Genomic DNA, 288,358 nt, shown 5'->3' on the forward strand with positions numbered 1-288,358 from the left:
TTCATAGTGGAAAAAGTGGAGGAATTGGAGCAGGGCAATGTTTTTATCGGCAGGACCCAATTTGGAAAAACGAGGTTTGAAACATTCCAGGAGCATTTTGAGGAATCAAACAACGTTTTTTGGGGGTAAAACTTTGCTTCTTTAGTGCAACACCTTCTCATGTTGTTCTACACATATATTTTCAACGACACAAGAAGCACGTCAATTGGAATTTGTATGCAAAAGTTATGCCACTTAGAAGTCGGCCTTCTTGTTTTCACACCTATAATTCATCAGGATGTCGCATAAGCCCCCATTATTCCTGGAAAAGGGGCTAGCCAAGTGTTTGTGATGTATAAAACTCTAGAAGAGTCTATATTGTAACTCTATTTATGAATTAAGAGTCAAACTTAACCACTAGTAGGCTATCGGGTTGTGTTATAACCAGGCCACTAGGAGGAAGAGGCATTCTATTCTTTAGAGAACATTTTGTTCCATAGTTGAGAAAATATAGCCAAGAGGGATAGGAGGTAGAGCACACAGAGAGAATTTTGCATTGTAGCAAGCCATGGACCACAGGGCTTACTTATTTGTACCTGCAGCCATATTTCCAGACAAAGAAAGAGAATGAAGTGACCTCACCTTCTCGCTGGGTTTTCTCCCAAAAAGGTTTCCCATAGCATATTTTGTGTCTTATGTGTGTGTGTGACCTTATTTTTCGTTCTCTATTTTTCTGCATATTTTCCATTCGCATGCATGCACTAATTACAGTTAAATCTACAGATCTTAAAGTTTAATAAAATTGTAATAGTGTGTAATCTCATAATTTTAATATAATATTATTATATATGTTGTGACAAATTGTTCAGGGGAATATCCACAGCAGTTTAAGGATCATTTTTATAGTATAAAATTATTTTATTTTAAAAATCACCAAAATTTTATGCAAACAAATATAAAATCATTTGAAATATAAGTATTTGTACAAAAATATTGCCAAACATTTTACAATTTGCATATTAGGGACTAGTAAATTCGGCAAGATTTTGGAAGATTTGGTTGAAAAGAAATAGAGGAATATTTCAAGAGAAAAAGGATGATAACCTAAAAACAATCAGAAGAACAACTGGCTTCCTTGGCAAAACTTTTATGCATACCAATATAAAATCATTAGAAATCTAAGTATTTGTACAAAAATACCCCCAAACATTTTACAATTTGCATATTAGGCACTAGTAAAATTCGCCAAGTTTTTGGAATATATGGTTGAAAGGAAACGGAGAAATATTTAAAGAGGAAAAGGATGACAACATAAAAACAACTAGAAGAGCAATTGGATTCCTTTGGGGATCCTTTAAGATCAATGAAATAACAAACCAAGAATGCCAAGGATTAGATGAAGAAGAAGATATTTGGGTTAATACCTTTAATATAGCTTCTTTTCACAATAAGAGGGAACACCCCACTGAGAAACAGAAAATAAGACTATTAGTGGAAGATCAGTGGAAGATTTTAAAATTGGACTACTGATCAAAAGCAGTATATTCTCTTGTTTGATAAAGCTGCTAAAAAAATCCAAGGGTGGCAGGATCGGGGGGTGATTTCTCACCTTAAGTACCAAGAAGAGTATGTGTATGTGTGGGGTCTAGGCAAAGCTTTCAACAATATGGCAAAGGCCTATATTCCCTATTGTTAGAAAATCAGAAAGCCAGAAATATTTTCTTATGTTGACAATTACTTGTGATATTATTATGTTCTTCTTAACTTTCTTATGTTCTTATTTTATCTTTGTTTCATCAAGAAATTTTCAAAAGCAAAACATGAATATCAGGGACTCAAGATGTAGGCGGACAACGAGGGCTAAAACCCCTATATAGGGAAAAACCCAGTCAACGAACTCTTCCTTCAGTAGAATCAAAATCAATATGAGATAGCCTAATACTATAGACCCACAAACCTTCCTCCTTGACCAAGTCATCCCTTCCTCCTTGTAAATATTATTTTCTTACTCTTCCAAATGTCAGTGCTTCAAATTGCAGCTTCAATCCAGAACAATCCAGCAGAATTTTCGGCCCAGCTACTCCAGAATTTCAACCTCCCCAGCAACTACAGAATTTCGACCTTCCAGCAAAACTCCAGAACTTCGCACATGTGAGATGAGAGAGAGAAATCAAATTCTTGACATTGAAAGAGACCTTATTCTTTGCCCTTAGACTTGTCCTCCTCTTCCTTGGAATTTTGCACTTTTCTAGCTACAATTTTCTGCAAATTAAACTTGCTCGACTTGCTTGACAAATGAGGTCGAGTTGCTCTAATATATAGGCTTTTTGTGAGGTCGAAATACCCTATTTTAGGCCGACTTGTCCTTCCTTGAAGTCGACTTGGTGGAGGAGGCCTAAAAGACCTAAAATATAGTAAAATAAATTTCTTCTTTGACAAATAAATCCCAAGAAGGGTTCTTTACATTATGACATGGACAAGGAGACTTAACATAAACCCTAAAAACCTTCAATGGAGGCTTTGACCTAAAAACAGTCGACCCAAGCATGAAACCCATGCTTTAATAAGACAATTTAATAATAATAAAATTTCATTTCTCTACATTTATGAAGACCGAACTTAGTTACATGCTTCAACACCTATCAAGGGCTCAAACAAGTTGTAAATCTCATAATTCAAGAGGTGATTGTTATAGGTGACTTTAGTCAATACAATCAATCATTTGTTCTCCAAGACCCTCCCTTCAGATCTGACACTAAAAATTATTTTCAAGAGAATTTTCTAGTGCTACAATCTCATCCCCAAAAGACAATGTTTTCATGTTTTAAGGATCAACAATGTAAGGGTTGATTCCATGGCTAACCAAGGGATCAAATGCAATAAGGAGAACTTTTGTGGAATGGTGGGAAGAGGTTTTCCCCTCTTCCATAAATTTTATCCTTAGAATTATGATCAAATTCAAAATAAATAAGTGTAGCAAGTTTCATTCATACAAGGTTATCATGAAACTATTAATTCATTAAGTAAATGGTTATGGACACACGCCACCATTTGAGGAGGTAAAGCATGGAAGGTTTAATATTATGGTTGATATTGATCTGTAGAGCGTGCCAAAGGGGGGAATCATGAACCGCAATCCTTTGGATTGGAGTCTCTCAAGTTGGAATTTAAGGAGCTCATGTGTGGCTTTCAATAAGCGATATGGGAACAATCCTTTATAACTATAGATCATGCAATTTACTATTGGATCGACTGATGACCATAAGGGGGAAATGAATACCGTTAAGGTGGATAGTAGTGGAATATATTTCAGAGCTTTAATGTGAGCTTGTGGTTTAGTATATCTAGGTTTGTTGGCTTTGAAGTGGTCTACAAAAGTTGGTGTTGGTTCGCGAGATCTCTTTCCTCAACTCTGGCTATGGGATAGAGGCAATGAGCTTCTTTGATCTGCCTTGGAAGTTCCAAATGCTATCGAAGTATGGTTTATCATATGGATTTTTTTTCAAATTTCCCGAGTCTTGTTGGCATTGTCCCTATTAGGATTCTCTTTCCTGTAGAGTGCCCTTTGAGGTTGTTTTTGTTTTGAGACAAAATTGCTTTAAAAAGAAACTTTATGGGGATTTTGGGAGCCAATTTGGTGGGACTAGCTACTAGAGATCTTTTGTGTCTCAATTTCTGTGATTTCTTGGGTGTTTTCAATTCGTAGTTGGATGAAACTCAATTGGAATAGTCTTGGACAACTATCCAGGCAGGTGTCACATTGTCACTGACTTTTTTTTAATTTTTGAGGGACTCCCCTAGTATAGTTCTTACTATTGCAATAGAAAGTGCGAGAGAAATGGCCCAAGGAGACATTGGCATAAGCATGCAAGAAGATCTAGATGCAGTAAGTCAAGATCTCTTAATGGCCATGGATAACATTTTGGAACTTCAACAAAGGCTTGCACGGCTGGAAGAAGAACCAGGTACCATAAGGACTCAACTAGAGGAGTTTTTGAAGAGAGAATGAATGGAAGAAACAAACATCCATTCTACCAGCATAATTAGGAGGAAGTCCAACCTCCAATAAGTACCTTTGATTAGTAAAGAAATGCTTAGCAAATTTTGCTCCCTACTAGGCCAATTTTGGAAAGATTATAAATGGAAAAAATTATGAATTCTCATCTTCTAAGCAAGAAAAAAGATGTAATGATTTGGAAATGGTCAAGAGGTCTATGCATACCTTGGCCATGTCATCAACCACTTTTTAACAATTGTATCTTGATGTAAATGTTGAAGAATCTAGGGCATATGTAGTTAATTAGATTCTTCTTGACTTGATAACTGTTTGCGAGACATTTCTAATTTTCTTATTAGCACAATCTTCTCTTTGACATTATTAGAATGTGTGTTTCTTATTTCATCAAATAGCTACCGAAACCAAAGAGACAAGGACAAAAGATGTTGGCATTTTGCCAGGGCCAAAACCTCTCCCTCTTGGAGAGGAAAACCTGCACATAATTCTTCTTATAGAGATTCCAATTGACGAACACCAAGACCATGACCCTTGACTTACCATGCCACTCCAAGACCAAGACACCAACCCTCTTCTTTGTCACTGTAGAGATAATCATCATTGTTGCACCACTAAAATCATCATCAAGATCTTCAATGTTGTTGTAACATCTTTGCACTTTCATCAAGGTCTTCACTGTACAGAGATCTTCTTAAGGTTTGTACCTAGGCTCTCCGAGATTGTGATTGTTGCTCCTTCATTGCTTCATTCTTACTTGAGATCTTCATCATGTCAGCAATGTTTCTATAATGTGCACCAAGATCATGATCTTGTCCTCATTATAACTGAGACCATGAATTCTGTATTACCGAAATTATGACTATGTTGAGTATGTGAATGCACCACTGTGAGATCACCGAGAAGACTGTAACTCGATTAGAGAGCATGTTGAGTGTATCACTGAGATCCTTATTATCGTAACTATGCCCAGAACATGACTTTGATTCTCCTACTGGACTGAGAGCTCATAGTTGAGAGTACTACCACTGAGAACATCACACTGTAATTATGTACTATAGTTACACCTGAAGTTGCAGAGACTAGTATTCCTGCACCTCATCTGAGACCCTACATCATTGTGCTTGACCAAGACTTCAGAGGTGTATGCAAAGACATTCCTGCTCCTTATCCGAAGTTGCAGGATGTTTGAAATATCATATATGTCTAAGTTTTTGTTTTTACTGTTGTGCGAAGTTCAGCATGGTATATATAGTAGTTAGTCTCAATAAATAAGCTGACATGACCACTAAACTGGTGTGTCAACTTTTATGAGTCGACTTGACAGTGATATGGCTATTTCTTCATCGTTTGTTGGTAGTCTTCTTTAGAGGATGGTGCTTGTCTTGGAGGGCTATTTGACACTAGGTTGACCCATATACATTACATGAAGACTCAAGAAGAGCTTCTTACATATGAATTTGACTCTTTGACTTTTTCCAGACTTATGAAATGAGAAAGAAACTCATTCATTTAATTTACAAAAATAATATTTCTTTTTCTTGACAAGTACAAAGATCAAAATTGCATTTACAAATACCGAACCTAGTTACACTTTTCTTCAACACTCCCTCTTAACTAGGGAGGTATTTACAATGGTACTTGGTCATTCTCAATCTAAAGAATTTTTCATAAGAAGAATCAGATTGGTAACCCATCTATATAACATCATAGTAACCAACATCCTTCATAGCAAGGCCTTGACTAACAATGCTATCTCTCATAAGATCAGAGCACAATGTTGGCGAGACCAATGACTTATAGACACCTTAGTCATTGTCTCTCAAGGTACATACCCACCCGGGTGTTCACTGAGTATGACCTTCTAGGACTATTCTTATCTTGGGTTCCCAACCCTCAAAGAATATCGGTCCTCTTGCCTACTCTTGTCTTGGATGACCTGCACATCCTTAAAGAGTATCAGATGCCATATAATTACCCGATCCTCCCATTCTTTCTTCCCAAGTGAAGACAAGAATGTTGTGTCTATCTCTTCCTCTCAATTGAGGAAGACATGCCCAAGTATCCTCTGACAAGGTACTTGTCCAAGTTCCTTTGTAATTGGGAACTTGTTATAACTCCCTCTTAGCTAGGGACTTGTCCATTCATCAGCGACTTCTTCTTCAAGGGTCCTCAAGCTGCTTGATCTCCTACTTTCCTTTTATGTCATGAAGTCTTTGTTTGAACTTCTTCTTGGTAGGGCACCATCCATCAATCATTTTCCTTCCTGGTTTGTCATGTCATTGCTTCTTTCATGGACAATGGCCTTCTTTACATATATCAGGTTCTCTTGTCATCTGGCTACTCCTAAGTCATCTTGTCTATGCTTCGGATTTTTCATTGTATTTGCTTGTTTCCATATTTCGATCTAGTAGCCCTTCATGACTTCATCCTGATATTGCTTCAACATTAAATGGTGCTTTTGCTAGATGGATTCTTCATCATGGCATCTTTGTAGAGTATAATCAGTTATCTGCACCTTTCATATCTCCAAGGCCTTCATAGGTGTCAAGGGTCCTTCAATTTTTTCCTTCCTTTGTCAGAGTTGTCCTACCTTCTTTCGGGAGATGTCTTCAACGGATCTTTGTCAGATGGTGATTCTTTGTGACCATGGTGTTCTTCTCATGCTTAATCTCTTTCTTCATTTGCTTCTTCTTGGATAGATAGATTGGTCAACCACCTTCTAGTCCTTGTGGGAGTACTTCTTCATTGTCTGCTTCTTGGACTAGTCAGCATTTCTTCTTGCTTCTTAGTCAGCAATCTTATACTCCGTATGTGAGTATTTCCTTTTGTTGACCTTCATTGCATTGTAGTACATGCCTTCGAGCATGTCATTGGTGAAAGAGATTTTTCATCCCTGATCATGCTATAGAACTATTCCTGTGACTCAATAATATATATGATGGCATGACTTAAACTTTGATGCATACATACCTCATCTTGATTCTGCTTTCATCATCTCATCTTCATTTGATGGTTCTCCTTGATTGGTGTAGCCTTTCTTGCTCCATCTTTTCTTGCCTACATATCATCCTTTCTTGAATCCCATGACTGGGACTCCCAATGAGACATATGCTCTTACTTATGAACCTTCTTTTGAAGATTCTATCAGAGGATCTTGAAGACCCTTATCCTGCAAATGTTTCTTCTTCTTGACGATGGAGGCCTTCTAAGATTTTAATCATGATCAATTATTCTTTCATCGTGGATGAGGTCCTATACTAGGTATACTCTTTCTACATGAATATCTTGAGCTATATCAACACCATGCTCCTATATTCTAGAAGATATCTTTAACCATGCACTCTATTCTATTTCTACATGTTCCTATACTACTCAAAACTTTGAAAGAAGACTTTAAGTAGAGAGGTTGACTTAGTCATAGTAGAGATCTGGTATATCTTCCTTTTTTTTCTTCCTGTCTTCTTTTTTCACTTCTTGAGTTACATGAGTTTGTTCTTAGTGGACCAAATTTTTGTGTAGGTCTAAGTGATGTGGTGATGTGACCTTCTTTACCACGATTTCAGAGAATATATCTTCTAGTATTTCATATATCTCTTTGTGTCTCCTCTTTTGGCATGTGAGGACCTTTGAGTGACTTCATATGATTCCTATGAGCCTCTTGATACATTCAAGCACTGCTTGATCTTCAGAGAGCTTTCCATAGATATTAATGACCTCTTTTTTCTATGAGGATTATGATAATACTCCTTATTCCATGCAAGGACCTTTTTCATGGGAACTATGACTATCCTCCAATATTTCTATTTGCAAAACAAAGTCATTAAACCAAAAACATGAAAGTCATTAAACCAAAAACATGAAAGATACTTACTTGGCATGTGAAGAGGAGATCTTCACCTTGATGCTTCTTTTGCTTGAGTTGCCCATCATGAACCACTAGTATCCTTTTACCAAAACTTCTTTGGGGACCTTCTAGCATCATAACATTTGTGATCTTGACATCACTGAGTGTTTTGAGATCATCTTGACTCTCAATTCATATTTTAAGGTACTTTCGACTTCTACATTTCAGCATATTGTTGACATGCTAGTGATACTATTATTCCACAAGTGGACTTTATCACTCATTGTATTCCTCGGAGTGTATTAGCGAGCACCTACATCAAGCATTATCCAACATACGATAGAAAGAGACTTATGTTCTGATCCGAGCACTATGCCATTGAGATCATAGACAAAATTCGGGACTGTGATAAGTGTATTGGAATGGCACTATCCCGAGACAATGATGCATTGTACATATGATTTGTGTAGATAACTTGTTAACGGATAACTAAATTGTGTGTAGTATTGTATAGAGAGATTGTCTTATTACCAAAACTGCCTTGTTGTGGTAGATTGAGACAATGGCATAACCTGGATTGTGAGAGGCACTCCTTGGGTCCGCTCTGCCATATATATATCCCCGAGTCTGTAATTTATGCGAAGACTGTCTTTTATTTCATAGAGAAGGTTTAGTGATCAAGAAGTGAGGATCCCAGGAATAGTATTGATACATTCTGTCAAACAGAACATAAGTTGAGTGTATGACTATAATCACCGAAGTTAATGCTCTATGTATTGTTGTAGACTTGTTCCTTCAGGCCTTCCACCTCGCTTTGATGTTTCTCGAATACAGAGCTTCGTATGTCTCTTTTCTGCCCTTCCTTGGACTGCAATCATAACTCTCATACCATGTTGAAGAATCTAGGGCACATGTAGTTAATTAGATTCTTCTTGACTTGATAATTGTTTGCGAGACATTTTTAATTTTCTTATTAGCACAATCTTCTCTTTGACATTATTAGAATGTGTGTTTCTTATTTCATCAAATAGCTACCAAAACCAAAGAGACAAGAACACAAGATGTTGGCATTCTGCCAGGGCCAAAACCTCTCCCTCTTGGAGAGGAAAACCCGCCCATAATTCTTCTTATAGAGATTCCAATTGACGAACACCAAGACCATGACCCTTGACTTACTATGCCACTCCAAGACCAAGACACCAATCCTCTTCTTTGTCATTGTAGAGATAATCATCATTGTTGCACCACTAAAATCATCATCAAGATCTTCACTGTTGTTGTAGCATCTTTGCACTTTCATCAAGCTCTTCACTGTACCGAGATCTTCTTAAGGTTTGTACCTAGGCTCTCTGAGATCGTGACTGTTGCTCCTTCATTGCTTCATTCTTACTTGAGATCTTCATCATGTCAACAAGGTTTCTATATTGTGCACCGAGATCATGATCTTGTCCTCATTATAACCGAGACCATGAATACTATATTACCGAAATTATGACTATGTTGAGTATGTGAATACATCATTGTGAGATCACCGAGAAGATTGTAACTTGATTAGAGAGCATGCTGAGTGTATCACTGAGATCCTTATTATCATAATTATGCCCAAAACATGACTGTGATTTTCCTAATGCACTGAGAGCTCATAGTTGAGAGTACTACCACCAAGAACATCACATTGTAATCACGTATTGTAGTTATACCCGAAGTTGCAGAGATTAGTATTCTTGCACCTCAGTCGAGACCCTATACCATTGTGCTTGACCAAGACTTCAGGGGCGTATGCGAAGATATTACTGCTCCTTATCCGAAGTTGCAAGATGTCTGAAATCTGAGAGATGTCTAAGTTTTTGTTTTTACTGTTCTGCAAAGTTCAACGGGGTATATAAAGTAGTTAGTCTCCATAAATAAGATGACATGACCACTGAATAGGTGCATCACCTTTTATGAGTCGACTTGACAGTTATATGGCTATTTCTTCATCATTTGCTGGTAGTCTTCTTTAGAGGATGGTGTTTGTCTTTGAGGGCTATTTGACACTAGGTTGACCCATATACATTACATGAATACTCAAGAAGAGCTTCTTACATATGACTTTGACTTTTTCCAGACTTATGAAATGAGCAAGAAACTCATTGATTTAATTTACAAAATAATATTTATTTTTCTTGACATGTACAAAGATCAAAATTGAATTTACAAATACCGAACCTAGTTACACTTTTCTTCAATAGTAAATACACTCAGCAATTAGCCTAACTTTTTTAAATATTAATGCAAATCCTTAGTGGCAGTAAAAAAAAGATTCACCAAGATTTCTAAACTTTAATATAAACTTCCATCCTTAAAATTGTCCCTGATTTAAACCATATTAAAGTGACTTTGTGAGGCATCACGCACTATTCAGGACATATTCTACATATTTGGAGGCATGTTTCGCCCTTGAGACATTTGGGTCAAAGACACTTTTTTTTAGGCATGTTCTTCAAATTTGGAGGGTCTTTTGAATGAGAAAGCACTATTTGGCATGGTTGACATGGCCCAAGCCCCTAAACGAAGAATGAACACATACTCTAAAGAATTAGAAAGATGGCAAGTGAACCAGGGTAAAAGAGGTCACAAATCAAACTTGGACCAATAAGCTAAACAAAAATCAAATGAAAGCAAATTTATTTCGCCCTAAGCAGAGTGATAGGATTAAAGAGTGCCTAAATTACTGAATAAATCCCTAGGCATGTGCACCCTAGGTGGGATGACACTTTTCATGAAATAAATTACTGTTTTCCCTCTCTAAGCCCAAAACGGGACCAAACCTTAATTGAGAGAGTGGAGTCGTACAAATAAAGGAGAGAATCCTTTGTAAAAGGCATGGTTGGAAGTGGGAGAGTTCTCGTCCAATCTTAGTCGAATATGTTTGGAAGGAATAAGTTATGGGACAAGCTCAATGTCATTTCATTTTCCATCTCTTCAATCCTCTAACGGATGATCATGGTTTTTTACATGCATGGCCAAAAGTTTACTGCTGAAATCATCTTTGAGAAGGGTGAGTTTGTCACAAAAGAGGAAATTGGGATTAAGGTGTTAACCCTCCCTAGTCCTTCATGTAAGCTTGAATTATTTGAGGATTTGTTGCTATAATATCTGGTTAGGTGAGAACTATTCAACCATCATGATGTTGTGGTGAAATCAATTTGAATAATAACGCAATGTTGGTTTCTCATTTAATAAGGTTATCCAACTTTGTCTACATCTTGATTTTCATGTCATTCTTGTTCATTCTTTATTCAATGGTTGTACATTATTCTTGGTTATAATTCCATGGTTGTGATGGTGCATCGTCTATAAGGGCTCTCACTTATTCTTGCTTGATTTGAAAACCTGTTTTGGATTGATTATGGCACATCAATTAATGGCTTAATTACACCTTCTCTATTCCATTCAACCCTCTCTCTCTTCGATCTTGACTTGAAAGCCCAACCGGATAGACATTGTTCTTGGGTTACCATTCCTTTTATTCTAAAGAACATCTTAAACATTTTTTCCAGGATTTCTCCGCTTGTGCCTAAGGTGAAGAGGGTGGTTGTGGTAACAGTGGGCAATCTTCCCAAGTACCTCTACAGTTGCACTTCATTCAGGGACTTCAATAACTTTGAGGGATAGTCTGAGAGATAACACTCTGCAATATTGTATTTTCAAGTGCCTATTTTACAATAGTTAATGTATTCCTTCCATCATAAATTAGTTTAGTTTGTTCATTACCTTAGTTGAGGTGATCATTATGACATCAAAAACAATGTTAAATATGCCATACCAACTTTCAAGCATATAGAAAAATGCACACAATTCTGAATATCAAATAAGGCACACTTTCCAAATAAATATAAGCGCACAAACATAATGCGCACATATATACACAATGAAATTCAGGCTGTCAAGACAGTAAAAATGCAGATTTAACATCTTCTAGCGTTGAAGTTACAACTCATGTCGTGCCCTACTTATAAATTTTGGAATCATGAAGATCACATTAATTAATGCTATGATGATAAGATACGGTAACCATCCAAACATTTGCAAGTTTCCATCTCACAATCCAAAGCATTTTAGTTCAAAAACGCTCGGAAATGAGCAATCACAGAAAAGAAAATTCTCTCTGAGTGTTTTTTTCCTTCCATAATCAAGCTTGCAATCATTTTTCCTTAACAAACAAGCTCATCAAAGTTTGTTCAGATGTTAAGAAACCAAATTTGTGCCTCCACTACTTGATTCTCAGTATTTAATCTTGTAAGTCATTTTTCGAGTCAGTGAATTTCTTCAAGTCACAGAATTTGCCTTCGATGTGAACGACCAAGTTTATGTTTCTCCCATTCATGTGCTCCCTGAAGCACTTGATCTCTGCAAGCCTGTCCTAAAAACAATTAGAAAACATTTCAGAAACATCCAAATTACTGCACACCAACAACTTTAGCAAACAAACAAAGCATGAGTAAATTTCAGCTAACCTCACAGGAATGTATCCATAAATCTTGTACTTGCTCTGGATGCATAGAGTCACCTCTGGATTCCACATTTTCTTTTAAGCTTGTTTCACATGCGCGCTCAGACAAAAACCTTTTCACCACATCCATACTAATATTGACTACCATCATTTCCCAATGTTCAAGCGATTCAGCTGCAAGTTGAACAACTTTAACTCACTACCTTAGATGAAACAAGCATAAGACAATATAAATGAAAAGCATGTAAATTCTCTTCATGCACAATACTTTGTCTTACTACAATTTAAAAAACCATACCAACACAAAAAAGGCCATCCACATCAGACATCTCAACGGCAGGCTCAAAAAGTTCATAGTATCAGTCTAATTTGAATCTTGCCGCCTCCCACAGTGGCTAAAAGTGGCCATTTTGCACGTTCTTTTCCCTTTTAAGAGGTAGATAATTAAGGAAAACCTAATTTCCAGATGGTGAAGCCTTGGCACAAATTGAACACATGTATGAATCTCATTTCTAATGATAGATTGTACCAGGCTTTACTTGGACTCGCTACTCTGCCACTTCATATGAACTTGGTCAACAAAATCCTAGTATCTCTTGCAAATTGTGGAACAGGAAGTAGACTAACACTTCAACAAACCTCTTGAGAATCTCTGATTAACAAGTTTACTTCTTGCTTAAGCATTCCAATAACATTGTCAATGGATTCAACATACTTGTGGAATATGGTGAACTCTGAGCAATATCAAACTGAAGGGTTCAGAGAATACATGCAACTCTACTAGATCCTAAATCCAGCCATTTTAAGTTGGTCTGTCATCCACTCAGAAAATGCAACCAAAATGCTGCTTGGAAAAATGTTCTCCAGTGAAAATTAGTTGCTCCCTGTATCTGGTGAACTGCGTGCCAGTTGTGATTAAGAATCTGTTTCTACAAACACTCAACCAAGCCCATGCAGGAGTGGCTCTGCAAGGTTGTTCAGCCTATCACAAGTACACAAATTTAATTGACCGTCTTGCTATAAATTGGACAAAACATGTACTTTTCATGCAGCAGCATAGAATATACCTTTCCTGCAACTTTGATAGTCTATCTACCCAGTCACACATGAGTACAATTAAATTTTGCATATTTTATGTATCTTTTGGAAAATTGGTTGAGATATCAAATAGAACCAAGAAGGAGAAGCTTCCAAGGTCGAAAACATCTTGAAAAGTGCAACTAGGTTCAGTCTTCATAATGACGTGTAATTATGATTTTATGTAGAGAAGAAAATAAAAATATTTTCGTAATGCTTGTCTCATGGGTTTCATGAGCAAGGAATTTTATTTTTAGTTAAGGCTCCCATTGTGAGCCTTTAGGATGAGTCATCATGTCATAAAATTCTATTGAGTCAATGTCATGTATGGAAGACCCTTATTGGGCATGTTACATATGTATACAAGTCATTAAGAGACCCTCCAAGACCAAGCTCAAGCTCACCTTCAAGTTGGCCTAACGAAGACTCTAGAAAGAACATGTCGGCCTATAACTCAGTCAAGTCGAATTATTTCTCATGGGCAAACCACTATACATAGGCAGCCTGGCCTCCATTTCGAAACAAATAATTTCGGTCAAGGTCTGAAGCAAGAAGAAGTGCGAGAATCTCACGAGAGGAGCCTCCATCCAAGTGAAGAAGGGACTAGAAGCTGAGTCAATTTTTGATCTGTTTTAGGGCTATTTACTGTCACACATGCGAAGAGGAGAGGGATCATTTGCTGCAGGAGAAGCCGAGAATATTGCAGTCATCTCAGGTAACCAAATTAGGGAGAAGACGAGTCAAGAAGGAAGCCGAGTTGAAGAAAAGGGAGTCTACATCTAAAGCGAAGGAAACAATGGCACAAACTAGGAGGTGAAACTTCCCACGTGCTGCATCTAGGGCTTCTGAAAGAGGCCGAGAATTGCAGGAGGCCGAAATCTGAAGTGTAGCCAAGAAGGAAAGGAAAGTCAGTTCTTTGACCACCATTGACTAAGAAGCCTTGTGACTTGGTCTTGGAGAGGTGAATAGGTCAAGGGTCTTGGTCTTTGTATTCGTCAATTGAAGTCTCTATAAGAAGAAGGATCTATTTGGGTTTTCCTCTCAAGTTGGAGAGTTTTGGCCCTGGCTGATCACCTACATTTTGTGTCTCTTGTCTCTTTATTGTTTATGCTTTGGTAGTTGTTTGATGAAGAATAACACAATAGTAAAGAGAAGATTCCAATCTAAAGTAGTAAAAAGCATTCACAAGCAGTTATCATTATAGAAAAATCACCTAATCTTGATGCCCTAGATTTATCAACATGGTTTCAAAGCTAAGGTGACAAAGTCAAGAAAGGTCATCTTATCAAGGGGCACTCAAGGATCAAATCTCGAGAAAGATATCAAATCATATCTAAGAAGATCATCTTGGAGTCAAGATCTACAAAGAAGAATCAAAACCCTAGATCAAAGAAGAAGTCTACACCAGCAGAAGTCTTGGGATCCTTAAGTGATCAAAAGGACCACAAAGACCCTACTCAAGATGAAAGGACTTATAAATCAAGTTTCCTACTAAAGAAGCAAGATCAAGGGCGTTGTCATCATCTTCAGAGGTTATAAGGAAATTTCCTCTCGTTGAAGGAAGGACCTTACCATTGTAGAAGATCATCCAAGAAGCATCAAGAAGTCATCATTGATCATCATCAACAAGGACATCACCATCAAAGGATCTAAAGTGATCTCCCTCTTTGTAGGGTCAAGGATCATTCTTGAAGAGAAACATCTTATCAAGAAGAAGCTCTCTAGTAACTATATCATCATCAAAATTCAAGGAGGCAACAAGTGGAAGAAGCATCTTCACAAGTAAGTATATTTATGTCTGAATCTGTCAAAATGTCTTTTTGCAAGGAAAGCAACAAATTGGTTGGGGCTTCAAACTATCTTGCATGGAAGAAAAGGACAGATCTGAATCTCATTGAAAATGAGGTTATGGATCATGTCAAAAGATCTATCACCAAACCAGCGAAAGAAGATGCTCAAGCACTTGCAAAGTTTATGAAAGGGGAAGTGAGCTCTCAAAGGATTCTCATAGAATCCATCAAGGATCCCCTCATTCCATATGTATCTAAACTCGACACCTCAAAAGAAACATATGACAAATTGGTAGAGTTGTTTTCTATAAGCACTATAGGAGAAGTTATCTCTCTAAGGCAAGAACTCTACAAACTAAGGATATCAAAAGAAGGGATAGCCTCATACTTTATGAGGATATCTGAAATAAGGGATCCACTTCAAGATCTGGGTAAAATAATGTCTGACAAGTAGATGACCACTGTAGTACTAAATGCACTACCAGAGGAGTGGGGTAACTTTACTTCAAGTATTTGTGGGAAGAAAGATTACTCCATTCTAGGATCTATGGTCACTATGCAAGATTGAAGAAACCAAACTGAAGGCAAAAACTGATGTAGGATCCAATGAGCAAAATCAAGCATACACTGCTATGACAAAGAGAAGAGGAAATTCTGAAAAACTTTGGTCCTCAGAAAAAGAAGAACCTGGCAAAAGTTCAATGCTATGGATGTCAAAAATATGGGCATTACAAAAGAGATTGTTCTAAGCTCAAGAAAAACAATAATAAGAGAAGTAGAGAAGAAGCCCATATCACCGAAGAAGTCGAGGAAGCTGAAAAGAAGAAGTCCAAGAAAAAGGAAGTAAGAGATCTATACTATGATTGAGATAGTCTTCCTCACATAGTTCTTTTCAAGTTCTTGTTTTGTAAGATATGGCTATCATGATTCACAAAGGAAAATGATAGGATGCATCGTGGCATCATAGTAGCATTAAAAGCAAGAGCTTGTGACATCATCATAGAAAAGCATGAAAGATGGCTGAAATAGAAGTCTATGAAAGGATATAGCTCTTGGTAACCTCATTAGAAGCATAAGTGGCACTTATGGGAAAAGGAAGAAAAATTCATCTAGCACAAAGCTCATCATACATCAGTCAAAAAGAAACATCTGTTGGATGAGGATACTCAAGATCCTCTATTGGAATCTTCATCGGAAGGTTCACCAATCAAAAGGAAGCAAGTGTCTCATCAAGAATTCCAATTTGTGGGAATTCATGGGATGTTGGTATGATGACAAAAGAGGTGACACAGATCAAGGAATTGAAGTTCTTTCAAACAAGGAAGCTGCTGAGGGAAGTCTAAGATGGCCTAAAGGAAAATGAGGTATGTGTGCTTGTATTCAATATTATAGAGTCGTGTCATATGGTTGCAAGTAACATGGATAAATACTCTATCTCGAGAGCATGATCAAAAGAAAGGATCTCCACCTTTGAAAAGATGCAGGAAGACATGGGTCACACATTGTCTAGATGAAATCAACATAATATGTCCTCACATAAAATATTAGGTGGTTAACAAAATTAGAGGAACTATGACTGGAAGTTCCTAGAAGGAAATGTGTGAAGAAAGAAAGGAAGAGATCATGAAATATGCAACTATGGAAAAGGCAATCAACATCCGAGGACTAAGAGATTTGACTGGGATATCTCCATGAAAGATATGAAGACTTTGATGAAGTATGAAAAAGAAAGAGACCCTTGACAGTGTATATCTTTTGAGATGTGTCAATGTGTATGCAGGATGTTGATGCAAACAAGAAGATGTCATGATAAAAGACCATCACAAAGGTAACTTTGATTTAATGTTAATTCCTTATTTTTGAATGATATCTGGATGGGCTTATGCAGGGCTGCCAAGGGAAGAGCTATGGATATCTTCTACGACTGCTATCCATGCAGTAGGATAAAAGATCCTTAAGGAAACATGGCATGAAGAAGGCAACATAGCATGACAAAAGGCCAGATATGAAAGGAATAATGACATGACTAACTCATGGATGACAGTGATGGATGGTCTGTGCCCCACGAAGAAGTCCCAAAATATGAAGATACCTAAATAAGGAAAAGAAGTCCATGACATCGTGAGGAGTTCTTCAAGCAATTGATTGTCCCATCATCTCCACCTAAAGAGTTGTTGTAGGTCCCTAGTTAAGAGGGAGCCAGGAAACAAGTTTCTAACTTGGTAGAAACATGGAAGCGAATTCCTAATCCAAGAGGGAGCTTAGGTACATTCCCTCTGTAGGAATGAGTACATTCCTTCATTGGAATAGATAGTATCCTCCCTAATTAAAAGGGAGAGATATTCTTGTCTTCACTTGGGAAAACAGAATGGAGGATTGGGTAAACAACCGGCATCCGATGCTCTTTGAGGATGAGTTAGGGCATCCAAGATAAGAGTAGTCGTAGAGGATTGATATTCTTTGAGGACTGGGAATCCAAGATAAGAATAGTCCTGGTGGAACATACTCTAAGAGAACCTGGGTGGGGTATGTTCCAGGAGAGACAATGATGAGGGTGTCTATACATCATTGGTCTCGTCAGCATTGAGCTCTGATCTTGTGGAGAGATAGAGTTGTTAGTCAAGGCCTTACTATGTGACATGTTGGATGATATGATTGTACACAGATGGGTTACCAATCTGACTCTTCTTATGAGAATTCTTCAGATTGAGAATGTCCAAGTACCTTGTATGGATTATGAATGCCTCCCTAGTTAAGAGGGAGTGTTGAAAAGTGTAACTAGGTTTTGTTTTCATAATGACATGTGTAATTATGATTTCATGTAAATAAGAATATAAAATTATTTTCTAATGCTTGTCTCATGGGTTTCATGCACAAGGAATTTTATTTTTAGTTAAGGCTCCCATTGTGAGCCTTTAGGATGAGTCATCATGTCATAAAATTCTATTGAGTCAATGTCATGTATGGAAGACCCTTATTGGGCATGTTACATATTTATATAAGTCATTAAGAGACCCTCCAAGACCAAGCTCAAGCTCACCTTCAAGTTGGCCTAAGGAGGATTCTAGAAAGAACATGTCAGCCTATAACTCAGTCAAGTCGACTTATTTCTCATGTGAAAACCACTCTAAATAGGCAGCTCGGCCTCCATTTGGAAACAAAGAATTTCGGTCGAGGTTTGAAACAAGAAGAAGTGCGAGAAGTATAAGATCTTTACTATTGGTCTTCCTCACCTAAGTTCTTTTCAAGCTTATGTTGTAAAATATAACTATCATAGTAGGAATCATCAGAAGAATGATAGGATGCATCATGTTAGGAGATGGCATCATAGAAGCATATGATTGAAAGCAAGAGCTCGTGACATCATCATAAGATGCATGAAAGATAGCTGAAATAGAAGTTTATCGTTGTCATCTATAGAAAGATGTAGCTCTTGGTAACCTCACAGTACTTATCAGAAAAAGAAATTCATCTAGCATAGAGCTCATCATACATCATTCAAAAGGAGCATTTCAAGACCCCCTGTTGGAATCTTCATTGGAAGGTTCTCCTATTAGAAGAAGCGTCTTGCCTGGAATTCCAACCTATATGGGATTCATCGAATGATGGTATGATGTCGAAAGAAGTGAAGCAGGTCAAGGAATTGAAGTTCTTTCAATCAAGGAAGCTGTTGAAAGAAGTCTAGATGACCTAAAAGGATAATGAGGTATGTATGCTTGTATTTGATAAAATAGAGTCATGTCATATGGTTGCAAGTAACATGGATAAATGCTCTATCTCGAGAGCATGATCAAAAGATAGGATCTCCTCTTTTGAAAGGATGCAGGAAGGCATGGGTCACACATTGACTAGATGAAATCAACATAATATGTCCTCATATGAAATATGAGGTGGTTGACTAAAATTGGAGGAACTCTGATTGGAAGTTCCTGGAAAAGAAATGTGTGAAGAAAGAAAGGAAGAGATCATGAAATATGCAACTATGGAAGAGGAAATCAACATCCAAGGACTGAAAGATTTGACTATGATATCTCCATGAAAGATATGAAGACCCTGATGAAGTCTGAAAAAGAAAGAGACCCTTGACAGCATATATCTTTTGGAGATGTGTCAATATGTATGCAGGATGTTGATGCTCACAGGAAGATGTCATGATGAAAGACCATCACAAAGGTAACTTTGATTTAATGTTCATTTCTTATTTTAAATAATATCTGGATGGTCTTATGCAGGGTTGCTAAGGAAAGAGTTGTGGATGTCTTCCGCAATTGATGCCCATATCGTAGGATGAAAGACCCTTAGGAAAACATGGCATGAAGAAGGCAGCATGGCATGAAGGAAGACCAGATATGGACTACTGGATCACTTTCCAATGAAAGGAATAATGATATGACTGACTCATGGATGAAAGTGATGGATGGTCTATGCCCTACGAAGAAGTTCTGAAAGATGTAGAATCTATGATGAAGAAGAAATTCATGACATCAAAGGAAGGAGTTCTACAAGCAGCTGGTTGTCCCATGATCTCCACCTAAAGTGTTGTTGGAAGCAAGTCCCTGGTCAAGAGGGAGCTTGGACAAGTCCCTGATTAAGGGGGAGCTTGGGTGCATTCCTTTTACGGAATGGGTTGGTCATCCCTGGTTAAGAGGGAGTGACAGATATGGTTCTCTACTTCATGTGTCATGCACTAGACCAGGACTAACAGCCGTAAGTCTTAGTGAAGGCCATGAGGAGAGATAGACACATCATTCTTGTCTTCACCTGGGAAGATAAAATGGAGGATTGGGTAAGCATTTGGCATCCGATACTCTTTGAGGATGTGGTAGGGCATCCAAGATAAGAGTAAGTCGTGGAGGACCGATATTCTTTGAGGACTGGGAATCCAAGATAAGAATAGTCCTAGTGGAACATACTTTGAGAGAACCCAGGTGGGGTATGTTCCGAGAGAGACAATGATGAGGGTGTCTATAAATCATTGGTCTCGCCAGCATTGTGCTCTGATCTTGTGGAGAGATAGAGTTGTTAGTCAAGGCCTTGCTATGTGACAATGTTGGATGATATGATGCTATACAGATGGGTTACCAATTCGACTCTTCGTATAAGAATTCTTCAAATTGAAAATGTCCAAGTACCTTGTATGGATTATGAATACCTACCTAGTTAAGAGGGAGTGTTGAAAATGTAACCAGGTTCGGTCTTCATAATGACATTTGTAATTATGATTTTATTTAATTGATGTAAAGAAGAAAATAAATTTATTTTTGTAATGCTTGAATCATGGGTTTCATGATCAAGGAATTTTATTTTTAGTTGAAACTCCCATTGCGAGCTATTAGGTTGGTCATCAAGTCACAAAGTCTAGTAAAGTCAATGTCAAGGATTCAAGACCCATTTGGGCATGTAATTCATTATAAAAGAAAATTTGTTAATCCTCCAAGACCATGTCACAAGCTATCCTTGAAGTCAGCCTAAGGATGATTCTAGAAAAGGCATGTCAGCCTTGTCACAAGGAGAAGTCGGCTTATTTTGATGAATAAACCACTATATATAGGGCATCTCGGCCTCACCTAGGATAGAATTCGGTCAAGCATCGAAGACAAGATCAGAAGCATGAAAATCACAAGAAGAACATCTTCCTAACCAGCGAAAAGGAAGAGATGAGGAGCGCAGATCGATGGGCATTGGTTTTGGGTTAATCTCCTCGCATGTGTGGCAGAAACTAGGGTTTTTGCAGCAATAACATATCAGTCCTTAAGAAAGTCATCAAAAGGGTCTCCATTCCAGCTCCCTTGCTAGCCAAGATCACCAAGAGAAGTCTTCAAGTAAAGAGGAGGAAAGCATCCCTAAACTCGCTCCCTCACCTCCCACGTGTGAAATTGCAGGTATGTGGAAAGGAACCAAAATTTCAGGGTAGCCGAGAATTGCAGTGCATGAAGGCAGTTTGACTTGTGTTGACTTGGGCAAGAAGAAGAAGCAGTGAAGAAGGATCTTGTGACTTGGTCTTGGAGAGGTTGTTGTGTCAAGGGTCTTGGTCTTGGTATTCGTCAATTGAAGTCTCTATAAGAAGAAGAATTTGTTTTGGGTTTTCCTCTCAAGTTGGAGAGGTTTTGGCCCTGGTTGATCACCTACATTCTGTGTCTCTTGTCTCTTTATTGTTTATGCTTTGGTAGTTGTTTGATGAAGAAGAATACTATAATAATATAACTAAAGAAAAGATTCTAATCTAAAGAAGTAAAAAGCATTCACAGATAGTTATCATCAAAGAGAAATCTCCTAATCCTAATGCCCTAGATTTTTCAATAGAATGTGTCGAATAAAGCGGCGAACAAGCTTCCATCTGCTACTTCCTTTGCAAGTTTGGAAATGATCTTCAATATGTTGTTCTTGCTAAAGATAGCAAAATTTTCAAGAATCTTGAAACCCTTCCTTATAACCCTTGCTATAGTACCAACAAAGATGTGATCTTAAGTCTCCTTCTTGCACCTTAGTTCTAATACCATGTTGGAAAATATGGAGACTCGCATATTATAACTTATTTTCCTTAGCTTGATAATTACTTCTGATGTTAGACGTTATTTGATTACTTCTTTAATTATATTCATCAAGCAATTACCAAAAAGAAGGAGATCACCAAGAGACAAAGTACTCAAGATATAGGCTCCAAGCCAGGGCAAAACCCCTCCAAGGGGAAAACTCGCAAAATGCTTCTATTCTTCTTTAGAATCTGCTTACAAACGAGATTTCCAAGACCCAAGTCAACCCCCAGCAAGATCTTCCTTGAGACAGCGTCCAGTACCTCAATACTGCTACAACATTACTACAACTTCGACCCCAACTATAGAATTTCAGCCTTGAAACTTTGACCCCCTGCAACTGCTTCAAAATTTTGTCTTCTTGTAGCTGGCAGCGTCACAAGCCTTAGCGAGACAGAGAGAAAGATAACCCTTGACGAACTTCGACTTCTACTCCTCTTCTTCGTCCTCCGGCTACTCTTCTTCAGCTTCACTATTGCAAATCAAACTAGCTTGAGATGAGTGTCCAAATGAGGTCGAGCTTCCTTTTATTTATAGTCTTTCTTGAGGGTCGAATGGCCCTCCCTTAGGCCAACTTGGTCTTGGACTTATCCATGACTTTTACATGATAAAATAAATATTTTCTTCATTACAATGAGTCCAAATGGGACTGTGACACATGACCAATATTATTCTTTATTCTAGAAAGACATAGAAGACCTAAAAGCACAAAGAACATGCTTTTGACTCAAACTTGAGTATGAAACCCATACTCCAAAAATAAAATATAATTTCTCTTTCTTTCATTTTTCTTTCTTTATAAAGAATATACAATGTCATGACTACAATTACATCATAATGAAGATCGAACATATTCACAATTATCAACAAAGTGGCAATGGGCAATGTAGGAGTTGTGAACAACTCACAAGAAGATCCTATGAGTTGGATTCGTTGATGGACTAATGCGCAGCTAGAGGGCAAATTGGAGAGTTGTGTTCAGTGACCTAAAGGAGCAAGATTCATTGATAGAGGCGGATTGGTGCTACTATAGATTGGGCGTAGAAGGACCAGCAGATTTTTTCAGGGTACGACCAAGTGGAGTTGTGATGGTGCACTACATCATCTAGTAGGTCAATTGTATCTTGTTTAGGTTAGATTAGTTGTCATAATTATTGACACCAAACCTTAGTTTGTATTATTGTATCAGTGATTGTATGAGGGCCATGATCCCTGGTAAGGGAGCCCTAGACAGTTGTATTACAGATTGATATTACAACGAAGTTGGGTTATTGAAAAATTGTAAAAAGTTATCTATTTGTGCACATGTTGATTTACTATTGTATTTATTCTGTTGTGTAAAGTAGTTTGTTGTGGCATTTGAGTTGGTTGTGTCAGAGATTCTAAGACCCTAACCTAGATTCTCCAATGCCATGGAAAAACAACACAGCTTCACATTATATAACTTGGATCAATTGCAGACCTTGATTGGGCTCGCACTTCTGGTCATACCTCAAAGAATAAGGCATGTATTTCTTCTCCACAACTCAGACTTCAGACCCCTTAAATGTATGCTATGGACCTTGAACTAAGCCCAGAATAGTGCTTAGAAGTTTGAACCTGAATTGGATTCTAGATCATGCAACATAGAGAACTCGACCCATCATCATGTACTCAAATTCTAACCGCAAACTTCAAATTGCTCTTCAATCCATAGATCTGATACCATGTTGAGAAACCAAGTGTAAAAAAGGAAAGCACTTAATTTCTCTTTCTTAGTAATTACTTTGAAAAATTATTGTTCTTTTAGTCTTTACTTATTCTTCATCAAAAAATTACACTTCTACTCAACCATTCAAAAATAGAGATCACAATGCACAAGAGACAAGACACAATTTTACCCTGGGAAAACCCACAATGGGAAAAACCCAGCGATCCTTTCCTTATAAAATCAAATCAAAATGAGAGATATCGAAGCCAAGAACCAAAGTTAAATTGCCACTAAGATACCAAGTCAAACCCTCCAAGTCACCTCCAAAGGTCAAAGTCAACATTGGTCAAATCTACTCCAATCTAGTCAAACTCAGAAAAATTTGGTCCTGAAACTAGGGCCGAAATTCAGCTTGCAATCACCTCAGAAGAAACTCGGCCTAATCACAGAAATTCATCCTTCACAGGTGCGCACTGGTAAAAGTCAAAAACTCAGTCAAAGATGTTAATTTCTTCTTGCTTTGACTTGCTTCTTTTCCTCCTTTGATTCGTCCATTTGCCTTCTTCACTAGGTGCAAAAGATACTTGTTGTGTGTTGAAATGAATGATCTCCAAATGGGTCAAATGGTCTTTCTTTTAAATGTCCAAATGGGACATGATACAAATAATTTTTCTTTTGTCCCAAAAATAAATTCTTTTCGTCTCTAGCATGAAGAACATGCTTGACAAATCATAATAAATACATCAATGATAACTATACATTATGAAGACCAAACCTAGTTACAATTTCAACAATTGGTTGTCCAAATGGGTGTCCTTTAACTGGGCCGACTTGAGCACTTGAAGGCAGGGGGACTTGAGTAGGAGAAGGCCAACTTCATCTTTTGGAGCCAAAAATTTAACTTTTACAAATTCAAATTTTTCTCTTTTTCAACCGACATGAAGAACATGTCTTTTTAATATTTTCTTTCAGACTCTAGCATGAAGAACATGCTTACAAATACATCTAGGACCAAAAATACTAATTACAAAGACCAACCATAGTTACAAAATTCAACATTCCCTTTTAACTAGGGCAATACTCATAATACTATCTAGATGTTCTCTCGTTGACAAAATTTCTCTATGAAAAGGTTATAACAGAATCATCATTGACCTTATCAGCATCCTTGACATAGGGTAAATCTTCAGCATCTCTGGCATCATCATCATCTTCTAGTCAGCATCTCTGACATCATCAACATCATCTATTCAACATTTCTGACATCATTATCAATATCAGCATCAACTAGTTGGAATCTATGACATTAGCAATATCAACTAGTAGCCACAATTGTTTGGTACTGCTGACCCATAATCCTAGTTAGTACTCCTGACACGTGGCATAACATTTAGCATCATCTAGTCATCATAAATTTGGTCGGAACCGTTGACCCATATTGGTCGGTACTCTTTACCTAGACTAGTCTTGGTTCACCATCCTAGTCAATCTGTTCGACTTGTGGTGACACTTCAAAGGCCACACTTTATCTGAGCAACTAGGCTTGATGCTAAATGAGTTCCTCATCCAACCTGGAGAGACTGTACCTGATGCTTAAAGCCATGCACTCAACTGAGTGATCCTGGGATTCTAAGACTATTTTCCCAACTGGTCAACATCTTTGACACAGAGGAAAATAGCTTTCCTCTGTTGGACCATTTTCCCCAACTGGTCAACATATTTGACATAGGGAGAACAATTGTCCATGATGCTATTATATCAACACTCTCCCTCACTAAGAGGTATAGGACCATGATTGTCCTCTGATGTTGTTGTATCATCACTCCCTCCCTCTCTATCACTGGCCATTCATCAAGCTAAACGTTGGACATAAAAGGTGTCCATTTATACATGTGTCTGCTGCCCTAATTAAGCCGGCCTAATTAAAAGACACTTAGGTATGATTAATGTAGCAAACTTTTGAGCAGCTTGTATGAATGTTGACTTGGTTGAAGACACATGTTTCAAGTATTTATTAGAAGAATTAAGACAAGCATTAGACTAACTTCACTTGGCATATTCAAGTTGAAGAAGTGCATATTGTTACATCTTTAGGGCATCTAAGGTACATGTATTCAAAATCTCTTGAAATTATCACTTTGCAAAGACTCTGACAAGAAGAGTTTTTGCAGTAAAGATCTCATCATTCCTACAGTAATAAGGGCTTTCATTAGATTCACTGTCTTCAACAATTATCTCATCGCCATTTAGCAATATTATTACAATAAGGGTTTTGTCATTATTCAAATTATATAATTATAGCAGTCTTGTCATCTTACAGTGGGTCTTAAATGAGTCACCTGTCTTAAGTAAATTACAACAAGGTTTCAACATCTAAAATCAGAGTTTTAAAGGTGTAAGGTATTTTTTTTTGTTGTCACTATTTAAGAAGTCTAACTGTCAAGGTTTCATTGTTGGGATTTCATTGTTATATCAGTGCAAAGGGCTATTCATTGTAAGTGGGTCATTGCCCCTAGTACGGGAGCCCGCAATAGTTTGTAGAAGTCTATTAATTGTAAGTGGGTCCTTGCCCCTAGTACACGAGCCCACAATAGTTGTCAAATTCATTAAAAGTTTCAAGGTGGTTGGGTGGCGCTAGGCAAGCAGTTGAAGTCACCTTCAGGGTGTAGCCTAAAACACTTCAGGGTGGTAGGTTCTTGCTAGTGCAAGTTGGAGTTTGCAAGGTTGTTGGAGCATCCTTTCAGCAAAAGTTGATAAAACCAGGGTGTTGGAGCATCCTTCCAGTTGGAGCTAGAAAATTGAATGCTTTTCTAGAGTACTAGGGAGTTGGGGCTTCCCTTTTTAGTTGGAGCTAAAGCATTTTATGTACTCACAAAATTATTAGAAAAGTGTTCAGTGGTTTTTCTCCCAGAAGGGTTTCCACCTAAAAACTTCTTGTGCATTGTTCTCTTGATGTGTTGATGTTTTATATGTTGTTAATGCTCTGAAAAGTTTAATAGGTTATTGATTGATAAGAAATATTGATTGACCCCTCTCTCAGTATTTCCAGCATATTTATAAATCACTCCATCCTAGAGTACGAAATATGACTCCTCACATGCATGTTTATAGATCACTACATCTTGGAGTAGGTGATGTGACTCCTCACATGCACGTCTATAGATCACTCCATCCTGGAGTAGGCAATGTGAGTATTTTGGGCCATTTACCCCTGGGCAAATCAGTATGACCCGGCCAAAGTCCTTTATTGCTCCTTAGGTAAATGTATTAATCTCCTTTAGACAAATCAACATGACCCAACCAAAGTCCTTCATGGATTCTCATGAGAGGATCTTCCCTTGGACCATTAACCCATGGCCAAATCAAGATGGCTCATCCAAAGTCCTTTATGGCTTCTCAGGTGAATTTCATCTATCTCCTCCAATCAAATTAGCATGACCCAACCAAGTCTTTCTAGCTTCTCAGGAGAAGATCTATCCAATTCTGCAATTGCCCTAGGCCATTCACCCCTGATCAAATTAGCATGACTCAACCAAAGTCCTTTATGGCTTCTCAAGGGAATGTATTAATCTCCTCTGGTCAAATTAACATGACCTAGACAAGTATGTATGGCTTCTCAGGAGATGGTCTACCCAATCCAACAAAGGCATCAACACTCCCTCTCAACGAGGGAGACATTCTGCATCGCGCCAAGCTTGTCTCTGAATTATACAAACTTCGCTCTAGACAGAGGCTTGGTGAGAATGCCCGCAATTTGCTCGACTGTGGATATGTATTGGAGATTCATTGCTTCCCTCTACACAATGTCTCAGATGAAGTGACCTAATCAAATAGTCCTCCAAGAGGCCTTTGAAGCCCCATTGCTTCATGACTTGCAACACTAGTTGTGATATACTCCGCCTATGTTGTACTAAGTGCCACAAAAATTTGCTTCCCACTAAACCAGTATATCATAGTTGATCCCAAGTTGAAGCAGCACCCCGAGGGGTTTTTCTATCTTTTGCACTCCTAGGCAAATTTGAATCCATATATCCTTGCAGCCTCACTTCACCATCTAAGACATTTCAAACGATATCCAATTGTACCACGCTAGTAGCTCAATACATGATTTGTTGCATGCCTCAGCTCAACCATAAACTGAAAAAACTTCCTTCACTAGATCCATCACCATCACTGCTTTATGGTTACCCTGACTAAGTGCTCCCTCTGACACTAAAGCAGATCCTCCAGTGATAAACTTGGCTACTCCATTTGTCATGGAAACAAATACTCATGCCATTGTTGCTCAATCTGTCACTGAAGCATACTTTTTTGTCATGGCTTGGTCCCTTCATAAAAGGCATACAGCTCCTAGAGACCTCTTGTCTCTAAGCATCTTATCTAACAATATCAACCCATGACATCCTCTTGGAAAGTTTCTCCTTCCACTTTGAATAACTATCTTCTTTCTCGGAACTAGAAGCTCTTGCAGTCATTTGGCACAGTCTTGGATATCCTAACAATCTGTACAATCCTCCCTCTCGAACATCAATCACTCTTGTTGAGTCTATGCTCAAGCCTAAGAACTTGACCATCTAGCGACTGGAGCAAAAATCTCCTCATATTCCACTCCCTCTTTCTAAGAGAAACCTCTTTCCACCTACTTTGCTTTGTACTTCTCGATGTTGTCATCTACTGCATGAATCATTGCTTTGGCAGTCTCCATAATTATTCCTTTCTACAAAACTCCACTTAAGAGGCCATGGAAAAAAAAAATATATAACCAAGCAACATACAAGGACAAGACGCTGACCAAAAAATAAAAAATAATAATAATCAAGAAAAAAATATGTACTTATCTCTTGATTAAGGAAGGCGACTTCTTAATTTGGCAACTTAGGGACAAATTCCCTCCTTTGGAAAGCCTTCCTCATCCAGAGAACACCCTCTTTACCCTTGGAAAAAATTAGTTTGGTCAAAGAAAAATATATTTTATATGTGAAAACCCACATGTGCACAAAAGTACCGGTTGGCTTTAAAGACAAATTGGGTCTCCTCCAACGCCTATAAGTATACCTCATGTCACATCATTTGGAGGCATCATCTCACACATCTTCTTCTTCTTCTTGGAGGTTCGTACAACCTGAAAATTGCAGGTCTCTTTCACACGTGCGAGTAGGGGAGAGAGAGAACTTCAGAAGGGTCGAAATTTGTCTTTGACTAGCATTGACTTTTTGTAGTTTGGGCATACTTTGACTTGATTTGACTTCTGATTTGGATCTATTCTTGGAGGTCACATTCTTTGGCATAGAGCTCAAGGTTTTTTCGGCACTTTGACTACAATTGACTGCCGACTTTCTCTCTCTGTTGACCAAGTTTGACCGAGTTTTTCCGGGTTGTTTTCACTAAGGTTTGACCTGCTTAGTGTTGAAGAATGTTAAACTAGTGTCGATCTTCATAATTGTATTTGTCAAAAGAAATTTTATTGTTAAAGAAATTGACACATTAAAGCATAGTTTTCATGTTTGGGTCAATGATTTCTAGGTCAAAGCCTCCATTGAAGGTTTCTAGGTTTTGTCTTGAGTCAATAGAGTTGTTCTCATTTTTATTAGACCCTTTGTGGACTTTTGTATCATGCAAAAAGAATTATTTTTTAGTCAAATGAGTCATTTGTCACCTCCACACCAAGTCAATTCTATCCTCATGAAGTCAACCTAGATTAGGGCTATTTGACCCAACAAAAAGGCTATATATAAAGGCAGCTCCACTCATTTGAAGCACACACTCCACAAGTTCAATCTACAAGAGAAAGAAGTAGCAAAGAAGAGAAAAGTTAAAGGAGACAAAAGAAACAAGATGGGAAGACGAAAATTGAGTTCTTGGGCATCTCTCTCTCACACGTGAAGTTTTTGAGCTGAAATTGGGGCCGAAATTTCTGAACTTACTGCAGGTCTGAAATATTGTTGTTGGGGGCCGAATATTCTATAGTTGGGGGCCGAATTTCTAGATTGAAGTTGCATCTGAGAAGCTGACACTTGGAGACTTTGGCAGGGACCATCTACTAGAAGGAAGGGTTGACTTGGTGACTGGAGGACGTCTTTTTCTAGGTCTAAAGGGTCTTGGATTGTCTCATATTTATTTGAATCTACTAGTGGAAGAGTTGGGCTGTGTTTTCCCCTTGGAGGAGTTTTGACTTCGTTGAGTGCCTACATCTTGTGTCTCTTGTTCTTGTGGTCTTCATATACATTTAATTTGGTAATTGCTTGATGAAAGATAAACTCACAAAGAAGTAAAAGAAGTCAACATAAATCACAAGTAATTATCAAGAAAGAGGAATCAAACCCTAATTCCTATAAGAATTGATTTCTCAACATGGTATCAGAGCTAAGGTGAAAGAAGAACTAGTTGAAGATCACTTTGTTGGCTATCAATTGAAAAAAGGAAAATCAATGTTGGAAGGAAAGGTTACTCCCTCAATGGCAAGTTATTTGAAGATAAGACTCAATATCGTCAAAATTGCAGGAAGATGGGTTGGAAGGTTCATCTACAATCTATCTAGGAGAGTCAAGAGTGAAAGATTCTTGGTTGCACTTACAAGTACACTTGATGAAGATAATGCATGGATCATTGATAGTGGAGCCTCAAGACATATGACACAAGAAAGTGGACAACTTCATACTCTATCTAGAGAATCATCATCACATGCAATGGAGCTAGCAGACAACAACAACTATGCAGTCAAGGGCCTTGGATCTACATCATTGAAGATGGAAAGTGGAGCAAAGTTATAGCTCAACAACATCCTCTATGTCTCAAGTTTGAAAAAGAATTTACTTTCCATTCTTGTTTAGAAGATAAAGGAGATAGGTTTGCTTTTGTAAATGGTAAAGTTTTGGTTTGCGCAGTGTTGCGGGGGAGCCCCCCCCCCTTGATCTCGCTCCCAATCCGCGCTCCTAGCAGGAGCGACTCAGGAGCGGGTCGGGAGCGCGCTCCCTAAAAAAACTTTCACTCCCTGCCTTTTCGAGAGTGTTTTGCAATATTTTTTTTGTAGTAATGTTCGAAATGCAATTTTTTTTTAAAGAAACAAATAATTTTTTAGTGGGGCAGCTTAATGATCAAGTCTATGTCCCTAGTATTGATATGTTATTCATGGTAATGTTAAATTCTTAAAGTAAAAGTGACATTCTCCTTAATCTTCATTTTCATCCTTTTACTTAAATTTTTAACATTACCATGAAATGACTCGGGATGTTTGAGAGTGGCTCCAGCCTCATTGGATTTCATATGGAGAAAGTAGAATTTTAGATTTCATTCAAAATCCAGCAGACTTATCCGTTTTTCAAGATTTCAAGATTGGGGAATTGCAATGTTTCCATTGAATTTTGTCATGTATTAGGGTATGGAACTCGTATTTAATCAAGAGCACCAATCCCTCTATGTACCTTGATGTTAGTGACATTGGTTGTTGAACTCCTCTATCATGACCCTCCTAAAAATGTACGCATCACTCAAACAAAATGTTGACTTGACATGCTATGCATTTTCTACCTTATGTTAATGCTTTGAGGGTGATATTAATGACAAAGATCCCTATACAGATACAGAGGTAATGACAAAAATAGCTCTGGATATTAATGCTTAGAGGGTGATATTAATGACAAAGATCCTGATTTTCCAACAAGACTAAAAAATTAGACATTTCTCGTGGTGGCAACAGGCCCAAGCATAAGAAATAGATAATAGATTTACTTCTCTTTTCTAGTTTCTAATAGTTTTTATAACTATTGACTCTTTCATATTTATTATGATATTTTTTTAAACAATATATGACAATTTAAGTTTGAAGTTGGCAATTATAACTCATTAGTAATGAATTATGAATATGATGCTTCATGAAAGTTGAAAGTTGTTTCATTTCATTTCATTTCATGTTAGATATTATTTGTTGTAATGGTTACACTTAGCTTACAAGTACAACTTTGGTGATCAATGATGATAAATGTTATATTTTGAAAGCTTGAAAGCTTGAAACTTTAAGATTGATGAATCATGAGACTCAATATGTTGTATGTTGCTATGTTACTAACTTGTGGACGTGGTTGATGAAGATTATAACTTCTAGATGATTGTTGTTATATGGTTCAATCTATGTTTTTTTATGTTTTTTATATCTAATTCATTATTCTACATGTTTTTGTTGACATATATGTATCAAAATATAAATAAATAAATAAATATATATATATATATAAAACGCTCCGAGATTCGCTCCCAAACCGGTAGCTTCTGAAAATGTCGCTCTCGCTCCCATTTGCGCTCCCACTCCCCGCTCCCAAGTAACACTGGGTTTGCGGAAAGGATTCAAGCATTAAAAAGGCAAAAGTTATTGGAGTTTGTGAAGGAAGACTATATAGAGTTATAACACCATCTCCTTAAGCCCTAGTTCACATGGAGATCAATCCTATCAAACTTTGGCATAGAAGATATGGACATATTCATTACAAGATAATACCCTCTCTAAGTCAAATGGTAAAGGGCATCCCCAACATCAAGGAAGACCATGAAGGAGTATGCAAGGGATGTGCTTTGGGAAAGAACACTAGGAAACCTTTTACAAGCAGTGACACAAGGTCTAAGGAGATATTAGACCTCATTCATTCTGATGTTTGTGGGCCCATGTCTAATAAATCTCTTGGAGGCCATCTTTACTATGTGACCTTCATTGATGATCACTCTAGAAAGACATGGCTCTATCTTCTAAGGACAAAAGACGAAGTAGTTGAAAATTTCAAGGAATTGAGATCCGAAGTTGAAACCTTAACTGAAAGAAAGATAAAGACTTTGAGATCCGACAATGGAGGTGAATACACTTCAAAGAACTTATAGCATATTGTAAAGAAGCAAGTATTAAGAGGGAGCTCATTGTTCCCTACAACCCCAAACAAAATGGAGTAGCAGAAAGGAAGAATAGAACCATTGAAGAATGCATAAGGACTATGATATTTGATCAAGGTCTACAAAAGTTTCTATGGGGAGAAGTAGCCATGACAAAAGTATACATACAAAATAGAAGTCCTCATAGAATCCTTGATAATATGACACCGAAAGAAGCATTCAAGGGGAAGAAGCCATTTGTATACCATCTCTGAATATTTGGGTGTCCTGCATACATTCATGTTCCTAAAGACAAGCGAAAGAAGTTAGACTCTACAAGTATAAAGGGTGTCTTCATTGGTTATAGCCTTTCATCAAAAGATTATAGAATCTATATCAAAGAAGGAAGACAAATCGAAGTTAGTAGGGATGTTATATTTGATGAAAACCATCCCTAAAAAAGATCCAAGGATATACCAATCGAATTCGATGAAGAAGATGTACCTCTATTTGAAGAAGAAGAGCAACATGGCAAGTCACCTACAAACCAAGAAGAAGAAGTATCGAGTGAACCTATTCAACCTATAATCATTCCTGAAATGAGGAAGAGGCCAAATTGGTTAAAAGCGACACTTGAAGATGTCGAAGGACATGCACCAACTAAAGGATCATTCAGAGAAAGCAAAAGACCGAAAATATACTCAAGATATGCAACATACATGACGAAGTTAATTGAAGCAGAACCAACTACCTTTGAAGAAGTCGCTCATCAAGAAGAATGGAAGAAAGAAATGCAAGAAGAATATCAATCCATCATGAAGAATGGGGTTTGGGAAATCATTCCTAGACCTAGTGACAAATCTGTTGTCACTTCCAAATGGATTTACAAAATCAAACATGCCGTTGATGGAAGCATAGACAAATACAAAGCAAGATTTGTTGCAAGGGGTTTCTCTCAAAAGGAAGGAATAGATTATGAAGAAACCTTTGCTCCTACTGCCAGGTATACTACTATTAGATCTTTGGTTTCGCTAGCTGCTACTATGGGATGGAATATCCATCAAATGGATGTCAAAACAACATTTCTAAATGGAACCATTGATGAAGAAGTATATATTGAACAACCTAAAAGCTTTGAGATAAATGGCAAGGATACTCATGCTTGCAGACTAAAGAAAGCTCAATATGGCTTGAAGCAAGCTCCTAGGGCTTGGTATGCAAGGATGGATGCATATCTTTTAAGGATTGGGTTCGTCAAAAGTTTTGTCGATGCAAACCTCTACATCAAGATAGTAAAGAATGAACCAATTATTATACTTTTATATGTGGATGATTTATTTATTACAGGTGTGGAGCACAAAATTCTAGAATGCAAGAAAATGTTGGCAGTAAAATTTGAAATGAAAGATTTGGGACTCATGCATTACTATTTGGGCTTGGAAGTTTGGTAGAAACTCGGTGAGATATATCTTGGTCAAGGAAAGTACATAATCAAGATGTTACAAAAGTTTGGTATGATGGATTCCAAGCCTATGACCACTCCCATAATCACTAATCTCAAAAGTTGAGAAGCTCCGACACTAGTCACATCGATACTACAAGCTATTGTAAGTTGGTGGGCTCTTTGATGTACTTGGTAAATACTAGACCTGATATATTCTTTGCTGCAAATATTCTTAGTCAATTTCAGTTGGAGCCTCGTCATGACCATTGGATAGCTTCCAAGCATATCTTGAGATACCTAAGTGGTACAATTCATCACTGCCTGAAGTATGATGGAAAGGATGTTAAGTTAACAAGTTTTACCAATTCCGATTGGGGAGGCAATGAGACTGATGGAAGAAGCACTATTGGTGGCTATTTTAGTTTGGGAGCTACAACGATTTCATGGATGAGTAGAAAACAAGATCCTATTACATTAAGTAGTGCTAAACTTGAATATGTTGTTGCATGTGAAGTATGAAAAGAAGAAGTTTTGTTAAGAAAACTCCTGTCAAATTTTTTGGAAAGCTTCTAAATCCTACAGTGATAAATTGTGATAATCAAAGAAGCATCAAGATGTCTAAAGACACTGTATTTCATGCTAGGACGAAGCATATCAATAACAAGTACCATTACATTAAAAGTATGGTACAAGATGGGGTCGTGAAGCTACAGTATATTCTGACAAATGAACAGGTAGCTGACGAAATCTCCTTCGAATAAGAAGTTTGAATATTTCAGAAGCATGCTTGGATTGGACGATGTTACAGATTTGGTTGATAGGGAGAGATGAAGCATCTTGTGGCAACAAGATGCTTGGGAGGACATATGGTCAGCCTATGTGTTGATGTCTAGATCCCGAAGTAGGGAGGATGGCGTTGGTCATGGAGCTCTGACCTTGGATACGCACCTAGATCCTCAGTTTGGTGTTAGAGCTTAAAACCCTGATGGTACATAGAGTGGCTAAAACTTTAGTACACCTTAGTCCCACCCAATTAGAGCACCATGGTCAGGTATCTAAACTATAGCACTACGTGTGCTAGAAGTCTTCATAGTTCATATCATTTTGAGATATTCCATGTACCTATATATGTATGTAATTATGGATACCTCCCTAATTAAGAGGGAGTGTTGAAGAATGTAACTAGCGTAGGTCTTCATAATTGTATTTGTCAAAAGAAATTTTATTCTTAAAGAAATTGACTTATTAAAGCATGGGTTTGATGCTTGGGTCAATGATTTCTAAGCCAAAGCCTCCATTGAAGGCTTCTAGGTTTTGTCTTGAGTCAATAGAGTCATTGTCATTTTTATTAGACATGTTCTAGGAATTCATTCTCCTTGAGAAGTAAATTAGTTGTCTTCTTCCATGCAAGAAAGTTATTGGTACTGACCAATTTGTTGCTTTCCTTGCAAAAAGACATTCATGTATATTTAAAAGGGGGCATATACTTGATAGATTTTGAGATGTAGTGGATTTGCCTTCTCCTTGAAGACTTCATGGCTTGCCTTCCTAGGATCTTGATGCTCTTCAAGTTGCCTTCTCCAAGTGGACTTGCTTGATGACGAGATTTGCCTGGTGACTTGTAGATGATGTAGGTCCCTCTTTGATCTACTCTTCTTTGTAGGTGCCTTTGTGTAAGGCTCTACTTCTTGCTATGGTAGGCCTTCTTTTCCTTGAGTAGATTTGGCTTGATGCTTCAACCTTGTAGATGCCTTTCCTTGATGAGTGTTCTTGAGTCACCCTTTCTTTTTGTGTCACCTTCGCTCCAATACCATGTTGAAGAATCTAGGGCAAATAAATGTAGTGTGATTCTTCTTGATTTGATAACAATTTGTGGAGTCTTTTTACTTTTCTTGATAGCTTAATCTTCTTCTTCTTATTAATGCATGTGTGTGTACTTCATCAAACTGCTACTAAAAAACATAAGAACAAGAACACGAGATGTTGGCTCTCTGCCATGGCCAAAACCTCTCTTCTCTTGAGAGGAAAACCCTTTAGTAAGTTTCTCTTATTGAAGCTTCTTATTGATCAATGCCAAACCCTAGACCCCTGACTTGAATATCCTCCAAGCACAAGTCAAGTCCTTCCGACACTTTGTTTCTTCGGCACTTCCTCCTTCCGGCACTTCAACCTCCTTCTTCCAGCACTTCGTTCTTCTCTCAATTGTTGATAGACCTTGTTGCACTTGCTCTAGAAGAGACACCTTTTGATAAGTCCCTTTTCTTGTGATGATCCCTTTCTTCTACTTGACCAAATGAGCTCTTTCTTCAAGGTGTAGGTGCAGACTTGATATGACTATCCTGCAGCCCTACATTTCCGCACATGTGGTGATTTTCTTGATATGGTAAGCTCTTTTCTTCCTTCACTTGAGTGTCCTTCTCCTTCGCTTGACTGGAAGACCTTGTAGGTCTAGTTTCGTAGCCCAATTAGAGAGATATGCCAACTGTGGGTTTCTGTTGTTATGACCGCAGGCAACCTTCCCTGTCCTCACACGTGTGACTATAGATTGCCCTAGAAACAATCCTTTAAGATTCGGTGTTCTTCCTTCCTTTGATGGTGCACTAGAGGCTCCCTTTCTCGTCTCTTTTTCACCCTTTACTTGCTCATTTGTTGTGCTAATTTCAGAGGTAAGTGAGTGTGTTTTGGTGAAGTGGACAGCCTCTATATATAGAGGATTGTCCCTCCTTTTAGGCCGACTAGAAGGCCAACTTGAGGACAGTTTGCAGGCCGACTTGTTGAGCTTGCTTCGGATGGCTTCTTTGGTGGTGTAACATGCTTGAAGGAGCTTCTTTGATGGTGCCTTTGCATAGGAGGGGACTTGACTTTGCTTGGAGGTATTCTCTTGCCCCTAATACATGGTGTAACATACCCCTAAGGCTTTCAACATTATAGCACTTAACATGTGTTAGACCTATTTCAATGAGCAGGAAACTCATTGACATATATTATAAAAATAATATTTATTTTCTTGAATAAGTACAGATATCAAAAGTACATTTATCAAGACTGAACCTATTTACATTTCCTTCAATACTCCCTCTTAACTAGGGAGGTATTCATACAATATTACAATGTGTTTGGCTATTATCAATTTATGAAGAATTCACATAAGAGAAACTGGATTTGCAATCCATCTGTTATAGCATCATATCAATAAACATTGTCATAGTACAAGGCCTTGACTAACAGCTCCATCTATTCATGAGATCATGAGCTACAATGTTGGCGAGACCAATGCTTTATAGACACCTTCATCATTGTCTCTCAAGGTACATACCCACCCGGATGTTCTCTGAGTATGACCTTCTAGGACTATTCTTATCTTGGGTTCCCAGCCCTCAAAGAAATTGGTCCTCTTGCCTACTCTTGTCTTAGATGCCCTACACATCCTCAAAGAGTGTCGAATGCCAGATGATTACCTAATCCTCCCATTCTTTCTTCCCAAGTGAAGACAAGAATGTTGTGTTTATCTTGTGTCTACATTTCCATTCATGGCCTTCATCTAGACTTACAGTTGTTAGTCTTGGTCTAGTGCATGACCCATGGAATGGAAAAACACAATTGCAACTCCTTTGTAATCAGGGGTGATCCAAAACTCCCTCTTGATCAGGGACTTGTCAGAGCTCCCTCTTAACTAGGGACTCTTTCATTCATCAACAACTTCTTCGTGGGACCTTCAGCTACTTGATCTCCTTCCTTTCTTTGATGTCATAAAGTCTTTGTTCGAACTTCTTCTAGGTAGGGCACCATCCATTGATCACTTTCCTTCCTGGTTTGTCATGTCATTGCTTCTTTCGTGGAAAGTGGCTTTCTTGTCATACATCAGGTTTTCTTGTCATGTGGCTACTCCCTTGTCATATGTCCATGCTTCTCATGGATGCTTCGTCGTACTTACTTGTTTACATGCTTCGACCTAGTAGCCCATCATGACTTCATCCTGATATTGCTTCAACATTGCTTTTTCTTTTGTTGGATGGCTTCTTCATCACGACATCTTTGTAGAGAAGAATCTTCTCCAAGGCCTTCATAGGTGTCAAGGGTTTGTTAGATTTGTCTTCCCTTCTTTCGGGAGATATTTTCAAAGTATTTTTGTCAGATAGTGATTCTCGATGATCATGGTGTTCTTCACATGCTTGATATCTTTCTTCATTTGCTTCTCTTTGGATAAATTGGTCAACCACCTTATGCTCCTTGAGAGCACTTCTTCATTGCTTGCTTCCTAGACTAGTCAGCGTTCCTTCTTGCTTCTTAGTCAACAATCTTATACTCCTTTATGAGCATATTCTTTTGTTGACCTTCATTGCATTGTAGTACATGCCTTCGAGCATGTCCTTGGTGAAAGAGATTCTTTCATACTTGATCATGTTATAGAACTATTCCCATGACTCAATGATATACATATGATAATGTGACTAAATTTTGATGCATACATTCCTCATCTTGATTCTTCTTTGATCATCTTAGCTTCATTTGGTTGTCCTTGGTGTGGCCCTTTTGGCTTCATCTTAGCTTGCCTACATATCATCCTTTTCTTGAATCCCATGAATGAGATTCCCAATGAGACATCTTCTTTGGTTCATGAACCTTCTTTTGAAGATTCCATCATTGGATCTTAAAGACCCTTGCCTTGCAAATTTTTCTTTTGTTTTGATGATGGAGGTCTTCTAAGATTCTTAATCATGATCAATTTTTATCATGGATGAGATCCTATACTAGGTATGCTCATTCTATATGAATATCTTGAGCTATATCTACCATGCTCCTATATTCTAGAAGATATTTTTTTTGACCATGCATTTTGTTCTTATTTATCAATGTTCTTCCTACATGAGTATCTAGAACTCCATGTACTTCATGCTTCTAGATTCTAGAAGATGTTTCTAGCTATGCAGTTTTTATTCTATTCCTATATGCTCCTATCCTACTCAAACTTTTGAAAGAAAACTTGAAGTAAAGATTTTGACCTAGTCATAGTAGAGATCCTGAGGATCTTCCTTCTTTTTCTTCTTTTCTCTTTCTTTCACCTCTTGAGTCATGTGAGCTTCTTCCCTCTTTCTTTTGTTGTTGTTGTCCTTCTTAATCTTAGGATAATTCCTTTTGTAGTGTCCATATCCTTGGCATCCAAAACATTGGATTTTGGACATGTCTTTGTTGTTTGTTCTTTGTGGACAAATTTGCCAAATTTTCCCTTTCTCTTGGCCATGGTAGCAAATGCTTGCTCCTTTGATCCCACATCTTCCTTTGCTTTAAGTCTGGTTTCCTCTGACCTGCTAAAGAACACATTTCACTAAGTGTGGTTGCTTCCTCTTCGCATATATGCTTGATGTGAAGTTGCCCCAATCCTCGAGTACAGCGTTGACTACTACAGTTGTCATCTCTCTGTCAAACATGACTTCCCCAAGCTCTTGAAGTTGATCTCTCATTTTAGATATTTTCATGAAGTAGGGAGCTATTCCTTCCTTTGTTATCTTCATCTTGTACAATTCATTCCTTAGAGATATTACTTCTCTGGTTGTGGATACCGAGAATAGCTCTACTAGCTTATCATAAAAAAAATTTGATGTTTCAAATTTGGAGACATAAGGAATGAGAGAGTCTTTGATTGATTCTATTAGAATCCTTTGAGCTCTTGTCTCATCCTTATTGTACTTAGCTAAGGCTTGAGTTTGTTCCTTAGCAGGGATAGTGATATTCCCTTTGACATGTTCTAGGAGTTCATTCTCCTTGAGAAGTAAATCAGTCCTCTTCTTCCATGCAAGAAAGTTATTGGTACCTACCAATTTGTTGCTTTCCTTGCAAAAAGACATTGATGTATATTCAGAAGGGGACATATACTTACTTGATAGATTTTGAGATGTAGTGGATTTTCTTTCTCCTTGAAGACTTGATGGCTTGCCTTCCTAGGATCTTGATGTTCTTCAAGTTGCCTTCTCCAAGTGGACTTGCTTGATGAAGAGATTTGCTTGGTGACTTGTAGATGATGTAGGTCCCTCTTTGATCTGCTCTTCTTTGTAGGTGCCTTTGTGTAAGGCTCTTCTTCTTGCTATGGTAGGCCTTCTTTTCCTTGAGTAGATTTGGCTTGATGCTTCAACCTTGTAGGTGCCTTTCCTTGATGTGTTCTTGAGTTGCCCTTTCCTCGATGTGTCACCTTCGCTCTGATACCATGTTGAAGAATCTAGGGCAAATAAGTGTAGTGTGATTCTTCTTGACTTGATAACAATTTGTAGAGCCTTTTTACTTTTCTTGTTAGCTTAATCTTCTTATTCTTATTCATGCATGTTTGTAATTCATCAAACTTGTACCAAAAAACATAAGAACAAGAACACAAGATGTTGGTTCTCTGCTAGGGCCAAAACCTCTCTTCTCTTTAAAGGAAAACTGTTAAAATTGGCAACTAGGGCCAAACTCCATGTGGGTCACCTTATTTATGACAGCTGATAATCTTCTTGGATTCCTCTCTCCAAGAGATGTAGGATCGATCTAAAGATCCTCTGATTCCGACATGTACAAATAAGGTTATGAATTTATTAGATTATGGTCAAATTATCAAGGTCGGCCTCTTCTATATGTCGGCTCACCTAATCCAATAGTCACATCTCTTGACCCCCACCGATTGGTTTATATAGGGGTGCTTTCTCCTCATTTGACACATTCAAGTACTCATCCATGAGTAGTAATGCAAGGGAGAAAAAGGAGCTCGTTGGAGAAACTTGGATTAGGGCATCCATACTTCTGTTTTGGGCTGTAGGTAGACAGGTACTTCAATGAGGTAGAGAGGTTGTGGTTGGAGCCTTCTCATGATTTTTTGAAGAACAGTTGTACCTATAGGAAGGCCGAGAAGGAGAGGTATAACCAAAAATCTGTTGGGGCATATTTGTAGGTGAATATCCTTTGTCTCATGTAGGTTGTAGCACAGAAAGGAAATGTAGGTAGGCCGCAGTCCTTAATCACCTTATTGCAGGGATGTGTGGGCCTGTTTGAGGGCAAGAAGTGCCCATGTCAATCAACATGGAGGAGAGAAGGGAGGCCGCAATAAAAGAGGGTTGCTCTGGGATAGTTATGGTTGGGAATTCTTCCAAATAGGGGACGTACCTATGGTGAACTTGTCATAGTCCTGTAGCAGTTCTTTAGAGGTCTAAACAAGCTTAAAAGGAGTGCAGGCTATGTTGCAGGAAATGTTGGGCAGGGGTACGTTTCCGTATGGAAACCGGTACGAAACGGTGAAACGCGTTTGGTACGGCTGTGAAACGCGTTTCTGGCCGTACTGCCATGTTTCACGAAACTGAAACGTGGCCAGTACGGCCGGAAACGCGTTTCACGGCTGTACGACCCACGTTTCAGCGTTTACTTATGTTTCTTTTTTTATTATTTTTTTTTATTTTTTTTTTAATTTATTTTTAGGGTATGCTAGTGACTTCTAGTTGCTTCTAGATGCGTTTCTAAAGTTATAAAAGTGAATTTTTGCCCTAGTGTAAATATGCAGTTCATCAGGAAGTTTGAGGCATATGCAGTTCATGGTAAAAGTAAAAGTGATATTCTCCTTTATTTTTCATTTTCATCCCTTTACTTAAATTTTTAACATTACCATGAAATGACTCAGGATGTTTGAGAGTGGTTTTGCCCTCATTGGATTTTATATGGAGAAAGTAGAATTTTAGATCTCACTCAAAATCCAGCAAACTTACCTGTTTTTCAAGATTTCAGGCTTGGGGGATTGCAATGTTTCCAATGGATTTTATCATGTACTAGGGTATGGAACTTGTATTTAATCAAGAAAACCAAGCCTTCTATGTAGTGGAAACTCCCAATAATCAAGAGAATGTAGGGTACTAGGGTATGAAACTTGTATTTAATCAAGAGCACTAAGTTCGTTCAACTATGTAGGAGGAGACTCCCAATACAACAGTGGTCCTTCTAAAGAAAGGGATGTGGATGCAGAAAATCCTGATTTGGATCTCTCTCTTGCAGCCTTATAGTCTTTATTGTACTTGCAGCTTCATATATTAATATAAATAAAGGCTGATTTTGAGATTTGGATATATAATAAAGGTTGCTTTTGGATATTCCGATATTTTTATTTTCATTATGTGATCATTCATGAGTAAATGTGATGTAAATTAAATCTTAATGTTTAAATGTAATAAATTATAATTTATCATTTATGCTTTATGATTGCACATATATATATATATATATATATATATATATATATATATATTCGCGTTTCCCCATTTGCAAAATTTGGGGAGGTCGCGTTTTGTATCGCTTCCCGTTTCGGAAACTCGTACCCGTTTCCCCATTTCGTGCAACCTAGAGTGCAGGAGTAGTCTTCTAGGAGAGCGAGTTCCCAAATGTTATAAAGGGAAGGCAGTCGCATCATATTATGTGAGTTTTGGGTTGAGTTAGTGGGTTGTTGTAGGTTTCATTAGAAGCCCTAACCAGTAATCAAAACTCAGTCCATGAACAACTGTGACAAGTATTCAGAATAGTTGTATAGTCATCTTCAGCCATTAGTACCAGAATTGCAATTTCAATGAGTCAACTTCATGGTTAAGAACTTTGATGTCAGATATCCTATTTGGCAAGTCAGTATTCACTTTAAATAATTGTACTCTCTCTCTCTCTCTCTCTGTTGAACTATTGAAAAATCTATAAGAAGACTTGATCAAGGTTTTCCCCACATTGGGGTTTGTCCCTGGCTAGTGCCACATCTTGTGTACAATTGTCTTGGCTTGTCTTCTATTGTTTATGTTTATGTTCTATCTACATTTTACTATCATGTTGATGTGATTGCTAATTAGATCATGGATATTGGGCTAATAGAGAAATTGAAGTAAAAATGCTCTTAAGCATAGAACATACCACTGTTTCCTAAATTTAACAAAAACCCTTTAGTAAGTTTCTCTTATTGAAGCTTCTTATTGATTAATGCCAAACCCTAGACCCCTGACTTGAATATCCTCCAAGCACAATTCAAGTCCTTCCGGCACTTTGTTTCTTCGGCACTCCCTCCTTCCGACACTTCGACCTCCTTCTTCCGGCACTTCGTTCTTCTTTCAACTGTTGATAGACCTTGTTGCACTTGCTCTAAAAGAGACACCTTTTGATAAGTTCCTTTTCTTGTGATGATCCCTTTCTTCTACTTGACCAAATGAGCTCTTTCTTCAAGGTGTAGGTGCAAATTTAATATGACTGTCCGGCAGCCCTAGATTTCCACACGTGTGATCATTTCCTTGATATGGTAAGCTCTTTTCTTCCTTCGCTTGAGTGTCCTTCTCCTTCGCTTGATTGGGAGACCTTATAGGTCTAGTTTCCTAGCCCAATTAGATAGATATGTCAACTGTGGGTTTCTGTTGTTATGACCGCAAGCAGCCTTCCCTGTCATCGCACGTGTGAAAGTAGATTTCCCTAGAAACAATCCTTTAAGATTCGGTGTTCTTCCTTCCTTCGATGGGTATTAGAGGCTCCCTTTCTCGTCTCTTTTTCACCCTTAACTTGTTCATTTGTTGCATTTGTTGAAGAAAGAGTAACTAGGTTCGATCTTCATAATGACATGATCTTTGTGAATGATGAAATTGTTAAAATTGGCAACTAGGGCCAAACTCCATGTGGGTCATCTTATTTATGGCAGCTAATAATTTTCCTTGATTCCTTTCGTCGAGAGACGTAGGATTGATCTAACGATCATCCGATTCCGACAAGTATTTATGGAGATATGAAGATATGAATTTATTTGTATTTACTTGACAAATTGTCGAGGTCGGCCAGCAGCGAAATGTGTGGCACACATGCCCAACATATCATATAAGTACAAGTGAGGTTGAGTCATTATTCACTCATCTCGTCTCAACTCAACTCATCTTCTCTCTCCTCATCTCATTGGGCCAGCGAAGCTGCAACTTCTCTCACACGTGCAAGGAGGACACATTTTTTGTTTAGGGTGGTGTTGGCTTTTCTAGGGCTGCGTTGACCAAGGGCTGACCTGCGCATGCTATTTGGGGGCTGCGTTGACTAGTGTTGATAAAAGTGTTGACCAGCGTTGACTGGTTAGGGCTGACTGAAGACTGCTGATCTTTGACTGTTGTTTTGACCGTTGACCAAGGGCTGTTTTGGGCTGCCGAAGTTTGCTGTTGAAGACCAAATTCTTCAAGGTTGACTAGAGGTCAATCCAGGGCTGTTTGACTAAATTTGACTTCGCTGATTTAGGGTTTGTTGCTGCTGTCATAAAATTACAGATTTCTGAATTTGTACTATTTCTCTCTGCTGAACTATTGAATATTAAAGAAGAATTGATCAAAGGGTTTCCCCGCATTGGGGTTTGTCCCTCGCTAGCCGCCACATCTTGTGTCTCTTGTCTTGGCTTGTTTTCTATCAATCTATTAATGTTCTATCAACATTTTACTTTATGTTTATGTGATTGCTAAATAGTGGCTAATAAGGAGAAATCGATGTAAACTGCGCTAAGCAAAGAACATACCATAAATTAACAGAAATGAACCAAGCAAATCCATAAGAGAAAGTTGAAAACCTGTCAGGTGCTAGAGACACAATTGTCCACAAACATTATTGGTAGTTGATCCTAAAGAAATTCAGAGATCTTATGAACAAACAAATCCTCAAATTGTGCCTAATGTTCTTTTGATTGTTGAAAAGTGTAACTAGGTTCGGTCCTCATAATGACATGTGTAATTGTGATTTTTATGTAATTGATGTAAAGAAAAAAATAAAAATAAAATGATTGTATGCTTGCTTCATGGGTTTCATGAGCGAAAGATTTTATTTTTAGATGGATCCCATTGAGAGCCTTTAGGATTTGTCATAAAAGTCAAATAGAGTCAATGTCATGTATGAAGAACCCTTCTTGGGCATGTTACATATATATACAAGTCTATAGGATTGTCAAATAGCCCTCCAAGACAAGCACTAGTTTCTCCTCTTCAAGTTGGCCTCAAGATGAAGTGAAGAACTCATGTTGGCTTCACATTATGGAGACACGCCTATTCATATACACATGTCAGCTTATTTATAGAGGGAAGACACTATATATGTGCGAAGGGTTTTCGCATTTCGATAGTTATCAAGCTCGGATCTCTCTGTAATTCAGATCATAGAAAAGAGAAAAGTTCAAATGGAACTCAGAGAGGTAATGAAGGGATAGCGAAGATCTTTTTGAGCAACTCACAAAAACATAAACAAAGATAAGGGTACAAAAGAATCTCAGTGTAACTACAAAAATCGCAATGCAGATTGTCGCAGAAAAAGTTTCGGTGATACCACAGTGACATCCCCTCATTGTCTCGGTGCTATATCACAGCGAAAATCTCGGTGTAACCTTTGTCTCACAGAAAAGAAGAATTCGGTGCCCCCACAAGAAGGTCACAAGTGTGTGACAAGATCTCAATGCTATTCCAAGGGAGAAGGTCTCAATGCTATCAACAGTGACTATGGTTCAGTGATATGACTTTAGAATTCGGTGCTATAGGAGGAGAGGTTCGAAATCCTTGATGAACTCAGTGACCACAGTTTGGTGTCATCACATAGGTGCAATACCTGAAGTAGAAGGAACCAAGAGAGAGTAAACGAGAGGGTGGAAGAGGAATAGTGTCTTGGCCTTGGTATTCGTCAATTGGAATCTCTTTTAGAAGAATTTGTGTGGGTTTTCCTCTCAAAGTGTGAGAGGTTTTGGCTATGGCTCATAGCCTACATTCTGTGTATTTTGTTTATTTATGTTCATGTATTGGTAGTTGTTTGATGAAGAAGAACACTAATAACTTAAGTAAAGAAGATCCTAATCTAAAGTTGTAAAAATCACTCACACGTAGTTACTAATGGAAGATAAATCACCTAACTATTGATGCCCAAGATTTCTCAACATGGTATCAGAGCTAAGATGACTAAGTCAAGGAAGGCATCTCATCAAGGAACACTCAAGGATCAAATCTCAAGAAAGACACCAAAGCAAGTTGAAGGATATCAAAGCGAAGTTGAGATCTACCTCAAACCCTAGATCAAAGAAGAAGTCTACACCAGCAAAAGCTTTGGATCCTCTAGTCATCATCAAAAGACAACAAAGACCCTCATCAAGTTGAAGAGATCTACAAAGCAAGGTAGCCCAAAGTATAGACATCCAAGAAAAACACTTCAAGGGCAAAGATCACATCATCTTGGAGAAAGTTGAAACATTTCTAGATCTGCACTCATTCACCACCGAAGAAGTTGAAGTGTCTTGAAGGCTTGTTATCCAAAGAAGGCTAAAGGAATTGTCACCATCTTCAAAAGGTTATAAGGATCATGGATCATCCGAGGAAGCATCAAGACATCTTCATCAATCACCATCAACAAAGGGAGCTAGATCAAAAGGTGTTATCATCATAAAAGGGGCAATCTCCTTTTTACTGAAGAAGGGATTTCATTTGGAAGAAGATCATCCAAAGGGCACTAATACATCTTCGTCAACCACCATCAAAGGGATCAAGTCGAAGATTTTATCTTCACTTGACAAGTAAGCACCTTTTTTTTCTATAATCTAATCTAGTAAAATGACTTCGTTTTGTAAGGAGATCCATAAACTGGTTGGGTCATCAAACTTCCTTGCATGCAAAAGGAGGATAGACATAGTCCTCGAGGAAAGTGATGGAAAGGGATCAAAGGGCTCAAGAGATTCTTATGAAATCAGTGAAAGGTCCCCTCATTCCCTATATAGAAAGATTAGAGACATCAAAGAGATATGTGATAAGCTGGAAGAACTATTCTTTGAAGATGCAAATCTGATCTACACAAATTGAAGGTATCTCTTCATAAGATCTCAACTACAAGATTTGCGAGAGATGATATCAGATAAGGAGATAATCCTCGTTCTAAATGCACTAACTGATAACAAATGTCTATAAGGATAAGAAAGCTATCACATTCAAAAACTTGTGGTTTCTATGCAAGATAGGAGACATGTTGAGGGCAAAAAGTGTTGAAGAATCAAATAAAAGGATTCAAACATTTGCAGAAAGGAAAGAAAAATGTAGCTAAGATTCAATGCTATGAGCATTACAGGAAAGATTGTCCTAAGTTCAAGAAGGGCAATATCAAGAAAGATAGAGAAGAAGCCCATTTCACCGAAGAAATGGAGGAAGTTGAAAAGAAGGAAGTCCAAGAAAGAGGAAAAGCATTAGAAGCAAGAGCTCATGACATCACCATAGGGAAACATGAAGGACAGCTGGAACAAAATCTATGGCAATCAAATATGAAGGATATAGCTCTTGGGAACCTCATTGGAAACTTAAGGAAAGGAAGAAGTCATCCAGGACAAGGCTCATCATACATCAAAAGGTAACATCTGTTGGATAGGGATATGCAAGATCCTCAAGATTCTCTGATGGAATCTTCATCAAAAGGTTCACCAATCTAGAGAGGAAGCAAGTGTTTCATCAGGAACTCCAACTTGTGGAATTCATGGGATGATGGTATGATGACATAAGAGATGAAGCAGATCAAGGGGTTGAAGCTCTTTTCAATCAAGGAAGCTGCTGAAAGAAGCCTAGATGACCTAAAGGTAAATGAGGTATGTATGCTTGTATTCGATATTATAAAGTCATGTTGTATGGTTGCAAGTAACATGGATCACTTCTCTATCTTGAGAAGCATGATCAAAGGAAAGGAATCTCCTCCTATGAAAGGATGTCAGAAGGCATGGGTCACACTAGATGAAATCAACATAATATGTCCTCATATGAAAATGAGATGGTTGACAGTAATTAGAGGAACTCTGATTGGAAGTTCCTGGGAATGTCATGTGTGAAGAAAGAAAGAAAGAGATCATAGACTATGCAACCATGGAAAACGCAGTTAACATCTGAAAGACCAAGAATATTTAACTTCGATATCTCCCAAAATGATATGAAGACTCTGATGGAAGTCTGGAAAAGATGGAGACCCTTGACAATGCATATCTTTAGGAGATATGTCAACATGCATGCAGGATGCTTATGCCTACAAGAAGATGTCATGATGAAAGACCATCACTAAGGTAATTGTGATTTAAGTGTTGATTTCTTATTTTTGAACAAGTAATTAGATGGGCTTATGCAAGACTGCCAAAGGAAGAATTGTGGATGTCTTCCTCGAGAACCATGTAGAAGGATGTAAGATCCTTCTGAAGAAAATAGTATGAAGAAGGCAGTATGACATGAAGCAAGGCCATATGTAGACTGATGGATGAAAGGAATGATGACATGACTGACTCATGGATGAAAGTGATGGATGGTCAGTGCCCTATGTATAAGTCCCAAACATGAAGACTCCTAGATAACAAATATGTTCATGACATCGTGAAGAGGAGTTCTTCAAGCAACTGGTTGTCCCATCATCTCCACCGGAGGAGTTGTTGTAGGTCCCTAATTAAGAGGGAGCCTGGAAACAAGTTTCTTACTTGGAAGAAACTTGGAAATTCCTAAGCCAAGAGGAAGCTTAGGTACATTCCTTCTGTAGGAATGGATACATTCCTTTATTGGAATAGATATGTCCTCCCTAATTGAGAGCGAGAGATAGACACCTCACTCTTGTCTTCACATGGGAAGACAAAATGGAGGATTGGGTTATCATCTAGCATCTGATGCTCTTTGAGGATGAGATAGGGCATTCAAGATAAAAATAGTCGTAGAGGACCGATATTCTTCAAGGACTAGGAATCTGAGATAAGAATAGTCCTGATCGAACACACCCTGAGAACTCGAGTGGGGTATGTTTCGGGGTAGACAATGATGAGAGTGTCTATAAATAATTCGTCTCACCAACATTGAGCTCAGATCTTGTGGAGAGACAGAGTTGTTAGTCCAGGCCTTGCTATGTGACAATGTTGGTTGATATGATGCTATACAAATGGGTTACCAATCCAATCCTTCTTATGAGAAATTCTTCAAATTGAGAATGACCAAGTACCATTATGAATACCTCCCTAGTTAAGAGGGAGTGTTGAAAAGTGTAACTAGGTTCGGTCTTCATAATGACATGTGTAATTGCGATTTTTATGTAATTGATGTAAAGAAAAAAAAATAAAAAAGATTGTATGCTTGCTTCATGGGTTTCATGAGCGAGAGATTTATTTTTAGATGGCTCCATTGAGAGCCTTTAGGATTTGTCATAAAAGTCAAATAGATTTAATGTCATGTATGAAGAACCCTTCTTGGTCATGTTACACACACACATACACATATATATAGGATTGTCAAATAGCCCTCCAATACAAACACTAGTTTCCCCTCTTCAAGTCGGCCTCAAGATGAAGTGAAGAACTCATGTCGGCTTCACATTATGGAGACACACCTATTCGTATACACATGTCGGTTTATTTATAGAGGGCAACCACTATATATATGTCCGAAGGGTCTTCGCATTTCGAGAGTTATCAAGCTCGGATCTCTCTGTAATTCGGATCACAGAAAAGATACAAGTTCGATTGGAACTCGGAGAGGTAAAGAAGGGACAATGAAGAGCTTTTTGGGCTAATCATAGAAACATAAAACTTAGATAAGGATACACAAGAATCTCGATGTAACTACAAAAATCACAATGCGGATTGTAGCAGACAAAGTTTCGGTGATACCACAGTGACATCCCCTCATTTTCTCGGTGCTATATCACAACAAGAATCTCGGTGTAATCTTTGTCTCACAGAGAAGAAGTATTTGGAGCCACCACAAGAAGAATGTCACAATTGTGTGACAAGATCTCAATGCTATTACAAGGGAGAAGGTCTCGATGCTATCAACAGTGACTATGGTTCAGTGATATGACTTCAGAATTCGGTGCTACAGGAGAAGGAGAGGTCTGGCATCCTTGATGAACTCAATGACCACATTTCGGTGTCATCACATATGGTGTGAGATCTGAAGTAGACGGAACCGAGAAAGAGTAAACGAGACGGTGGAAGAGGACTAGTGTCTTGGTCTTGGTATTCGTCAATTGGAATCTCTATAAGAAGAATTTGTGCAGGTTTTTCTCTCAAAGAGTGAGAGGTTTTGGCCCTGGCTCATAGCCTACATTCTATGTCTCTAGTCTATTTATGTTCATGTATTGGTAGTTGTTTAATGAAGAAGAACACTAATAACTTAAGTAAAGAAGATCCTAATCTAAATTTGTAAAAAGCGCTCACAAGCAGTTACTAGTGGAAGAGAAATCACCTAACTATTGATGCCCAGATTTCTCAACACTGAGGTAGCATCAAAGACCAAAATAAAGTAACTATGGGGCCTTCTCCAAGGATGTTGAGTGGCAATAGTTCTCAAAATGTGCCAAAGTTAACTTCATTCATTGTTGGAACACTTTTTTGGCTATCGTGTTATTCCTATTGATACTAGTGCTGAGAAAATGTGTAAATGGTTCCCCTTGTTGATTAGATTTCACATAGGAAAACAAGCCCATAATGGCGTTGTTGCATTTGTGGCATAACTTATGTATTGTTGAAGTGATCCTCCACACATTCAACATGTGTTGAATTGTAGCCTATTGATTTCAAATGCTTAAAGTTGCTACGAGATTAGGATGTCCTAATGATCAGCTATACAAGTCTCAATCTTGATTCTTGCTACAACTTTTGCTACTAAGGATGGATGAAGATATCATCGAGTGGTATTTATCACCATCCACTGACGTTTATGCTCTAACAGTCACAAAAAGAAAGCCTTTTCTACTGGAAACACATGATAATTTGCTCAAATTTATCATACTTTTTTCCTTTGTGTTGTGTTGGTCATGAAAGTAAGCGAATTTCTTCATGGTGAAACTTTCAGTACAAGATTTCCTGGTAGACTGATATATATACATCACCCAAACTGATAGAAAAAACAATCAATCAAGACCCTACCAATAACCCACCCTATTCATACACATAGATGGATATGTGAACAGGCCCAAATAGTCATGCCATATTATGCTCCTTTTCATCTCCTATAGTCCTTGAAATCTAGCCTCATCATAACGTTATTCTTGAGCAGTCAAATGGCATTAAACCATCTAGCTCAGCTTGAGTAAAACCTCATGCCAGATTGAAGGGTAACAAGGTATACAACATATTAACCTCTGATTAATGCTCAACTCTCTTATTAAAAATTGCATTTGCTTCTCCACTCTTCCTCCACATGCCATCTCAGGAGTGTGCATGCACTAACTATAGCCCTTACCTCTTACTCGTCATCGTCTACTATAAATAAGTCATTGATACAATTTTTCTTATACTTGCCTTTCTCCTCAGCTGCATCTGGCTCTGGAATAGCTTCCTTTTGAAGATTGGCAATATTCTTCAAATTGTCTCCATTCTAAACTTGGCAAATGATCTTCAATCAATTTATCTCATGCTACTGATATCATTGAGCAATTATACACAAAAAATATCAATAGTAGATGTAGCAGACACAATAACGATCGGAGAAAGACAGCCATGCACAAAAGAGAGAATATTTTTACCCTAGGAAACCCATCCTTGGGAGAAAACCCAACAACTTTTCTTAGGAGAAATTATTCTTCCACAAAGTTTACAATAACAATTTGTCTAGAAATATGTGGCAAGTACAAATCCAAATACTAGTCAAAACCTGGTTGAAGTAGTTGTAAGTCAATGTTGGTCAAACTAGCCAAAATGCTCAGAAGTCAATGTTGGTCAAACAACCAGCCTGCAGTCAAAATTCAGCCCTGCGGCTACTGTGCTCAACTGCAGTCAAATTCTTATGCATGTGCGTCCCTCCTGCAACTCGATCAGCCCTGGTCAAACATGGCCTAAAACAAACAGTCAACTCATCCTCCGACTGTCCAAGAGGCCTCAGATGAAGAAGAAACTCGCTTGGTGGAGAAAACGAGATGTCACATCATCTATATATACTAGTCGAATTGGGTTAAATTAACCCAAGGCAAACACCTTTTCATGAGTTGGGTCGACTTATCTTCCTGAGCCGACTTGGTGCCCCAAAAAATAAATTTTTATTTTTATTTTCTAAGACTAACTTGGAGACCTCTTTGGCATGCAAGAACACCTTACGATACTACAAAAAATCAACAACTTTGATTATCACGATATATCAAGGTCATCTCTAGTGCCTAATCAAATAGTCCTGCAAGTAGCTTCTAAAGCCATATTGCTTCCTGACTTGCGACACTAGCTGCAATATACTATGATTTTGCTATATTGAGTGCGACAGAGGTCTTCTTTTTTCTAATCCAGGATATCATAGTTTGTTTAAGAAAATGTAACTGCGTTCGGTCTTCATAATGACATGATCTTTGTGAATGATGAATGAAAGAAATAAAATTATTTTTGTATGCCTTGTTGCATGGGTCTCATGAGCAAGAGGTTTATTTGTTAGCGGCTCCCATTGATTGATGGCTAATGCCCTACAAGGAAGAAGCTCAACTAAATTTCATGACATCAAGGAAATTGATCAAGCAGCTGAAGGACCCACGAAGAAGTTGTTGATGAAAAGAGAGTCCCTAGTTGAGAGGGAGCTCTAACAAGTTCCTAATTGACAGGGAGCTTGGGCAAGTTCCTGGACAAAGGGAACTTGGGTACATTCCTTTATAGGAATAGGAATATCCTCCCTAGTTAAGAAGCAGAGATAGACAGCATTCTTGTGTTCACCTGGGAAGAAAGAATGGAAGGACTGGGTAATCATCTGGCATCCGATGCTCTTTGAGGATGTGTAGGGAATCCAAGATAAGAGTAGGCAAGAGGACCGATATTCTTTGAGGGCTGGGAACCCAAGATAAGAATAGTCCTAGAAGGTCATACTCAGTGAACACCCAGGTGGGTATGTACCTTGAGAGACAATGATGAAGGTGTATATAGTCATTAGTCTCGCCAACATTGTGCTCTGATCTGATGACAGATAGAGCTGTCAGTCAAGGCCTTGTTGTGGAAACAATGTTGGTTACGATGATGCTATACAGATGGGTTACCAATCTGATTCTTCTTATGAGAAATTCTTCAGATTGAGAATGACCAAGTACCATTATGAATAACTCCCTAGTTAAGGGGGAGTGTTGAAGAAAATGTAACTAGGTTCGGTCTTCATAATGACATGATCTTTGTGAATAATGAAATGATAGAAATAAAATTATTTTTGTATGCCTTGTTGCGTGGGTTTCATGAGCAAGAGGTTTATTTGTTAGTGGCTCCCATTGAAAGCCTTAGGATTTATTATTGAGTCAAAAGACTCAATGTCATGTATGAAGAGCTCTTCTTGAGCATATGAAAAATATATATGAGTCAACCTAGTGTCTAGAAAATCCCTCCAAAAAGACAAGCACAATCCTCTTGATGTCAGCCAGCAAAATGAATTAAATACAGTCATGTCGGCTCACCTATGGAGACACACCCATTCAGCATGACACGTCGACTCATTTATGGAGACGAAACTACTATAAATACCCTGCTGAGATTTTCGTATAAGTTCAGTTCAGGATCTCGGATGTCTCTGAAATCTTCGGTGGTAATTACAGTGGATACAGTGAGGTACAGGAACTCAGATTCTCTAAATTCTTCGGATGGGTATAGGTCTAAAATCCGCATTACAAGAGGGTAGAAAAACTCGGATGCCTGTAATTACAGTGAGTAATTACAATCTCAACCTTCTCGGCATAATTGTGATGATGAAGACCTCGGTGCAGGGAAAGAACACAGTCACAATCTCGGTATAGTTGTGATGATGAAGATGTAGGTGATCTCTCTGTTATACACTCTTGGCACAGTCACAGTCACAGTCTTGGCATAATACACTCTTGGCATACTAGACACAGTCATGATCTCGGCATAGTGGCAACCATGATCTCGGTCATAATCTTGATGAAAACAAGGTCATGATGAATATCTCAGTATATACATACATATCTTAGTATAGAGACTTCATTGACATGGTGATGATCTCAGTGAGAGTGTAGGAATGATCTAGGAGAAGGTACAGCAATGATGCAAATGTAATGCAATAATGATTACCTCAGTGAAGTAGCAGTGATGATGATGAACACAGCAACAAAGAAGAGGATTGGTGTCTTGGTCTTGGAGTGGCCTAATAGGTCAAGGGTCATGGTCTTGGTATTCATCAATCGGAATCTCTATAAGAAGAATTTTGTGCAGGTTTTCCTCTCAAAGCGTGAGATGTTTTGGCCCTGGTGAAAAGCCAACATCTTGTGTCCTTGTCTCTTTTATTTTGGTAACTATTTGATGAATTGAGAAGACACACTCTAATTATAATAAGTGAAGAATTTTGCTAATAAGAAAAATTAAAAACACCTCACAAATAGTTATCATGACTAGAAGAATCTCATTAACCTACATTGCCCTAGATTCTTCAACAGAGTTGATCCCAAGCTAAGTAGCACCCCGAGGTACTCTTTCTGTCAACTACACTCCCGACCCAATCAAAATCAACATATCCCTGTTGTGTCACTTCACCACCTCAGACATATCTCAAAGCATATCCAATTATAGCACACAAGTACCTCAACACATGATTCACTGCAACCTAATGTACATGCCTCAGCGCAACCATAAACTGGCTCATGGTGTTCACTACAAAGCAAATATCTAGCCTGGTGTTAACCAGGTACATCAAGGATCCAATCAATTGCTTGTACATACTGGGATACACCAAATCTGAATCTGAGGTAGAATCACTTAGCTTCTTGAGATTTGTCACTATAGGTGTAGCCATGGACTTGCATTCCATCATACTACCTCCTCAAGATCTGAACTGTGCACTTCCCTTGTCCAAGGAAGAACTCACTTGGCCTTTGCCACACCTCTAATCCCAACAAATAACGCATCAAACCAAGATGCTTCCTCCTGCACCTGACAATGACCCTCTCTACCCTAGTAAGGTACAGATCATTAGCATACAACACCAAGATCAAAGGATCACCACCAAGAACCTTGTAGTAAAGGTTAGGATCCATATCACTCTTGGTGAAGCCCAAGCTCATCAAGTATCCATCAATCTTGGAATACTATGCTTTGTGTGTCTACTTGAGTCCATGCAAAGCCTTCTTCAATCTGTAAACATGGGATTGCTTCCCACGTATCACAAAGCCCTAAGGCTGCTCTAGGTACACTTTTTCCTCAATCACACCATTGAGGATCATGGTCTTTACATCCATCTGATGCAACCTCCAACCCATAACTGAAGAAAGAGAAACAATAGTCTTGATGGAAGTGTACCTAACGACCACAGCAAAAGTCTCCTCATAGTCCTCTTCTCTTTCTGGGGGAACCCTCTCGCCACAAGCCTCACCTTGTACTTCTTGATGTCGCGATCTACTGCATGCTTGATCTTGTAGATCCACTTGGAAGTCACTATTGACTTCCCCTCTAGTCTCGGAACTATCTTCCACACATCATTCTTCATGATGGACTAATACTCCATCATGGCATCCCCTTCCAAACATGCTGACTTGCTGCCTCCTTACAACTAGAAGGTTCAGAATCAATGATGTGGCTCATCAATGCCACATAACTCGAGAACCTCTGTGGTTGTCTGCTCTCCTTGAAAGTACCACTAGGAGCTGTGAGCCCCTTTGCATCCTGCAAAGTGTCACGAAGCCATGATGGTCTCTTGCCAATCGCTGCAACATCTCTAAGCGAGTCCACTGGCTCTACTAACTCCCCCTGATAGTCTAAAGGATGGGAAACAAGACTAGAGGGATCTGAACCCACATCATTCAAAGCCTCCATCTCCTCACTATCAATCTCCATATGAGACTCTCTAGACCAGTGTTGCACGAAGCGCCCCCCCCCCCCCCGGTTCCAAGCCCCGAAGCGCGTCCCGTACGGAAACGCCTAGGAAGCTTGGCCGGAAGCGGCGCTTCCAAATTCGGAAGCGCCGCTTCGGCTTTTTTAGCCGCTTCCTGGAAATTTGGAAGCGCTGGCGCTTCCGAAGCGCGCTTCGTACGGCGCTTCCCAGACGCTTCCCAGACGCTTCCCAGGCGCTTCCCAGACGCTTCCCAGACGCTTCCTAGACGCTTCCGTACGCTTCCAGAAAAGCTTCCAAAAAAGCATTTAGAAAATCGTTTTTTTTTTTCAATTTTTTTTTAAATTTTAGGTGAGTTTGCTTGTTGGGGGTGGGTCCACCTTGGGTTAGGGTGACAAATGAAAGCAAAAAAAAATATAAATATAGCAGATGCTCCCTCATGGTAATGTTAAATTCTTAAAGTAAAAGTGACATTCTCCTTTATTTTTCATTTTCATCCTTTTACTTAAATTTTTAACATTACCATGAAATGACTCAAAATGTTTGAGAGTGGTTCCAGCCTCATTGGACTTCATATGGAGAAAATAGAATTTCATATCCTATTCAAAATTCAGCAGACTTAACAGTTTTCAGGTATTCAGGATCAATGGGATTGTGGCATTTCATTAGATTATATCAAGTATGAAGGTATGCGATTAGCATTTAATCAAGAGCACCAAGCCCTATATGTACCCTGGTGTTGGTGGTGTTAATTGTTGAACTCCTTTGTCACGCGGCACGCCCTTAGCAAAAAATTACCTTTCAATCAAGTCAAAATCATCGATCAAACATGTTAAGCTTTTTCTACCATATTTTAAGTCTTGAATTAGGTAGTTTGATCAAAATTGGGCAATGTTGACTAATATCCCTAAACAATCGAGGTAGAGGCAAAGGCTAGACAAGAGGAGAAGAATCTAGATTCTAGATCATTAATGTACAATGGATGTTATATCTATCTTGATTTATGCAAAAATATGCATGTTTTCATGTCTTCTACAATTAATTTGGTATTTGGGATGTTTGTTTTGAGTATAAATGCAAAAAAATATAAAATATATATATATATATATAGCAGACACTTCCGCGGACGCTTTGCTTCCTAGATTTTTGGAAAATGACGCTTCGGCGTCCCCGCTTCCAAAAAATGCTTCCGCTTTGCTCCCGCTTCGTGCAACATTGCTCTAGACCTCCGGAAGGCGACCACATCAAAAGTAACATACTAGCTAACCTCAATCTGACATTGTTATGGAATGTAGATCCTATACCTTCGAAGTCTCACTTATCCAACAAAAGTACCCTTCTTCCCAGAAGGTTGTAACTTCTATCTCTTCTCCTTGGGCACGTGGGATGTATACTGGACAATAAAAAATCCTCAAATGACTGACCTTTGACTTCACTATCTTGAATGCTTCCTCGAGAGTCTTGTCCTCCAATATCCGATGAAGACTCTTGTTCTGAACATAAACTGTTGTGTTCGATGCCTCTGCCCATACAAACATGGGTAGATCCTGAACATGAATCATTGCTTTGACAACCTCCACAATGGACCTATTCTTCCTTTCCACAAACAGATTCTACTAAGGGTTGTCAGGAACTATCAACTCCCTCTTGATCCATGCCTCCTTGCAAAAATCACTTTAGACCTTGGAAGTATACTCTCCTCCATTATCTCACCTCAAAATCTCGATCTTCTTCCCTATCAAGTTCTCTACCAGAGACCTAAACTCCTAGAACCTGTCGAAGACCTCACCCTTGGTCTTCATGAAGTAGATCCATGTCTTCCGAGAGAAATCGTCAATCAATGTTGTATAGTACAAGAAACCACCCAAAGATGATATTGCCATTAGTCCACATACATCTGAATGCACTAGATCCAAGATCCCCTTGGATCTACTATCATTTCTTTGAAAATATCCCTTAATCCCCCGCATTAATCCATCCCCGTAAGTGTCCATGATAAGCAAACTATAATACTCAATTACCAAATGACAAGGCATACCTTTAGGTTCGAGAGGCCCACCTTCAAACATACGATCAAGGCAGATGGGTGAGGAACCACATGGTTGAGGTGGCGAAGAATTGGCACAACGAGCTAGTTGGTAGTTGCAAGGGGTTGCTAACTACTGGTTGAGGACCATCTTGGAGAAAACGTTTCTCCTCGAGACATCACCCACAAAATGGTGGGTAACAAGACCGACAATGGAACTGAATATGAATCAAATGAATTCAATGACTTTTGTAGAGAGGTTGGTATTAAGAAGGAGACGACCGTTCCATACACTCCAGAGAAAAATGGATTGTTGAAAGAAAGAATCGAACAATCATGGAAGCCACCCATGCCATGCTACATGATCAAGGTCTATCGAAGTTCTTATGGGGAGAAGCTACAAACGTTGTTGTAGATGTTCAAAATAGGTGCCCACATCAAGCACTGTATTTCAAGACACCCAAAGAAGTTTTCACTAGTAAGAAACCTGATGTTTCTCATTTTAGAATATTTGGTTGTCCCGTATATTTTCATGTGCCTAAAGAGAAAAGAAACAAGTTAGAAGCATCTGGGAAGAAAGGTATATTTGTGGGCTACAATGAAAATTCAAAGGCATATAAAATCTATGTGTCTGCACAAAGAGATGTGGAAGTAAGCCATGATGTCACCTTCGATTAAGTCACTGCCCTTGGGAAGGTCAGAGATCTCCCCGTTCCAAGGAAGGATAATGATGATGTTGCAAAAAAGCAGGATGAACATTCAACAGATGAGCCTATGCCTGATGTTGAAGGCCTGATGGATCCCATTGATCCACCTCCTAGTGATCCCTCTACCTCATTTAAAAGACCTTTATGGCTCAAAGATAATCTCGAAGATGCTGAAAGACATATTGATCCTAGTGGGACATTCCGTGAAAGTAAGAAGCAGAACAAGTATCAAGGGTACTTAGTTGCTATGAGTACTATTGTTCAATCTGAGCCATGTACGTTCGAAGAAGTTGTAAAGCACCAAGTCTGGAAGGATGTGATGAATGAGGAATATGAATCTATCATGAAAAATGATGTCTGGGATGTGGTGCCTAGACCGAAGGACAAGTCCGTAGTCACCTCAAAATGGCTATACAAAATTAAACATGGAGTTGATGGGAGTGCTGAAAAATATAAGGCCAAGTTTGTTGCTCGAGGCTTCTCTCAAAAGGAAGGAGTGGACTATGACGAGATATTTTCACTGGTTGCCTGATATACATTAAGACTGCTTTATTGCATGGCTCGCTTAAGGAGGAAGTCTACTTGGAACAACCTCAGGGGTTCGAAGTACAAGATCGAAAGACACACGTATGCAGGTTAAAGAAATCCCTCTATGGGTTGAAGCAAGCCCCTAGGGCTTGGTATGAAAGGATTGATAGCTATCTTATGAAGTTGGGATTTACAAGGAGCGATATTGATCCTAACCTATACTTCAAGGTTGAAAAGGACATGCCTCTCATTTTTGGTCCTTTATGTAGATGATCTCTTTTTGACAGTGCAGACACTTTCATTTATCAATGCAAGAGGGAGTTGGCTTCCGAGTTTGAGATGAAGGACCTATGTTTGATGCACTACTTCCTAGGCCTGGAGGTCTGGCAAAAACCAAGTGAGATTTTCCTTTCTCAAGGAAAATACATTGTGATGTTGCTCAAGAAATGTGGGATGATGGATTGCAAGAATGTGTCTACTCCGATGGAACTCAACTTCAAGATACTATGTGGAAGTGTTGTTGGGCCTGAATTGGCAAACCCTTCCGAGTATCAACAACTTGTGGGGGCCCTAACGTTCTTGATAAACTCCCGACCAGATATATGCTTCGATGTGAAAACTTTGAGTCAATTTATGGTCGAGCCTCATCACATACATTGGATAGCTTCTAAGAATCTCTTGCGATATCTCCGTGGCACAATCAATTATGTACTGAGATACACTGCTAGGAATTTGAGGCTACATGGATATACTGATGTTGACTAGGTTGGCAGTGTGGTAGATCTTAAGAAAACGTTTGGATGTTGCTTCTCATTGGGATCTGCTTCAATTTCTTGGATGAGCAAGAAGCAGAAATCGGTTGCTCTAAGCACCGTCAAGACCAAATACATTGTAGCTAGTATGGCCTGTTGATGCACTACTTCCTAGGTCTGGAGGTCTCGCAAAAACCAGGTGAGATTTTCCTTTCTCAAGGAAAATACATTGTGATGTTGCTCGAGAGATGTGGGATGGTGGATTGCAAGAATGTGTCTACTCCGAAGGAACTCAACTTAAAGAAACTATGTGGAAGTGTGGTTGGGCCCGAATTGGCAAACCCTTCCGAGTTTCGACAACTTGTGGGGGCCTTGACATTCTTGGTAAACTCCCGACCGGATATATGCTTCGCTGTGAAAACTTTGAGTCAATTTATGGTCGAGCCTCATCACATACATTGGATAGATGCTAAAAATCTCTTGAGATATCTCAGTGGCACAATCAACTATGCACTAAGATACACTGTCAAGAATTTAGGGCTACAAGGATATACTGATGTTGACTGGGTTGGCAGTGTGGTAGATCTTAAGAAAACATCTGGATGTTGCTTCTCATTGGGACCTGCTTCAATTTCTTGGATGAGCAAGAAGCAGAAATCGGTTGCTCTAAGCACCGTCGAGACCGAATACATTGTAGCTAGTATGGCCTGTTGTGAATTTGTTTGGTTGAGAAAGCTCTTTAGTGAGCTATTTGAGCATGTGATGGATACCATCGTGATATACTACGACAACCAAAGTGAGATTCACCTTTCAGAGAATCTCGTGTTCCACGACCACTCCAAGCACATTGATATCAAGGACTACTTTATCCGGGATATGGTGCAATGGGGAGCAATAAGGCTCCAACACCTCAGGACTACTGAGCAAGCCGCAAACATCCTCATAAAGCCCTTAAAGAAGGTCAAATTCTTAGCCTTCCAAGAGAGACTTGGAGTTGTGGAAAAACCCTTCCATGAGGGTCTCGCTTGAGTTGGACATTGAGCTCTGGGAGCTCTAGGGCGCTTGGGGTACTTCTTGGAGTTATGAGCGACCATAGGGTGAGTGGTTCACCTTACCCTATTGGTGTGTTATGTACATGATGAGTGGTTAACCTTCCCCTGTGATACCCCATGATGGTTGACATGTGTGTAGGGTAAGTGGTGCACCTTCCACTACGATTTATGACACGTGTGTAGGGTGAGTGGTGCACCTTCCCCTAAAATTGATGACGTGTGTAGAGTGTGGTTCACCTTCCCCTACGATTGACATATGCACAGGATGAGTGGTTCACCTTCTCCTATGGCATATGAGCAGGATGAGTGGTTCACCTTCTCCTACTGATGCCCCAACATACATCCTACCCATGTAATCTGGACTCATGGGAACTACCTCTCATCTGGCCAATGAGTTGGGAAATGTGTATAGGGATCATAGCACTACCGATCGACACATCGTGTATTTTCGTACTCCCTATGCCTAGGATACATGGTGTCCCACAACTACTTGAACTGGGATCCAGACTGAATTTTGTCAGTGGGGAGTGGTAAGGTCTTGTGACTCACTCTCGATCGATTCTTCTTCATTATTCATATCAGTGTTCAGCAAAGCAGAGATGAGATGAGATATAGAGATGGTTCATGACGACAAGATGGCATGATGATCGACAATGATGGATGGATTGGAAGGTGGAATTCTCCCTAGTTGAGAGGGAGTGTTAAAATTGGAAACTAGGGCCAAATTCCACCTTGGGACAGATCATTTAATGAAGATGATGATTGGATTAAATTCCTCTTTTCGAGAGGACCAAAATTGATATAAAGATCATCCAATTTGGACAAGCAGAAATGTGTTTTTAAATTTATGCCCACACATGTGCAAATTGTTCAAGTCGGCCACACCATTATGTAGGCTCCTAAAGCCCAATGGACATGACTCTTCACCCTCAACGACTTGTATAAATACAAGTGCCCTCTCGCCTCATTTGGCATCATTATCATTCACACATTCTTCTCTCTCCTCTCATTGGTTCGTACAACATTGGGCATTCTCTCTCTCACATGTGTGGCACAAGGAAGACGAATTTCTCAACAGAATTACAGAGCTGAAAATTTCAGACTTTTCTGCAGTTTGACCAGCGTTGACTTTGACTTTCCAGGCAGATTGTGACTTCAATTTTCTGATGTTTAGGCAGGCCTTACACTTTGGCACAGGAATCAAGGTATTCTGGGCACTTTGAATTGCAGGTTGACCGCAGATTTCAGGACAGAATTTTGACCAAGTTTCACCAATGACTTTGTGACTGTTTTGGGCTGATTTTGACCTCCTATTCAGGCTGAGTTTAACTAAGTTTGACCGAGTTTCAAAGGAGACATTTTGCTACAGATTTGACCACCATTGACTTTTTGGTTAGGGCTGAATTTGACTGCAGATTTGACCAGGTTGTTTTGACTGTGATTTGGCAAGTCAATTTTGACTTTTTGTACTCTCTCTCGCTCTGCTGAACATTTGATATAATAATAAGAAGATTTGATCAAAGAGTTTCATCCACATAGGGATTTTTCCCTAGCATCCACCAAATCTAGTGTCCTCTTGTCTTGCCTTGTCTTCTGCATTTTGTTTCATGTTCTATCTACTTTAATTGTCAATGTGATTAATGGTTAATGCGATTGCTATTGGAAAACTAAATTGATTGTCATTGGGCTGCTAAAGGAACACTGGCGTAATTGTGCTAAGCACAGAACATACCATTGTTAACTAAAATAACAGTACTTTTTAGATATGGGCACCTCCAAGACTTGCACAAGTTCAAAACTTTATTATTTGTATGATCGGATTGATTTGCTTATCTTGGTCTTTTATGTAGATGATTTGCTTCTTAAAAGTTTTGAAAATTTCCTTGTTTGGTGTAACAATCACTTCGATATTGAATAACATTTACTAAGAAACTGAGTACAGAAGGGTGAGCAGTTTTCGATTACAATGCTATAGATTTGCATATACTTAATATTTTAATTAAACACTTAGCTAAAAGGAAGTTTTAAACACTAGGGGAGAAGCCTGGTTTGATGGAGAACACTTTCCTTGCAAACAGGGAGTGTTAGTTTACCTGTTTCTTAGAACCATTCTTCATCTACTTTTCCCACAGCAAATTGATAAGCAGAATTGGCACAAAGATTGCTTGTTGGTTGTTGAGGAGAAGGTGTGCCAATGGGACAGAGTCTCATATGGGTGCAAGTTGATTTTAGAGACTTCTTCCACTGCTATTTTGATAGGGTGTATTGAGTTCTAAGTAATGGGACACGTCCAACCCCCACCCCTCATGTCCTGTATTTTAGGTGTCGGACAACACATGGGTGACACAAGTTTCACTGGTGTCAGACACGAGCCTTGCTGGTGTCCCGAAATTTGGAAAAATGTCCAGTGAAAAAACATCCTAAAATCGATTTATTGCCTCATTCTCACACAATTCAATCACAGGTTTGGAGCTCTCAAAGGTTTTGGAGTGCAGCTAAGGGAAATTAAGCAATGTTAGAACGGATTCCGAGTTTTGGGAAGTGGATTTGTCGAGGCCCTATTAATGTTACTCATGGTAATGTTAAATTCTTAAAGTAAAAGGACATCCTTTTACTTAAATTCTTAACATTACCATTAATTGACTCAGGATGTTTAAGAGTGGTTTCGGCCTCATTGGATTTCATATACAGGAAGTAGAATTTTAGATCCCACTCACAATCTAGCAAATATAACAGTTTTTAGGATTTCAGGATTGGAGGGATTACAATTTTTCCATTGGAGTTTGTCATGTATGAGGATATGGAATTAGAATTTAATTAAGACGACCAAGGCCTCTATGTACCTCGATGTTGGTAGTATTGATTGTTGAACTCCTGTCATGACCCTAGTAAAAATGTACCCATCACTCAAACAGAATCTTGATTTGACATGTTAAGCTTTTTCTATCTTATTTTAATGCTTAGAGGGTCATATTGATGATGAGGATCCCAATATAGACAATGATTTTGATGATCTGCAGTACTAGTTATTTGTTGTAGCATGAATTTTTTTGGACTATACAGGGCCTCTAGGGCCTCTTTATTGATGTATTCTTGGTTCAGAGATGGATTGCACTCAATGCGATTTTTGTTATACACATTAGTTGTGTGATTGAATTTGTATCATCATCATGTAAATGTTTTATATATTTCATACTTTGTGTAATTCACTAATTTTTTATATTTTTCACATATATTATATTTTTTTAAATAGAACATGTCCTTTGTGTCATGTTCCCGGGGGGTCACATGTCAGAGACTTGTATTTTCATGTCCTCTGTGTCCCGTGTCCCCGTGTCATGTGACTTGGATTTAGTATCTACACAGACATGTGTCAAGTGTATTAATGGAGGGCACATTATTCTAGGAATAACTGTCTCAAGCATGAGGCACAGTTATTCAAGAGCGACAGTTGAGAATGGATTAATTACCCTAGGAGGATGCATTCATCCCCAGTAGTTATACTTGAACAAGTATGGCGTATTAATAATAGGAGTAGAGTTTCCTTTTTCAGTATGGGGTACACCATAGGGAGAGATTCCCTTGCATCTAATAAGCACTAACAGAGTGCATTCCTTGTGAGTTGTGACATTTATGAGGCTGTTGTAACCCCTCTAACCATCAGTTTATAAAGGAAGGAGGGGATCACTCTCAGAGGCAGTTAGTGTGTTAGCTAGTTCATTATGTGTGCTTGTGAGAAGCACTTCCTGTAACTAATTTCCTGTACAGTGATAGAAGTACTGCAATTTCTGCTCGAGTATAGATTGTTGTTCTAATTTTTTAGTTTACTATTTCATGTAGAACGGAGCCTTCTTCATATGCTGCATTGATATAGCTTATAGAATCCTGTGTTTGTACTCTTGAATTTACGATACAATGTGTTAGGATTTTCAGATCTATAGTTTGATACGTGGGTCCAAAGCTCAATATTTATAGCTGTAAGACTTTAATTCTCCCAGTGCAGATCCAGTTCTATGAGGTAGAAATTCTATACCCTTTTGTTATCTCAACTATAAAAAGGCACCAAAAGATTGCTTTTCTTCGCCTACTTACTTGTGGAGTCCACACATTCAAGTGAGTAGTTTAACTTTTCAGTAGCAGCAACATTTTCTTAGCTTTTAGGAGCATTTTTTTAACTTGGAGAAGCCCTGAAAATTGTCCCTCCATATCCTCATTCCTCTGTTCCAAGACTTTCACACAACAGTGCTGAAAATTCATATGATGTCACATTCGTATTAACCTGCAAGGGGACTATGAGACAATCTAGTGTCAACGCCTATATTTTAAGCAGTTAGAGATGAGGACCACATCTAGATGCCATCTAGATAAATCATGGGAGCTGGAGTCCTAAGGAGAATATCTCAAGGTAATAAATTAATAATCTCTGAAAATATACAATCACCCATTAAAGGTCATTCAACCTATTTTCCCAGTGAAGGTCCTAAATTCATTTCATAACTTTTTGGGCCGAGTACTTCCACAGTCTACTATAACTTCCACTTGCAACTCACCAATGCTTGTAAGTTTCTGACCCTATCAATACAAACTTATCAACACTTGAACATTTGAATTCTTTAGTCTTTTCCTAGGTTTATTTTAGTTGTTATGATATGTGGTTGACAGCTGTTAAACAGAGATATTTTCCAACTAGTCTATATTTTGTACTATTCAGTACATTGTATATACATTATGCAGTCGCTTTGATGTATTGCATATCACATGGTGTCCCAAACACATTCACCACTTTCAGTCATTGATTGACATCAATATGTCTCATTTCCTTTCTTCTTTTCTTCAAACCTATTCATGTATGTACCTATGTTGCACGAAACGTCACCGCAACTCGGTCGAAACTCGATCATCATGTAATCATCTATTAGAGTTAATATAGACTTGTTTTTCCTTCTAAATTGTCATTTATGGGTCTTATTCCCTTTTTCTTGCAAGATAGTGTGTTATTCAATTATCTCTCTCTCTCTCTCTCTCTCTCTCTCTCTCTCTCTCTATATATATATATATATATATATATGACATTTCGGCCAACCTTTCCATTTTTCGGAGGTGACGTTTCTAAACATACCCATTTTGGAAACTCCGAAACATTTCGGCGTTTATGCAACTTAGGTTTGTACCTTTAAAAAAATACTTTGCTTCCTTCATTAACTTTTAATGGATTACTGGTTTTATGATTCATCATCCCAGACTCTGCATATAAAAAAGATACTGCAACATTTCCATAACAGTTCTCCAATCTGGTTTGTGATATGTTCTGTCTTAGCATTTCTCAATGTCAATTTAATGTAAAATTACAGATATCAACCACTTCATTTGCCAGTAATATGTCAATACTCAAGTGACCAAAATTTTTCACGCATAGCTCAAAAAGTGTACCAGATGTTCCTATGAAATTGTAACATGTCCATTAAAGATTTGCAACAAAATATAAACTTCTTTGTTTATGTACGAAAACTAATAACTCCTTGTGCTTTTTTTACAGATATAATAAGCCCCATGGGGTGAATCAAATCATTACTGACCAGCAAGAAGAAACTCTAAATGTTATAAATACAATTGAAACTATAAGACCACACACCAAAGAAAAAAAACAGACTCTGGGAAGGGGCATATATCATACAGCCAGATGTTTCTAGAGCTTTTGTTGAATCAAGTTGATGCAGGTTCCAACCAGAGAACGTTTTCAGTCGACTGATTCGTTGTTTCTGAAAGCAAAGGTAAATGGCCAAACTCTTAGAGAGATAACAGTGTCCCTTGTGAAAACAAATATATTCATACTAAAGACGAAGCAATTTGATTGTTAAATAGTGATACCATCAAATTACATTATTAACACTTCACCACAAAACATCAAAAAAGAGAGAGATATAGGTGGAAACATACTTGTTTGCGTACAAGTTGGCAAGTGTTTATCTTCATCCTTTCGATGGCAGCATCTAACAGGATCTTGTGACTCCCCTTATCTAATTTTTCTATTTCTTGGCCTTTAGCTTCTGAAGAAGACAGTGTTTGTAGCAAATAGTTAGCCAAACTACCTGCACTTGATCCATAACTCGTGACCTCTCTACCAGAAAAGAGATGCAACTTACTACTGGGGGGAAAAGCATTGAAAAATTCCTCAAATTCGCGCAACCCAATAGCTTGCCACAAGCCATGTTTATAATTTGCCTTAGGATCATAAAATGCAGATACTTCTTCAAGTAAACCGGCTTCAATCATCAAATCCACTCTGTCCTCAACAAATTTGTCAAGTACAGGCAACGAAGCATCTAACCACAAAAAACAGCAATCATATCTGAAAGAATCTGCTGTATCCCCTTTCTGCCCTGCCACAAGAAAACACAAAATCAATGCCTTTTATCTTTATACCTGCATAAGCCACATTGCTTCTGATGGAATACGATGTGGCCATATAAAGAATGCGATGCTGAATTTCATTATATGTAGAGAACTATAGAGAATATGAAGAATACCCTAGCACAAAAATCTGAAATCCAAGTCTGAAATGTAGGAGTAATACAAAGTTCCATCCAGTGTAAACCATGAACATAATTTTTGATGCATTTACAAATCCAAAGGCTAAAAGTAGTTCATCCTATTTGAAACTGATGTGGCAGAAGCATATATAATCTTCTACAGAAGTACTCATTCATTTTTGTTTTATCTGAATAGTTCTTTTCCATCTTCTCATACTAAATGCCAACATTCCACTTGAGCTAGTTGATACCATTTAGATTTCCTCGTGAGTCATGTAAGGTGAGGCACTAAATGCTTTTCTACACCATCCTGTTCATAATTCTGCCAAGATTGCCACTGAAATCTTGCCATCCAAATATTTTTTCCCCCATAAGAGTTGAATAAAGGCTTCCTTTTACTACTAATATATAATATTTTTTATTCCAACAATATATATGTATATAGATGATGGCTATGAGAGTGCATGGATGCTATGAAGCTTACTTCAGAGAGTAACGTAAGAATTCTGCCACCATGATTGTAGTTTTGGCCTGAGTTCACAACTGTAGCATGACTTTGTGACTTGAGTCCCCTATCATAGTAAGTTCTGGTGTGTTAATCACAATGCTTTGGTGTTTTTATTAGTTCTCAATCTCAGGCTTGCCATAATCACTGGTGCTATTTATATGAAAATATTTTCCCTTTGTTGAGTCACATTCACTTTACAGCTAGGAAACCGGATTCGTCCTAAACCCCCTGCGAATCCGGCGAATCCGACACGATTCGGTCCGGATTTGTGTCCAAATCACAGGACACGTCGTGTCCGTTTTGGACACGTCGTGTCCGTTTCGGACACGTCGTGTCCGAGGGCGTGTCGCGATTTTCAGGGGCGTGTCGCGATTTTAGGACACGTGTCCGGTTTCCAGGACTCGCTAAGCTCAGCGCGGGTATGAAAAGGGCGTGTTTGCTCATTAATATTTTCATTTGGTAAGTGATTTGTGCTGTTGCAGCAAGGAGTAGAGCATTTTCGCAGCGTCATAATCAAGTCTAGGCCCTAGTATTGATATGCTATTCATGGTAATGTTAAATTCTTAAAGTAAAAGTGACATTCTCCTTGATCTTCATTTTCATCCTTTTACTTAAATTTTTAACATTACCATGAAATGACTCAGGATGTTTGAGAGTGGTTCCGGCCTCGTTGGATTTCATATGGAGAAAGTAGAATTTTAGATTTCATTCAAAATCCAGCAGACTTATCAATTTTTTCAGGATTTTAGGATTGGGGGATTGCAATGTTTCCATTGAATTTTTTCATGTATTAGGGTATGGAACTCGTATTTAATCAAGAGCACCAAACCAAGAGCTTCTGAATATGTCGCTCCCGCTCCCCGCTTTCGCTCCCACTCCCAAGTAACACTGTTCCTGATGATATGGGTCTGGACACCATTGTTGAGTTGGCATTGGCCAACATGGATCTCAATGATCCAGTGCTAGAGCCTGTTAGATTTGATGACTTAGAGGGGTCAGCCTCCATACCAGCAGATGCAAAGGCGACTATGGATACAGGGGAGGACGAGGATGTAGAGGAGAGCAGTGGGGACCATGATGATGGGGACAGTGATGTTGATTCTGATGCTAATTGATGCCTTGAGGCTTGTATACCTGTAGTTGTTTTATATTTTCTATTTCTATTTGCCATTGGCATTGCACCAACACTACCTATGTAACACATTTTGATTTGATGACTTAATGAGAAAACTACAGTTGTCAGTGTGTTTATCTTACTATCTTGTAGTTGTAAGTTGTCTTTCAGTTATGAATTATGAATCATGATTTAAAATTTTAATAGATTTATCATTTATGTGACCAGTACCACTGACATTTATTTGAATTTTGTATGTACTATGCATGCTAATAGCTATAGATGAAGATCTATGTTTGAAATCAATAAATTTGTGTCATTAATTAAAATGATAATATCTAATTTTTAATATATATATATATATATTATATATATATATATATATATATATATATATATATATATATATATTTTTAATAAAATAATATATAACGTGTCCTGTTCCGGGGGGTCAGCGTGCCCCGAATCCGACACCACGAATCTCGAATCCTACGTGTCCCGAATCCCCGTGTCAGGTGACTTAGCTTTACAGAGAGTTTTGTTGTGGCTGGTTAGAGTTGAATTTCTGGGTGGACTAGAGTGAACTCCAATTGGTGATCAAAGCATAAACAAGAAGAAAAGGATATATTTCATATCACGGGTTTGACTTTCTGCAGAGATGTTTTCATTCCAGAGCTTTTTTCACACAGGACAGAAAGCACATACAATCTACAATTCACTCACTGATATTTACATTAATGGTTAATTCTATGACAATTTAAGTGCAAGGGAGTAGATGCATTTGTTCCAGAAAGGCATTGATCCATACCAGCATTTGAAACGTAGAACACTTTGCAGGAATGAACTAGGGTTCCTGTGGATAGCGAGAAAAGGAAATCTCAGGGTTCAAGCAAGTGCAGGATGTGGCACCAGAGTTGGAAATGGAAGAGGAAAGCTTGGATTACTAAGCTGACCAACTGGAGGGCCAGTGAATTTGGATGAATCAATTCTCCATATGCATAAACTCCTATAGCTATAAGGAGGAGGTACACTGTGAGGGAGTAATTGTTGGAGGACATGTTGATTGTCCTTGGTGAGTTCGCACAAGATTTATCCAATGCCAATTCAAAGTGGAATCCAAGCTGGAGATGAGGGCAAAGAGCAGCAATGATATTTTCCCCAAAGGCATTAATGCTACAAGAGTTAACCACTACAGCACACAATGGGAAGGATCCAGCAAATCCTAACCTATCAATCCACCAGACTAAAGAAACTGGAACATTTACTCGACTTTTTGAAGGTGCTGATACATGACCCCTCCTTGGCCTCCTGCGAGGAATTTGATCTTTTGTTTTGCAAACATTTTGATTTAATAACAGCTAAACCAGAGGAATTATTGGATTTTACCCTCATGAGTGGCTCCACTATATGGTAAGTCTGAACTTGGGGACCTGTTGCCTCAAAATCTAGCAGGTCTTGTGAGGGTAGCTCACAAGGCAAGAACTAGACCAAGGGACAATAATATGAAGTGTGGCCCACTATCACCACAGCCACTGCCCCCTGTTCTTTTGTGGCCTTTCACCACTATGGAGGCTTCCCCTTAGTAGGTCACGTAAAGGATCTATCAAGTACAAGGAATAAGGTGACAAAATAGGCTTATGGAGGACAAGTCTACCTAAGGACGAGACATAGCTGGCACAATAGGGCAATTCACATCCTCCAATAAGCCTAATTAGGGTAGAAGATGACCTAGGGCTTGAGAAACAGCAAGGTAGATGGATCAACCTAGGATCACAAGGCCAAGAAAAGGCTTCCAATCTATATATACCTTCAGTTTATGGAACAAGAAGCCTTCAACAAGCCCCAAGTTGAAGCCTAGGGCAAACAAGGTCTTTTCTAGCGTAGAATCTACCTAGGGCATAAGATGTCAACCCTAATATGGATAGATTAGCCACTAAAAGGAGACGATTTTGAGGCAACCACCCTTTGAACAAGTGCTGAATCATCCCAAGGCCCAACGACTTCAACCCTAGCTGAGATTTGTGCCCTAGCCCTAGCTAGCAACTTATCCTAAAGGAGCCAAAATCAGGTTTTTGAGGTGAAAACGAAATTTTAGTGTAAGTTGTATTGAAGACCAACAAAGTGACCAAGGCCGGTGCCTAGCCCTTGGGTGATGGAATCTATGGGGATGTAAAATTTGCTAGATCTTGGCAAGGAGTAAGGGAATAATGAAACCCTATATTTCAAAACTGTTAAAATAGGGCCAAACTCCACATGGGTCATCTTATTTATGACAGCTGATATTTTTCTTGGATTCCTCTACGAGAGGTGTAGGATAGATCTAAAAATCATCCGATTTTGACATGTACAAATGAAGTTATGAATTTATTTTGATTATGATCAAATTGTCAAGGTCAGCCATCAAACTTATGTAGGCTCAGAAGCCCAACAGTCACGTCTATTCATCCTCAACGTTGTATATAAATAGAAGGTGATTTAGCCTCATTTGGACACACTCATCTTCACACTTCTCTCTCTCTCTCTCTCTCCTCATTGATTGGGTACGGATTTCTGGGCCTCTCTCTCTCCACACGTCAAGAGCGAAATTTCAGGAGAGCGCAATTTCAGGAGGCCAATATTTCAGGAGAGCGCAATTTCAGGAGGCCGGATTTTTAGGAGAACGAAATTTCAAGAGGCCGAAATTTCAAGAGGCCAAAATTTCAGGAGAGCGAAATTTCAGGAGGCCAAAATTTCAGGAGAACGAAATTTCAGGAGGTCGATATTTCAGGAGAGAGAAGTTTCAGGAGAGCGAAATTTCAGGAGATCGAATTTCTGGATAGTTTGACCAAGTGTTGACCAGCGTTGACTGCAGCTAAGGCTGACCGCAGGTGGGTTGTTTGACCAGACTTTGACTCAGTTGAATTTGACTATTTTGAGGGTTGTTTTATCTTGTTGTTTGGAGGTCAAAGTTGACCTATTTGTTGAGGATCAAATCTGCCATGTTGACCAACATTGACTTTTCTAGTTAGGGCTCTTTTGTTGCTGTTATAAATTATCAAATTTGTAAATTGTACTATCTCTCTCTGTTGAACTATTGAAGACTAAAAGAAGATTTGATCAAAGGTTTCACCACATTGGGGTTTGCCCTTGGCTAGTGCCACATCTTGTGTCCTCTTGTCTTGGCTTGTCTTCTACGGTTTATGTTTATGTTCTATCTGCATTTTACTATCATGTTGATGTGATTGCTAATCTGAATATTGATACTAAATAAATTGAAGTAAATTGCTCTGAAGCATAGAACATACAATTGTTGCCTAAAATTAACATTGTATCAGAGGTGAGGTGAAGACAAAGCCCAAGAAACAGTGAAAGAGCAATCACCAAAGGCAGTTGGACAAGGAGAAAAGGTTCAATGGGTTCCTCACCCTACTTCCCGGCTGAAGACAAGCTCCACGATAAATCTGACTATAATGGATGGAAGATGTCTCTTGATTTGACCTTGGAAGAAAAAGAAGTGATGGACTATGTGCAGGGTAAAATCCCTGAACCTCCTTCAAATGCACGGCTACTACGAAGACCAAGTACAATAGGGTTGAAGTCAAAGCAAAGAAGATTATCAGGGATTCCATTGACAAGCATCTAGTGGCCTACATCTCCAAATTGAAGACCTCCAAGGAGATCTACAATAGGTTGGTCGGCATGTTCAAGGTTAGTAATGCTAATCAAATTCTATTTCTCAAGAATAAGTTGAAGGGTATTAAGAAGGGAAAGGACGAAGATATTCAATCCTATTTCTTGAGGATTACTGAGATCAAGAATGATCTACTCTCGATTGGAGAAGTCATTCCTAATAGGGAACTTACTCTCACCACCTTTAGAGGACTCCCACCCGAGTGGTATGTATTTAGAACCACCGTCCTCAACATTGATCAAATTCCAGAGTTTGAAGAATTGATGTCGAGATGCATTCAAGAAGAAACAAGAATGGTGGAGCAAGAAATGCCTTCTAATAGAAGCAACCTCATTGCATTCTCCACTCATGCCAAAAGGAGAAATAATGCAAGGTCTAAAGATCATTTCCATGGAAAGCCTGGATCTAAGGGAGGAAGGAAGGGCATGTGCTTTGTTTGCAATAAGTTTGGCCACTATGCAAGGGAGTGTCCAAATAGAAGGGACACATCCCATGATGATGATCACAATCATTCCAGGGCCAACTTCAACAACAACGATCAAAGGAATGGCAGGTCCAATGGCAAAGGAAAAAGGAATGCGGGACACATCAAGGAAATGGTCGACCTTCCAAGAAATCAAGGAACTCTAGGTATGAAGAATCAAATGTTGTTAACAATAAGCAAAAGAGTACTATCATATACCGACCCTCTCCACTACCTCTCCTCCGAACACTTTGGGAAATTGGCTGATTGATAGTGGTGCCTCAAGGCACTTCATCGAATACAAGGAAGCCCTCTCTAATCTGATAGAAAAGGAGACAAACTTGGAGATCATCCTTAGAGACGATGCCACCTATCTCGTGAAGGGAGTAAGGAATGTTACCCTTCAATTGAATCAAGGTAACATTATTCATTTGCAATAAGTACTATATGTACCTGATCTCAAGAAGAAACTGGTGCCCATTTCAGCCATGGAGGACAAAGGATTCAAGGTGGCATTCATCGATGGAAAGGTACGTGTTGGGAAAAGAAATTTTAAAGATACTTTTACTCTTGGGTTCAGGGTTGACACTTTGTATCAAGTTGGAGGAAGTCCATTGGGAGCCATGCCTTGTGACACATCTCTACAATCTGAACTACGGCACCGAAGGTTTGCCGATCTTCATTATAAGGCCCTACCCGATGTGAGATAGATGGGTACAGGTATGCTCGAGTTCAAAGTAGAGCATGAAGGTGTATGCCTGGGATGTGTTGAAGGAAAACTTACAAGGGGACCATTCCCCTCAAGTAATAGCAAGACCACAGATATATTGCAATTGATCCACTCCGACATATCTGGTATGATGCCCGTAAACTCTTTGGGAGAATACTTATATTATCTCATCTTTACGGATGATTATTCTCACAAGACCTAGATCTACTTCTTGAAGAAGAAGGATGAAGTGTTCACCTGGGTCCGACACTTCAAACCCTTGATGGAAAACCAATCCGAGAAGAAAATCAAGATATTGAGGACTAATAATAGGACCAAGTACGAATCCAATGAATTCCAAGTTTATTGTAGAGAAGTTGGCATTAAGAGGGAGACTACAACGCCATACACTCCTTAGCAGAATGGTGTGGCTGAAAGGAAGAATCGCTTTATTGTAGAAGCAGTTCGTGCCATGCTTCATGATCAAGGCCTTCCGAAGTTCCTATGGGCTGAATTCACTAGTAAGAAACCCGATGTCTCTCATTTTAGAATTTTTGGAAGTCTCGTATATTTTCATGCGCCGAAAGAGAAAAGAAACAAATTTGGTGCATCTGGGAAGAAAGGAATCTTTGTGGGCTATAGTGAAAATTCTAAGGGATACAGAATTTATGTGGCTGGTCAAAAAGAAGTTGAGATAAGTCATAATGTCACCTTCGACGAAGATATGGCCCTCAGGAAGATCAACAACCTTCTTATCCTAAAAAAGGACAAAGAAGCTGGCACCGGAAATGAAGGTGCAAAAGAAGACGAAATGATGCCAGATGTTGATGAACCTATGGATCCTATTGGTCCTCCTCCTCATGAGCCCTCCTCCTCCAAAGGGAGACTCTCGAAGATACTGAGAGACACATTGCACCAAGGGGAACTTTCTGTGAAAGCAAGAAGCCGAACAGGTGTCAAGGATATTTGACCACCATGAGCGCTATCATTCAAAATGAGCCTTCATCATTCAAAGAAGTCGTGAAGCATCAAGTATGGAAAGATGTTATGAATGAAGAATACGAGCCAATTATGAAGAATGATGTCTAGGATGTGGTCCCTAGACCCCATGACAAATCGATTGTCACCTCCAAGTGGCTCTACAAAATCAAGCATGGAGCTGATGGAAGTGCAGAAAAGTTCAAGGCTCGCTTTGTTGCTCGAGGCTTCTCTCAAAAGGAAGATGTAGATTACGATGAGATATTTGCACCTGTTGTCCGATACACCACCATCCAATCGATCATAGCCCTTGCTGCCTCGCAAGGATTGAACCTACATCAGATGGATGTCAAGAACACTTTCTTGCATAGTTCAATCAAAGAGGAAGTCTATGTGGAACAACCCGAGGGGTCTGTGGTTCATGATCAGGAATCTCATGTATGCAAGTTGAAGAAAGCTCTTTATGGACTGAAGCAAGCACCTCAGGCTTGGTATGAGAGGATCGATAGCTATCTGATGAAGCTGGGATTCACTAGAAGTGAAGTCGATCCGAACCTTTACTTTAAGATTGAAAATGATAAACCTCTCATTCAGGTACTTTATGTGTACGACCTCTTTCTGACAGGTGCAGACCCTCTCATTCACAAATGTAAGAGGAAGTTGGCTTCTGAGTTTGAGATGAAGGACCTAGAACCGATGCACTATTTCCTAGGGTTGGAGGTCTGGCAAAAGCCAAGTGAAATTTTCCTCTCTCAAGGAAAATATGTTGTGAAGATATTGGAAAGATTTGGGATGGTCGACTGCAAGCCTGTGACTACTCCGATGGAACTTAACTTTAAGAAGTTATGTGGTAGTGCTGCTGGACTTGAATTAGAAAATTCTTCTTAGTCAACTCATAGGAGCATTGATGTTCTTGGTGAACTCCCGTCCGGACATATGTTTTGCAGTTAACACATTGAGCCAATATATGGTTGAGCCTCATCATATACATTGGATTGGTGCCAAGAATCTTCTGAGATATCTTCGGGGCACAATCACTCATGGACTGAGATACACTGCCGGAGATGTGAGGCTGCATGGTTATTTTGATGTTGATTGGGTTGGCAGTGTGGTGGATCGCAAGAGCACTTCTGGATGTTGTTTTTGTTTGGGTTCTGCTTCGATATCCTGGATGAGCAAGAAGCAGAAATCGATTGCCTTGAGCACCCTCTGGGCCGAATACATAGCTGCTAGTATGGCCTCCTATGAAGCTGTGTCCGGTTGAGGAAGCTCTTCAGTGCGTTGTTTGGACATGTGTTGGATACCACCGTGATCCTTTGTGACAACCAGAGTGGGATCCGATTACCAGAGAATCCCATGTTTCATGATCGCTCCAAGCATATAGATATCAGGTACCACTTCATCTGGGATATGGTACAACAAGGAGCAATAAGGCTCCATCACATTGGGACAAATGAACAAGTCGCCGATATTATGACAAAGCCCCTAGAGAAGTTCAAGTTCTTGGCCTTCTGAGAAAAATTTGGAGTCATGGAGAAACCCTCTTATGAGGGTCCTGTATGAGAGGGACATTGAGCTATGGGAGCTCAGGGGGGCTTGGGGTACTTCTTGGAGCGATGAGCAACCATATGGTGAGTGGTTGAGCCTTCCCCTAGTGGTTTGCTGTGTACAGGGTGAGTGGTTCAGCCTTCCCCTGCGATACCACTTGGCAACATGTACCACTCATCCTTCCCCTGCTAAGACATCCTACCCATGCAGTCTAGGACTCATGGGAAGTACCTCTCATATGGCCAATGAGTAGGGAAATGAGGATAGGGACCATAGTACTACCGAAGACACACTCTTTTGATTGGAACTGATTTCGGGTCAATAAGAGTGGTATGGCACACTCTCCTTCAATTGGGACTGACTTCGTGTCAGTAGAGAATGGTATGATACATTCTCGATCACTTCTTCTTCTTCATAGTTCAGCAGTGCAGAGCAATGCATTGATGGCAGAGATAGTACAGATTGGCAAATGGATTAGCAGATGGAGTTCTCCCTAGTTGAGAGGGAGTGTTAAAATTGGCAACTAGGGCCAAACTCCACATGTGGCATCTTATTTATGACATCTGATATTTTTCTTGGATTCTTCTCTCCGAGAGGTGTAGGATCATCTGATTCTGACATGTACAAATGAAGTTATGAATTTGTTTTGATTATGGTCAAATTGTCAAGGTCGGCCAACAAACTTATGTAGGCTCAGATGCCCAACAGTCACGTCTATTCATCCTCAACGTTGCATATAAATAGAAGGTGACTTGGCCTCATTTGGACACACTCATCTTCACACTTCTCTCTCTCTCTCCTCATTGATTAGGTATGCATTTCTGGTCCTCTCTCTCTCCACACGTCCAAAATTTTAGGAGAGCGAAATTTCAAGGGACCGAATTTCTGGACAATTTGACCAAGTGTTGACCAGCATTGACTGCAGCTAGGGCTGGCCGTAGGTGGGTTGTTTCACCAGACTTTGACTAGTCTGAATTTGATTGTTTTGAGGGTTGTTTTATCTTGTTGTTTGGAGGCTAAAGTTGACCGATTTGGGGAGGGTCAAATCTGACCCGTTGACCAGTGTTGACTTTTCTAGTTAGGGCTCTTTTGCTACTATTATAAATTATCAGATTTGGAAATTGTATTATCTCTCTCTATTGAACTATTGAAGACTAAAATAAGATTTGATCAAGGGTTTCCCCACATTGGGGTTTTTCCTTAACTAGTGCCACAACTTGTGTCCTCTTGTCTTGGTTTGTCTTCTATTGTTTATGTTTATGTTCTATCTGCATTTTACTATCATGTTGATGTGATTGCTAATCTAAATATTGATACTGGGCTAATAAAGAAATTGAAGCAAAATTTCTCTAAAGCATAGAACATACCATTGTTGCCTAAAATTAACAAAAACCCTAGCTATCACTTTTATGAGGGAGCAAAGTCAATGGGGAGAGTTGGTTGAAAGATTCACCCATGGGATTATCATTCACATTCTATAAGTGAGTAATGAATGCAATACTGTCATCTAGAATCTATACAATGATTTCAACAATAACTAGCACAATAGAAAACCTAGATAATTAACCATTCCATACATTAGACGCAAATGCAAAGATTTATGAAATCCAAGGTACACTTACAAGATAGAATGCATGAACAAAGCCTTTATTGCTTCAAAATGACATCTCCAAAGCTAAAGAAATAACTCCAATAGCAAAATTCCACCAAAGGTCACATCTCAACAAGATACAAGCTAAGCTGAAATTCTTTAAGAGGGTCGAAAACAGTCACAAGTGATGATCAACAATGAAATGAAGCTATCCTCTACTTCTATGAGGTTAGGACAAGTAATTATGCCTAACAAAGCCCCTAAAACAAGTTTGATCCTTTAATGTACTTGGTTTACAAGCCAACACATTAGCTCACAATGAAATAAGCTTAATTTTCCCACATGTGAGTCGTAGCTTCCTTTATTGTTGACATCATTCATAATTAATGCTCCAAATGCCATGTCAAAGTGTAATGAAGTGTGCAAATGTGTGTAGATGCCTGTGTGGTACAAAATTTGAGGGTTGGCCCTTAAATTCACTTCAATAACTCAAGTGGGGTCCCATGATCCAACTAGGGTGCCATAAAGTGGTCTCCATGGGTCTCCATATATTAAGCAGCACCTCCTCCTCTCTAGCACTATGGTTTCCTCTGGTGCAACAATCCCTCCCTAGCCTCCCAGTGTGTGGCCATCCTCATCTAGGCTCTGAATTAGCTCCTGCCCATCAAGTTGTGCCAAGGCCAGCCTAGGGGCATGTTGGGTCCAATGGTGCCATCCTGAATAATCTTCAAATCTGGGTTAAATTCAACCAACATCCTGGGTCCAAGAGGTTCTATAGGGCATGTATCATCTAATAGTGCTCCTAAGAGGCTCCAAACTCCCAACACTTCACTTGTTTGGACCGATGTACTCCTCTAAAAGACTCGGGTACCTATGGAGTGGGTGCCCAAGGCCTGGGTTGTTGAACCAACTGACAAGAACAACATGGATTCTAGTGAAAACAACCAGTTATTAGGGACCAAAACCAATAATGCATCTAAGTGTACCAAATTTGAATGTTAAGGGCAATTTAATACTCAAATTGTTTATTTTCTAGGTGCAATGGGGACAAGCACAATTTTCTTCCAGATAATTACTTCCAATGTTACAATTTATCTCTTTAGTACATTCCAGATCATTAAGCAATTACACCGAAAAAATTTCAACCATAAATGCAGTAGGCAGTAGAGATCACAGTAGAACAATGAAGCACAAGAGACAAAAATTTATCCCAAGAAAACCTAGAAATTTTTCCTTAGGAGAAATTGTCCAATTCAATCAATTGTACATCTGATTTTCCATTCAAAGCAGCGTCCCATTAACCATAATAAATTTCAATTCAAACCAAGTCAAAAGAGAGAGAAAGTCAAACTCCTACTCACAGGTCAAGTTTGGTCAAAGAGGCTGAATTTTGGCCCTGCTACTTCTGGTAAACTAAGATCAAAGGGGCAGGATTTTGGCCCTGCTGCTTCAAAGAGAATTTCATTCAAACAGCCAAGTTTGACCTATCGCCAAAGCCAGTGAAACAGTTTGGTCAAAGTCTAATTTTTTATTCCAAAATTTGGTCAACAAACCAGTTAAGATTCCAAAAACATTGTCCTTTTATCCAGTAAAAGATTTGATCAACAACAGCTACAAAAGTCAAGGTCAATGCTGGTCAAACAAAAGTTAAACTTTGTTGGTCAAAGTATCTTCTTCCTCCTTCACTCATGTGAACAAAACTCTTCTTCATCAAATCCGAATTGGTGAGGAGATGGCTAAATGAAGAGGTCGAAATGTCAATTTATATGTGTCCTATCAAGTGGGTTTGACCAAGGGTCAAACCCCTTCATGAGGTGGGGTCGACTTGTCAAACTGGGGCCAACTTGGACAGCAAAATAATAATAATGTTCCTTTTGATTTTGTTGACAAAAGTACTAACCACGGCTACATAATTTCAACATTCCCTCTTAGCCAAGGAGGTATTTTTCCTTGAATCCAACAAATGTACATATTATGAATAAAATTTCTCCACAGGAAAAGATTGAAAGCATCAAGCTCAACCCACTAGCCAAAACCCATGGCAATATGGTCAGAACCCTACTAACTGGGGGAGCATTCTATGTTGCTCATGATGCCAATCTCCCCAACCATAAACAATGGTTTCCTGATCAAACTCCATGACCTAACCGAGTAATCAAAGTCAATATCCCCAACCCTAAACAATGATCTCTCAGTCAAACCCCATGACCTAAGGGAGTAATCAAGATCAATCTCTCCAACCATAAATAATGGTTTCCCCGTCAAACTCCATGACCTAAGCGAGTACTCAGGATCGATCTCCCCGACCATAAACAATGGTCTCTCGGTCAAACCCCATGACCTAAGGGAGGAATCATGATCTCGATGTCAATATAATCAATCTTCCCAACCATATGGCCTCTCCGTCCAACCCCATGACCTAAGGGAGCACTCCGGCCTCAAAACCTATAATGTCCCAATTCAAATAAATTTGGAACAACCCAAATTTTAACTCAGAAAAACTCCAGATAAAAATTCTATTCATAAACAAAAGATTGCCATGTAAAATAGAACAAAAATGCATGCAATTCTATAACGTGATAAGCAGAAACAATCTCATCTTTATTATAATATATGAACTAGGGTTTTACATGCTAGAGTAACAAAATAGCTAAGATAGTTCGCCTCAACAGATCTACAATAATGCCACAATGGGCCTCCCAAAACACACTAAAAATCAAATCACTACAACCTGTGAACCCTGAATGGATCCACCAAGGGAAGATGGGTGCTCGCCTAATCTCTCTAAATCATCCGAGGGTTTTCGTCCTGGAGCTACCAATGGAGTAGAGAATCAGGTTCTCAACTTCTCATACAAGAAACAATACTCAATCCAAGATGTCCTCCAATGGTCTCCTCCTCTTTTACAGCTCTGATGGACCCCTCTACAATCTTTTGTTTTATTATTATTTTAATCATGGAGCACTTTTCCTAAGATAGTTCGCCTCAACAGATCTACAATAATGCCACAATGGGCCTCCCAAAACACACTAAAAATCAAATCACTACAACCTGTGAACCCTGAATGGATCCACCAAAGGAAGATGGGTGCTCGCCCAATCTCTCTAAATCACCCAAGGGTTTTCGTACTGGGGCTACCAATGGAGTAGAGAACCGGGTTCTCAACTTCTCATACAATAAACAATACCCAATCCAAGATGTCCTCCAATGGTTTCCTCCTCTTTTATAGATCTGATGGACCCCTCTAGAATCTTTTGTTTTATTATTATTTTAATCATGGAGCACTTTTCCCTCTTTTATTTTAATTAAAATATTATCTTTAATGCGGGAAAAGTATATATTGGCCACCATGTCTCCTCAGGTCACTGAAACTCCTATCAAAAGCCCCATCATGTAGATCTTCTTGTTCTGGTCCCAACGAGCTATTACACTGAGGTGTTCCATCAATTAATCTCCCCACAATGCCACCCTGAGCATAATTAATTAAGTTATGCCCGATAATAATGTTGATTTTTGAAAGTTGTCGGAATGCAACGGAACGAAAGGCAAGTTATGCTGATGATGCAATATGCCAAGCGAATGCCATCAAATCCCATAAAAGCTCCTCAAAACTCCATCGGGACCCCTGGTGACATAAACCTGCTCCACTAACTTGGCCATCCCCCGTCTTGGGAATCCACCCCAGTTGTACTATGAAGAAGAATAAAAATGGGGACATGACAGTCCTCTCGCCCCAAGATTGCTTGCCCTCAAGCAATCCAAATCTGAGGACTAATCTGGTGGCCCAACGCCATTGAGACCCAATGCCTAGATCCCATACAAACCACTAGTCCACATAACGTCTCCAAGCTATCAGAACATGACTAGATCCTTCAATACCTGGATCCCATGTCCATCTCTAACTCAACCTGCTGCCAATAGATCCACCTGGATCCCAATGCCACTAAGGAGCATTAATGCTACATGGCTCCTGTTGTGTTGTAGCTCTAGCCGTGAATGTTGCCCTACCAACTATGTACTAGCTCATCACCTCTCTCCAATCCAATCCTTCGCATACCCCAAGGTCGGTCTCACCATACTGATGTTGTGCTGAGATACTGATGAGTGGCCAACCTACATTCTGCTGGCGACTGGAGTATGTAATATCACCCACCTCTAAAGGCTCCTGCAGTACACTACTCCTGACTAAGAATGATACTCCAATAGGATAGCAACTCATGATCTCCCGCCGATCTAAGTCATGGACTCCTGTGTAAGGAACAAATCTACTATGCTAATGTTGGTCCATGCTCAACTCATGCTGCCCTATCTGGTTGGTCAGCAATATCCATCGAGAAAGTCCTGCCTCTCTCCCTGTAATGGGTACAAGTAGCCAAATTGTGCTGCAAGCCCTGTCTATGTACTCCTGGAGAGGGTTGTTGCCTGAAAATGTTGCAGCTCGGCTAGCTGCCACTACACCTGTTTGCACCTCATCAATGGGTAGACCCAAAGATGGATGCACTGCCATCTCCCTCGCCTGATAGGAAACTCCACGCTCTTCCAATCCACCAATCTCCTGCCAAACTGTCCTGTCATACTCCAGCATCTCCTGAGGACAAGTGTCAGTGAACATCGTCACCCTGCCAGTTGTCTGTACATCTGTCTGCTCCTCATCAATGACTGACCCCAAGGGTGGCTGCTCATCCTCCATCATCACAGGTTCAATATGAACCTCCAACTGGCTCTCCCAAAAAGGCTCATCATGCATACTGTGTGCCTCATCCTCCTTAGCTGACTCACGCTCCATCATATGTTGCTCACGCTGACTCATCACTAGTGACACACTATCCTGAATGTCTCTCCTAGGACCCACAAACTGCTCATCATATGAATCTGGCCTGATGTCAATGACTCGCCATGACTCATGCTCCTCTATGTGCTCTCTATGTTGAATCATCAGCCGCTCATCTGCTCCCTGATCTCTTTCCCACATGGGAAATCGTACTCATCCACCACACATGGATGCATATCTGGGCTACTGTCATCAACCCCATATGATTGCTCGTGCTCCTTTAAGGTATCATCGTATGTACCCATGGACTCATCCAACATGGAGTCCTCATTCTGACAAGAGATGAAGAATATCTCTCTTCTCTACCGTTGTCATCTCCTCAATGTCACTGAAGCATGAGTGGTCACGTACCCCAGGTCCTTTGAAGAAGAAGCAAAGTCCCTTCCTTCTCATCTCATTCTTGCTGCATGAGCCCCCAAACCTGAGTTGCTCCTCCCTAGTCAATTGTCTCCTAAATAGCCCACTGTTATGCTCAACCAACCTCTCAGCTAGACCATAAGCAATAGGTAAGACCAACTGCTCTCTCCTCCAAACAGACAACAATCGAGACTGCAACTCCCAACAGATGGCATCACGGCCTCTCATACATGCGGACAAGATGGACTGCATGTGTGCTATGACTCTGTCAAGATGATGTTTCCTAATGTTGAAGAAGCATTGGAACATCTGCAAGATCAAACCGTCACACTCTAGATCAAACATGATTTCATAAGTCCTAGTCATGGCCATAACTTCTAAAATCTCCAGCTTCTTCCCAAAGGTAGAGCCTGCACTGTTGTCCAAGTCTTGAAAAGTCTCTGTTATCAACTTGAAAATTCTCCTCATAACATTATCATTGAATGGAGGTGTGGGTGCGGTCAACCTCATAATGTGACTGAGACATGATGCAACCGAAAGTTTGACCCCTTCACAAGGTTCCTCCAAGAACTTGGCATGTATTAAGGCTAACATGGCTGGTTTCAAAGCCCACATCAACTTCTTCCCCTCTAACTGACTCACTTTGGAAATGAGGGCATCTAGTTCATCAATTTTGAAGAGAAATTTCCATGTGACCCTCATGTAATTCAAATTTGTCCCAAAGCAAAAATCTTGTGTCCTATTTTTCCATGCTTACGGCCTTAATCGAATTTCACCTGCGGCTTATTAGTTTACAGCTAGAACTTTGGGTTATACAACTTAATTTTTATACGCCTGTTTCAAAATATTTTACCTTACAGCAACGCATCCACTAATGGGCCCCTCCTTGATTATGAATGACGTTTGAAAGAAGAAGTGCGTCTCCTTCATTCTGCTATAATGTTCTCAATTATTTTGATGCTATTTATATCATCATCAAGTTATCCAAATACAATCTTGTCGAAAGATTTCTTCTTTCATTTCTTCAGTAGCACCAAATACAGCGTTAGTACTTCTCAAGTCTTTTGTTTGCAAATCCAATTGTGGTACTTTCATTCATTCTTTGGTTTCATTCTTTCTTCAAGGTATTCACTATGACTTCTAATGATATGTCCTCCCTCTCAACTGTGGAGTTATACATTTTCTTCTATCCAAGCTCCCTCTCAACTTAGGGAGATCAACAACCTCCTTTTTATAATATCTAAGTAACTTTATCCTTTCAAGGCTTCATTTCTTTCTCATGACATCAAGGTCATGTTTGATTATTTATCATTCTTGCAGCTTCCTTCAGCATGTTCATCATTAAGAACATCTTCAACATCATGTACCTGCAAAACTTTAATAACAAGCACAACCAAATACAAACATATAGAAGCATGAAGTCAACCATAGCAAAATCATGTCATTATAATGGAAGCATCAAAGCATTCAAGCTTTAGACATCAAATACCTAAACCTAGTTAGGTTCACAATCAACAAGGGATACATCTTTTATATACTAGACTTCAACATCTTGCTAGGGTTTTGTCATAAACCCCAGAGTCCATCTTGAGACACAAAGCCTTAGATATCAGCAACTCAATCAAGATATCAATCCAATCATGTACATCTAAGGTTTTAACACTATACTTTTAGAATTGCATGTCAAACTCTATTAGGGTTTGTTGCAAACCCAAAACTAAATCATATCAATAATCGAAACAATATCATCATGCCTTAGAATATCAATCTCTACTAGGGTTTTGTTATATACCCTAAATTCCATCGACTATCAAGATAGCATACTTGCATATACATATCTCGCGTTTCATTATCATGCACTAGCATCTCATATCAATATCCATACCTACTAAGTAAACCCAAGACACAAACATCGATACATCAAAGTTAGATATACATTACTTTTGACCAGACTATAATTATTGCAAGCGTTTTTTTCATAAAACCTAATTCATCAAACCCTAAAAATCTAGGGTTTCGTTATATAACCTGGACATTAATAGATACCCTAAAGGACTAGGGTTTTTACCACGACAATATCAAAACCTTAAACTTCAAAAGAATAGGATTTCATTATATGTTCTAGACTTTATCAATAACCCTTAAGTAGACTAGGGTTTCATTATTAACATTGATATACCGTTAGCAACAAGAAGCTAGGGTTTTACAATGAACCTTAAGGGTTAGGGTTTCACAAGAATGATCAAATGACAAGAGCTAGTATAACGAGCGTAGATTCAATCTAATGATTAATCACCCTGACAAGAATCTTTATGATTCAAAACCCTTAGACATAAAGATGTTAGTAATGTAAAGCAAAATTTCAAAAGAAGGATGATCATACCTTTTGTTTCAAGAAAACCTTGCAACAAATCTCATACTATATGACATACCTTGAGTTGTTCTTTAACAAACCTTGTAGGACTTCAGTTCTTGAAGGGCTTCCTTTGCAATAGGACTTCTTTCACGATTCAAGTCTTTTCTTTGAAGTATAACGATCTCAATGGAGAAGACTAAAAACCTTCGATCGTTGCGCTTCAAATTCAATGCAGACTGGTGTCAATTCGAAAAGGTTCTCCTCCATAGCCTTTACGTATTCTGCAAGCTTTCCTACCAAGGAAAATTATAAAGAAAAGGTTATTAGTATGTAATACAAACAAATCTCGAAGTGGGAAGGAAACCAAGCATGAAAGATAAAACAAAGAACAAAATACTTATTTTTTGGTAAAATGATGAAGGCTCCTTCTTAATCCAAGTCTTTCCGAGGGATACCTACAACTTATGAAAACGGCTTAAAAGATTCTAACAAGATATATTGAATCTATGAACTATGAAAACCAAAACATAAAAGAAAACATTGCAAAACTTAATGTAAGATATGCAAGGGATAGTATCCCTAAAAGTCTCTGGCAAATAAGTCTTTGACTTCAGATTATTTTGTCTTGTTCTTCTTTGGTGGAGCTTCATCAGCAACATTTGCATGTTCTCTTTTTGTCTTCATATTCCTTGGGTTTCAAGACAATGACTTTTGTAATGACCTATATCTTATGACAATTGTAGCATTCAATCTTGGATTCGTCAACTTTCTTCCTAGGTCCTTTAAACTTCTTGAATACACCCTTCTTCTTGTGTTGAGCAGTGTAGGCATTTGAAATGTTGTCTTCTTCATCCTCCTTTTTGTCACTTACTAACGAGATACGGGCTTCTTCTTGACTGCATGCATTCCGCACTTGTTCAAAGGTTGGAGTATCTTTCCAGCTGTTAATTTCTTATGCATAAGAGCTCCAAGATTTTGGTAGACCTAGTATGCCAGCAATCACGAGTTATTTCTCTGGTACAACTTCATCAATCGCTTGGAGGTCATCTCTTATTCTAGATATCCTTACAAAGTATCATGACACAGTATCATCTTTTGTCATCTTAATTGTTCTTAATTGATTCTTGAGACTAGCTATCTAACCAATATTATTGATGGTGAACAACTTGGAGAGGGCTTCATACATTTCTTGAGCAGAATCTATATTGGATATGTATGGGATTAGATTATTCTTCACTCCATCTACTATTAGATTCATGGCCAAAATGTCGATTTCCCTAAGCTTCTCCTTTTCTACATCATTTTTAGGTTTCTTAACTTTCCCTTGAACAAGATCCAAAACTTTATACTTAGAGAGATTATGATTTGTCCTCTTATTCCATGCCCTATAGTTGGAGGCTCCTTCTAACTTGTTTTCTGTCTTCATTGAGGTTGTCATAGTCTTTATAGATAGAAGGCTTCTCTTCTTATATGATCCTTTCCTTAATGACCTTCTTTTGTTCCTTCCTCCTTAACTCTTCTTTCAATTGACCTTCAAGCTGCCTTTTCCTTCCTTCTTCACCTTAGCTCTGATACCATGTTAGAAAATCAGAAAGGAAGAAAGATTCTCTTATATTGATAATTACTTGTGACATTCTTGTAGTCCTATTATCTTCTCTTTATGTTCTTCTTTTATCTTTGTTTCATCAAGCAACCAGCAAATCAAAACATGAACATCAATGACACAAGATGTAGGCACTCAGCTAGGGCTAAAACCCCTCTATAGAGGAAAACCCAATCAAACTCTTCCACTAGTAACTCAAATTGAGATAGACCAAGACCTTAGACCCAAAATACCTTCCTCCTCCACCAAGTCGGCCTTCTAAGATTATTTAGCAAACTCCAATAGTCTCTTCTTGTCCAACAACTTCAACCCAACAACAATCCAGAATTTCGACCCCTGGCTACTTCAGATTTTCAGCGTAGCTACAGTTCTGCAATTTTGGCTTGTCCAGTAACCCATCAACTTTGCACATGTGAGATAAGGAGAAAGAAAATTTGACTTCTTATGCTTGACAAAGACTCTGTTCTCCTTCGCTAGCGTTCCCTTCCTCTTCCTTGAATTTCGCACCCTTTTTCTACCTCCAACAACTGCAGATCAAACTTGTTGATGATGTGCTTCAAATGAGTCAAGTTGTTACCCTTTTATAGTGGTTTTTGCCTCTCTAATTAGGTTGACTTGTCCAAGTTGAGGCCAACTTGGTGGAGGAGGCCTAAATGACCTTTTTACATAAAAACCAATGTTAATTGGGAGCGGGAGCGGGAGCGAAAACGAGTGCAGGAGCGACATTTTCAGAAGCTCTTGGTTTCGAAGCGATTCCCGGAGCGTTTTTTATATAATATATATATTTTTTATATTTTTATATTTTGATACATATATGTCAACAAAAACATGTAGAATGATGAATTAGATATAAAAAACATAGATTGAACCATATAACAACAATCATCTAGAAGTTATAATCTTCATCAACCACGTCCACAAGTTAGTAACATAGTAACATACAACATATTGAGTCTCATGAGTCATCAATCTTAAAGTTCAAGCTTTCAAAATTCAATATATAACATTTATCATCATTGATCACCAAAGTTGTACTTGTAAGCCAAGTGTAACCATTACAACAAATAATATCTAACATGAAATGAAATGTTATAAAATGAAATGAAACAACTTTCAACTTTCATGAAGCATCATATTCATAATTCATTACTAATGAGTTATAATTGCCAACTTCGAACTTAAATTGTCATATATTGTTTAAAAAATATCATAATAAATATGAAAGAGTCAATAGTTATAAAAACTACTAGAAACTAGAAAAGACAAGTAAATCTATTATCTATTGCTTATGTTTGGGCCTCTTGCCACCACGAGAAACGTCTAATTTTTTAGTCTTGTTGGAAAATCTAGATCTTTGTCATTAATATCACCCTCTAAGCATTAATATCCAGAGGTATCTTTTTCATTACCTCTGTATCTGTATAAGGATATTTGTCATTAATATCACTCTCTAAGCATTAACTTAAGATAGAAAAAGCATAGCATGTCAAGTCAAGATTTTGTTTGAGTGATGCATACATTTTTAGGAGGGTCATGATAGAGGAGTTTGACAACCAATGTCACTAACATCAAGGTACATAGAGGGATTGATGCTCTTGATTAAATACAAGTTCCATATCCTAATACATGACAAAATTCAATGGATACATTGCAATCCTGAAATCCTGAAAAACTGATAAGTCTACTGGATTTTGAATGAAATCTAAAATTCGACTTTCTCCATATGAAATCCAATGAGGTCGGAAACACTCTCAAACATCCTGAGTCATTTCATGGTAATGTTAAAAATTTAAGTAAAAGGATGAAAATGAAGATTAAGGAGTGTCACTTTTACTTTAAGAATTTAACATTACCATGAATCGCATATCAATACTAGGGCCATAGACTTGATCATTAAGCTGCCCCACTCAAAACTTATTTGTTTCTTGGAAAAAAAATTGCATTTGGAACATCACTGCAAAAAAAAAATTGCAAAAAGGGCAAAACGCTCCCAAAAAGGCAGGGAGCGGTTTTTTTTTGTAGGGAGTGCACTCCCGAAATCTCTCCATTTTCAAGAGCGATTTCGAGAGCCCTCTCTCGAGTCGCTCCCACTCGGAGCGCGAATTGGGAGCGGGATCGGGGGGGGGAGGTGCTCCCCCGCAACACTGATAAAAATAAATTTGTTTCTTGATTGATAATCCCCAAGAATGGTCTGTTACATTATGACAAGGACAAGGACACTTGATATAAACCCTAAAAGCCTACAATGGAGGCTTTGACCTAAAAACATTGAGCCAATCATGAGTCCCATGCTTTAATAAGTCAATTTCTTTTATAATAAAATTATTTTTCTTTCTTTTGACAAATACATTACATCATGACTCAAATACAACTATGAAGACCGACACTAGTTACAGTGTTTTACATGGTCCCCTCGTCTTATTTTCACTTCAGTTCCATAGCTCACTTTGATCATTAGTGTCATGGAGCATTGTCAGTAGAGGTCTCTCATTAACTCTATAGAGTCCTTTAACACTAGATCCCAATATGAATGCATCCCTCGTGCAAGATTTCCCAAACCATGTGAGGACTTTACCTTTTATGAAGGCTACTCTCATACCTTTATCTTCCAAAGAAGAAATAGATACCAGGTTCTTATTTAATTTCGAAACATACAAAACATCACAAGGAAGGATGGATTCACAAGAGTCGAAATGAAAATTGACGGAACCAAATCCTTTCCTGAATATGTAGAGTTGTCCCCAAGGATAATCTTCAAACCTGTCTCCCTCTCAACCAGATTTGAGAGGACTTCCTTATACCCGAAGAGGTGTTTAGAAGCCCCACTATCTACCAGCCAACTATGATACAAAACCGAAGGAGAAGAACTAGAAAGGGTTGAAATAAGAATATAATCAGATTGACTAGTAGCTACATTACTTTCATACCTAGAATTCCTTGACTTCTTTTGAGCATGAGGACTTTCTTCACTATCATTTGTAGAATTGCTTCTCCTTCTATCACCCCTTCTTCTTCTATCATCTCTTCTTCTTCTATCATTGCTTCTCCTTTTCTCATCACTTCTTTTGTTATCATCGCAACTATTGTTGTTGTAGCTTCAATCGAATATTGGAGCATCTCTCTTTCTTGGACAATCTCGGGCATAGCGACCACGTTTGTGGCAATTGTAGCATTCAATATTCCTTAATATTTTATTATAGTCCTTTGATTCAAGAGGGGGAGGCCTTCTTGAACCAGATGGACTTTATCTTCCTTTTCTCTTCTTATCTTGAGTAGCAAATGCAGCAAGCTCTCCTTCTTCATGCTTTTTAATTCTCCCTCTGTCAATCATCCTGATCTCCTCTTGAGTACATTTACCAATGAGCTCATCGAATGTCAGGAATACATTATTGTTGCTTAGTGTAGTAATGAAGGTTTCCCAAACAGGAGGAAGAACTCAAAGAGTGATCAATACCAACTCCCTATCAAATACCTGTTCATCTTTATTTCTTTGAGTTGATCTTTCAACGAGAGGATGCAATTCAAGTTGTTGACCTCATACATCCCAACCAGCTTATCGTACATATCCTTAGATAACTTTAAGTTACCAACATAAACAAGCAAATGATCTTGTAAACCATCACCTTTCTTGGACCTAGATTTTATAGCAAAAACAACATTCGCTAGAGGCTCGGGTACATTCCCTTGCACATATTCCGAAACATCTTTGTCATCAAGTATAACTTCCAACCTGATCTTCCAAGCAGTAAAGTTAGATGAGTTACCCAGCTTCTCATTTCCTTGAAGTAAGAGGTAGATATCTTGACCAAACCCTAATAGACTTCTTCAACTTCTTCCAAGACTGATTGCTCTTGATTCTTTTCTCCTTGGGCTTCTCTTCACCTCAGCTTTGATACCATGTTAATCTTACCACTATTCTTTGTTGTTACAATCACTTTAGCCCAATCTTTATCATTAGTTAGCAATCTTTCAATACAATTTAATCTTCCAATGATTAATAGCAATTGAAGATAGAACAGTAAATGCAATGGACAATAAGAGACACTGGGTTTGGTCAAAGACCAAGGAAAAACCCCGCAAGGAAGAAAACCCTTCCAAATTCTTCTTTTTATTAGATTGTCATAAAATGTTCAGCAAAGAGAGAGTACAATGATACAATTCTTCAATAACAAAAACTATCCAGCAAAACTAACCAAACAATATCCGAGATGATCCCAGCAATTATACTGATCAAAGTACCATTCAAGCCTGCATTCAACTGTCACCAAAAACCCTAGGTCTTGACCGCATGGAGCAAATGATCATGCGTGTGGCTGAAGCATTCCGGCCGCATGGAGAGGCTTGTATGTGTGCGGCTATAGTTGAAAATTTCCTGTGACAACCCTGCAACTGCAGACCAAAACCCTCATCCGCACGTGTGAGCTTCGAACCTTGCGGTTGCAAACCAAAACCCTAATTCGCACGTGTGAGCTTCGAACCCTACAATTTCGGACTTGTACGACCCATCTCAATGAACCACTTCAAACATATGCCAGCCAAACCAAAGAATAGAGAAGAAGAAGATGCTTGATGATTATTTCCAAATGAGGGTCACTTGCCTTGTATTTATAGCCATCCAAGGGTGTACAATTTATTTTTAGGGTCGACCTGTCCTTTTGTGCACATGTGGGTTTCCATAATAAAATTATATTTTTCCTCAACCAAATTAAATTCTTCCAAGGGCTAGGAGGGATCTTCTTGATGAGAAAGACTATCCAAAGGAGGGAATTTGTCCCTGAGTTGCCAAATTAACACACTTTTGGTAAAACCAAGACTCAACATATATCCATCAATCTCAGAGTACCATAGCTAAGATGCCTGCTAAAGTCCATACAAAGCTTTCTTCAGTCTGCAAACATGAGTCTCCCTCTCATGTACCTCAAAGCCTTGAGGTTGTTCTATATACACTTCCTCCTCAATCACTCCATTGAGGAAAGCGGTTTTGACATCCATTTGATGTAATTTCCAACCTACAATAGAAGCAATAGAAATAATAGATCTAATGGAAGTGTACCTAGCAACTAGAGCAAATGTATCTTCATAATCCTCTTCCTCTTTCTATGAGAATCCTCTAGCCACGAATCTTGCTTTGTACTTGTCAACACTTCCATTAACTGCATGCTTGATCTTGTATATCCACTTGGAAGTTACCATTAACTTCCCTTCAGGTCTCAGCACAATTTTCCATACATCATTCTTCATTATACACTGGTACTCTTCTAGCATAGCATCTTTCCAAACTTGCTGGCCTATTGCTTCTTCATAGTTGGATGGCTTGGACACAATGATCTTACTCATCAATGTTGCATATCGTGAGAACTTCTTTGGTCTCTCTCTCTTTGAAAAGTTCCATGAGGAGCAGCATGTCCTTCAGCTTCATGTAGTTCTTTCGAGCCATGTCGGCCTCTTTTTGGTTTCAGGTACAATGAACCTAGGTGGGTCCACAGGTTCACTTGATCCTTCAATCTCTTCTTGTAGGTCTTAAGGATATTCCACTGGCCCTTATTCCTCAAGTCCTGAACCTACATCTTTGGGAGCATCCCACTCCTCATCATCGGTGTCCAAGTGTGATTCTTTGGACTTCCAAAAGGAAGCATCATCATCAAAAGTAACATCCCTGCTAATTTCAACCATTCGTTGTCATGGAACACAAATTTTGTAGACCTTCGATGTTTCACAGTGTCCAACAAATGTTCCCTTCTTCCCAGAGGGTTCCAGCTTGGTCCTTTTCTCCTTGGGAACATGAATGTAAACAAGAGAACCAAAGATCCTCAAGTGTCCAACTTTTGGCTTCTCACCTGTGAAGACTTCGTTAGGAGTCTTATTTCCCAATACCCAGTGAGGACTTCTATTTTGGACATAAACAGTTTTCTTGGAAGCTTCTCCCCATAAAAACATAGGTAGGTCTTGATCATGAATCGTGGATTTAGCAGCTTTCGTAATAGATTTGTTCTTCCACTCCATAATCCCATTTTGTTGAGGATTGTAGGGGACTATCAACTCCCTCTGAATTCCAGCATCCCTACAAAAAGCAATAAGTTCAGAAATTTGATACATTTATGCGGGGACTTGGCTTCACCAGAAGCAAAGCAGATCACTGTGTGTATTTTAAATTAATTGGAAACCGTGTTATTTATCTGGTCTTGTATGTGGATGATATGTTGTTGGTTGGAAATGACAAAAATTATCCAAGATTTGAAGACCCAATTGTCCTCCAAATTCGACATGAAAGATCCTGTTGTTGCAAACTATATTTTGAGCATGGAAATTAAAAGAGATTGGGCAAAGAGGAAGCTCTTGTTAAACCAAAGGAAGTATGTTGAGAAAACACTGCAGAGGTTTAATATGCAGGATAGTAAACCGGTGAAGGTTCCTATTCCTGTAGGAGTAAAGTTATCTGTTGAACAGTGTCCCAAGACACAAGAAGAGGAAGAGGACATGTCTTGTGTTCCATATGCAAGTGCAGTTGGTAGCCTGATGTATGTGATGGTCTGTACTAGACCAAACATTACACATGCAGTAAGAGTATTGAGCAGGTTTATGTCAAAATCAGGGAAGGAGCATTGAACAGCAGTGAAGCGGGTTTTCAGGTATTTAAGTAGCACTAGTGATTATGGTTTGTGCTACCAAGGAAGACCACGATTGGACAGAGTTTTGGATATCTGTGGCTTTGTTGATGTAGACTGGGTTGGAGATCTGGATCAGAGAAGATCTACAAGTAGGTCTGTGTTTAACCTATTTGGAAGTGCAGTCAGTTGGATGAGTAAGAAACAATCTGTAGTGGCACTATCAACTACAGACGCAGAATACATGGCAACCACTCATGCAAGCAAGGAAGCAGTTTGGTTGCAGAGATTGTGTTCAAGTATGGGGTTAGTACAAGGAGCTACAAGGATAGACTGTGACAACCAAAGTGCAATTTTCTTGGCGAAGAACCCTGCTTACCACACAAAGACAAAGCATATTGATGTTCAATATCACTATGTGAGGGATATGATAGAAGACAAAAGGGTGTTGCTGGTAAAGGTGGACACTTTGAAGAATACTGCAAATGCATTGACAAAATCTGTGAGCTCTGAGAAGTTCTCTTGGTGTAGAGAAACAATGGGCGTTGCAGGGCTGGATAAGTAACTAAGCTCTCTTGTGGCCCCCTGTGGAAAGAAAAGAACAACTGGGAGAATGTTGGGTTGTGCTATATTCTTTCTCGAGTCGTACAGTCATGGTAGTTTCAATTTGTTGCAAGGATGGTTCCTCAAAGAACGGTTCGACAAGCATTCAAGGGGTTGCTGATTCTTATAAGCAAGGGGAGAGGGTAGGATATACAGAACCTGCCCCTGGAGTTGAGCTATATCTATGCCCCACTGATGTTATTACAATGAAATTTCTCAATAAATATGTTACACATGAATATTTTAAGAATATAAATGAGCAGAATGGTTTGATTGGATGTGTTGTGTGGCTAAGAAATAATGTCACCTCTAATATTATGCATAATATGTCACAACAACAATATATAAATGGAAAAAAACTTGCACTATCTGGTCATTTGCTAGATTCTCCAATGCGCCCTGGTGTCTTAGATTCAGTTCCATATTGAACTGACAACCCAAATTATGTGATTAATTCTAGCCTTGAAAACCATTATGTTCAAAGTAGATCACCGACTACGAAATCAGCACTAACTACTACATTACTTGAAAATATTACATATGAAGATAAAGATGCTTCAGAAATTGATACTCCACCTAGATTTGGTTCCTGGCCACCTTGTGATCAACAAATAAATGTACCTAAGATTATTTAATCGTCTGATTTTAATGACGATGATTTGATTGATGATGTGCCTGTGAATATTCCTACACTCGAAGGAACCCCTACTGCAGCAAATTTAAATCTACTTCACCTACTTGATTTTAAATTACATTCATCAAGTTATTCTTCTGAATACTGAAGCAAATTACTTCTGCAACCTACACTAATTAAATATTTGATCTCATGAAACAGAAAACAGAGCAAAGAACAAGATACATAGGACACTTATTTTTGGACACAATAGTCCCCAAAAAAACCCAATGAGGGAAAACCGGTGCAGCAGCTCTAAGAGTTTTATTATTATGCAAGAGAAATATCTGAATACAAATCTAGGATGCTCATCTAGCAATCCTTTACAGAGAAAATACTAGTGGAAAATCTGAGTGAGTTTTACCTCACTTCACCCGGTAGAATTCCGATTGATCCAGCACAAGACTAGCTAACCCCGACCATTTTTGCGTCACCTCTTTTGCCCTCTGTGTCAACTTTCCCAGTTGTTTCGAGAATTCCCGACAGTTCCGGCTATTCCCAATTGTTCCTAGCAGTTCCCACTTCTGCCCTCTGCGTCAACTTTCCTGGTTGTTCCCGACAGTTCCAGCTTCTGCCCTCTGCGTCAGCTTTCCCGGCTGTTCTAGCTGTTTCTGGAAATCCCAGCTTCTGCCCTCTACGTCAGCTTTCCGCCTGTTGCACTACCTCTTTGTTGGCTCTCTCCCCCTCTCTGTCATTTTTCTCTAGAAATTCCTTATTCTCATTGCCCCTCTACTGCAAAATGATAACTTAATTCGAAATCCTTAGCAAACCCTGCCCTAGGAATCGAATTCTTGATCAATTTGTTCTCTTTCCAAATGAACCCCATGCCTCCATTTTATACTTTTCCTGTTGAGTCCTCAACGGCCGAGATTAAGTCTCTAATCAACAGCTAAGATTAAAACATGACTTGATCCGCCTTCTAGATCATTCTCACCCATATTTTGATTGATACCCATTAATATTTTAATTTCCCTAAGTTTAGACTTAAGAACTCCATTAAAAACATTAATTATTTTAATAAAATACAATCTGGGTGGAATTTCACCAATCAATTTCTTGGTTCTTTAGAACTCATGTGCCTTAGCCTCTCCACCAATTTTCAAGGCTAGAGCACTTCCGATGCTACCAAAAACTAACAGTGCCCCCAAGATTTGGGCGCACAACAACTGTTAGCATAAATGGTGGCTATACTACAAATTTAGATGATGATTTTCCGAAATTTGATTATGGAGTGTTTGTACCTTATCAACACCAAATACCCCCATCAAATTAGTTGCCTCCAGAAATTTGTAGCCTGCAGTCCTTGTCTTCTACTCAGTCTCCAAGCTATGAAGAGTTTGTTAATGATCTTGTTCATCAACACACTGATGAAAGGGATGGAGGGAGTCTGGCAGCCATTGCTACTACACGATTAGCTAATAAAACTCAAGGTCAAGATGCTTCGGCCTTTGTGGAGAATGTTACGAATTCTGCAAATAAGGGTAGTGATGATTTTTCAGATTTCAACCCTCAAACGTCATTTACGGAAGCCTCTCTAGTTTCATCATCTCAAACAAATGTCATGTTATCATTTGTTGCATACCAAGCAGGAATCCCTGGGCAGATCAAACAACTCAATCCATATCGTGAAGGCAATAAATTACTTGTGTTGGACAATGACTACACATTATTTGACCATTGATCTACAATTGAACATCCTGTGGAGCTCACGCATCCATATCTCCATGAACTTTTGACAGTGGCTTATACGGAATATGATATAATCATATGGGGTCCAACCAGCACACCAGTTTTAATTGACTTTGATGGTGGGGAACGAACTATGTTGGAATTTGTCAAGAAGTCTACGGAATTTGAGGAACAAAATGTGTTTCCATCTCGGGAAGCCACCACAAAGGAATTATATACTGGTCCATGCATTCCAGGAATCATATATTGGTCCATGCCTTCTCCTAATGAAACATGTGCAGAAGCACAATTGGCCATTGCAAGGGATATATCCCCTAGTCAATTGACTATCAGCATGTTGAATGGACCAACACGCAGAAGTACAGAGTCCATAGATGCAACTCCCCTTTTTGATAAATACAGTCCAAGTTCTATTTAGAAACATAACCAGCTCTCTGGTCAAGGAGCCTCTAGTACTGAACAAAAATATGGGGAAAAGGTAAAGCTTTGTTGTTCGATCCAGTGGCAACATCTGTGGAGGCAGCTACATCTTCTGGCATTGGAGATGTATCCTCCCTAATCCCTACCTACAGTCCCGACAACAAGTCCACTTTGAATTTTTTTAAACGCAGGTCAACCAAACAGTGTGACTGCTCGATACGGTGGAGCCATAACGTGATCTGGTAAACGGTGATCTGGTGATAACGGGATGTGATCTGGTGATAATGGTGATGGAGTGATAACATGATCTGGTTATAACATGACGCAGTTTTGATTCGATATAGTGGCTAGGGTAAACGGTGTGATAATTGTTATAACATTAATTAGAATAGTATATATATATTATACATACGGGGTGGATAATTATAACAATTGATTAAATCATATAATTATAATTGATTAAATTTATTAAATATATATATATATATATATATATATATATATATATATATATTATTAAAAAAAATTGTATTAAAAAAAGTTATATTAAAAAAAATTATATGAAAAAAATAAAAATAAAAATCCAAAGGAATATTACTGACGAGTCATACGTGCCGAGATGATTGACGAATTAACACTTATCAGAACTGACGTGAGCAAAGCGAAGAAAATTATTAGCGAATAAGCTTTGAGGACAGTGTTTCGAAAGGAAGGCAATATAAATAAATATAAATAATATAAATGATAAATAATCAAATAATGATTATGTTAATTAGTCATCAAGTTAAGTGAAAAGGCATGTCTAAAAGACATGCACAATCGTGAAGGGACACCTGCCTAGCATATATGCGGGTCTTCATTGTAACATTCTACATCACTTGTACATTTTATATATATTAATAAATTATTACAAATACCTTCTGTGTATTTTAACATTTAAGTCAACAAGCTATCAGCTTTGTTGCTTCACTTATTTAGTTAGAGCTTCAACAAATTCATTGAACTAGGTTCTATGATTCCTTTTTATCCATTTGGCTCCCTATTCATGTGTTGCGCCTTCCAAATGTTGAAGTGCAACTTGGAATTTATCATCCTATTTCATATGCATTACTCTTTGAAGGCCAAGTCAATATTACTTAGCTAAGTGTGGATCATGACTTCATTGCCAATGTGATGCAATGATATTTTGAATTGGGGGCTGTATGAGAGCTTGGAACAATTATTTTTCCCTTTCAGAGGTCCATTATCAACATCTAACTTAAGATACAAATGGTCAGCAACGAGATGTAAAGGGTTGTCAATGCAGCAAAGCTTTGTGACCTCGAATCAATACTCGCCAAAGCATTATTCTCGCCTAGTTGAATAGTTCTTCATGACCCATTCTGATGTCACATTTAATCTCGTTAATTTGGGTCTTATGTTCTCATGTACATATGTGCTAGTGTTATTATAATCACTTCCAATGTTGTTACTTTGTTTGTCTTCCTTGTTGCTCCGAATTCTTGTCACCTTGCCTCACTTGACCTGGATTGAAATCTACCCTGTAATAACACTTGTCGCATGCATGTAAGCAAAAGTGGCATATTGCCACCGCAAATACAGATATGAACTGAACTAAAGCAAAAGGTTGAAAGATGCAATATATGAATTCACAGAAGAGCAAGCCAACAACATATAAATATTTAAGGCACCTACACACCCAAGATGATTATGCCTACTAAAAAGCATGTATAAAGGAAGCACTTTGCAACAAAAAATTGTTCAATAAAGTCGCAGAAGTAATTAAAGAAAAAATGAAACAGTTCCAGAAGAGAGGGTAGAAACCTCGGTTTGTACAAAAGAGAGAAACCCATAAATTGAGGCCCAAGTTACCTTTAAGAAGTACCTAAACCTTTATTACATGAACATGGCATTGTTAATTATTAATCTATGAATAAAACATTATTACAATATTGTGAACTTGCATATAAAATAGGCTATAGCGCATGTACCTAATTTTTATCCGCATGATCAAAATGTTGTATTTAGCTACATAATAAAGTGTCTTTCGAATAGTGTTAATGTTCTCTTCTTGTAAAGTAATATATCTACACACATACTAGACAAGGGAAAAGAAAAAGAAAAAGAAATGTATTATTCCAACCCTAACAATGTAAACATTTTGCATCTATATTAAACTCTGTAAAGAAGTGATACTTCTTTTGTATAGCAATTCTCTCATCCAACTCATTTCAAAAGTTAATGTCTAAAAACATGTGACTGATTTTCATTTTGCGGCATGACCATTCTACTTTAGAAGATTTAACTCACTTAACAAAACGTTTTCGTCTCCATTTCATACTGTGCATGAACTTTCCATCACTAAGACAACATACCAAAAATAGGAACTTTATTGGGTAACCAAAAGAGAATAAACATGTTCTCTATCATTCTTCTAACCTTTTGATTTGGCATATAGAAACGAGAAAGTTGTAGAACATTTGTGCCTTCGATAAAAGAAACAAATTATAGAATACTCACCCTTACTAAAATCAGTAGGATGAACTCCATTAGTTGCAATCAGATCAAATTTATTACTTGTATTTTGAACATCATCATTGCATCTTTCATGTAAATCATCGGCACTTCCTACAAAGCATGTCCAAATAAAAATTTAGAGATAGGACATCTTTGGTAATATCTTACTAGCGCAACCAAAAGAGAAGAACCTCTTCTCTATGATTCTTTGAACCTTTTGATTTGGCATATAAAAATGAATAGGATGCAGAAAATTTGTGCCTTTGAAAAAAAAATCAAGTATAGAATACTCACCCTTACTGAAATCAATAGGATGAAGTCCATTGGTTGTAATTAAATCAATATCTTCAACTTGATCAAATTGATTACTTGTATTTTGAACATCATTGTCACATCTTTTATGTAGGTCATTGACACTTCCTACAAAGAATATCCAAATAAAGAATTAGAAATAGGACACCTTTGGTAATATGTTATTGAAGGGTATACAAATGTAGCAAATAAACTTGCCATTCTCTTTCAAATTAACATCTCATCACCAATTGACATTTCTTATTACGATGAAGAATATTACCTGCATTACTACAAATGCCAAAAGGTCTTTCGCTCGTTTTGAGGTCATCATCTCCATTCTTCATCACATCATCTACCGTGCTTACAAGAGCCTGTTTTCCAACAAATCAAATTTGAGATTAATTGTAAAGCAAAATAAATCACCAATCATATGTCTACATGCAGTACCTTTTCACAAAAAAAGATATCTTATAGTTTTTTTTGGGTAAGATAAGCAAGACACATAAAACAATAGAAGAAAAAAGACCAAGGAAATAGAAATAGATAAACACACATATCTAGAGATTTGCAATTTAGCAAATGTGCAAAGTTGAGGTTTTTACATGTTCCTAAAGCAATAAAGGAATAAAAAGATATTACCAAACCTAGTGAAAGAACATGTCAAAATACAAGAAGTTGTATTGCAGACAACGATGTTTACAATAATATTGATTCCTCTCTCTCATATATCTGCAATTCACTCTACAAATAATAGATAACATATATTATACAATTCATTAATAGTAAAATTGTAGTATGTACCATGACGTCCCTTGTTTTCTTCAAGCAAATTAAATACTGTTTCTATGTGCTTTAGATATGAACTCCAATTTTTACTGTAGATTAATATGGTATTAGAGAACACTAGCACAGCCTTCTGCAAATATGGATGAAACTTGTCATTCATTACCACTTGGAAAGTGGTTCTTGTTGAGATCACAAAAGATAAACGAGTAGTAGGTGCTCATAGGCTAAAGCATCACATAAGAGAGAACTTAACTCATGATCAAAGAATGTATTTTTACAAATAAAGCTGAGTGTGCATTTATACACACTTTAAGGTGAGACACCCACGCTAAGAGGGATTATGGATTTGTTATTCTAGGTCAGCCCTAACCACCCACACATATATTAAATGTTTGACTAGGTTGGCATTTATGCCAAAACCCTAGGCACACTAAAAATACACAAGATAGGTCAGCCCATTGCCTTAAGTGAAGATTACACACCACCATTTCAGCATCCCACCTTAAGTTGAGCATAGGGTCATGGAAAAACACAATATGTACAAATGGAGTGAGCACAGCCAACTCAATAGCAAAACAATAGTAGCTGAAATATAAAGCGAGTGGGCTTCAGATTACTTAACTCGAATAGAAAGGTGGATGGTAAATGAATACCCTGTTGAAGTTTGTAGCTTGAGCAGGTACTTTTGCACAGCCTTTGTGTTTAGGCGTATAGAAATCGCCCACATTCTCCTCAGAACCCTTTCTCTAGGTTGACCAAGTTGCTAATGTAACTTAGCCTAAGTCTAACTTAGGAAAGAGCACATACTAATATGTTGGCTTATTCAGCTAATAGAAACTTAGGAAAAGTAAAATAATTTACTTTAGTGATTTTGTTTTAATCTTACTTGTTGATCTCAAGTGAGGCAAGATTTAATCTCGATCGTCAATAACTTTGAGATTAGGGTTAGGATTAGGGTTTTAGCTCAATGTAAAGTTATAAAAGCAAGGTTGAGGAGAGGAGAAAGACACAACAACAACAAAAGATTGAGAGCAGCATCTTAGTTAGCGGTGTGTTAAGTCCAAGCATGTTAAAATTGGCAACTAGGGCCAAACTCCATGTGGGTCATCTTATTAATGGCCGCTGATATTTTCTTGGATCCCTCTCGTCGAGAGGTATAGGATTGATCTAAAGATCATCCGATTCCGATAAGTATTCATGGAGATATGAATTTATTTGTTTTATGGGACAATTCGTCAAGGTCGGCAGCAACCAAATAAACCCACATGTACTCAATGTTTTAGTATAAACAAAGGTGCCTTGAAAGTCATTTGGACATGCTCACTTGGGATATCTTCCTCTCTACTTGTCTTTGGGTTTTGGTGGGAGGAGATATCCTAAGGGAAAACACTGCCCTAATGGAGAAAGGTTCTACGCTATCATAGGAGATGCCCTAGAAGGCTCTATGTTGTCATGGAGGACAACCCTTATCTCAGCCACAAGGAAGCCCTAACACTGCCCTATGGAGAAGTACGCAGTCAAGAAGGGCAGCAACGTAAGCCCTCTAATGCAGCCATGGTAGAAGCCTAAGTACCCTACGTGGAGGAGAAAGAGTCCACCTACAGCAGCCCTAATCCCTAGCTGCAGCAAGAAAGGGAGATTCTAAGACAGCATGAAGGAGGCTGAGTTCATCAATGAAGGCCGAGTTAACTGCTGGAGCTGTAGTGACACTTTGGTGGAGGCCGAGAGACTGTCATGGATGTCGCAGGCTGTCTTGAGGGTCGAAGGCATAGTTTTATGGGGCTATAACCCTTGGAAAGGGCTACCGCAGCAAGGGATAGGCTTGTTGTAGCAAGCCACAGTCCCTATCACACCTACAAGTCTACGTTAGGAGGGCGTAAGGCCTGCTGGGGTATGACAAGCCAACATGGGATGTAGGAGTGCTGAAGAAGGGTGACCGTAGTCTTGGTAGGGATGTTGCAGCTGATGCGTGAAGGCTGGTAGGACTATCATAGATGCCCTAACCAATCCATGACCACATTGTGAAGGTTGTCCAAATTGTTGTCCAAAAATACAACAAACAGCAGCATGGTATGATATGATATGATGTAACAGCATTGTGGTGAATGTTGTAGCATGATGATGGGTATAGTGATGAAGTATATCACAGCACAATGGTGAGGTGCAGCAATATGATATGTTGCAACAGCATGATGTATGCAACTGCAAGTTCATAGTGCTGCAATAGTATAGCACATTGGGACAGCAGTATGGTACTTGGTGCAGCAAGTACACAAAGTAGCTATGGTGCAACAAGCACATGGGTGACAGCATGGTGCAGCAGTGGCACAAGGTACAACTGTGCTAAACACTGGGACAGCAGTGACAGCATGGTGCAGCAGTGGCACAAAGTACAACAGTGCCAAACACTGGGACAGCAGTGCAGCATAAGGTGCAGCAGTATGATGTGTACAGCATGGTCATAAGGTCCAACATTGTGATGATGGGTGCAGCATGGTGCAGCATGGTGAGGTGCAGCATGATGACGAGATGCAACACAATGATAGGTGAAGGAGTCACCTTGGAGAATCAATTGAAGCAGCATCTCTTCAACTGACCTCACGTATCATTTTCTTAGAGATGATCTATGCTCTTATCTAGATAAGTCAAAGTGTTGACTTCTTTACTATCTCTCTCTCTCTGTGCTGAACTCTTGAAGAACATAAAGAAGAATTGATCAAGGGTTCCCCACCTTAGGGTTTGTCCCTGGCTAGCGCCACATCTTGTGTACTCTTGTCTTCTGCGATTTATGTTTATGTTCTATCTGCAATTTACTTTAATGTTGATGTGATTGCTAATCTGGAAAAGATATTGAGCTAACAATGTAAATTAAAATAAATTGCTCTAAGGATAGAACATACCTAAAATTAACAAAGCAAGTGCAGAGAGATTGGAGATCCAGATCTGCAAAAGAGATCGAGCACCAATCTAAGGCCAATTTGCTAGATCAGGTCCAGTTTAATGTATTTGTATTTTCTCAGGTAGGCCATTATCCCAGGACAGGAGCTCATGTAAGTTTGGATTTGTTAAAGAAAATTTTGTTGGGCAGAAATCTATGTGTATCATTGTGATTGAGATCGTTAATTGCTACCGCTAAATATTTTTGTTACAAACATAGTTGTGTGTTTATTCAATAAGTTTTTGCTAGGAATTAAATACCAAGTTTTGGGTTCAAGGAAATCTAACATGGTATCAAAGAATAAACTTTGAACCAATCAATCATAAGTGTCGGGCTCGTACTATATCATTAGGGCCAAGTTCGACCATGATTGTATGAGCAAAAGTTTTATTTTTAGGGCCGAAGTAAACCAACCAAATGGCTGAAGGGAAAAAAAATTGAAGGCTGATTTTTTAAGGGCTTGATTTTTAATTAAAAAATAAATAAATAAATAAATAAAATAAACAAGAAGAGCATGGAACGAATGGCAACTCAGTCATAGCGGCCGAAAAGCCTAACCCAGCCACCACAACTGACAGGCTGTAGAAAGCAGAGCCTGATATCAGGTTGGTCGATAGCATTAATGTAGGCAAACAACTAAGCCACAACAAGTAACAGTATGGAGGGTCTAGGTCACAGGAACACATGCAAGAGTTTGTAGGGTTTGAGGATCCAACCAACGGGTCGAGCCAAAGTTAGAATGATGTACAGCCCAATTAGGTGCCATAAGGCTAAGGACCGTGTCCAGTGAGCACATAAACGCTTAGTCGCCATCCAACCTAGAAACAACGCCTCGCCCAGCGAATCGTCAGATAAGTCATAGGTAAAGGAGTCAGCACAAGGGAAGGCCATAACCGCCATCAACTAGTGAAACAGCCGCGAACGAACGCCACCAGCAAGGAGTTGTCAAAGCCAACAGCTGTGAGTTATTCGTCGGCATGTAAGAACCAAGGTGGTCAACAGGGTAGCGAACTGGATAGCTCAGGGCACAAACTAGCAAGAACTTTCCAAAGGCAAGTCGCATGCCATGGCCATTGAGTTGTGAAGCACAAGCAAAGGAACACAAGGAGTTGGATCAAGCAGAGATAACAGTCAGTCTAGCCTTCAAGACTATCAATAGTGGCAGGGGCTAGCCAGACGAGCAGACTACGAGTGGGTACAAGGGTTGTGGAAGACAGGGTTTCAAGTTATGAGAAGTGGTCAGCGCATAATTGAGTTGGACGCAGTAGGGTGTTCTCAACAGACGAAAAGATAAGACGACATAATGGTGTTTAAACAGCAACAGAAAGTGTACGAAGGAGCACAATTTTCTTCTTCATCGAGTCAAGTTGTTTTTGGCAGGGTTTAATTAGTTGGATATAGATGGAAAGTGGTCTCGCGTTTGAAGATCGCTTGGATAGGTTGTCCAACTATAGCATCTAGAAGGCGTCGATTGTGTTGGTGTTAGTAGAGAATGAAATTTGGGTGTTTATATCACAAACTTAGATTCATCCTTCCAATGCAACACTTATGGCTACCCATAATAAGAAGGGCGTGAAAGCCAAGAGGATTATCCTGGACAAAGTGAAGGATCACATTATTCCTCATATATCCGGGAAGAAAACCGCCAGAGATATCTGGGAGGCGTTGACCAAGTTATACCAAAGCGACAACTAGAACCAGAAAATGGTGCAAGGAGAGAAACTCAGGGGCACCAAGAGCTTCTTCTTATCTCACCCAAATTTCTCAACTACAATATGAGCTTGTTACAGTAGGGGAGAAAGTGTCAGACTCAAAGCTGGCAAAGACATCTCTAAATGGGTTCACAGAGAAATGGGGTGGGATAGGTTGTGGGACGACTTCACACAGGAGGAGACACGTGACGAGGCTCTTCATGGCAACTAGGTAAACGGTGAAAGAGACGAGGAGAATGTTGCTCTTTCAGGTCATGTAAGAAAGGGCAAGAGTGTTGCCAAATTGAACATAGGAGAGAAGGATCCTCTCAAGGTGGGAAGAAGAAGGACATGGGCAAAGTCAAGTGTTTTGCATGTCATATGCCAGGACTTTATGCGCGCTAATATCTAGATAGAAAGAAGGGAAAGGGAATGACAAGCACACAGCCACTGCACAAATGGACGAGTTGGCTAAGGAGTTCAAGAGGAACTTTGCCTTGGTGTGATGCCTTTCTAAAACTGTCATGAAAGACGCATGGTTCGTGGATAATGGAGCATCTCACCATATGACAGGAATGAGGAAGTGTTCCTTAGTGTTTCAAAAACAGATTTAGACATGCATGTGAAAGTTGGTATGAGTACCATACATGCAATGAAAGGGGTTGGACCAGTGTTATTCTAGCTAAAATCAGGCGGATCTCTATAGGTGGAAGAGGTGTTATATATCCCACAGTTGAAGACAAACTTGCTCTCAATCTCAACTCTGGAGGATGAAGGGTATGATGGTGAGTTCCAGAAAGGACAAGTATTCATGCATTCAAAGGGAGCTACCCAAGACACAACAGTCAAACTTGGTGTCAGAAAGGGTAAGTTGTATAGCTTGCAAGGCCAGGTTGTAAGCAGATCCAAGGGGATCTTGAATCAAGGATTGGCATTAGTGACAAATATTGAGCAAGAGGCTCTGAAGACTGAGTTGAGACCGAGAACTTAGTTTTCTAATCTAGAAGATGGGCTAGAGGCCTCTTCCAAATCGGTCAAAACTAGTTGCTATGAAGCTAACAATGATGGATGCTCACAGGCAGGATCCTAGGAACATGGTTGGGAGAAACGAATCTTCAGATCAGATTCCAAAGTAGGAAACGGAGAAGTCTTCTTATTCAGAGGGAGCAGATACAATAATGGATGGTGTGCTGCGATTGGAGACAGATTCAGGGGGAAGAGGTTCTTCCATAAGTACCTCCCTTGCTAAGAGAGAGTGTTGAAGTTTGTAGCTCACGTAGGTACTTCTGCACAGGCCTTCTGTCTAGGCATGCAGAAGTCGCCCACATTCTCCTCAAAAGACATGCTCTAGGTTGAGCAAGTTGCTAATGTAACTTACCCTAATTTTAACTTACGAAAAAACACATATTAATATGTTGGATTATTGAGCTAATAGAAACTTAGGAAGAGTAAAGTGATTTACTTTAACGATTTTGTTTTAATCTTAGCCATTAATCCCAAGTGAGGTGAGATTTAATCTCGGTCACCAATCACTTTGAGATTAGAGTTAGGATAAGGATTTTAGCTCAATGTGAAGTTATAAAAGCATGGTTGAGGAGAGGAGAAATAAGCACAACAACAACACAAGGTTGACAGCAGCATCTCAATTAGCAATGTGCTAGGTCCAAGGGATTGTAGAGAGGCTGGAAATCTAAATCTGCAAGAGAGATCGAGGACCAATCTAAGGTAGACCTATTGGATCAGATCCAGGTTATTGTATCTATATTTTCTCTGGTGGGCCATTATCCCAAAACAAGAGCCTACATAAGTTTGGATTTGCTAATGAAAAACTTGTTGGTTAGAAATTTGTGTATCATTGTGATTAAGATTGTTATTTTCTTCTGCTTAATATTTTTGTTAGGAACCTAGTTGTGTGTTTATTCAATAAGTTTTTGCTAGGAATTAAATACCAAGAACTAGGTTCAAGGAAATCTAACATACCTAACCATCATTAACATAGAACTACTCAACTCCTAAACAAATGCCACCATTGAACTACTCATCATCTATACAACATCGATTTTTGCATACGATAAAGGATTTTTCTAAAGAGGCATAACTACAAGAAAGAGAAGGTACAAAAGTGAGTGGGTGTACCCAACCCAATGTAGTGTTAGTTGCCGCTAGAAGAAGAAAGTGGGTTTGTGATTGCCCAACTCAATACAAATATGGACCCAATCATTAATTGGGAAAATGCTACTACAAAACTGCTTATCATCTAGGAGTATAAGAAACGTCTTGAATAAAAGTAGTAGAAATCAATTGAGTTTTTCATGTCTAGGAAGACTACCATCATTGAAATGCTCATTTGTCGAAAGAATGTTGCCACTAAACTACTTATCCGCAAGAAAATATTGTCGCTATACTATTCATACAATGGAGTGGTGGAAGACACATCCTAGCCATGTTGCACATCTAATGGAAGAATGTTCTCACTAATTTTCCATCTAATAAGATCTATCATAATCTAGAATGAAAGTATGAATTCCCAATTCTAATAACATATGTCATTACTACCCAACTCTAATAAGATATACCATAGCTTAAATGAGAGTATTAAGACCCAACAACATACATCTAGGAGAGCTCGAAATCACTAGGAAAGCTCAAATACAACAAGGGTGTGGGTGTGTGATTACCCAACCAGTGTTGATAATATTGGCGATATTTCGCAAAATATCACAAATATCGCGATATTTTCCTGCAAACCAAATTTCACCTGGAAAATATTGCAATATCTTCGCCTTTGAAAATATTGTAAATTTTCGAAATTTCACGCGACGACCCAAAATTTAGAAAGGTGCGTGGGGCCGTGACTATCAAAAGGGATTTTTGTGGTTTTCTTTTGTCATTTTGCTTTGTTGGTCTTGGAGAAGGAAGGGGAAGATCTTTCTGGTGATTTTCAAGAAGGGATTGAGGATCAAACAACCATTATCATCACCAACCAAAAATATTTTGTGGATCAAAGATTCAAGATCAGAGAGACAAACTTCATTTCTTCCATTAACAAGTATGTTCTTAAAAACCCCTATGTTAATGATTTTTTTCATAGATTTAGGCTTATGCTTCCTTGCCAGTTTGCCTACCAACATTTTACTTCTTTGTTTTTTTTTCATTTGTTATGATTGTCATGGCCATGAACCAATGCAAGGGTTTTCTCCATATTTGGACAGCAAGCTTCATTTTTTTTTAACTTTCTTATGTACTCTCTCATTGCGAATTTTCATTGCAAATAATGTAGTAAAAATTTGATTTTTTAAAATGAGGTGGTTGTTATTTTTTGTGTAATCGGGATTTAATGCCATTTTTTTGTCTTTTTGGTGCCCTAGGTTTGAATTTTGATGTTGTGACATGTCCATTAATCCACTACAAATATGCCAAAGCCCTTGGAACCATTTTGGCAATATGGGGAACTTGATGGTGGAACAAATCAGGCATATCTAAAATGCAAATTGTGTAGGGACAAGATCACTAGAGGGGTTACGCGATTGAAATACCATCTGGTGAGACTCCCTGGACATGATGTTGGGCTTTGTAAGAAGTCTAGCGCGAAACTTATAAGAGTTGCACTTGAAGCAATTGAGGAAAAGACGGAAAGAAAGAAGAGGCAACTATAAACAGCGCCGAACGTGCAGACAAATCTTCAAGGATATCTATTTCCAATATTGAGCTTGAGGGTAGTGGGAGGGGCTCCACAGCGTCACCTGCAGATGTTACTAGGAGTGGGAGGTCATCATTTTTTGTTCCATGAATCGGACGTGGAGCACAACCTTCCATAAAGTCAATTGTAAAAAAAAAGAAGCAAGAAGCAGACAGAGTTATGGGGAGGTGTCTTTACGAGAGTGACTTACCTCTTAGCATCCCCAAAAAAAAAAAAAATTAGCAGGCAATATGTGATGTTATTACTATTATGGGTCCAGGGTACAAAAGTGCTACATATGGGGAGTTGCGGGGGCCAATCCTTCAAGCAGAAAAGAAGGACATCAACACTAGATTGGTCGAGTTGAAGCAGACATGGGAGGTGTCTGGATGCATAGTGATGTTTGATGGATCGACAGATAGGAAGGGCAAGACCCTTCCAAATTTCTTGGTACATTGTCCTAAAGGTACCATGTTTATTAAATCAGTGGATGCATCAGCACATATAAAAGATGCAGCATTGACATGTGAGTTGTTAGATGGGTTCGCCCGAGAGATTGGTGTGCAGAATGTGGTGCAAGTCATAATAGATAATGCAGCTAACTATGTGGTTGCTGCCAGCTGGGAGGATGCTTATGGACAGGCATCGCACATTGTTCTGGACTCCATGTGCAACACATTGTATCGATTTGATGCTTGAGGATGTGGGGAAACTCTCCATCATCAAGGAGGTGATTGATATGACTAGGAGCATCCCCAAGTTTATATATAACCATGCTTTTGTTCTTAGCCTTATGAGGAGATACACCAAAAAAGGGGAGTTGTGGCGTCCTGCAATCACACATTTTGCCACCAACTTTACTACTATTCAATATTTGCTTTGATGTCAATTTAAGTTGAAGCAAATGTTTGTTTCTAATGAGTGGTGTGATTGTAGATACAACAAGAGACAGGATGAGTTGAAGCAAATGTTTGTTTCTGATGAGTGGCACAATTGTAGATACAACAAGAGACAAGATGGGAGAGCCATTGCAAAAATGGTGTACACTGACACATTTTGGCAAGAAGTAGAGGAATTGTGCTCAATTAGTGAACCTATAGTAAAGGTTCCGAGATTGGTAGATGGGGATAAGCCTGCAATGGCTTATTTGTGTGAGGCCATGGATAGGGCCAAGGAGACCATTCGTGCTTATTATGCAAACAAGGGTTTCAATGGGTTTAATACACACATGATGTTATGGGATGTGATTGGTATTCGGTGGACAGGGATGCTTCATCGAGCCATTCATGCAGCAACACTTTTCCTCAACCATGCTTTTCATACAAATGAAACTTTGATTTTGATGGCAAGGTGATGGAAGCGCTCCATACTTGTATTCATAGAATGGTACTTGATCCCAAGCTTCGTAGCAAAATCAAACGCGATATACAGATGTATCGGGATGGTGTTGTACTATTTGGCTTTGATGATGCTATTCATGAAAGGACCGTCTTCATGCCACGTAAGAGACAAATCATGACTCATTAGAATTTACTAATTTATAATTCTAGATATTTTTCATTCAATTATGTTTTATTTTAAAGTGTTTTCTTTATTTTTTTGTAGATGTTTGGTGGCAAAGCTATGGTGCAAGGGCACCAAATTTGAAGAAATTAGCCATCAAAATCCTAAGTTAGACCTATAGCACTTCAGGGTGTGAATGCAATTGGAGTGTATTTGAGAAAATACACTCAAAGAAGTGCAACAGGTTATAACTTTGAGCTTCAACCTTCAACTAAGCAATTATATTTATTGTAATTTATGACCCTCAAGTGTCAAGACTCATTAATTTTTTTATGACACTCTTACAGGTTGGAGTTCTCACGCCTCAATGACTTGGTGTATGTGCATTACAATCTTCGACTACAAGTGAAGCAAATAGAGAAACCATTGGATGTGGATGCCATTTCCTTAGACAATATTGATGTATTGTCTAAGTGGAGGGTGGAGTCTAAGGTTCCCATCATGGAGGAGTCACCTACATGGTTAGAGGAACCATTAGTACAAGGGCAGCAAGAGGACAAGGAATCGGGGGAGGAGCAGCATGAGGAGGACGACGACGATGACAAAGAGAATGTAGGAGCATCGGCGACAGCAACATCTGCTACAGATATAGCAGAGCATGGCTCCAGATCCAGCAGTGATCATTTGAGATTAGGTGCAGGGATAGGGCCTTCTACTGCTAGGGTAAGCCTAGCAAACAACCCATCATCTTTTCCCGTAAAAGGGGGAGAGGGCACTAATCTCAAATAGCTAGCTGCTAGTTTTGTTTGTTTTTCTACATATAACTCATGATGATGAGATACTTTTATATATTTGATGTTATTTTGTATTCGTTCTCCACATTTGAGTCCTTGATTGGACAATTATAAGAGATCACCAGGATTTGGTATCACCTTTGATGTATCATTTTTATTTAACATCCACTACATCATATATATATATATATATATATATATATATATATATATATATATATATATAGATATATATCATTGCTTTCTTCATATTTATGTGCCAATGTGTTCATTTCATGTTGTTGTTGCTTTATATGTTTAAAATCTGATTAAATTAAAAAAAAATGAATATATTATGCATTTTTAATATTCGCCTTTTTTCCTGATATTTTCGCTGAAATTGCCGAAAATATGTTTTCAGAACCAATGTTGCACGAAGCGGAAGCGAAGCGGAAGCGTTTTTTGGAAGCGGGGACGCCGAAGCGTCATTTTCCAAAAATCTAGGAAGCGAAGCGTCCGCGGAAGCGTCTGCTATATATATATATATATATATATATATATATATATTTTATATTTTTTTGCATTTATACTCAAAACAAACATCCCAAATACCAAATTAATTGTAGAAGACATGAAAACATGCATATTTTTGCATAAATCAAGATAGATATAACATCCATTGTACATTAATGATCTAGAATCTAGATTCTTCTCCTCTTGTCTAGCCTTTGCCTCTACCTCGATTGTCTAGGGATATTAGTCAACATTGCCCAATTTTGATCAAACTACCTAATTCAAGACTTAAAATATGGTAGAAAGGTAATTTTGATCGATGATTTTGACTTAATTGAAAGGTAATTTTTTGCTAAGGGCGTGCCGCGTGACAAAGGAGTTCAACAATTAACACCACCAACACTAGGGTACATATAGGGCTTGGTGCTCTTGATTAAATGCTAATCGCATACCTTCATACTTGATATAATCTAATGAAATGCCACAATCCCAATGATCCTGAATACCTGAAAACTGTTAAGTCTACTAAATTTTGAATAGGATATGAAATTATATTTTCTCCATATGAAGTCCAATGAGGCTGGAACCACTCTCAAACATCCTGAGTCATTTCATGGTAATGTTAAAAATTTAAGTAAAAGGATGAAAATGAAAAATAAAGGAGAATGTCACTTTTACTTTAAGAATTTAACATTACCATGAGGGAGCATCTGCTATATTTATATTTTTTTTGCCTTCATTCGTCACCCTAACCCAAGGTGGACCCACCCCCAACAAGCAAACTCACCTAAAATTTAAAAAAAAAAAAAAAACGATTTTCTAAATGCTTTTCCGGAAGCTTTTCTGGAAGCGTACAGAAGCGTCTTGGAAGCGTACGGAAGCGTCTGGGAAGCGTACGCTTCCTCCTCCGAAGCGCCACACTTCCGACGCCCGAAGCGCCGTACGAAGCGCGCTTCGGCGCTTCGGAAGCGGCGCTTCCGTACAACGCTTCCAAATTTCCAGGAAGCGGCTAAAAAAGCCGAAGCGGCGCTTCCGAATTCGGAAGCGCCGCTTCTGGCCAAGCTTCCTAGGCGCTTCCGTACGGGACGCGCTTCGGGGCTTGGAACCAGGGGGGGCGCTTCGTGCAACACTGTTCAGAACCCTTGTTGACATTTTGTCGATGCTGATATTATCAAAACTATACCCAACACAAATGCCCCTAAAAGAGTGTAGCTCAAAAGGAAGGTCAAATACAAATGAGAGTGGGTTTATAAATACCCGATGCTGCACATAGGGTTGTGATGACCAACACACTAATGAGAATGGTTTGTGAATACCCAACTCAAATATAACTCGGAGTGATGATGGCTAAGATACAAGGAATGTTGGTGTGGGGGTATCCAACTCAAGTAGATGATACTAAACTCAACTTATCCTTGCTACACCTCTAGATGCTAAAATGTTGAGCCAAGAAGCCAAGCATTGGCTTGATTGATGATGTGCCCAGATGGAACAACGATGCCCCCAAGTTGGCCTTGAACCTGTTTGATGGGCGTTGCCCTATTCCAAAAAGCCCAAATGATGATGGAGACCACTTGAGATGGTTTTGGAGGGCTTGTGCACCATGTTTTTATCCTAATAATTGATCCTAGGATTGCCACATCACCCATGCATGTCCTAGGAAGGTGATGTGAGCCTACTTCATAATCACGTCATTATGGAGGAGATGTTAATTAGAGATGAACCCATGCACTTTGATGATGTCCCTTGAAGTAAGGAGCACTCTTGGACCACTTAGTCACTTGCTTGATGGAGACGCCATTTGGGAAGATGATGCCATGATGGAGCACCTTTCATTCCACACCTGTGGAGGATTTGTAACATATTTCTAATGTTTTATCAATTTGTAAAGCTATCTTAAGATCAGCTTGTGAGCTTCTAGATTAGTTGAATGCTTCAAGAAAATTTTTAGGGTTTTTTGTTATAAATTAGTGAACAATGACTTGCTTTCCCTCTATTTGTAAAGCTATCTTGAGGTCAGCTTGTGACCTCCTTGCCCAGTTGAACACTTCAAGCAAACTTTTAGAGCTTTTTGTGGTAAATTAGTGAAAAATGACTTGGCTGCCCTCATATAAATAGAGGGAAGTCATTTTCACTTATTCATCATCACACACATTCATCTCTTGTCTCTTAAATGAATGCGCACTCGCTTTCATGTAGTTTTCTCTTGGTCGTTATGGATGAATGTTGGAGCAAATTGTTTTGGGAGGGATATTTTTGCAAGAAGATACAATCTTTGGATTGATGATGTTATTCTTGATTGAATGGTATAAGTTAATAGTCATTTTTCTTCCATTTTGCATGTTTTTTTTTAAATTAGGGCTTTTTTTGTGCCATATTAAAAAAAAGTTCAAAATCTTTCATCAAATCTTGTTTCTACATGTTAAAAAAAAAATTTCATTCAAGATCCATCAAAGGAACTTGTTGCATACATCCTTTGATCTTAAATCTCCTATGAAAAAAGTCACTAGGGTTTCTAAGAGAGGCTATTTAGTCTTCCACTCTCGTCATCAAAGTCCTTCTATCATTGACCTCGCCCTCCTTGACTCCATTGCCCAATTGAATAAAGGCACTAGTCTAGTTGTGGGATCAATTTTGTCTCTTTTCTTTATTTCTTTCTAGCTAGGGTTAGTGTTTCTTTAAAATTTGTATTTCATGGTAATTTTGCACCTATATGTTATTGTTCCATTGGTAGGAATTGCATTTAATAAAATGGAAAAAGCAAAATCTAGCATTATGTATATTTTTCACCCCAAACATAGGGTTGACATTTAGATATTTATTGTTTTTTTATGCATTTAATACCATTAAAAACCTAAAGTTGACCTATACTTGCTTAACTCCTCAAATGCCTCTAATCCTTCATTGATATTATCATTTAGAGGTTATTTCTTTGTCATTATATGCCTTTGCATGTTATAAATTTGCATATTATAAAAAACCCTAGCTTATAATAGTTGTCCTTTAGTTTATTAGGGTTGGTGTAAAGTGTACATGAACATTTGTAACTCTTTCTTAGCCTTCAAGGCTCTATCGATAGCTCCTTAAAAGAGCCATTTGGCTTAAAACCCTAGACATCTAACCTCTAAGTCTTATCAAGGAAGCCTCCTTTATGGGGATAACATCCAATCACAAAACATCAAGAGAGAGGTTGTTGAGAAAACAATGGTGGTTGATCTCTTTGTTTCCATAAGTCCTAGATTTCCTATTGAGACTTTGTACTAGACCTGTTAAGCTTTGCAGTAATATTTATTGATCTCGACATATGGTTGGCCCTATGCATAACCTCCCCCTTGAAAAGGGACAAGAAGCTAAGAAGCTAGGGCATTAGATTGTAGTTTTCCCCCTTGATGCTAAACATGAGACATCTACAACGAGAACTTCCCCAAAATGCCATAGTTCCAATACCAACACAATTCCGCAACCCAACAAAGGTGACCTCTAGATGAAGCCTAGAGGAGGACTCCATTGAAGTAGGTTAGTCGACCAAAGGAGCAACAAGGAGCACAATCTTTTGATAACACTAAAGTTGCCAATGATAATATATCAAGTCCAAGAGAGACCACGATCACAGCAAGTTACTAAAATATGTGACATGAAGTATGTCAAATAAGGACAAATATCACTATGTTGAATTATAAAATCCACAAAAACACGATGATACATTGAAAGACACTACAAATCATTCAGGGTCATCAAGAATGACAAATTTTGTATATTTGGGAGTAGAAAATGTTGAAGGAAGTGTAACTAGGTTCGGTCTTCATAAATGTACTTTTGATATTTGTACTTATTCAAGAAAATAAATATTATTTTTATAATATATGTCAATGAGTTTCTTGCTCATTGAAGTAGGTCTAGGACATGTCAAAGTGCTATAGGTGAGTCAAATATTCAAGAGAAAATATTGAAGGCCTTAAGGGCATGTTACATCATGTATAAATATATATTAAAGTCAAAGGGAAAACCTCCAAGCAAAGTCAAGTCTACTCCTATGACATGGCACCTTCAAGAAGTTCCTTCAAGCATGCTACACCACCATGGAAGCTATCCGCAAACTGCTCAACAAATTAGCCTACAATCTACCCTCAAAGTCGGCCTACAAACAGTTGACTAGTCGGCCTAAATGAAGGGACAATCCTCTATTTATAAAGGTTGTCCACTCCAAATAGAATGCATCAACTGAGCTCAAAAATCTGCAAAGGGAAAGGCAAGAAAGAACGCAGTAAGAGGGTCTCCAAAGGCAGCGAAGAGAAAGGGTACACCACCGAAGGCTAGAAGTCTATTTTGGCGCTGCTACAATGACACGTGCGAGGAAATCTGAGGGTTGTCCCTGCGGCTAGGACAGCAGCAATCTATAGACACTCACCTACCTTCATTTGGGCTGAAACTAGACCTGCAAGGCCTCCTCCTCTAGTGTGGAAGAAAGACACTCAAGCGAAGGAGAAGGGCATATACCACCTAGCAATACTCTCCACACGTGCAAGAAAAAAGGGCAGCAGAACACTCATACACTCAAGAAGGATTTCAGTTGGTCAAAGTTGAAGTATACTTGAGCAAGGGATAGAAGAGGAACATCTCATCTATAAGACTCAAAGAAGAAGAACAAGATTCATAGTAAGAGAACGAAGTGTCGGAAGGAGGAGGACGAAGTGTCAGAGAACAAAGTACCGGAAGAAGTGTCGGGGAATAAGGTGCAGAAAGAAGGAAGGGCTTGACTTGTGCTTGGAGGATACTCTTGTCAGGGGTGTAGAGTTTGGTATTGATCAATAGAAGCTTCGATAAGAGAAATTCATCAAAGGATTTTCCTCTCAAGAGAAGAGAGGTTTTGGCCCTGGCAGAGAGCCAACATCGTGTGTTCTTGTTCTTATGTTTGGTAGCAATTTGATGAAGTACACACACATGCATTAATAAGAAGAAGAAGAAGAAGAATAAGCGAACTAGAAAAAGTAAAAAGACTCCACAAATTGTTATCAAGTAACGAAGAATCACACTACACTACTTTGCCCTAGATTCTTCAACAGAAAATGCATCGAAGGAGCTAATAGGGGCATCCCTTCACAAACAAATGGCCATAGGCTCATCAAAGCCACTATAAATCACCACAAATGGTTGAGGAGTATGTCTTGCATCACCAACCACAATCCAATATAAAAACATAAACCTCTAGAATATGAAGAATAACCCTAAATCGGGTGGATACAATACCAAGAACATCACCATCTGAAACAGGTATAGCCTAATCGACAATGTACACCACTATATGTGTATCATAAGAACAGTCCATTCAATTCAGCGAAAATAAAAAGAGTTTGCAGCCCAACAATAAAGATGATCCAAAAACATTAGTTCCACAACCCTTGGGGCAAATATTGCTAGCCAATAGTCTCATCAACTGAATAACTCATAAGAGGTCACCACCAGAAAATTATCCAAATCAAGTACGATAGGTGGGCCCCTATATAAGCCCTAAATAAGAAGAATTTTGGAAGTCTTGCAAAAATATAATTCCTAAAAACTTTTAGATTGCCTTGGTGTTGAGACTTTGAAGATGGTTGAAACCTTAGGAAAAACCTAGGAACCCTTAAAAGAAATGAGATATCCCAAAGAGGCAAGTTTGGCAACCCTTGGGACAATATTACCCACCAAAAACTTTGGATCAACTCAAAATAGAGGTTGAAAAGAATGTTGGTGCACCTAAGTAACATGAAATCTCCAAATATGGATTGTGTCCCATATCCTCCAATTCAAACACCAATACATGAGAACATGTGTCTGACACATGTTTTGCACATGTCCTATTAATAGGACACCTGCGAAAAACAAGCCCTTCCCGTGTCCCCCGTAAAAGAGCCTTGCACCCCATAAAAACACGTTTTGCATTTCATTTGAGCTAATTTCACTCCGCAGGTTGGAGGTGTGAAACGTTTTGTAGTGCAACTAAGGGTTACAATGTTGTGTCAGAAGGGATTCTTGGTGCTATGCAAGATGATTTGTCCACCAATGTTCAAGTTTCTTCCTACGACAGTCCATTGTCTTCATCATTTCACAGAAATCGTGGCTCAATCAAGGCAGCTAGAAAAAGTTGAAAGAAAGGGAGGAATCTCCCACTGATGTTGTCCCCCCGTCCTGTTGAAAAATGTAACTAGGTTCAGTCTTCATAACTGTATTTGAGTCATTATGTAATGTACTTGTCAAAAAAATGAAAAAGAAAAATTTTATTAATATCACAATGACTTATTAAAGAATGGGTTTCATGCATGGGTCATCATGTTTTAGGTCAAAGTCCCCATTAAGGACTTCTAGGATTTATTCTGAGTCATTAGAGTCATTGTCCATTTAAAGAGACCCTTCTTGGGATTTTGAATCATGTAAAAAAAATTATTATTGAGTCAAATTAGGTATTTGACACCTCCACACCAAGTCGGCCTCAAATAGGGCAATTTGATCTCACCACAAGCCTATATATACAAGGAGATCGAATTCATTTGGAACACACTCTCACTCACTCATAAGTTTGATACCCAGAAGAAAGAGTTGGAAAAGTGCGAAGAAGGAAAGGAGGCTGAAAGAAGTGCGAAATTGAAGAAAGAGGAAGGAAAAGAGAAAATCAAAGTTTTGGGCTATCTCTCTCTCTCTCGTTTGGGTTCCTCTGGGAGATCAAAATTTTTCTTGTCTAGTCGAAGTTGTTGCTACTGTTGCCATCTACTGGGTCGAAGTGTTGCTGCTTCAATGTCGAAATTCTAGGTCGAAGTTGTTGGATACCATCAATGAGTAGAGGATCATGATAATGTGGCACTATGCCCAACTCCTCCTTAAGTTGTCCTACCATGTAGGCCATCCCATGCACTCCAGGAGTATACTCTCGAAGATACCACTCAATCCTTGTAGAGATAGCGGCTTGCTCACGCGGGCTTCTCCTGATATCATCCTGCTGGCCCACCTGCCATGCTAATGATGTCCCCCATGCCATCAGCGAGTCACCAAAGCCTAATGGAAGATCAGAATGATGCCTAGATCCCATGCTAGACTAAAAAGGGTGCCACTATGTTGTAACTTGTCGTTGCGCAAATCTGATCATGACAGTGTGCCCCTCATGCTCAAGTTGTATCCACCTCTCCTGGGACCTGATGGCAAAACATCTATGGAGTCCCAACACATCTGGACCAAGCACCTCCATGATGTCACCTCCTACCCATCCAACATTCACCCTGATCCGTAGCGATAACAAGGAAAACCAACCTTGCCATCTGATCAAGGCCTCAACGCTCCCCCACATGTCAAATCAAGGGTCAGCTGGGTCATCCCCTATCCTGACCACGCTCACCACGAAGCAGAATGTCCAATCGACCAACCGAACCCCTGAAATCCCATATCCAAAACAATTGTGGCACAGTCCTGACAGCTGATGGAACCAACCTGTACCTGATGGAACCAACCTGTACCACGTCTCAAATACCTGCGTGTAATCAATATATGAACTCCATACATCACAAACCAATCTGGTGCGTGCGACACAGCCCTACGCCGGCCATACCACACAGTGGGATCTATCGTCCTGCCTCCTAAAAGTGCTCCCCAATACTGCCCGGAGTCTAAACATCCACCTGTAAGCAAGGTCCACCAACCATTCTAGATGCTCCAATGACACCTCAGAATGTCTCACCAAAAGGGGATCATGTATCACCCTGAGTGTGGTCTCAAGGGTAGTGCAAGTGTTACCTCTACAGGAGATTGGACTACCCCCCAGCCTGCATCCACCAACTCGCGTTCTGACCATATGCCACACATGGAAAGCCTCTCTACCAATACAATGTGTCCCATCCAACTGTCTCAGATGAACCTCATGGGTCCTTTTGCTTGTGATGAGAGCATATGAGATGATATCCAAATCCCCTATATCAGTGTGCAATGCTAGAGAGTGATAAATGGAAGCTCACGCTCGGCCCTGTGATCAACTCGCTCTCCAAATCCGAGCATGCCAAACCCAATGGTGTGTCTAATGCCCTCATCAGGATATCTCTCTAGCGGCAACACTCTGACAACCTGTTGTGCATCATCTTGCTCGGCTGCACACAAGTACGTACCCCTACACACCTCTACATAGCACTAAACTCCATGGCATAATTCCATGCACCACTGGATACCAATGCTCAATGCCATGCCCCCATGTACCACAGGGAATCCCATATGTGCCCATGAAAGCACCACTCTGCAAGTACACCTGCTATGAATTGATCTACACCTCCTCATCTGCCCTAGTAGACCTGAGCGACCTAACTCCACACCTGCTAGAGGTGATATCTCTGCTGTGTCAATCCTCGACGACTCCTGTTCCCAATACCCCAATGGGAGAACATCATCTCCATACAATGCCCAGTCTGATGGCCTACCCATGCCAACTCGTCCTACCAGCTCTTGCCAGAGAATGCTAATCATCTTGCGAACCCATGCACAACCAATATGCTAATACAATCTATGGAGCCTGCTCACAAACCGCCTGCCCGCTAATGCAGACTGGAATTCCCCTAGGGAATGTACGTGCTCCATCACTGGGTGACTACCTCATCAATGCCATAGCCATCCAACATGCCTGATATCGGATAGGGAGCTCCATCTGGATCCCAATGCCAACCTGGTTCTCTAGTGCCCTCTGTGTCTAAGAGCTCCCACTGAGCTTTACTCCATACTATGACCATCTCCATGAGTCCAGTCCACTCCACCGGGTACCAACTGTGAATCTCTCCCAATCCAACCCCAAGAGAGGGATAGAATGCACGAACTCTTGCACATAGAACAACCCCGACATATGGATGTTGCACCTTGTGCAACTCTGATCGTCTCATCCCGCTATTCGGGTTAACACATGAGATCTGACTAGGTAGCTCTGTCTCCCTCTCTCCAATTCGAAAAGGTGACCCAATAGTGTTGCTAACCTAGTCATCCCCTCTGGTATGTCTAGACAACTCCGCCTCTCTCAATCCAATGCGTAGGGGTGGGCTGATAACATTGTAGATCTTGTCAGTGCGCCTCTAAAGCGAACTGTGTTGGAATCCCAACATGTGGTCTCTAAGCTACCCCTAATCAATGACTAGCCCAAGGGATGGCTGCACATCCTCCTCCATCATGGGCTTGACACGAGACTCCAACTGCTCCTCCATATGCAACCTAACATGCAAGACATGCTCATCAGTCAGATGTAGGTGGTTGTCGTTCTGGAGCTCTGTCATAGACCTCATCAATGGATGTGTGCTCCACTGCCTCCTCCAATTAGTCTACTAGGGCTCCAAAGGAAACTCCAACAAGGGTGACTCCTGAGTCACACTAGGTGTATCCTTGTGCTCTTCCTGTGTGCCATTAGCCTCATGCTCAACTGGCTGGAACGTATCTAGATGAACTCCCTCCTCCAGGGGTATGTTCTCTCTCATCTCGTCACTACCTCCGCCTCCCATCTTCGTCTCTACAGTATTGCTACTAGTGTTTCGTTCAACAATCATGTTCCTCTTATTTTCTTCATCTGCGGGTCAGCAACTCTGATTTCTTCTTGCTGCCCTTGCTGATAACCACTTGTTGAGAAGCCCAGTCAGTCTCTCAATGCTCCTAGTAACATTTTCAAATTTCTCCTGCTGAGACATTTTTGGGCATAAGTTCAATCTGGAGAATAATATGGGACTAGTGTTTTAGCCTCTGGAATTCTAGTCCACAATAGCACTTGAGCATTTGTGTGATTGAGACTCGCAGTTGGCCAAAATCATGCTCTGATACCATTGTAATATTCCTAATGGAAATATACAATCTTAAACAAAGCAAACATAGCAGAAACACATGCAAAAATTTACAGCACAATTAAGACCCAGAAATCTCCATGAACTGCATTGATTTGAGGCATTTTATTAATAAATAAGAGGTTACAATGTGGTGCTGGAAAGAGTGCGCTTGGGCTTGCTCAAGGCAAGCTAGCTAAGCCCAAATGAACAATAAGGAATCCCTCTAAAATCAGTTGCTGCTCGCTACTGGCTCTACACTGAAACTACCTAGAAAATATGTTGTTGGCTGCAAAGAACTGTTGTTAGGCCCTCCTTGGATGCTCAGAAAATTTCAGGAAATTAACGCCAGACTATCCACCAATAACCTAACAAAACCCACAAAAGAATTGGCCAAATGTTGACCTTGGAATTTCGGCCCAATTTTCCCCTAGGGAATGTAGCTACTGTCTAAGTTGGCGCCCCTGTTTGACCCCTCCAATCTGCCAAATTAATCTTCGCCTCTCCTAAATAAACCCAGAAAAATCCAGAAAGAGTGTCCTAGTTTTGAAGCTCCAAAATTGACCCCCAAATGCTTAGACCTCTTCTGCAAGCAAAAGATGTAACCTGAAGCAAATGCTGCGTTTGTTGCTCCACCAAAATGTTGGAAAACCCCCCACAACACTTCCCCGCACTCCACCTCAAGTTTCAGCGCCTAACTCCCTTCACTCCTCAACCTCCAAGCGTGCCTCCTCCAGGGACTGTGCAGTGCCTATGCTGTTGTTGACAATCCCCTCCACAAAAACTCGCACTCCATGCTGCTGGTACGAACTAGTATAGGTAGGACCCCCTCCTTGGGATGGCACTCAAAGACCACCGAAGCAAGAATTGAGATATCCGCTCGGAGACACTCGTGTGCTAAACAACACTGTAGACTTAGCTCCTGCTCAAGCGTCCTATGTCAAAGACACAAGTTCTGAATAGATGAATGAATCCCCAAAATGAGTGCCTCTTTCTCTATTTATCACAGAGCCTCCAAGATGCACATGTGGGCCCAACTCGACTTTCCCCACCAACTTCGCTCCAATGAAAGTGTCTTCCACATGTGGGTCGTAATTCTCCATGGGGTGGCCCCCACGCTCCACTAGAGCCTCAATATTTCCCTTCCTTCCTAATGTTTGGGCTCCCCCCACTTAATCCCAAAATTCATGTGGGACCTCTAAACCCACATCACCTAAGTGCAAACAGGAAATAGGACAAAATTGGGCAAGATTGATATTTCCCTTGGCAATATTACTAAGTGGGAATAACACAGGTGCATAAACCCTTCATAGTCCATATGGTTTAAGATCTTCCTTCTACTTGTATATGTTGTTATGAATACCTCCCTAGTTAAGATGGAGTGTTGAAAATGTAACAAGGTTTGATCTTCATAAACGTATTTGAGTCATTATGTAATCTACTTGTCAAAAAAATGAAAAAGAAAATTTTTATTATTATCACAATGACTTATTAAAGCATGGGTTTCATGGTTGGGTCATCATGTTTTAGGTAAAAGTCTCCATTGAGGACTTCTAGATTTATTATGAGTCATTAGAGTCATTGTCCATTTAAAGAGACCCTTCTTGGGCTTTTGAATAATGTAAAACGATTTATTGTTGAGTCAAATTAGGTATTTGACACCTCCACACCAAGTCGGCCTCAAACAGGGCAATTCGACCTCACCACAAGCCTATATATACAAGAAGATCGAATTCATTTGGAACACACTCTCACTCACTCACAAGTTCGATATCCAGAAGAAAGAGTTGGAAAAGTGCAAAGAAGGAAAGGAGGCTGAAAGAAGTGTGAAATTGAAGAAAGAGGAAGGAAAAGAGAAAATCAAAGTTTTGGGCTATCTCTCTCTCTCTCGTTTGGGTTCCTCTGGGAGATCAAAGTTTTTCTTGTCTAGTCGAACCTGTTGTTGTTTCCATCTGCTAGGTCGAAGTGTTGATACTTCAAGGTCGAAATTTTGGGTCAAAGTCACTGGAAGAGGAGGCTAACTTGGTGGTTGGAGGAGATTTGTGTCTAGGTTGAAAAGTCTCATGAAAACTATTGAAGAAAGAGATTTTCACTGGGTTTTTCCTAGATAGGGGTTTCTCCCTGGCAGAGTACCTACATCTTGTGTCTTGTGCTTTTGTGATCTTCATAAACACATAATTTGGTAATTGCTTGATGAAAGATAATATAACAAACAAGTAAAAGAAGCCAACATAATTCACAAGTAATTATCAAGAAAGAGAAATTTAACCCTAATTCTGCTAGCATTGATTTCTCAACGCATCCTTCATTTTCTGAAGGGTCTACTAGTGTTCCATTTACTAGGAGTGGGGGTACAATAGTAACTTCAAATGTTGAAAAAAACATTGTTTGAAGGCTAAAAAGAAAAAGTTGTATAATTGAACTTGTATCATGATCATGTAAACTTCTAAATGTTTTGAGTTTCTAAATTCTAAAGAAAAAATAGAATCTGTATATTTTTCATTTTTGTATGTGTAATTTACTAATTTGATCTCTCTCTCTCTATGTATATATATATATATATTAAAACAAAGAAAGAACCAGATATGCAGCAAAGATGTGCCAAGATATATTTGCTTCTCAGATAATTACAGACTCCAGATATGAGACTAGCGCTCCGTGATGCAAGCAGATCGAGAAAACTTCTCGCAGATGCAGAGCAGGGAGATCTCGTCTCGTCTAAACTCAAATAACTCGAACTTCACAATACAGACTATAGAGTTAAACTCCGTGATGCAAGCAGATCGAGAAAACTTCTCGCAGATGCAGAGCAGGGAGACTTCACTCAGGCTACAACACTACTCAGACTCTCTCAAAACTCTCAAGACTCTAATGCCCCTAATGAGCTTACAATGCTAGTATTTATAATATCCTAGCAGGTCATCCGGTGAAAGGTTTTACCGGGAACTTGAAACTTAAAAGATACGTTAGAACATCATGCAAGATGTCTATCACGAATCACGAAAGAACTTTGTACAAAAGTAATGAATAGTCCTAAAGATTCGGGCAAGTGGGGACAACCACTTGTTATCTCATCCCTTGGAGGCTAAGCCATATGGGGACCGAATCATGACATCTCTGAAGTGAAAAGATGGCCGGAATCTAGGACGTCGGCTCTTATACAAAAGTATTTACACAGTGGAGATTTTATTCGGACCAAATCCCACGCAAACCAAAGAACAGTAATTACACAGTGGAGATTTTATTCGGACTAAATCCCACGGAAACCGAAGAGCAGTATATGTACAAATAAAGCAGGATATGAAAGGATTTCATTTGATTGATCCCTTCAATCAGTCACTGTTAGCCCTGTCTTCATAATCATGTGCATGAGTATCTGGAACAACTGGATTATTATGGCCAAGCCTGATTTGGTCTTGTTCTATTAATTCTTCAATTAATTCTTCATTGTTTGGAGCCAGCACTTCGTATGGGACAGATTCATCTAGCCAATATGGTGCTACATCTCTGGTACAACAAAAGAATGGAAATGTGAACATGAATGTTGGCCTGTCATGTTGGTCCACTGATATCAATCCTCTGAATCTGACAGAAAGCTTAAAGGACTCATCTTCTTCATTAGGAATGACAATTGTGTGTTTGTGGATGAATTCAAACTCTAAGACGAAATCATTTTGGACAGCTACATGCATTTCCCAATGAAAGATTATGACAAACTCAGCAAAAGTCCTATCAAAAATGCTTTTAGCTCTAGGCAAATATCTAAACATGAATAGCTTAAACCATGGACTCCACCAATTGTTAGAGGGATCTATAGCATTAGCATAAAATATGACCTTAACCGAACCATGTATCCTAGCTCTTTGGTGAATGGAAAAGTAGTCTGACCATGTCCAGTCAGTATTTTGAATACACCCAAAATAAACAGGATCTGGTTCCCTAGACAATGCATAATAAACACGCCATGGCCTAATCCTATATGGTAACTCTTTTGTATATGACCATCTAGACTCCTCGGAATCAAACCATTTTTGCAGAATGATTTGTCTTAAGCATAATGGCAAGACTCGGACCTGTTTTGATAAGACATTCTAGACAAAACTCATAATGACAGTTACTACAGACTGTAACATACTTAACTCTTTTAGACTCGACATGACTGGACTGACTTGTGGAAGCTTCATGCTGGTTAAGTGGTCTGAACATCTTGATCTCCTTGGTTTCTTGAGCACCCTCTCTGGTAAGCATGTCAGCAAGATAATTTTCTGCACCAGATTTGTAAACAATATCAAAATCAAAACCTTCTAGCCATAGTGCCCATCTTAGTACTCTGGTACTACCTTCTTCTAACAACCTTTTGTTTGCCAACATCTGTTTCATATGCTTTAGATCTGTTCTGACAATAAATTTAACACTTTTCAAGAACAAGCGAAATCTTTTTATTCCTCTCTTTACGGCAAGTATTTCTTTATGAGAAGAAGGATACTTTTTCTCTGTATCATTAAAAGATCCCGAGGAATAGGCACAAACCAATTCTTTTCTTCCATGCTTTTGTAGCAAAACTGCAGCCCAAGTGTGATAAGAAGCATCTGTTTCAAGTATAAAAGGAAGATTAGTATCAGGAAGCTTGAGTTTTGGCAAATCATTAAGCTTACTCTTAATACTAATTACTGCTGCTGTCATTTCATCTGTCCAACTGACACCTTTCTTCTTTAGTCTGTCCTGCAGTATATTTGTATCCTCTGACTGTTTAGCATAAAATTTTCTTATATAATTCAGACATCCAAGAAATCTCTGCAGGGTCTTTACATCGGCAATTATATCAGGAAACTTTAATAGATGGATTAGCACATGTGGCTGAAGTTCTACATGTCCTTTTTCTATGTGTAAACCCAAGTAATCAATCTTGACTTTTCCAATCTGAAACTTCTCTTCTGAATCTGAAAGTACTAATCCATGCTTATATACAAGTTGGTAGAATTGTTCTAAATGGATCTTGTGCATATTTACATCTCTGCTAAATACAAGCAAATCATCAATATATACAATAATGTACTCTACCCCACCAAAAATGTCTTCCATCCTTTTTTGGAATTCAGATGGAGCATTTTTCAAACCAAAGGGCATCACAGTCCATTGATATTGGCCATGAGGAACAGTGAAGGCTGTTTTATACCTGTCATCAGGAATAATACCAGTCTGCCAAAATCCACTTTTAAGATCAAACTTGCTAAACACATTAGCATTAACAATTTTGGCAAGTAGTAATTCTTTGTTAGGCAGAGGATATCGAATAGGAAGAAGAGCATCATTATAATTAATCACAAGCCTTTTCTTGCCTCTTTTCTGCTCACTATGCTTATTGACATAAAAAGCCGGGCAGGCCCAAGGGCTCTTGCAGGATTCAATAAGCTTTTGTTCTAACAATTGTTCAATTTCTGCTTTGCATAATTCTTGCTCTTTTGGACTCATATGATTTGCACTGGCTTTTTGTGGCCTAGGAATATATCCTTCTCGGTAAGGTAGTGCAACAAAATACTTTTCTCTTGCCCAAAAGGCATCTGGCCTACTTGAAGTACAATCTGCACGAAGTTTATCAGAAATTTGTTGCAAAGTTTTGGGGCCATGTAACTCTGCATTTTTTACGATCTTATTAATCTTGGTCAGATCTTGCAGACTATACTGGAGAGGATCCTGATCTTCAGGTTGCACATTAATTTTATAGTCACTAGAAGCAGGGACTGTGATAGGACCAGCAGTGGTGGAGAATATAACATAATCTTGTCCAAAAGTGACTGGCAAATATTTCTTCAGAAAATCTTGTCCTAACAGAACATCAGCACCAGTATCAAAACTATACAAAGTGACAAAAACCTGGACATCATTCAAGAAAATAGGAAATTCAGGAGCTATGTGACTTATTTCCATTAAATCACCAGTGATAGCCCTGAATTGGAGTTTAGTAGGCTGCCAATAATAATGAGGAATAGCTTTATATTTGCAGCAGCTACTCATAGCCCAGAATCTATTTGAGCATCCAAAGTATACTGTTTAATGCTAGGGACTTTAATTCTTATTGGAATAACTACTCTATCTCCGATGCCCATAACATTAAAAAGATCAACATTTTTCTTTGGGGATATTTCTTCAATAACTGGCACATTTTTCATCAGTAGGCTGGTTAATTTGGAATTACAATCATCATAATCAGAAATAAGTATTTGAAGTTTGGAAGACAACTGTATCATTTCTGACCTTGTATGGTGAATTGAAGATTCCAAATCTGTGATCTTCTTTTTAAGAGCATCAATTTGATTCATACCTGGAGATACTGAAATCTGCAAAGGTCTGAACATTGAATCGAACTCTTTTTCGATGAAGTCATCATCATCTATTTCTTCCTCTGAAAATTTTTCTTTCCTTTTGGATGGCAGTTGTTTCTCAAGATTTTCAAGTTTTTCAGTCAATCTTCTTCTTGCGGTAAACTGAACTGGATCTAACTGTGCTAGATCAGCTTTGACTGCTGCAATCTTTGCTTGTATCTCTCCTGAGGAATTCAAACTAAACATTTTAATATCAGGAATGAATGTTTCATCAGAATCAGATGATTCTGAATCAATTGTTAATTTCCTGATTTCAGGAATTTCACTATCCGAAGATTCTGAAGAAGAACTTGAAACTTCAAAATATTCTCCATCAGAGTGGGATATGAGATCCCAATCTTGTGGATCATGTATTGTAGAAAAGATATTCATTATCTTCATCTGCTTTTTATCCTTTCTTTCTCTGCAAGTGTTAGCATAATGACCTTCTTTACCACAAATAAAACACACACCTTTTTTAGAAGGTTTTGATCTTTGCATCACGGAGCGCTAGTCTCATATCTGGAGTCTGTAATTATCTGAGAAGCAAATATATCTTGGCACATCTTTGCTGCATATCTGGTTCTTTCTTTGTTTTATGGTATCAGAGCCATCTGGTTCTTTGTCCAAGAGCTGTTTTAAATTGTCTGGTTCTTCCATTGAGTAGTATTTGTCCGAGCTATTGTCCACGAGTCTAAGTTTGCGATAAGGCGCTGGTAGAGAGCTGTGAAGGTGAAGGACTACCGTGTTTGCTTTCCTGGTGCACAAAAGCTTTGATTCTCCTCTGTTCAGGTGCTTACTCATACTTTCCTTCAATGGCTGGTTATATGAATGAGTTTTCTCTTCAGAAGCCCGAAGACAGAAAGATAGCTCATAAGAATCGATGGTCTTTTATGAATAAGTTTTTAAATAAAACCAGAAATGAAGATGTTCTCTATGATGAAAAAGTATTAGTACAAGAATTTGAACCACAGCCTAACTGGACATTGCCAGAGATTGATATTGATAAGCTTTATAAAATGCCTGTTTTCCAGTTTCGAGCTGCTCAGCTATTTAGATTTACATCTGTGAATATTCCCATTTCCACTGGCCAGTCTGTATATCAAATCCCACTAATACAGCCAGAAGATATCAAATGGGGTTTAGAAAATGGTTATAGATATATCCATATCGGTATCGTACAATTTGGAATTAATCCTCTAGTCCGTCCTGGTCTAAATACTTCATGCTTGACATGTGTCCTTGATACAAGAATGAATAACTTCGATGACGCTTTATTGGGAGGATTCCAAAGTCCCCTCAATAATGGCCCTGTTTGGTCATCAGTTATCCCTAGGTATCAAGTTTCATTAACAGACCCTTATATCAATGAATTCTTGAATGCTTATATTCAGTTTTATGGCTTTAATGTTGCCCCACAGTCACAGATTGCTCAGCTCCATGCTTCTACATGCCTGAGATTTGTCTCCACCTCCATGCCTCCTCTGAATCCAAAGTTAACTGGTAGAGCTTTAAAAGAAGGTGTTATTGTTGGCCCTGGTAACACTGCTCCCCTACAGATTGGTTTTGCAGAATGTACTCTTCCAGATGAATGGAATAGTACTTATATTCCACTTTCACAGAAATATCCTCAACTGCAAACCTCTAAAGTTCCTCCGAAATTGTCTCTCATCCATCATCCTGACGGATCCACTGGTCTTAAATTTACCACTCCTTCACTTACTAGATCTATGTCATCCTTCCCTAGATCTACAATCTTGGGTGGTAGGAATCCACAGATACCCCCTGTTCCCAGAAGCTTATCATCAAGACATTCTGCTCCAAGAGAGGATCATAGAAAATCCACCTCTCATAAACCTGAGGATTGTCAGTTCTGTGTTCCATCTTCATCTTCTACATTCCAGACTGATGAATCTCCTAGCTCTGAAGTCTTTATACCTGATATCAAAAGTTTCTCACTTCCTAGAGCTCAGTCAGAAGTTACTGCAAAAATACCAGAAAGATATTTAGAATCTGGAAATTCTAGAAGGACATTTAGCAATGGAACGAAGAAAGCAGATTTCCAATGGTTATCTATGAAAGCAACTTCTGATCCAGATCAGAATGAAAATGAAAAGCTGCATAATTATACAAACTACCAAATAGTTTGTATGCTTCAGAATATTGATGATATAGCCCGAGATGTTTTAGAAATTAAAGAGCACATCAAAAAGATGCATACTGGTTATGTTGAGACATTGGGAATCCAAGATTCACAGACACAAAAGTTAAATAATATTCAGTCAAACATGGGTATCATCTCCAAGTCTTTAGAACATCTTACAAATGCACTCCCCACTCCTGCTTCTCCACCTCATTATAGAGAAGTAGATGTCTTAAGTTCAAAGCTGAAATTCTCCTCCAAATCTGATGAATCAAAGCAAATTCTTTTTAAAGGGATAGAGAATATAGATAAAGCCAGACTTGAAAAGATCAAGAAAGGAATCAATCTAGCTAGAGAAAAGACAGAGTTGATGAAGAATAGACTAGCTGATCTTCCTTCTGTTGAAAGTCTAAGACTACCAAAGAACTATGTTAGCCTTAGTTCTTTGATGAAACAAAATGGCCAACCATCTGCTCCTTCAATAATGGCCATGTCAGGAGTAACTGGTGAGCAAACACAAGGTGAATCAAATTCTAAAAGAGACAGAAGTGATTCATTTTTCCATTCCAACAAAGGGAAAAGAGGTGCCGGTGATACCAATGCACATGAAGCATCAGCATCCAGCCCGTTCAGCAGATATACTGAAAATCTGCAATCTGTACCTATAAGGCTAGACAATCCTGCTTCCAGAGGATATGGAAATTCATTGTTAGTAAATATTGATTGCCTTGATTATAATGAAGTAATTGCTGTTTTACATAATGTCCATGCTTGGGCATTACAGAGGAAAGCTGAAGCCAAAGTGTCATGGTCTGATGTAGTTACTCAGATTGTATGGTCTTTTACTGGCATACTAAAGCAATGGTGGGAAAGGCTTGCAGAGGAAGAGAAAGATCAAATAGTTGAACATAGTACTGATCCCTTAAGAGCACTTTTTGAAGCTTTAAAACATGAATTTGTTGGATTAGTCCCTGAAGATTCAGCCCATCATTCACAACTATTTCTCTCCCAGAAGTTATGCGACATTGATTACTTGCAAGAATATTTTTGTGTTATGCAAAAACTTCTGTATCAGGCTAGTGATCCACATAATGTTGCCTATCTGAGATATTACATCCAGTCTATGCCTGGAAAAATTCCTGATCTAATTAACCAGTACATAGCAGATCATAAAGTAAATTTGGAAGGACAATCATTTGCAGCTATTCACCAATTGATTGTCACAATATTGCAGAAAGAATGTGCAGAGAGCAAAGCCAAGAAGAATTTTTCAAAACAGATGCACTTTAGCACAAAGCTTTGCAATAATTTCAAAGAAACCTATAATTTTGGTTGTCACAAGAAAAGTGAAAGAAAGGTTTCTAAAAGGCAAAGTTTGATAACTCTTGCTCCTGCAAGGCTGATAAATACTTTCCTAAAAAGAAAAAATACTTTCCTTCCAAAAGATCACTTAAAGGACGAAGGGTAGTATTTAGGAAAAGATCAAAACCTTCTAAAAAAGGTGTGTGTTTTATTTGTGGTAAAGAAGGTCATTATGCTAACACTTGCAGAGAAAGAAAGGATAAAAAGCAGATGAAGATAATGAATATCTTTTCTACAATACATGATCCACAAGATTGGGATCTCATATCCCACTCTGATGGAGAATATTTTGAAGTTTCAAGTTCTTCTTCAGAATCTTCGGATAGTGAAATTCCTGAAATCAGGAAATTAACAATTGATTCAGAATCATCTGATTCTGATGAAACATTCATTCCTGATATTAAAATGTTTAGTTTGAATTCCTCAGGAGAGATACAAGCAAAGATTGCAGCAGTCAAAGCTGATCTAGCACAGTTAGATCCAGTTCAGTTTACCGCAAGAAGAAGATTGACTGAAAAACTTGAAAATCTTGAGAAACAACTGCCATCCAAAAGGAAAGAAAAATTTTCAGAGGAAGAAATAGATGATGATGACTTCATCGAAAAAGAGTTCGATTCAATGTTCAGACCTTTGCAGATTTCAGTATCTCCAGGTATGAATCAAATTGATGCTCTTAAAAAGAAGATCACAGATTTGGAATCTTCAATTCACCATACAAGGTCAGAAATGATACAGTTGTCTTCCAAACTTCAAATACTTATTTCTGATTATGATGATTGTAATTCCAAATTAACCAGCCTACTGATGAAAAATGTGCCAGTTATTGAAGAAATATCCCCAAAGAAAAATGTTGAGCTTTTTAATGTTATGGGCATCGGAGATAGAGTAGTTATTCCAATAAGAATTAAAGTCCCTAGCATTAAACAGTATACTTTGGATGCTCAAATAGATTCTGGTGCTATGAGTAGCTGCTGCAAATATAAAGCTATTCCTCATTATTATTGGCAGCCTACTAAACTCCAATTCAGGGCTATCACTGGTGATTTAATGGAAATAAGTCACATAGCTCCTGAATTTCCTATTTTCTTGAATGATGTCCAGGTTTTTGTCACTTTGTATAGTTTTGATACTGGTGCTGATGTTCTGTTAGGACAAGATTTTCTGAAGAAATATTTGCCAGTCACTTTTGGACAAGATTATGTTATATTCTCCACCACTGCTGGTCCTATCACAGTCCCTGCTTCTAGTGACTATAAAATTAATGTGCAACCTGAAGATCAGGATCCTCTCCAGTATAGTCTGCAAGATCTGACCAAGATTAATAAGATCGTAAAAAATGCAGAGTTACATGGCCCCAAAACTTTGCAACAAATTTCTGATAAACTTCGTGCAGATTGTACTTCAAGTAGGCCAGATGCCTTTTGGGCAAGAGAAAAGTATTTTGTTGCACTACCTTACCGAGAAGGATATATTCCTAGGCCACAAAAAGCCAGTGCAAATCATATGAGTCCAAAAGAGCAAGAATTATGCAAAGCAGAAATTGAACAATTGTTAGAACAAAAGCTTATTGAATCCTGCAAGAGCCCTTGGGCCTGCCCGGCTTTTTATGTCAATAAGCATAGTGAGCAGAAAAGAGGCAAGAAAAGGCTTGTGATTAATTATAATGATGCTCTTCTTCCTATTCGATATCCTCTGCCTAACAAAGAATTACTACTTGCCAAAATTGCTAATGCTAATGTGTTTAGCAAGTTTGATCTTAAAAGTGGATTTTGGCAGATTGGTATTATTCCTGATGACAGGTATAAAACAGCCTTCACTGTTCCTCATGGCCAATATCAATGGACTGTGATGCCCTTTGGTTTGAAAAATGCTCCATCTGAATTCCAAAAAAGGATGGAAGACATTTTTGGTGGGGTAGAGTACATTATTGTATATATTGATGATTTGCTTGTATTTAGCAGAGATGTAAATATGCACAAGATCCATTTAGAACAATTCTACCAACTTGTATATAAGCATGGATTAGTACTTTCAGATTCAGAAGAGAAGTTTCAGATTGGAAAAGTCAAGATTGATTACTTGGGTTTACACATAGAAAAAGGACATGTAGAACTTCAGCCACATGTGCTAATCCATCTATTAAAGTTTCCTGATATAATTGCCGATGTAAAGACCCTGCAGAGATTTCTTGGATGTCTGAATTATATAAGAAAATTTTATGCTAAACAATCAGAGGATACAAATATACTGCAGGACAGACTAAAGAAGAAAGGTGTCAGTTGGACAGATGAAATGACAGCAGCAGTAATTAGTATTAAGAGTAAGCTTAATGATTTGCCAAAACTCAAGCTTCCTGATACTAATCTTCCTTTTATACTTGAAACAGATGCTTCTTATCACACTTGGGCTGCAGTTTTGCTACAAAAGCATGGAAGAAAAGAATTGGTTTGTGCCTATTCCTCAGGATCTTTTAATGATACAGAGAAAAAGTATCCTTCTTCTCATAAAGAAATACTTGCAGTAAAGAGAGGAATAAAAAGATTTCGCTTGTTCTTGAAAAGTGTTAAATTTATTGTCAGAACAGATCTAAAGCATATGAAACAGATGTTGGCAAACAAAAGGTTGTTAGAAGAAGGTAGTACCAGAGTACTAAGATGGGCACTATGGCTAGAAGGTTTTGATTTTGATATTGTTTACAAATCTGGTGCAGAAAATTATCTTGCTGACATGCTTACCAGAGAGGGTGCTCAAGAAACCAAGGAGATCAAGATGTTCAGACCACTTAACCAGCATGAAGCTTCCACAAGTCAGTCCAGTCATGTCGAGTCTAAAAGAGTTAAGTATGTTACAGTCTGTAGTAACTGTCATTATGAGTTTTGTCTAGAATGTCTATCAAAACAGGTCCGAGTCTTGCCATTATGCTTAAGACAAATCATTCTGCAAAAATGGTTTGATTCCGAGGAGTCTAGATGGTCATATACAAAAGAGTTACCATATAGGATTAGGCCATGGCGTGTTTATTATGCATTGTCTAGGGAACCAGATCCTGTTTATTTTGGGTGTATTCAAAATACTGACTGGACATGGTCAGACTACTTTTCCATTCACCAAAGAGCTAGGATACATGGTTCGGTTAAGGTCATATTTTATGCTAATGCTATAGATCCCTCTAACAATTGGTGGAGTCCATGGTTTAAGCTATTCATGTTTAGATATTTGCCTAGAGCTAAAAGCATTTTTGATAGGACTTTTGCTGAGTTTGTCAGAATCTTTCATTGGGAAATGCATGTAGCTGTCCAAAATGATTTCGTCTTAGAGTTTGAATTCATCCACAAACACACAATTGTCATTCCTAATGAAGAAGATGAGTCCTTTAAGCTTTCTGTCAGATTCAGAGGATTGATATCAGTGGACCCACATGACAGGCCAACATTCATGTTCACATTTCCATTCTTTTGTTGTACCAGAGATGTAGCACCATATTGGCTAGATGAATCTGTCCCATACGAAGTGCTGGCTCCAAACAATGAAGAATTAATTGAAGAATTAATAGAACAAGACCAAATCAGGCTTGGCCATAATAATCCAGTTGTTCCAGATACTCATGCACATGATTATGAAGACAGGGCTAACAGTGACTGATTGAAGGGATCAATCAAATGAAATCCTTTCATATCCTGCTTTATTTGTACATATACTGCTCTTCGGTTTCCGTGGGATTTAGTCCGAATAAAATCTCCACTGTGTAATTACTGTTCTTTGGTTTGCGTGGGATTTGGTCCGAATAAAATCTCCACTGTGTAAATACTTTTGTATAAGAGCCGACGTCCTAGATTCCGGCCATCTTTTCACTTCAGAGATGTCATGATTCGGTCCCCATATGGCTTAGCCTCCAAGGGATGAGATAACAAGTGGTTGTCCCCACTTGCCCGAATCTTTAGGACTATTCATTACTTTTGTACAAAGTTCTTTCGTGATTCGTGATAGACATCTTGCATGATGTTCTAACGAATCTTTTAAGTTTCAAGTTCCCGGTAAAACCTTTCACCGGATGACCTGCTAGGATATTATAAATACTAGCATTGTAAGCTCATTAGGGGCATTAGAGTCTTGAGAGTTTTGAGAGAGTCTGAGTAGTGTTGTAGTCTGAGTGAAGTCTCCCTGCTCTGCATCTGCGAGAAGTTTTCTCGATCTGCTTGCATCACGGAGTTTAACTCTATAGTCTGTATTGTGAAGTTCGAGTTCTTTGAGTTTAGACGAGACGAGATCTCCCTGCTCTGCATCTGCGAGAAGTTTTCTCGATCTGCTTGCATCACGGAGCGCTAGTCTCATATCTGGAGTCTGTAATTATCTGAGAAGCAAATATATCTTGGCACATCTTTGCTGCATATCTGGTTCTTTCTTTGTTTTATATATATAGATATATATATATATATATATAGATATATGTATATATATATATATATATATATATATATATATATATATATATATATATATATACATATATATATATATATATATATATATATGTATATATATATATATATATATATATATATATATATATATATATATACATATATATATATATATATATATATATATATATATATATATATATATATATATATATATATACATATATATATATATATATATATATATGGTTTCTAAATTCTAAAGAAAAAATAGAATCCGTCTATTTTTCATTTTTGTATGTGTAATTTACTAATTTGATCTCTCTCTCTCTCTATGTATGTATATATATATATAACAAATTTGTGTGTGTGTGCAACGTGTCCTTTGTGTCATGTTCCCAGAGATGTTGTGTCTCATGTCAAACATGTATTTTCGTCTCCTCCGTGTCATGTTTCCGGGGCTATTGTGTCTCATGTTGGACACGTATTTTTGTCGTGTCTCATGTGACTTATTAGTGCACAAAATACCAGCATGAACAACCACAAAACACTCAAATATCCATGAAAAGGGGATGAAAAGAACCCTTGAAAAATACGGTCCAAAAAGGAGTAGTAGTACAATAGTCTATAGCAGCTTCCAACCACAACCAAAAAATCTTTCGAAACGGCAAAAAATGTAATCCAGATTGGATCAATATATTATTTGTCATCCATCTCAATGGTTTTACAGTGGAAAATTTGGATGAATCAGCATGCAAGGTCATCTTTACCAGCAACCCCAATTTGGAAAATTTTAGGTGAAAAAATTTAGGACCCATTTTGAGGCCTTAAATGACCACTTTTTTGTTGTCTCGACCAGTGTTGCACGAAGCGCCCCCCCCCCCCCCCCGGATCGAAGCTCCGAAGCGCGCCCCGTACGGAAGCGCCTAGGAAGCTTCCTCGGAAGCGGCGCTTCCGAATTCGGAAGCGGCGCTTCGGCATTTTAAGACGCTTCCTGGAATTTTTCGAAGCGCCGCTTCCATGTCTCCGAAGCGCGCTTCGTACGGTGCTTCGGGCCTCCGAAGCGCGGCGATTCGGAGCAGGAAGCGGCCGCTTCGCGCACGCTTCCGTACGCTTCGGCGAAAAGGGGCGCGCCCAAGGAAAAAAAAACACTCTTTTTTTAATTTTTTTTTTAAGTTATGTTCACTCAACATTAAGGGGTGGGTTAGGGTGAGGTTAGAGTGAGGTTAAGGTGAGGAATGAAAAGAATAAAGCCCCCATTCATTCCTCATTTTCTCACTTTGAGTTTATGAGAGTTGGAGAAGAGAGGAGAGGAGAAGAGAAGAGAGGAAAGGAGAGGAGAAGAGAGGAGAGCTTGGAGGAGTGAAGAAGGAGGAGCTAGGAGAAGGAGGAGGAGCTTGGAGCAAGAGCTTGGAGGACTTCATCTACAAGAGCTAAAGAGGTAAGTTCAAACCCCAAACTCCCTTGTTTTTTTGACAATTTTTTTGTATTTTTCTCCTCCCTCTCCTACTCTTTCCCATTGTTTCTACTTGCTCCTTTATTTACAGGTTGTCCACCACCTATATCCATATTCCAAGATGGTGTTCTTTTGGCTTCTATGTATCATTCCACTCTTGGTTTTAATGATGGCAAAGGTGAGGAATAGAAGGGAAGAAACAGAAGAGGACATTGGTGATGGTCCTAATAGGAGTGACCCAATGTATGATGAGGAGGAAGGGTTTGAAGAGGAAGGGGATGAACCTGAAGGGGGCACTGAAACACAAGATGGGAAAGCTACATCAACACCCTTGTGGAACTATGTGACCAAACTTGATGGGGGAAAGGGTGGTGGATCTTACAAATTTGTGTGCCCTCATGGTTGTCATGGAGGAAAACCATATTGTGGTTCATATACCCGTCTGAGGAGCATCTTTGTGGGGTGCTGGACAGTGATGAAAAAAAGGGTTCTGTGGGGGTACAAATTTGCCCAAACATTTCAACTGAAGAAAGAAGAAAATACATCCAAATAGAGATGGTTGCACAACAAAAAAACAAGAAATAAAAAACTCATTCTGAATCAAGTGCAACCTCTAAATTTGGTAGTTGCTCATCTCCTCATGGTACTTCTGCAAGCTCTGGAGGTAGAAGAACAATAGGGGATTTCCTTAATGTTGCTGGGAGGGATGATGTGGATGGAAAGATAGTCTGTTTTCTTTGTGCTTGCGGTGTACCATTCAATGTGCTTCGCTCTCCCTATTGGCATGAAATGGTAAAGGCCATCAATGAAGCCCCAAAAGGATACAAGGCCCCCAACTATGAGAAAGCTAGAACAGTGTTATTTAGAGAGAAAAAGCTAAGGTTCAAAGAGCTTTGACACGTTTTACAAATGAGTGGGTAGATTCTGGGGTATCCATTGTATCAGATGGGTGGACAAATATTAGAAACCAACATTTGATAAATGTTCTTGGTGTTTCTTCTAGTGGTGCAGTATTTATTGCATGTCATGACTCCTCCTCCATCACTGCATCTGCACAAAACATTGCAGATCTCCTATTGAAATCAATCAAAGATGTTGGTCCGAATAATGTGGTTCAAGTGATCACAGATAATGCAGCAAATTGTAAGGCAGCAGGAAAAATTATTGAGCGTACTCATCCACACATCTTTTGGTCTGGGTACCTGGTTCACACATTGAACCTTTTGATGCATGATATTGTGAAACACAAAGAATGTGGGTGGATTGCTGAGGTTTACAGGAGAGGGAAGCAGCTCATTAAATTCATCACAGGGCATACAAGGGTAAACTACTTCTATGGCACTTACTCCAAGTTGCAATTGCTTAAAATTGCAAAGACAAGATTTGCTAGTTATTACCTCACCTTTAGGCGGCTAGTGAAGGTGAGACAAGCTTTAACTAATCTGGTGTGTGCTGAAACATGGGATGAAATTAACACTGACATAGATGGTGCTAATGCAGTCAAGGACACTGTTCTTGACAGTTACTTTTGGGGACAGGTTAAATATGTTTTGCAATTCACCAAACCAATTTATTACATGATCAAGTTTGCAGATTCAGATCGACCAGTAATTGGGGAGGTGTATGAGCAAATGGATAGCATGTTGGGGCAGATTAAAGACATTGTTAAGCCTAGAGATATCACCTTGTACAATTATATTCGTGTAGAGGTGGAAAACCGATGGGAAATGCTAAATGTTCCATTGCATGCATTAGCATATGTTTTGACACCTAAATACTATCATCCATCATGGCTTTCAACACCAGCACCTGGGGGGGGGAAGTAGGAGAAAACCACACCAAGATCAAGAGGTTCACAAAAAATATATGGCTGCATTGAGTAAATTAATCCCTGATGAGGAGGAGGTTGCATTGGTATGGAGACAGGTGAGCAACTATATGCTCAACACTGGTCCATTTGGGAGCATGCATGCAATTAAAGATCGAGAGACTTTTTCTGCTCTTGAGTGGTGGAACATGCATGGAGGGGGTACTCCACTTCTACAGAGTTTGGCATTGCGGGTGCTATCACAGGTGGTAAACACTTCTTCTGCAGAGAGGTGTTGGAGCTCTTATTCTTTCATCCACAGTGTTAAAAGGAACAGGTTGAATTTAGACCGGGCAGAGAGCTTGGTTTATGTTCATTACAACTTGCGATTGTTGTCCCATTACTGTGAAGATGCAAAGTCTAATAAAGACTTGTTGATTTGGGACAAGAATCCAGAGGAGCCCAATTTGGAGGATGGAGTGTTGCGACTAGAGCAATTAGAGGATGCTCTTATCCAGGTATGTCCATTGTGGTATGAATTTTCCAATTTTCCCTTATAAAGCATTTCTCTAATTCATGTTTTTAATTTTTTTGTTAACTAGTGTTTTTTTTTTGCATGAATTTTTTGAGCGATTCTAGGATGATGATGACCGTGTTGATATGCCACCACCCCCACCCCCATCTGGTCCCTTGGTTCCTAGGTTCCATGGTTCAACACCAACAGCAGGGGGTTCTTCTTCATCAGTTTCAGTGCCACGACTTCCACAGGCACCATCTTCTTCATTGCCACCACGTGGAGGCCCGCCACCACGTTCTATTCGTGGTGGAAGGAGGAGAGATTAGTAGATATATTCACAATCTACTACTTTTTGTCATAGATTACTCATTAGACTTGTAGACTTGTGAATTTGAATTTTGAACCTTTTTGGCTTGGCGGTGACCAAGTGACATATTTTGTAAACGTTATTATTTGAATTTTGGACATGACAAATGTTGACAGTTGCTCACTTGCTAGATAAATCATAATATGCTCTATGTTTTATGTTTTATAATATGCTTAAATGTTTTATGTTTTATAATATGCTTAAAAATTTGATGTATGTTTGTAATAGCTAGAATATAGATGATTGTTGTACATACTAGTAACTACAATGGAATCATGGATGCCATATCTATCTTGATTTATGCAAAAATATGCATGTTTTCATGTCTTCTACAATTAATTTGGTATTTGGGATGTTTGTTTTGAGTATAAATGCAAAAAAATATAAAATATATATATATAGCAGACGCTTCCGCGGACGCTTCGCTTCCTAGATTTTTGGAAAATGACGCTTCGGCGTCCCTGCTTCCAAAAAACGCTTCCGCTTCGCTCCCGCTTCATGCAACATTGGTCTCGACTTTACTACAAACCTAGGTTCCATAATTTACACATCAATACCTTTCCAATGGCGTAATAATCGCCTTAATTGGAGCTCATATGAGAAAGTTATGCCGATTGAAATTGACCATCGTAATTCGAGAGGAAGCCACATCAACCCCCGTTACTCATGGAAAAAGAACTAGCCATGTGGGAACTATGAAGAAGATTCTAGAAAAGTCGAGTTGTAACTCATATTGAGGGTTGAACGGGTCAAATTTAACCCCTCGTTGGCTATTAGGTTGTGTTATAACTAGGCCACTGGGAGGAAAAGGGGTTCCATTCTATTTGAGAGCATTTTGTTCCATAGATGAGTAGATTAGCAAAGAGTGGATAGAGAGAGAGCAAACGGAGAGGCTTTGTGTTCTCTAATACCCCACAAACCACAAGTCTCACTCCTCTATACTAGCATCTATTTCCATTCAGAGAAAGAGAGAGCAGAGCAACTTTACCTTCCAACTAGATTTTATGTCGAAAGGGTTTCCCAATTCATATCTTTGTGTTATTGTGAGAGATTGTTCTATTTGTACCGAATTTTCTATATATTTATATTATGCATGCATACATAGTAAACAATAAATTAATAATTCCATAAATCTAAAAAAAAAATTAACCCTCATAGTATAGATCTCATAGTTCAATAAATCTTCTCTATTTGATATGTTGTGACGAACTGTACCGTCGAATATCCACGAAAGTTTATGGATCATATTGGTATCAAAGTAGGTGACATTTGGAATTTTGGAGGAAGTTGCGAGGGATCCAAATTGGTTTAAGCAAAAAGTCGTAGAACCCCATTCGTGGTCGATCAATCTATTAATTACCCTTGAGATGCAGCAGAGGAGAGGTTCTTCAGGTTTGGAAGAAGTCACAGTATCATTCATTAAATGAGTCTCCTTATGGTGACTCTAGCGAACAAGTTGGGAATTAAAAAAGGAGGCTCCAACTCAAAGGTCAGATCAGAGGAGAAATTAAGGGATCGAGAAGAACCAAAGAGGAAGTCTAAGTAAAAACCTGAAAAGGAACAACCTAGTTCGAGTGTTGTGAACCATTCAGAGTCCCTAATCAAGATCGAATCGAAGTTTGACATCAAGCCATATCAAGGTGAGATTCACACATTGAAGTTAAATCACTAATTGAAGCATTTGAGGCATAGAGGAAGAATAGAAAAAATCATTTGCTCATCTAAAACTAGAGGGCCATGCCTTGAACTGGTGGGAAAGCCACATGGAAACCCTAGGACTAGAACGAGATCCTTCAGTGACTAACTAAGAGGATTTCAAAATTCATATAGTCACAGTTCTACCCTATCGAGTATTTAGAGGACCAGTGCATTTGATGACATTACTTCAGGCAAAGATAGGGCAAAGTGTACAGCACCACACCATCGAGTTTAGGAAGATGGCAATAATGTTGGGTATCTACCCAAAGAACCTAGACATACTCCTCAAGTATTTGGGAGTCTACATAGCCACCTGCAAAAGCAAGTGATGCCATTCAAACCTAAAATGGTCGATGAGGCTTGTGTACAGGAATAGCACCTGGAAAACATAGGCCAAAAGAAAGGGCAATCAAGTGGGTCAAAGCACAAGGAGCACCAAGAAGCTTCCAACGAGGGAAGAAGAAGCGAAAAGGTGGAAATGACAAAAAGTCAACAGCCACAGCACACTAGTGCAAAGATCCTAGCAACCACTATAATATTGATGGTCATACAAAGGAGAAGCGTTGGAAGTTACATCTAGATATCAACCCTAGAACCACAAAACAAAGGCTAAGAAGAAAAATGTCATGGCACATATTCAAGTAATTAGGTAAAAAGTAGCTCAAACATGGATGAGAAGATTGTCTATACATCAGTCCAAAAGAGGGTGAATCTTAGTAGCCTTTAGCACCAAAAAAAGAAGGAAATGACCAAACTCTTCCATATAAAGATACAAGTCAAGAAGATGAAAATTGATGCCCCATTTAACTCAGGGACATAGGGGCATCTCATAGTTGTATATCTAGTCAACAAACTAGGACTGAAGACTTATGACCATAAACAAATAGTGGAAAATCAAATTTGCTTTTAGTGTTGAGTTTATTGATGAAATAGAATTGGATGTAGTTTCACTTGATGCGTATGGAGTTGTATCTAGGAGTCCCTATATGTACATGTGGGATCCGATTTTCATGAAGAGATCCAACCAATACTACCTCATCAAGGACAAAAAAATCTTCATCATCAACTCGCACATGGGCAAGTCAAAGATCTCATTGATAAGTGCCAACCAAGCCAAAAGGTTGATCAATTCTAGCAAGAACTATGTTAAGTTATTTTTAAGAGAAAATCAGTTTGTAGAAGAGTCCACGAGAGCCAAGTCATTCCTAGAGGGGTGCACTAAGGAATAGAAACAACAAATGGAAGAGTTGTTACAGGCATACAGGGGTGTGTTCCAAGATCCTAAAGGGGTACCAGCCTACCACCCAAGAGCAAAGTGGAGCACGATATCCAACTAGTGCCAGACTCTCCATTGCCAAACATTGGGTTGTACAGGCAATCCATTATAGAGGCAAACGAGGCGAAAAAACAACTACAACAACTACTGGAATAAGGTGTTGTCTGACCAAGTACCTCACCATGTGGGTCACCCACTATAACTATGCCTAAGAAGGATGGGACTTAGCAAATGTGCATCGATTACAAGGAGTTAAACAAAATTATTCTTAAGAACAAGTACCTCTTGCCCAAGATAGATGATTTGTTGGATCAGTTGCAGTAAGCCTAATACTTCATCAAGTTGGACTTACGATATCACCAAGTTTGAGCCAAAGAAGAGGATACCTCGAAGACTACCTTCAAAACCAACCAAGATTTCTATGAGTGGTTATTTATGTCGTTTGGCCTCTACAATGCACCAACTACATTCATGAACTAAATGAATGATGTATTGCGCCCTTTTATAGATTCATTTGTTATTGTTTATTTGGATGATACAATGGTATACAGTGCTATCTGGGAGAAGCACAACTCACATTTTATGTAAGTGCTAGAGATATTGAAGAAGCACTCGCTGCCAGAAAATTTCAAGAGGCATGAGTTTGCACAAGTCTTTGGTGTATCTCTTGAAAAATGTGTAACTAGGTTCGGTCTTCATAAATATGAAATGTACTTTTGATTCTTGTATTTTGTAAAATGAAAGAAAAAATATTATTGTTATTTTTGGAGCATGGGTTTCATGCTCAAAGTCTTTTATTTTAGAGGTCAAGCACCCATTGAGTGCTTCTAGGGTTTGTCCTAGGTCAAGAAGTCAAAAGAGTCATTGTCATAAGTTGAAGACCCCATCAGGCACATTGTAACTTGTAAAGAAAATTATTTTTGTAATTAAAAGTGTCAAAATACCCTTCAAGGCCAAGTCGACCTAGCAACTAAGAAGTCGACCTATTTTGAGGAGCCACGTCCACCTTAAGAAGCCTATATAAAGGAGGGAACTTGACCTCCTTGGGACACATTCACTTCTCACTCATACAAGCAAAGGAGAAGCGCAAGAAGGCTATTGAAGAAGAAGGAGGACGAAGAAAAGAAGTTTCTAGGAAAATTCTTTCTCACACATGCGAATAAGGAAGGCTAGGGTTTGCCGCTTCAAGGTCGAAAATCTCTATCTGTTGGAAGAGGATGAAAGTTGTTGGAAGAAGGGTCTAATAGGTCACCTACTAGCCTTAGACAAGGAAGCAAGGCAAGCGAGTTTGTTGGGAGGCCTTGGAAGGCTAAATTTTACTCACACGTGTGGATGCGGTAGTGGTTGCAGGGGGCCGAAAATTTCAGACCTACAGTAGAGGCTGAAATTCTGAAGCTGGGTATCAAAGTTGTGTTCTTGGAAGAGATTTGACTAGGCTTGACTTGGCAAAAGGAAGAACATCATCCGGAGATTTCGGACTTGGTCTTGGAAGGGTATTGGTCTTGGTCTAGAGGTCTAGGAATTCGTCAATTAAGAATCTATAAGAAGAGAAGAGATTTGTGGGTTTTCCTCTCAAGTGGAGAGGTTTGGGCCCTGGCTTGCAGCCTATATCCTATGTTCTTATCTACTATTGTTGTTCTTGTTTTGATAGTTGTTTGATGATAAAAATGAACACAATAATAAGAGAAGAAGCTAATAAGTAAGAAAAAGTAAAAAGATATCACAAGCAGTTATCATAGATAGAGAAATCATCCTAACTACTGCCCTATAGATTTCTCAACATGGTATCAGAGCTAAGGTTGGTTAAGGGCATAATGAAGATCTCTACTACACTAAAGAAGTTCCTAAAGAAGTGTATGAAGGTGGCAAGTCAACTCAAAAAAGGTGTCAAAGAAGTATGGGATCTCCTATTTTCTTCTAAGAAGGAAGTGACCAAGACATCTACAAAGGATGAAGGACTATTCTCAACACCCGCTGGCACATTTCAAGATGAGAATATTTGGGTGATCGACAGTGGAGCATCAAGACATATGACTGATCAACACAAACAATTAATGACATTACCAAAAGGAAAGTCCTCTTACTTCGTAGAGCTTGGTGACAATAAAAGCTACCCTGTGAGAGGAATTGGATCAACTTCACTTGAGCTGGAGAATGGAGGAAACATTCATCTCAACAATATCTTATTTGTTCCAAGTTTGCACAAGAATTTACTTTCCATTTCATGTCTAGAAGACAAGGGTGATGTCTAGATGAAAAGGTTGTAGCATGCGGTAAAAACTCAAGCATAGAAGATGCAAGAATGATTGGGATCCGTGAAGGAAGACTTTACAGATTTTTAACTCCCCTCGCTCAAGCTTTGGTTCACATTGAAGTTAGCCCATGTGAACTTTGGCATAGAATATTTGGTCATCTTCACTACAAAATCTTACCAACCCTAAATTCAATAGTGAATGGCATCCCCGAACTAAAAGAAGATCATGAAGGAGTATGCAAGGGATGTGCATTGGGTAAGAACACCAAGAGACCATTTGGAAGTAGTGCTTCAAGGTCATAAGCAATCTTGGATCTTATTCATTCTGATGTTTGTGGTCCTATGTTAATTTTAGGTATGTTCTATGCTTAGAGCAATTTATTTCAATTTTCACAGTTAGCTCCATATCTTTTCCAGCAGTTCTGGCAATTCTGGCTTTTTCGGCTTTTCTGGCAGTTCCAACTTTTCTGGCAATTCCGGCTTTTCCGACTTTTCTGGCAGTGCCGGCTTTTCCAGCAGTTCCGGCTTTTCCGGATTTTCCAGCTGTTCTGGATTTTACGACTTTTACGGCAGTTCCAGCTTTCTGTCCTCTGGATCAAGGCAACGTTATTCCTTAGGATCCCTCCTCCTACTAAAACCCAAAGACAAGTAGAGAGAGGAAGAGATCCCAAGTGTGTTGAAATGACTTGAAGGCCACCTCTATTTATACTAAAAACGTTGAGCACATGTGGGGTTTATTTGGTTGCTGGCCAACCTTGATGAACTGTCTTATAACGCAAATAAATTCGTAACTCCATGAATACTTATCGGAATCGGATGATCTTTAGATCAATCCTACACCTCTCGATGAGAGGGATCCAAGAAAAATATCAGTTGCCATAAATAAGATGACCCACATGGAGTTTGGCCCTAGTTGCCAATTTTAACACTCCCTCTCAACTAGGGAGAACTCCATCCGTTGATCCATATGTCCGACTGTACTGTCTCTACCATCAGTGCCTTGCACTACTCTACTCTGCTTTGATCTGCTGAGCTCTGCTCTGCTTCGATCTGCTGAGCTCTACTTTGCTCTGCTCTGCTGAACCATGAAGAAGAAGAATTGATCGAGAATGTCTTATACCATTCTCTACTGACTCGAAGTCAATTTCATCTGAAGAGAATGTGTCACATCACTCTCACTGACCCGAAGTCAGTTTTTATTGATATCAGATCAATATCACAAGAGAGTGCCTCAAACCACTCATACTGATCCCAGATCAGTTTCATTTATCCCAGATCAATGTCACAAGAGAGTGTCTCAAACCACTCATACTGATCCCAGATTAGTTTCATTGATCCCAGATCAATGTCACAAGAGAGTGTCTCAAACCACTCATACTGATCCCAGATCAGTTTCATTGATCCCAGATCAATGTCACAAGAGAGTGTTTCAAACCACTCATACTGATCCCAGATCAATGAAGGTCATCCTAGCATAGGGAGTACGGTAGATATAGCGATGCGTCCATCGATAGTACTACTATGGTCCCTATCCTCATTTCCCTGCTCATTGATCAAATGAGAGGTACTTCCCATGAGTCCCAGACTGCATGGGTAGGATGCCTCGATAGGAGAACTAATCATCTTGTACACAGGAGAACGAATCATCCTGTCAATGGATGCCACAGAGAACTGATCATCCTGGCCCACAGGAGCACTAATCATCCTATTCCACAATCGCCACGGAGAACAAATCATCCTAGCCCACAGGAGAACTAATCATCCTGTTCCATAGTCGCCACAAAAGACCAAATCATCCAGACCCACAGGAGAACTAATCATCCTGTTCCACAGTTGCCACGAGAGAACTAATCATCCCGGCCCACAGGAGAACTAATCATCCTGTTCCACAGTTGCCACAAGAGAACTAATCATCCCGGCCCACAAAAGAACTAATCATCCTATTCATAGCGCACCACCAGGGGAGGGTGAGTCGCCCTGTGGTCGTATGTTGCTCCAGTAAGTACCCCAAGCCCCCCAGAGCTCAATGCATGCAACATGTAGGACCCTTATAAGAAGGTCTCTCAACGACTCCAAGTCGTTCGGGAAAGTCACAAATTTGACCTTTCCCCGGGGCTTTGACAAAATGTCTGCGACCTGTACATCAGTCTCAATGCAATGGAGCCTCCTCGCTCATTGACCCACCATATCGCAAATAAGGCAGTATCTGATGTCTATCTGCTGGAGCAATCATCCAATACGGGATTCCTCAATAATCGAATCCCCCCCTCTGGTTGTCACAAAGAATCACAGTGGTATTCATCATGTGTACAAACAACGCACTTAAGAGCTTCTGCAACCATGCAGCTTCACACGAGATCATCCTCGTAGCTATGTATTCGGTCTCGGCGGTGCTTATAGCAACCGAAACAGAATCCACAGAGAACCAGCACTGAGAAGTGCTCTAGTGATCCTCCACACTACCTGCCCAGTCATCATTCGAATAATCATGCAGTTTCATATTTCCGATAGTGTATCTCAATCCATGAGAGATTGTGCCCCGAAGATATCTCAGAAGATTCTTGGCACCAATCCAGCGAGGCTCAACCAAATATGAGCTCACTATGCTAACTGCAAAACATATGTCCGGACGGAAGTTCACCAAGAACATCAACGCGAATGAGTTTATGAAACTCAGAGGCATTTCCCAAATCTGGTCCGACATCACTACCATATAACTTCTGAAAGCTAAGATCCTCGAGGTAGACACAGGTCTGCAGTTTATCATTCCACATCCGGAATCCAACTCCCTCTTACTTCTACAAATGAGAGGGTCTACACCTGTCAGAAATAGGTCGTCCTCATAAGGTGCCGGTAGGAGAGGTCTATCATCCACAACCTTTAGGTAATGGTTTGGATCGGTTTCACTCCTAGTGAATCTCAGCTTCATCAAACAGCTATCAATCCTCTCATACTACGGCCGGGGTGTTTTGCTTCAAGCCATAGAGGGCTTTCTTCCACCTATATAAATGAGATTCCCGATCATGAATCTCAAACTCCTCGGGTTGTACCAAACCTGTGGACTTGCTGCATGAGGGGAATGGTCCCCTTGTAAGATTTTCCTTCGATACATCTCAGACATGTACCTTCATGCTCTACTTGAATTCAGACATCCCTATCACCGTTTGACTCACATCAGGTAGGGCCCCATAGGTAGACCTCCGGTGTTTTAGATACGATATGTCAATTGACATGATCCCCAATGGACCATCCTGCAACTTGATACAAATTTCCAACCCTGAACCCATGAGAAAAAGCATCTTTGAAAATTATATTTTTTAACACGTACCTTTCCATCAATGAATGCCACCTTGAAACCTTTGACTTCCATTTCCGAGATGGACACCAGGTTCTTCTTGCGATCAGGTACATAAAAGAGATTCTGTAAATGAATCGAGTTACCCTTATTCAATTGAGAGTTAACATTCCCTACACCCTTTCCGGGATAGGTGGCATCGGCTCCAAGTATAATCCCACAATTGTTTCCATCTCTACCAAATTAGAGAGTGCACCCATCTGATGAATTGCCTTGAAGCACTACAATCTATAAGCCAGATTCCCAAAGAATCTAAAGGAGAGGGCCAATACAGGATAACGCTTCTTTATCTAATCAGAAACAACATTTGATTCTTCATACCTGGGGTTCCTTGCTTTCTATGAAGAGTCAGCCATTTCCTTGATGACCTGAATTACCTGTCATTCCTTTGATCATTGAAGATGTCCCTGGAATGATTGTTATCATCATCAAGTGATGTGTCCCTGCCATTCGGACACTCCTTCGCATAATGGCCGAACTAGTTATTTGCCTCTCCTTCCACCCTGAGATCCAGTCTTCCAATGAAGTGATCTTTAGGTAGGCCATATTCCGCTGCGCCATTCTGATGATATTCTCTGCTTCGACTTCACCCTTGGTGAATTTGAAGAGGGATGAGGAATCCACTAATCCTTTTGTCCTTTCCCAACTGTCTTCGGTGATTGCTCTTTCGCTCTTGCTTGGGCATTGTCTTCACCTCAGCTCTGATACCATGTTAATTTTAGATATGTTCTATGCTTAGAGCAATTTATTTCAATTTTCACAGTTAGCTCCATATCTTTTCCAGCAGTTCCGACTTTTCCGACAATTCCGGCTTTTCCGACTTTTCCGACAGTTCCGGCTTTTCCGACAGTTCCGGCATTTCCGGCTTTCTTTCCTCTGGATCAGGGCAACGTTATTCCTTAGGATCTCTCCTCCTACTAAAACCCAAAGACAAGTAGAGAGAGGAAGAGATCCCAAGTGTGTTGAAATGACTTGAAGGCCACCTCTATTTATACTAAAACGTTGAGCACATGTGGGGTTTATTTGATTGCTGGCCGACCTTGACGAATTGTCTTATAATGCAAATAAATTCATAACTCCATGAATACTTATCGAAATCGGATGATCTTTAGATCAATCCTACACCTCTCGATGAGAGGGATCCAAGAAAAATATCAGCTGTCATAAATAAGATGACCCATATAGAGTTTGGCCTTCGTTGCCAATTTTAACATCCTATGACTCCAAAGTCACTTGGAGGTCATCTATATCATGTCATATTCATAGATGACCATTCAAGCAAAACTTAGCTTTACTTAATGAAATCCAAGGATGAAGTATTTATTAAATTTCAAGAATTCAACGCTGAAGTAGAGAACCTTACAGAAAGGAGAATCAAGATATTAAGGTCTGATAATGGAGGAGGGTACACATCCAAGGAAATTATAGCCTTCCGTAAGGAGTCTGGCATTAAGAGGGCGCTGATAGTCCCATATAACCCCAAGCAAAATGGAGTTGCAGAACAAAAGAATCGGTCCATCGAAGAAAGCGTAAAAGCTATTCTACACGATCAAGATTTGCCAAAATTTCTGTGGGGTGAAACTACAAAGACAGTTGTACACATACAAATCGAAGTCCCCACAGGTCACTAGATAACATGACTCCTGAAGAAGGATTCACTGGGAAGAAACCAAGCGTGGATCATCTCTGAATTTTTGGTTGTCTTGTATATATCCATATACAAAAAGGACAATAGAGAAATTGGATCCATCAGGCATGAAGGGAACATTTGTTGGCAACAGTAATTCTTCTAAGGCCTATAGGATCTACATAAAAGGACACCAAATAGAAGTCAGTCAAGATGTGATATTTGATGAAAGTATTGCATTCAAGAAATCAAAGGATCTCCTTATGGACTCTGATGATGAAAAACTTCCGCTATTTGAAGAGGAAGTTACTAGGGAGGAAGAATAATCAAATCATGAAGATGAAGGTCACAGTGAATCTATACACCCTGTGGCAATCCCCAAGACTAGAAAGAGACCTAACTGGTTGAAATCTACTCTATTAGATGCAGAGGGTCACGGAGAAGCTAAAGGCACATTTAGAGAAAGCAAGAAGCCCAGGAGATATTTAGGGTATGCAGCATATACGACAAATTTAAAAGAAGCAAAGCCATTCATTTTTGAAGAAGTTGTCAATCATGAAGAATGGAAACGTGCCATGAATGAAGAATGGGGTATGGCAGATCGTACCTAGCCCTGAAGACAAGTTTGTGGTAACTTCCAAATGGCTTTACAAGATTAAACATGCGGTAGATGGAAGTATTGACAAGTATAAGGCAAGATTTGCGGCTAGGAGCTTCTCTCAACAAGAAGGCATCGATTATGAAGAGACATTTGCTCCAACAGCAAGGTATACAACTATACGCTCATTGGTCTCTTTGGCAGCATCGATGGGATGGAATATACATCAAATGGATGTCAAGGTTGCATTCCTGAATGGCACAATTAATGAAGAAGTCTACATAGAGCAACCCTTGAGATATGAAGTCAAAGATAGAAAGGCATATGTTTGCGGATTGAAGAAGGCATTATATGGTCTTAAGCAAGTACCAAGGGCATGGTATTCTAGGATGGATGCATATCTACAAAGATTGGGCTTCATAAAGAGTTTTGTTGATCCAAATCTCTACATCAAGGTTGTAAAAGGTGAGCCTGTGATTATTCTTTTGTATGTGGATGATCTTCTCTTGACAAGTGTGGAAGGTCGAATCCAAGAATGCAAGAAGCAGCTAGCAGCAGAATTCGATATGAAGGATCTTGGGTTGATGCACTACTATTTAGGACTAGAAGTCTGGCAGGGACTTGATGAGATCTATCTAGGTCAAAGGAAGTATGTGATCGAGATGTTGAAGAGGTTTGACATAATGGATTGCAAACCAATGACAACCATGATGATCACAAAATTGAAAAGACTGAGTTTTGAATCAAGCCCAGTGGATTCGTCCAAGTATAAACAATTGATTGACTCACTAATGTACTTGGTGAATACTCGAACAGACATATGTTTTGCAGTATATGTTCCAATTAGTTCCATGTTGAGCCGAAACATGATCACTGGATAGCATCCAAGCACATTCTGAGATATCTGCAAGGTACAACCCACTAATGCCTAAAATATGAAAGGAGGAATGATGTCCACTTGATTGGATATACAAATTTCGACTGGGGAGGTAATGAGCAGGATGGAAGGAGCACTACAGGAAGATATTTTAGTTTCGGATACTCCATGATCTCATGGATGGGAAGAAAGCAAGAATCGGTTGCTTTAAGTAGTGTTGAGGCTGAATATATTGCAGCTTCTGAAGTAAATAGAGAAGAGGTTTGGTTGAGGAGCTACTGTCTGACTTGTTTGAAGGACCAATGGACCCTACAATGATATATTGTGATAACACCATTTGTATAAGATTGTCTAAAGACCCAGTGTTTCATGGAAAGACAAAGCATATAAACAACAAGTATCACTACATTCGAAAGCTAGTACAAGATGGCGTGTTGCCGCTACAGTATATCTCCACCAATGAGCAGGGAGCTAACATATTGACAAAATCTCTTCCTAATAAGAAGCTTGTATATTTGAGAGACAAGCTTGGTCTAGTTGATATATCCTCCCTAGTTGAGAGGGAGAGATAGACAAATCATTTGTGTCTTCATTTGGGAAGACAAAATCAAGGATTGGGTAAACATTTGGCATCCGATACTCTTTGAGGGTGAGGTAGGGCATCCAAGATAAGAGTAGTCGAGGACCGATATTCTTTAAGGACTAGCTATCCAAGATAAGAATAGTCCAAGGACATACGTTGTGAACACCCGAGTGGGGTATGTACCTTGAGAGACAATGATGATGGTGTCTATAAATCATTGGTCTCGCCAGCATTGTGCTATGATCTTGTGGAGAGATAGAGTTGTTAGTCAAGGCCTTGTTATGTGACAATGTTGGTTGTTATGATGCTAAACAGATGGGTTACCAATCCAACTCTTCTTATGAGATCTCTTCAAATTGAGAATGTCCATGTACCATTTATGAATACCTCCCTAGTTAAGAGGGAGTGTTGAAAAATGTGTAACTAGGTTCAGTCTTCATAAATATGAAATGTACTTTTGATTCTTGTATTTTGTAAAATGAAAGAAAAATTATTATTGTTATTTTTGGAGCATGGGTTTCATGCTCAAGGTCTTTTATTTTAGAGGTCAAGCACCCATTGAGTGCTTCTAAGGTTTGTCCTAGGTCAAGAAGTCAAAAGAGTCATTGTCATAAGTTGAACACCCCATCAGGGACATTATAACTTGTAAACAAAATTATTTTTGTAATTAAAAGTGTCAAAATACCCTTCAAGACCAAGTCAGCCTAGCAGCTAAGAAGTCAACCTATTTTGAGGAGCCACGTCCACCTTAAGAAGCATATATAAAGGAGGGAACTCGACCTCCTTGGGACACATTCACTTCTCACTCATACAAGCAAAGGAGAAGCACAAGAAGGCTAGTGAAGAAGAAAGAGGACGAAAAAAGAAGTTTCTAGGCCAATTTTCTCTCACACATGCACAGAGGGAAGGCTAGGGTTTGTTGCTTCAAGGTCGAAATTCTCTATCTGCTAGAAGAGGATCAAAGTTGTTGGAAGAGGAGCCTAATAGGTCACCTACTAGCCCTAAACAAGGAAGCAAAGCAAGTGAGGTTGTTGGGAAGCCTTGGAAGGCTAAATTTTGCTCACACGTGTGGATGCAGTAACAGTTCCAAGGGGCCAAAAATTTCAGACCTGCAGTAGAGGACGAAATTGTGAAGTTGGGGGTCGAAGTTGTGTTGCTAGAAGAGATTTAACTATGTTTGACTTGGACAAAGGAAGCACATCATCCGGAGAGGATGAAGTTGGTCTTGGAAGGGTATTGGTCTTGGTCTAGAGGTCTTGGAATTCGTCAATTGAAGAATCTATAAGAAGAGATTTATGGGTTTTCCTCTCAAGTGTAGAGTTTTTGGCATTGGCTTGCAGCCTATATCTTGTGTTCTTGTGTACTATTGTTCTTCTTGTTTTGATAGTTGTTTGATGATAAAAACAAACATAATAATAAGAGAAGAAGCTAATAATTAAGAAAAAGTAAAAAGATATTATCATAGATAGAGAAATCATCCTAACTACTGAGAAGAGTTAAAGATAGATCCTACCAAGATGGAGGTCAATATGAAGTGGTTGGTGCCTACTAATGTTTCTGAGATCGGGAGTTTCATTGGGGTAGCACAATACCTAAGGAAATTCATAGTCCCATTTTCAGCAGTAGCAGCACCACTCCTCACCATAATAACAAGAACGAGTGGCAAGAGTTCCCAGAGGGACAAGCTTCAATAGAGGGTCTTTTAGGAGTTAAAGAAGAAGATTAGTCAAGCACCAGTTCTAGCATTACCAAACTTGTAAGAGCCTTCAAACTGGAAACAAATACGAGTGTGTATGCTATGGAGCAATCTTGACGCAAGGAGGAAGGTCAGTATGCTACCATTCTAAAGTATTTCATGGGGTAGTTCTTAACTACCCAACCTACAATAACGAGCTTTATGCTCTGGTACAAGTTCTAAAAGGTGGAGAAATTATCTAATGGCAAAGGAGACAATAATCCACGCTAATCACCAACCACTATAGTACCTACTATAGAGAAATCCAAATTATGGGTAGTTAAATGATTTCTCTTATTATGACATTATCTTGTGATGTTTTCATTATTATTATTTGTTCTTTAGAATTATCTTTTCTTATCATCAAGACTAATGCCATGCAACAAATAGAAGAGAACACAAGATGTAGGCACGCAGCCAGGGCAAAACCCCACTCTAGGGGAAAACCCAGTCAAAGTTCTTTCTTCAATAGATTCAAGATGAGATGACCAAGACCCTTACAAAGCAGACTCGAGACTATCTCCATCAAGTCATCCTTACTTCACTTCTCACTGTGGTGATGCCATACCCTTCACATTGTGGTGGCACCGAATCCTTCACATTGTAGTGGCACTGAATACTCCATACTATGGTAGCACCGAACCCCTCCATATTGTGGTTACACCGAGAAAGTGTTTGCACCGAGACTGTGGTATAGGGGTGGCATAGAAAAGTGGGAGCACTGAACTGTGATTAACATAGCACCGAAGTCATCTCTATTCCTTATCTAAACTTCTGTCCCTTTGAGATCACCGAAAAAACATCTGGGATCACCAAAATTTATCTCTGAATTGCGAGCTCTGTTTCTGTGATTTTATGCTAAGTCTAGGCTTGTATATATACTGGTATGTCCAACCTAAATGAGCCAACATGAATCATGAAGAGATGTGTCTTTGTTGTAGGCCGACATGAGTTAATTTGATGATTATTCCTTTGACGGTGACTTGGAGGAGACTTTGAGGAGGCTGACTTGATGATGATCAAGGAGACTTTGATGGAGGAGTCTTTGACAATAACCTAAAGCCTACAATGGAGGCTTGACCTAAGACAAATGACCCAAGCATGAAACCCATGCTTTAATAAGTCAATTTCAATAATAATAAAATTCTTTTTGCATTTCATTTGACAAGTATATTACATTTTGACTTCAAATACAATTATGAAGACCGAACCTAGTTACATTCTTCAACACTCCGTCTTAACTAGGGAGGTATTCATATTTACATATAATCATAGCGGTACATGAAAGATCTCAACAGATCATCTACGAAGAAGTTTAGGCACCACAATCCCATGGACTAGATTCCTGACCAGGGCAATCTATCCATTGGTCTCTTAACAATTTAGGCACCGCAATGCCACGGACTAGATTCCTAACTAGGGAAATCTATCCAAGTGGAACTAAGATGGACTAAAGCTTTCAGCCTCTCTAGGTACCATCAGGATTACTTGCTAACCATCAACCCAGGGATCCAGGTGAGTGTTAGAGCTCAATGACCAATGCCACGCTTCCAACTTCGAGACCTAGACATCAACACAAAATGTCAGCGAGATGTCTTCCCAGGCAATGCTTCACTCACAAAGCCTCAACACTCCTTGATCCAGCAGATCAAGGACAACAAATCTCTCCTAATCAAATTGATCGGTAACCAGCATGTTATCAAAACCTTCGAGAGATTTACCCGTACAAACATAAACCCAATCAAGAATATACTTTCGCATGTACATAATACAAACCTCTGGGGTCTTCCAGACAACTTGATGTTGCTTCTCAACTTTTCACAGTAGGACTATCAACCGAAACTTTGACAAAAGATTCCTCGATCATACATTTTCTTTTCCTACTTCACATGTAGCAACATATCATTCAAAAATGCATTCTCCAATCAAAACTATGTTATGCCCTCCCTCTCAACTAGGGAGATTTCTTCTATCCAGGCTCCCTCTTAATCTCAGGGAGATCTCTTTTATCCATGCTCCCTCTTATCCTAGGGAGATCAACTTCTTCTATACGACATCGAAGAATCTTTCAAGGCTTCCATCCTTCTAATCAGAGTCATTCAAATATCATGCTTATCAAATTTACTTTACTTACAATCATCTTTACCAACTTGAAGATGATGTACCTGCATAACTTAGATAGCAAGTACAACAAAAATTATAGAAGCATGAAGTTAGCCATATCAAAATCTTATAACATCGGAAGCATATAGACTTTACAAACATAATCAACAAGAGACTATACTTCAATACTTCAACTTCTTCCCCGGGTTTAGTTACAAACCCTAAATCACATCAACAACTCATCAAGATATCAAACTCATTATATCTAGGGTTTCAAATTTCTTTCAATGACATGACAAGTTCTTTCATATAGCAAACCCTAGAAACAAATCAAATTAATGCATCTAATAGTTTTCAAATTTCATATGTTAGACTTCCTACTAGGATTTCATGTAAACCCTAGATTTTATACATGAACTCCAACAATCAAAACCAATCATATCTTAATCAACATCATGACTAGCATCTACTAGGGTGTGATGTTAACCCTAGATTTCCATCTACAAATTCTCAGCAATCATTATATAGATTCATATATTCCAAATTGTTATACATATTAGAGAATTTAACTACTACTAGGGTTTAGCTACAAAACCTAGCTAAAACCCTAGATTTCCCAAACAACATTATCCCAGAACATCAAATTTTGACTAGGGCTTGTTTCCATTACCTAGGACTTATGACTATTAATAATTAGGTCAACACCTATATCTAGGAATTCATCATCAACCATAAGCATAACATATGTCAGGCAATATTAACATATTAGACATATACCAACCTAGACCAAACTAGGGTTTCAATCAAATGAACACATATGTAGGGTTTCATTCCTACAACTTTAAATACAACAAGGGACTTGCTTATAGGCCCAACCAAACCCTAAGGATATATGGTTTCAATTCAAAACATAGCAAACCCTACTTTACCAAAACTTCAAAGGTTCAGGATTTCAGATAACATGATCTCAACCCTAACAAGTTGGGGTTTTCATGATCACACCAAAGCCCTAAATATGACATCATTAACAAAAACTTCAAATAGCATTTCCCAATAGCGCTAAGCAGTTTTAGGGTTTCATACATTAACATTAGCATACCCTTAGGTGAGGGTTTTCCAAAGAACCTGTCTAGGGTTCTATGAAGTCAATTAATAATATGAGGGGGGTAGATTTATCAAGTGATAAATCACCCAAAACAAGAATCATTATGATTCAATATAGATAGACATAACGATGTTAGTAATATCACGCAAATTTCAAAATAAGATAAAGAGATTTTTTCTAAGATGTATAGTCTAAGACATACCTGGAGATGTTTCTTGACAAACCTTGTAGGAATTTCTTGAAGTGTAAGCCATGATCTTCTATACCTGTAATGCATACTTACAAGCAAAACATGTGAAACCAAGAACATGATTTAATTTCTCAATTTAGATCTCCTACATAACCATGGATGATGGAATCCTATGATATCGAAGATCAAGTTATTCATTCTTTCAGTCAACATTAGGACTTTTGTTTGACATCCTAGATTACATGTAAACCCTAGAAGATAAGAATGCATGATATCTGGGATTACAATCTCTATCCTAGTCTATGTATAAACAAGGATCATATGAACCATTTAAGATTAGATAATTTGAGAATTTTAAAAGCTTATGAATATACGTACCTTGAGTTTGCACACCTTTGATTTTTATTAGACTTGTGACAAGTGTACTTTGTTACGTGACAATGCTTGATTTTCTTGAGCTTCTTCATAGGACAAACTAAGGGTTCTCTTCAAACTGAATATTTCTTGTAGTCATAGATACCTCAGATCATTGGTAGATTTCCGTAAGCAACTATTCCGAGATCCTTTCCCTTAATGAGTTGTAGACCGAATGTACTACTTCATTGTATACACCTATCATTGCTTCAACACTTAGTGCTTCAAAATGTCAATGAGCTTGAATTCTTCTTCATGATTTTGACTGTGATTTCTCCCCATTTCTGAAGTTGTTTTGAATTACGAACTCAATTCCTTAAGATAATCTGAATTATCCTATTGTCCGAATTTCTTCACTGCGATGAGACCGAACTTCACACTGTACTTACTTCTGAGATATCACTAAAGTAAAACCTCCTCACTTGATTTGTCTTCTTGAAACCTTCTCTATATTTAAGTGAAGTATCATTTCTTAACAGTGATTTTACCGAAAATTGAGGAACCCAATTTCTAAAATGATCTGAATTATCTAGTTTTTAACTCCTTAAGTTGGGATCTTGATCTAACTGATATGTTCTTCAAAATAAATGCAAACAGAACCTTTTACAGAGTCTTCAAACTGCCTTTGATTATGACCTTAGCTCTGATACCATGCTGAGAAATCCAAAGTATGGGTAGTTAAATGGTTTCTCTTATTATGACATTATCTTGTGATGTTTTCATTATTATTATTTGTTCTTTAGAATTATCTTTTCTTATCATCAAAACTAATGCCATGCAACAAATAGAAGAGAACACAATATGTAGGCACACTGCCAGGGCAAAACCCCACTCTAGGGGAAAACCCAGTCAAAGTTCTTTCTTTAGTAGATTCAAGATGAGACGACCAAGACCCTTACAACATAGACTCGAGACTACCTCCATCAAGTCATCCTTGCTTCACTTCTCACTGTGTTGATACCGAACCCTTCACATTGTGGTGGCACCGAATCCTTCACATTGTAGTGGCACCGAATCCTCCATACTTTGGTAGAACCGAACCCTCCATATATGGTTACACTGAGACAGTGTTTGCACCATGATTGTGGTATAGTGGTGGCATAGAAACGTGGGAGCACCGAACTGTGATTGACATAGCACCGAAGTAATCTCTATTCCTTATCTGAACTTCTATCTCTCTGAGATCACCGAAAAAATATTTGGGATCATCGAAATTTATCTCTGAATTGCAAGCTCTGTTTCTAAGATTTTATGCGAAGTCTAGGCTTGTATATATAGTGGTATGTCCATCCTAAATGAGCCGACATGAATCATGAAGAGATGTGTCTTTATTGTAGGCCGACATGAGTTCATTTGAGACTATTCCTTTGAGGCCGACTCGAAGGAGAATTTGAGGACGCTGACTTGATGATGATCAAGGAGACTTTAATGAAGGATTCTTTGACAAATTGACTTTGACAATAACCTAACGCCTACAATGGAGGCTTGACCTAAGACAAATGACCCAAGCATGAAACCCATGCTTTAATAAGTCAATTTCAATAATAATAAAATTCTTTTTGTTTTTCTTTTGACAAGTATATTACATTTTGACTTCAAGTACAATTATGAAGACTGAACCTAGTTACATTCTTCAACACCTACAAGCCTAGAGTAAGCTACAACAGTGTAAGATACCTTCCCAAAAGTACCTTAAATTTCCCCTTGAATCCTTATGAGTTATATTGGAGTTTCAGTGAAAAATTCCGTCAAACAGTTTGGTTACCAGTGTCTATAGATGCACTTTCACAACATTTCCCAAAAGAAACAAACATAGTGCCAAATATTTACCACGGAAACATCATAACTCAGTTGAATATATTTCATACAAAATTCAAAATTATGAATGTCATATAAAATATCCACCACAATAATATATCCATCAATAATCAGTCACTTCATTAACTTCATAACATGAATATCAATGAACAATAGAAAGAGGAACCTAATAGTTAATTTCCCGGTATAAACTTTCGCACCTTTGGCTATTTAATTAACAACTTCAACAACGACTTTCACTAGGATATCAGCTTCAAAATACCAGTGATTCAACCCCTCCCCTCCATTGGAATATCAACTCACACAGAGCTAAGAGTATAAACAGCGATCAGTGGTAACACGCTCAACCAATAGAATATGAAACACTTGACACTTCAGCACTATAACTTTGCATCTTGGGTATCATCTCAACGAGCAAATAAGAGTATAGTTCAACCTTAAAATCTGGAGTCACTCGACCGGCAAGATTAAATCCAACTTGGCCTAAGACAATGATAAAACTTGGCCCTCTTACAGAGAGAAACTCAACCCAAAACTGATATAACATGTCCTCCTCCTTACTGATAATTCCAACCTCTTTGGCTGGGAGATTTGAACTCTTCTTTGAAACTAGATTCGTCCCTCTTTGGCAAAGAACTCCAGTTTTGAGTTATGGTAGTGTTTGTTAGAAAATCAGAAAGGCATAAATATTTTCTTATGTTGATAATTACTTGTGATATATTTAAGTTTTTATTAACTTTCTTATATTCTTCTTTTATCTTTGTTTCATCAAACAATTATCAAAAACAAAACATGAAGATCAAAGACACCAAATGTAGGCACTCTGCCACGACGAAAATCCCTCTATAGGGGAAAACCCATTCAAACTCTTCCACTAGCAAATTCAAGTTGAGATAGACCAAGAACCTCTAACCAAAGACCCTCCACCAAGTCAGCCTTCCAATATGATTCAACGAACTTCAGTAGTCTCTTCTTGTCTAGCAGCCTCAACCCAGCAACAACCCAGAATTTCAGCCCCCAACAGATCCACAATTTCGGCCCAACTATATTATTGTCACTTCGTCCCTTCCAGCAGCTAAGCAGCTTCACACATGTGTGAGAGAGAGAGAGAGAATTTTGACTTCTTGTGCTTGATAGAGACCTCCATCGCTAGCTCTTTCCCCCTTCTTCCTTGAATTTCACACCTTTTACTACCCTGGCAATTGCAAATCGAACTTGGTGAGTGAGTGCTCCAAATGAGGTCAAGTTGTTGCCTTTATATAAGAGATTTTGCCCTCAATTAGGCCGACTTGTCCAATTTGAGGTCAACTTGGTGGAGGAGGCCTAATTGACCTATTTTACATTAAAATAAATTTCTTTCTTGACAAATGAAGCCCAAGAAGGGTCTTTTACATTATGACATGAACAAGGACACTTGACATAAACCCTAGAAGCCTTCAATGGAGGCTTTGACCTAAAAACCATTGACCCAAGCATGAAACCCGTGCTTTAATAAGTCAAATTCTTTAAAAATAAAACTTCTTTTTATTTCTTTTGACAAATACATTACATCATGACTTAAATACAAATATGAAGACCGACACTAGTTACATTCTTCAATGGTATTTGGCTCTTTAATGTGTGTGGTTCTAGCCTATAAAGGAAGATGATAAACTGAACATTAGAAGATAAAATCAACTGATAACACCTTTTACCTCCATTATCTTCAGCAAATCTTCTTCTTCCTAAAAGCATAATGGCAAAATATGAGTTATTCCGCTCTCTAAACCAACTAAGGTGTATAATTTCAACATCGAAGCTAACAATGATGGCTAGGGTTTCTCAAACCCTAAGGTCTTTGTTGCAATTGTCAATAGGTTCGGTCTTCATAATTATGATATGGTAAAAAGTCAATTAGAATGTATTTGCATCAAAAGAAAAGTTATTTTTATCATGTCCCATTTGGACATTCAAAAGAAAGAAAAAATGAATTTTTGTAAGTATGTTTTTGTTTCTCCAAGTTGACCAAGTCGTCACTCCAGAAGTCAAGTTGGCTCAGCCTCTTGAGGCAACTTTTCAAATATGCAAACTACTATATATTGACACCATTACTCCACCATTTGGCACTCACTCGTAGCACTTGTTTGGAGGAGAAATTGTGAGCTATGTGGGGCATTATATCTTTAAGAAATACAAGTTTTGAGGTAGATCATACACCATTTCTGAAGCAGTTCATATGTTATTCCTAAGTTTGATACTGTCTAAAGTCATTATACTTTTGTAGAAATGTGAGTTCTTGAAGTCACATTATTTGTGGTTAAGCAAGCTACCTGAAGCAATATTCTTTTTTGGTTAAGCAAATTCCTGAGGCACTTTATTCTAGTAGTATATGGCATCCTAAGGACAGTACTTAGGGCATCCTGTTAAATTGGCAACCATGACAAAATTCCTCTTTGGAAATCTCATTTTATGGAAATGATTATTGCATTAAATTCCTCCTTCCGAGAGGACCAAAATCGACCTAAAGATCATCAAATTTGGTCAAGGAGAAATGTGTTTTTGAATTAAAGCCCTCACCAGTGCAAATTGACAAGGTCGGCTTGAGGTAAAATAATCAAGTGGAACCCCTCTTCTTCTCCTATAAAAGGAGTCGTTCTCCAACCTTGTTCACACATCCAAAAAGGGAATTTTATCTCTTGTAATACTTCTGAGGCAGACTTGGGTTGGAAAAGCTTGAAGACGAGTTGTTTGGGTTTATTCTTTGGTTAATTTGTCTCCCACAGGTCAAAGTTAGGAGCAGACAGCTAGCCGCAAGGTTAAGGGCAGTTTTGGGTGATGGTTTGGCATGATCCTTGAATGAGGATCCCTCCAACAGCAGGCTACATTCTTTGTGTGGAGCTACAGGTGGGCTACAAGTCTATTTGATTTGTAATTGGAGGGACGAGAAGCAATTCTGAGCTACAGAATAGGCCGCAGACCTATTTCCCTTGCTCAGGCAGTCAGATGACATGATGGAGGGCTAATTACTAGCCTAAGATGGCAACGAAGAGAAGCAGAGAAGTTTGGAAGCAAACAACAGCGATTGAGGAGGTATGGAAGTGGAGAAAAGAGGACTCTAGCAGGTTGATGGCAAAACCCTAACCCGTGATCAGAATATCAGAGAAAAAGACACCAGTTCTTGGAACATGCAGAGATTGCTAGAATTGCATATTGATTAGGCCATCTTCTTGTCTAAAGGCTAAGTTATTAGATCGTCAATTGGCTAGTCATTTCTATTGTGATCCCTCTCTCTCTCTGCTGAACACTTGATATTCGATAATAAGAACTGATAAAGGGTTTTTCCCTAGCTTGAGCCAATTCCTATGTTCTCTTGTCTTGGCTTGTCTTTTGCATTTATGTTTAATGTTCTTTCATCGGTCACTGTCATGGTTAATGTGATTGCTAATGGATTAATAAAATTGATAATGGGCCAATGATCTAATGAAGTAACTAACCTAAGCAAAGAACATGTTAACTCAAAATTAACATGGTATCAGAGCTCAGGTGAAGACAAGCCCAAGCAAGAGTAAAGGAGAAAGTATTCGCTAACAGAAGTTTGAGTCTACTCACTGAAGAAATATTTTGGCCCTAGAATAATAACGCAAAGATCATTTTGGTCAGGGTTTGGGAACTTTTGCTTTTCCTCTTGGTTTTGGTGTTTCGTTGGGCATCAAGCTTTTAGGATTCCTTGAGTGTTTTTCATTGTAAGTATACTCTCTTTCTTGCAGCCTTCATTCAGTCGATTTCACAAAAGGAACCGAAGGCCTAAATTCGGTCGTTAGGACATCAAGCACAAGGCTACTCTCTTCAAGAGAAAGCTCTGTAATCTAGTTTGATTCCTGTACATGCAAGAGTGATGTATCATTCCAGGTATAAAACCAGAAAGTGAAAGATTTTGACTAAAGATTATACCTCGGCCTTCTTTTCACAGTGAACATAATCCATCACAGAATCTCGGCCTTCAATAACATTAGACCAGCGAAGGAGTCAGTTCTTTCGGCCCTCCTAGGGCATCGTCTTTGGAATTCATTGAAGGCTCCTTGCAGGTCTCAGCCCTCTCTCATGGGCATCAAGTTCTAAGTCTAAGGCTGATTTCTGTCACTGTTCAGTAAAGGTCTTCTTGCTACAGAACGGTCATCTCTTGAAACAAACCGAGTTTTTTGTTTCCAATCTCCTGAACAGTGTCACATAGCAGGTCTCCATCTTTGTGACTCTTGTTCTAGCAAGGAGTAAACTCGTTGAAGAATTTCTATATACAGATTAGTGGTCAGACAGCGTGAAGCTTTATAGCATTAGACCAGCAAAGGAGTCAGTTCTTTCGGCCCTCCTAGGGCATCGTCTTTGGAATTCATTGAAGGCTCCTTGCAGGTCTCAGCCCTTTCTCATGGGCATCAAGTTCTAAGTCTAAGGCTGATTTCTGTCACTGTTCAGTAAAGGTCTTCTTGCTACAGAACGGTCATCTCTTGAAACAAACCGAGTTTTTTGTTTCCAATCTCCTGAACAGTGTCACATAGCAGGTCTCCATCTTTGTGACTCTTGTTCTAGCAAGGAGTAAACTCGTTGAAGAATTTCTTTATACAGTTTTGTGGTCAGACAGCGTGAAGCTTTATAGCTCCTGTGGTGTAAGTGTATCATTGTCTTGCCTTCGCTACAATAATATTTCGCTTGCTCTAATCTGGAATTCGCAGGAAAGATAAGTGCAAAATCGCTCAGGATTGTTGACAGTATATATCTATATGTTCCTACAAAAGGAGAAATGTGCCGACCTGTGTAAGTTCAATTTTTCAGTCCCATTCTTCAGATTGGCTTTGTCCTAATTTTGTTGAAGTTTGGACAAGGAAGTTTGCACATTTATCTATGTTCTAACTACACTAACTTCTCTACAATCATTTCAAGCTAGAGTTGATCCTTATGGAATGATCTAGATTTGAATCTAACATATACTTGTGGCTACAGTACAATCAGTGTTTCCAGTTTGGGAATTCCTTCCTTGAAAGTGAGTCCAATCTGAAGAAATAATATAACACATGAATGCTGTTCAAATCATTGAAGCTTCAAATAATCATTAATGACATGCTTGTGTAGTCCATAGGCAGCGTTGAATGTATGCATTGCATTAAGTCTGATGTAGTTCTTCACAGACTGGCATAATCAAGACTATAGCTATAGCATGACATTACAAGTCGGAAACATCTGTGAGTGGGAAAGTATCCGATCATCAGCATTAATTCAGTCTTCCAACCAGTGTTACTTGGGAGCGGGAGCGAAAGCGGGGAGCAGGAGCGAAAACGGGAGCAAGAGCGACATTTTCAGAAGCTCCCGGTTTGGGAGCGAATCCCGGAGCGATTTTTTAAAAATATATATTTTTATATTTTTTATATTTTGATACATATATGTCAACAAAAACATGTAGAACGATGAATTAGATATAAAAAACATAAAAAAACATAGATTGATCATTGAACCATATCACATCAATCATCTAGAAGTTATAATCTTCATCAACCATGTCCACAAGTTAGTAACATACATATTACAACTGCAACATATTGAGTCTTGTGAATCATGATTCATCAAATTCAATCTTAAAGTTTCAACTTCAAGCTTTCAAAATTGAAAATTCAATATATAACATTTATCATCATTGATCACCAAAGTTGTACTTGTAAGCTAAGTTTAACCATTACAAGAAATAATATCTTAGATATTTGATATTTCTAAGTTCTAACTGTTAACATGAAATGAAATGTTATAAAATGAATTATGAATAATGAAATGAAATGAAACAACTTTAGTCTTTCACGAAGCATCATATTCATAATTCACAATCATTACCAATGAGTTATAATTGCCAACTTCAAACTTCAGACTTTCATTATCACAGTCATATATTGTTTACAAAAAATATCATTATGATATGAAAGAGTCAAGAGTCAAGAGTCAAGGACTCAAGACTCAACAGTTATGAAAACTAATAGAAACTAGAAAAGACAAGTAAAATGTAAATCTACATGTGGCCCTTGCCACGAGAGTCTCCTGTATGAGCAGGTCGTGGTGGTCGTCTAGGAGTCTCCTGCACAGACCGATGACCAGAACTAGAAGGCACATGCCCTCCACGTGAGGGTGTAGATGCAGGTGGTGACAGCAAAGGAACAAGACTCGAAACTCGAGCACTACTACTGGATGGTGGAGGTGGCATGGCTGTTGCAGCTGCTTCATCTTCATCCCTTATAAGTTCCTCTTCCAGTTCTTCAAGTTGTATAGTGCCATCCTCCAAATTGTCATCCTCTGGGTGGTTGTCCCAAATTTTATATGTTGGATCCTCATAAGCCCGATCACAGTAATGACTCAACAACCTCAAGTTGTAGTGCACATAAACCAAGCTTTCTGCCCGGTTTTCATTGAGTCTGTTTCTTTTCACATTATGTATGACACTGTAGGTGCTCCAACACCTCTCTGCAAAAGAAGTATTTACAACCTGTGATAGAACTTTTTTTGCCAATTTTGGAAAAAGTCCCTGGCTGCCATATGTTTCCCACCATGTGAGAGAATCAAATCTGTCTATGTCTTCCATTGCATGGAAGGTACCAAACAAACCAGTGCCACTGATGTATCTGCCTATTTCAAGGCGCACAGCTGCACATTTGGGTATCAACTTTTCTAATGCATCCAAATATCCTCTAGTTGCCTTTGCATCTAAATGGGATTTGGTCCTAATCCCACCCTATGGTGCAGGTTGGCCCAACCAAGATGTAGAGTAGTATTGTGGTGTAAGGATATACGCCAAGCAATGTAGTGGAAGATTAAGTTTATTCCACTGTACACACACACAATCGTGAATCAGTTTGTACAAGTCGGGATCTTTGTTATGAACAATATCTTTTATTTGCCCCAACATGGTATCCATCTGCTCATACACCTCGCCAATCACTGGTTTATCTGTATCTACAAACCGAATCATGTGATAAATGGGCTTGGTGAAATCCAATACTTGCCTCACACTTGACCAAAACATACCATCAAGAGCGGCCTCCTCCACCAGTTCAAAACCTCGCCTATCAACTGCATTTGTAGCCCTTTCCTTTAATACCTGCCAGTGTGGATTTGATACCATGCTAGCTAATGACTCTCTTACCTTCAAAAGGTGCCTGAAGGTGAGGTAATAGCTACCAAATCTAGTCCTCGCAATCTTCAACAACTCCAATCTTGAGTGACTGCGGAAAAGGCCATGGGTATTGCTATGATTTGTAATAAATTTTATCATTTGTTTGCCTTTCTTGTACAAATTACCAATCCATTTGTATTGTTCATTTTTGTTCTTAACAACATCATGCATCAAAAGGTTCAATGTGTGAACCAAACACCCAGACCAAAATATGTTGCGGTATTTATCCTCAATAATTGCTCCCGCTGCCTTATTACAATTAGGAGCATTATCAGTGATGACTTGGATGACATTGTATGGCCCAATACGATGAATTGTTTCAAGTAATGCTTCTGCAATGTTGATGCCGGTCTTGAACTTCTCTGAGTAATCATATGCATTTAAAAAGATGGCACCACTCACAGACACAGCAAGAACACTTATCAATGGCTTGCCTTTTACATTTGTCCATCCATCAGATATAATGGACACCCCATGGTCAGTCCAAGAACTTGTCATTCTATTCAAAGAATGTGATATTTTTGCTTTTTCATAATCAAGTCCAACGGTTCTTGCCTTGTCATACCCAGGGCTCTTGTATCCTTTTGGGGCATCATTTATGGCAGAAACCATTTCGTGCCAATAAGGTGAGCGAAGAACATTGAATGGTATCCCACATGCATAGAGAAACCTGTAAACTTTTGAATCCACGGCATTCCTACACCCCTCATCAAAGAAATCTGATATGGTTCTACGCCTTAACGCTGGTGACCCTATGCCTCCATATCCACTGCCTTGGGAGGACGCTGAAGGAGTTCTTTGTGCTTGTGATTGTGAGCTTGGTTCAAAGAAACCCCTTGATTTTTTAGATTTGTATTGGGCTTCCTCCTCTTCCCTTATGTATTTGGCTCTATCTGCTGCTGACACAGCTGCACAAGTTTTGATTCCTATTTGTTTATCTCCATCCCATGGCCTTTTCCCGCAGAGGTGTTTTCTGGCACGGGTGTATGAACCTGTGTAATTATTGTTGCAATGGGGGCAATGAAATTTAGTGGTTCCACCCCCTTTCCCTGCTTCAGGCCTGTTAACATATTTCCACAATGGGGTTTGGTCTTGTTTAGTTTTTTGAGAGTTATGTTCACCCTCCTTCAACTCCTCCTCATCAGGGTTTTCATCAAATCCAGTTTCTCCAGCTTCTTCATCCCCCTCTTCATTTTGGCCCCTCCGTTTCCTACTCTCCAGCACCATAATAACCAGAAAAGGGACCAAGAAGAAGAAAATGCCAAGAAATATAACCAGGTCCATGATGTTTGATATTTGTAGGCTTTTGAATCTGCAAAATTTAATGGGAATGGGAATGGGAATGAAAAAATTAAAAATGTATTTAGTTTTACTATTTATTAATTTAATTTATTAAGATTCATGATTCATTTACTAAATAAATTATACATTTACTAAATTACTAACTAAACTAAACTAAATTACTAAGTAACTAAAGTTTAAACTACTAAATTACTAAGTTACTAACCTCCTTGCAGGCTTGCTCCTTGCTCCTCCGCGCTCGCTCCTCGCTCCTTTGCACAATCTCCTTGGCTCTCCTCAACTCATTCAAGTCACAATGAAATAAAAAATGCCCCCCAAGCCCTTATAAAAAATAAAAATAAAACTAATTTTTTTTGGCGTCCACAAATTTTTTTCGCGCTTTTCGCTCCCGTCAACGCATGCATCACTCCTGGAGCGAAAATTTAAAGCCCAGGAGCGATCGCTCCCTAATCGCTCCCGGGCTTTAATTTTCACTCCAGGAGTGACGGGAGCGACGCTCCCGAAGTCGCTCCCTGTTTTGGCAAGGATCGCAAATTTTTTTATCGGGAGCACGGATTGGGAGCGGGTTCGAGGGCAGGGGGCACTCCCCCGCAACTCTGCTTCCAACAAAGAAGAAAGTGACACATCACTTGCCAGACCAAGTTTCATCATTATCTTGCAGCAACAGTAGGGTTATAAACTTATATGTATACTTGACAGGCATTAATTTTGAGTGAAAAGACAAAAGTCAGAACAATAATAAGGATATCAGCAGTTGGGCCTTAATCATTTCACTATATCATTATTACAGTTTATTTTCATCAAAGAAAAGGCAGAGAAGGTATGCTTGAAAGAGGATGTTGCTTGTTGAGTACAAAGGACAAGAGTTGTTGATCCTCTTTCAGTTTCAAGAAGAATCAGTCCTGTAACTTATCTTGAAGCCCTGCTGTAAAATCATTGAAAGAAGTCGCCCTGAAGATATTTGTGGACATCTGAAGATTGTTTCGTGATCAGACTTTCTTTGTGACAGAAGATCTTTTCTCTTGCAAAACCTAAAGAATCTTGTTTGGATCCTCCATTGGCTTGTAAAATAAGTCAAAGTTTTGCACTGTGTAATGAACACTATGTTTTCACATCAATCAATGGCAAGTATCAAAACCTTGAGGGCAGAAGACAGTTTGCCCTATTTCAGAAATCTGGTACACGACTGTTATATATTCCAAGCATATTGATAGGATGTTCTGGAGTTTAAATTTGTGGCTAAGTACCTTGACACATCTTGATTTGATATGCATTGCTTGGGTTCTCTCTAGTTTATCTAGAGTGTGGCAGAAGATATTCAGATCAGTGCTAATAAGGACTATGAATCAGTGTTGCTTAAGACAACTTGGCTCAATCAGATTTGTAGCAGTCAGTCCAAAAGGAACAGAGCAGACCTCTCCAAGGCAAAATTCAGAGCAAGTCTCTTGGTGTCTTCATACAGTTAGAAGTACTTGTGATATCAAGGTATGATTCTACTAAGTTGAATTCATTGTTCAGAATCACTGTTGAATGATCAAAGCATGTGAAAGAGACTGTCAGGAAAAGTTTGTTGATATAGTTAAGTATTGCCTTAAAGATGAGGAGCAGATTGATGAAGGCTAAATGACCAACTGAAGTAAGACTTCAGAGGGAGCTATATAATCTCTGTCATAATAGCTTGATGACTCTTCTACCTGATAAAGGCAAGACATGTCTGCTGATTATGATTATGATGACTCTAATGATGCCTTTGATTACTTGCGAAGCGGCATGGAAGCTGCATAATCATGATTGATGATCTTGGCACATGGACCTAAGGGTCTACAGTAGGAAAAGGACAGGTTAAAGGTGGCTCAATGATTATGTTTTGGCAAGGTCACTGTCTCTATATTTAGAGGGAATTATGGACAAGCCATGTTGATTGGATTATAAAGATGTCGTTACTGATGATGTCTAATTTATGACCCTCTTGTTTATTAATGTAAGAGGGAGTTGATTTTTAAAGTCAAGATAGAAAACCCAGCGTTGTTTTCTTCACTTAAAGGTCTGATGAGATGGAGAAGCTACTAGTCTGCATATGTATATCTTATGGAATCCCTATTGTTCTTAATTCAACACCCTATCAATCATATACCTCGCTATGAAGCGATCTATGGATGAACCTCATATTGGATAGCTGCTTATTGAAATATCTCTGTGATTTTATTATCTATAATCTAAGGTACACTGCTGGAATCTAAGACTTCATGAATATTTTGATGCTAGCCTGGTTGGCAGTGTGATGAATGGAAAGAACACATCTAGTGCTATATCTCTTGATTTGGTTACTCTAGAAACACTGTCGAGGCTGAAAGTACTTAGCAGCAAGTAGGACTTATGAAGACAGAAAACTCATCCATGAGCCATTTTGATATAGTACATTGGAAAGCTACCAAGCTTTATCATTATTGATTAGATGAGCAAGATTATTGTCATCCTTACATAGCCTCTTGGTAACATCTTCCTTCAGGGCGAGGCTGGAAGTCATGGATAGACCCTAATAAGAGGGTCCTAGTTGAACATTGAGCTCTGGGAGCTCCTAGGGGCCTGGGGTACGTCTTGATGCTATGAGCGACTATAGTGTGAGTGGTTCACCTCCCCCTACAGGTATGCTAGGTATAGGGTGAGTGGTTCACCTTCCCCTGTGATACCTCATGACAATATATGACACATAGCGTGAGTGGTTCACCTTCCCCTATGGTGGTTATGTGTGTAGGGTGAGTGGCTCACCTTCCCTTACAATTGATGAGATATGCATAGGATGTGTGTTTCACCTTCTCCTATGGCATATGAGCAAGATGAGTGGTTCACCTTCCCCTGCAGACACCCTAGTAAGAGATGCATACAGGCATCTGCTTGTTGTCACATGTGGACATGTCAGTGGGACATGGTTCATCCTTTCCCCACATGTAGGATGCTCATTCCCTTCGGTCGATGGTTGACATGTCGGTGGGACATGGTTCATCCTTTCCCCATGTGTAGGATCCTTCCTACGATTGTTGGTTGGCATGCATGTAGTATGTGGTTCATCATTTCCCTACTCTTGGTGGTTTGCACACACGTAGATGTGTTTTATCCTTTCCTACGATGATTGTGACATGTGACTATAGGGTGTGGCTCATCCTTTCCCTATGTATGGTTGTGAGCAGGATGTGCTTCATTCTTTCCCTGTTGTTGCCCCAGCATCATCCTACCCCTGTAGTCTGGGACACATGGGAAGCACCTCTCATCTGGCCAATGAGTTGGGAAAAGTGGATAGGGAACATAGCACTATCGATGGAAGCATCGTGTACTTTCGTACTCCCTATGTCTAAGATGCATGATGTTCAACCAACTTGATCACTTTGGATCAAGTCTGATTGGGGTTCGACCCCTGGTTATGTGGACTAACTTTTGTCAGTGGAGAGTGGCAAGGTCTTGTGACTCACTCTCGATCAATTCTTCTTCATTATCTATATCAGTGTTCAGCAGAGTTGAGATGAGATGCAGAGATGATTCATGATGACAAGATGGCACAATGATGGATGGATTGGCAGGTGGAATTCTCCCTAGTTGAGAGGGAGTGTTAAAATTGGCAACTAGGGCCAAATTCCTCTTTGGACATCTCATTTGATGGAGATGATTATTGGATTAAATTCCTCTTTTCGAGAGGACCAAAATCAAACTAAAGATCATCAAATTTGGTCAAGGAAAAATATGTTTTTGAATTAAAGCCCTCGCCAGTGCAAATTGACAAGGTCGGCTTGAGGTAAAATGATCAAGTGGAACCCCTCTTCTCCTATAAAAGGAGTCATCCTCCAACCTTATTTCACACATCCAAAAAGGGAATTTTATCTCTTGTAATACTTCTAAGGCAGCCACAGGTTGGAAAAGCTTGAAGGACGAGTTGTTTGGGTTTATTCTTTGGTTAATTTGTCTCCCACAGGTCTGAGTTAGGAGCAGATAGCTAGTCGCAGGGTTAAGGGCAGTTCTGGGTGATGGTTTGGCATGATCCTTGAGTGAGGATCTCTCCAACAGCAGGCTGCATTCTGTGTGGAGCCACAGGTGGGTCGCAGGCCTATTTGACTTGTAATTGGCAGTCAGATGACATGATGGAGGGCTAATTACTAGCCTAAGATGCCAGCGAAGAGAAGCAGAGATGTTTGGAAGCTAACTGTAGTGATTGAGGAGGTCTGGAAGTGGAGAAAAGAGTATTGTAACAGGCTGATGGCAAAACCCTAACCCGTAATCAGAATATCAGAGAAAAAGACACCAGTTCTTGGAACATGCAAAAATTGCTAGAATTGCAGATTGATTGGGCCATCTTCTTGTCTAAGGGCTAAGTTATTAGATCGTCAATTGGCTAGTAGTTTCTATTGTGCTCTCTCTCTCTGTGCTGAACATTTGGTATTTGATAATAAGAAGAATTGATAAAGGGTTTTCCCCATCTTGGGGCTTTTCCCTGGCTTGAGCCAATTCCTGCATTCTACTGTCTTGGCTTGTCTTCTGCATTTACGTTTAATGTTCCTTCATCAGTTACTGTCATGGTTAATGTGATTGCTAATTGATTAATGAAATTGATAATAGGATAATGATCTAATAAAGTAACTAACCTAAGCAAAGAACATGTTAACTCAAAATTAACACATCCAACCAGCCCTCTCTCAGTCTCCAATTCTGACTAATCTAGGACTTTCTAGGCAGCCCACTTGACTTGGATTTGTCAGGTCAAGTATTGTACTCAAGGCACACATAAGACAGCCCACTCAACAATACTTTAACACATCAAATCACAGTCGTTAGGGTTTATCAGTAGCCCACTGACTGTCATTTTTCCGTTTCAAATTGACAGTTCTTAGGGCACATTTACATGTTGTCCACAACCCTCTCAAAGTTGAAATATGTGTGTTGGTTGATTTTTCTCTCTGCTCTGATACCATGTAGAAAATCCACAAAATTTTGATCTGCTATAGTGAACAATCTGAAAACTAGTTTCTTTTCACTAAAAAACAGAATTACTCTACTTCAAATTTGCAGCGGAATAGGAACAGAAACAAATACAATTCACACAATTCAAGACACAAATTTTTTAGGGAACCCAACTGGGAAAACCCTCTACTTGTTCTAGAATTTTATTGATAGAAAAAACTGAGCAATAGATCTCTTACAAAATAATTGTTTCAATCAGAAAACACATTTGTCTTCCCTACTTGTTCTAAGCATGAAACCCTTCCAAGATTGTTGATCTCTACCGCCCTCTACCAATATGTGCAAAAGCTTCTCTTGCACACTCTTCCTCTCACAAGCTCCACACAAACCTGTGCAATCTTCTCACAAACCCGTGAGATCTATTGTCTTGTCCCACCAACTCGTGCTCACAAGACAATGATCAAATTGTGTCTTCGTTCCTCCTTTTAAAGCAATTTGAATGGCTAAATTTAGTGAATTTTTAATTAAGGAGTTTGTTTTTGTGATTGATTGAGTTAGCATGAGTTAACTACTCATGCAACTCGTCCTATCCCAAATCAAGGACTTGAGACTCAAACACACGTTCTTTTCCTCAATTAACTTGCACTATATGAAAAGTAACTTGTCCTTTTGTTAAAATTGGAAACTAGGACCAAATTCCACCTTGGGAAAGCTCATTTGATGGAGATGATGATTGCATTAAATTCCTCTTTTCGAAAGGGCCAAAATTGATATAAAGATCATCCAATTTGGACAAGTAGAAGTGTGTTTTTGAAATTATGTCCACACATATGCAAATTGTTCAAGTCGGCCACATCATCATGTAGGCTCATGAAGCCCAATGGACATGACTCTTGACCCTCAACGACTTGTATAAATACAAGTGCTCTCTCACCTCATTTGTCATCATCATCACTCACACATTCTTCTCTCTCCTTCTCTCATTGGTTCATACAGCATTGGGCATTCTCTCTCCCTCACATGTGTGGCACAAGGAGGACAAATTTCTGGACAAAATTACAGGGCTGAAAATTTCAGACTTTTTTGCAGTTTGACCAATGTTAACTTTGACTTTCCAGGCAAATTTTGACTTCGATTTTCTGAGCAAATTTCTGTTTGGGCCGGCCATACACTTTGGCACAGGAACCGGTGTATTTTGGGCACTTTGACTACAGCAAAAAATTGCAGGTTGACCATAGATTTCAGGACAGAAGTTTGACCAAGTTTGACCATCGACTTTGTGATTGTTTTGGGCTGATTTTGACCTCATATTCAAGCCGAGTTTGACTAAGTTTGACCAAGCTTCAAAGGAGAAATTTTGCTGTTGATTTGACCACTGTTGACTTTCTAGTTAGGGCTGAATTTGACTGCAGATTTGACAGGGTTGTTTTGACTGTGATTTGGCAAGTCAATTTTGACTTTTTGTACTCTCTATCTCTGCTGAACATTTGATATAATAATAAAAAAAATTGATCAAAGGGTTTTTCCCCACATTGGGGTTTTTCCCTGGCATCTGCCAAACCTGGTGTCCTCTTGTCTTGGCTTGTCTTCTTTCATGTTCTATCTACTTTCACTGTCAATGTGATTAATGGTTAATGTGATTGCTATTGGAAATTGAATTGTCATTAGGTTGCTAAAGGAACATTGAAGTAATTGTGCTAAGCATAGTACATGCCATTGTTAACTAAAATTAACATGGTATCAAAGCACAAGTGAAGACAAAGCCCAAGCAAGAAAGAGAAAAAGAAATCACTAAGAGAGATTTGTTGGACAAGACTATTGGACTATTGGCTACTACATCTTACTTCAAACATGAGGATAAGCTCAAGGACAAATCTAACTATCATGCATGAAAGATGACTTTGGACTTGAAAAGCATGATGCCATAGACTATGTGAAGGGAAGAGTGGTGGAGCCTCCTTCGAATTCACTTGTTGCTGGAAAGACTAAATACAAGAAAGGTGAGGTCAAAGCTAATAAAATTATCATAGACTCCATTCAAAAGCATTTGGTTGCCTATGTTTTTGATTTGGAAACATCTAAGAAGATGTATGATACGCTGGTTGGGATGTTCAAAGTAGACAATGAAAATCAAATCCTCTTTCTCAAGAACAAGTTGAAGGACATCAAGATGGATAAAGGGGAGTCTATCCAATCCTACTTCATGAGGATCACACAAATCAAGAATGACCTTCTATCTATTGGAGAAGTTATTGCTAACAGGGAGCTCACTCTCATTGCACTTGGAGGTCTTCCAAGATCATGGGATGTGTTTAACACAACCATTCTCAACAATGACAGGATTCCTAGTTTCGATGAATTATTGGCTAGATGCACTCAAGAAGAGACAACGATGATGGAGAGAGACAAGCCTTCAAATGGAAATGAACCCATTGCCTTCTCCGCTCATGCTAAGAGAAAGAAAAATGTTGGTCCAAGAAGTCAAGGTCAAGGATTGAAGCAAAGATTAAAAGAAGGAAGAAAAGGAAGGTACTACAATTGCAACAAGTTTGGCCATTATGCTAGAGAGTGTCCTCACAAGAAGGATACTCCAGGGGATGACGACAACGAATACAAAGGAAATGCTAATCAAAAGAACAACAAATTCAACAATAAAGGAAAGAGAAATGCTCCCGCTATTCGATATGGAAATGGTCGACCTCCCAAAAGGACGAGAAATTCTAGGTATGAAGGAAGTAATGTTTTAGAAAAACAAAAGGAATTTTATCTTATTTCCAGTTTATCTACTACCTCTCCTCCGGATACTTTGGATCATTGGTTGATTGATAGTGGAGCCTCAAGGCACTTCACTGGGTACAAGGAGGCCCTCTCAAATTTGGTTGAAAAGAAGACTGGTTTGGAGATCATACTTGGAGACAATGCCACCTACATTGTGAAAGGGATAGGTATTGTCACTCTTCACTTAAATCAAGGTCAAACCATTCATGTACAAGAAGTATTGTATGTGCCCGATTTGAAGAAGAACTTGGTGTTTATTTCTGCAATGGAAGATAAAGGCTTCAAGGTAGCATTCATTGATGGAAAGGTACGTATTTGGAAAAGAAACCCTAAAAATGCATTTACACTTGGATTTAGGGTTGAAGTCTCTATCAAGTTGGAGGAAGTCCTTTGGGAGCCTTAACTTGCAATACTTCTCCTCAATTTGAATTATGGCACCAAAGATTTGCTCACCTTCATTACAAAGCCTTACCTGGGGTAAGGAAAATGGTCACAGGTATGCCCGAGTTCAACATGAATCATGAAGGTGTTTGTCAGGGTTGTGCCGCTGGGAAACTTACAAGGGGACCATTCCCTTCAAGTGAAAGCCAAACTATTGATATTCTTCAATTGGTCCATTCTGACCTATCTGAGAGGCTGGCACTAAGAGGGAGACAACCGTTCCATACACCCATGAGCAAAATGGAATTGTTTAAAGAAATAATCATACAATCATGAAAGCCACCCATGCCATGCTACATGATCAAGGTCTACCAAAGTTCTTATGGGGAGAAGCTGCAAACGTTGTCGTATATGTTCAAAATAGGAACCCACATCAAGCACTGGATTTCAAGACTCCTGAAGAAGTTTTCGCTGGTAAGAAACCTTATGTTTCTCATTTTAGAATTTGGTTATCCCGTAAAGTGAACAGAAACAAGTTAGGAGCATCTAGGAAGAAAGGTATATTTGTGGTATACAATGAAAATTTAAAGGCATATAAAATCTATGTGTCTGGACAAAGAGATGTGAAAGTAAGCCATGATGTCACCTTTGATTAAGACACTGCCCTTGGGAAGGCCAGAGATCTCCCCGTTCCAAGGAAGGATAATGATGATGCTGCAGAAAAGCAGGATGAACCTCCGATAGATGAGACTATGCCTGATGTTGAAGGCCTGATGGATCTCATTGATCCACCTCCTGGTGATCCCCCTACCTCAAGAAAAAGATCTTTATGGCTCAAAGATACTCTCGAAGATGCTGAAAGACATATTGCTCCTAGAGTCACATTCCGTGAAAGCAAGAAGTCGAACAGGTATCAAGGGTACTTAGTTGCTATGAGTATTATTGTTTTATTTGAACCATGTACGTTCAAAGAAGTTGTAAAGCACCAAGTCTGGAAGGATGCGATGAATGAGGAATATTAATCTATCATGAAAAATGATGCCTGGGATGTGGTGCCTAGACCGAAGGGCAAGTTTGTAGTCACCTCAAAATGGCTATACAAAATTAAACATGGAGGTGATGGGAGTACTGAAAAATATAAGGCTAAGTTCGTTGCTCGAGGCTTCTCTCAAAGGGAAGGAGTGGACTGTGACGAGATATTTGCACCGGTTGCCCGATATATCAGTATGCGATCAATTATTGCTCTCGCTGCCTCTCAAGGATGGAGCCTACATCAAATGACTGCTTTCTTGCATGGCTCGCTTAAGAAGGAAGCCTACTTGGAACAACCTCAAGGGTTCGAGGTACAAGATCAAAGGACACATTTATGTAGGTTAAAGAAAACCCTTTATGGGTTGAAGCAAGCTGTGAGGGGCTTGGTATGAAAGGATTGATAGCTATCTTATGAAGTTGGGATTTACAAGGAGCAATGCTAATCCCCACCTATACTTCAAGGTTGAAAAGGACATGTCGCTCATTTTGGTCCTTTATGTAGATGATATCTTTCTGACAAGTGCAAACCCTCTCATTTATCAATGCAAGAGGGAGTTGGCTTCCGAGTTCAAGATGAAAGACCTAGGTTTGATGCACTACTTCCTAGGCCTAGAGGTCTGGCAAAAGCCAAGTGAGATTTTCCTTTCTCAAGGAAAATACATTGTGAAGCTACTCGAGAGATGTGAGATGGTGGATTGCAAGTCTGTGTCTACTCCGATGGAACTAAACTTCAAGAAACTATGTGGAAGCGTTGTTGGGCCCAAATTGGCAAACCCTTCTGAGTATCTACAACTTGTGGGGCCCTGATGTTCTTGGTAGACTCCCGACCGGATATGTGCTTCGTTGTGAATACGTTGAGTCAATTTATGGTCGAGCCTCATCACATACATTGGATAGTTGCTAAGAATCTCTTGAGATATCTCCGTGGCACAATCAACTATGGACTAAGATACATTGTTGGGAATTTGAGGCTACATGGATATGTTGATGTTGATTGGGCTAGCAATGTGGTAGATCATAAGAGCACGTTTGGATGTTGCTTCTCATTGGGATCTACTTCAATTTCTTGGATGAGCAGGAAACAAAAATCGGTTGCTCTAAGCATCGCCGAGGCCGAATACATTGTTGTTAGTATGGCACGTCGTGACATTGTTTGGTTGAGGAAGCTCTCTAGTGAGCTATTTGAGCATGTGTTGTATACCACTATGATATACTGCGACAACCAGAGTGGGATTCACCCTTCAGAGAATCATGTGTTCCACGACTGCTCCAAGCACATTGATATCAGGTACCACTTTATCTGGGATATGGTACAACGGGGAGCAATAAGGCGCCAACACATCAAGACTAATGAGCAGGTCACAAACATCCTCGTGAAGCCCTTAGGGAAGGTCAAATTTTTAGCCTTCCGAGAGGGACTTGGAGTCATGGAAAGACCCTTCCATGAGGGTCCCTCTTGAGTTGGACATTGAACTCTGGGAGCTCCTGGGGGCTTGGGGTACTTCTTGGAGCTATGAGAAACCATAGGGTGAGGCTACATGGATACACTGATGCTGACTGCGTTGGCAGTGTGGTAGATCGTAAGAGCACGTTTGGATGTTGTTTCTCATTGGGATCTGCTTCAATTTCTTGAATGAGCAGGAAACAGAAATCATTGCTCTATGCATCACCGAGGCCGAATACATTGCTGCTAGTATGGCCTGTTGTGAAGTTGTTTGGTTGAGGAAGCTCTTTAGTGTGATATTTGATCATGTGCTAGATACCATCATGATATACTGCGATAACCAAAGTGTGATTCGCCTTTCAGATAATCCTGTGTTCCACGACCGCTCCAAGCACATTGATATCAAGTACCACTTTATCCAGGATATGGTAAAATGGGGAGGAACAAGGCTCCAACGCATTAGGACTGATGAGCAGGTCACAGACATCCTCATGAAGCCCTTAGGGAAGGTCAAATTCTTAGCCTTCCGAGAGACTTGGAGTCGTGGAAAGACCCTTCCATGAGGGTCCCGCTTGAGTTGGACATTGAGCTCTAGGAACTCCTAAGGGCTTGCGGTACTTCTTGGAGCTATGAGCGACCATTGGGTGAGTGGTTCACCTTCCCCTATTGGTGTGTTGTGTATGGGCTAAGTGGTTCACCTTCCCCTATGATGATACCCCATGATGGTTGACATGTGTAGGGTGAGTGGTTCACCTTCCACTACGATTGATGACACGTGTGTAGGGTGAGTGGTTCACCTTCCCCTACGATAGACATATCCATAGGATAAGTAGTTCACCTTCTCCTATGGCATATGAGCAGGATGAGTGATTCACCTTCTCCTGTTGATGCCCCAGCATACATCCTACCCATGTAGTCTAGGACTCATGGGAAATAGCTATCATCTGGCCAATGAGTTGGGAAAAGTGGATAGGGGCCATAGCACTACCGATGGACGCATCGTGTACTATTGTACTCCCTATGTCTAGGATGCATGGTGTCCCACAACTACTTGATATAAGATCAAGACTGACTTTTGTCAGTGGAGAGTGGTAAGGTCTTGCGACTCACTCTCAATCGATTCTTTTTCATTATTCATATCAGTGTTCAGCAGAGCAGAGATGAGATGAAACACAAAGTTGGTTCATGACAACAGGATGGCATGATGATTGATGATGATGGATGGATTGGCAAATGGAATTCCCCCCAGTTGAAATGGAGTGTTAAAATTGGAAACTATGTCCAAATTCCACCTTGGGACAGCTCATTTTATGGAGATGATGGTTGCATTAAATTCCTCTTTTCGAGAGGACCAAAATTGATATAAAGATCATCCAATTTGGACAAGCTGAAGTGTGTTTTTGAATTTATGCCCACATATGTGTAAATTGTTCAAGTCGGCCACATCATCATGTAGGCACATGAAACCCAATGGACATGACTCTTCACCTTCAATAACTTGTATAAATACAAGTGCTCTCTCACCTCATTTGGCATCATCGTCACTCACACATTTTTTTCTCTCCTCTCATTGGTTCATACAGCATTGGGCATTTTCTCTCTCTCACACGTGTGACACAAGGAAGGCAAATTTCTGGACATAATTACGGGGCCGAAAATTTCAGACTTTTCTGCAGTTTGACCAGAGTTGACTTTCACTTTCCAGGCAGATTTTGACTTCTATTTTCTGGGCAGATTTTTGTTTGGGCAAGCCGTACACTTTGGCACAGGAACTGACGTATTCTACCACAGATTTCAGGACAGAAGTTTGACCAATGACTTTGTGATTGTTTTGCACTGATTTTGACCTCCTATTCAGGCCGATTTTGACTAAGTTTGACCAAATTTCAAAGGAGACATTTTGCTGCTGATTTGACCACCATTGACTTTCTAGTTAGGGCTGAATTTCACTGCAGTTCACTGCGATTTGACAGGTCTGTTTTGACTGTGATTTGGCAAGTCAATTTTGACTTTTTGTACTCTCTCTCTTTGCTCAACATTTGGTATAATAATAAGAAGATTTGATCAAAGGGTTTTCCCCACATTGGGGTTTTTCCCTCGCATCTGCCAAATTTGGTGTCCTGTCTTGGCTTGTCTTCTGCATTTTGTTTCATATTCTATCTACTTTTGTTGTCAATGTGATTCATGGTTAATGTGATTGCTATTGAAAAACTAAATTGAAATTGACCTTTGGCTGCTAAAGGAACATTGAAGTAATTGTGTTAAGCATAGAACATACCACTGTTAACTAAAACTAACATCCTTCCACTGGAGCACATTAGTTAACTGCATCATAGCTTGTCCTAATTTTTAGGGATTGATTCCTAAATTATAGGAACTCGTCCTAATTTATAGGGAATCTCCTAATATTTAGGAAATCAAGCATGCCAAAGAAGAACTCGAATTTGACTCCTTGAATTAAGGCACAAATCAAGTTATCAATTTCTCGCTACTATTTTCAACATTTTGAGCAATGATACAGCTTTTTTGTTACTCTATGTCTGCTTCTTTCTTTGAAGGTTCTACCATGTATCACTTAATTTGTGAGTTGTTTCTCTATCATGTTCACTTTTGTGGTCACCCACTTGTGATTACCCAATATGGTATCAAAGCTCCCATGATGTTAACTCCTGTTTAGTCAAAAATAGAGGTAGCTTGCAACAACTATGAATGCTTTTTGAGTGCATAGCACTGACCTACTCATCTTTTATATGATTGAACCTGGTAGTAGTCTGGAATATTCAAAGAGCTTTAGGCCCCTTCTTCCAATTTGGAAATTGGACCTATGAAACTCTCATCAGTAGCTTTTGAATATCTCAGGTTGTTAAGCTATTTCTAAAAAATTGTGCATTCTGGAGGAAATATAACCGTTCCATTGCATTCAAAGAGGCCCTTTTAGTCAGAATTGTCTTTTAATTGTCAAAAAAGACCTTCCATGATTTTCCTCCCAGACTGTCATGGTCATCTGTAGGGGTAAAGAACTTTCGTTCTATAGTTATTTTTGTTTTTATATTATTTCGGCCTGATCCTATGGGTTTTCTCAAAAGTTTCCAAATTTTCCCGCCAGTATTGTGGTCCTTTCTCCACAATTTTGTGTAGTGGCTAGTGGCTTCGTTTCAGCCCTTCTCAACCTTGCTTTTGCTAGTAGTCATGGTTTGAGGCCATTGTTTTTTTCCCTTTCTCTAATTTCAATGGCTGTGCAGAATCTATGCTTTTGGCTAGTATGTTTCTTCATGAATTGTAATTTACAACTATACATGTTTTGTTGATTTGACACAAAAAAATATTTTGTTCAGTAATTTGCATCACCATTGAACAGTTTTGATCTGGTTTACGCATGAGAAGTTGCCCTAGAAGCGCTGAAACTTATCAAGGCGCATTGTTATCTTTTCTCCCTGGATTGCCTAGAAGATTGGGTTGCTAGAGAAATATTGTGTCTTTTCCACTGTCGTTTTATACTACATTTTCATAGCAGCCTTAAGGCTGAAATTCACAAGGTAAAGATCCAGGAGACCTCTAGTCAAAAAGGGGAAATTTGTCCCAAGGAAGCGGCTCAATTGGTGATCGAAGTAATGTGAAATCTATGAAAATTGAGAAATCCAAGGTTCAAATCCCCTCGGTTGTGACCCGGTTTACAGAGAGGACAGGTTGTAGACCCCCAGAGGTTTACTAGTAGTTAGTGACCCGGTTTACAGAGAGGAGGACAGGCCGTAGACCCCCAGAGGTTTACTAGTAGTTACTTGTCATGCGGGTTGTTAGGTTCCTCAGGGATACAAAAAAAGCGGGGGAGAAGGGAATTTCTTAATTGTGAACTTTTCAAAATTTCTATAGGAGCAACTTGGAATACTACAATCTCTTATAGAGGATCAGAAAATAGCCCAAGCAGTGACTCATACTAAAAGACAACCTAGTGCTAAAGTGGTTGAGGCCCAACAAGCCGCGAAAGCTTTTAGGAGGATTAAGTCTCGATGCTTGTGGTTTAGCGACAGGGATGGGAAAACCAAATTTTTCCACCACGAGGCTGAAACCCATTCTAATCAAAATATGATCCCATATATCATGAGCAACTAGAGGAAATGTTGATGATGTCCAACACTTTCTTAGAGAAACTCATACTCACTACAAAGATCTTTACTACAAAATTGTCATGTCCCTTCTCAAATGTATTAGTCACGAGGTGCAGCTACACAATTTTGGCATCATTTTTGGCTTAGGAGGAGGACCCCACACGCAAAACTTAAGAACTATAGGGAATTCGACTTTATTTCTGGCAACTAGTGGAAAGTGGGTGCCACCCACATGAATAATTCGAACCTGGCCAAGGCATGCGTTGGAAGGAATCGAATTAGTGGAAGGAGGGGCCCACAAGAGGCTAAGGGAACCCAAGGTGATAAAAGAGGAAGGAACTCTCATTTTGCATTTTCATATGCAAGTCTTGAAATACCTTTTCATGCTTCTGAATTAGATCTTGTACCTCTGGTGACTCTTCGTTGATCATGTTTGCAGATAACATTTCTAATTGGTGACATTGTACTACATAAGCCAGTGCTCCTTTTCGAATCATCTTCATCATCTAAGACGAGGATACAATTTGATTCTCTGGTGCTTGGAATCCGTATAACTTGTACCTCTGCCCTTCCCAGTTAAATCTAATGAACTGTACTTGATGGTTAGCAGCATAAGTGCCTAGAGTTTGTAGCCATTGGATCCTAAGACCACATCTACTCCTCCTAATGGTATAGTGAAGAATGGGGATTCTAAATTAAAGTCTTGTATCTACAATTTAACCTTATGGCATTTCCTTACCTTTTCAATCTTCTTACCGTCAGCTACCATCACCTTCATGTTCGATAAGGGAAATGAGAAAATGTTGAGTCTCTTTGCCACGGTTGCCTCTTAAAAATTGTGGGTGCTACCAGATTCGATGAGAACCACTACGTTGTTCTTCTTTACATGTCCTTTCAATTTTAGAGTCCGAGGTTGTGATATACCTGTCATAGCTAATAGTGACACTTGCGGAATACTTCCGTCATCTAATTCTGGAGAGAACTCTGGGGCATCTTCTGTTTCTTCTATGTCGGAATCATCATTGTTTGAATCATTAGTTGCTTCACAATTATATAGGTTCTTTGATTCTTTTCCTTTAGCACATCTATGTTTAGGGTCCCACTGCTCGCCACAGCGTTTGCATTTGCCTTCTTTTATCCTTTGCATTTCTACATTAGATTTTTCACCTTCACGACGATGTGGTGGAACATATCTTGTATTATCCGTATCCACAGACTGGGGCATTCTTCGTCTCGAATATACTTTTTCTGGTTTTGACCACAGTATCTGTTCAAATTTCTTTTCAGCAGTTTTTGCTTTTCGTCTTGCTACTTCTATTGACGTAATGTCATGAAGCTCAATTTCTACTTGTAGATGAGTTTTAAGTCCGAAGATGTATGATTGAATTAAATGAGATTCTAATAACCCAGGTACTCGTGTTGCTAAGGTCTCCCATTCTCGAGCGTACTCATCCACACTTCCTTTTTGTCGTAATCTGATGAGTGTTGAAAAGAACTCTTCTTCCTTTACACCTTGGAATCTTTTAAAGAATGCATCCTTAAATTTTCTCCAACTAATGGCAATTGTTGTCTTCTTCCACCACATATACCAATTATATGCTTCTCCTTCCATTTTCATGGAAGCGTGCCTAATCTTTTCGTCATCATTGTCGATGTCGTAAATCTCGAAGTATTCTTCTGCGTTATTCAACCACGCAATGCTGCATTTTCGTTCCCATCGAATTTGGGCAGCTCAATTTTTGCCTTTCGCTGATACGTTGCTAATAGTGGAGCGAAAAGAGGGTGTTGATTGGTGAATGTATCCCAGAGTTTCTTATTTGAAAATTTCGCATTACTATTTCCTTGATGATGCGTGGATGACTTTTTTGGGGATTCTCCTTTTTCGTGAGAATCTGTTGAATTTGTTGAATCTGATGAATTGTGCGGTTGATTACCTCCATCATCTTGGAGTAATTGTTCAGGTGTAACCTTCATCCTTCCACACAAGGTGTTTAGCAATGCTATTGTCTAATTATGGTTCATTTCGGATTGGATATGGTTATGCCCGAGCTGTAGTTCTATCCGATTTTTCGTATCCTAAAGCTTCTTGATATCTTCGGAATGCCCGATAAGCTTACTCTCGAGATCGACTAATTTTTTGTTGAAATCATCAAAGTGGCTAGTAATCCTATTCTCCAAATCAATCAATTTTTTTACTGAAATTGGACATTGACATCGACTACATTGAACGGGTTTGTGGGGGTGTATATTTGTCCGCCAGCTTTTAATTTGATTTTTTTTTAATAATTAAATTAATTTAATTTAATTTAAGTATATAACATATTAAATTAAATTAATTAATTTAATTATATAACATATAGTTTTTAAACTATATATATATATATATATATATATATATATATATATATATATATATATATATATATATATATATATATATATATATATATTATTATCATGGGTTATTTAAATTAATATGCCGTGGAAAAAGATAGGTTCACGTCAGAGCGTTTGGGGTGGCGTGGGCTGGGCGGAAAGGAAGACAGCGGACGGTGGAATTCGAGGCAGAAGACATCAGCGGGAGCACGATGGCGGGGAGATGACGTAGGGCACAGCGGAAGAAGAAGGCACGATTTGTTGGGTTGACGAACAAGGCGGTGGCTGGTAGCGTCTGCAGAAAACGGTGGTGGAAGGAAATAACATGATCTAAATGCAAATTTTTGTGTATTTGCAAGTGGAGAAGCAAGAATCGACCCGCTTTGATACTAGATGTTACACACAAATTAGCAATTGACAGCCATGATAGATATTTTATTAATAATTGAATAGATGATGTTCACATTTTGGGGGAGGCCCTGGCTATATTCTGCTTTGGGTGCCTCTTGGTGAACGGGCATGATCTTTGATCATGCCCTTTGCCTAATAAATTATAAACTAACTATTTTTTTATATAACATTAGGAGAGTAGCCATCCGGGCCAAGGATCATCCGGGGAGCAAGGAGTTAGTCATCACAAGTGAACCCAGCATTCTAGGAATGTTTTCAGGTGGATTTGCAGGCTATTTCCTGCGAGTCGAATTTCGCAGTAGCAGCTGGGGAGAGGCTCCAAGAAAGTCGAAAATCCAAAGTCAAAACTAGAGAAATTTCCTTCTAGGTTTTTCTGGGTTTTGTCCAAGGAGTCTAAGGTTGAAAGTATATAATTTTCTGGGCGGTTTTTGGGCACATTCTAACAGGTCGAAGTTCAACAGGACAGCAGTTTTACTGGGGAAGCGTAGTGCAGAGTAGTGCAGCAACTGGGCAGCCTTTAGCTCAGTTATTCCATTACCTGGGTTTCGTCCAGCTTGTCCTTGAGACAAGCCTAAGTGCACCATCTCATTTATATTGTACCTATGCTCTCATATTTTATAATATATGGCTCAACAGTTCCAGATTTACAGTGCTTTATGGGCGTATAATGCATGTTTTTAATTTTAAGATGTTGCACTGTTTATTTGTTTAGAATATCACTTATATTCCTACTTAGGAACATTACAAAAATCCCTATCCATGACCAGTGGGTCACCTACTAGCCAGTGTCCCAAGGCTAATCACAAAAGAGGACAATGTTATGTAAAAATTAGTTAGTTTAGGTTTATTATTTAATTTTCAGTTAAATTAGACCACAGTTGCGGGGGAGCGCTTCCCCCCCCCCCCACGCTCCCGCTCCCAATCCGCGCTCCGGGCGGCAGCGGGTCGGGAGCGCGCTCCGGGCAGGAGCGGGTTAGGAGCGCGCTCCCGATAAAAAAAATTCCGCTCCCTGCCAAAATCGGGAGCGATATCGGGAACGTCGCTCCCGGAGCGAAAATTACAGCTCGGGAGCAATCAGGGAGCGATCGCTCCCGATCTTTAAATTTTCGCTCCGAGAGCGATTCGGCCAACGACGGGAGCGATCCAGCGAGAAATAGAATAACCAAAAAAAAAAATCGCAAACACCAAAAAAAAATCAAATTTAAAAAAAAAAATTATGTTTTAAAAACACAATGGGTTAAAAAAAAATTCATTATCACTTGAATGAGAGCAAGAGCAAAGGAGAGCAAAAGCAAAGGAGCAAGGAGGAGCGAGGAGCAAGGAGCAAGCTTGCAAAGAGGTAAGTAACTTAGTAATTTAGTTAGTTTAGTTAGTTTAATTTAGTTAGGTAGTAATTTAGTTAGTTTAATTTAGTTTATTTAGTTTATTAACTATATTTAGTAAAAAAATCATAAATCTAAATTAAATTAATTTGCAGATTCAAAAGCCTACAAATATCAAACATCATGGACCTGGCCATATTTCTTGGCATTTTCCTCTTCTTGGTCCCTTTTATGGTTATTATGGTGCTGGAGAGTAGGAAACGGAGGGGCCAAAATGAAGAGGGGGATGAAGAAGCTGGAGAAAGTGGATTTGATGAAAACCCCAGTGAGGAGGAGCTGGAGGAAGGTGAACATGACTCTCAAAAAACTAAACAAGACCAAACCCCATTGTGGAAATATGTTAACAGGCCTGAAGCAGGGAGGGGGTGGAACCACTAAATTTCATTGCCCCCATTGCAACAATGATTACACAGGTTCATACACCCGTGCCAGAAAACACCTCTGCGGGAAAAGGCCATGGGATGGAGACAAACAAATACGAATCAAAACTTGTCCAGCGGTGTTAGTAGCAGATAGAGCCAAATACATAAGGGAAGAGGAGGAAGCCCAATACAAATCAAAAAAATCAAGGGGTTTCTTTGAACCAAGCTCACAATCACAAGCACAAAGAACTCCTTCAGCATCCTCCCAAGGCAGTGGATATGGAGGCACAGGGTCATCAACTTTAAGGTGTAGAACCATATCAAATTTCCTTGATGAGGGGTGTAGGAATGATGTGGATTCAAAGGTTTACAGGTTTGTCTATGCATGTGGGATACCATTCAATGTTCTTCGCTCACCTTATTGGCACGAAATGGTTTCTACCATAAATGATGCCCCTAAAGGATACAAGAGCCCTGGGTATGACAAGGCAAGAACCATTGGACTTGATCATGAAAAAGCAAAAATATCACATTCTTTGAATAGAATGACAAGTTCTTGGATTGACCATGGGGTGTCCATTGTATCTAATGGATGGACAAATGTAAAAGGCAAGCCATTGATAAGTGTTCTTGATGTGTCTATTAGTGGTGCCATCTTTCTAACTGCACATGATTACTCAGACAAGTTCAGGACCGCCATCAACATTGCAGAAGCATTACTTGAAACAATTGACCGTATTGGGCCATACAATGTCATCCAAGTCATCACTGATAATGCTCCTAATTGTAAGGCAGCGGGAGCAATTATTGAGGATAAATACCCCAACATATTTTGGTCTGGATGTTTGGTTCACACATTGAACCTTCTGATGCATGAAGTGGTCAAGAACAAAAATGCACAATACAAATGGATTGGTGATTTGTACAAGAAAGGCAAACAAATGATAAAATTTATTACAAATCATAGCAATACCCATGGCCTTTTCCGCAGTCACTCGAGATTGGAGTTGTTGAAGATTGCGAAGACCAGATTTGGTAGCTATTACCTCACCTTCAGGCACCTTTTGAAGGTAAGAGAGTCATTGGCTAGCATGGTATCAAGTCCACATTGGCAGGTATTAAAGGAAAGGGCTACAAATGCAGCTGACAGGCAAGGTTTTGAACTGGTGGAGGAGGCCGCTCTTGATGGTCAGTTTTGGACAAGTGTGAGGCAAGTATTGGATTTCACCAAGCCCATTTATCACATGATTCGGTTTGCAGATACAGACAAACCAGTGATTGGCGAGGTGTATGAGTAAATGGATACCATGTTGGAGCAAATAAAAGATATTGTTCATAACAGAGATCCCGACTTGTACAAACTAATTCACGATTGTGTGTGTGAACGGTGGAATAAACTTAATCTTCCACTACATTGCTTGGCGTATATCCTTACGCCAAAATACTACTCTACATCTTGGTTGGGCCAACCTGCACCAAGGGATGCGATTAGGACCAAACCCCATTTAGATGCAGAGGTAACTAGTGGATATTTGCAAGCATTAGAAAAGTTGATACCTGACAGGGAGGAATGTGCAGCTGTGCGCCTTGAAATAGGCCACTACTTCAGTGGCACTGGTTTGTTTGGTACCTTCCATGCAATGGAAGACAGAGATAGATTTGATGCTCTCACATGGTGGGAAACATATGGCGGCCATGGACTTTTGCCAAAATTGGCAAAAAAAGTTCTATCACAGGTTGTGAATACTTCTTCTGCAGAGAGGTGTTGGAGCACCTACAGCTTCATACACAATGTGAAAAGAAACAGACTCAATGAAAACCGAGCAGAAAGCTTGGTTTATGTGCACTACAACTTGAGGTTGTTGAGTCATTACTGTGATCGGGCTTATGAGAATCCCACATATAAAATTTGGGACAATCACCCAAAGGATGACAATTTGGAGGATGGTATAGTGCATCTTGAAGAACTGGAAGAGGAACTTATAAGGGATGAAGATGAAGCAACTGCAGCTGCAGCAGCCATGCCACCTCCACCTCCACCATCCAGTAGCAGTGCTCGAGGTCCGAGTCTTGTTCCTTTTCTGTTGCCACCTCCATCTACACCCTCACGTGGAGGGCATGTACCTTCTAGTTCTGGTCGTCGATCTGTGCGAGAGACTCCTAGAAGACCACCACGACCTGCTTATACTCTTGGAGACTCTCGTGGCAAGAGCCACATGTAGATTTACAGTTTACTTGTCTTTTCTAGTTTCTATTAGTTTTCATAATTGTTGAGTCTTGAGTCCTTCACTCTTGACTCTTTCATATCATAATGATATTTTTTGTAAACAATATATGACTGTGACAATAAATTTGAAGTTTGAAGTTGGCAATTATAACTCATTGGTAATGATTGTGAATTATGAATATGATGCTTCGTGAAAGACTAAAGTTGTTTCATTTCATTTCATTATTCATGTTTCATTTTATAACATTTCATTTCATGTTAACAGTTAGAAGTTAGGACTTAGAAATATCTAAGATATTATTTCTTGTAATGGTTAAACTTAGCTTACAAGTACAACTTTGGTGATCAATGATGATAAATGTTATATATTGAATTTTCAATTTTGAAAGCTTGAAGTTGAAACTTTAAGATTGAATTTGATGAATCATGATTCACGAGATTCAACATGTTGCAGTTGTAATATGTATTTTACTAACTTGTGGACATGGTTAATGAAGATTATAACTTCTAGATGATTGATGTGATATGGTTCAATGATCAATTTATGTTTTTTTATGTTTTTTATATCTAATTCATCATTCTACATGTTTTTGTTGACATATATGTATCCAAACTTAAAAAATATAAAAAATATACATATATATTTTTAAAAAATCGCTCCGGGATTCACTCCTAAACTGGGAGCTTCTAAAAATGTCGCTCTCGGTCTTGTTTTCGCTCCCGCTCCCCGCTTTTGCTCCCGCTCCCAAGTAACATTGAATTAAACAAAAGGGCACGATCACAAGATCATGCCCTTTCCCCAAAGGATGTCCATGGCGGTATATAAGCCAGGAACCCCATTTTGTAAACACTCATCATCTGTCTATTCAATTTTTAATAAAATATTTATACATATATTTCTGTTCATCAAGAAGTATACGCTTCATCGGTATCAGAGCGGTTCGGTTCTTAGCCTGTCCATCCGCTGACTCCGCTATCCGCTCAATCCAGCTGCATCTCGTTGTGCACAACGGTATTGACAGAATAGACGTGCGTTTCCCCCAACGACAGTGGAAAAAAAAAAAAAAAAAAAAAAAAAAAAATTATTTATACCAAAGTCGAATTCGTAGCAGTCTTCACACAATTTTCTGGACGTAGGTAGCCTGTGCGTGGGGCAGCGGGCCACCAAGGAAGGCCGCTGTGAGCGTGGCTCAACTCGGGCATAGCCGGCCCAAGATTGTTGGCGGGTTCTATCTGCGTGGATAGGTTTTATCTGCGTAGGTGTAAGCCAGCATCTGCGTGGGTGTGGGTAATCAGCAGACAGAACAGCCGCACCGCAAACGCTCGTTCTGTTAACTGGCGACTAGCTGTTGTTAATTCGCTGGTATAATCTGCCCGTGACCACGATATTTCTGTGCAGATACGGGTCACGATAGGAGCAACGGACGTGACCTTCCAGTGTACGTGACTTTCCATATAACATACATATACAATATATATATGATATATATAAGTTATATAATGTATACTATAATATAATTATAAGTTATATAATATATAACTTTAATTTAGTTATAAGTTATATATATATATATATAAAAGTTAATTTAATTAATTAAAATTATTTTAATTAATTAAAAAGTTATATATATATATATAAGTTAATTTAATTAATTAAAATTATTTTAATTAATTAAAAGTTATATATATATAAGTTAATTTAATTAATTTAATTTATTTTAATTAATTAAAAGTTATATGTAAAAAATTTATTTTAGCTAATTTAAAAAAAAAAAAGAGGAAAAATATTTTAGCTGGCAAATAAATACACGCCCCCGCAAACCCGCTCAATGTCAACAATGACAATGGCGGATTTCCAAAAAAAATTGTTGGATGCAGAGCATAAGATAAATAGCAACCACGATGAGGTCAGTAGAAGATTAGATGAATTCCATATCAAGCTTGAGAGGCAAGCTAACGATATCAAAAATCACGCTGACAAAATCAAAAATCCTCAAGATACGACAAATCGAATAGAAATAAAGATGGAAAACCAGCATGCCCAAACAGAAGTAGGCATCAGAGAGGTCTTAACAATGCTGAAAATTCTGTGTAAAAAGGTGAATTGTACACCCGAACAACTACTAAAAGAAAATGAAGAGAATCAAGAACACATCTCATCAGATTCAACAAAGTCAACAAACTCTCATGACAAAGTTGAATCCCCAAAAAAATCAACGACGCCCCACCAAGAAGTGAGTAACACAACCCTTACAAACAAGCAACTCTGGGATACCTTTACCAATCAACACCCCTTTTTCGCTCAACCATTAGCAACATACCAGCGAAGGGCAAAAGTCGAGATGCCTAAATTCGATGGAAACGAAAAAAACAATGTTGCATGGATAAATAAAGCGGAGGAATACTTTGAGATATATGACATCAATGACGATGACGAAAAGCTCCAACACGCATCCATGAAAATGGAAGGAGAAGCATATAATTGGTATATGTGGTGGAAAAAGACAACAAACGTCATTAACTGGAGAAAATTTAAGGATGCGTTCTTTAAAAGATTCCAAGGTGTAAAGGAAGAAGAGTTCTTTTCAAAACTCATCAAATTACGACAAAAAGGAAGTGTGGACGAATACACTCAAGAATGGGAGACCTTAGTAACACGAGTACCTGGGTTATCAGAATCTCGTCTAATTCAGTCATACGTCTTGGGACTCAAAACCCATTTACAAGCAGAACTTGAGATGCAAGACATTACATCAATAGAAGTAGCAAGACGAAAAGCAAAAACAGCCGAAAAGAAATTCGAACCAATATTTTGGTCAAAAGCGGAAAAAGCATATGTAAGACGAAGGATACCCCAGTATGTGGACTCAAATAATACAAGATATGTTCCACCACATCGTCATGAAGATGAAAAATCTAATGTGGAAATGCAAAGGATAAAAGAGGGTAAATGTAAATGCTATGGTGAGAAGTGGGACCCCAAACATAGATGTGCTAAAGGAAAAGAACTAAAGAACCTATATAATTGTGAAGCAACCAATGATTCAAACAGTGAAGGTTCTAACATAGAAGAAATAGAAGATGCCCCAGAATTAGATGACAGGAGTATTCCACAAGTGTCATTATCAGCCATGACAGGTATATCACAACGTCGGACCTTAAAGTTAAAAGGACACATAAAGAAGAACAATGTAGTGGTTCTCATCGACTCTGGAAGCACACACAATTTTTTAGATGCAACCGTGGCAAAGAGACTCAATATATTTTCATTTCCCTTGCCAAACATGAAAGTGATGGTAGCTAACGATAAGAAGATTGAAAAGGTGGGGAAATGCCATAAGGTCAATTTGCAGATTCAAGACTTTAATCTAGAGTCTCCGTTCTTCACGGTACCGTTAGAAGGAGTGAATGTAGTCTTCGGTATCCAATGGCTACGAACTTTAGGTACTTATGCCGCCAACCATCAAGTACAATTTATAAAATTCAAATGGGGAGGTCAAAATACAAACTACACAGATTCCAAGCACCAGAAAATCAAGTTGTATCATCATCTCAAATGATGAAGCTGAGTCGAAAAGGAGCACCTGCTTATGTAGTACAATGTCACCAATTAGAAATGTTATCTGCAAATATGACCAGAGAAGAGTCACCAGAGATACAAGATCTGATTCGGAAGCATGAAAAAGTATTTCAAGACCTACCTATGAAGATGCCGCCTAATAGGGAAATTGAGCATACAATAGAAGTCAAGGCAAGATTAGACCTCGTCAACATCAAGCCATACCGATATTCACATCACCAAAAAACGGAAATTGAGAGATTAATCCAAGACCTTTTAAAGTGTGGGACCTTGATCATCTTGGAATATCTGATCAAGTGGAAGAACTTACCGAAGAAGATGCTTCTTGGGAGAATGAAGCATTTTGTCATCAACATCCGTCGTTACGTATGCTTTGAGGACAAAGCATTCTTTCGAGAGGAAGGCAATGTTATGTAAAAATTAGTTAGTTTAGGTTTATTATTTAATTTTTAGTTAAATTAGACGAAAGGGCACGATCATAAGATCATGTCCTTTCCCCAAAGGGTGTCCATGGCGGTATATAAGCCAAGAACCCCATTTTGTAAACACTCATCATCTGTCTATTCAATTTTTAATAAAATATTTATACATATATTTCTGTTCATCAAGAAGTATATGCTTCAGACAATCAGAAGTTATACACAAAAGAATCTGAACATGAGGTCCAACAAGCTCTCTGAGAGATGAAACCAGATAAAGCACCCATTTCTACCAATTTGATTGGGACACTCTCAAGATGTTATCAAGTTGGACATGGATAATGCTTTTGATTGGGTGAGACATTCTTTTCTCTTTGTAGTACTTAATCAATTTGGTTTCTCTTCTTCAGATTAACCGGAGTCAAGCCTATATAGACTCTCCTTGGATTACTCCATCGGTTAATGGAAGTGCCACCTAATTCTTTCAAGCAACCAAAGCACTCAAGCAAGGCTCCCTCCATCCCTCTACATTTTTATGGCAGAAGCTCTAGGAAGCACACTATTAAAAGCCAGACACAAAGATCATCTTCCAGGGATAAAAACATTTCAGGGGGTAAAACATATGGACTACTCCCAGTTGGCAGACAATACACTGCTCATGGGAGGAACCTCCAATGTTATAACTAACAAATTCAAGAATGCCCTGGACACAATCTGCAAGCCTCTGGAAGAGCAGTAAAGAATGGAAAGAGTAGTCTACGAGTGGAACACCCCTATCACGGTTTTGGCCCAAATAGCACAAATACTGGAGTTTAAACTTTACCCTAGTTCAGAAGTATAACTGTTCTTATATCTAAAGACTAAGAACATCAATTATAATGAAGACCCATAAAAAACCCACTGGATGCCCACAGTCCAGAAACTCAAAAAAACACATCCTAGGGTCATAAGCAGTTGAATCCAAAGGGGAGACCAGTTTTAATCAAAGTTGTTGTGAACTCCATATTAATACATCTCAGCACAAAACAGTATTCTCCATGAACTTACCAGGGTGTGAGACAGTTTTTGTGGATCATTGGCAAGAGTAACAAAAAGAGGAAATTTCATCTCATCAACTGCAAGAAGGTGATTCAACCCCTTAGAGAAGGAGGTCTAGGGATCTGGGATCTGCAAAAAATGAACTTAGCCTTGGGAGAAACAATAGCCTGGAAACTAATTGAAGTGGAAGCCAATCATCAAAATAAGAATCAGCTGGGACAAAACAGATATGTCTGGAAAATTGGAAATACAACCCCTCCCTACACATGTCTCTCCTATATGGAAACTAATCAAGAATCCAATTCCCGTATTCAGAAGATCCCTGTCCTGGGCACTTGGAAAGAGAGAAGAGATAGTGTTGTGGAACAACAGTATAGAGGGCAGGGAGTCCATAAATTCTGGAGATGAGATCACCAGGTTGCAAAACTGCCTTCACAATCAAGGAATTCAGACACCAAGAGACATCTCTGTATGGAAAGTAGAATTGAAGAGGTGTTGGATCAGGCAGAGAGTCGAGACAACCCCACTACAAATCTTCTTATTATGCTCAAGGAAGAGTGGACTCTGCTTACTCAATTACTCAAGGTAATGTCTACCATTTCTTGGTACACCCAAGATAGGAGAATTCAGGGGACCAAATCAAGAAATTACATAGTGAACCAAGGTTATTGATTGATTGGAGATGCATGGGAGGATGCTCAGCCCATAATCTGGAATAAAGGGTGGAACAAAGCCTACTTGCCAAAGATTATTTTCTTCAGTTGGCTAATGATCAAAAACAAGATACTAAATACAGAAAGAACCTACGGAAAAGATGATTTTATGGACCCTCAAGATATCCTCTCTGCAAGGAAGTAAAGGAAACAGCTAATCTTTTATTTCTCCACTGAAGGAAACAAGGAACACTCGGAGTATATCCCTCCAAGAGTTGCAATGGTTTAATTCGCTCCAAGTGTTTGGGCCCAAATGTTTGTCCAATGGAGAAAAAAATCCCCCATTCGCAAAAAAAACAGGAACCCTCTAATGGTTCAAATGGTTACACAAGCTTGTTGCCAAGGAAAACCAATAAACTAGTATCAAAAAAAGAACAATTATTGCCCTTTGTCCACAGTATTGGAAGCTCAATCCCCAGTAAGACAATATTCAATTCTGGATAAAGGCACAAAAGTGTTACTTGGTCTTCTTTGATGGTGCCTCTGAAGGAAACCTGGGCCCATCTAGAGCTGGTGGAATGATCTTTGACCCTGGCAAACCAATCCTTCACTTTTAGTAGAGCCTTAGAATCCTCATGAACTATGAACCAGAAGCGTAAGTGGCCTTCCAAGGGATCCTTCAGCTTCAAAAAATCATGAAAGAAAGGGTGGGGACTCCACAGTCATCATCAAACTTCTATACCCACACACTCCTCTTCATGTTCATAGACATGATACCCAAGCTGACACTAACACCAAGGAATGTGTGCAACAGAAGGAGAACTTGGAATATGGAAGAAAGAGGAAGCTCCATCCCTCTCCTGCATCATCCAACCATGACAAACCCGACCACATCAGACTCTCGAGACAACCTGGCCAGCAGGTCACCAGACATTGGAAGTTAATTTCAATTTTTAAATTCTCCATCTTGTTATGCCCACTTTTTGTCAATATTTAGAAGGAAAGATTGTTTTGATTTTTCTTTAAAAGCATGTTTATCGGAACTCTGACATAATTTATAAACAGGAGGCCTCTTTGGCTCATTTTGATACTAATTAAATATAGCAGACTGTAGACTCCCTTTCGTACTTCGTTGTCCAGGTAAAATTGTGGCTCCTTTGGATAACACAACTCTATAGCCCCATCTCTGTTTAAAGTTTAAACAACCAAAACAAGATGGTTCCTGGGATTCTAATTTCATTGCAGATGAATCAAAATTAATGGGTTTTAATGTAATTTTTTCTAATTTTGTTGAGCTTTTTCCAAGTCAACAATTCAGAAAACCATCTGAGTCATTTCCAAGTACGAGCTCTGCGACATTGCTAGTTAATCCCATTGACAAGCCCTCATCATAAAACTGGATGCTACCCTGGTCGTCTTCAGAATCTCAGATGCAGATCTTAAACAGCTTGGAAACTGATCAAATTCCTTTTAATCAATCTCAATTACACTTCTTGCAAATCCTATTGTTGTTAATCTCAATGAATGCACTGATTATTTTCTTGAGTTTCAAGCCTAACAGTTAAAAACACAAAACAAGAATCTCTGCCTTTTAGACACTAATGCTTCATTAAATGTTAATGATTTATGGTTTTCCAGAACATGTACCTGTATGTAGGAGTTTGAGCCACCAACAATGATAGGCAAGTGTTTCCGAGAGATGATTGAATCAATAATCTGGTAAATCACAAACACACAACATGTATCAGAGTATAAAATTAATGATTTTTGAAGATGTTCCTTTCAAAATGGAACCGATATAAAATAGTGGAATGAGAAATATAATAAGTATAATTACTGTAGTTACACATGTCACAACATTGAGAGAATGTTCAAAGACACTTTTTAAGCTTCTAAGCTTCTTCATGTAACATTCAGGATCTTGTATGCCTTTAACTGCATATCTTTCTCAAATCCGCATTGTTGTAGACTAACAACAAACTTTGAAATAAAGAAAACAACGACTCTAAATATAAGGAAAACATAGTATCTCTCTCAACAAGCCATACATCATTCTAATCAAATTTATCTGAAAAATACAATGTATGGATGGGCGTTAAAACCATTATTTATTTTTAGATTAAAAGCAACACAAATGTGGCAAGCATTCTCAATAAATAAGGCCATATTCTACCGCAAGCCCCCTAGACACACTCCTTGACATTATGTGAATTAATATACATATTAAGAAGAGGCATATAAATTATTCTTTCAAACCTTCAAATCACTGTCCAACTTACAGGAATAGCCGTGTCACGGAAATCCGATGATGTGAAGTTGACTTTGGAACTGACTGTACCAAGAAGATGATGAATTACTCCTGTAAAACATATTTGACCCAATAAATTGTAATAATTGAAAGAACGAAATTAGGAAATAAACAAAAAGAAGCATCTTGCAATAAAGCCTTCAGCATGATCCACAATATAGGAAAGAGTTTGAAGCACTTAATTCGTCAAAGTGACCTAGAATTTCATCATAACAATTTATACGCCTGAGGATTTAGACTCATGTGTAAAACAAAATTGAAAAAGAATATTATCTGAAATCCCAGTAAAGCCTTAATTAATAATTTTATACTCTTAAATTTCCGAACCTTGATCATAGAAGAAAATTGGCTGCATGTTTCTTCTGAAAGAAATTTAATGCTCTAGAATGACACGATTCAGAAGTTTCTTCCTGTGTTACAATAACCACCTGAGGTTCAAGAACCTTAATTTCCAGAAACTGTTTTGATACCTATAGGCTATGTCCCTTGTACTCCATGTCCAAGAAACACATAACATGTTTCCGATCCATTTCCAAACTCTCACTGCTACGATGCATAAGATAACTGCTTCAGTGTTAGCTATCGATAGTCTACTTGGATCAAAAGCTTTCAGTTATTTACAATTTTCTGTTACTGAACGGGGTTCATGTTAAGATGAATATCTTGTCAGATGCTTGTAATTTTCTGTTAGATAACAGAGCTCCATGTAAAGTCTAGTTATCCCAAATGCAAAAGGCAAAGAAAAAGCTAAACCAGAATCATTGGCTATAAAAAGGTTCTTAGGCATTAGAAAAAAGGAATTTTTGAAAGTATTTTATCGTAAGTTGTACTTTTATGTTATTAAACAGTAAAGTTTAGGTATCCCACATGTGAAAAAAAAGGGAGCTAAAGTGGTATCATTGGCCATAAAAAGGTTCTTAGGCATTAGAAAAGGGGCCTTTTTGGAAGTATGTTATTGTAAGTAGTCTGTCAGTGACTCAAAATTGGCCAGGAGTAGCATCTATACTGCACTGCTTTGGCCAGAGTTGACGTCCATACCTTCTTGGGAAAGATTTGGTCTTATGTGCTGTGGTTTTTGAAATATTCAAGTGTCATTATCAGTGACTACTGCTGGATTTAAATCTGTTGTCGTTACTATAGAATCTCCTATCAAATGCATTGCAAAAATATTGCTGGATTTTATATTCTTATTGTTAACACTCAAAACCATCCAATTCTAAATGTTGACTCTAGAAAAGTTCATGCTTGAAACTAGGGAGTTAAAAGGTAGTCCTTAGGAGTCATGTGTCCCATATTTCGCATGTCAGACACGACACAACCCATAAAACGTGTCCAACACATTGCCTCTAAAAATCAGGACATATGTTTGGGCCGTGTCAGAGAAATGCCCTAACATGTCTTGATTTTAGGACACGTGTCCCACTTAAATCCCGAAGTAAAAAGCATCATGTCTTGAGATTTTTTCATTTTTCTGTCAATTTCATGTCTATTCGTGAGGCGTAAGCCAACATGAATCTTAATGACCCACTGCTAAAGGTAGCCAGTGTTGATGATGAGTCTCTTGAGGGGTCATCCTCCACACCAACAAATGCAGCAAGAGATCTTGGATTGGGCATAGGAGGGTGGAGCAAAAAGTCAGATGGCAGTCGTAGTGATGGTGATTATGACATGGAGGAGGACCTGGACTATTGATAGAGTCGTGACTAGTGAGTGACAAGCTATGATATTCCTACCCATTTTGTATTTCCTCTATTTTGTATTTTCCAGTGGCATTCCCTCGATGTCTGTGTAATACATTTTGATTTTGATGACTTAATGAAAGATCTGCAATTTATGGCTTTAATATCTAAGTTCTACTTCTAAATTTCTAGTTTTATTTTATCAATCATGATATTTCTGAATTTCTAGTTTCTTATGTGCTTGAACCATTGTTAATAACATGAACAATGAACATTGAACTATGAACATCATTGATGTAGTAAATTAATAAACTAACTAGTTCTAAAATTGTAAAATTGTAAATACTAAATTACTAAATAAATATCATCACGATTCATATATGTAGATGTTCTAATTTCTAAAAAATATGGATCAGGCACTATATTTCAGTATTATATATATATATATATATATATATATATATATATATAATGTGTCCCCTGTGTCCTATTTCCGAGGTCGTTGTGTCTCGTGTTGAATACTCGTATTTACGTGTCCTCTGTGTCCCATGTCTTAGGTAAATAGGAAAGGTGCCAATGTCACCTCACACAATCCCTTTGCACTTCAATCTAGTGCCTCAAGGGGGGGAATCCCTTTGAAACCTAAAAGTGTGGTATGAGCCCAAGAGATGACAGAATGCTCATTAAGGGAATTTCGAGGTCTAAAATGGGCCTACCAACAAAAATAATAAAATAAGAGTTACAGATTTTTAAAAGAAAAGAAAGAAAACTACCTTTTTTTTAATTGTATTTTTTACTTATCTCCTTTTAGGTTTACTCAAATTTCAAGCGTCGGCAATTATTGGATGCAGAATTTGATTTCACATCCAAAGAGTGCCCACTCTGCATACTTTTGAGTAGACCCACACCGAGAAAAATTGAAAATACATGAAAAAATTATTTCTTGATCTCCTTTTAGGTTTACACAAATTTCAAGTATGAGCACTTGTTGGATGCGGAATTTGATTTTGCATCCAATGAGTACCCACTCTGCATACTTTTGAGTAGACCCACACCAAAAAGAGTTGAAAATACATGGAAAAAAATTTGTTTCTCAAAGAAACACATTTCCTCTAATTACATAGTGGACTTATTCCATGATTATGGCTATATTACATCCATTATCCCTCCCTAGGTACCCTAGATTAACCTCCCTAGGTATATTACATTCCATGCACCTTTGCATGTTTCATCTTCAAACATGGGAGGAAGCCATATAATATGATTTGTTAAGCAATGTAGTCAACAAGTAGATGTATGAGCATCCATCCATCCTAGTGAAATGTGCACATCAAGTCCAACTGTGGCCATTTCTCCTCGATATTGATTCTAGTTGCCCATTGCATTCCGTTTTAGTCCTCCTTGTGCCTCCATACTAGGTACCTTTATGGTGTCGTGTTGGTCCATAGTAAATTTGTTGATGCTCATGGCCTTGTCTTGATGACTATTATTTCTCAAGGTGGTGTGGATGGTGATACACAACAACCTTAGCTATTGGTTCGTCAAATAGTGGCTCCTAGGAGAATGCAACTGTGTAAATTCTTCTTCCGTTTTATGCCCTTCCTAGGGCTTTTCTTCATTTGGTTATGTAGGCATTTCTTTACATGCTTTTGTCGACTCTACTTTTCATTCAATCTTAAACTCTTCATCTAATTTGTCAACGGGTACTGCAATTAGTTATGCTACATGGATTTTTTCATGTGCCACCTTGGGCCCTTCTTGTTTAGTAACAAAAGTATGAATTTCTTTTTCTTGTATCAAACCTTCATAAACTTCAATGATGATATTGTTTGAGTCCATTCAAGGAAATCCAAGAATAATATCCACGTCATCCATATCTATTACATAAAAATTTGAATGCAACACATAATTACCCATAGTAATCTTCAAATCTTTAAAGATTTGAACACTCTCACCCTCAACCTATTTGTCGGGAATATGCTTTGTAGGTACCTACAATCTTTTAACCAAGCTAACATTGATGAAATTATGCTTGCAAATAGGGTTAATAGAAACAATGACTTTCTCTTGTTGAATATATCCACGGATCTATAAGAGGGTATTGTCACCAAAGAATAAACCTTTAGTGTTTTCTTTATCCTTCTTCATAGCATGAGACCACCTATCGAAGAAAGAGTGGTTCATATGCTCAATATGAAAGTGATTTCATCTTGTGATAGTTAAGCAACTCTCACCATCTAACCAATATTTCTAATTCTCCTTACAAGATGACTGTCCTATGTGTGTATTCTTCAATTCTAAGATCATCAACTTTTCTTGTAAAATCCATCTTGCTTGCTGTAACCAAAAAATAGATCTAGGATTTTTTAAAAATAACTTACTTTGTGAAAATTTTGACTACTGCAGCAACTAGAAATTATTCTTCTAACTGTAAATTAATTCTCAATTTATTTGCTACAGCAAACAATGAATAATGCACAACTGCAATCTTCACCAAAATAAATACTGCAGAAGGTAAAATGGAAACTGAGAAATGCTAGCACAAACACATAAAAATATGACACTGTTATTTTTGGACAAAAGTCCTCGAAAAAACCCAACTTGGGAAAACTAGTGGAGCAGCTAAGGGTTTTATTATTATGCAGCCATGAGAAATTCAAGTACAATAAATATCGCCTAATTGGCGAATCTATCTAAGAGAAATACTGGTAAAAATTCCTTGAAGGAAATTACGCTCTCCGAGCAATCCCGGCACTTGATTGCATCTAAAAAGCTAGTCGTCCAACCATCTTGCGTAGGTCGTGCATCACCCTAGCGCAGTCCCTCAAACGTTTTTCCTGAATCAACTGCCAATTTAGCCATCCTGCCTATTGTTGACTAGGAAGATGCTTCTTCGACCCTCAGGAAAACTTTCCCGGCCTCTGGAACTGAAAACGTCTTCCTCTTCAACTGGATCGAAATTCCCTTTTGAGGCTCTGTGCAGCCTCCTGGAGAAAATCTCAGCCTCCTCTTTTTGACTCTCTGGAAATGGAAGAATTCGATCATAGTCGATGTATGGGGATGTATGACTGCAACGAAAATAATAATCAAATTAGACCATGTCTAGACAGAAACCTTAAGAAGTTGACCAAAGGAATAGGGTGTTGGTTAAAAAGCTTCCATAGGATGATAGTTGATGTATGGGGATGTATGACTGCAACGAAAATAATAATCAAATTAGACCATGTCTAGACAGAAACCTTAGGAAGTTGACCAAAGGAATAGGGTGTTGGTTAAAAAGCTTCCATAAGCAGAGAAGTCTGGTCGAAACCTAGGTTTGGGGACCGTGTGCTGGACAAAAAGGCCTATAGCCTCAAGGTTGCAAAGAAAAAGGCTACAACCAGGGGGTTTAAGGAATGGAAGACAGCCGACAGTCAAGGGTAAAGTTGCAGGCCTGTGTTAGGCCAAGGTTGAAATAGGTTTGAGGCTGCAAAAGTAGGCTACCTAGCAATGAGCGAAAGGGCTACAAGGAGGGCTAACAACTCGGTAATCAGTGGTTGTTATGATCAGGAGTTTTTTATTCGTCTTGGCGTTAATGCTAGCTTGATGTTGAGCCCTTGGTATGGCTAGATGGCTTGATGAATCTGCAAGATGACGAAACTCTAGCCCTTACAATTCATGCTAGGAAAAGGAAAGGAAAGCAACATGCATCAGCTTTTTGTGTAGAATAATAAAATAAGAGTCCCTTTCTTTAGATGTACAGTTTTAAGCATGAGACTAGGGGGATATGGGCTTTTAGGCAAAGCGGCATAGCTCAAGCTTTACATTATGACTTTTTTCTTTTAATTACATCTACCTCAAGCATTTTTTAGCTCTTTTGACTTTAAATAGGATTTTTGTACATTGGGTTTCTTTGCTTGTGACCCTAATACATAACATATGATAAGTCGGTCATGAGCGAGACAATGACAAATATGCGCGGAAGTGAATAGGAATATGAAAAGGTGTAAAGTTGAAAATGGTAGCGAGAAAGGGTTTTTTTGACTTGTGCCTTAGTCAAAAAGACCTCAACAAGTTCTTCCTTAGCATGCTCGAGTTTCCTAAGAATTAGGACAAGTGATGAAGCAGTTCAGCTAATGCGCAAATGTGGAAGGCTTAGTTATTGTCTTCTAGTGCGAGTTAATTTGGGAAAAGGACAAGTGACAAGTCTCTAATTCTAGATCGAGACTTAGGATGAGTTGCATGAGCCACTTCAACTCAGTTAACAACTCAATCACCAGTTCGACTTTCCAGAAATAGAACTTGCCAGATTTAGCCATTCGATTTGCTTAAAAGGAGGAACGAAGGCACAATTTGTATCATAATTGTATGCACAAGATTTGTGTGTGATCTTGTGAGAGGAAGAGCGTCCAAGAGGAGCTTGTGTGCAGATTTGTAGGAGAAAGAATTCCTTGGGAAGTGCGTAAGGATTTAGGGAGACTCCCTAAATCCTAGGAGCAACTCATGCGCTAGAAAAATAGGGGCTCCTAGTGCACACAAATTTAGGAATCAAGATCAAGGTTATGTGCAAGAGTGTTTCAACCTATGAAACCGGATTCGTCCAAAACAGGCCACGTGTCTAAATCCCACGAATCCAACACGATTCGATGGGAATTCGAATCCTAAATGGGACACCATGTGTCCTAATAGGACACCATCAAATCTCGGTCGTGTCTCGTTAGGACACATTGTGTTATGATTTTGGGATTCGAATCCCAAATAAGTGAGGGTTTATGAGGTTTATGAGGGAGGATTTATGAGGTTTATGAGGGTTTATGAGTTTTGTGAGGGTTTATGAGAGAGGGTTTATGAGGTTTGGGAGGTTTGGGAGGGTTTATGAGGGTTTATGAGGTTTATGAGGGTTTATGAGGTTTGTGAGGGTTTATGCAGATATTTGAATTTTGTATGTACTATGCATGCTATAAATTATAATGTTACTAACTTACTTTGTAAATAGTAAAACTAAACAGTTAAACTAACATCTAGATGAAGATCTATGTTTGAAATCAATGAATTTGTATCATTAATGAGAATTTCTGTAAGAAATATCTAATTTTTAGTGTGTGTGTGTGTATATATATATATATATATATTAATAAAATAATATATAACGAATCCTACGTGTTTTGTTCCGGGGGGTCAACGTGTCCAAATCTGACACTCGAATCCCTGTATCCTACAAATCTCGAATACCCATGTCAGGTGACTTAGGTTTCAACTTAGGATAAGCAGGGAGAAAGTTGTATTCTCCAGTGAAACAATATTGCACTGTAAGAGATCTATTGCTCATTTTTCTATCAATAAATTCTCAATCAAGGGTTTTCCCAGTTGGGTTCCCTAGAAAAAAAAAAATATTGTGTTTTGCTATTGTGTGACTATGATTTATTTCTATTCTATTTCACTACAATTTAGTGGAGAAATTCGTGTCTTGTGAATAGAAACTAGTTTTCAGAATTGTTCATTAAGTCGCTACAGAATTTCGAAGAATTTCTACAAAGATGGTTGGTGGATATGGGCACACTACATCTAGCTAGTCCTCTAGTAGTACAACTTGACTCAAAAGGTGACAAAACTTTTCTAAAGGCATATGACCCACCATAGTACAACGAAGTAAAATACAAGAATTTAGAGTGCTAATATTTGTTACCAAATTACACCAATGTTCACCACAATCATGACCAATATAGGAAACAATATTGCCACCTCTACACAAGAACCAGTACATTTAGCATCATCATGAAACCATACCTGAAGCAATGAGATGCCATCATCATGTGTAAGAAAGTATTGTACCATATGCATGCCATAATCAACTGAATTGTCCACCAGACCTCTACTAACAAACTAATATGCATCATGGAATCAACTGAGCAAGTCTATTGTGTGAAAGAGACCATCATGTAGCCTAAGAAGGATGTCATCAAACATGTGCTCTAAATGACCAATTTAAAGAGTTCACGTCAAAAAATCATGTCTTTGGAAGAGTAGTGCTTGTACTAGAACCCTCATACCATCACAATCTCCTCATACCATGGGAGGGGGCAACAACTAGATCTCAAACTACAACTAGCCTTTCTCTCACCAACACACCAACATGCATCCAACATTCCTTCTCTTCCTCATCTACTTTGACCTTATTGAAGTCCACACATATAAGGCAATGGGTTTTAGTTAATTCACCAACCATCCATTGCCAAAATTTATCATGTTTATGACCTTATTGGAGGCAATAATGTTGTCCACCCCCAAAATATTTCTATCCAAATTTAAAACCATCCACACAATCATTGTGTGGGGTCCATTACCCAAATCTATAACAAAGTTAACAAAATAAAAATAGAGAAGAATCACAACTCCACCTTACACTCCTAGGAAGCATAATAAAAGTATGCATTACACTAAGATCCATGGAATGCCACTAAGACACTAAGATCCATGACTCAAGAGACTCTACCCCAAATATTAAGGATATTAAACTAATTTACAAAATCAAAATATAACAAAAAAAAAATAGAGTTTTATATTCATACTTAATCAATAATTATAGTATATACAATTAAAAAAATAACATCCATGAACAAATTGGAAACCATTATTGGGAAATTGTTATTCAAAATAGGAGAATAATTGTGTTTCTCATTGTAAAATAGCCAATGTCCATAACAAAATTAAATACAATGATACATCATCTAATTACATCCACTGTAGCACAAGGGATTAGCTCAATTGATCACGAGCATTTGGCTAGTTCCATGCTAGTAAGTGCCTAGTTTGAATCCCCTTGTCTAAAGTGCATTAGTATATGCTAATGCATTTACAAGGGATACCATCAATTAATATCGAGAAGTATCCCTTAGTTTCCCCATTCAATTATACTAAGAAAAAAATTACAACCAACATCTTTTAAATAGCGAAGAGTGAAGACTATCATAACAAAAAATAACAAAAAGAGAAATGGAATAAGACTCAAGCCACAATTCATGCTCAATCAACTTCTGCTTGGTCCTCAACATCTATTTGTTATGAGAAACTATCAATATCATATATGGAGATATGAAGAAAACCAACTCGTAGTTCAACTCTAACCATTGCTTGACAGTTCCAACCAAAGATATGCAAAGAAATTGGTGCTTCTTCAAGTTTTCATTGAAAGAATGCTTGCTAGCCTAAAATGAACTTGGAATGTGATAGAAAATCCTTGTTGTCCACAATTTTCTTCCTCTAAAAGTTTTTCTTCACATAATCCCAACTTCAACTTCCTTAATGTGCTCAAATTAATGACATGTAAATGACAAGAGCATGGGAGGATTTTATAGAAAAGAAAAAGCAAGGTGAGGGTGGCCGGACCCCCACCTTGCTTTAAACCAAAAAAATAAGTGTTTTTTATCTTTTTGTTTTATGTGTTTTTACAAGAACATACCTTCATATAAGGTGACCTAGAATACCCCCAAGCATTATAGGTGTTTTATTTCTGCAAGGGATGTCCTTAATGAGATCACCATATATCAAGGGCATACCAAACATTGTAAGGTATGTCTCGAATGAAGTTCCCAAGTCTAGAGAGCATGGGGAGTGCATAGGATGAATCCCTATAAAAGACCTTTCATTTCTTTTAAGCAAAGAATATCTAATGCATTCCTAGTCCTTTTAACCATAATGCTTTTACAAGGATCAATTAACCCTCTAATGTTCCAAAAGACAACTTGATCTGATATTCACCCTATGAGTGACATCAGTTAAAGATTTATTAAACTAAGGTATTACAGACTCATGTGCTGGTGTGTGTTCTGTGTTATTGAAACAATGGATTGATCAGATTGCCAATACACAGACAATAAAATGGAAAGATAGCAGAGAAATACAGTAAGCAACACAAAGACACAAACAATTTTAATAAGGAGTTCACCCTATTCTCCAAGGCTACGTCTCCGGTCCAGCTTTCAGTGGTGGCCTTGTTTTATTGTGTCTTCAAGCAAAGAAATTACAATACAGGGACTCAATGTGAGTTCTCCTGAAGCAGATTTTGCTTGGCAGGGTGGTTCTTGGATTCCCCAAGCCACTTGGAGTACACAGACTCTTCTTCTTCCTACCAGCTCTGTGACCCTTTGGTCTACAGTGGAAAGAGCCAAATGTGATGCTCAGTCCAGACAGATTCCTCTATGGGAAGGCTTGAATCTTCAAGCTCTCTGGTGCTCGACGCTGCCTTTGGTCAACTCGGCCCTCTATCTCTTCTGCTTGGCTTTACTATTCTCTGTGTTCAGTCCTCCTCTCAGGGTTCACTGTTCACTGTCTCTCTTGGTCACTTGGACTCTACTCAACTCTAACTCTCTGAACTGACTGTCTTCTTCTCTGTTCACGACTTTAGCCATTCGATCCCCATGCCTGTTTGGTTCCTCTTCCGCCTGTCGATTCACCTTCTGCAGCTGCGCTTGGAGTTCCTTGTGTGCGGCGTCATCATGAACGCTCAAGGAGTAGCCACTTGTCCTCCTCTAAATGGCACCAGCATGCTTGGTTGGTTCATTTCTTCAGTTACGTTGTGGATGCATTCTTCCTCCACTGTGGCGGTCAAACGGATTCCAAATCCTTTTAAAACGCGGCTTAATTCCCTGTCGATTATGCTTCCTCCCATCAGGCGCGATCTCAGCCGTCCGATCTGGGCCCTCCAGATCCAACGCCATATGCACGTTTCACGTGGTTGACTTGCTCGACCGATAGCGCGCAATCAACAGCGGTTTTCTCTCACCTCCGCCTGCCACGCGTCGATCGTTGTATGGAATCGCTCCGCTTTCATCCAAAACCTCTTACCATTTAAGGGCGCCCCGATCAAAACCATCGATTTCCAGAGCGCGGGTCCCGCCTTATACGATTAGCGCTTTTTCCCTCTTCCGCCCGCAGTCCTCCGGTTCCCCCACGCGACCGAGTGCTTGGGTTTTCCCATTTTGGCCCAGTTCGCCCAGCAACGCGCTCCAAAAATCACCTCTTTTTCCCATTCCGGGGCTCCAAGGGGCTACTTCGGCCTCCCGCGCAGTCTCCATAGGCCTCAGTCAACGCACTTTGACCGAGGTCCTCATCATTCCATGTTGGATGCCATTGCCACTGGTTCAGGGTGTTTTTGATCGTTGTTCTGAAATTCTTTAGAGATTTGTTCAACCTGATATAGTCATGGTTCTTTGACAGTCTTCTATGGATCCAATTCAGATCACGACCTTCCCACTGAAAAAGCTTTTGGACCACCAAAAGTTGGTTTTTAAGCATCGACTAAGTGAGGATACTATTTCTTCACTTGTCCAATCTCAATCCACTTTGCGCTGCTCGACTTTGAACCTTTGAGTCCAATCCTGAGGTACTCAATGTCTCCCCTGCGCGTCGTCCTCACCTTCCTGTCCAGCACTGTGTCTTCCTGCAACTCATTAAGATACTCAGGTAGCAGGTCATCAATAGAAGGCAATTGACTTTGCTCTTCAGGGTCCTCAATCATTGAAGGTTCAAACAATCTCAAGCAATCTGCATTTACGACTGAGTATATGTGCATGTAAACTGGTAAATCAAGGCAAAAAGCATTTTCACCAATCTTCTCAAGTATCCTAAAAGGTCCATACCTGATAGGCTTTAGCTTTTTACCTTCACCTTGCATCTGGTCCTTGTTGATATACAGCTAGACTTGGTCTCCAACTTGAAAACTATGCTCCATTCGATGCTTATCATGCCTAGCTTATACTTGGTCGAGCTCCTTTCCAGTTGTTCCTGCACTGCCTGGTGGATCTCCTAGATCTGTTCAATGAACCTAGTTGCCTTGTCCACATCACTGTGTCCCTCAACCATGGTATTTTTACCAAAGACAAAATCCAAAAGAGACCTTGGTGTGAAACCAAAACAGGTCTCAAAAGGAGATCTCTGTGTAGAAGAGTGTTTGGCTTTGTTGTAAGCATGCTGCACATAACACAAGTGTTCATCCCAAAGCTTAGGATGTTTGCTGCAATATCCTCTCAGTAACTGGATCACGGTCCTGTTTACTACTTCTGTCTGGCCATCTGTTTGTGGATGAAAAGCTGTGCTTTTCTTCAGTTTGGTGTCCATCAGTTCCCACAGACTAGACCAAAACTTCCCCACAAATCGGGTGTCTCGATCAGATACAATGGAAGTGGGTAATCCAAAATGAACCCATACATGTTCAAAGAACAATTTTGCAGTCTGTTCAGCTGTGATCTGTTTACTACAAGGTATCAAAATACACATTTTTCTGAACCTATCCACAACAACATATAGATAGTCATGACCTTTCCTAGATTTAGGCAGTCCTCCAACAAAATCCATGGAAACACTTTCCCAAGGGTGAGAAGGAACTGGTAATGGAGTGTACAAGCCTAGTTTTCTATTGTTGGGCTTGCTTTTAGCACACATGGCACACCCTCTTACATACCTAGAAACTGTCTCATTCATTTTTTGCTAATAGCAGAATCTTTGCAGTTGTGCAACTGTTTTACTTACTCCAAAGTGACCTGATATCAAAGAAGTGTGTGCTTCCCTAATTATCTTTACTCTTTCGGTTTGTGGAATGCAGAGTTTCCCACAATGGTATAAGAGTCGGTCCTTTATATGATAGTCCAATTCTTCTACTCTTTTGCCTTGACTCAAAGTTGCATATACATCTTTAAAATCCATATCCTGAGCATATTGTTCAATGTAGCTTTCGTGTGGCACAAAATTATGCTTAAGTATGGTAGATGCATTTATAATGGGTCTAGATAACATGTCTGCAACCTTGTTATGTATGCCCTTTTTATATCTGATGACTAAATGAAACTGTTGTAGAGTGGTTGATGATCAGTGTGTATTACTGTCTCTTTCCCATTAAGTAATGTTTCCACTTTTTCACACTCTGAACTAATGCATACAATTCTTTATCATATGTAGGACAGTTAACTACTGCAGGATTAAAAGTCTCCGAACGATAACATATGGGTTTGTCACGTTGTGTCAACACTGCTCCCATGGCATAGTCACTGGCATCAGTTTGGATCTCAAATGGTCTTTGTAAATCAGGCAGTGCTAGTACAGGTGTTGTACTTATTTTCTCTTTCAAGGTGTCGAAGGCTTTCTGATGTTTGCCTCCCCACTGAAACACCTTATTCAATCCTGTTAAAGCATGTAAGGGAGTTGCAATCGAGGAGAAGTTAGAAATGAACTTCCTCCAATATTGTGCCGCTCCTAAGAAGCTTCTCACTTCTGTAGCAGACCTAGGTTTAGGCTAGTTCACAATGACTGCCACTTTAGAGGAATCTATTTTCAATTCACCTCCCCCTACTATATGACCCAAGTAGTTTAGAGATGTTTTGCCAAATTCACATTTTGAGAGTTTAACATAAAGTTTTTCTCTTTTCAAAACATCCAATGTCTGCTTAACATGCTTTAAATGTTCTTCCCCCGTTTTACTAGAAATCAGAATGTCATCCAAATACACAATAACAAAATCATCAAGAAAAGGTTTGAGTACATCATTCATTAATCTCATGAAAGTAGCAGGAGCATTGGTCAAGCCAAAAGGCATAACCAACGATTCATACAATCCCTGCTTTGTTTTGAAAGCAGTCTTCCATGCATCTTGCTCTGCAACTCTGACCTGATGGTATCCACTGTGCAAATCCAGCTTGGTGAAATAAACATCTTCCTTCAATTGAACTAAAAGATCATCTATGCGAGGAAAGGGATAACGATTCTTGATTGTTATCTTATTCAATGCTCGATAATCTATGCACATTCTCCAAGAGCCATCTTTCTTTCTCGCCAAAACAATTGGTGACCCACATGGTGATGTGCTAGGCCTGATGAAGCCCTTCTCGAGCAACTCCTACACCTACTTCTTGATTTCAGCATTCTCTAAAGCAGACAACCTGTACATCCCAATGTTAGGCAATGGAACATCTTGCTGCAAAATAATATCATGTACTATTCCCTTTTTGGGTGGCAGACCTTTAGGTTCTTGAAACAAGACATCATACTCTGAAACAACCTTTTCTATATCGGCTTGTTGTTCAGCATTACAACCCTCAAATACATTGGTTTTATCAGGTTTATTTTCCTTTACAACCATCAGTAAGAATTGTTGGCATGTATTAATCATTCTTTTCATCTGTCCTAAGTTTATGAGAGTATAATTATTCTTGAGCTTATGAGCTCTTACAAAGTATTTGATTCCATCTTTAACCATTAGATACTTGTTCTCACCTCTATAGAAAATAGCCTTTCTATCATACAAGTAAGGACTTCCTAAAACAATTCCACATATATCCAAAGGAATTATGTCTAACTCAACCTCGTCTACAAATGCTGACCCAAAAAAAAACTTGAGTTTACACTGTCTAATCACTTGTAGTTGTGCTTTATCATTCAACCATCCTAATGGGTATGGTTTCTTCTGAGGTGTAGTTGTTGATCCCAATTTCTTTACAATTGCTTCAGAAATCAAATTTACTTGTGAGCCACTATCAAACAAAGTATCAATCTTTTGATTTTTGGAAATAACTCGAATATGGAAAAGCTCGTCTTTTTCTCCCATTTTCTTCATCAAAACAGATTGAGCAGAATTACTAATAGATGCTTCAGAATTCTTACCCTTACCTGTGGTTGCTATAGTTGTTTCATCTCCCGAGTCTGACCCCAAATCTCTCTAAATAGCTGCAGTTGTCTTCTTCTTCTTGCCCTCGGACTTCTTAGGTCTCAGCTCTGGATGTAGAATCCAACAATGCTCATCATCATGCCCCTCCTTTTTACAGTGAGTGTATGGAGCTTTGGCTTTCTGTGCAGTGTTAGCCTTCCTTGCCTTCCACTTCTGTTTTCTTTTCTCCTTGCTCTTGCTTACACTGGGTTGGGATGGTCCCCCAACTTCTGGATTTCCATTCTTTCCTCTAGCTTCTAGATGAGTAGCTTGTATAGATACCTCATCTATACTATTGGGATTAAACATGAGGATGGTACGCCTCATGTAGCTGTGTAGACCACCCATGTACTTCAAAAGAGTCTCTAGTGAGTCTAGTGAGATACCCAATATCAATGCTCTCTTTCTGAACTCTTGAGTATACCCTTGCACACTTTGCCCTTTCAGCTGCCGAAGAGTTTGCCAACTCATCATGGCTTGTTGCGTGTAGGCCAATGGATAGAACTGCTTTTTGATTGCATAAACAAAGTCACTCCAGACAGAGATGGTCTTACCATGTCTTTTCATATCAGCTTGGGTTCTACCTTCCCACCAAACCAAGGCAGTGCCTCCTAGGTGTAGGCTTGCCAGCTGAATCTTACTCTTGTCTGAGTTTATGTTCTGTACCCTGCAATACACATCAATCTGTCTAATCCAATTGTCCAACTTTTTAGCATTCAGCTCTCCATCATATATAGGCAAATCAAATTTAACATCTAACTTAATCAAAGATGCTTTCTTATTATGCACAGGGCTATTAGGAGGTGTGAGAAAGCTTTCCTCTTTCCCCTTTCCTTTGGAGTTGTCATGGAAGTGAGACTCATCTTCTTCTTTATCTTGTTTAGAGCCTGATGCATCTTCCACCTTTTGCTTTCTAAAGTCTCTGTACATTTCTTCAACCATAGACTTTATAGCTAGGAAACTCTCTATGAATTGAGGGTCTGGCCCTACAAAACCTTCTTCTGACATTGTCTTTCGAGAATAGACTCTCCCAATTTCAAGATTAGTTTCCACCAACTCTCCACCAACACAAGCTTGTCTAACCTTACAGCCTAGAGCTCTGATACCACTTGATCTGATATTCACCCTATGAGTGACATCAGTTAAAGATTTATTAAACTAAGGTATTACAGACTCATGTGCTGGTGTGTGTTCTGTGTTATTGAAACAACAGATCGATCAGATTGCCAATACACAGACAATAAAATGGAAAGACAGTAGAGAAATACAGTAAGCAACACAAAGACACAAACAATTTTAATAAGGAGTTCACCCTATTCTCTAGGGCTACGTCTCCGGTCCAGCTTTCAATGGTGGCCTTGTTTTATTGTGTCTTCAAGCAGAGAAATTACAATACAGGGACTCAATGTGAGTTCTCCTGAAGCAGATTTTGCTTGGCAGGGTGGTTCTTGGATTCCCCAAGCCACTTGGAGTACACAGACTCTTCTTCTTCCTACCAGCTCTGTGACCCTTTGGTCTACAGTGGAAAGAGCCAAATGTGATGCTTAGTCCGGACAGATTCCTCTATGGCAAGACTTGATTCTTCAAGCTCTCTGGTGCTCGACGCTGCCTTTGGTCAGCTCGGCCCTCTATCTCTTCTGCTTGGCTTTATTGTTCTCTCTGTTCAGTCCTCCTCTCAAGGTTCACTGTCCACTATCTCTCTTGGTCACTTGGACTCTACTCAACTCTAACTCTCTGAACTGACTGTCTTCTTCTCTGTTCATGGCTTTAGCCATTCGATCCCCATGCCTGTTCGGTTCCTCTTCTGCCTGTCGATTCACCTTCTACAGCTGCGCTTGGAGTTCCCTGTGTTCAGCGTCATCATGAACGCTCAAGGAGTGGCCACTTGTCCTCCTCTAAATGGCGCCAGCATGCTTCGTCGGTTCGTTTCTTCAGTTACGTCGTGGATGCGTTCTTCCTCCACCGTGGCGGTCAAATGGATTCCAAATCCCTTTAAAACACAGCTTAATTCCCTGTCGATTCCGCTTCCTCCCATCGGGCGTGATCTCAGTCATCCGATCTGGGCCCTCCAGATCCAACGCCATACGCACGTTTCACGCGGTTGACTTGCTCGACCGATAGTGTGCGATCAACAGCGGTTTTCTCTCACCTCCGCCTGCCATGCGTCGATCGTTGTATGGAATTGCTCCACTTTCATCCAAAACCTCTTACCGTTTAAGGGTGCCCCGATCAAAACCGTCAGTTTCCAGAGCGTGGGTCCCGCCTTATATGATTAGCACTTTTTCCCTTTTCCACCCGCGGTCCTCCAGTTCCCCCACGCGACCGAGTGCTCGAGCTTTCCCATTTTGGGCGCTAATCACACATCAAAAATCACCTCTTTTTCCCATTCCAGGGCTCCCAGGGGCTACTTCGGCCTCCTGCGCAGTCTCCATGGGCCTTGGTTAGCGTGTTTTGACCGAGGTCCTCGTCATTCCACATTGGATGCCATTGCCACTGGTTCAGGGTGTTTTTTATCGTTGTTCTGAAATTCTTTAGAGATTTGTTCAACCTGATACAGTCATGGTTCTTTGACAGTCTTATATGGATCCAATTCGGATCGCAACTTTTATGGGCAAAACCTAGAGAGGGTCTCCACATCCGTATCCTCCCTTTCCAAGTTCTTCATAACGCCAATTGATTGGAGGCTATTGGATTTAATCATCCATGTTTTTCAGGCTCCTATTTAGAGGACTACGAAAGGAAATTCTAGAAACATGCAATGATTGCATACACTTAGAATTAAGATCTCATAGACCTACATCATCTACCCTAAAGCCAACTTCTTTGGCAAGTTCACTGCTACCTAAGATTTGATCGTTTTGGCTAGTTTATACCATTGATTGCAATCACTAGCTCATGTTGTCATTGCAATGACTTTGCAACCTACAAGTGTTATGAAACCACCATGGTCCACCAAGCATCATCAGCGTTTGGGTCATGAGGAGCTAGATGAGATTGGATTTGCACCTTTACATTCTTGGTGTACAACTTTCACAACAAAAGTAAGCATTGAAATTGATGGAATTTTTTACCTCCTACTCTGATTTCAATTAATCCCTTAAGGTCCAAAAAGATACCAATCCAAACACAATATTGCACCTTTATTCAAGGATTGAACATGACATACAACTTGTTGGTAAGTAAAACGAGATGTTACAAGAAACGCCAAAACCATAATGCAAGACCCATAAACTCAACCCGCATAAGGAAGTGAACTTTGTCGCTTTATCATCTAAAAATTACGCAACCCACCAAAAGAATACCATGAGGGTGTTTCAATAATTCCATGGCCCATTTTTCACCATCCAGTTGTAGTGAGCTAGTCCCTGGAATTTGAAAAGAAAGAAGGTTTTAGTCAAGTTTTGAATGGCATGCACATGTCAATTATGAGACCAATTGTCCCACACACAAGCCTAGATCATATTCCCTAAAAGGTCCCACAATATAACCAAGCAAGGCATATTAGTTCAAAATCTTGGAAGCAAAGTTGTACACATCAACATCAATAAAGACCAGGTCAAGCTCAAACTCATTAACTTGTAGCAAACTTTTAGGACATGCCTTCAAACTCTCATTGATGAAAAAAGGCTTTTGAAACTATCGTCTATCCCAACCCAATTCATTCCTCTGATACAATTCAATGTAGTTCGTCTTTCAAATTTTCTTCTATCAATTCTCAAAAAAAACATTCCAAATGACTAGCCCAAAAGGATGTGAACAAATCTTTGTGGTTTTCTTCTAATGCACCATATCCCATGTATAAAAATGTCAACCATTGCATAACTTCAACCTTGGCTATCAAACACAACACATAATAACAATTCATTTTCTTTCATTTCAACATGTGCAACATACTAGCAGTAGAAATCAAAGCATTGGTAGCAAGGAGGTAGGTCAACATTTATTTGCCCAACATTTAGTATTTTTTTCTAAGGCTCTTAAAATTAAATTAATTCATCGCTTCAAATCTTTATCATTTCTTCAGTTCTTTGTTTTCATCATTGCCTAAAACATTTTATGCCATATATTTTACGAGATGAGATGAGGACCTTTGCCTCCCCTCCATGTGCAGCCTCAAACCTTGCCCAAAACCATACATATAGGGATGGCCTTGTGCAAAATGCACAAAAGTCTCTGGAAAAATCTCATTTGTCCTTTGCAGTTACCAGTCAACTATGTGGCTTGACTTTGATTTTCCTTCCATCCAAATATTCTCAAGAAGAAGGGGGAAAAATCTCATTTGTCCTTTGCAGTTACCAGTCAACTATGTGGCTTGACTTTGATTTTCCTTCCATCCAAATATTCTCAAGAAGAAGGGGGAAAGCTCCACAAGGGTTGGCCGCAAACAAAAAGGCACGTGTGTACCCAAGGGTTAGCTCAATTGGCACTCTTGTGCTAAGTCCACAATGGTCTCAAAACCAAATCCCATTGGGTCCTTTCGGGTTACCAACCAAATATGCAACTAGCAATTGAAATTTGATCCACCTTCCATTCAAATTTATGAGGAAAAAGGGAGAGAACTTCGTGAGGATTGGCCTAGAAACAACACCTCCATGTATGTAGCCCTAAGGGTTAGCTCCATTGATAGATACTCTTGTGCTAAGTTCACAAAAATCTTGGGATCAAATGTCATTGAGCCTCTTGGGGCTACCAATCAGCTATGAAACTAGTGGTCAATCTCCCTTCCATCCAAAGATTATGAGGAATAAGTAGGAGAGCTCAAAGAGGGTTGGCATGGTACCAACACCCTTATTCTTCACTTAAGTGTTGGAGGGTGGAGTGATAAAATATATATGCACGTGTGTTTGTGTGCGTGCACTCTTTTCATTTCTTTAGAGTGTAGTATTTTTGGCATGGACCTTGGGGTTTAGCATGCACTTGGGATCAAATTGCTGCTCTTATCGCCAGGCCTATGCATTGTATGGGTCAATATGTGGCTATTTCCTCCTAAAGGGTGAGGTGATCAAATATATAAGTTCGTGTGTATGTCTATGTGCACTTTTTTCATTTCTTTAAAGTGTAGTATTTTGGCATAGACCTTGGAGTTTGTCATGCACTTGAGCTGATGTTGATTTTAACATAGTTTATTTCCTCTAGTGTTATGTAAAAAGGTAATGTGACAATGAGTCAAGCTAAATAGAAATTGTTGCTCTAGTTGTCGGGCCTATGCATTGTATGGGTCCGATATATGGCTATTTCCCCCTAAACACATAGTAATGCCACCACAAGTCCATCTTCAGTCTCAGCTAAATAGATAAAAGAGCAACATATAATGTTAAGTTAGGTACAGGGTAAACTCCTAGCAGTTTGAGAGCTAATGGCTATTGGTAAACTATAATCCACCATTACCATAAGGGGTTATGCAGTGCTGTATGTAGGATGAGATACTGCACTGTGTGAACACAGTAATCTAGCAAGGCAACTTTTTGCCCTTTTCCCAGGCAGATTTTCCGGTCAATTTTGCGAGAAATTGGGAAAATGGTAGTTTTGAGTTGTTGAGTCTACGCAATCTGAGTGCCCAGGGGTTTTCTGCAGTGCTGAATCCATTTCTGCATCCAAAATGCAATTTAAATGACATAACATTGTGATCTCACCAAGAATTGTGTCGCCGGATTCCAGCAAAAAAAGCCCAAAACTACGCTCTGTACAAACTAATTTGACTACCATTGGTGCCATCCCCCATTAGCAATGGAGCTATATAATGGTCTCCAATAAATCTGTGGAACCTGCACAATTTTTCCTTTGGAGGAGATAAAGCACTGGAGACCACCTTCAAACATGTCATTAGCTCCACAAGTAAAGCATAGTGCAGAGTAAACTAATCTTTAACTTAGTTGCATATAGCAAGACAGAACATTGAGCTGGATACCACCATTACACATGGCATTAGCTTTCGTTCTATGCAGCAGTGTAGCACTTTTCTTGAGTCCTAACGTAGTACCACATCGCCAAAATATTATGCCGCCACTACAACTGCATGTGCGCTCTAGGAGTAGAGCAGTTTGTAATGTAATAGCCTTCTCAATTCCAGCACTGCACATCAGTACAATCACCTACAAATCGCAAGCCAAAAGGACATTCTTGACATGCAAAAGAGGAAGAGACCACTCACACACTAAGCAGGGAAGTCGCACAAGCATTGTTGCGTGTGGAAATGATAACAGACTCTATAAATTTGGCAATCAGTATTAGACCCAAATTAGTTATTTCAGTTAATCCCATGTAGTGCACTTTCAGTTAACAAACTGAGAGCTGGAACAGTGGCACAACTCGGCATTGGGGAATGTGTGTGTATCAAATTAATGCCATGCAAAAATGTGGAACCAAAGGAATTGAACATATGACCTTGAATCGAAGGAGGAATTTATGCGTCTGAAAAACTGAATGAACGCTCGAGGGTTTTGGGGGCTTACCCTTTCTTTCCTCGACTGGCACTTTGTTGGTTACGATGTCCAAACCTTCGTAGACCTGTGAAAAAACCTTATAGAATCGAATTGTAACGGGAAAGAATATACATATGGAATTAGGATGTGATTGACAGACAATTACTTATTGTTATATCTACCTGCATGCAGTCGGCATTTAGGATCTCGGCAGGGAAGTGCTGAGCCAAATCAATCGCAAGACGCGATTTTCCGGACCCCGTGGCTCCCATTATGACCACCACCTTGTGGTTGTGCTTGGCGTTGGGGGATTTAGATAAACGGTCTTCCATTGTTATTGATAATTGCTGTGCTAACTGCAATGCTTACGGAAAAGCCCAATTCACATCCCCTTTTTAAATACTTTTTTTTGCACATATCTTCTTCTGCGCAAAATATTACTAATTCAATTCTCCAAAGAATTTGAAGGGATCAGGAAGAATCAGGAGAGATAAGGGGTGCGAATCGAACGGGTAAGGGCATGCATCCAATGATGCGGAGGGACAGAGACAGGGACAAGACCATAAGTATCACCATTTTACTGTCCCTGTCCGTGTCCCTCCCCATGCTCTTGTCTTCTATTCTATTCTATTCTTCTGCCTGCCACTCCTCTCGCCTCCATTCTCGCTTCCCCTCACCCCAGCTAACTTTTCCAGTGTGTGATGGGTGAGAGAATATAAAACTTGCTCCCCACCACCGTCCCTTTCCTTCCCTGCTCCTACACTTTATTCATAAGAATAGCATCGCACAGAGGTTTTCTTCCGTTTCATCCACAAAAATATACGTTTACGTTTTTTGAGTTTGTGGAGCTACATACACCATCTATCAAAGATTGTATTCTCTTCTCTCCCCCCTCGCTTTTGACTTTGTCTCTTTTACGTGGACTGCACTCTTTCACGCTTTCTAAAGATTTGACACAAACCTACACACCACATGTGTCTTTGTTTGCATCAACGTTTTTTTCGTATTGCGTTTCACGTCGCAAGGTCTTTGATTGTGACATCCCAAAATAGCATGTTATTAAACAAAACAAAAAAACTGAAAGTGTTGCTTCTAAGAAACTAAATGCAAAATACCGTCTTATTAAGAAAATTGATGCAGAATAGCATGTTACTAAACAAAAACAAAGTGTTGCTTCTACGAAACTAGATGCAAATTTGCAATTTCTTAGAATGCAAAATACCATCTTTTTGGTTCGTTTTGGTTGATTGGCAGCCTTGAAGGACTCGTGCAATTGTGATGGCAAGTGTAAGAATTTAAGTGGTTGTGTACCAGGTCACGCCAAGTGTAAGAATTTAAGTGGTTGTGTACCAGGTCACGCCATAGATTTTATTTATATAAATAGTCTCCAGATATGTGGCTCTTGATCTCCAAAAAGCATTTGCAGAGCAAATCTTCCATTTTTACATGAGCAGATCTGCGGTCTTTTGTGATCTTCCGTCTCTGCATGAGTAGATCTGCTGCTCTTGATCTACGGCTCTTCAGAATTCCAGATCTGAAGCTCTTGTGAAATATAATGTAATGGTAATGTGTAACCAAGTCATGATATAGATCTGCGGCTCTTCACTTCTCTTCTCATTGATTGGGCCTTCTTCAGTTTATAGATCTGCGCCTCTTCTTTATAGATCTGTGGCTTTTCACTTCTCTTCGGCAATCTCCTGTGGCCTTCTCTTCAACAATCTTTTATACTCAACAGGACAGCATTCTCCAGATGGCTCCCAGCTTCGCGAAAATCGCTGCTGGCTCAGTTCCATCCGCCTTTGGGGGGCAAGCTCCAGCCCATATCGTCAGTGAAGCCCCAGCTCCCACTGTCCAGGTGGTCCAGGCCTCACTCGATGAGGCTTTGAAGTTCTCTGAAAGTGCCCTAATCTGTCAATTCAATGGTTTTTGGCTGCGGCTGACAGCTCTACACAGTTGGATCTCGGAGGTATGGAAGCCTCTAATTCTTGATGCAATTAATATCTACCATTGTGCTAAGGGTTTCTTTATAGTAGATTTTGAAAACCCTGAAAGTAGACAATGTATTCTAGATTCCAACCCTTGGTTTTGGGAAAAATCAGGCCTATTCATGAGGTCCCTCAACAACAGTCATAACCTCGGCACCAGTTTGGGTGAGATTGCCAAACCTACCCTTGCATCTCTGGAATTTCTCTTCGCTAAAAGCCATTGGAAATGCGATTGGAAAATTTTACTACAGGTGCCCAGAAACAAAGGAATATGCTAGAACCACCTATGCACGCATCTGTGTGGAAATGGACTTCAGCACCGGATTCTCAGTTGAAATACACCTAACAAGTAAAGACTATGTGTGGAACTAGAAACTTGATTATGAAAGTGTCCTCTTTAGATGTCGATCCTGCTTTGAGACAGGTCACCTAGCCAAAAATTGCCCAAAAGCCTCCCAGAAAAATTCTGCTAGAAAAAATCACCACAAATCTACATGGTGGGAAGGAGCATAAAAAGAACACTACACTATCATCAAAGAGGAATACTCTTGAGAAAACTCTGAATCACAAGAAATCGGGCAAGAAAGAAACAACTCTCAAGACAAGCAGGGGGAAAGCCCCACCCAACAACAAAAGAGTGAACTCGACAACCCCTCAAGCATCAACAGTTATGAGGACTCGAATACCGCACAAAATAAATCTTCATTTAACAGCAAAGCAGATCTCCTAAACCAAACTTCTTCTCCGACTATCTTCAAAAGGACGAACACAGTAGATCGTGAAGCTAAGACACCAATGTCCCAAGAACCAAAAGAGATGAAGGAGATGCAAGATAAAGAAAGTTGGAAGACCGTAGAAACAAAAAAAAAAAGCTACAGCACCAATCTCGCCAAGAAAGACGAGGAGCCAAACAATTAGAAACTAAGAAAATTATAGGTCCGATAGATCAATTTGGTCTCAGTGGACGTTAACCACCATTATCATCATCATCATCAAATAAGAAAATTGATGCAAAATAGCATGTTACTAAACAAAAACAAAGTGTTGCTTCTGCAAATTTGTAGTGTTTTTATATAATGATAGGAAAATAAACACTCACTCCATTGTAGTGATTTACTTTAACAATAGGGATGTTATTTCCATTCTTGATTTTATTTTTTTTTGGTTGTGTCACCCTTTGTTTTCATGTATTGTCTTTAATCTTCTTCATTCTTAAGCTTTTTTGCTTTCTATTATGTAATTACAAGCATAAGCATTGGTTGAAGCCTATATAAAAGAGTAACACTCTACTCGTTCTTGTATCTCTTTGATCATCATCATCCTCTTCATTTACCTAGGTTTTTGGCTTACGCGTAACCCTGTTGTTGATGCTCTCACGTCACTAAGTAAAATATCATATGTTACTTAATATATACCTTAATCCTAATCCAATGAATGATTAGTAAGTGAAACCAACTTAAGCAAACTCTTACAATGCATTGTCGTAACCAAGTATTTCATTATCATTTAATTATCTTTCTATATAAAAAGAGATAATAAGGAGAAAATACAACACCATAAAATCTTCTAGTAGCCTACATGTACATGACAATGCAAGACCCAAATGCACATTTTTTTAGATATGTAATAATTTAGTCAATTCCAACTAAAACAAGGGACAAAACTCATTATTTATGATGGAAACATGATTAAGACTGGAAACTAAACCCTTAAGCAAATAATAAAGATGGTTGACTTATAGAAAATACTTCAAATCTCCCAAATTACACTAAGGCAATGACTGATTCTTCAAATGTTTCTTTAAATCACCCACATTTGTTCTAGTGTTATTAATTTGGAACCATTGAGTTTGCAACAACATTATTTCCTTTTCTTTTTGTCTTCATTTTGACATATATATGATAGATTACGTTGAAGCCATCTCAATCTCTAGTCTTTCATAAAATATGCAATGATAATATTGTATTCATTATCCACAATTATTGACTCCAATATCACTCTTTATGCTTCCATGAATATCCAACATCTACAAAATTTTCCTAATACTTATAGGGAAAACCCTAACAATTTTGCAATTTATGAACTCGACTACCTATCCTTCAAGGAAAATTTTAGGGGCTAATTTTCCATGCTTTTTCCCAAAAAAAAACAGATTCACCAATTTGCATTTTCTCTAAAAACAATTTGCCCAGATTTTACAGTACAAAACTATTTTACGTTAAAATTCACCAAAAAATTATATAAACTAATATAAATCATTAGAAATCTAAAAAAAAATTATAAATATATCACCGAACACTTTATAATTTGCATATTATATACTAATAAGATTCTCCAAGATTTCTAAACTTTAAGATAAACTTCCATCCTTAAAATTTTCCCTGCTATCCTTTTTCAAACTATTAAATCCATGTTCACCTCCACAACTTGAGGCAAATGGTCTTGATATGAGCACAATACCAACAATGGAAGAAACATTCTCATACATAAGAAAATACAAGAAAACAAGTAACCAATTATGAGATAAGATTATCCAAACTATGCACGTGTTGTATACCCATTTGTATTATCTAATATATGCGTACAAAACAATGTGAGAGTGTTCAAGTTTAAGAAGTCTCCAATAAAAATATGAGACTAATCAATTTGGACCAACTCACAAGGGTATAAAGGGATGAGTAGTTATGTGTTGGGGCACCAAGTAATGAGGTAGATAAAAAAGATAAGTATTCCAAGAAGAGGCAACATTTAAAGACACCATTATGACTCTTAACTCAAGTGAGCATAGCTTGAAATATATAAAAGCATAAGAAACCAAAATATTTCCATACACATTACACATGTTCCATGTTAGGTCAACCCCTTAGGCCATCTCAGATAACACCAAGATGTAACCAACTCCCTTGAAGTGAGAAGGATAGGTCCACTCAAATTGATGAGGCTGCATAATGAAATTCATGAATTTTCTTGTTCTACACACTAGTCAACTACTTTAGTCTAACTAACCAACTAATTAAGTGCCTAGTCAACGAGTCAATCGACTCTCCTAGTGGACAATCAACTATCAATTTATTGTCTCTAGGAGATCCAAGGGTGTGGTGAAATTGTTTTTCTTATTATTCTAACACCCCCCTCCCATAAATACAATTCCCTAGATATTTGGGAGGCGAATTTACCTTTGTACACTCTCTATAATTGTAGCTTCTTGAAGCCCAAGCATGGCCTAAAGTTTCCAAACTTAGCTTATGGTAGAGGCTTCATAAATATATTAACAACTTCATTATCTATCCTAAACAAGATTCACAAAAATATATTGTATCATTTGTCTCAAGTAATGAGCATGAAGTTCCACAAGTTTTATCTTACCGACCACAATAGGGTTCTCTACAACCTATATTACGATTAGTTGTCACAATAAAGCATAGTTGATTTATTGGCCTGAAAACCAAGTTCACCCATTAGATGCCAAAACCATATTGTCTTTATGCTAGCATGCATTACACCTTGATATTTTTCCTGTGTGGTTGAAAGTGAGACCACCTTCTACTTTTTACAAGACCAAACTATGGGTCCAAACCCAAGATGAAACACATAGCTAGATGTAGGTTTCAGGTCATTGCCATCTATAGCCTAATCTAATTCAAAGTAACTAACCAACTAGTTCACTCTGTTAGTACAATAATTTGTACCAATTTGATAAGTGACATTGACATAATAAACAAGTCCCTTTGTAGCTTTCAAGTGAATTTCTTACATATCTTGCATAAACCAAGAAACCACACTAACATCAAAGGAAATATGAGGTCAATTGTGAGTTAAATAAATAAGATTACTATCATATCCCCATTTTTAGTCCTCTTCATAGTACATCTAGGGTGGATTTCCATGACAAGGGATGGTCAGGTCAGTGGAGCAGGTTTATGTCATCAGGGGTCTCGATGGAGTTTTGAGGAGTTTTTATGGGATTTGATGGCATTCGCTTGGCATATTCCATCATCAACACAATTTTCCTTTCGTTCTGTTGCATTCCGACAACTTTCAAAAATCAGCATTATTATTGGGCATAACTTAATTAATTATGCTCGAGGTGGCATTCCGGGGAGATTAATTGATGGAACACCTCAGTGTAATAGCTCGTTGGAACCGGAACGAGAAGATCTACATGATGGGACTTTTGGATGGGAGTTTCAGTGACCTGAGGAGACATGGTGGCCAATTTACCCTTTTCCCGCATTAAAAAGAATATTTTAATTAAAATAAAAGAGGGAAAAGTGCTCCATGATTAAAATAATAATAAAATAGAAGATTCTAGAGGGGTCCATCAGATCTATAAAAGAGGAGGAGGAGGCCATTGGAGGACATCTTGGATTGAGTATTGTTTCTTGTATGAGAAGTTGAGAACCCGGTTCTCTACTCCATTGGTAGCCCCAGGACGAAAACCCTCGAGTGATTTAGAGAGATTGGGCGAGCACCCATCTTCCCTTGGTGGATCCATTCAGGGTTCACAGGTTGCAGTTATTTGATTTTTAGTGTGTTTTGGGAGGCCCATTGTGGCATTATTGTAGATCTGTTGAGGCCAGCTATCTCAGCTATTTTGTTATTCCAGCATGTAAAACCCCAATTCATATATTATAATAAAGTTGAGATTGTTTCTGCTTATCATGTTATAGAATTGCATGCATTTTATATGTTCTATTTTACATGGCAATCTTCTGTTTATGAATATAATTTTTATCTGGAGATTTTCTGAGTTAAAATTCGAGTTGTTCCAATTTTATTTCAATTGGGACATTACAGTTACCAATAAGATGTTGATAAAGTGTAGCATCATCTATCAAAGAATCACACTCCTTGGTTAGCTTCACTCATGATGATAATATAGCACATGCTTCATAGCCTTCCATTTCAAACTATTGTAAAAGATTCAACCCATATTTAAGTTGAGAAATAATATTACCACTATCCATTTGTAATAATTTGATGTCCAAAAAGAAATGCAACAAACCAAGGCCAATCATATCAAACATATTTGCTAACTATTTCTTCAAACCAAAAATTAAATTAGCATTCCTTTGATTAGTTAGCAATTCATCCACATATAATGCAACTATTATTATTTCACCATTTACATTTAAAATACATATACTATGATTTGATTCATAGGACTTGAAACCAAGATTGAGCGATCAATCTTCTCATGTCATGCCTTGGGGTCTTGTTTCAAACCATCCAAGGATTTCTTCGACCAACACATAAGACTACCATCCTTTTGAAATCTAAGGGTCATTCCATATAAATCTCTTCAATGAGGTCACCATGTTTAAAATCACTTTTCAAATACATCTAATGTAAATATCATCCAAAATAAGAAACAAGGGTAATAATCAGTTGAATGAAATTCATCTTTGCAATAAGGGAAAGGGCTTCAATGTGGTTAATTCCTTCTTGCTGAAAAACTCTTTCTTGCCAAATGAGTTTTATGTCTTTCACCAATACCTTCAAATGTGAATTTGGTCATGTAGACCCATTGACAGTTTACCACATCCTTTCCTTGTGGTCAAGGATCTACATCACATCTTTCATTCTTCCTCAAGGAATGATATCATTAGCATTATTCCATTTAGGTTGACTATTTTCCTCTACATATATATCAAGATCACATGCCTCCAACCCATTGGGCATTAGAGCAACATTATCAAATTGTTCCTAACCTATGGAATTCCTTAATCGTTTATATCTCTTGCATCAACACCAACAACTTCAATTGTCTTAATCTCCCATCTAAGAAGCCAAGTTCACTTGTTGAAGGAGTTCCTATACCAAATCACCATTACTAGACTAAATAGAGGTTCCAAAATTTGTGGTTGACTATGCAATAGAAGGTCAACTACAAATCAATTGTTATAAATAATTCAACTTCCCAATCAATGGTCCTATATAGTAGTTAATAGATCCAAAATTCTATAAAATTTCCAAAGGGCCACTACTCAACAAGTGAGAATAGAATATAATACACCTAAGGTATTCTCATCAAAGGCAACATATCTCATATAGATAATCTGTTATTTGACTATATCAAATTAATTTGTATGCCATCTGGCTCTTTAGAGTAACCTATCATGATACAAGAATGACTCTTTGCATCCATTTTCTTCTTTGTATTGTATGGAATATGAACCAACACAATGAAAAATGAGCCCATGCAATGCATCTAAAAATTTTGAGATATCCAACTAAGAATTTTCTCCCACTCCATTCCTCAACAAGCGTCACAACCCATATAGAGTTATTTGGGATCACATTGAACATATAATTTAAACAATAAATAGATTATATCGAAAACCTAGTTGGTACACCTTTGGCTTGAAACAAAAAACATGTAATTTCTATTGAAGTTCTAAGCTTCTTTCCTACAATGTCACTCTATTAAGGTATGTAAGTTATACATCTCTACCAAGAGATACCATGTTCTCATTAGTAACTTTCAAAATATTCTCCCCCATCATATGATCTTAAGCATTTCACAAGTTGATTGCATTGCTTTAGCTAATGCCCTAATTTTTGGAGTTTTTCAAAGACATGACCTTTATTCTTTAAGAAATATACCCAAGTATCCTTGGAAAGGTCACCAGTGAACGTAAAAAGATACCTTGCACCTACTAATAACAGTTTGTTCAAGGAACATAGGTCATTACGAACAAAATCCAATTGAGTCTTTTCTCTCGAAGCCTTCCTTGTTACAAAAGCAGCTTGGTGATTCTTTCCAATCATACACCCTTCTACTCCATTAAGGAGAAAAATCATAGCTAGTCTAGTAACCATGTTGAATTTCACCATCTTCTTCAAGCTTTAGAAATTCAAAAGTTTGAGTCATTCATGTCAAATACTACTCCAAACATTGGGTTTGACTATGAGTGTAGACAGTCTTAGATCTTTACTAGGAAAATCACATAACTTATATAATCCATCCTTAGGTTCAAGAAAACTCGCGATAACAACAACAAAATTATTATGCATATCCTTCACAACAAACCCATCTAGCCAAAATTGTACCTTCTTGCCAATATGACTTAAATGGAGTATAGAAAATAAACTAGCACTCAAACTTCAATGGGAAGCATGAGCAAGTACCTATCTAAAATCTTAAGAGTTGAACCACAAGTGGTGTGGGGTAATGGGAAATTTCATGTGGATTAATCACCCACAGATACAAAGAGCCACACATAGAGAGCAGAGAGGGAAAGAGTGCCCAAAGAAGTAGAATCACGAGAAGAATGTTATCAATCCCAAGTTGAATGTTAATTAGGGAATTCTAAGCGAAAATATTGTGTTTTGGGTGACCAAACATGGTAGAAAAGTTCCAAATGGATTGGATTAGTGTTAGCATGTAGCTCACCAAAAACAAATTTCGCTTACTAAAGAGGAGCTCTATAACCTAGTTGGGAAAGGGGGGTCACAATTTGTTGTGTATTAAGTGAGCATGAAAGACATGGGGTAGGAAAATTCTCAAGGGACTATAGATAATTGAAGACAATTCCACATTTGCTTTGTTATCCTATTGAGAGGCATCTAGAGATCCCCAAACTCAGTGGGTAGAGGAGTTACCTATTTATCTCATGTCTATGAAGGAGAGTTTCCTTCACTCACTCTAATTACCTAAGTGTTGACAATTTTCCCTTGTGGTATCATGGCCTAGCTAGGGGATGTCAAACTATAGAGAGTTGATGTGTAGTTAAGCCTATGGTTGGTTGGAAAAGGCTCCTTCTCATATCAATTGCCAATATTGGACCATTTTAGATAAGCATTGTTTCTTGTGAATGACATTTGCAATGGTAAATGAAATTTGATGTCTTAAATTATATTATGCTTTGATATGTAATAACATGTGTGAAAGTGACACATGTCTCTGGTTGCCAAAATAATTTTTTTGAGTTCAATCAAATTTGTCTAATGATATGGATGTCTCCTTGATGAAGGAATCATCAATTCATTCAAGTCGATGGCCTGGTTAATGGACTAAATGGAAAATTATATGATATGGCATTAGGTTGTGATGTATGGATCTATTACGTGAATTTTATTGATGAGAATGGAGCTAAAAGCTCTCTCCTTCTTGAACCCTAGTGGGGATGCTTGGATATTGAGACATCCTCCTCAAAATTGTGTTGGTGGCCTCAAATTATTGATGGGCCATGGAAGCCTTTTGTTTCTTATACATAGATAGAACACGTACACTTCTCTATAGTTGGAAAACTAAATCCTTCTTGGTTGAATTCCTTCAAAATTATACAACAGACTCGATGAATTAGCCTTCATAGAACATTTGAACCCAACATATAGATATTAAATTCTAGTTTATATATGCCCTTTGAGTTCCTAGTTAGACATTAGCCAGGGACTAGCAGTTCATAAATTGAACTCTAGGTTCGAAGTCTAGGTTGAAGACATTGTGGATAGCCCTATCTGGTTAAGGGATCCACTAGATATAATAAGGATGTACACCATTTCTCATAAATCTCATTTAATAAGTACTTTAACCATTCATTAAGGAGAAATTCTATGAAGATGGGAATGTTCCTTACTCCCATAAGTATGGGGGTCAGTGGTATAAGTATGTAGATACATACATGTGAGTATGTATTTTTCTGCAAGTAAAATATATTATGCAATGTGTATTATTTGACAGAACATGTGACATCTTGGGGCATAAATGACCTCTCCATAGTATGAGTGGAGGTAGCGGCTTGTGAGGATAAATCATATTCATTATCCCATAGAGACTCCTAGTTGCTAGGTTATTGGTAAATGCATAATTGGCAGCTCTCAATAAGGGATCTATGCTTGATAACAATGGATGATGAAGTGTTGGGATTTGTATGTGTATATATGTATACATGTATATATGTGTGTGTGTGTGTGTGTATTATCGAAGACCATAACCAAAGTTAATTTTTGAAATGTATGGGAATTACAAGTAAAACACCCTCCCATCAACACTCTTATCGAGGTTATGACCTCTACATTACCCTCATAGTGCTATTTGGAAGCAACACTAGGTCATGGTCAAACTAGTGATGAGTATGATGCCCAACTCATCCTTGGGATTAGTATCCTAGTTTCTCGTTCCAATTAGCACTTGCTCTTGTCCACCCCATGGCCCTTGGATATGGTGATGCCTTATGTGATCAAAGAGAGAGACTCCTTTTATTGGAAATATTTCTCAATTCAATACCTTTCGGTAGTTAGTTGGTTTGCCTCTAGTAACTTGGAGTCAAATTTTCCACCTCATTGATGTATTGGGCCTAAGCCCATGCATTTTTGCTACTTATGGCTCACTCTTATCCTTCATCATCATTAGCATCTTTTCATTTCATTTTCGTTAGAGTTTGGACCAATTCTTGATGACTCCACCCTTTTCACTGATTGGCCCATGCCTTAATTCATCGACATTTAGGAAATGATTATGCTCTCGAAACCAATTGAACTTGCTCATTGGTGAAGGGGCTAAAAGTATCCCCATCAACATTTGTGCATGGCGAGAGAAATAGTTTTCATGTAAGCAAGTTGACATGATGCCTAATGACACAATCAACATAGGCATTATGGATGTGGGAATGACACAAGACCATTCATTTGGGACAAATCCTAATGGCATAAATATCAATGACTCATGATAGGTTTTGATAGACTATCATGTTGGAAATACTAAGAGGGGGGTGAATCAATATTTTTTTTCAATTGTTATTTTACCAGTTGGATCACTTATAATTAAAACACACGATGAACAATAAGAATAAATACTTTTATTAATCATAAATAACGAGGATTTCAATCCTCTTCTTTACAATAAATCAAGTACAATATAGTGTAGGGCTCCAACCCTATATGAAGACACCAATCTTCAATCCACCAGGCTCCAACCTGTACTTTTCCAAGAACCGACTTGGACTTCACGAGGCTCCAACCTCTAGGGCTCTAACCCTATCTTCCAACGCTCCAACCTTGTCACTATGAGGCACTAACCTCTAGGGCTCCAACCTTATCTCTGGTATAGGCTCTAACCTGGTCTATTGAGGGCTTCTATCCTCTATGGCTCCAACCCACTGCTTCAATTTGTCAAGATAAGTTTAATGGCTTTTTATGGCTCCCAATATCTTATGCAATGAGCCCTAACAATATCTTCAACATTTCCTTCTCCAAATCACTTCATCAATGACAACCTTATCTTCTTAAAAGGTATTGCCACTGCTCTTCCTGTCACCAAAACAAAATCTCCAAGGTTACTCCATGAGGGCTTCAATAATGCATCAAGGTCTCCAAGGCTGCATCCAAGATCAACTTTTGTAAATAGTCTAGATGTCTTCAATAATGCCTTAAGGTGTTAATAAGTTGCCCCAAGAACTTTCCAAGATAACAAATTTTTCTAGATGACCCTCCAAGATATTCTCCCAATCTTCACGAATGCTTCTAAAAGAATTGTTGCAAAAGTTCTTCAAGATGCTCTCCAAACAAGTCTTTAAACACTTCATAAAAATCTTCTATGGTTCTTCAATACAACAACCTCAAAATGCACAAAGAATCAACTCCAAGTAGTCTTCAAGGTCTGCAGCAAGTTTACTAGAAGATGTTCCACCAATGTATTTAACAGTGCCCTAACAGTGCTTTCAAATATCTGCAATCAAATAGATTTGAATGTTATTCCAAACAAGGCTCTCCCAATACTTCTACAACTCTACTTCAAAGCTTCATCAAGATGCTTCAAAGATGCCCTTAAACCATTTCAAATCTGCTTCAAAAAGGAGTCTTAAATCTCCAAGCCTACTACTAAGTGGCCTTCTTATACTCTTCAAAAACTTCTTAATGACTGCGCCAAATGCTGAGTGGTTTCCTTAGAAGTGCCAAGATTAAAGGTTGAGATAGGTGTTTTGTGATGGAAATGATAAGGGCTGCAAAGAGCCAAATTCTAAGCTTCATGGAGGCTTGAAATCTTCCACAAGAGGGCCAAGGTTTGTGTCCTATTACAGGGACCAAAATCTTCCACAGGAGGGCCGGAAAAACTCAATCACTGAAAGGCCAAAAATTGCAGTCATAGAGGGGCCGAAAATTGTAGCCACAGAGGTGCCAAAAATTGCAGTCACTAAGGTGCTGAAAATTGCAATCATAGAGGGGCTGAAAATTGCAGTCACAGAGGTGCCAAAAATTGTCGTCACTAAGGTACTAAAACTATAGTCACAAAGGTGCCGAAAATTGCAATCACATAAATGTTGAAATCAACAATCACAAAGGTGTCGAAATCAGCCCTATAATCGAAGATTCTGAGCCATAGATCCTATCACAGGTTGCCCAAACAAATTTCTTCTTAAAGTCTTTCTCCTCGACCTCCTTTTTTTCACTGCAATGTATCTTTGTAATAGATCTTTACCGAATTATTTGATGGAAAAATGAATGAATTTATACTTATATTTATACAGTTTGTGGATTGAATGAAGGCACATGTATTTTTGAAGTGAGGCTGATTAGTATAACTAAGCATATGTCAGTTAGGAAAAATAATTTGATATTTTATCTTAAAAATTCATTTTCTCCTAAACTACGGGGATTTTGAGGGCAAGTGAGGGCTCATTAGAAAGGTAAAGGAGTCCTCTACATGTTGGATAAGGAGCCATTGTGAAGTGATGTCTTCAAAATGATATAAAACAATTTTCTTTAAGAAATGTAGTACAAACCTTGGGAATATTCGAATTTTTCATGCATAAAGTCAATGGGACAAGGATAAGGGTTGAGGCATCTTCATTGGAGCTCCAAGTGTGGTCATCAATCCATGTCATCAAGTGTAATGAGCTCATATTTTTATCAATGAATTTATCCATGGCAGCCTTTAGGAATTTATTATATGGACAATGTTAAGGCACCTTCTATATAGACATAGGCCTTAGGATTAGGACATCTAGCAATCATTATTATCATGAAGCTTTGGGGCTTCTTCATTGAGAACAAGAATGTCATATATCTGGGGTTTGATCAGGGCAAGGATTTAAGGGCATCATAAGCATCTTCGACAAGGCTAGAATATCATATTGTCATTATTATGCATGCATGTGCCTAGGAGGGTTTCAATGTTAATTATTAGATCATGCATCATGTTCATGCTTAGGGTTAGGGCAACATCTTTACGACATGGATGGAAACACTATACATCACAAACAATGCCATATTGACAGCAATGACAACCTTGACCAACGATCCCCCCCTTTGTCATTGATGGCAATATTCTTGCCCTTTCAACATTCTCTCCCCCTTTGACATCAATGGAAAATGGGGTTCCCAAGTACTCCCCCTATCAAGATGCTTCTCGACATGCTGCTCCATCATATTTTCTTCATCAATGATAGTTCTTCATGATATATATGTTGCTCCCCCTTCCATAGTTCTCTTCCTTCTAGCAATGTGGTCCATGATAGATGTGTTTGTATTTCTTCATGTGATGAACCAACTCCCCCTGCCTACATAAACTCCTCTACCTTATGAAATATTTCTTTAAGAAAGATTGTTGCCTAGTGATCAAGTGGAAGACATCTTCAAAATTTCATGAGCTACTCCTAAGAGATGATATATCAAGGTTGTCCATATATGACTCATCAAGGATTTCATAGTTCTCTTCACGGATAACTTCTACAAGAATAGTTAAGAATCATAAGCTCCCCCTAACAGTATGCATGGTCTTCTTCTTGGCAGAATTTTATCATTAAAACTTGGAATATCATATCTGCCAAAGATGTACTCATTAGATCAACAACATGAGTGGATGTCTTGAGTGTTCAAGAGACTTTCAGATCCAATTTGATTCCTTCTCCATACTTGTGTAACTTTATTTTCTTGCTTGGTAGACATGTTTTTAGCTTGTTTAGGGACCCAAGTCAAGTTACAATCATGAGCCATATGTCCAATGTTATGACAATTGAAGCATTCAGTTTTGTACATAAATGAAGAAGCATAATTTCCTCCTGCAAAGTTTCTTTTGGGAAATTGATGGGGACCATTATATTTGTCCTTGTGGTATGCCCTACAATCCTTTGCCATATGCCCAAAATTTGTACAAAAATAGCAATAACCAAAAAATATACTTTGGTACCTGGAGGATGGAGATTGCCTTGATGAACTTCTAAGGTCATTTTGTCTTGGGATCCTTTGATCAAATTTCTTGCCTCTTCCATTCTTGACACCATTTGCATATCTTCTTGAAGTAGGGTTTCTTCCAATGTCATCTTGACTCTTTTCCTTGCCTTTGCTGGAATTGGGGGCATCAATATTTCTTCCAAGCTTCTCCACATCCTTGTTATTTGAAGCATTAGGGTTTGCATCGTTACTATTTGAGGGTTCAACCACATAACGAAGACCTAATTTATCAAGAGGAGATCTTTGATGACTTAGGATGTCATCTAGGGTTTGAGAGCTCTTAAGGCTCTTGTTTAGATGATCAACTTATTTATTTAGGAGATCAATTTCTTCTTTCATCATATTGCATTCTTCATCCGTCTTTGCTAGATGGTTCTCCATTCCTTCCTTCATCTTGGTTGCTTCACATGATTGGGCCTTAAGTGAGGTGATTTCTGATTTTAATTTGGTGATGTCTTCATCCTTTTCTTCTAGTTGGCATTTCATGTCATAAACTTGTCCTTGTGCTTGTTTCTTTTCTTCTTCTAGTTGAGATTTAAGGGAGGAGACCTCTTCCTTGTATTGACCAATTTTTTCTTCAAGTTTGTTCAAGTCCACCTGTCTTTGTTAAATATGGCTTGACAAAGTGTCTTCCCTTTTCTTTGCTTTATCCAATTGATTTGTCATGGATATGACTTCTTCATGATGCCTTTTCTTGTTTTGATGAAATTACTCCTTAATCTTGGTGAACTCCTCATCCTTTTCTTGTACTTGAAGCTTGAAAATCATGGTCACCATCTTGTGCTTTCTTCTTGAGCTCCTCATTTTCCTTTTTCAAACTGATTATCTCTTCTAGGGCAGCTACAAGTTTTGCCTTGAGATCATCTTAAATTTCTTCATCTTCTAGGTCCTCCTTGGTCTTGATGTCTTCATTATTGTTTTCAACTTCCTTTATGGGTTCTAGATTTCCTTCTTTCTTTCCATCATCTTTATGAATAGAGGTCATGGTCAATGCTCCTTTTGAGTGAAGATCTTGAAGTTTGTCCCATAAACCTTTTTCCAATGAGCATTTCTCCACTTTGACCTTTATAGGATCTAGTATCCCACTCAAGGTTGCTTTTATTGCTCTTGCATTATACTCCTTGGATTCTTCTTCAATTGTACTTTCAGTAATCATTGATTCCCAGACTTCAAAGCCTTGAGCCATTAAGAAATTATTCATTCTTGCCTTCCATATATCAAAATTTCCATTGAAAAATGGAGATTTCCCAATTTGATTATCTTCAGCTCTCACAGTTGAGGAAGAGACATATTTAGAAGGATTGGAGGCTTTCTTCCTTGGATTTGCCATTTTTGTTCTAAGGATATACCTTCAAGATGTTAGCCTTTGAGTGAAGGTATTGGCTCCGATACCAATTGTTGGAAATACTAAGAGGGGGGTGAATTAGTATTTCTTTTCAATTGTTATTTTTACCAGTTATATAACTTATAATTAAAACACAAAATGGACAATAAGAATAGATACTTGTGTTAATCAGGAATAACGAGGACTTCAATCCTCTTTCCTACTAAAAATCAAGTACAATATAATGTGGGGCTCTAACCCTAGATGAAGACACCAATCTTCAATCCACCAGGCTTCAACCTGTACTTTGCTAAGCACCGACTTGGAATTCACAAGGCTCGAACCCTATTTTCTAAGGCTCAAACCTTGTCACTATGAGGCACCAACCTCTAGGGCTCCAACCTGGTCCCTTGAGGACTCCTATCCTCTAGGGCTACAACCCACTGCTTCAATTTGTCAAGATAAATTCAATGGTTCTTTATGGCTCCCAATATCATATGCATCGAGCCCTAACAATATCTTCAACACTGCCTTCTCCAAATCGCTTCATCAATGACGACCTTATCTCCTTATAAGGTATCACCACTGCTCTTCATGTCAACCAAATAAAATCTCCAAGGTTACTCCATGAGAGCTTCAATAAGGCATCAAGGTCTCCAAAGCTGCATCCAAGATCAGATTCTATAAATATTCTAGATGTCTTCAATAATGCCTTAAGGTGTCAATAAGTTGCCCCAAGAAATTTCCAAGATAATAATTTTTTCTAGATGACCCTTCAAGATATTCTCCCAATCTTCATGAATGCTTCTAAAAGAATTGTTGCAAAAGGTCTTTAAGATGCTCTCCAAACAAGTCTTTAGACACTTCAAAAAAATGTTCTATGGTTCTTTAATGCACCAACCTCAAAATGCACAAAGAATAAACTTCAAGTAGTCTTCAAGGTTTGCAACAAGTTTACTAGAATAGGTTCCACCAATGTCTTTAACAGTTCCCTAACAGTGCTTTCAAATGTCTGCAATCAAATAGATTTGAATGTTATTCCAAACAAGGCTCTCTCAAGACTGCTACAACTCTGCTTCAAAGTTTCATCAAGATGTCTCCAAAGTTGCCCTAAACCACTTCAAATTTGCTTCAAAAATGGGTCTTAAAAACTTCGCCAAGGTTTCTACCAAGCGATCTTCTTATACTCTTCAAAAAATTCTTAATTACTGCTCTAAATGCTGAGTGGTTTCCTCATAAATGTCAAGAGAAGGCTGAGACAAGTGTTGTGTGATGGAAATGATAAGGGTTGCAAAGAGCCAAATTATAAGCTTCACGGAGGCTTGAAATATTCCACAAGAGGGCCAAGGTTTGTGTCCTATTACAGGTACTAAAATCTTCCATAGGAGGACCGAAAAATTGTCACAGAAAGGCCAAAAATTGCAGCCACATAAGGGCCAAAAATTATAGTCACAGAGGTGCAGTCACAGAGGGGCCGAAAATTGTAGTCACAGAGGGGCCGAAAATTGCAGTCATAGAGGTGCTGAAAATTGTAGTCACTGAGGTGCTGAAAACTACAGCCATAGAGGTGCCAAAAATTTCAATCACATAAGTGCTGAAATCAACAATCACAAAGGTGTCGAAATCAACCCTATAATCAAAGATTTTGAGCCATAGATCCTATCACAGGTTGCCCAAACAAATTTCTTCTTAAAGTCTTTCTCCTCGACCTCCTTTTTGTTCACTGCAATGTATCTTTGTAATAGATCTTTACCAAATTATTTGATGGAAAAATGAATGAGTTTATAATTATATTTATATAGATCTTTGATTGAATGAAGGGACATGTCTTTTTGAAGTGAGGTCGACTTAGTATAATTGAGCATAGGTTGGGTAGGAAAAATAATTTGATATTATATCTTAAAAATTCATTTTCTTCTAAACTACGGGGAGTTTGATGGCAAGTGAGGGCTCATTAGAAAGGTAAAGAAGTCCTCTACATGCTAGAGAAGGAGCCATTGTGAACAATGATGTCTTCAAAATGATATAAACCAATTTTATTTAAGAAATATAATACATAACTTGGGATTGAATTTTTCATGTATAAGGTCAATGGGACAAGGATAAGGGTTGAGGCACATTCATTGGAGCTCCAAGTGTGGTCATCAATCCATGTCATCAAGTGTAATGAGTTCATACTTTTATCAATGAATTTATCCATGTCAACCTTTAGGAATTTATTATTTGGACAATGTTATGGCACCTTCTATATAGACATAGGCCTTAGGATTGGGACATCTAGCAATCGTTATTATCATGAGGCTTTGGGGCTTCTTCATCAAGAACAAGGATTTCATATGGTTGGGGTTCCATTAGGGCAAGGATTTAAGGTCATCATAAGCATCTTCAACAAGGCTAGAATATCATATTGTCATTTCATTGTTATGCATGCATGTGCCTAGGAGGGGTTCTAGGTCTTTAATGTTCATTATTAGATCATGTATCATGTTCATGCTTAGGGTTAGGGAAACATATTTAGAACATGTATGACAAGAATATTTTCCATCACAAACAATGTCTTATTGACATCAATGACAACCTTGAACAACTGTTTATATTGTTGGACATTGGATAAACCAATGCTCCCCATTTGTTTTGCAACATGGACTAACTGCCTCCTGTGGATCCTTATCTCTGGTGATGCGATTGTTGACTAACACTTGTGGGTTTTGGTCTAACGACAATCATGATTCCCAACATATCCCTTAACAGTTTACTCCGACATTTAAAATGTATTAGTGATTGGAGAATTAGTGTAGAAGTAATTTCTAGAGAAAACTGTGTGATGAAGAGTTGAAACGTTCGACGTTTCGGGAGAACACTTCACCCATCACTAGGGACAAGAAGCAATAAACATAGGTGAAGATGAGGGGAGACCTAACCATTTTATAAGGAGAGTTCGAGGAAAGAGAATATTTCTGATGTTGATGATCTTGACACTTTCATAAGTTGTTCAAACACTCTAAAATGTTCCTTTGTTAGTGGATTTGACCAAGAATAATTTCCCTTCAACAATTAAAGTTGAGCCCTCCCTTGTCCAGACTCTTGATAAAGGAAATAAATTGGGGATGAGTGCATCCCTCGATATTTGTATCACTTGCTTTAGGAATCATCTCTTTTATTAAGGGTCATGCCCGTGTGAGCATTGATGGTACTCAGGTCTTTATTTGAACTATGTAAAGCAAAATTTATTACCCCATCCACATTAGCAATAAAAGATATTAAATGTGTTATAGGTTGTATTAGAGCTTGAGGTTACAACACTTGAGACTATATGGGCTCGAGAAATCTAATGACAAGTATATTGATAATATGTATTCCTTCTTTAATGCGATAGATCAATGAATGCCTCTTTAATAGAAAATTATAAGAAACTAGCGAAGTGATAAAAGTTATCTAAGTTTAAGAGATCGATATTACACCCTTTTAAAGGTTTTGTGGTGAGAAATAATTTCATCAACACAAGAATTAATGGGACAACAAATGCCTATGTTTGACATACTGAAATAATTTAACTCGAATATGGTAATGAGAATGATTCCAGAGCATGGATATGCCTTTTATTGAAGTTCCATTAACAATGTAGCATGAGTATTGATGATCCTAGTTTGGTTGTTTCTTTCATCCCCAATTCTTATAGGAAGAATCATATTTATAGTAGTGGATGAATGTTGTTTTGGATAAGCTTATGTCTCTACTTTTCAACCTGATAGAAATTCTCTTACATAGAAAGTGGATTTGTTTTATATGTATGATAAAATGTTATTACATAATATTGTGAAGGAATATTTATGCAATATTCATAAAATTTATATGATGGAAAATACTTCTAAACTAGTTCTTCCCCACTAGCCAATGTACCCAAGTCAGAAATGGATTGTTAAGACTTATACATGCAAAAAGGACCATGTTATCCTGGGAAAAATTAGTCCCATTAGATAATCCTCTTTTGATAGTATGAAGGGTGCACTTGTAAGTGATCCTAGTTATGTATGACAACATAATATCCATTAAATTTGTATTAATATAATGGTAGGTAGTCTCAAAGGACTATAATTATGTTGGCATATTGCTTGAACTTCGAATATTCTTTATTGCGGGATCAAAGTTCTAGTCTAGGGCAACCATATGCCAAAAAATTATTTTATAAAGGCCTAAAATTGTCATGAATATATTATGTTAATTTTTAACTATAATATTGACTTGTTGTTTCAACATTCAAGAAGATGAGTAGAGCGATAAGGAAGTTGAATAATTTTAGTAGGTGAGAGAGATGGTCCACCATAACATGGAGGAAACCTCCTGAAATAGATATGAATAATTTAATGAAAAGAGGAACATATAAACTCCCTTTTATCTAGAAAAAAAACAATGAGAAGTCTAAAGGCAGGGCTTCAAAGCTATAAGACAGATAACGAAAGGCTCATTAGGGCATAGGAAAAGCATATGGAGCTTAATGTTGTATTCTTACAAAATATGTCCTAGATACAAAAGAATTTGCAACAAGGATGTGTTACCAACAATGTAGAAAGACATCATTCTAGGAAGATAAAGAGCTTCCATGAAATCTAGAAGCATGGGCTAGTTATTAGTCATGTAGGGAAAAACTTTTCCAAAAGAGACACCATTATACTAAGTTGAAAACTTCTAGTGAGGACTCTTGATTCCTCCAATAAAATAGTAACTACCTTAAAAGAGCTATGAAGTAATGAAACTAAGTTTGTTTCTCACAAGATGAGGAAGAAGAAGCACTCCAAGAACCCATTACTTAAGAAATTTAAGGTGGATAAACCACCTACTTTTGATCATCAAATCAAGGGAGTCGAGGAAGCATAAGCATGGCTTTTGGGATTGAATAAATACTTCTATGTACATGACTACTCGGAAAAAATGAAATCCAAAGTGGTGATATTCAACTTAATTTGCATGGATTCCATATGATGGGAAGACCTAAAGAACATCAAGTGAATCAATGAGATAAAGTTGCCATGAAATAAATTTGAGAAAATTTTCTATGGAAGTACTTGTTGGAAAGGTAAAATGGTGGTAAGATCAAAGAGTTCCATGAACTCAAGCTAGGATAGTTGATCATGGATGACTATGCTAACTGGTTTATAGATCTACTAAGATAGGTGACATACATCAAGGTTGAGAAAGTGATGATACAACTCTCTCTCTGTGCCCTACCATAAATCTATCATGATAAGATTGATTTTGATGAACCCAATTCACTTGAAGACACCATTTAGAAGGCCAAGTATTGTTATGATTCATTAAAGTCCAAACCAAAGTTCCATAAAACCTAGAAAGAGAAAGATAAGGCTGGATTGCAGAAGAAAGGATTCAAGGAAGAGTGCAATGCTTATTCATCCAACTAAAAGTGCATATCAATGGAACTATCTTATGAAGAGTGTAAATAAGCTAGCCAAAGTATCAAAAGAAAATCCAAGAGATCAAAAGAAAGGACCTTTGAAGTGTTGGGGTTGTGAGGAAGAGCACCTATTATGAGATTGTCCTCACAATCAGGAATATAATAGGAGGGTATACAATGTTTAGGAGGCTAGTATGATTAATAATGTAGCCAAAAATGTCCCTTGAATTTATGTAGTTGTATAAGGATGTCAAGTTGACCACCAAGCATCAATGCTAGAGATAAAAGGTATGGTTGCGAAACAATTTGGTTCAATTCTGATTGACCCTAGTTTCAACCTCAATTATATTTCATTGTAAGTTGTTGAGGCATTTATTTTGTAGAAAAGAAAGCATAAGAAATTGTGGTTGGTTCAACTAGTCACCAAAACAAAGAGACAAGTAACTAAGATGATAAAAGAATGCCAACCCAAAATCAATGGATTGCACACACAAGAAACATTGAATGTATTTCCCCTTGGGTTATATGAGATGTTGATTAGTATGGTTTGGTTAGTAGCACATAAATTCAAATTATACTGCTTCAATAAGACCTTGGTTTGTGAGGATGGTGAAGGAAACCCTAGAACTATCAAAGGCATATGAAAACATGCGTTAGTAAGGTAGATTTTAGCATTATAGTTGAAAAGGTGTCACAAAAAGGGATGACAATTATATGCAATCCACATGTTTAATTTAAAAAATAAAAAATAAAAAATTGGAAATGAAGGCCATCCAACACTCAGGAATATCAGGTGGTATTTCCAAAAGAAATTTTCGAACTACCTCCTAAGAGAGGTATCAACTTCTCAACAGATTCAATGCTAAGAGTAGTGTATGGGTCTAAAGTACCTTATAGAATGAGCACAACTAAGTTGGTGGAGTTGAAAATCTAGTTGAAATAAATGTTGGGTAAAGGGTATATTAGGCCAAGAGTGTCTCCTTAGGGAGCACTCACATTGTTCACCAAGAAGGAATTTGGTACCCTTTAGTTATGTATAGACTATCGACATTTGGACACTATGACTACAAGAAACAAGTATATGTTTCTCATGACTGATTACTTATTTGATTAACGAAGGGGGGCATAATATCTTGAAAGATAGGTTTGAGGTATGACTATCATCATGTTAGGATCAAGGATGAGGACATCCATAAAACCACATTATGATCAGGAATGGGCAATATGAGTTTGTGGTGATGTTGTTTGGGCTTACCAACACATCGACTACATTTATGGGCCTAATGAAGAACATTCTCAATAAGTGCTTTGATACATTTATGTTGGTTTTCATTAATGATTTCTTGATTTATTTAAAGACTCAGGGAGAGCATGAATATCACTTCAATCTAGTATTACAAGTACTAAGAGAACACCTATTGCATGCTAAGCTCAACAAGTGTGATTTCTTCTAGAAACAGATCCATTACTTGGGCCTTATGAACTTAGAACAAGGGATGGTAATATAACCTAAGAATATCAAGGCAATCATGGATTGGTATGCTCCTCAAAATGTGTTAGAGGTAAGATCATTTATGGGTCTAGTTGGATATTATAGAAGGGTCATCCAAGGGTTTTCAAAGACTAGCCTTCTGATCACTTGACTACAAAGGAATAAAGTGAATATGTATGGTCCACAGAATGTGATGCAATATTTTAACAACCGTAACATCTTTTGGCAAATGCATCCATCTCGAAGATCACAAATTAATATAAGGATTTCTTAGTTTGTACAAATGCTTGCAATGAAGGACTTAATGGGGTTCTCACCTAGGATGGACATGTGATTAGTTATGAATTAGAAATCTGAATGAGTATAAATTGCACTATGTTACACATGAACTAGAGCTTCTAGCTATTGTGCATGCTTTGAATATGTAGAGATAATACATGCTTCAGAGGAGGTTTGTGTTGATGGTAGACCACAATAGGTTGAAGTACTAATTTGATTAACATCAATTAAATGCTAGGAAACCTAGGTGGATGTCCCTTATTATTAAGTTTGATTTCAAAAATTGACATATAAAAGGGAAATATGACCATCAAATACACTCAACTGGAGTATGCAAACAATACACCTGGCGATAGCTAGCTTATGTAAATTAGATGTAAATAATAAGATTAGGGGTGCCCTACAAGATGATGAACACTTAAAGATATAAAGGAATGCTTGGAAAAGGAACCCAAGGGGTAAAAAGGATAATGATACCAACTATTGAAGGATAACTTGTGGATGTAGAAGGAAAAGTTGTACATGCTATATTTTGTAGAATTGAAGAGATTTATCATGGATTAACTCTGTAAGAAACGTTATTTAGGCCACCTAGGTTTTAAAAATGGTGATAGCAACAAAAAGGCTATACTATTGGTATGGAATGAAAAAATGGATTGCAGAGTATATTGCCAAATGTTTAGGGTGCCTAGAAGTCAAGGTTGAGCATAGGCACTTGGTAGTACTATTGCAAGTATTACAAATTATAGAATGGAAATGGAAAATTATGTCCATGGATTTCATCCTTTGATTGTCAAAGATAGAAAAACATCATGTTGTAATCATCGTAGTGGTGAATAAGTTGAGCAAGGAAGCTCTCTTCATTCCTATGAAATCCACCTACAAGGCGATTAACATTGTTGATATCTTCATGAAAGAAATTTTCAAATTGCACATGATGCCTAAGACAATTGTATCAGATAGAGATGTCAAATTTAGCTCAAACTTTTGGAAGGACTTGTTTTTAGGCTTTGGGACCCAACTAAAATTTAGCATTGTTTATCATTTGCAGATAGATCGACAAATAAAGAGAGTAAATAGGGTGTGTGAGGATATGTTACAAATGTATGTCATGCATTTATCCAAGAAGTGGGAAGATTATTTACTTTGTTGAGTTTGCCTAGAATTGGTTATCATTAGATTGTTAAAAATTAGTCCCTTCAAGTCACTATAGGAAAAAAATTAGCATTCCAATTAGTTGGGATAAATGAAGCAGATTATGATTACACTTGGACCTAATATGTTGAAATAAATGGAACAAGAAGTGGCTAAGAACAAACAAACCCTGAAAGCATCATAACACTGTCAAAAGAGTTTCACTTACAGGAATAAGGCTCATATGGAGTTCATAGTAAGAGATAATGTATATCTCAATATTAAGCCTAAAAAAAGTTCCCCAAGAATATGAATTTGTGCCAAGTTGACACCTTACTACTATGGACCATTTTCAAGATCCAAAAGAGAGTGGGAATGGTTCCATATAAGCTTTCCTTACTTCCTACCATTAAAGCACATAATATATTCTATGTACCTTTGCTTAAGAAATATGTGATGATTCTAACAACATCATTGATTGGACTATGATCCAGGTGGAACTTGAAGGAGAATTCCAACTAGAGCCTTTAATGCATACTAGATAGCGTTGGAGATACTAAGGTGGGGGGGGGTTAGTGAATCAATATTTCTTACTTTAATTAGTATTTTTAACTTGTCAGAGCATTAAACATTATTCGCATTAGTTAAGCATACACAATCATTAACACCATTCAACAATGCACAAAATCAAGACAATAGACACAATTTTTTTTAGGTGGAAACCCTTATAAGAGAAAAACCACCGAATGCTTCTCAATATTTATCTTCAATGAGTACATCAATAGGAAGCTCCAACTTCCATCATTTTTATCTACAACTGAGGGAGGCTCCAACCCCTTGGTTCACATGCCACAACATGATAGATGCTCCAACACCCTGTTTACTAGTTACTACTGGAAGGATGCTCCAACACCCAAGTTTACAGGCTCTGACATGAAGGATGCTCCAACACCCTATTTACCAGCTTCAACTAGATGGATGCTCCAATATCCATGTTTAAAGGCTCTAACCTAAAGGAAGCTCTAACTTCCTAATTCACCAATTACTACTGGAAGGATGCTAGAACACCTTGCACAAGATCCAACATGTCCTAGCATTGCCTGACCACCCTGAAGTGTTCTAAGGTTCTGACATAAAGGAGACTCCACTCTCCTACCTCGCACCACCCTGCCACCCTATTCAGCAAACTGCCACTTTCCCTGAAGGCTCCAACCTTTAGCTCACTACGACGGACCATGTTTCATATATTTTCAGACTAAATCCCCTTATGCTCAGTAAAATGAAGAACATCAAAATAATCTGTTGGCTTTTGTCGATCTATAACACTGGCATAAAGTCATCAATAACAACAACAAATTATTTAGTTCAAGCGATCAAACCCTAGCTATCACTATCAACTGTCATAACAATTCTACCTTAGCTCAATTTGCACATTGAACCCTAACATTTGTCAACTCTGCTTCTGCTAGTTGGATATCCTTAACAATGACATCTTCTCTCTACTCATACATCATCAACATCTCAACCTGTAGAATAAACCCCGATCAAACCATGTAACTTTTGATCTCTAACTACATCGAACAAGTTACATAGCTCAACGATGTCATACATATTGTCCCAAATATCACTGTCAAGAATCTCTGCCACATTAACAAGAGGGTCATCATGAGATGCATCAAGAGTTACTATCAACAAGAGTCACTGTCATATCCCTGTCTTCTCATGAGGTTACTATCAACAAGGTCATTTCCACTATCATATGAGAGCCACTGTCAATGTCATACGCGTGCCATGCATCATACATCAAGAACATTGTTACAAAACATACATAAAGGTTGCTTTCCATATTCATTCAAGTCACTGTCAATGACATCACTGTCAAATATCAAATCGTCATCAAAGTTACTGTTATGCAACATGGTCATAATCATACATCAAAGATGTAATGTTATCCAACTAGATCACAATCATGCAAGCTCACTGTCATATAAAAGGTTAATGATATACCAAGTTCATTCACTACTATATCAAAGTTACATAGTCATGTAAAGTGTTTCTTATAAGTGTTTTCATATGAAACAGTGTCATGTTGCCATCCTAAACTATAGTGTTATACCAACTGAAACTATAGTGCCATGGATCCATAGAAATTATGATATGCTATACGAAAATCACAGTCTTGTAGCCATATGAAAATATAGAGTCCTGTAGCCATAAAAAAATACAGAGTCTTGAGGCCATATGAAAATACAGAGTCCTGAGGCCATGCAAAAATATAGAGTCCTCATACAAAAATACAAAGTCCTATAGTCATACGAAAATATAGTGTCCTGTAACCACACGAAAATGCGAGTTACTGAGATAGGTGGGATCTTGTTGAGATTAGATGCAAGCTAAAAAGTGTGGAATACGAGTGACAATGCCTTAAAAAACAAAGAATAATTGTGTCATTGAGACAAGGATCACATCATGTCATTGAAACAAAGATCATTTCCATCTGAGACTAAGATCAATCTGAATCATAAATATTATGGTAACCATCACCTTATCATGTCATGCGAGATGATGAAATCAATTGCCTTATGTGTAACAGGGATCATCCATCCAAAATACAGATCAAAATCTCATATGAAATACAAACCATTCTTTGTCCAGATCTTCGCCCATGCCATACAAAACTTAGAAATCAAAGAAAATGCCACAAAAAATGAAATCCATCAAGTTCCAGTCAATAAAACCCTTGATCCAAAAACAAATTCAGAGAAAAATAATTCCAACAAATTTATCTCTAAACTCAGATACTTAAGGATCTCATCGAGGTAGAAGTTTCAACGAATAACCATCATTATTATAGCCTTGGCCTTGAACCATTTTACTACAATATGTTTCAATGACAAGTTCCTATACTCCTTCAAATATGCGAATAGATATATGTGAATAACCTTCCTGCAAAAACAATTCAAGCACCATGAAAACCTTTGTCCAAAAATACAGAAGTCTGAGACATAAATAATTCGTTTTGTTCCACCGGTCTACATTTAAGAGAGAAGATAATAATTCGATGGATAACTATTAATACGAATCCGTCATGCATATATAGTAAGTGATGAGGCCCCTAAGTAGGCCGACATACATGAAGGAGGGAAATACAAAATTTAATTTTTGAATATTTGGCCCCCTCAACCTTCTTGCCTTAGAGCATATTTTAATTTTTTGTTTTCCCTCCCATTTGGACCATAGTAAAAGGACCATGTAAATTTAAATTAATTTTATTTTAACTACAATATCAAGACAACCTTCTTTTCTTAGCCAATATAAAGTTGCCACATTATCACCCTTTGGGGACTTGGACCACAAGGGATGGGCTTAGACCTTCCAAAGGGTATATCTTGCAAATGGCGAGGAGCTACGATGCATGCCATATACTCTTAGAATCAACATGATAAGAAGAATCCAATGACAATGGTCCTGAGCCAAAGATTCTTGATCTTCATCCCAAAATGCATCAACAAGTGTGGGGTTTCTGGGGTTTTCTAGGGTCTTTGACCAATAGAGCTTCCAATTGATGACAAATATTAAGAGTTTTCAATTAATAACATTGGCATCAATGACAACACCATTCAATGTATGGGAAGGAGATGTTTCTTTGTAATTGATCCATTGCATAGGTTAAGGTGTAGTGGAAGCACTTTGGGGATGGTGATGCTACATGGCAGTTGGAGGATGCCATGAGAATAACATACTTGTTTTTGTTTGCTACATAAGAGCATTGTTGTAAATAACACAACATTAGTAATGGTGTTCCTTTAAAGGGGTGGGGATTATAAAAACCTCAATTTGATCACCAAGATTATTGTTATTAATTACATTGTTATTAAATGTTTCTATTAGATCTTGTAATGATGATTGCATTAATAATATAATAAAGTTATGTATGTAATTATTAATTAGGCAGATAGTTATTAATTAGGTGAACGTTTCCTAATGAGAGTAACATAATCTCCTAAATATTTATATGAGATCATCTTGTGTAATTTTACGTACATTGGAATAATACCTCTCTCATTTATTCTCTTGCATTCCATTCTTAGTGGTTTAACATGGTAGCAAACCAACTATGACTCAGACCTAGGGCAAGTTTAAAGTCAGTGTCAAGACAAAGTTTGACACAAATCACTTAGAGAAGGAGATAGAATTGTAAAGAAGAAATTATTCAACAACAAGGGCCCATCAATTGTACAAGGACTAACCAAGAATAAGATCTGTACAATGGAAGCCAATTAAAACTTTGGTGGTGCGACTTTAGCAAAATTGATAGTGATTTAAAATTTCTTACACTTGGTGTTCATACAACGAATTTTCATAATTAATGGGGTCCATTAAAAGACAGAAAATCCATTAATAAAAAGTATGGAAGCAAATTAAATAGTGGTGGGTGGCACAATTTTGTACAACACATATTCTAACAGCTTTGGATAGCGAATTCATACAAAGATTGTATGGTCAAGCAAATACAAAAAATCTTGGATATCGGGCATGGTTGAATTGTCATTCAAAGCTCCAAAAATATGGTGGTGGAAGAACCTCTGGAAAACCAGTGCCCCTCTAAAAGTGAAGCTTTCCACATGGCTTTCCCTCTGCAAAAAGCTTCTAACCTAGGAGGTTCTCAACTCTCACATATGGTTTGGGCCCAATGGTGCATTCTATGTCTCCAATCCGATGAGTCTTCATCACACCTCTTTTTACATTAGTCTTTCACCCTGTAGGTCTATTCTCATATACAGTCTGAGTTGAATTCCAAAGCAATATGGCAATCAAGCTCTATAGTCTCGTTCAGGCGATGGCTACTTGAAAAATTTGTGGCCTCCTATTATGGTCTCCCTTGCATGTTGATAGTCATCATTTGGAAAATTTGCAATGCGTTGTTGTTTTAGGAAAATTCTGTGTCTCTTGAGACTTGCGTAGCCAAAATTATTCCATTGGATAGAGAATAAAAGTCAGAGAAAAAATCCACTTCATAGAGGGTGCCTCACATGCTTGAGTTGGATTATGATGTTTCGTGGGGCTATTTTGACAGTGCTTATCGAGGTCACTTGCCTCTCTATGGGGTTGGGGTTATCATATCTTTGAACCAATCTCACTTTATCTGCAGATAATATTTAATTGGAAGAGGAGCCAACGAAAGGTAGAATTCTTTGTATTGTGCCTCCTACTTCATATTACTAAAATGAAGAACATCAATAGAATACAAGTCCTTGGGGACTCTAAATTAATAACCGATAAGGAAAATGGGAGAAATACCTCTATTCTCCTTGAAATTTGGGATCTTGAATCATCTTTTAAATAAATCACATACAACCATATTCTGAGAGAATTCAATGAGGAAGTTGATGCTCTTTCGAAAGACACTCTAGAATCTATGAATTCAATAATGGACAAGAAATTGATGCAATGGAAGTCCACATGTAATCTCCTTTTTTTCTCTTTTTGATTGCTATCTCTTTTTTAGAGGTTCATTACACAAAAGATACACAACAATGAACTAGGAATGTGTTGAGACATGATACAACAGGTGATACTAGCAACTTGTATAGTTTTTAACTAATATTAGCCTTTTGAAGACATATGATGTAACAAACTGCAATTTATATATTCATGCATGAATATGTAAAGTTTTTTTTTGAAAAATAAGAAGAAAAAAGAGTAAACAATTTTTTAATGGTCACTCAACAACGACCCAACGACTGAGGAAACTCATTAAAAAAAAAAATAGTGGATGCAGCTTATAAAAAATGGTGTCTATGAATTATGGAAAACAACAACTATGGATCATAAAAAGGGTGACTTGGGTTAACAAAAATACAATGATTGTTGGTAGCTTTATTAAACTTATTTGACACAAATTAAAGTCATATGACTTGACTAATATTTTTTAAGTGGCGATTGGACCATTGTATGATGGTTGGAACCATTATATGATGATGAGTCTATATAACAAAAAACAGATATTCAATATGAGTGACGCATTAAAATTTAACTCAAATTTGAAGAGGTAAAATTTTAGTTAATAAAAATTATTTTAAAATAAAATAAAATAGAAAAAGAAAAGAAAAGAAAAGAAAGAGGAGATGAACTATAAGGGTTTTCAATTTCTTGTAGTTATAAGTAATCTTTTAAAGACATAAAGGAAATTATTAATATTAATTATTTTATAATGTCCATAAACTAAATGGTAAAAAATTTCCTGCTTGGAAACAAAAAATGGAACAATTTTGACTTACCATGAACTCTCTGAAATCATTATAGGGACAAATCTCAAACTAAGATCCATGACCAATGTCTACAAAAAGAAAAGCAAGAATGCATTACTTCTTCTCAATTTTTCCTTGGAAGATGGCATTTGAAGAATTTGTATGAAACTTTGAATTTTATTGCTATGAAACAAGTTAACTACTCTAAAGATGGTAGCATCATATTTTGTTACAAAGCATGTTCAAAAGTTACAAGAATTGAAAATTGAATTATCAACAATTGATTTAGATATTAAAGATAAAGAATTCACCACCATTATATGTAATAACTTACCAAATGAATATCAATATTTTGTAACTTCATTTTGTATCTCTTCTTGAAATGAAACCCCCACATTTAAAGAAGTTGTAGGCTTATTTAGGAAGAGAAAAGACTTAAGAAGAATGACTATGTTCTAGACCAAGCATTTGTAGGAAGACATAGAGGAAGAGGTTGTGACAGAGGTCATTGAGGAGGAAGATTAAACTAGCATCCAATGTAGGTACCAAATATTTTGTCATGTTCATGGATGATTTCTCATGGAAAATATGGGTGTATTTTTGAAAAACAAATATGATGTTTTTTCCACCTTTAAACAATCCAAAGCTATAGTTGAAAATTAAAGTTGTGAAGGCATGTTGAAGCCTGAGAAATCCCTAGTCAACAATACGGAGAAATAACTTGATCAAGGCCCCAAGTTAGATCTATGCTCGTTTGGTATGGGGATTCTCATTGGTATGCGGGCCTGGTTGCCATTAAAGGGTTTTTGGGTTCGACAACTTGTTAATCAATTATTGATTTAACTCTATTCCTATGATGCATTCTAAGTAACTAAGATGAAATTATCTATATGTGTAATATAACTAACATTTAAAACTACAACTATCCTATCCCATAAGCAAGATATGGTTAAATATGAGATTTGAATATAATTGATTAATTCTTTGAAGTAGTTCTAAAATCAATCAACAATTTAAGTAGTCACTATAGTTTAACTATTCAAGTAGATAGTTAATTGAATAATTTATTTATGAGCGCTCATATTTAAATTAAAAGTCATTCTTATCAAATTCAATCAAATTAGAACATGAACAATAATGTAACTCAATTCTCCTAACAAAAGTGCAAGAAAACAAGGCACATATCTATGTAAATCATTCCACTAACAATAAATTTAATGGAAAAATTATATTAACAATTTTTTGTACTCAAAGGTAATAATAATAATATCAAACAATGTCAAGACATAAATGAGCCACCAAACACTCATCTTCAATTCCACAAAAAGACTAGACAATAGTGTACATAGTCTGCTAGCCAACATTTCCAACTCTTTTCTTGATTGGAAAAGTTCTATATATACATCAAAATATTAATAGAAAAATAACAACAGGGATCTCGATTTGGCCTCATTTAATGAGCAAGCTCACAATTTTCTAAAATAGAGAATATTGTTGCACATTTTAAAGGTTTGATGTCCCCAATTGATTGGATGCTTTCTGTCTCTTGTAACCATCAATGTAAGCCTACCATTGGGAATGCATTTGCTGGAGTTGACTCATCCACATTTAATTCACACGAATAGACTTGTTGATAATGTTTACAATTTCTCCTTTTCTGTTTAAAATAATATTGTTAATCACTTTAGAACAGGTCAACGGATTAATAAGGAACTAACTCATATTTTTCCATGTCTAGTTGTTAATATGTTGTAACTGATTTTATGTCTCCTTCATTTATCTTTGAATTTCAGTGATTCAAGAGTCACTGAGTATTTCCTTTCCCAATAATTGTACATTAAGAATGTCAAAATCAATTATTATGTCCACAGAACTTTCCCATATGTTCAAACATAAATTTATTGATCCTACAATTAAATCTTTAGAAAAAATCAATTTTCCATACTAGTCTCCAAATGAAATTTGCGTTTTTAATTTCTCCACCTTTGATATTCTTTCCAATGTACTTGGAGCTAGTCAATATTTTTACTTGTCAATTCTTAAGCCTCTAAAATTCATTATGTTGACAACTTATAACAATGACAAAGGCACTTTCCAAAAAGCAGCCAATTTGCAGGAAAAACACCCTCCAAAGTACAAGTTAATTTGATGTCCCTCTATTTGAAGGAAAGATAGACACAAAAGATTCCATGAGATCGTTAAATTTGATAGAGAGTTATTTCCTTGATCACAACTTTTCCAATAATGAGAAGGTTATTTTTCAATCTTAAAGGGCCTTCCCTATGTCAACGATTGGTTGGATACTTACTATGTACAACATGTTGGAGATTATGAATTGTCTGTAAAATCCTACTGAGTGGAATTTTTAGACACCCTTAATGAGGAGTCTTTTCTTATTGGAAACTATGAAGTCTAATGCATGAGATGGATGAGTTTATGCCTAGAGAAAGACTAGAATGTGACAAAATACACTAATGCATTTCATACTTTTCGTATAAAATTGGATATTCAAGACCATGAGTGACCCTTGGACCTAAAACATCAAAATGACCTACATAGATACATTAAAGCAAAAATGGATTTTTTGGGAATCTATTCATTGATAGTTTCATATGGCAATGTTGTCAAGATTGACTAAAATTTTGGGAAGAAAAGAAACAAATAATTTGGGGCTAGAAATTAGCCACAATAAAAGAACGATAAAAGCATCCCTAACTTTTGGAACAAAGGACAAAGCAAAGAAACATATCCTTGAGACAACTAGTCAAAGACACATGCGAAGAAGAAGAATAAGAAGTGAAAGAAACATGGAGAAAGGTGATGCGATCACCACAAAATTCCTTGGCATAATAATGAAAAATGTCTTAGTAGATAGTCAATATTCGTTGAGTTGGAAGCATTGGACTGTAATTCATCCTTGACACCACAAAAGTCCATGGATAAGTAAAAATAGATCATCAACATGAACCCCGATGTTACTATCACCGCCACAACAGTCCAATTAGAGGAACTTAAGGAAGGTGAGTGCCTCTTCCACTCACATATGTTAGTGAAAAGGACACCATCACATTTAATTATTGACAATAGTAGCCTGAAGAAACTGATATCATAAAAGGTCATCTGGATGATGAAGCTATTGATAGCACTAGAATCCCAACCATACACCATAATTTGGATAAGTTAGGGATAAGACATCCATTTTAATCAATGATGCCTCATGCAATATAACATCAAGTCTTTCAAAGATGATGTTTCCCTAGTTGAATTTTGTATGTTATTTTAGGGCAATGCAATATGTGGAAGCATTGTTTTGTTTACTAATCTAGGTCATGTATTATCATTATCATCCAGGGGGATAACCCTACAAGATATGAGTGGTCAGATCAACTACCAAAGTCTCTTTCATCACTACTAAGTAGTGTAGGAAGAAAAAAATTCAAACTAGGAGATTCATCCTTTTGATGGCACACAAAAACATAAATCATCATGACCACCAAGTCCTTTGCAAGGGGTCCATCTATTCATCAATACATGCAAATAAATTGGATGAAGAATACAAAGACATATTTATCTCACCTACATGAGTACCTCTACATTGTCACATAAAACATGTAATTGATTTGACACTACATACCCCTATGCACAAAAACCCTATATATAGATGATCTCTTCTAAAGAAGAAAAAAATCAAATGCTAGATTTAAGAGTTGATATAGATTGGCCACATTCAAGTAGAATACTTTCCCTACAAAAGTCTTACTGAGATGGTTTAGAAGCAAGATGAAACATGGAAACTCTATACTGACTATAAATCCTTGAACAAAAGCAAGGTTAAGAGTTGGTACTCAATCTTATTGATTTATGATCTGTTGAGTCATCTCTAAAGTGCCAATTTTTTTAACATGATTGTTCTTAAGTATGCTATCACTAGGTGCCAATCAAGGCAACTATTGTATGGGAAGACAATGTTCAATTTTAAGGAAGGTCCCTTTGATTTGTGTTTCATGCCTTTTCACTTGGCTAATGTGTTAGTGGTGTTCACAAAGATGACGAATAATATTATAATCATTCACTAATTTTTTGTGGTTTTATACATATTCGTAGAGCCTAGGAAGAACATATAAAACACATTCAACAAGTATTGAGAACTTTGTGGCAATGGACATAATACATCGACCTAAAGAAGTGTGCATTCAACATGTAGAATATTTACTATCTAGTGTACATTATGGACGAAAGTTGAGTACTTCTGGATCTAGCCAAGATCCATGTCTTATGCTACTAGCCAGCACAAAAAGACACTAATAAAGCTTCAAAACTTATGCTTCACCAACTTTTATTGAATTTCATGTTGGGGTTCTCTCATATTGATTGACCCCTTAGCCAAGTGACCAAGGGTAGAATCAATATCACAATTGTTTGGTCTGAGGTGCAATAAAAATAATTCAAGGGTTTAAAATATCATTTCTACACAACACCAATCATGGTCCTAATGATAAACCTCATTGGTAGGTTCTAAACATTTACCCTTAAACAATACTTATGTGATGTATCTGCAAGCTTCTTCAAAAATTATTATGGATCACAAAATTCTTAGATCAAATACGAATCATGGTTCTGCAAAATTTGTGACAACAATTCAAAATGGAGACAAACACCTCGTAATATGTCATTGATGTCGTCATCAAAAAATATGGGTATTTGATTGCCTATCATGATGAGACACTCTCTAGTGTGGTTTCCAAATTCCCCACCTATGACAATGATATCTAATCCATTGCACATGGTTGCTAATAGTGGAAGCATTATAATATGGGAAAGGAAATGGTCATCCGCATTGAACATAGGTATCTATAATTTATACAAATGCAAGGAAAGTTGCAAAAGGAATTCCGTAAGAAGTGGTCAATTTACCTTAAACAATTCCAACTAGCATGAAATACTAAAAGGGAAGTTGTAGACAACCTTAGTTAATCTTCATTTATGGTGTTGACCACACTCCTAAATTCTTGTAGGCATAAGACTTGAGGACATACCATATGTTGGTCGTAGGCAGCCAAATTTGATACTTTTAGCTCCAGGATGAACTTTTGTCTCATCTAGGCCATCTTTGTGTTCCTTTAAACGAGCATGATAAGACGATTTAGGAGGCACGTTTATATTAGATGACAAGGGGTTTTGGTGTGGATGAGACAGTGGTAGTGTTATAGAAGTACTTTTATTGGCCAAAGTTCCAATAAAACATTAATAGATATGTAGGATCATGCACTACATGTGCCATCACTAAAACTGCAATGAAGACATAAGGACTATTATTACATTTCTATGCGCACTCCCAGAGATTCTTTGAAGTCAAACTTCATAGGTTTTATATTAGGTTTACCCTCAAGTAAGCATGGTGATAATTTTGTTTTTGTGGTTGTTGATTGCTTCTCTAACATGACCATTTTTTTTTTTAATCTTGAAAGAAGAGTGTCATAACAAAATCCATTGCTAAGAACATGTTTGGATTTATTTTAGGTTGTAAGGCTTGCGCTTTCCAATAGGGATAACATTGTTCGAAGTAAAATTTTGTATAGTCTTTACCCCATGTTGAATACCAAACTAACTAAATCAACTACCTTCCATTCCTAAACCAATTAACAAACATTTGCAATCAATATGATGCTTGTACATATCCTTAAATGCATGACTTAAAGAATCCACGTACATTGGATGAAAGCCTTCCTTATATTCAACATAGCTACCATAGAACTTTTCATAGGCTTATTCATATCCTTTTTATTTGTCCTTCACATTCCAACCATTGGCCCCAATTGATGTAGCTCTACACATTACGTATGTACGGGAAGAGTTCTCCCATTCTCAAAAAGAGGTAGATAAAACAATGAAACTTGTTGAATGGATCCAACACATCCAACAACAAATTCATGGTATTTTATAGAAAACAAATGCTAAGTACAAGCCACGTACAAGCAATGATAAAATCACCATCATGTTCCACACAAATTTTAGTATGGTGACAAGACATGGTTACACTTGTAGAAAAGTGACTAATGGCCCTTGCAATAACCCTAAACCACTCCAATATAGGCCTTACACTGTCATCAAGGTTTTGCATGATAATGTTCTTGAATCAAACCTTTCACCCTTTCTTGGCCTACTCCCTATCTTTAATGTGGAGCGACTTCAACCACACTTTCAACCTTCATTGGACACCTCAAATGTGGTAAATCTATTTGCCCTATAGAAATCAACTGTAATTGAATTGAGTAAGTTATAATTGACTAGATCACATATATCTAGATGAAGAGCATCCACCAACAAAAAATATAACTATATTGTGTTTTCAAAGAAGGATAACTTCTTTACGAGGCAAAGTGATTCTTTCAACAATAGTTTCCACCTTTGGTACAAGAGCTTGACATAATAGGGACCACTACTTTCCAAGGAGAAATGAATAATCCAAGTGGTCATTTGAGACATGTAGGTGGCTACTCAAGACTACGACTATCTCAAAAATATCCTTGAACCATGTCAAATTTACAATAGCTTTGTCGTTGTTAAACTCATGACTCACTTGCAAGCCCCTCCCATTCATTTTTTACAATTTGATGGCCTAACAATTACCAATAACAATGATTGCCAAACACATTGGGCTTGAAATAATCATAGTAAATGGTTTGATGAACTATACAATATTATGGCCTCATGAAGTTGATGTATCAACTAAGCTCCTCGAGCCCTACATTACTCTTTCCACTTTAGCTCCTAGGGTTAGGGATTTTATAACTTAGGGATTTTGACATTATGAAAAAATGTATCTTAAGGTGCTTCTTATGGTGTTTTTGGGAATGAGCACTATTGTCAAATCTATTTTCCTAGATAAGCTATCATCATTCTAGCCACTTTGTATTTCTATGTATATTTAATGTTTTTCACTAGTTGATTCATTAATAGAAATTGGTTTTCAGTGTAATATTCTACTTTCAACTCCTTTGCCCTTTGTTTCATTTTCAATCCAATTGAGATGATTCCAGCCCTTTGACTTTTCTCTTGCAACAATTTCCAACTTCTTGCACTTATTAATGTTGACCATCATGTTCCAACATCTTTCAACTCATATGACTATCCTCTTACACATTATAAAGCACACAAAGAATCTCATGACTCAAGGAAACCTCAAATATATTTCATTCTCATGATGACTATTTTCCAAGGACATACTTTGTTACCCATTTTTTATGTTGTTGACACAATATATATGCTTGAAATATTCCAACTCCACTGATGGTGTTGGTCAATTACGCAAAATTTATCTCCACATCATCATCTCAAGCAATATCACCTTCAATGGTCCTCTCTCTTTTTATCCATTTGGAGTTGCTCTTATAACCTTCTACTGCCTCAATGGTTTTCTAGATGAGTGACAGAGAACTCCCACTTAAGCATGAAGGACTATGTGCATTACATAATTCTCTCTAGCATCATTTCACTTCAAACAAGGATTTGATCGACTCCTTGGTACCATGTGTCTCGGTATGAAGAAGAATGAGTTCAACCCTTTTGAGTACAATATCACTAATGCATTTCCTATAATTCACGGGCACTATGCATTAGTACCTTTTCTTCTTAGCTTTCAACATGCTTCTACTAGTTTTGTTATTAAAGTAGGAAGGCCATCTAACACTTTCCTAACCCTTTTCCATGCGCACCGTTTTTTACATAAATATGGATCTGTACTAAGACCCAACTTACACAAAACCGAACTATTCTTTTATACTTTGTTGGAAAGGGTGTATCCCTAAACACAAAAGAAATTGGGAATGATTTCATGAAAGCATGGATGTATTGATGAAACTTAGTTTAGTAAATATGTCTTATTATTATATATTACATATTTTATATATTATGTTAAAATAAAGGGTTAATTAGTTTCATCATAATTTTAGATCTTGCAATAATCAGTGAACAATCAATAGTTAATTAAGAGAGTTGATTAAGTAATAAATTAGATACTTCTTGTATATTGATTAGAGTAAAATAATTAATTGATGTGTAACAAAACACTGAATTCAAAGAATTTATTATGCACCCTCATTGATATGAATAGATGTTATCCGAATTGATTATATTTTGGTGCTATATTAAATGACCATTGAAATCATCAATTAAATTAACCTCAAATGATAAAGAGAAACCATTATTGCATGTGGGTATTGAAAGCCCACCCTAGTCACACCCTAGTCACACAAGCATGAGTGCGTGATGTATCAATAGAAATGCATGAGTGCGTGATGTATCAATAGAAATGTATGTGTATGTATGTACAAGAATATTAATCCCTACCTTAATTTCTTTATAATTAAAAACAAGGGTGTGGGGAAAATAGAGCTGTTTTAACTCTTTTTACAAAGGAGATGATCCCGAAAGCGATACAACTAGCGAAGGATGCACGCATCCCAAGCGATTTCCTTTAATAACAGTCCAGACTTGGGCGGACAAAGGAGGATTTGCAGGTGTCGGGACAATTTAGTAAAGTGTCGAGATCATCGCTGCCGAAACAGATGTTTGAAGCACCGAAAACATCGGGTGTCAAACTATTGTGGGGTGCCATTGAGCCGGACAAAGGAGGATTTGCAGGTGCCGGGACAATTTAGTAAAGTGTAGAGATCATCGCTGACGAAACAGATCTTTGAAGCACCGAAAACATCGGGTGTCAAACTATTCTAGGTCCGATGCTGATGCCATCAAGCTTCGCTTCGGCCCAAACGTAGAGTTGTGTGCCATTCCCACATCCGCAATGCCTATGTCGGCCCAACTCGCTTACGCGATAGACTGTCTCTCGCGCCACGCACCGATGCCGATGGGGATATTTTCAATCCCATCGCCAATGACCGAGTTCAGTTGGTGTCCGGAGCATAGCTCTTAACAAGGCATGGGCCTGTCATCGAAGAGGGTGGAGGCATCGACCTTTGGCCCAAACTCCAAAACAAATGAAATCAAAAGATACTATGGATTGAAAATATCCACACACAAATCTCAATACTTCATCATTCCTTGTAGACCCATTAAGTGAGTGTCGCCTATTACACATTTACCTCAATACTTCATCATTCCTCATAGACCCCTTAAGTGAGGGTCGCCAATTACACATTTACCTCAATACTTCATCATTCCTCATAGACCCCTTAAGTGAGGGTCTCTATGAAATGATGAATAGTGTTTATCCTCGGTCCTCATAAGCCACTACCTCCACTCATATTCATCCTCATAGACCCCTTAAGTGAGGGTCGCCAATTACACATTTACCTCAATACTTCATCATTCCTCATAGACCCCTTAAGTGAGGGTCTCTATGAAATGATGAATAGTGTTTATCCTCGGTCCTCATAAGCCACTACCTCCACTCATATTCATACTATAGTGATGACATTTATGCTCAAGGTGGCTCAATTTCTATCAACTAATACGCATCATAAATACGTATTATTTACTACAACAACCACAACAAAAAATGCATACTCACATGTATATATCTACATACTTATACCATTAACCCTTATACTTAATGCATACTCACATGTATATATCTACATACTTATACCATTAACCCTTATACTTATTGGAGTAAGGAAAGTTCCCATATTCATAACATTGCTCCTTCAATAATGATCATAGTATTTATGAAAATAGATTTATGAGGAGTAGTGTATCCTTGTTATATCTGGTATATCCCTTTAGATCCTTTTAATTAGATAGGGTTATCCACAATGTCTTCAATCTAGATCTGGAACTTTGGGTTTAAATTATGAGTTTTTAGTCTTTGGCTAACATCTAAGCAGGTATTCAAAGGGCATACATAAATTAGAGGTGAATATATGTAGATGTTGGGTTCAGATGTTATGTAAAGACCAATTGACCGAGTCTCGCATGTAAATTTGAAGGACTTCAACGAGGAAGGACTTGGTTTTCCAAATAAAGAGAAGGGTAAGTGTTATGTTCATGTGCAGGAAACATCATGATTCTATGGCCCATTAGTAATTTGAGGCCACCACAAGAATGCTGAGGGATCTTGTTATCCAAGAATCCTCGCTAAGGTTCAAGAAGGAGGGAGCTTTCAACTCCACTCTCGTCAAGAGAATTCATGCAATAGATCCATACATCATAGCCTAATGTCATATCATCATATACTTTGCCATCTAGTCATCAACTAGGCCATCCAATAGGCATCTATTAATGATCTCCCTCATCAAGGATAAATCCATATCATTTTACAAATTTTATTGAACTCAAGATATTTAATTTGACAACCAAATACATGTGCCACTTTCACATGTGCTCTTATGTATCAAAGCATATATAGTTCAAGATATCAATTTTCATTTACCATTACAAACATAATTCATTGTGCAATTGAGAAACTATCACAAAAACAAGAAATAATACTTATATGAAATGGTTCAACGTTGGCGCCAATCTAGGAAGGAGTCTTTTCCACCCAACCATCAAACAGTCGCACATCAACTCTCTATAGTTGGTCATCCCCTAGCAAGACTATGGTACCACATGGGTAAACTACAATACTCAGGTAATTGGAGTTGGTGAAGACAATTCTCTTTCATGGACATGAGATAAGTAGAGAAGTCCTCTACCCACTAAGCTTGGTGCCTCCACAATCTCCAATGCCTCTCAACTGTCTAGCAAACCAAATGTGGAAATTCCTTCACTGCTCTATAGTCCATCAATGATTTTCCTACCCCATGCATATCATGCCCACTCACCACATCAAATTTTGACTCCTTCCACCCAACCAGGTTTTAGAGGTCCTCCACAAGTATCTAGTAAGCAAAATTCATTTTTAGTGAATCTAGAACACACTAGCAATAATCCAATCCTTGGTTGGCACTTTTCTTGTCATGTTTGGGCACCTAAACATAATCTATTAAGTGAGAGTTCCTTTTCTCAAATTCCACTTGGGATTGACAACATTTTACTCGTGATTCTACTATTGCAGGCATTTGTGCCTCCTTTGTTGTCTCTGAGTTCGTGGGTGACTAAACACCGTGATCTTTTGTACCCCCCCCACACCACTAATGGGTCAATTCTTGAAATTTGAGATGGGTACCTACCCATGTTTCCAATTGAAGTCCAAAGGCACTCTTCAACCACCACCCAACCCTCATAATTGAGGCAAGTAGTTGCTTCAGCTACTTAATGCTTCAATCAATAAACTATGGGTTAGTGAGAAAAAAAGACAATAATCTCAAACTAAAACTTGGCATGAAATTTTTGGTGAGGCTTTTTTGGCAGCAACAGAGAAGGTTAATTTCCACAACCCCACCACTAATTCCCACCTATGGTATCATAGTTTGTATTGATGCCCACATTCCAAGTTAGTTGTCTAACATAGTTACATTAATGAGGAATTATTGCCTATTCATTGTTTTTAATCATTCAAATTGGTTTTCATGATGATGACATAGAAATGTCGATATTGTTAAACTAATGAGAAGACAATGTGAGCGAATAAATGAGAGGCGTTATTTCAATGTAAGTAAAATTACATAAGATGGTGTTATACACATATTTAGGAGATTTTGTTACTCTTATTAAGAAATGGTTACCTAATTAATAATTACATACACAATCTATTAAGTTAGAGTTCCTTGTCCAACATTTCACTTGGGATTGGCAACATTTTACTCGTGATTCTACTATTGTAGGCATTTGTGCCTCCTCTACTATTTTTATGTGTTTCTATGAGTTTGTGGGTGACTAATTAATGTGATCTTTCCCATCCCCCCACACCACTAATGGGTCAATTCCTTAAATTTGAGATGGGTACCTACCCATGTTTCCTAGCGAAGTTTGAAGGCACTCTTTAACCACCAACCAGGCCCCATAACTGAGGTAGTAGTTGTCTCAGCTACTTAATGCTTCAATTAATAAAGCACGGGTTGGTGAGAAAAGCAAGACAACAATTTCAAACTCAAAATTGGCATGAAATTTTTGGTGAGGCTTTTTTGGCAACAACTGGCAAGGCTAAGCCCCAAGGGTTATCTCAATTGGTTGAGTTCTTGTTGCTAAAGCACCTCACTAATGAGAGGTCATGGGGTCAATTCTCCTTGATTCCCTCGGGGTTAGGCTCTACCAATAAGTTGGCGGGATGTGATCCCTTCATGTGGATTTGTCTGGATATTTCCCTAGAAAAAACAACATGCAAGGCTAATTTCCACAACCCCATCACTAATTTCCGCTTGTGGTATCATAGTTTGTATTGATGCCCACATTCCAAGTTAGTTGTTTAAAATAGTTACATGAATGAGGAATTATTGCCTATTCATTATTTTTAATCATTTAAATTGGTTTGTGATGATGATGACATAGAAATGTCAATATTGTTAAACTAATAAGAAGACAATGTGAGTGAATAAATGAGAGATGTATTATTTAAGTGTCTGTAAAATTACATAAGATTGTGTCATATGAATATTTAGGAGATTTTGTTACTCTTGTTCAGAAATGGTTACCTAATTAAAAGTTACATACACAACTTAACTGTTTATGACTCTATTATATTATTAATGGAATCATCATTACAATATCTAACACCTCCTCTTAAAAATGATTGCCTTTTCCATAACCCTAAATTTTTTTCGAAATTTTTTGAACTTTTCCTTATTGAGTGCTTTAGTGAAGAAGTATGCTACTTGATCTTGGGATCTACAACAAATAAACTTGTTTTTTTGTTTTGCACTTATTCTCCGATATAACGATGTTGAATTTTAACATGTTTTGTTTTCATGATAAATCTGATTTTTCATCATCTTGATTGTGCTTTGATTGTCACACTGCTTAATTGTAGGTTGCATTTGTGAAAGCTTCAAATCACTAAAAATCCTTTGTAACCATACTGCCTCACATGTTGCTCCAATATATGCTTTGTATTATGCTTTTGTTGTTAAGAGTGTTGTCGAAGATTGTTTTTATTTGCCCATGAAGTTACTCCACTCCCAAGGGAAAAATTATAACCTATTGTGGATTTCATCTCATCTTTATCGTCTACCCAATCTGCATCTGAAAAACCTTTCAACATGAAGTTATCATTCTTTTCCAATACAATACCAAACTGTAAGGTACTTTTGATGTATCTAAGTACTCTTTTTGTTGCATTCCAATTAGCTTTCTCGTGGCAATTTAAAAATATTATAACATTCCAACTGCAAAAGTTATGTTTGGTCTGGTTGTCGTAAGATAAATTAATCCCACAACAAGTTAACGATAAAAAATTTCATTCACTACTTCAAATTTATCAGCTTTCGAAAGTTTCAAGTTACCTCTGTTGGAGTTTTGCTTGGATTACAATCTTGCATTTTGAATTTTTTCACCAATTCTGAAGCATACTTTGTCTATGAGATAAAAATCCCATGTGGTTGTTGCCAAACTTCAATACCCAAGCAATAATGTAACAATCCCAAGTCAGTCATATCAAATGATCTAGAAGTACCATCATTTTCTTCTTCTATCAAATCATTACTAATACTTGTACTTATCAAGTCATCAACATATGCAACCATAATTATAATTTATTCACTTTTTTCTATGATATATGGGTCATAATCACTTCTTGATTTAAGATACTTATTAATCTTTTCATAGCATGCTCGAGGGGCTTGTTTTAGTCCATATAAGGCCTTCATCAACATACATACTAAGTTTTCTTTTCCTTCAACTACAAATCCTTTAGGCTACTCCATGTATATTTCTTCTTGTAAATCTCCATTCAAGAATGCACTTTTAATGTCCATTTAGTGTACTAACAATTCAAACTATGCTGCAAAAGAAAACAACATTTTGATTGTTGTTAATTTTGTAGTAAGAACAAATGTTTCCTCATAATCAATATCTTCTTTTTGTCCATATTCATTTGCACTTAACCTAATTTTTTATTTATCAATGGAACCATCTAATTTGAATTCTGTGTGAGACACCCATTTACAGCCTATTAGTTTCTTAGTTGAGGGTAATTCAACTAACTTCCAAGTGTTGGTTTTTATTAAAGCGTCATATTTAGTTTGCATAACATCGAGTCTATTTTTTTTTTATTTGCTTCGTGAAAAGAAATTGGATCGTGAGAATGCACAACTTCACTCGTCAAAACAAGATTTACTTGATGTGGTGAATTTGACCTTGTCTTTCTCTATGCTTTTTGTATCTCATCTAGCTTTGCATCTTGAAATTTTCTTCATTCGATGATTGACTATCATTTTCTTTTTTATTGGCATCTTGTTTTTCCAACTCTACTTTTTCTTCTTCCTCTTCTTTTTCTTCCTCTCTTCTACATCTCCTATATGTAATAGGAGTTTTCAACTCATGCTCATCATCATTACTTTGCAAAAATTCACCTTTCCATTTGGATATAAGGTCATATGGAGGTCTTTCATAAAAAATGACATCTCTACTTATAACGACCTTTTTGTTTACCAAATCATATCACTTTTTTTTTTTTGAAGAAAGATAATTCATAATTTCATAATGAGAAATTACATGTTTTAGATGCCCGAAGGCATATGCTGTAAACGTGGCAATGAAATCCACAGTCAAAAACCAAAAATAAATACAAGTAGACCCAGGAGGTGTACTGTTCTGTTGCCTATATCCGCTATATAGTTCCAAAATAATACCCACGCAGGGGATTATATACTTATAAAGACAGTTCTATTATGTACATAGTTATTATTCATATAGTTCAAAATCAAAATGCTGAGAAATTAGAGGCTGTTGCCTCTCGGTGGTTCCTCATCCATGTATGGTCTGTGGAAATAATGATAGACCCCTGCTGGTGTATGTTCTGTTATCATCCATTCTCCTAGAGGACGATGCGTCGCTTCTTTTGAAAGCCTATCAACAGTTTCATTTCTTTCCCTGTAGATGTGAGAAACAGAAATCTGATCAAAGAATGTTTTGAAAAAAACAATTTCTTCCAATATAGTTCTCAGAGAGTAAGCATTGCAAACAACTGTATTGTTAAACCAATCAGACACTATCTTTGAGTCTCCAAAAATTTGAATGCTTCGGCAGTGTTTCAGGATAGCAAAGTATAGCAGGTGGCGGAGAGTTATTAATTCAGCATGGTTGTTGGTGCCGGGTCCCAGACCCAAACAGATCTGGTAGAAGTGTGAGTCAGAAAGATAGAGACATATTCCACCCCCACAGCCGTGAATTTGGGCTGCTCCGTCATAATAGGCCCACGGGATGTCTTTGTTGATCCGTTCCTGTTGGATAGTTCTTTGTCGCTTTTGACTGTCCACATTTGGGAGCTCTTCGAAGGCGGCACAAATCTGTAATGGGAGGAGGTTCCAGTTGACCGCAAAATCTTCGATTTTTTTTTTTATTTCTTTTGAGCCAGATATACCAAGAGACAAGGAGAGGCAGATTTCTCGTTTTTGGTATGACTGATGTAGACCACCAGGACTCCCAAGCCGAAGTAATGTCGACCCCCTGCCAGGTTCTAGTCATATTAAGTGATTGAAGTACTTGTGCCCAAATGCTCCTGGTGGTTGGGCAGGAGAGGAACAGGTGTTGGGTCGATTCTTCGTCCTGGAGACAGAGTACACATCGGGTCGGCCCCATAAAAGCCCTTCTTTTCAGGTAGGTGCCCGTGGGGATCTTATCTTCCAGGATATTCCACATCAGCAGTCTGGTGCGTGGAGGTGCTTGTAGCTTCCATAGATTATTCCACCAGCTTCTAATATTCTCTGGTTTCTTGTCAGCTATGATTATGTTATAACCCTGTTTCGGAGTATATTTCCCTGCTTTAGAGTGCGCCCAGATTAGTTCATCCTCTTCAGCAATTCGCAATCTGACATGTGTTTCTGTAAGAGCCCTTAGGTAGTTTTTCCAGATTCTGCTCCAATCATTAGGAATGTGCCAGTGTGGTTTAGTCAACCAGGCTTGAGTATGGAAAGTAGTGTTTTGCTGATCCCCTATCTGACCCAGATACTTGATACCTCTGTTGTTTAGGTGCTGGATCAGTCCATCAGGTAGTATATGGGAGTTTCCACTGCCAATCCAAGGATCAATGCCAATTCGGACAGATGCCCCATTGCCAATCTTCCATAATAAACCCTCCTTAATGATAGAGATAGAATTCAGGATGGCCCTCCATATCACCGAAATGCCCTTTTTGTTCCAGGATGGGCTTCTGATCCAATCTATGATGGTCACCGACCAGATGTATTTATGAAGGATAACCTGTGCCCATAGGCTATTTTGTTTAAGAAGGAGCCAACCCTGTTTGGCGGCCAAGGCTTGAGCAAAAGCCGGGAGGAGTTTAAGTCCCCAACCTCCCCACTGCTTCGGGGTAGCAATTCTAGTCCATTTGACCCAGGCAAAAGGTCTACCCTCCTTATTTCCATTCCAGAGGAATCTACAACAGATTTGTTGTATTCTGTGAAGGATTCCTCTAGGAATCCAAGCAAGTGACATCCAGTAGACCGGGGTGGCTTCAAGGACTGTTTTGATAAGGACCAGTCTGCCTGCCCTAGATAGGAGCTTATGACACCAACAACTAATTCTCTTTTCCACTTTTGTGATGAGCCAGGTCCAGTTTGCGATCTTATACCCATCTGGTTTTAATCTGAAGCCCAAATATTTTAATCCCCCCATCAAATCAGTAGCTTGAAAGGGAAAAAATTGAGTGGCCAACTGAGATTCCTGTAAGGAGCATTCAGATAGCAAGATGGTGGATTTTTCCCTGTTGATTTCCATTCCGGTGGCTCTACAGAATAGGTTCAGAATCTCATTCAAGGTGGTGGAGTCCCGGACGCTGCCATTCAAGAAGATTAAAATGTCATCTACAAAAAGTAGATGTGTTAGATAGAATTGATCCATGATTTTTAGGCCTTGAAGGCCTCCCCTCCTTTTTTCTGTGGCAATGAACCTGCTCAGTCCTTCCATGACTAATAAGAAGAGTAGGGGTGATAAAGGGCATCCCTGCCTGATCCCTCTATCAATGGTGAAGGAGGGCGAAGCTGAGCCATTAATAAGAATGGTGAAAGAGACAGTTGAGATGCATCCCATGATCCAGCTGATGAGTGCTGGGGGAAAGCCCAAATGAGTAAGAATCATCTTTATGTATAGCCAATTCACCTTGTCAAAAGCCTTTTTCAGATCAATTTTGAGCGTGAGTCCCTTGAGATTCTTGAGTTTGATGGAGTGTAGAGCTTCCTGGGCTGTTCCAATGGCATCCTGAATATGTCTATGGTGGAGGAAAGCAAATTGTTCCTGGGAAATGTGGTTGGATAATATAGGCTTGATGCGATTGGCGATGATTTTAGAGATGATTTTGTACAGACAGTTGCAGAGGGATATAGGCCTGAAGTCGTTATAGGAGGATGGCGAATCAGTCTTAGGAATCAAGGCCAAGTAGGTGAAGTTTATGAGGGGGTGTATGTGACCCGAAGTTCTGCTTTCTTCTATAACAGCAAGAAGATCCCCTCCCAGAAGCTCTAGAAAAGCCAGATAGAACTCCACTGGCCAGCCATCCGGACCAGGACTCTTATCTTTCTTGAACCACTTGAGAGTTCCTTCCAATTCTTCCATAGTGACTGGTTGATTTAAGTCCTCTGCTTCCTCCGGATCCACAAACCTCGGAAAGTGGGCAGCGATATTGATGATATCCGGGAGGTTGATGGCTGCTGGTGCAGTGAATTGCCTCTTGAAATGTGTAATCCCCAATCTGGCGAGTTGAGGGTGAGTAGAGGCCCAGCCCTCAGTCTCACAGGGCATCTGCCAAATAGTATTAGTGGCCTTTCTTCCATTTGCATAGTTGTGGAAGAATTTGGTATTGCCATCCCCCGCTTGGAGCCAGGTGGCTCTACTTTTCAATCTCCATTGTTCTTCTTTTTCCAGGAGGATCTTGTTTTTTTGGTTCTCAAGCATGACTAGATTCTTTTTAGTCTCCTCCGTAAGGAAACCTAGCCCCTGTTCATCCGTTGCCTGTGCAATCTGAATTTCTATATCAGCAAGTATCTGGTCATCTCTCCGCTTCTTTCTTTTAGACCACTCCTCTGTCATTGACCTGAGTTTATTGAGCCGAGAAACGAAGTCCGCAGCCAACCTCTGCTCCCTCAGGGGGGGCTGTGCTCTCCAGAATTCAGTCACCATATTGATGTATTCAGGCTCATTAAGATGTCCAGCAAAAAATTTGAAAGGGGAGCGCAGCTTTTTTGATGGTCCAGTAACTTGTAGAAAAATGGGAAGATGATCAGAAGATCCCCCAGTACCCACCCATTGTCGATAAAGGGGGAGGTGACGGATGAGGTCTTGGTGAATCAAGAATCGATCCAATCTGCGTCCCAGGGCAGCCTCCCCAATCCTTCTATTGTGCCAGGTGGGCAGCTTCTTATTCATGGGGACATCAACTAAATTGCAGGAGTCGAGTAGTGTACTCATCTGATCGGAAATTGGGTCAATTTGAGCATGATGTCCCCAGGATTCTTCCATACCCAATGAAAAATTAAGGTCCCCCCTATGATGGTGGTATTCGTGATAAGACCATGATCCAGCAGATTGTGCCAGAATTCCAATCTGTTCTGATTAGGAGCATAGATGTTGATTACTTTTAACTGAAATCCCAACTCCCCGACGAAGATATCCATGCCAATGAATCCCATGCCGCCCCAGGTGGATATATGCTTGACAGTTCTAGGGTTGATGCCAATTGCGAGACCGCCAGACCTGCCTATGGCATCCATACCCTGAAATGTCCAACCCGGTAGAATAGAGTGTAGGGTTCGGATAGAGTCTTCAGCAGTACCGAGTGTTTCTTGTAGGAAGAGCATGTCACAGAAGGTATCCTTTAACAATCATTTTAGAGCCAATCTCTTTTTGGGGTTGGCTAGTCCCCGACAGTTGTAGGAGAGCCAAATCATGGGGGACCTTGGGCAGTGGGCTCCAATGCTCTAAGCGCCCTCTCAATGGTATGCTGTCGGCCCCTTGCCACATCCGCCACCGCTAGCTTTATGGCAGATTTTAACTTAGAAGGGCGCCCTCTGACTGGTTTATGAAGTTTGGTCCTTCCAGGGGAAAGTCCCAAACCGAGACGCGGGGGGGTGGGTCGAGAACGAGAGCGGAGGTTGTAGGGATGGGGATCAGGCCCGGGGGGAGAGGAAGTGTGAGAAGGGGGGGTGGAAAAATCCCTGTGAGATGTCAGGGTGGTGGAAAAAGTGGGTGGGGGCGCAGATAAAGGACAGGGGATGGAGGGAATAACGCAAAATGCTGAAGTGAGGGAAGGCAGCGATGAATGCAATACATTTAACATAACATCCGTAAAAAAAACATCAGGAAAGGGGGATGACTGATTACCCGGTTGAGAAGTAGCATCCGCTGCTGATTTGGAGCGAGTCCTGGGGGGAGATGAAGGAGCTTTATGCCGGTTCCCTTTCTTCTTTGTGGCATCCACAGTAGCCTCCACCGGAGGCCCACCTTGTTCTTGTTCACCCTTTTTCTGTTCTACAGATGATTGAAGCTTCGTCCCCTTTGAGGTTTCGGTGGTCATTGATGCATTCAGGGGGCAATCCTTGTATAGGTGGCCCACCTTGTGGCACCTCCTACAGCGAAAAGGGACTCCTTCATAGTCCAACAGTTGTTTGCGAGAGAAATGTCTCCTGTGGAGAGTAATTTTCTCTTCCAGCCCAGCCCTGGTGTCCAGATAAACCAATATTCTTGCCATAGTCATGATTCCAGTTTTTTTGAAGGACTTATCATGTTCCAGGTATGTCCCCAGGGCATCTCCGATACGCTTGAAAACTTGAGGAGTCCAAAATTGCATAGGAAGACTTGGTAGTCTAACCCAGATGGGTCCAGCACCGAGATGTTCACGTTCAGGGTCGAAAAGAGGATCCCATCGTTTCAATAGAACAGGAGCGAGCTCTATGTGCCAGTACCGTGACAAGATCCAATCCGTGTACTCCTCCCTATGAAAGCGGAGGGCGAACCATCCTCTGGCCAGCACCCGAATTACGGGTAGTTCTTTCAGCAAGGATCCCCAAATCTCCACTGTCCAGAGCCTCAATCTCTCCACCGTATAGTTCCTACCTCTGACACGGCCTACCAGGACTTTCCTCGCGGTGTCCATTGCATCTGCCATTTGCACGTCCTCGCCGAAGGTCAGGTTAATATCGGAGTCCACTGCTCTGAGGCATCGACCTTTTTTCAGATGATCCGAACGCCGTCCCGTAGGGTATTCTTTCAAAAGGCTCCTGCAAGGTTCCGAAGAGCTGTGTTGCGCTGAGAACGAGGGTCGCGGGTTAGGGATGGGAGTGCTGAAACAACCAGAGCGAATCGGGGAGCGTGGGTTGAGGCTGCAAGAGCCCGGGTGATCGAGGGGTTGTTCAGGTCGCGGGGGGTTAGACGGTCCCGCTTGTGCAATGGAAATGGAGGGGGGGAACATAGGCAGAGAGGGCAGCGGGGGTGGAGGAGGGGGTAGTTGCGGGAGGTGAGGGAGGGGGGAGTCAAAAGAGGGGGAGGCCTGAATGGAGGAGCTGAGGAGATTCAGAGTGGCAGGGGAGAGGGGGGGACATTCCAAGCCCGGAAGGTCCGCGACATTAACCGCAGGGTGCTGGCGCTTCCCGGGGAGGGGCGTGTGTTTCTTCGCCTGTTTAGCAGCTGTCGATCGACCCAGGTTGTGCTGCCCGGGGCCCTCAACCGATGTGGAATAGTGCGCCCAAATCTCTTGACCCGGCATGGGGTCCTCCTCGTAGTCCACGAGGTCCTCCTCCACCATATTTGCCGGATGCCAAACCGTCTCAATGCCAGGGGAGAACGGGGATGACAGTCAAGGTAAGGGATGAAGGCCGGAAACCGCAGGCGTTATCAAGAAAAAGACAAACAAACCACCAACCAGCTCGACAGTAAAGGGTAGAGACAAATGAAAATGAAATGAAGACAATAAGGGACGCGGTCAGACCCGCGAAGGAGACTGTGCTACCCTGTCTACTGTGTACGTGCCGAAGCAGTGCTGCAGAACTGTCATCAGAAACCCTAGGGTTCCGCCATCGCTAGGGTTTGGAGCTCCGCGAAATTTGACATAGAGGTTAAACCACTAAATCATATAACTTATATGAATTTGATTCAATATTAGATCAAATAAAGATGCATTTTCTACTCTTAACCTCCAACTTATATCTATCTAGATAAAAAAATACATGCATATGCTAAACAACCAAAAACTTTGAGCTTACTTACGTCTCGTTTCATTTCTTACTAGGCTTCATAGGGGGTTTGCCCATGAATTGCCTTTGTCAGATTGCGATTTAACAAAAACATTGTTGTTTGCATTGCTTCAGCCCAAAACTAGTCACTAAGATGATGTCTTTTAAGCATACACCTATCCATCTCCATAATCTATCTATTTTTTCTCTCTACTACCCCATTTCGTTGAGGAGTTTTGGAAACAAATGTTTGTTTTTTAATACCATGATGATATAAAAAATCATCAAAATAATTTGATTCATACTCATCTCCTTTATAGCTTCGAAACATCTTAATGCATTGTTGACGTAGCAACAACCCCCTTTAAAATTTTCTTGAAAATTGACCGTTTTATTTGATAAATGGGTTAAGTTTTCAAAATGATTTTATTTTGTACATTTTTATTGTTGAAGTTTTAAAAATAAAGGTTTTTCATAGCTTGTGATGGTTCTATTGTAAATACTAAAACCCCTAATAAAACCTCAAAATTGCAAAACATATTACCTTTTTACTTTTTATTAGAAATAAGGTAATATCGAGTTTCGTTATTTTCTAAAAGTCTCGATATCCTCCATGTTCCGCCTTGCTTTCCTTTATTTATTTGAATGCAAAAACCCCCCTTTTTATTGAATTTTTCCCTACTATGTTCCCTGTATTTATATCGGTATATCGACCCTCAGCCTTTTCTTCAAACTTATCCATTAAACTCCCCAAGGCATCAATATCTCAATGAAACGACGATCATACGCGTCAAATGCTACACATTTTCACGTTGTTTAATGGTAGTATCAACATATCAGAACTTCCTATGAAATACGTAAAACTCGTAAACCTTGAGATTCCTGAGTTGCCAATCCCCTGATATAGTTGATACCCCGATATGCTGGTGTTTCGATAATGATATATCAAAGAATTTTGTAATTAAATTTTTGAGAAACTTCAATAGTATGATATGTTGATATGCTACATCGTCATCAAACACCAATTAGGATTTTCCACATGGCAATGTGATTATCTAGCCCATGACACGTGCCATGCCATTTTCCATAGTTTGACAAGTTGATTTTGCATTTCCTCCCTAATACGTGTCACCATTGTGACACTACCACATCACCTAGTATGATGTCACTAAGAGGTAAGTTGTTATATTTAAATATTGGATACGAGTGAATCAGACCATTTCATAATGATCTGCCCTTGGAAAACTACGATACTTCAATACCTGATATCATTAAGGGGATTTATCAATGTTGATTAAAGATTTATCAAAAGATGGTTTAGGGTTAATCTTCATGTGATTTAAAATTTAGTGGTTGTGGTAAAACAGTATGTTAAATGAATGGCCCTCTCTTAAATTTTTAATTAATGTTTAAATAATGTGCCACAAATTCGTTATGTTGCAGATTAACAATGAATTAAGAGCCATTTAAGACATTTAAATAGGAGTATAACTTAATTTAATCTCATTCATTATTCATAGCTTTCACCTTTCTATATCCATTACGAGAGCTATAGGTGCCCAAAATTAATTAATTTCATATAGGCAATTTTGTAATTGTTGATAAAGAAGTTCTCGGCATTACTTAATTATTTTTTTGCAAAATTCATAGTACAATCCAAAATTTTAATGCTATTTTGAATTGTTGTTACATGTATAAAAATGCCTATAAAGACAGTGGGCAAACAACCGATGGTGGTCGATCCCCTAGAAGATGAGGACAATAATCCAAATTCTGCACCATTCTCTAATACATCTTATAAAATTGGTTGAAAATTGAGGAGTTGGAATAAACTTTTTTATTTTGTTGAGCTAGGTGACTTCACGGATGAATATTAGGAGGATGCAGATGGATATGTCAATGTCCGAAAATTAGCTCTCCACAAAGTAGCTGTCAGATTCGTTGTCATTCCATATGCATACATGGTACATTGGATTGTCTCTCATATTAATGTTAAAATTTGTACAATTGTGAATGATAGAAGAGAAATAGTAGGCTCATTTAGGCCTAAATATTTATAGGTTATGTACAGATTGCTAAAACCAAATGTAAAATTTGGCAAAGAATTCCTTAAAACCTTCATGGCTCAAGAAAGTATTAAAGATGAAGGGACATAACAATCTTAATCAAATACTAGTGGTATGATGATGATACTTTTAAAATCGAAGGGAAAAATAAGAGGATTAAAGAAGCCTTGAAAACCATTGTCGCTATCTTGTGCAAAATCTATGACTGACAAAATTATTTACAATTCAAGATAGACTGGGTTCCCCTGTTACACCAAATATTAAACAAGGGGAAAACCTACAATTGGTCTGTCATTCTATCTAACAATTCGGGGAAAAAAGGGTTGAGAAATTATTAAGTGCTCCCTTAGGATTTTTACCCCAATTCTTTATGTCAACCTTTCTACTAGATGCAATCTGCGTTAACACATCATTCCCTCTTATGTAGTGGAATTGGTAACTAGGCAAAGAACCAATTCATATGTATTGTTATAAATTATGGGACCCAAAAGCAGCAAATTGTTTTTATGAGGTCTACAATGACCTTATGATTCCATTACACCAATCATTATTTGAGTGTCTCCCCTTAGGTTCACTAATGAAGCCATGGAAGCCATTGCTTCAATTGGAGACTGGTTCATTAATGAAACTTTCTCTTATATCAAAATTTGTGGCCATGAAGTGCCACCCCATGCCTTACCCAAATATGTTCTATGTACGTTGGATTTAAGAGAAATAGCCTATCAAATCGTGTCTACAATAATTGTCAGAGCCCTATTAGTTGGCTCAAAGAAACTCTAGCCCTCATTTCCAATAAAATTGGGAATTTTTTCCTTCGCAAATGCCAAACATGCTAAGCAAGAGGAAAATACTTTAGAAATACTTGAATTATCTTATATTTCCTTCAACAAGCATGATCCCTTGAACATTATTGATGAGAATTGTAAAGCACATAAAAGATTCAAAACATATGCAGATTTATTGTTTGATCAATTTTTTAAGGGTGCCAAATCCTATGAATAAGTTGTAAAAACAATTCAAGAGATACCAGAAGGCCCTAGTAAAGAAAACTTCTTAGTTTTTTATAGATGAAGAATGTTGGCTTTAGGAAAGGAGTTCTTGACACAAGAACAAACACAACATTTTTAGGTTGAATCTATACATATTGAACAAACAAATATAAATTGTCACAACTTGAATATGTTAAATATGAATTATAATAATAATAAGAAACTCAATCCAAGGAAATGAAAATTGAAGAAGTTCATATTAGGAAATGCAAATAGAAATGCTTGTAGAGACACCCTAGCCATAAGAAGAACATGTAATACAAACACAACCTAAGCCTGAGCCACAACCTCAACTAGGACCAAATGTATAATATCATACTCATGTATCTAAAGATAATCTAAATACAATCTAAAGACAATCTAAAGACAATCTAAAGACAATCCAAAGGATAAACCTAAAGATATGGCAGGGAAAATAACATCTATTGTGATTAGTAAAACACCTATAATGGTTTATCCAGGAATTGCTTCCTCCATTCTCATTCATGTAAATGAAATTGAGCCAATTGAGGAGGAATAAGTCCCTCTTACTGAATACATATTTAATAGTGCTAATAAAGCAATTGTTAAGTGAAGGTCCAAGAAGAGAAAGGTATGAAAAATTGAAGAAACCCTTACCAAGTAGAATTTTTTAGGATGCTTCCAAATTAGGCCATGAAGATTTCACAGATGAAGTAGAAAATTCAATTGGTGCATTTGCACATGCCAAAAAATGGTTAGTAAAGAATGTAAGAGATGTTATTAGACATCAAAAGGAAAATATTGAGGTTCTTGAAGCCACCTTTCAAAATAAAAAAGTTGTTAGTGAACATGAGCTTCAAACAAAGATTGATTTCCTTTAAAAACAACATCAAAAGTAGTTATTGGATCTGGAAAAACAAATCAAAGGAGAATATTCTCAACTTCAAGAGAAATATACAAGCATGATTGCAAAATTCTCATAGAAAAGGATGAAGTTGTCTATACATGTAAAGGATTTACCTGAAAAATAGTCTAATCTAGATTTTTTGAAGAAAGAAGCAATGAAGGTCAATGAGAAACTAGGGAAATCGTAGGAAGAGTTCTACCAAAAATACTTGTGTCAAATTCCAGAATATTATAAAACATTGAGCCAATTCTCTAATATCATTAATGTTAAATGATCTGAACTAAGCTAATCAAGGATCTATGTAAAATGGTCCATCATCTCACTCCTTCATCTATCTAGGTCATGCTAGAGCAATAAATTGATAGTTTCACTTGTTTTTCCATCTTTTGTTTCATCCACCATGGGAGGTCACTTAGTCAATGAGGGAATTATCCAACATGCATTATTAGTTCAAGGCCTATCTATCTATTCCTTGACCTAATCAAGGACATACATTAAAAATAAGATAAAGTGACTTACTTTGGTACCATCACCCGAGTTGGATTAATAATGAGACTAAAGAACAACATATTGTAAAAGCATAAGAATAGTGTCGAAATTTGAGCATTATGGTGAAAACCAAATTGTATTAATGAATCAACCAATAAAAAACACTACAACACACATAATGATACAAAGTGGATAGAATTTTGGTAGCTTATATTTAAGAAGAGATGTAATGATTTTGCCCATTCACATAAATCCCACAAAAGGAGTTCAGAACTAAATTTTATCGTTGCGCCACAAATATTAGGAGGAGAAGACACTTAAATTGAAAATGTATAACTTTAGGCACTACAATGACGAAAGGAATGAAACCTTGATGAGAATAGTTGGTATTCCAACTTCCTAGTACCATAATTTTCACATGCAAACTTTAGTTTGGATGTTCTTTGGATTGTTACGAATATTATTTTGAGATGTTTGTGTTTGGTAGGCTTAACAATGGCCAAATTTTCAAAATTGTTAAACATACATTGGGAGGGCCTTAAAACTTCACTGCAAATTCGTGGCCTACAATACGTCTGTAAGTTGGACAAGGTTCAATACCATTTTGAGTCAATTAGAACTATAAATAGTCACCTAGATCATAGAAACCTCTTGATTGTATACCTAGGGTACTTTGAGAACCCATTGTAAGATATATAACATGACCACAACGTATTCTACCATTTTGGTTTAAAACACTTGTGTTGTTGTTTATGGTCATCTCGATGGTGTGTAAAGGTGTCCATAAAGAGTTTTTTTCCATTGTCTTTTGGCCAAGAATTAAGCAATGTTGTGAGACTAGGAGAAATGTCTCTAAATGAATTACACAGAGTTGTAGTGCAAGTCCAAATATCTCACACTTGAGAGATTATGGTGACCCATAGGTTACAAGCATGAGATGCATCTGAGCATGTAGAAAATGCAAGTGTAGGTTGTTTTATGAGTGTAATCAATAGAATAGACAAAACCTAGAGTAATGAATATAAAATAAATAGAATGGGCCAAAAAAACAAACAATTTTGATAGTCATAAACATTAATCCATGACTATGAAAAGATTACAAAAAATATGTAGGAATACAAAAAAATTAAGACCAAGTGAAAATGAGTGACATGTGTGTATTGATGATCTATACTTAGAAGAGGAGGTTATCAATACGCTTTTAAATCACATAGATGCATGGGTTTGGGTGCTCAAGGAGAATCTTAGGTATAAGAAAATCCAATAAATTTCATAATTGCAAGACTCTGAAGAGCAAAAAATTTAAAGGCTTTGGGACTAATTGATATGATCACGTACAATACGAACACGGAAGAAAGATACTTTCATACAATGAAACAAAATGTATACAAGTACGATAAAGAATTGTAGTGATTATACACACACACACACACATACAAAATCGTGAGAAAGTGATAAGTTTAATCAAACCTCCAATAAAATATAAACAAACAAATGAGTGATCAATTTGGATTAAGTCACTTCAAAGTACACATGATATAGTACTAGCATTTGCACCGAGAGGCGCAAAGCAATGCTGATAGGATATCTGGACCGAGTTCCGTATTAACGTTGATTTATCGAAATATCATGTCCGCTTGTCTAATAAGAACTTAGGGGTCTTTGTTGATAATCAGCCAAATATAGCATAGTTTCATTGTTAACGTAAACTATATTATAATAGCAACATAGGAGGGGCTATAGCTTTTAAACAATGTGAAACCATATTACAATGGATGTCAGGGCTATAGCTTTTAAACAATGTGAAACCATATTACAATGGATGTCGGGAGGTCCCACACTCCACATCGTCATCGTACTCCCACACATCGTAACGATATGGATATAAGAGATTTTTGAAGTTGTGCACAAGCCAAAGTTCCGATATGTCAATAATGTCGATATTACGATATCACATATCGCTATTAATTTCTTTGACCTCCGATGTAGCAGATGCGATATTTCAATAACTCTGTTTTGATAAACCAATCAGGTCTGCAACATAATGCAATTGGATCTTTGGCCTTATTGGAGGATCTTATCGCAGGTTTTAACATGAAATGCCTGCAAAGCTTGTGATAGGAAAGTTCCGATGCACAAACACGATATTAGATTTTAAAACGTTATAATAAGGGCAGTCGGGTCCGCAAAGCATATCACAATTGGAGATTAGGACTCATTAGAGGATCTTATGGGTGGTCCCATTCCCAAAGCTCCGATAAAGGGCGAATGTGATTTAGTTAGTAAATCATTATTAAAACAAGTCGAGTCCGTAAAGCATATCGCAATAAGATATTAGGCCTCATCAGAGGATCTATTCAGAGATCCTATTCCAAAAGCTCCGATAAAGGGCAGATGCGATTGAACAATTAAATTCGTTATTAGATCAAATTGGGTCCGCATATCAGAAGTTGGAGCAAATTGCATATTGAAGATCAGATTTTTTGGGTGGAGACACATAACAAAACACCGATATGATTTCTCCAATTTGGTTCTGTATATTTAGCCGATATCGTTTCTCTTTTCTCCTCTGATAAAAATGTTTCTATCCTTTGGTTCTTTCTCTTGGGCATATGCGGGCTTCTCTTTGGATATGCTCCTTGAATTGTCGCTCTTGTTCTTTACTTCCAATGGTTTCTATAGCATAGTTTCATTGTTTACATAAACTATATTTATATAGCAACATAGGAGGGGCTATAGCTTTTAAACAATGTGAAACCATATTACAATGGATGCTGAGAGCCCACACACCACATCCTCACCGTACTCCTGCACATCGCAACCACATGGATATCAGATATTTTTAAAGTTGTGCACAAGCCAAAGTTCTGATATGTCAATAATGCCGATATTGCGATATCACATATCGCTATTACTTGCTCTGACCTCCGATGCAGCAGATGAGATATTTCAATAAAACTATTTTGATAAACCAATCGGGTCTGCAACATAATGCAATCAGAGCTTTGGTCTTATCAGAGGTTTTAACATGAAATGCCTACAAAACTTGTGATAGGAAAGTTCCAATACATGGACCCGATATTACATTTTAAAACATTATAATAAGGGAATTCGGGTCCGCAAAGCATATCACAATCGAAGATTAGGTCTCATTGGAGGATCTTATTGAAGGTCCTATTCCAAAAGCTCCAATAAAGGGCGGAGGAAATTGAGCAATTAAATTCGTTATTAGATCACATTGGGTCTGCATATCGGAAGTTGGAGAAAATCGCATATTGGAGATCGACGATCAGAGGTTCTAAAACACTTTGCAATAGTTATAATATCAACAAATTGCGATCGCTGATTAGGCACATCAACGAGTGATATCAGAGATCGATGATCGGAGGTGCATGGTCATATCAGCAGTCGGCGGGTCCAGACATATCGGTGTTCGATGATCAGCGGTTTCAAAGTGTCGGCCTTAGCAAAGTTCTGATATGCGATATTGTGAGACAAATATGCCAATAGTGTTAAAGTGTTGGGGAGGGCCGATTACACATTAACAAAGAATTTATCGACAAAACTAGTAAATAACGAGGTATTTTATCTCTCCTCAGAGGGACACATGATCAACAAAGATTGGATCCGATAAGGGACGCATGGCAAAGAAAGATTGGATCCGATAAGAGACACATGGCAGCGAAAAACTGGATCCGATAAAGCACACGTGTTGAAAAATGATTGGATCTGATAAGGTACACGTGGTGGGTTGCATTTGGTTCTAATAAGGGCCACGTGTCGGTTGACGTCATCATGACGTGCAACACTGTGGACACGTAGGAAGAAGTTTTGACATTTTTAGGGGTCATAAGAGGCCAAAAAAGGGCGACACGTGTCACCACTCACAAGGTGACATGTGGCAGTGATGACGTCACATATCTGAGATCGGCGATCGCAGGTTGAAACATGTTGTGCAACAAAGTGAAACCTCCGATTGAGGGGTTGGCCTGTGGTCATGAGAAGAGCCAAAGGACCAAGGGCTAAGCACAAAAGGTGATTGACGATTAACGATCGACAAAAGTGAAATGTGGTGCACCAAAGTTACATTTTGTTGTACTACTCAGCAACCCCCATTATATTTAATGGTAGAACTAATAAATAATGGGGATCTTTTTAATTTTTTTTAGGATAAAGCCCAAAGAATCCAATAAAAAAAGTAATCTTAGCTTTATTGTTTCAAAAGCTTAATTAAATCAAGAGATTCCCCTTATCAAAACTAAAATATCAAAGCTTAAGCCTTAAACATTGGCTTTTACTGTAAAAAAATCTCATCGAAAGTATAATATCAGAGCTTTCCAACATGTCCCGTTGAGAAAAAACTCCGATTAAAATATGTACCGATCAGGTTTCCTAAGTCCTAAAGCCTTAGAATAATAAAGCGCTCTATTTTATGTATAGCAATAAAGGTCCGATCCCGCAAGACTGCCACGTAGCATATCGGGGGTTTCCATATCAGTGTTTTTATATTGATCACCATGTCAAATCCTCCAATCCTCCGATCTCGAATATACCTCCTCCCTATATTCTCCGATATGCGACCTCGCTAATCCTCCTATCCTCTGATATTTGTATAATGTCCGACCTCCGATATACTAACCGCCTCTACATCGCAATTGTTATAAAGGGGCTTTCTAATCGACAATTATCCTTTCAAATGCCCGATATGAAAACGCTGATGCGAAACCTCTGATAATTCTTCCCGCCTATAATTGTAAACTTCTATGCGCTATAAGCCTATTAGAGGTAAACGATATCACAAGATTTAATGGTGCGACAATGAATTTTCGCTGATAAAGTTTTACGATATGCTAACACGTAATGTGACCCATGTGAATTCATGCTTTATCAATAAATGGCCAAATGTGGAGAATTAATGGTTTTCGATAGAATAAATGCCTTCATTATTACTAACGATTTCCTGAGATTTCACTCATAAAAGTCTTGGATTATTGCGTAATCAGTTATTTGCTAAGTTATTCGCTCTAAATGTTAGTTACTCATCACTCTTGTGTTTCTCTTGACAAGCTAGTCCTGAAAAGCATAATTCAATAGAAATGTCTCGGTCGACCAAACCCAGGACTCATTCAGAGAGTTTTTCTTTAACTTGAAATTTTCCTTATCACTTTTATGTTATATTTTAAAAAGCAAATCATGATTAAAGAAACTCATCCATGTTAAAGATTTTTAATTCAATTGTTAGTCACAACTCTTCATTAGTTAGATTTTAATAAACTCATGAATAAGAAACACATTTAGACAAGGCAACATTTTACTTAACAAACACATAAATGATCTTAATGCCTTATGTCAAGATATTACTTTTATCTTGTTTGAGTAGTTTCTATTTCATGATTTTGCTTGCAGTAGTTTGCTTTTATATTTTTAATTTGTTTACATTTCTATTTGTTCCTTCTCACATTTTTTTTTCCACTGGAAAAATCGTAATTTTATTCATATTGAGTAAAATTACATGTTGTAGATGCTGTATCAAAACTTGTCCCACTGTAAATAGGATCTAATAATAATTAACTGTCTATCTCTGCTTTCCTACCTTTCTTTTTTTCCACTTTCCGCCAACCTTCATTGTTGGGCGTGGCTGTTACAATAGTCATTTGTGCTTCGTTTGTGGTAGCCAAGAATTCTTTTTTAGAATCTGAGCTTGCTGTAGAGTATGCTCGCTTGCTGCCTCCAATTTCTTGCCCTGGGGTGTGTTTCTCACATTGTTGCTGTGGGTTGCTTGTCATTGGATCTATTGCATATTCAATCAGATTTTCATCATTCTGTAAGTTGCGTGGAATGCTTTCTTTGCTGATTTCTGGATTATTTCTTCCATCTTCTGCTTCTTGAAGTATACTGGTGGTTTCTGTTGGAAATAATACTGAGAGGGGGGGTGAATCAGTATTATTAAGCAATTTACCAAATCTTCCTTATTTGATCTTTTGAATTATTCTTGCATATCAGTACCATAAAATAATGAGCTTGAATAAAGAAAATAGACAGTCACACCAAAGAACACAAGATGTAAGGTGGAAACCCAATGCGGGAGAAAACCACCTGCTGCAATATGTCTCTATCTTCTTTCAAGAAATTCTTTTACAATGATTTTGTACTGGTGCAGTCCTTTACCAGCACGCAGGCTGCAACTTGCAGAGAGCTACAACTCTCTCTCGTTTTCCAGTTTCTCCTGGAAGGGAGCTACAACCCCCTACTTCTTTTCATGAAGAATCAAATGATCAACAAGTATATAACAGATACAGTCCACTACAGATATCAGATCAGTAATTACAGAAATAACCCAGAACACTTTATGAACAGAAATATACAGTCAACAGATCATCTTAAGACAGGGACGCATATTTTCTTTCTGTGGCCTGCGACTGGACGCAGTCTACCCTCCGCTGTTCTGCGTGCAGACGCACTGTTCCTCTATGCTTTGCTGCGACCGGCGCACCCCGAGACACTATCGCGCCGCGTCTTTTGCTTCAGAGACGCACCCAATAACACAGTCGCACCGCGTCCTTTGCCTCAGAGACGCCCCTGAGCCTTTACTGTACTGCGTCCCGGCGCACTTGCCCTTCACTGAACCTGCGTCCCTTCAGATATAAAAGATATGAGGACTTCAGAACCAACCCAAACACTCAGATCCACAGATCTGATCATGCGCCATAGAGATCACAGTCCATTAGAAGATTCGCCCTCATAGATCTGGACTAGATCTCACCAAAAGATATTCAACCAAGATGATGCTTAATCCAAATGAACTCCTTTGCTTTATATAGGCAAGCTTCTCCCCAAAACATGGAACAATACCACGAGCCGACACCATAGAAACACAAAACCGTCGGCTAGATACCACGCAAGAAACCCCCACGTGCTTTTCTCTGCCTTGAAATGTGTGCACTGGGCGGACGCACCTCCTGAACGGCTGGCCGGCGTCCCTGGACGCGGGTTCTGTATGGTATACCTGCGGGGACGCACTTGCTGAACATATTTCCTGCGTCCTTCTTGATTTATCACCTGAATGGGTTTGCCATCAAGGACAACACCTGAATCATAATGCCAACAGTTTCTGTGTTCTTTTCCTCTTCTATATCCTCTGCCCATGTGGCTAAAAACTACCATCCTTTCGGCTTTGGTGGTTGTCTTCTTTTCCTATCTTTTTTGTTTTGTGGGCATGCACTCTGAAGATGACCAGTTTGTCGACATATGCGGCAGTGGAAGGCATTGTTTTCATAATCAAGTGGCTGTGCCCATTGCTTTTCATTATGGAGTAAGAGAATGTTATCTGGTAAACCTTGACTGAGATCAACCTCCACACAGATCTTGGCAAAAGTATAGATATCCTTGGACAGACGCTCATTGTCTACTTTTAGGAATGTCCCCAAGGCGCTGTCGATGCCTTCCAATACTTTTTAGTGCCAAAAGTGTAGAGGTAAGTTATATAGTTTCACCCACACTGGCATTTTGGAAACCACCATGCTGTTTGGGTTGAAATCCGGGAACCAAGATGTCATGAAAAGGCCAGCATTACCCCAAAACCATGGTCCTTTGTTCAATGCATATTCCTTGTCCTTTATGGTGTCGAATTTGACAATAAAAAATCCCTTTGAACAGAGATGGATATTGCAGTTTTCTGTCCATATGGAGTAAATCCATTGACGAAGGGCTTCCGGTTTGGGCCAAAAACCATTAAACCTGCATATCACTGCTTTAGTTAAATAATCAGCATGTATTTCATTTACCTCAGGTATGGTGATTGTTAATGCAAGGTTCTATGTTGTCTGCTCAACAATGTAGGCCCCTGGGGTTGTAGCTTGCTGTTCTATTTTCGCTTGAGGTTCCATCTTCCCTTTTACTGCATCTTTGAAGGAAGCAGGTCCTTTTGAGCTTGTGCCGGAACAGCCTCCGCGGAGTCTTGTGCTAAGACAGATGGTTGAGTCATTGCCTATACCATATTCTTTTAGCTTGCGCTCCTCCTGCAGTACTTTCCCTGTGTAGAGCAGGAGTTGTTTGCATGGTGGGATTCCAGTCCTTTCTTGTATCCTCTGTTTGAGTGTTTTTGTCACCTCCCATTTCCCTATCTTGATGCATATTGTGTTCCCTCCCATGGATTTGATAAAGAGAGTACTTTTTCTTCCTTCTAGCATATCCGATGCAGGTGCTTCAGGCTCCAATGTTGGGATGTTTTGCTGATCCGGCACAATCATTGCATCTCTCTATTGCCAGCTCCGTTCTATGGTCTGAGGCTGTGATCCAGAGCTGAGAGGAGATGTTTTATTATCAGGCATCCAGATCTGGGTTTGGTGTATACGTATTTGTTTATTGGGCATCAAATCCATTTGGTCGGTGGTGTATTAGATGTTTTTACCTACATTCTGTTCTTCTTCAGCACATTTGGCCTGTAGTTCAGGCCAGAGGGGTATCTTGGTAGTTGCATGCCCCCAAATCTATGCTGCATGCTGTGATCCATGGCCAAAAGGAGTGTAGGGCCGCGCGTCCCATGACCAATCACGCGCATCCCCTTCTGGCGAGATAGCCGCTTTCTTGTCTTTACGCTTGTGGATGATTGGTTGATAAGAACCAAGTTCTAGCCTTACGGTAGATCTATGTACCGCACCATAAAAATCGCCCCGTTTCAGGAGGAAAGAGCGTACCCTTGACCTGAATGGGGATCGATATTCCGTGGTGTATTCACTCTCTGGTTCGGGTCGGAGCCAAATTATCAACTCAGATTCCACTAACCCAGTTATCGATTTCCTGTTGGGGCTTCGTGCTGTTCCATTATAGCCCCATTCTTTGGTTTGTAGTGCTACGGCGGTGCCGATCTCCATTCTAGAAACCCACATAAAAAGGAAAAAACCAATAATCAGCGCATGATATTTGTCTACAAGATTCTCCGGTGGCTTCTCTATCCCCGAAGGGACAACGATTTCGTCTTCATCAGTTGCTGCCACATAGCAAACTGTCGAGGGCACGATCCATAAGCGTCTCAAAGGCAAAGCCAACCCATTTAATCCGACCGGTGATTTACCAGCTATAAGCTCCGACTGAGGAACCATGGCATGCAACAAAGCCAACTGGGTTTCCACCTCCGATCTTCTTAGAAACCCCAACTTCAGCAAAGAATAAGAAATCCCTACTCTCGACGGTGCAACGAAAGCCATCGAAAGTCGTGCGGATTCAGGCTTTGGGATAAGGAACCACCGAAAGTTTTGGAAACGCAGGAAAAAAAAGCGAAGCCATTTCCGTCGCAGAGATATCCATATTCACTCCTTGTTCCTTATCACATGTTTGATTTCACGAAATTTCATTTTCTATCCCTTTGGAAATCCCCTTGTGTTCTTTTGGTGATATTACCAAATCTTTTAGTTGAAGGGATTCTTTCAATCCATCTTTGGTCTGATACATGGGAATTTTTTACTCTTAGTTAATAAAATTCATGGGTAAAAGGAAGAATATCAAAATGAATACCAATATTGCTATCTTTCAGATTTATATTTGAAACTCTGATTGTGTGTTTTCTTATCATTTTGATAATCTCACTCTATAACATAAGAGGTAATTTTTGCGACAACTTATCCTATAAACAACTCGTGCTAAAAAGAACACAAAGAAACGTAAGAAGTTTAGTTTTTAAACTCTTCCATGTCATCCAAAATCTCTTAAGGATAATATTTATCTCCCCATCTAATTATAAAATTATCTCAGTGTCATTTAAAAGTTACAAGAACCTGAAAGATAGGGGGTCTCTATAAATAGCCAACTTGCCATGATCATGGGTTCTGATGGTTATGAAATTATCGATATGTTTACCATGCCAAGATAATGGTTCACAAATTTTCACTGTAAGGCAAGGGGTCTCATCATGACCTGCCTTGTTCATAACTATCAAATCTTATGAATGGCATTGTCATGATCTGGTCACCAAGCCAGGGCAATGGTTTTCATAGTTTTAATAAAATAAGTTTCCTTTGAGATATTTAAACATAGATGGGACACTGACATCTTCTTGGGCTAAGAGGTAACCCTGCTGATGCTATGGACGCCTGCTGGCAGTAGTGGCTCTACCTATGATAATGAGAGTTCATCCTTCTTACTAAACAATATGACACACTTTTGTTCTTTAAGTTTAAGTTGTCACCAATTTAAGTGTTGTTGTCAAACATAACTCTTATAATCAATTTCTGAGATACATAAAATGATAACATGTTGATATCTATTATAAGAGATTTCAATGAAAAGTTTGAATCCCAACACTTTGATTAAATTTAACTTTATTCCTTTTTCCTTAGAATTTTATCATCATTTTTGCAGAGATAACTAGTTCTTCCTAGTCTATCGCCATTGTTGTGGTAAAACACAACCCCCCATTTTTTTTCACTTAAATCTTAGTATGGGGGCTCTTTTTATCGATTTATTGGTATATTACTATTTGATTTTGAGATGTAGGGATTACCTAAATGAGTTCGACTTGTTCTTATCTTCCTATCCAAACATGTTTGACCTCATTTGGATTAATGGTTTGCAAATTGCGCTTGTTTGAAGATTGGATGTGGTTAGTTGCTTTTTACTTTTATATTGTGCATTATCCTTGTGTGTTATTTATTTATCATTTTATTTGTTTTTGTAAATATTTTACTTTTTGTAAAAAAATATTTGTATTTGTAAATATTAACTTTGTTATTTTGTAAATATTTTAATTTTTCATAGCACCCGAGACCAAGAACCACATTGTAGGCTTTAAGCCTTAAGTATTACATAATGGTACATTGGCATCTAGAAATTACATGTAGGAATCATATTTTAAATTATATTGAGATTACATATCCGGGTCATATATAACATAATCCAAAGTCCGAGCATGTAATATATAACCCAAAGCCCTTGACACACATTCATATGTTAATATATCTCAAAGTCCTGACCTTATTATAACCCAAATTTCATATTACAAAGCTGGGCTAATGTTTTATAATGCGTGTATAATATATATCGGGGAAATATGAATATCAAAATTTTCCATAGTTCGCTCTTATAAAAACTTGCGATATGGCTTCAGGCCCAAAGTTCCGATATGACCCACATTTTTTCCATGTTCCACCTCCAAAGTGCCCCATCGGAACTTTTGCGATATAGTCACTCCACTTCCGAACCTGATATAATAATCAACTGCAGTCTATAAATTATCACGTCCAGATGGATCATAACTTTTCAAAGGTATTCCACTCCAAAACCTCTGATCTTCGATTGTGATAAACTTCCAACATCTGATCTCCGATTGCACTATTTCATTCACCTCCAATATGTCATCCCGCCGATAATGGGATATGCCGTCGTGTTACTTTGCCGATTTCCAATTTGATCTGGACTCGATATGGTATTAATTTCCGTCTAATAAGAATTTCACATCCACCCATATCACAACTTTTGTGATGTGCAACCATTTGAAATCGTTGATAAAACGGATGCGATTCAGTTATTAAAAAGAGTTCAATGCAATATCATGTCCGCTCCATATCGCATATCGACATTTTTCATTTGCATCCAGTGTTAAAAGCTCTGATTTCAATTTCTCCGATACCACTCAGCTCCTGACACCTTTCCATTCTAGGGGGCCGCTATGTATATAATTGTTAATACGATTTTTTTTTTCATTGGTTTTGTCTTAATAAAATTCTGTTGGTTGTTATAGTTTCCACCATTTCTAAAAGGAAAATCTCTCATTGGTTTATCTGTTGTAATAGAGAGCTCCAGATCAAGGCCAATGTTTAAACTAATTCAATCAACCACTAATACGAGTCATCCAGTAGGGGTCAAATTCGTTCCATCATTATTTCGGTTTCAAACAAACTCGAGCCAGCCGGGTTATTCTCATCACTGATTTGGCCAATTCGTTGGACCTGCTTCCATCACATCTTTCCCATTGTCGCATTCATACTGTAATCATTCTATTTTTTGAGGGATTTCGGGGAAACTGTTTATGTCCCGATCAACAAAACCTCAAGCTTAAAGCATTTAACAAAGGAAAATAGCCCCCAACAATGAATGAAAATCCTTAGCGCCTTAAGGCTAAGCTGATGGCCAAATCCATCAATCATATGGTGAAAAAATGCAGGAAGGGGCCAGTGATGCTGTCGTTATGGCCCGCGGGCACTTTCTGTTGGTCATGTCTTCATCAATGTATCTATCTCCATTCTGATCTCAAAGAATGCCCAATCTGCAAAGGAGAGGTCAGGGATATGAACATCACTGCCATTTATGGCAGAGGCAATGTCGACATCGAAGCTGAAGTCGAGGGCAAATGTTCTTCGGATCAGATGGATGAGTTGACAACTACCTTGAACCATCAAATCACAATCTCATCCTCAATATTTGACACGTTCGAAAAGGTGATATGATCAGTCACACTGCAAAGCACCGTCAATAAAGGCTGCGTCAATAAGCACCATCGAAATGGTATATTCTTGCTAGGCCGACGAATCTGCTACAGTGTCATGAGGAAGAACCTCACCATAAAAAGCATATCGGATTAACTAAAGTACATAATACATAAACATAAAAAAATGTACCATGTACAGAATACATAAAGTTAAAAAATATACTGAATTACAACCATATTACATGTTCACTAGACTAACCCTCATCAAGTATGATTGGAACATGTTAGAATTACAAAGAATAAGGTGTGAGATCACTATATAATAACATGAACACTCATACTAAGGTAACATGGAATACCAATATAACCAAACCACAATGTAAATGATACCTAGTTATGTTGTAGATCAACTTAGAAACATATCACTAAAGAACATGAAAATTAGTGCAAAAAAGATGCAAAACAAAACATAATATAAGTCTCCCTAACTGATTTATTTCCCTTCAATTTTATAAAACTAAAATTTACTCAATAATACCTTTAACAAAACTATATCACAAGTGTACATTTTTCTCTATTTTTTTTTAACTATAGAAAATCTTCAAATGACTACCATTTACATATCCCTTCACCAACCTACCTTCTTAAGTAACCAACCTTATCACTTTAGAGTACAAAGGACACAATGCTAAAGTACATAACACAAAGTAAAAGAATGTAGTAAATAACAAACATATTACATGTTCACGAGATTAGGCCTCATCAAGTGTAATTAACACATCTCAAAAGGACATTGCAAAGAATAAAATGTGAGATCATTATATAACAACATGATTTGCAATACTCATAATGAGGTGAAATGGTGTAACAATATAACAAAACCACGATTTAAGTGATGCCAAGTTAAATTTCAAATCAACTCAACAACATATCACAAAAGAATTTGAAAATCAACACACAAAAAAACGCAAAAACTAAACATAATGACAACATATAGTTTTCTTAACTAATATATTTTCCCTTCAATTTTATGTTACTAATATTCACTTAAACAATACCTTAAGCAAAACTATATCACATGACTACCTTTTTTCTTTAATTTTTTTTAACTATGAAAAATATTTATATGACTAC

General features: G+C 38.5%; 3 protein-coding genes across 6 annotated transcripts; 1 reads left to right on the plus strand and 2 right to left on the minus strand.

The window, feature by feature from the left end:
- Positions 1–11,710: 11,710 nt before the first annotated feature.
- On the minus strand, positions 11,711–218,897 carry LOC149191536 (tRNA dimethylallyltransferase 2-like). Of its 4 annotated transcripts, none has more exons than XM_089404316.1 (12): positions 218,245–218,897; positions 218,093–218,159; positions 197,260–197,339; positions 196,628–196,696; positions 99,886–99,976; positions 99,606–99,731; positions 99,315–99,422; positions 66,690–66,926; positions 66,484–66,593; positions 66,221–66,305; positions 12,338–12,507; positions 11,711–12,243 (listed from the first exon to the last, which is right to left on the minus strand). In XM_089404316.1, exons 1-12 carry the CDS (start codon positions 218,392–218,394, stop codon positions 12,112–12,114), a joined length of 1,425 nt encoding a protein of 474 aa, XP_089260442.1. In that variant the 5' UTR covers positions 218,395–218,897; the 3' UTR covers positions 11,711–12,111. The 4 variants fall into 4 exon arrangements, with proteins under 4 accessions (XP_089260442.1, XP_089260443.1, XP_089260444.1 ...); XM_089404317.1 differs by having other exon boundaries at positions 218,093–218,147; positions 218,245–218,896; XM_089404318.1 differs by having other exon boundaries at positions 11,711–12,238; positions 218,245–218,895.
- LOC149191537 (uncharacterized) lies at positions 139,012–139,785 on the plus strand. Its single transcript, XM_089404320.1, has 2 exons — positions 139,012–139,360; positions 139,482–139,785. Exons 1-2 carry the CDS (start codon positions 139,052–139,054, stop codon positions 139,683–139,685), a joined length of 513 nt encoding a protein of 170 aa, XP_089260446.1. The 5' UTR covers positions 139,012–139,051; the 3' UTR covers positions 139,686–139,785.
- Positions 218,898–264,353: 45,456 nt separating the features above from the next.
- LOC149191538 (uncharacterized) lies at positions 264,354–267,623 on the minus strand. The gene has a single exon (XM_089406680.1). It carries the CDS (start codon positions 267,621–267,623, stop codon positions 264,354–264,356), a length of 3,270 nt encoding a protein of 1,089 aa, XP_089262806.1.
- Between the last annotated feature and the right edge of the window lie 20,735 nt (positions 267,624–288,358).

This window comes from Pinus tabuliformis, chromosome 2_2 (assembly GCF_031772625.1).
Source record: "Pinus tabuliformis cultivar Carrire ecotype Pingquan chromosome 2_2, CPIR1, whole genome shotgun sequence".
In the NCBI taxonomy this organism is placed as follows: Eukaryota; Viridiplantae; Streptophyta; class Pinopsida; order Pinales; family Pinaceae; genus Pinus; species Pinus tabuliformis.

Bases quoted from the DNA above. Each gene is read 5' to 3' on its own strand.
- LOC149191537 (XM_089404320.1), top strand. From the start codon at position 139,052: ATGCATGGAGGGGGTACTCCACTTCTACAGAGTTTGGCATTGCGGGTG. The intron at 139,361-139,481 runs GTATGTCCATTG...GAGCGATTCTAG, and splicing joins TAGAGGATGCTCTTATCCAG to GATGATGATGACCGTGTTGA.
- LOC149191536 (XM_089404316.1), bottom strand. From the start codon at position 218,394: ATGGAAGACCGTTTATCTAAATCCCCCAACGCCAAGCACAACCACAAG. The intron at 197,340-218,092 runs GTAAGCCCCCAA...TATGTTTTACAG, and splicing joins GCCAGTCGAGGAAAGAAAGG to GAGTAATTCATCATCTTCTT. The intron at 66,927-99,314 runs GTGAGTATTCTA...TTCTTGTGGCAG, and splicing joins TCCTACTGATTTTAGTAAGG to GGCAGAAAGGGGATACAGCA.
- LOC149191538 (XM_089406680.1), bottom strand. From the start codon at position 267,623: ATGGAAGAATCCTGGGGACATCATGCTCAAATTGACCCAATTTCCGAT.